Source organism: Fistularia commersonii, chromosome 16 (genome assembly GCF_037954325.1).
Source record: "Fistularia commersonii isolate RoL2024-O1a breed Wild chromosome 16, RoL_Fcom_v1.0, whole genome shotgun sequence".
In the NCBI taxonomy this organism is placed as follows: Eukaryota; Metazoa; Chordata; class Actinopteri; order Syngnathiformes; family Fistulariidae; genus Fistularia; species Fistularia commersonii.
The window spans coordinates 6967341-7175796 of record NC_141299.1 but is presented as its reverse complement, the minus strand read 5'-3'; the positions used below and the strand labels follow the sequence as shown (position 1 = coordinate 7175796).

At 39.2% G+C, this 208456-nt stretch overlaps 3 protein-coding genes across 4 annotated transcripts; 1 reads left to right on the top strand and 2 right to left on the bottom strand.

Moving 5' to 3' along the window:
• The first annotated feature begins 15682 nt into the window (after positions 1-15682).
• ncanb (neurocan b) lies at positions 15683-162182 on the top strand. Its single transcript, XM_086161441.1, has 16 exons — positions 15683-15901; positions 52575-52657; positions 66543-66772; positions 67095-67263; positions 76861-77035; positions 78905-79032; positions 80470-80763; positions 81450-82313; positions 87858-89030; positions 106411-106527; positions 130056-130169; positions 143726-143884; positions 146603-146685; positions 147734-147878; positions 156769-156951; positions 158595-162182. Exons 2-16 carry the CDS (start codon positions 52585-52587, stop codon positions 158723-158725), a joined length of 4038 nt encoding a protein of 1345 aa, XP_086017567.1. The 5' UTR covers positions 15683-15901; positions 52575-52584; the 3' UTR covers positions 158726-162182.
• Positions 162183-176736: 14554 nt separating this feature from the next.
• hapln4 (hyaluronan and proteoglycan link protein 4) lies at positions 176737-188375 on the bottom strand. 2 transcript variants are annotated; one of them, XM_086161326.1, is made up of 8 exons: positions 188321-188375; positions 186425-186567; positions 185207-185339; positions 182028-182217; positions 181442-181614; positions 181219-181334; positions 180792-180978; positions 176737-177843 (listed from the first exon to the last, which is right to left on the bottom strand). In XM_086161326.1, the coding sequence occupies exons 2-8, from the start codon at positions 186425-186427 to the stop codon at positions 177479-177481; spliced, it is 1167 nt and encodes a 388-aa protein (XP_086017452.1). In that variant the 5' UTR covers positions 186428-186567; positions 188321-188375; the 3' UTR covers positions 176737-177478. The 2 variants fall into 2 exon arrangements, with proteins under 2 accessions (XP_086017452.1, XP_086017451.1); XM_086161325.1 differs by lacking the exon at positions 188321-188375 and having other exon boundaries at positions 186425-186585.
• Positions 188376-192341: 3966 nt separating this feature from the next.
• tm6sf2b (transmembrane 6 superfamily member 2b) lies at positions 192342-208083 on the bottom strand. Its single transcript, XM_086161862.1, has 11 exons — positions 208004-208083; positions 207284-207404; positions 205504-205607; positions 201869-201966; positions 201575-201678; positions 200830-200912; positions 200443-200567; positions 197579-197680; positions 196929-197021; positions 194458-194577; positions 192342-193823 (listed from the first exon to the last, which is right to left on the bottom strand). The coding sequence occupies exons 2-11, from the start codon at positions 207361-207363 to the stop codon at positions 193587-193589; spliced, it is 1146 nt and encodes a 381-aa protein (XP_086017988.1). The 5' UTR covers positions 207364-207404; positions 208004-208083; the 3' UTR covers positions 192342-193586.
• Between the last annotated feature and the right edge of the window lie 373 nt (positions 208084-208456).

Here is a 208456-nt window from a genome sequence, read left to right as displayed (position 1 = left end):
GACTCATTCCAGGCAAGCATGTTGATGATTAAAAAAACTCTAAAATGAGGTGAAACAAAGTGCGAGGAAAGGCTTTGCATACAAGATTAAAGCTCTGTTGATTTGACAGAAAGTTGAGGTTGTCTAAAGTTTAACACAAATGCACACAAGTATAGACAAGCACGCCCCCACACACACTAACATGCATAACAATGCAAGTCCTCATAGACCTGAATTGTAAATTCCCATCTTTCACATCTGTCCCTCAAACTCTTCACCTCCTCATCTGCCTGTTTGCACAGGCCAAGTTCTTCTCCGCACGTGATCCCTAATCCCTGATGTTTTTCCTGTTTGCTTTCCTTCCACAGCGAGCCATTTATCTTCTTGTTGTTTGTTTTGCCTACCCTTTATGCTTTTTTTAGGCCATTGCTGTCATCCCTCACTGTCTCTTTTGGTATTTGATTGATTTTCAACTCATCCCGATCCCCTAAAAGAAACTCTGACCTGTGTTGTACACAATCGAGGGTTTAATGATTATATAAATGCCTTCATAACAGAACTTAATCTTCCACCACATTTTTCCATTATGAGATAACTATCCGTTAAACATCATATATCATAAACATCAGATGTTTTTTTACATCCTCTCGCTGTCTTGATTTTCAGATTGTTGTGTTTTTCCATTTGCCACTCTTTTAACCCCCAGGAGCAACATTCAAGCAATTTATAATGACAAGTGAGAGTTCACTGAGGTATGTGACAACTTTCAACCTGGACCTACTTCATGACTGAGATTAGATCACACTCGGCTGCAAACTGCCTCAGTGCCTTTTGGAAATTATATGGCGATGAGGCCAGCAGGACCATACTGTCTGTGAAAATCAGAGAAGTGATCTCTTGGTCTTTGCAACTCAGACTCTCCTTGGAGGGACTGTACATAGAAATCAATGAAAAACATGAACAGAATTAGTGACAAAGTGGAGCCCCAAAGAAATCCAGAACTGACATGAAATGTGTTTTAGGTTGTTCTAATAATATAGATACGGCATTAAATAAAGATGTCTCGGCTCCATGTTATGCAGCACCTAATGGGACATGGTCCTCCACCATATCCAGGGCCAAAGAGTGCATGTAGATGGTATGAGTGTGCTTTATGAACCCACCAGGATCTCTGAGAATGGAGAGCTTGTACACTGTTTCATGACAATATCCACCTTCTTCCTCCTTAATTAAAATTTTTAAATTTGAAAGGCTTTTCTCTCCTAAACCTTTTCTTGGGGGTTTATCAGTATGATGTTGTTGGAAAACATCTATCAGTAAACCCTTGTTAAAAATGGGGTCCAACACCCCCAGGCTGCCACTGCTCTCCCCAAATGTCATGCAACATTGAAGAGGCAATTCAACCAAGACCGATCCAGTGTCTTAGCAAGGCAAAGATCCAGGGATCTCATACACACCTGGTGCCTTCCTCAGAGGCGCTTTTTGATGACATCATAAACCGTGGAGGCTTTTCCTTCTCCACAGTTGGGTTCATGAGTTCCACAAAGTGCTCTTCTCCCTTCATAGTCTCCAGTTGAGGTCAGTAGATATTGTGATGACTGAAACCATTAAGCCAAGTACCTTCCCCAGATAAGAGGAAATTATTTTCAAATCCTTTGAAGTCAGGACATTTACGCTTGAAGGACTTATGAGGAATGAAAAAAAGTGAAATAACTGTAATCACATGTGCTTATGTTAGCGCTCTCGTCTCGTACTTAGAAGATTCCTAATTTGATTTAGACTGGAACTGTTCAGTGTAAACTTTGCATATTCTTCCTGTGACCGGTGAGTTTTCTTTGGTTCATCCGTTTTCCACATGCAGTCCAAAAACATGCAATGGGTTAACTGAGGAATCAAAAGAGTGAATGCTAGCATGTCTCTATGTGTGGGCCTGTGATTGACAGATGACGCGTCCAGAGTAAATCATGCCCCTTGCCCAGTATCCAAGGGATCAGTACCAGTTCCTCTGAATCCTGTATGTACAACATTTTGACATTGAATGAACTCCTTGGAAAAGGACATATAAAGTTTATATGTCATAAGCAAAGCAAACTGGCATATTTTTTTAAGTCCATGCCAGGAGACGAAGACTGTTTTGTTGAACCTAAAGTCAAGTGATCGCTTTAAATTTTGTGTTTCTATGGGAAAGAAATTGAACGATTCTGACCACTTAATCTACAACTGACGATTCTAATTGCTATATTGTTTTGAGTAACAAATGTCTTTAAAAAAAACCTTTTCAAGATGCCTGTCAAACCAATATGGCCTTGCTGTGGCAAAAAATCTCTCCCTAGAAACAGTGCTACAAAGCAGTATCCGTGGGCTTCTCCCCTGCGAGCGTCTGAGTTCTGATATTTATTCTCTGGTGAGATCATTAGAGGAAGAAGAGCTTGAGGCAACCATATGGACAGGACTGCTGCTCAGCTCAGTCCATTATTTAAATAGGAATCCAGGCAAACACCACAAGGGTCTCTCATATGCTGTATTTAGGATACCAGACATTCACTTGGTCACCCTGTAAAATTAAAATATATAAAACATCCTCAAAAAAAATAACAAGAAAAGAAATAAATTCACCTTTGACATTTTTCTGCTTTTTTTCTGGGCCACAATAGATTTTTTGTCAGGGTAAAAGGGTGACACCACTGTGTAAGAAAATTAACTTTCTTTCACAACAATGAGAAGCAATACTGTGTGATGCAGCACAGCCACATTTATTAAAAACGTCAAGGACTGACTAAACTGACTGAGAGAGAGAATCGGATTCCAAACATGTGCTTGGACTGCATTTGGTATGAAATTATTTTCTTTATAATATCCTGTTTCTGCTTGGGCCATAAACACGCCAGTATGTTTAGAAGTCAGAGATTTCTTGCAGTTTCCCTGCCCCTGTAAACAGCTTTGTCAAGCAGATGATTTCCGCAGTTAATATAGATTCTTAGGGCATGCTCACATAACAGCATGGTCACTGCTCCTCTGATATGGACACATTAGAATTTCAGGTTCCCGTCTTTGTAATTTCTCTTGACCTCAGAAAACAAGGGAAAGATCAACATGGAAAAGAAGTAACTTCACATGTCCTCAGGCATGCCTTTTGATGCTAAAATATGCATTGGAAGCGGTGACTATTATGCACTGTTCACTCTTTTGTTACTAATGGAGCAAGATTAGTTGGTTTTACATAATACTGCTTAGCAGAGTAATTCTATGGCTCTAACTAACAAAGTCTTCATATCTCATAAAATGCAAGACTTTGGATTAAAACACAATTGTTTAGATTTTAATCAGTGAAACTTAAACCAGTGTCTCTTCTTTGAGATAAAAGAGTATGATACAATAGTTCAAAAATATATACATGAGAGATGTCAAAGATGGTGTGTGTCGTAGACACAGAGAATGAAGCGCAATTCAAAAGAACTGGAGATTAAATGAAATGCATGAAGTTAATATAGTCTGATGAAAATGAATGAATTTAGTACATTTTCTCATCATCTTTAGGGGCCCTACAGCTGGACAGAGGACCTTCCAGCAGAAATATATCCACTTTTTTTCTGGTCCGTGCATACACAAATTGTTCCCTCTGCTGTTCTATCGCCACACGCCGTCTTTCCAGATAAAACGGAACCGAAGGGCTGCTGTGGTGTGCCGCAGTTTGAGGCTTGATTGTGTTGGGTGGGGGACTGAGACGGGCTTTTTGAGACGCTTCAGTAGACAGATCACTGCTGGGTCTCTACTGGTTTTGCTTTTGCTGTCCGACAGGCTAGCATCACTGACAGAACCGCTTCTTTGTTGACTGGCTGCACTCAAACAGCCCCCCTGCGGATTGAGTGAGCTAACTGTGGAGAAGATAAGGAGGGAAATGTGAAAAGAGAGTGCTAAGAAGAGACAAATAAAAGGAAAGAATATGTAAAAAAGTGTTGCTCGGGGAGGATGGAAAGACACCGAACAGGGACATTTAGTCAAGCTAGTTTTTCAAACATTTTTCATGTATGTTTTTTTTTTAATATTATCACCCTGATGTCTTTCAGTGAAGTGAGCATTGCTAAATGGCTCAATGAATGAATCACTGATAGTAATACTCCAGACCTTTTCAGACCCATGTGTGATGTTTGTTTTTTTTTCTTCAGTTCACACAAATTCAAAGCCGCTGATTTTGTGCTACAAATTATTTTTCCATAACTGTTTACATTTCTGTGGATTTAAAATGCTGAAAAAATCTTGGCTCACCAACATAATGCTCTCTTAATGATCTCTGACTTGCACGTCTCTCATCAGTATACTTCTTATGTGTAGCAGAGGGAAAGAGAAGCTGCGAGCAGAACAAACTGTCTTTACCAGCCTCACTGACTATAGAACATTAGCCTGCTGCAGCATACTTTTCATGCTGATTCCATTTAAAAAAGGGTCCTGAGCAGTCTCTGTTTATCATTTCAAAACACATAGGCAGCATAACATTTTTGTGGAAACACTGCTATCTGAAAAAAAGATATTAATGCACATTGTATAAACTTTTAATTTTTCCCACCATTTAAGGATCTTGTGAAATAAGCACGAACTGCAGAACCAGGCAGCAGAGCAAAAAAGATGTGGAAATGCTTAAGCATAGGGGCGGGTAAGCTGTAATACTCTGTGGAGGAGGAAAGGCATCTTACCTCCTCCAAGAATAAAACTTTCTCTGTTCAGGCTGTGACCGACCAGGGTCTAGAGTAACTGAAGTACAAGCAATCCTACTAATTCATGTGGTTTGACTTGCATGAAAATAATTGGTGTGAAATTACACACCAAGAAAACCTCTCCTTGCAGGGATCAAAGTGATGGAATAATGTTGACTAATTATTGCATCTCCAGTTGCTAAATAATGCTAAGTGATGCCTTTAACTATTCTGTAATTTACCTGATTGGGTCTATCCTGCTTTTGCACCCCCAGCCTCATCAGAGTCAGCACCCTGGCACATTTGCAGATAAGACCTCTCAGGCGCAAAACAGTGGCAGACATCATCTATCTGTCTCTTTCCGCTGGTGCTTGTGATTTTTAAGTCACATTGTATATTGATTGCCAATAATGATAGACGGATGAGGAGTGGTAGAGGGAAAGACGAGCTAGTGATTGCCGCAACTCCTGTGACCCAATAATAGAGAGCATATGTCATGTGTCAGTTCTCCCTGTGTACCCATAACCCACATGTAAGTTAATGCATATTTAAGTCTTATATTGATATATACTAAGGATAAAGGAGTGCTTTTGACTGCATGTAAAAAAGAGAGGTGGTGCCATCAAAAGACGTAATGTTAGTCAAAGCTTTCTTAAATGGTTAAAATTATTCTTTGCAGAGATATTTTGTTTGCAGTGACACTAAATCTTTTTCATAAAAGTTTAATATTGTACCAATGAAAGACCTTGACAGTTGGATAAAGGTTCAGGCACATTAACAGCAAATCATATATACTTTACTGCTGGCCATTTTCCAAATCGTAACTTTTGATTTTCTACTTTCCAGTTGTTCTCTTTATAAACTATTTAAACAATACACATTGTAGAGATAGGTTATCCATCATGGTGAATGAGCATTTTACCAACCTGTAGTGCTTTTATTAAAACTCAGATTACCTTTATCTGGTATTATTCATATCACAAAAGGGACATTTTTAAAAGCCATGGTCTTTTGAAATTTTACTGTGAATCATCAAAAAGGGCTGCTTTCAGTATTTATGATGTCACAAATAAAACCCAGAGAGAGTGCTTGAAGATGTAGGCTGGGACAGAGAGCTGTTTGATTTCACCATATTAGATTACTTTTCTGTGTACCTCGTCCCAACTGGTACAGAATCTTAAATGGTCTTGCTTCACATTAAACTTATCAATGGACTGTTTGGTTTGTTATAAAAGTGAGAAGAGATGAATAATCTTTGGGAACTGAACAGTAAGAGAGGGTATAAAGATTTCTATTTTTTAATTATAGATACATCCATTTGAGTGGGGGAAAGGGGAGGATTTGCATATTGAATCAGCTCCTGAAATATAGACAACCCAATCAAAACTTTTGTATACTGCTATTCATATGTAGAAAACTGATTGGCAGCTGCGAAATAAATTTGCAAAGCACAGCTAGTTGGTTAAAATATGCAAAGCAATCTGTACTGTCCTTAAATAAAGAGAGGACTCGACCATAGCTTTAACAGTTGTCACTTTATCATTTCCTTGAGAAGGAATTTCTTAAACTAATTATTTTTAATGCCCATTTATCACACATATCTTACAGGCTAAAATCATAGACATTTGATTTGAGAATTAAACAGGACCAGAATGTTCACAAAAAAAGTTTGGAAACTTCAAACAAACATCCAGTCCCTCGTCTCTGTGAGAAGTACCGGTACATTTACAATGAGCCGTGTCTTTAAAACTATCCATTTTACTATCCACTGTAAAAGTCTGTGTATTTCAGGGCTCTAGAGAACAGGATCTAGGTTTTATTTTCATTTCATCCTCTGGTGGTTTTTCAGGAGACGATGTGTCATTTTTCCTAAAAGGACAGAAAACTGCAGAATTAAGGAGACGTGAAACTGGGAGAGATCGACCATGAAAAAGAGGGGTGTCTAACACTTGAATTATATACCTTTTGTTTAGTCTTTATTTCAGCACAGTGTAGAAATGATGCCTTCTTGATAAAATGAGCTCTCCCTTGCCAAAGTGTTAGAGTTGTGGTAGATTATTTCTCAATTCTGCCATTTCTATGTCATGAGTTGGGGAATATCCCTTCAAGTCAGTTATTTCAAGTATTTGATTCAGGTATAAATACTGAATTAGTACTGATTGCTTCTTCCTACCAATCATCCTTACCAAAGCTAAAATGCCCATACCCGGCTAAAATAATGTGACTTGTGATTTACGTTTCATTATTATCAAAAGTGGACAGCACGGTGGCGCATTGGTTAGTGTTTCTGCCCAACAGCAAGAAAGTCCCTGGTTTTACTGGGTTTCCTCCGAGTTCCCTTTTTTCTTCCCACAATTCCAAAAACAGGCAGTCGGTTAATTGGAGACCCTATATTACTCAGATGTGTGAATGATAAAGCGAATGGTCGTATGTCTCTATAAGTGGCCATTTGATTGACTGGTGACCACTCCAGGGTGAACCCTCATGCTCACCCAATGACAGCTTGGTTATGCTTCAGTCCCCCTGCGGCCCTGCGTGCAGGATAAGCGGTATGGATGATGTATGAATGAATGTTATCAAACAGTAATTATCTTGACATGAGCATGAGGAACTGCCAGTTAAAAAGAAAAGGGAAAGTTTACATATTGTGATATACTTCCAGAACACAGTTAAATATGTTGTAGTTATTTTTGCATAGGAAATGCTTTTCTTTGATCGTCTTTTCCATCTGTCAGCCAACAAGACAGAAGGGGGACAACTGTCTTCAGTTTTAGAAAAGAGCTGCCGGTGGAAAAAAAGAAAACAGAGCGCTTCCAAGGCATGAGCATATATATTAACGTGTAGTTGGGGACAACAAATACTGAATTGTGAAAGAGATTTTTCATTAATAACATAACTGTTTATGTTAAATTTTCTGCGGTGGCTAACATATTCATTAATGCTGGTGAAGAAATTACATTTTCATCATTTTCATCACACACTGAAATCTCTGCTATTTTCCTGCAAACAATCACATATCAATGACAGATGAAGACCCCGATAAGCCCTGGACCAGAGACAAGACACGTGAGATATCTATGTGAACGCTAAAAGAGGGAAGAAGAAGAAAATGATCACATTTGCAACACACATACACCCATGGAAGTAGAAATTGCATTGTTATGTAATGTGTTTATCATCAACTCTGTGGGACACTCAACATTATCATAGTTATACTAGAATAGTGTTATAAAAGGACCTAATTTATGATGCATTTCTAATGTCTGTTTTGTTAGCTGACACAGCTATTATGTATTACTGTTATCTACAGGCACAGTTACTGAACAATTCTGTGGGCTTTATTGTCTATTTCAAAAATCATCATGAGGTCAAGTTAATGGTTATCTACTTTTTAAAGTAGGATTTCAAAAAATTGCCTTATTGTATTTCCCTGTGGTCGGCGCGGTGGCTAACGCTACGGCCTCACAACACGAAGGACCCTGATTTGATTCCGATTATTGGACCTTTCTATGTGGAGTTTGCATGTTTTCCCCATGTCTGAGTGGGTTTCCTCTGGGTTCTCCAGTTTCCAGTCCAAAAAACATACAGGTTAATTGGAAAAAAAAATTGGGAAAAACTGCCCAGAATGAATGGTTGTTTTTCTATATATGTGGCCCTGCGATTGACTGGCGACAAGTCCAGGATGTACCCTGCCTCTCTGGGGTAGGATCCAGCAGGATAAGCGGAAGAAATGGATGGATGGATGTATTTCCCCTTAAATCAAGGGACTGCTTCACTGCGAATTTGATTCCATTTATTGATAAAGTGACCGAGTGTGTGACTTCACCTTGAATTGCATCATTTGACAAACGTTTTAAGAAATTACGCTTCTGAGCAAACATGCACATGCATTTAAAACTTGTTCACAGTTTTATCTAGGGTCAATCTTATATGGTCTTCACTCTATACAGGTTTTTCAGATGATATTATCTGTGATTGAATCCAACGCCTGTTCTGTGAATGTGATCATGTTCTGTAATGCAAACCTGTTAAGTCCTGTCTAATCACATCAGGGTCTGCAATCGTAAAATGTTTTGGTTTTCAAACACCAAATATAATTCTATATCTGTATCTTTATGTAGGCTGGTATAAGAAAATAATTACTGATGCACATTCTTATAATACACACAACCTAGTTGAAAAAATAGTTTGAACTTCAAGCCAGGCTCTTTTAGCCCCCTGCCTCCCCTCGCCGTCAGTCAGAATTTTTCCTACTGGTCGTATGTTTGTGGTAGATAAAGCCGATCTAGCAGTCCAACAACCTCTTGTCTCCTCCCCTCCCTGCCCTATTCATTATAGATCACCTGCTCCCACCTGCATGGCTTCATTACTCCCTCATTACGGTTTCTCTGGTCTGCTGACTCGTCTTTTTCAGCACAGTGCTTCACAGCCCTCCTGGTGCTGCTGCATCAAACCCTGCCACAGTTTTCCCAGTTTGTCGTCTCCCTGCTAATTCCAGCTTACACAGTTCCTCATCCTCATTTTCAACAACAAGTTTTTTTTTTTTGCTCGCAATCATTCTTAATGACAGCAAATGACTAAGAGCAGTTAAGCACATCTATAAGTGCCTCCACCAGTTTTTTAAGGGTCACCATATTGGAACCAGGAGTAACCCCAGAACCCCTTGTGAACATGTGCCTCTATTAATCTAAAAAAATCCACCCAGTTTTCATCTTTATTACTTAATATTGTCCTGTATCAATTTGATGATACTTACCGTTCCTGTGGAAAACACTGAGCCAATAAGTTAAAGGGTCCTTGCAATTACTTGCACGTTAGATGTTTTGGAGAGAAGGTCAGAGAAGCCAGACTGAGATTGTTTGGTTATGAACAGAGGAAGGATAGTGAATATATTGGTAGACAGATGGTGGAATTGGAGCTGGCAGGCAGGAGGTCTCGAGGAAGACTAAAGAGAAGATTTATGGACGTAGTGAGAGAGAGTATGAAGATAGTTGGTGTGAGAGAGGAGGATACAGAGAATAGGGTTAGATGGAGAAGGTTGATTGGCTGTGGCGGCCCCTGAAGGGAAAAGCTGAAAGGAGAAGTTCTTGCAATTATCTTTCTAAATAATGATCTGGTGTAAATTCCCAATAATTATGAGGTTATTGAATCTGCACTGATGGACATAACATAAAATGAAAATAATTATTTATTTTACATGAAATACTGAGTGATAATTGATTTTGGATGGGATGTCTTTTCAAGGGTGAAATCTGGATTGGAATCCTCAGCCCATTCTTTTCCTGTGTTTTTTTCTCTTGAAGATGGCTTTGTCTGGTACTTTGCCTCCATGTCATCAGTAGAATATGATGGGTACTATATATATATATATTTAAGACCAGAGACCAGATAAGTTTAGTAAGACTGGGAAATTATTAGGACTGCAGGATTAGAAAACATGCCGAACCTTTCTAACAACTTTATATGCTGATAACAACTGACCTAACTCGAGACATTATATGAAATGTGTTCAGTTAAAGATGTAAATACACATATAAATATTCCTGCAGAAAAGCAGTAAACAATCTCAGCTTCGATATGCACCTGTTATGGAATGAGAGCAGCTGCTGTGCTTGTTTGTTCTATCCTTCAAGAGATTGGCATTACTTCTTCAGGTTGGTTATTCAACATATAAAAAAATTCTCACCAGGATTTATATTCAAGAGTATTTCTTCAGGCTTTGAATTAGAGACTTGAAAATGTCACAGTTGGCTATTTGTGATTTACAACCGGGCTTGTAGTATTAGTTTAGCTTTAAGGATGAGAATTGGTCAAGACTGAAATATTTTAACAACTATTATGTACTAGCAGTGTAGATTACCTTCATGGTTTCAAGAATTTGAAGTTAGAGAAACACGCTTACAAGTTATATGGAGACTTATCTTGATCATTTGGAATGGGTTGCTATGATTTTTAGAAGACAAATCATCAATTGAGTTTCAAATGTCTGGGATGTTATACTCACCAGCAGGTCAAAGTGTCCTTCAATGGCATTGCTTCAAAAACAATTTGTGTAAAATTCCATGACACGGTTGTTCTCCACTCATTGCTTATCCTAGTCAGTTCCCTGGTCAATGACAAAATAATGCTGAAATCTTTACCGAGCTAAGACATACACTGTATGGCCAAAGGTATTCGCTCACCTGCCTTGGCTTGCATATGAACTTAAGTGACATCCCATTCCTAATCCATAGGGTTCAACATGATGTTGGTCCATCTTTGCAGCTATAACAGCTTTAACTCTTCTGGGAAGGCTGTCCACAAGGTTCAGGAGTGTGTTTATGGGAATTTTTGACCATTCTTCCAGAAGCGCATTTCTGAGGTCACACACCGATGTTGGACGAGAATGCCTGGTTCTCAGTCTCTTCTCTAGTTCATCCCAATGGTGTCCTATCGGGTTGAGGTCAGGACTGTGCAGGCCAGTCAAGTTCATCCACACCAGACTCTGTCATCCATGTCTTTCTGGACCTTGCTTTGTGCACTGGTTTACAGTTATGTTGGAAAAGGAAGGGACCAACTCCACACTGTTTTCACATAATTAGGAGCATGGAATTGCCCAAAATGTCTTGGTATACTGAAGCTTACAGAGTTCCTTTCACTGGAACTAAGGGGCCAAGCCCAGCTCCTGAAAAAACAACCCCACACCTTAATCCCCCCTCCACCAAACTTCACACTTGACACAATATAGTCATACAAGTACTGTTCCCCTGGCAACCGCCAAACCTGGACTCGTCTATCAGATTGCCAGCACTGCTTTAGCAGATTGCTAAAGCAGTGCGATTCGTCACTCAAGAGAACACGTCTCCACTGCTCCAGAGTCCAGTGGCAGTGTGCTTTATACCATTGCATCTGATGCTTTGCATTACATTTGGTGATGTTTGGCTTGGATGCAGCTGCTTGGCCATGGAAACACATTCTATGAAGCTCTCTGTGCACTTTTCTTGAGCTAATCGAAAGGCCACACGCAGTTCGGAGGTCTGTAGCGATTGACTCTGCTGAAAGTGGGCAACCTCTTTGCATTATGCCCCTCAGCATCCGCTGACCCTTCTCCGTCAGTTCACATGGCCTAGCAATTCGTGGCTAAGATGCTGCAGTTACTAAACATTTCCATGTTCTTATAATACAGCTGACATGTCATTGTGGAATCTTCAGGAGCATGGAAATTACACAAATTGGTTGCGTAGGTGGCATCGTATCACAGTTCCAGGCTATAATTCACTGAGCTCCTGAGAGTGACCCACTCTTTCACATATGTTTGTAAAAACTGCCTGAATGCCTAGGTGCTTGATTTCATACACCTGTGGCCATAGAAGTGATTGGAACACCTGATTCCGATGATTTGGATGGGTGAGTGAATACTTTTGGCCACATAGAGTATATACCTATGTATATGCCTAGCATTCAGCATTGTACTGTGGATTGGGGTTATAATTCAATAAAAATATCAAGGCACTGACTCTGTGGTCACTGTCAGGTTGTCCATGAAGGCATTGATTGGCGGTTGATGGATCTCAGACTTAGACGTAGGACCTCTGCACTCTGGTTCTGCAGATTTTACCAACATATTCATAACCAGAGCAAACAGGACCGCTGAGACGGTGCAGCCTGTGATGATTCCCTTCTCCAGTCTGTGCCACTCCGATGTTGCTGCTCTGAGACCCTCAGGCTGAAGTCACCATAGTAATCAAGGATGACGTCTGACTGTACCTGGAACATGGTGCCTCTCCAGAGTTTCAAAAACCATCTTATGGGGCATTGAGCCATGGACATTTGCCAGGTCTAGCCACCGCACCACTAAAACACCCTTGTTCTCCTTTGCCTCTCAACAGCTAAGTGACCACGCCAGTATATTCTTATCACCCTGGTACCTCATCAGGCACCTTTCTGTGCGGAGGTGTTGATGTATCAGTTCTTGAGGAAGTAACAAACTTTTTAGCATTTTGCTATAGGAGGCTAACAAAGTTCTGTTACAGCAAAGGATGCCGGGAAGTTACTTCTGACAAGTCTTCCCACAACATGTTACAATATTTTAAATACTGTATTAATCTCCAAATAGAGGAAAATTCGAAATAATGCGCTACTCAAACATTGGTAACCACATCAAAAATGCACTTAATACAAGCATAATGTAGTGGCTGAACAAGAGAAATACATTTTAAAAGAGCTGCAGAAACCTTGGATTGGTGTAATCTGTTTCTTTGTTTCCTCACTTTGTAGTTTATTTGCTCCTGGTCATTTAAGCAAACAGGGATGAACTCCTTGTGAAGAGAGATAGAAGACAGAACATGTTGTCAGAACATCTCATCATAATCATCATCATCATCATCATCATCATCATCATCATCATATTCATTAAAATCAGGGGATTTAATCTTTTTGAAATATTGTGAAGTGTGATACTCAGGGTTTGTGCACTGCAGTCATTTTAGTGTAAAGCACTCAACCCTGTTTGGTTTCAGCTCCCAAGTCTTTGATACTGAAGACTCGCACAGCTAACAGCTCAAAGCTGGAGCGTAACCAGCATGTATAACTTCAAACAAAATCAAGCTCTAACTGCCCCAACAGCCCAGCAAGAATTTCATCAATAAATTGTCTGCAGTCATCATATGATGTGTTCTAAGTAGTGAGGATTGCCCAGCAGTGATCATTTATGTTTCATCCAAAATCAAATGAAATCCCCAGAGCAACATGACCATACACATCCACTGTATGACCATGCTGCTTGATAACTGGTTTAAACAGTTGAGTTCAAGCTTCTCTCTGTCACATGCCTTTAACTCCAGTAGGCTTGGATAATGGTTTCTGAACCAGCAAAGTTTTGAATAAAACACAAACTGTTCAAAATGTAGCGTTGCAACCGCAGACAACTGTCACAATAGCATCATATACAACTAATAATTTAACATTTTGCAATGTGGTGGAAACTAGTATTTACAGTCCATATCGTTAATTTTTCATTTGCACCTGGATATACACTTTATTTTTTTGATAATATTCAGCCAGTTTATATATTTAAACTGTATGTATGTACACATGCATACATATAAACACTCATATATATATACGTTATATAATAAATACACACACACACACATACATATATATATATAATCACACGAAGTATTGACAGCATATACATACATGCATACAGTGCCATGAGATTCTGACTTTGGTGTAATTGCTCACAAAAAGTATGATGGTCAAAGCGAATGGTTATTAGGACATCCAGAAACCTTTTTATTGTTATGTGCCACTTGCAGTATACATAAAGCCGAGTTACAGCACTGTTACGTGTCAGTGTATTACCAAGAGGTTTGTGATGAAAGCTTTATGGTCTGCTAGAAGATAAAAGGCTTGTTTATTATGCGATTTATATGGAACTGAATGCTTAAATGAAGAGCTGCATTTTTTTGTCCCACATATTCTCTATTCATATATTTTCTGTGGTTGAATGCATGAAAATATAAAGGTCTGTTAAGCAATAAATATATCTACATGTTTGGTCAGAAGTATAAATTTCCTCTGATGGGATCATCGCATTAGATACCATATGTAAAGAATGTGTGCTAGTAAAGTGCAATGTATGAACATGCCACAGTGAAGAAATTCATCCATTACATCTGTCTGACCAGAATAACAAGTTCAGAACAGAATCCCTCAATAGGAAGTGGCATAATTTGCCTGAGATTTGGTCTATAGTTTTTTTTCCATTCATGTATTGGTTTATTTTATTATTTTTAAAGTGGCTCTAAATAGAAACCTAAATTTGCCAGAATAGTGACAAATGGCATTTAAATGTTTGTTTCCATAGCAAATGATTTGTTCTGCTCCCACGTTATATTTATTTTTCGGTACTACAGTGCTCAAGTGGTTCAGCACCACGGACAGCTACTGGGCCATTGAAGACTGTAAAAAGGCGAGCTTGTTTTTTAACTTGAGTGACTTTTACATCAACGTCCCTAATAAAGTTCTAAAAGTATACTGCTTGGATATGGTGAAAATTGAATTTTTGTTAAACCGACAAAAACTGTACAGGAGCCCTGGGATGCCTAAATCACACAAGTCTGTTGAACAAAGTCTTAATCTCCTTGCATGCAGCACAGGGTCTCCAGGGGATCATTATATTTTATATGCAACAAAGCCATTGGTTGCTTTGTGTAACAGTATCATTTTTTGCAAAATCTCTTGCAGCACCCCCCTGCAATTTATATTGTGATAATTATTACTTTGCAAGGACATTTTTAATTGGCTTGTGTTAACTTACACAATTCCCAACACTTTCAATGCACTATAGAGGACAAACTGTGTTGAAAAGTTATTACCGTTACTCCAAGTTTTAGGTCAGATTGTTGTTTAGGTGATCCCCCACCCCCCTATTTTATTCATCTTTTTTTTTTTTTTCATACCAACCACACCATTGGCAATTTCGGCATATGGCTCAGCTAATTTGGGCCTAAACTCCCCCACTGCGTGTAAATCCTGGATTGGGGTCATTGTTTGTCTGCCAAGCAAGGTGTTTCTCTCCCAGAGGTTATTAATCACTCAGACAAACACAACAGCAGGGCCGAGGTGCCAAATCACGGCTTTCTAACGAAAACCTCCCTTTGCCTGTCTCATAAATTACATGAGGGGATCTGGGACCAGTAGCTGGGAAGGTGCTGCGTCCAATAACATACCATTTATTACAACGGCGAACAATAACACACATAGGCTCACGGGTTTCCGGCGCATTACGCGGTTTGGAGTTAAGTTGTGGTATTCCATCACATTAGGTGCGGGAACTTTTGCTCGATACGTCAACCTCGGGCACCCCCTCCCTCTCCCTCCACGGCCGGCACCCCCTCCATCTCTCTCCAGCTATTTGAATAGGGAGCCTGCGGAGCACTCTTTGTTCAGTAGCGCTCAGCTGCTGGAGAGGTGAGCACCACTCTGGCGCTCATCCACGCATGGTGACAGCCGGATCGCCTCGGCTGTGGTAGACGCGCAGACTCTTCGGGTAGACACCAGTCGTTCGGTCGCCGATATTCAGACCCGCTTCGTGTTCTCGCCACTCTTGCAGGGGTTTTACGCGCCCGTGGATGGTGGAACTCGCCTGCGAAGCTGTTCCACCTGCACCGGATCAGACCCACGGTCTTTAAACGCTGCGGCGCCGATCTACATTCCTCTGGACTGGCTTTCAGTTCCTCCACAAGGTGAATGCCAGTTTCATCAAACTCTTATTAAAAATATATATTTCCTACTAGATTTTCGCACGTACAGTCCGTCTTGGGTAATTTCTTTTATGCTACTTGTTATATTGCATTATAATTAGGGGTGAATTGGAGATTGTTAATGCCGTTCAAATGCAGAGATCTTCTGTTGCGAGCTGACTTACATACAAAAAGTGTAAGTTTTGGTGGATAATAACCATTTCACATGTGAAGGTAAAGATAAATCAGTAATTCTGGCACCACTTACTTCTTATCCGAAATGTAACCGCTCACTCTTTTTGCATTCAGGCGAACTATATTGATGTGTCACAAAATTTATTGAAGTAATAGCACCTTTTGTTTCAATTCTTTTGAGTTTCATAGTTTGCAAAGACATCCCTCCTCCCCACCATATCCAAAATGGGATTGCTTTGGACTTATAAAGCTCCAAATGGAAATAATATAATTTTAACAGTTGTGATGTCATGGTTTTACAGGTAACGACTAAGAGTGCTTCTATTCCGTGCTTGTGAAAAGTGCACTCGGAAGCAAATTGTTCACAATGATTTATCAATTCAATTTCTCTCCTGTTGAAATACCTGTTTCGTGGCCCTTTAAGTGGCAGGTGAAGCAGATGGAGGAGCAGGGTTTTGTGCAAGTTGACATGCACAGCAGCTGGTGCTGTCGGTGGCTGAAACAAAAGAAACCTGTGGCATTTTCTGGGGCTCGCACTTGGTCTCTCAATTATTTTTGTTCGAGCAAATTTCAGTGTCTCACAGCTGCAGTTCTTGGCCACACACTGGTCAACGTGGAGGAAGTCAGAGCAATAAGAGGCATGTGGCTGCGAGTGGAGAAGACAACAAACACGGCCTCTTTTGGGTTGATATCCTATTTTATGAGTGTATCGTGTCAAAACAAGGATGGCATCAATGGTAGACACAGCTCAAGCTTTTGCAATGTTTTGTGGCCATTCTTTCTTCGCTCTTGGTCTTAGTCTCATATTTTGTCTCTCTTACTTTTAATCTGTGTTACTTGTATTTGTACACAGCACTGCGCTGTTACCATGACAGTTCACGTATCAAGTCATTCCAGACAGATTCTGAGCCTGAGCCTTCATTAACCCCGTATTTTTGTTTCTGTCACTTTTATTGCTCAACTTTTTGTTGTCATGTACATGTGATTCTGTATTGGTGTAGCATATTCTGTGTCTGTGAGTAAGACTAAATGACAAAGAGCAAGGCAGTGCCTCCAGACAAATGGACTGATCTGTGGTTCCCCATCTGATATGGAATTACACCACAGAGGGGAGCTTAAGTTTTCTTTTTTCCTGAGCAGCTGGTTAAAAGGCTTTGTGTGTGTGATGGTATGTGATGCCTCCTCCCCGGCTACCTTTGTTTCCGCTACTGCAATGTTATGACTAAACCAGGGGGATCATCACATCGGCTTGTTTGAGGTTCTGGCTTGTCACCCATTTGGCGTTTTCATGACTCTGCACTCTCATGTAATTCACGGAAGGTCTCTTTAAGTCTGCTTTGCCTCTCGTTTCTCTTTTTATCTCCTTCTTTTGTCATTGTCACTCTTGTTGGACACTATTATTCCTGAAGTGGATCATAAGCACAGCTGTTAATGTCATTGTTCTCTGAAGAGGTGTTCCATCCTGTGGTCCACTGCCCTCATTTCAATATCCTTTATGTGATGAAGTATTACAACGGATGAACAATATTCTGTCTGAGAGAGGTTTGCTAATTCTTCTTGGCCCCACTCCAACTCTGACCAAGGCCAAATGCGACTCAGAAGTGTCACCGCATTATCAAAGAAAGACAGGAAAGAGGAGGCTAATGGATTGGCTGATTTGACAGCAATATCTGATTCTTTGCGAATTGTTGTGCTGTCACATTTTCTTTTAAATAATGCACCTTTTGTCATGAATGTTCTCAGTCTAGTGCAAACACAAAAAGATGTGAATGTGCGAGAGTGTAATTTTGCAATTTGGTTTTGTCCAGTGATTTGAATGGAAATATCTGTTTATCTTAGCAGGGATTTTGCCAATGGGGGACATTGATATTCCTACAATGAACCTTCTGCTCTGCTTAAAACAAACAAAGCCACTCTGGCACAATAGACCCAGGGAGTGCAGCCAAGCAACTGCACATTATCACTATGGAGAATCTCTAGGCTGTGTTGGGTTGCTGTGATTCTGCTGTGACTAATAACTGGCTTTAATCCATATCATTTCGAAGAAGAAGAGGAATGTTTATTATTAAAATATACCTTCTTTTTGCTGAGAGTTCAGCACTCTTGGGTCATCATAGATGTGATAACCGGGTTTTGCCCGTGGGATATTGAAAGATTCCTGCAGAGAGACTAATTTGGAGGTAACCCGGATCTGATTAAACAGTAAAAACATTCACAGTAGCCCACGTACATTACAATCGGTTTGTTAATGATCGTCACGGTGTGGATTTTGTATTGGCTTTACAAGTTCATGTGTTTGTGATGCAGTGGGACCTGTGAGCGTCAGCGCTTCAGTTTTAGGCTGCTCCACTTGGCACCTCTTTTTTCCCAGTCACAAGGTAGTTTCATCAACTTAATTAAGCCTGTACTTTTATTTGCCAAGTGATATCAATCCGGTTGACTGACAACTCAGCATAGATCCGCCTGTCCAAGCTGACACCAGTGAGCAGATGGAGCCGAGCCTAAGTGGCCTGCCTCTATCATTCAATTGGCTAATAATATAATAGACTGGCATGAACCATATTGAACTACCAATTGCACCTACAGCCAAGCAAATGAGCAGTGCAGCTGGGCCATTATGACCAGTGGCAGATCTGATTAAGCTCAGGAGGCAGAGACAGAAAAAAGGTATCTCCCCCCCCATCCCTCTAAACGCAGCATGTGAATATTCATTGAAGACCCCCCTTTTCCTCCAACAGTGCCAATGTTGTACCCCTCTCCCACAAAATGTATTATTCAACGAAAGCATTTTCCTTATTAAACACTATAAATAAATAATGACATCTGGTAACAGTTATTTGTCTGCTGAATTAATGACAGGGGTGCAGACCAGGATCTTCTAGGGACTAGAGGGGATGCGAAGAGTAGATTTCCATACAACTTCCTTCCCTCTGCTGGCCTTTCTTTGTCTCGCCAGTTGAGCGAAATGGTTCCTTTGTTGAAATCAGGTGGAATGTCAGTTGATCTAAATTGGTTTGCTTCACTGTCACTCCCTTTCTAAAACACAATGGAGGAGAGGCACATACTAGACAGCAGTTTAGTTTACCATAATGCTCCTGTTTGCCTGTCTGAGGCAATCTTTCAGAAAAAGAGGTACTCCCCACAGTACCTTTATGTATTTTCACAACTGTCTAGCTTCTGCTATGTTTACTAACTGTATTATTATTTTTTTTAAATATATTAGCCCAGGCACATCTTCATGCAGATATGGTTATGGCAGATATGGCTAAATAATCTATCACAAATGGTTATCAAGTACGTTATATTGCAATTATCCCTGTATAGGCTTTATATATCAGACACTGATAAGTTGATTAACAGCAATCGCTTTTGATTAGAGCTAGTGTTTTCGGCAAATGAATAGCATTTGGTTGTGTGTGGTCATGCGTTCTGTTTTCTGTGCTTGGGTAAAGAGATATCTGCATTTTCGCATAACACTGTGTGTCCAGCCCTAATTTCAACACTTGACATTATTAGTTACACTACCACCTGGGTCAAACACGCTGTCAGGGCCAGTCGTGCAGTATGGCTGAACCACTAGCCATACATGTATTGCTTTCCTTTGTGTGTGTGCGTGTGTGTGTGTGTGTGTGTGTGTGTGTGTGTGTGTGTGTGGAGGTGTGTGTATGTGTATATGTGTGGAGGTGTGTATATGTGTGGATGAGGGTTTGTTTCAGCACTTTTCATAATTTACTGTGTCTAAAATTGGTTAACAACTATCAATTTGATACATAATGGTAATCGGACATGGCGGTTGGCAAAGCTACAAAATGCATAATTTCTGTTATATGTTGCATTCTCCAAAGTTTTGTTGTTTGTACATTTTTTATTCTCCTCATCCTATCATACACTAACCTAATGAAATGGCCGTCTTTAATTTATGCATTTGTCTTCCTGTAGTTACTAACTATTATATTGCCAAGATATATTTTTTTCCTGTTATAGCCACTGTCTTTTAGTATATTCACATTGCTTCTTTAAATTGTTTTGATCGCACTCCCTAATTTATTCTTTTAAAGTCAGATGCAAGCAAACCAGCAGGAAGAGAGTAAGGTGCAGAATAATTACAGCAACTGGCTTTACTGACCTCCATGGACAAACAAGACTGCTAGTGTCAACTGGTTAAACCTCAGCAATTGATATGAATCACGTTTGATCATCTTGGCTTCTGTGACTTTTATTCAAATAAATACATTATGAGAGAGAAATGGCGCTGAAGTCAGGGTTCAGCAGCGGTGAAAAAATACTTCCGTTGCCGGTAAAGCCATGTGGAGTTTCAGGCACATGAAAGTCAGACAAAGACAGAGCAAAATCAGCACGAGCTGGACAACCTGCAGCCATAACAGACCTATCCAGCAGCATGGGGCGGGATAGTGGTTGGGCAAGCAATGTTCAAAGCACGGAGCATTCCAGAATGTGAGTGACTGTGTCCCTGTAGCCTGTCAGTAAATCAACTTCCTATGACAGTGATTTCAGAAAAAGGGCCTGCTGTGACTGCTGGAGAACAGAGAGGGTGGTTGCTGTGTTTTGGCACCATTCCAGTGCCCTTCTCCGTCAGGAGTTGCATTCCCTGGCTCGGACTGTGCATGTATGTAGTGAAGGTGAGGTCAGGGTGCCAAACTTTGATTCTTTCATTGAAGAATGAAAAACAACATGTGGATTGTTTTATGCGTCATGTCGGGGCTGTAGTTTTATCTGTGAGGTTTCACTCTGTAACATATGGCTCCTTTATCTTCTTGGTGTTATTCACAAACATCTATGGCTAAGGGAATCATATCTCCTCCGTTTTTTCATAAATTGAAGAAATACCTCATATTTATATTATATAAATAATGTAATATATATTGTAGGTATATCTCCTATACCTCTAGTAATTTCTGCATTGTGTGTGTGTGTGTGTGCGCGCACATGCATGCGTGCACGTTGGGGTAGTAACAGATTGCAGTTTTGTTTGAGTGCAGTGTTTGTGCATAAAAGAGACATTGTCTCATTTTTGAAAAAAAAAAAAAAATTATCTTTTTTTAAAAGACTGAGCTGCATTTGTGGATTAAGCACAAGTTATATGATCACACAGGCAATGTTTTATCGTACATAGCGCTCTGAGAGGCAAAGGCAGTTTGTGCCCCTTTTGAGGTGTCCCCAGTGCCCCTGTACTATAAATCTGGTGTGATATACAGCTGGCTGCAGTGCAGATAGATTTAGCCAGATGAGTCAACAGTCCGTGATCGTGTTTTGTTGTCTGAACTGACAGATATTATTATAAAAAAGTCTTCTGAAAGGGAGAGAAAGAAAGAAGGAAAGAAAGTGTGTGTGTGTGTGTGTGTGTGTGTGTGTGTGTGTGTGTGTGTGTGTGTGTGTGTGTGTGTGTGTGTGTGTGTGTGTGTGTGTGTGTGTGTGTGTGTGTGTGTGTCAGAGAGAGATGCATTCAACTGAGATTAGACAAAACATACATTTACAAACTCCTTCTCATTATCAGGTCAACAGTTCTGATTCACCAACATATAAAACATCTACATTTTTCAGGTCCAGCAATGACTCTTAGCTCCAAGACATGCAGAGAGCTGCCCTGTAAACAGTGCTTCAATATCCCTCAGTATTTATACCCTGGAAGCCCTAAGCCACAGTAGCGCGACCAAGTAAGAAATTAACCAGCAAACTTGTCCAACATAAAACCTAATATCCAGTGCAGAGAACCCTTTTGGAGATAGTCAGGAACATCTTCCCACTCATGACAGAGAGAACAGAAAATAAAGAAGACACATGATGGCCTTCAGCAAATCTATCATATAAAGACTTAGGTAAGATAGAAAATACACAGACATCCAGGGCCAACGTTAGGCAGAAACACAAAAAAGTCCTATGAAAGATCTCTTTAAATCTATCGAAGCAGATAATAGTAGAAGCAGATGATAAAACACTAAACCTGAAACCAGCTATGACCACACACCCCAAGCAACTCTGCACTGATACACCTTGAACAACCATACAGCTGCAGAGTTCTGGCCTTCACCACTTTTGCTGCATATATGTGAGGGTGAGAGGCCGAGAGAGGGTGAGAGAAAGATATATATATATATATATATATATATATATATATCGGCTCATGTAAGTCAAATCTTCCTGTTCTCCAGTGGAATTAAAGAAATGGTTTTGATGCGTTTTGTCATGCTGGAGTTAAGTAAAAGATCCACAACTGGAAAAAGCTTTCCTTTTTGCAACAGACAAAGGCAAAGACACCATATGTCGTATATATCTGTTGCCTTCACCTTTATATATATAATGTTGCGGTGTTTAGTTGTTGGTGTTTAGCGGTACTGATAAGATGTCAAATTGAGAAGCTGACAAACACTGCTTTCTCGAAAACAATGACTTGTTTAAAATAAATAAACAAATAATGATAATAATAAAAGAATAACAACTAAAATTATTTAATTCCAAACCCTTATATATAAATTCATACATATGTATTTGTTTTGATTTACATTTTTTTATTAGTTAAATTATTATTATTTTCTTCAAAGAAATCAATCCCCTTTCCCCATCCACCCACCCACCTTTCTAACACCAAAAAGCTGCGGTGTGCTACTCAACATTTCTATTTATCAGTGCAAGATAGAATTGAAGAACAGATCATTTCGATATTAGTTGCCCGCATAAATATAAGTGTTAAAAGAAAACTAAGGTTGGTGGAACAGCTCACTCAAAACACCTCAGATACAGAAAGTCTGAGCGCTGCATAATTTGCATAAATTAACATGCTAGAGCAGCAAAAACATCAGCATTGTTTGGCTCTGTGCAGCAAGTATCACAATATTTTTGCAGTAGAATTGTGACAACTTTTACACAGAGTGAGCGGCTGAACGGTGGGGTACTATTTCTGAGACAGTTTATAAATTAGGTTAATAGTGGATGCTGTCTATCCAGCCATTTGAACGTTCCATCTAATCTTTGTCATCCTGGCAATGAACAACTGTGATACAACTGCATTTTGCTCGGCCTTCAGAGGTCTTTAATTCCTAGCTGGCATTTCACTTCATCTACTGCACCCCTTTGGGGTGGTGAATTAGAAATCAGAAGACTCCATCAACATGCTTTTAATATTGAAATGCGTAAAGCTGATAGCCAGTCGGATGTCTAGCAAATAGATATAATAGTAAGTGATGATACAATTTTTCTTACATGGAACAATGAACTGCGCTGCCTTTCAAGCTCCAAGGCACTTTTGAGTTGGAGTCACTGTGCGTGTTTGCATGGTTTCGCGATGACAGGTCGGAAACTTTTACTCAAGGGTTTACCGAAAATAACATATTTTGTTAAAGGTCCAGCAGTTTAGTGGAGAAAGAGCATTTGTTTGCTCACAAATTGTTTGCAAGAACATCGCATTTCTAAAGAGTAATTTCCATTCAAATAGCCTGTACTATGTTTTATCAATACAGAGCAAGAAAATAAATGAAAACCAAATTGCTTGCTTTTCAAATCAGTAGAAGTTCAACTCAGCCCCCCAGCCCCCAATAGCACCACTGAACATTAAGGACAAATTTTGTGGTCACAGATTTTAATATAAAAGGCTGTTAAACAATGACCATTTTGTGGCTTTGTGCAGAAGCTCCACTGAGAAATCCCCCTCTGTGATTAGACAGGCTTCAGTTCTGCTCTGGCAAATTCAAAATGAACTGCTGTGGAGGTTACCCGTTCTTTATTGTAATTAACTGTCATGCTGCAAAATTAATAAAGAAAAAAAAAAGCATCAAAATGAAGAGTCGTGCGATCATTCGTGAGGCAAGTTTGTGTACGAGTGCACAGTGGTAAGAGTTGAGTAAATGTATTACTTCATGTGTTCATTCTCTATTTAGAAAGTTTCCTCTTGAAGTTATAGCCTTCGTGTTGAATAAGCCCGGTAAGCATTGCCGGAGACCCTGCAGTTAACTCATGGTCCACTTTGATAAATTAGAACGAAATAGTGCTGGGATATGGCTAAAGATTTTGTCTGTTTGTGTGTGTGTGTGACAGAAATGTCTGTCTAAAGGCACTGCTCTCCCTAAGTATCCAACTTGTTGCTGGGATTTATTTGAAGCTGTTCTCTGTGATGGATCATCCTCTGCACTGGACTACTGCTGTTGATCACCGACCCTTGACGGATACAGTGCAGGGGTTACAGTTGCTATGTCTGCATTCCACGGGCGTTGAGCGTGTGCTTGTGTGTAGAAATAATTATTGATTCGCTCTGATTCTTATCTGTTTTTACATGTTACACTGCCCATTACTTTAATTTCATTAGCTTAGTGGAATGCCCTGGACACAAAGCTGCTTGTCACTGAAGGTATAATTGTAATAAAATGCCTTTTTCTACCCACTTGCTTGCTGATACTGACATGTATAATTGATACCACATAGACCAATCTCCCAATCTGAAGAGTCTCACACGTACAAAGCATCTACCAGCACTATAGCCACAGGCTTAGAGACCGTGTCTTAATTTAGTCTTGTTAAATCATGACCTTTGCTGTTCTGACAGAGGCAACCAAAGCTGAGATGGTCGACTCCTCTCCTCTCTATCCCCTTTCTATCATCCCTTCTGTTTTTCCTCCCTGAAATTACATGTTCCATCATTCACTTCAGCTCAGTGACTTGTCTAAATGTTTGCGTGTGTGTGTGTGCGTGTGTGCTCACCTGCTCAGCTGCCCATGCATATTGTGTTTGTCCTGTTTGTTGCAGCTCACAATATGCAGGCAAGGACTGTTGGTCCAAATAGGGAGTCAGCTCTTCAGTGCGTGATGTGATTTACCATTGAGCCATTAGCACTCAAGCTGTGTGTGCCTGAGGTACTCTGAGGAAGTGAGGAGAGGAATGCTACCCACTGCCCCACACATCGAGTTTAAAAGCTCCCTTGAGATTTATTACCGGGAAAACATTTCTTTAGACCACATGCCATCACTTCACCCCCTACGGATCTATAGATGCTGAGCTTTTACACACTTCTCCAGTTGCTGCTGAGGTAGTTGTGTTACAGTTTGGAGTGGATTTGAAGTGGCCGGTGGAGACACGCAGCTGACAATTTGTAAGGATGACCATTCGTGATGTGTGTGCATTTGTGATTTTTTTGTGTACAGGCATAGTTTCACAAACACTCATTAAATCTCAACAGGTGGGAACAAGCCTTACTTTCTCTTGTCTTCTGCCTCCTATTGCTTATGAAACGAAAGCAACCAGTCAAGGTCACAATTAAACTTTTGCCACTTTTTAAGAGGCCAATTTTGCAATCATACCGCTTGATTGCACTGTTTATACTTAATCAGAATTTTCAGACAAGACACCCTCCTCAATAGCCCATCATCACAGCAGCAATCACTGTGTTTGTCATTTATTATGTGTTTTGACAAACGCTAAATTGGCTTTGCTTTTTCCTCATATCTACATTTGAAACTGCAGGTGAAGAAGCTATTCAAATTCAATTGCTGTTTTTTGACACTACATATTGAAACGATCATTGTAAAAGAATACTTAAGGCTGCAGTTTGTGCTTCAGATGGATCTCTGTCTCGGGGCAGTGTTTGACATGGCTGGCATTATGTCCGATTTGAGTTTTGTTTAAACAGCACAGCAGTGGGCCATACAGCAGCTGCACAGCCAGGCAGCTTTCCTGCCTTTCCAAGGAGCAAGAAGCTCAGGCGGCTCATCTTGTCACTGCCACTGAGCTGACTGTCAACCCCACAGGCCTCCTGTGGCATCTCCTTTTGCAATGGCTACCAGATAAATGAGGTATTTGCTTTTCTTTGGCAGTGTAATACCACTCAGAAGGTCACTTGAGCTGTTTAAGTTGGGGAGAGCCTGTTGATTTTGCTCTATTGATGAGCTGCACCACTTGACTCTTTAAAGGATTTTCCGTCCATACCCATCCATATTACATGTAATATAGATAATATTTGTGTAGGCAAATCATAGGTGGCTAAGGACCACACAAAGGCTGTGAGATATGACAAGATCTACAGTGCCCTTACTTTACTGCTCTCTCTGCTTTAGAATGTTGTTTTACCAAAAACATCAGAACACTGCAGCCAAATAATGCAAAATAACTAAATCAGTAGATTAATAAAGAACACAAATCAGAACCAAAGACCAGAAAGCAGGGTGGCTTAATTAAACAGAAAAATATTGTGCTGCTATGACAATACTTCAGTATCATAATATAGGTTTGTTTGTTTTGCAGTTGAACACACATAGAATTCACATTTAACTGAAAACAATGAAAACATCATCAATGACTTTTCACTTAAACCATGCGTCTGCACAATTAGAGTGCTTTTAAAAAAACTTTACTTTCAGAGAATTTTTTTTTGCCAATTTAATGCAAAGAAGAAATGCTTTGAATTTACTTTATTAATCCCTTGCAGGAAATTCCTCTCTGCATTTACCCATCATGGATGAACCTTGGGCAAATGTTATGGGTCAAAATGCATGCGCCCAATGTTATGGGGCATACTACATTTCTCTGTGTGTTTGTGTGTGGGTGTTTGTATTTGTGTATTTGTGTGTTTGTGTGTGAGGGGTGGGGGGCACAGTTCAGATGATCATATCTTTTCCACTTCACCATTTTTCCAGTTTCACTATGGATAATTTTTAATGGTCATACAATGCAGCCCTGGTGCTTTGTTGTATCCCAGTCCTTGCTTCACACACAAAGTTGATTATTTCCAAGAGCTTAGTTTGTCTTGTAGATAATTTGCATTGTATAAGGATTTTTAGATGGTATCTAGAAATTTGTTTTGGTTAATTACTTCATTTGCGACAAAATAGGACAAATTATAAAGGACCCTTCAAGGGTCTTCAATCAGCAAGCTTTGTAAAGTGGAAATTAATTTTATCTGCCCCCAAGAAAAATGTCTTCATTGCTTCATATGAATGAGTCACACCTGATATGGCCGGTTCCAAGATATAAATCATCACCACTTTTGAGGAATGCAGTGGCCCTTTTATTGTGCCAACGCCCTCATTCAGCACATCCATCTCAGTAAACAGAATTTCACAATTTTCACATTGTTGTGCTACATCAACCCTCCAACCATCCATATTTTCCCTCCCTTTAAATTAAATCTTCCAGCTGATCATTTACTTAACACAGCTCCTTCCCAGCCTACCCTTACTTCATTCAATCTCTGCACATGTACATGCACAATGAATTACTGTCGGGCATTTGTTTTTCATTTGCTCAGTAAACATTGTTTGACAAGCTAAATGAGCGTTTTCGACCCCTCATTCAAAAACATTGACACACAACACTAAGCTCTTAGATCCATTCATAGTGTTGGAGGTCAAAGCCCAACACTTAGTTTCTGATAGCTTTGAATGACCAACTCCTTAAGTCTAATTATAGTTTAGTGTTCATCCATTAATGCTCACTACTTTTTATGGCAGGTCTAAGTCTTTAGGCAAAATCCTTTCTGCTGTGGTGATGAGTCATTGCATTGGGCTGTCTTGTTCTTTTTATGTTTTTGTCATTAATTATACATTTACATAAATTATAAACATGTACAACATTTGCATTCACTAAAGTGCATATCCCTCAGTGTTTGTTTTCCTCATCCCTGTTACTGTGTCCAATTATCGTTTCATACCAACAGGGGAGGCATTTTCCATGACTTTGTAGCATAGTTTTGATAAAATGTCCCAAACAACTGTGTGCGGTAGAAATTTACGACTGCTAATGAATAAAATAAGTTGCATAAAATTGAAAGAAAGCAAAGCAAACCATAATAGTGAGTATTTTCGTACTCTTGGTAAAAATGTACTAAGTTTTTGGTCACCCCCACAGCATTTTTGTTTGTTGCCTAGTACTTATACTGCAAACTTTCAACTGTAGTTGTATGAATCTATGATTATGTGCAGGCAACAGTTTAGATGGAATACATGACCATTTGGCCTTCTCTTTTTTGGTATACTGAGAGATTTACATGTATAATTGTGTATTACACAGCAAGGCTAAGAGCTCATGTCCTACTAAAATATTAGGGAGAGGGAGAGGTGAGCTGACTCCAGACCAGCTTCATGGGCAGTTTTTAAACTCTACTTATAATGGACTAGATATAGATCATTCTGTTGATGCTGCCCAATTTGTAAATTTGTCCTTTTATTTAATTGATTTGAACTCTATTTAAAAAAAAAAAAAAAGTTTAAAAACCAAAGATAGAAGCCACTGAAGCCGCTATAAGATGTCATTTAGAGAAGGATATATGTTTCTGCCAGTATCAAAATGAGAAACGCACCATGGCGCAGACTAATGCTAAAGCATGAAATCAACAAATGGACGTTAACTGGGGAAATTAATGTTGAAATAACGTATTCATCCATGCTGGATTGGCCCTGCACTAGTATGAAAACAGAGCCAGATGTAGCAGCTTTATGTTGCCGTCTCTATATGATTTCATTCCAGTAAGCTATTTGACAAGTACTGCTTCTACACTTCTGTCTCAACAATCTTCTCTCCTTGATAAAATTGTCCTCTGTCAACTCAAATTTTGCTATGATATGTTGTCAGCTAAAAATTGACACATTTTCTTGTAGCGATTGTGTTTCGGGACTTTGCAGAGGGTGCTCACCTTTAACTGCTAGCACGGACACATTTTCTGCTCTGTGGTCTGGGAAATATATACTTTTTCTTTGAAGTAGCTGTTTCATTATCCTTCGGTTCATCCATTTTTTCCTCCAGGGTTTCAGTTTTCTTTTCCAAAACCCCATCAGTTATATCATCTTCTCACTGTTTTTATTCAAAAATAAAACAGCTGTACATATGTGATGCAGCCATTAAAATCAAATGTGTCCCCAGACTTCCAGCAATTGGGGTAAACACAAGGAGAGAAACCAAGCAATGGAGGGATGAGGGGCAGCTATTGCTTGAGCAGTTGGCTGCACTGACAGGAAAGCATCCATCAGGGCTATATGGGAGATGGAAAGTTACCAGGTCTTAGCCTGGGGAGAAAATGGGCTGCACCAATAAACACATATTCACAAATAATCGGCTGATAGTTAACCCATCATAGCTTGTGAAAAATTAAAAGCAGGTCATATTTCCTGGAGGTAAGAACAGAACTTTTTTCTAATTTGCCTTAGTAGTTGTAGCGGCGGCTCTTATTCAATGCCTAAGTTCCCGTCACAATTGCAAACCTCGACTGCAGAGTCCCACTATGGTGGTAATGCATGAGGACAGCTGAAAGCCTCTGGCTGTGTGGTTGTGATGAGATGTGTAATTAGCCAAAGCAGCCTGACAAACTGCTGCAGGTGCACAAGAGGTGATGGGAAATGAGCCAGGAGAGAGGTCACAGGAGTGGAGAGAAGTTATAATAGCTAAGGTTGATCGTGATTTGTGGAATCATTCATTCATATTTCAGAGTTTTATTTCTATTCCAATGCTGTACTATCTTTATACAGTTTAAACAGTATATGATATTCCAGTTTGGTGAGATTTTCCTCATTAAGTCTGGATAAGAAATATTGTCAACAGTCCAGTAGGAGGAGTTGTGAGCTTGCATCACAGATCATTTCAATTAATTGCTTCAATTTTGTCCATAAGACTTCATTTGGAAATGTGAGCTGACAATTGCCATGTGTCCGAAAGTCAACAGAAATAGTACCAAACGCATGGTTTAAGGTTTAAAAAACTGAAAATTGTTTATATGCGTTATTGGTTTAGTAGTCCTAGGTCCTAAGCTTAATGAACTGCTGTCGGAAATTAAGAAGACTTTCTTTTAGTTGAAGGTTGAGCCACAGAGACCTACTTCTCTTCTCGCTCCTGAATTCCTTTATCCTGTACTTTGTCTTACAGATTAATCTAATTAAAGTGCTGTTACTGAGCTTGATCACAGGCTTCAAGCCACAGGGGCAGATACTGCTGATGTTTTGTTACTAAACCTTACTATTCACATTGATATTTTAAAGCAATTCACATTACCAAATAGGAATCTACCAGATGCAAAACATCTACTCATCATTTGTTAGAGAAATAGATTTATTGAACTTGTTGGCAAGAAATTTCAAACAATACATGATTGGTCTATAAATACATGACTTTGTTCCCTTTCTGATCATTTCAACCCTCAGCTCTGGTTGAGTACCAGCCCATGTTCCCTGATTTTTTCCCGAGAGTCTGATTATGCCGTTCATTTTCAATCTGCATGAGTCTAATAAAAGGTTTTATTCATTCATACATTCATTATTGCTCTCAAGGGGGGTAGTACCTATCCCAGCTGTCATTGGGGTAGAGCCGGTTGCTAGTTGATCACAGGGCCACATATAAGAGACATAGAGCAATTCATTTTATCAGTTGCCGACTGGACTATTTAGGGTCTTCAACGAATATACTTAGTTTTTGGACTTTGGGAGGAATGGGAGGAATGGGAGAACATGCAGAAGAACCCCATGCAGATATGGGGAGGACAAGAAAACCCCACAAAGAATGCCCTCTGTCAGAATCAAACCCGGGACATTCGCGCTGTGGTGCAAATCACTGCTTTATGTATGTTTAAAAGTGTTTTGGTTGTCTGACGAGTAATTCATTTGAAATTGTTGACTATGGCATGTCTCCAAGGAAGTGAAATGTTACATACTCACACATAGTCATACTTGAAATCCTGGTTTTATATATATAAGCAATGTTATCACTCACAAATAGTAATCATCCTTGAATACAAGGGATGCTCAGCAGTGAGACCCTCCCGGTTCCACATTATCCGTGAGTTATTAATATTCGTGTTAGAGAAAACAAAAATTGGACGAGTTTTATGGTAAAAGAAAATGTTAACTTAAGGACACTGAACAGCGATAACATGCAGAAACTGATATGAATTAGATAATGTCATTCTCGATGCTGAAGTAATAATGATCATCCTAATATGTTACTTTTGTTGTGTTCTGTTGAGAGATTAACACTGTAAATTGTGTTCTTCCAGGATCAAATGTTTGATAAAGGTCACAGTTTCTTATCATTTGCAGATACCATCTCTGAGCTGATGAAAAGAAGTTCATTATCTTAATTCAGGCTTTATTGTGTTATAAGAGTGCATCACATTGGAAAGGCTTTCTGCCTTCCTTGTACATTTCATTTAGTGGCCAAAGTGCTAAAAGCCACCTTACGAGTGCAGCCCAGGTTTCAAACTACAACTGCATTAATTTTATTTGATGCTCTCAGTCGGAACATTCAGATCAATTTGGACCCTAACTTTACGACAGAGCTGTTGTGTTTACGTTACATTAGAATATGCAAGTGTTGCAAGATAAAATGAATCAATGAACATACCTTCATCTGATTCTAATTCTGTGGGAGCTGCATGGAAGCTCAAATATGATGTTAGGATTATTATTTATATTTCATAACCAACCAGTGCTTTACTTAACCATCACTGTGCATTTCTAGAACCTTTTTCAAGTGGTTCAGACATGCAGCTTCGCATTTGACCGTCAACAACGACGGGTGGCTCAGCGCATATGATACCGCAGCAGAATCCTAATGAATCAAATGTGTTCCTTTTTCAGTCTCTTATATTTAATCCACAATGTTATATCCCATGAGAAAAAAATCAAAATTCATAGGCCTCTGGTTTTGTTCTTTTCTTTTTCTTTTTTTGTTTGAGGTGATAACAGTTCGATTTGCAAATTGACAAGTGAGAATTGAGATTTAATTGTGACTGGGTGTGAATGTTGATAAATCAAAACTGCAAACATTGTCAGATGATTCAAACTGGAAACAAGACTGCTTTCTGAATTGCTTTGCATTCCATTTGGACCGTTTACAATGCAAAGTGTTTGGTCAATATTCCCGAATCAAATGGAAAACAAAATGCCCCAGGTGCCAAAATCTTGCCCCATATGTTCTTCCATAATTATATTGAAATGTAGGGCATTTAGTGACATGCCTCTGCCATTGGACAATATGGAATTTGCACCAGGCAATCGAGTTCTTCCAATAAATTAGGAAAATAGCATGTACTAATGGCCGTTGGGGATTTGTGACAGAATGGTTGCTGTGATGCCAGGTGGCTCTTCAGAAACTGACCCAGCAGTTTCTGTAAGAGGCAGCAACTTGAGGCAAATATATCCTTGTGCATTCAGAAGATATGCATACAAGAGAGGACAGTCTGAATTTTACTGTGTTTCAAAATAGCATAATTAATTATACCCCAAGTCCGAAACCACAAGATATGCCGCTTATAAGCTAGAGCATCTTTGAAGTGTATTTACATAAGGAAGTACTAGAGCTGCTTTTAAACCAAAAAATATGCCGACATACTCTAGTCTGAAGCAAAATACATGTACATAAGATAAGAAGGCCAAATATAAAGGATCAGAAACATCTTACCATGTACTTTCACACAGACCACAAATACAATGACGCTCAAATCAGCACAGGCCTTATTTTTTGAAGACAGTCAACTGCATCTTCAATTAGATTTTGAACAATCTGAGCAGCTGAAACTGCTGGCTCACAGACTAAAGCAAACTATCATCAGACGCAGGATAGACTGCTTTAAACTGTGAGCATGTTGTAAACTGTGGCATTGGCAAGATTACAACATGAGAACAAGACACCTGTGATCGCAATTTTCTAAAGCAGTTGCTCAACCTCACAGAGCCTCATGTGTCCACAAGTATCCGATAACAATGGAAAAGTAATAATAATAATAGAGTAACTGATAGTTGAAGTAGGAGATAGCTGCAGACAGGAAAACAATAGACCTGCATTTCAGAGCTGTGATTTCTGTTGCAAATTACATTTATTTGGAGCACAAAGGGTGTAATGCTTTGTTAATAAGTTCCATTGTAGTGGAGATTAATGTAGTTTACCCAGTATATTTCTAAAGCTGACCTTGTGTTTTTTCTCCCTAATATTCAATCGCATACTTAAATTCAAATTAAAATTCAAAAAAACATTATTTGTCCTCCGGGGGGAATTACAGGGAGAGTAAAGCAGGCAACAGCAAACATTGAACTGTAACATGGGGGTGGAGGGTGGGAGAAAAAAAGCAGTGCAAATAGATATGTGAACAAATAATTGCAGTAAACAAGTAATTGCAGTAAAAGAGCAAATGTGTAGTGCTATTGAGAAACAATGTAAACACATTTCCAAGGTGTGAATTGAGCAGAGGTGAGCAAAGAGTCGATATTGTATGTGTATGTGTGTTGGGGTGTCAAAGTTTATGGGAGATGTTGACTTTAGTTTTTCTAAAATGTATCTTTACATGTATTTGTTTTGTAGAGCGTCATACTGGCACTCATGTAGTGTAACTGGTCAGTGCACCAGTCTAAGAGCCGTGGCCCTCGGATTGGTGTGTGTGGTCCTCAAACTGCTGCCTCTGGGTTGACAGTAATGTAATTTTTCACAATCACTGGAATACCTTGTTTTTATGACAGTAACATATCTTAACAAATTATTTGACAGACCTACGTCACACCTTTGAATTAATCATCTGCCACTTTTATTATTGCCCTGACATGTTTTGACATGAGCATCAACCGCAGGAAGCTTTACTCACATTGAGCTTATTATTGTTGATGTCCTGCTGTCACCTCTTGTCTGACAGGCAAAGAGCGAGAAGGACTTGTGTGTGTGTGTGTTTGTGTGTGTGTGTGTGTGTGTGTGTGTGTGTGTGTGTGTGTGTGTGTGTGTGTGTGTGTGTGTGTGTGTGTGTGTGTGTGTGTGTGTGTGTGTGTGTTTGTGTGTGCAGTATTATCTGTCAGAGATATCAACCTTGAACACGCTTGCAGGATTCAGTGTCAACTGATCAGCTCACAGAAAGTATTTTCTTGTTTTAATGAAAGTTTCCGTCCAACGGTTACATAGTTCAGGATTAGCACATACAGCAAAAAGTTGTATTCTCCCCTCTTTTGGTTTTCAGGGATGATATGTCCTGACATGTTTTCAGACAACTGGGGGATTGAAAACAGTGATAGCATAAGTCCCTTTTGGAAAAGTTGAGAAATTTCCAAATCAAAGGTTTCAGATTAGATAAGAGCACAGTGCAATCAAATGACATAAATAAATAGTGTTCTCTAGGCAGCTTAGTGCAGTTGCATATGCCTGGTCCTTACATTTTCATGATTTTATTTTAATTACTGGTTCCTTGCAGGGCGGCATGCAGTGGTTAGCGCTTCGGCTCCACGGCACGAAGGACCCTGGTTCAATTCCGACAAGGGGAGGGAGAGTTTGCATGCTTTCCCTGTGTCTGCGTGGGTTTCCTTTGGGGTTCTCTGATTTCCTCCCACAGTTCACAGTCCAAAAACAGTAGGTTAATTGGAAAAAAATTGGGAAAAACTGCCCCAAATGAGTGAGTGAATGTCAATCTTTATATGTGCGATTGAGTGGCGACCAGCTCAGGGTTTACGCCACCTCTTGTCCGATGACAGTAGGGATAGGCTCCAGCAGCCCCCGTCACCCTGAGTGCAGGATAAGCGGCAGATGATGGATAGATGGTTCCCTGCAGTCTGGAGTCTGGACAGGGACTTTCTATCAGAATAACATCAGTTTCAAGGGAGCATTTGAGGAGATACTGAAATAAGACAAAGAAGACAGATGGGAGAGTGAAGTGTAAAAAGGTAACTCAATTCAAAGAGCACTGTATTATGACTTCTGTCAGGCCATATATATTACCGCTTTGCACTAAGATTATAGATTATATCTCTGTAATATCCAAATGGGCTCCAAAGAAGGAGAAACCTAGTACTAAATAGGTCTCCTCCCCAACTAAGCCATTCTCTTTCAACCTTCTCGCCGTCCCCCTTAGCTTTTGTAGTCTCCCTCCCCTTGTTTCTGTGTTTTCTCCTCATGCCTATTTTATCACCTCTTTGAGCTCCTTCCCTGGTCGTCCTTGTCATGGAACATGTCTTTTTCTTCAGCCTTTACTAACAATATATTCATTTCCGTCTGCTTTTTTGTGCTTCAGTAATCAATGTAGAGGCTCAAGAAATGTAGTTACTTGCCAACACTGCTTGCCTCTGATATTCAGAAGAGCTTTTGTGTTTGTTGCCAGTTCAGTGATATGTGTGTGCTTATGTGTGTGGGTGCGCGCATGCGATTGTGTGTGTGTGGAGAAGGAGGGGGGTGTGTTTGAAGTTTACGGTTTATTTTTATCTTAGGTACTCATATATGCATACACGCATTAATACATATAATATGTCTCCACGGTATGGCAGGGTGACACAGTGGTTAGCGCCTCGTCCTCACAGCGTCAAGGACCCCGGTTCAATTCTGACAAGGAGACCTTTCTGTGTGGAGTTTACATGTTTTGTCTGTGTGGGTTTCCTCCAGGTTCTCTGCTTTCCTCCCACAGTCCAAAAACATGCAGCAGGTTTATTGGGAAAATCACCCGAATTTTGGGGCAATTTGTGAGTGAGTGAATGGTTGTTTGTTTGTAAATGTGGACCTGCGATTGACTGGCTATCTGTCCAGTGTGTGCCCCACCTCTCGCCCGATGACAGCTGGGACAGGCTACAGCATCCCCTGCAACCCTTAGTGCAGGATAAGTGGCAGATGATGGATGGATGGATATACATACATACCATATATATAGATAGACTGCACTGAAGGCTACTGCTTTGCTGCCCTTTTCATTATGGAGCCTGTATTTACCTGTGGTGTGAGTGGTGGTGGCTTCTCTGCACAGCCACTGTCATTAATAATCACCAGCCTTCAGGAAGATTCATCCTGCCATGAGTTAATTGGTTCAAAACACTTAGCCATTACAGATGACACCAAGGGGTTGATATATGACAGGCTAATAGCTCTGCACTCCAACGCCAATTTTTTTCAAAGCAACAATAAGGGTTATTATGCTATTATCCTACAAGATTAGTGGTGCAAGTTACAGTTTAACACGAATGGCTCGTTGTGAAAAAATGGTTTATAATAATACAAAGTTAAGACTGTTAATTAGTTTTCTTTTTCATTTATTTTTAGTATGCGTTTATTTTATGTGAAGCGAGGTCCCTGTGACTGTTAAACATCATTCAGAAATGTATAACACTCGTAATTTAGTCGCCTTTCAGACTAAATATTTCGTAGTCCCATATTTCTTCTATTGAGCAGTGGGAAACGTTATAAGTAGGTTCACACTTAAAGCATGCCCTCAGCGTTCTCTCCTATAAATTGGGCTAATTTCTTGTCAATAAAGCACCAGCATGGATTGAATTCACCCTCTAACCATACTCACACTGTAGTTTCTTTAATTTTATAAAACTGTCCCTAAAGGAGTGCTCAGTGGAGATGATTTTGTCTTTCATACCTGGCTCTCATCATTATCTGGTCAAGTGCGAGGCCAAAAGTAATAATCTTTTTCATTACACCAACTCAGGTGATAAACTTATGAGATCGTACAGAAAGAGAAGTCTCCACGGCTACAAGTACATACTAATGCTTTGTGTAAAACCTGCACAGTTAGCCATGCAGTTTATATTGTTAAAGCCTTCGTGAACCTATTTAGATTCATTTATTTTGGGGAGAAGCTTGAAGAAAACATGGGGCACTTAGTGCTTTTTTTTTAATATTAAATGGAATATAAATGTAGTATATAATATACTGCTCACCACGTAAGTTGCCTGTTCGTATTGGAGAAGTAGCATGAAGGATTGAAGGGCTGTCAATTACCGATAACATGATGGAGAACATGATAGAGCCGAGATGATCAAAGGGCTGCCTGATGCAGTCTGGCCTCTTTGTTCTCGTCTCAGGGGATACCGGAAAAGGGGGTATCGATGGTCTGCTACATCTGGTTCACACTTGAAAGGCTTCTCATCATTGACACCCACAGAATCACCGTATATATTTATCCAGCTCAGAAAGCAAACACAAAATCCGCGCACATGGCAGCGCACGAACTCACACGCATGAAGACGCATGTGCGGCATCACTCGGGCGAACACGACGCTGTCCTGTGTTTTGTCTTGACATGTGTCCGTTACAACTGTGTGTGTGTAAGCACTTGTGCAACATGCTTCAAATTGATATCATGCATTTTCTTGTGCTCTCTGAGACCTGCCATGCTGGAGGGGCAATCTCTGTGCGAGATGGATTCTGAGTCTTCTTGCTAATTATATTATGTGGCCGTTTGAACTGTCTGTTGAAATCCAATTATCAGGCAGTGTGTAGATTACAAGATAGGGGTGGTGATGATGGGAGGGAGCATTCGGAAGGCTAAGACAGAGACGGCAAGTCATAGGGAAATGCAATATCTGTTTTGAGATATGAGGAATGTAATTGAGCGATAACCTTACTAAACAATGTCTTGTTTACTTTGAGCAGGGTCCATGTATCTATCTCTTTATTTTCAATCTTTTTTTGATCATGGCCCGCATTGCAAAGAATCCACAGCAACATAATTGTTTGTCAAGAGAAAAGTCCCTGGCTAGCTTCGCTGTCAATCAAGAACTGAAATTAAATCAAGGTTTAATTTAAAAACTAAACTTTGCAGCAGGGATCAAAAGCAATCCCTCTGGTAGCTGGTAGACTCAGTCATAATGACATTGCAAAAACAGCCTTAAACTAACAATCAAGTGAACCTTAAATAAAATTATGCCCCCGTGTGAAACGTCAGTTTGTTTTGGCTGCCTCGTCTTGATTTATGGGGCATGAGCTCCGTGTTGGTGGCCAGCTGTTCGATATCTCTCTCCAACACTCTCTCATGCATGCCCTCGAATCTGTTGTCATGTCTGGGAATTGCTGGGCCCCAGCAGGTAGTCCATATTCTCAGACAGATAGAGCCACGGTCGACACCAGATAAATACTTAAATAAACTTTGGCCTTAGGGAGCACTCATAAATTCTGATTCTCCCAAATGAGTTTGCCTGAGAATCAATACACCTAGGGGATTCCAGTCCGCCTCCATCTCAGGCCTGGGAATTGCACCGTGCACAGCACAGCAATGAAGGTGTAGATGGACAGGCTGCCTCTATTGCTTATGCTACCTCCTATTTTCCAAAGGTATCCAAACGTCACCATTTGTCCCCTCTGCATCTCCCTTGATTGTACTTTAAACCTCTACCACACCTTTGTATTTATTCTTTATCAATGTCCCTGCTGCTTTGTCCCCTCTTGTCAGGAGACTGGAAACATTTGAAGAACTTCTAGACTTGTTCATCAGAACAAATGTGACAATTTAACAAGTACAGAGACAAAAAAAATTGCGCCGGCAGACCCTATTGATTTCAGTTTTTCTTCCCACCCGCTTTTATATGTGTGGTGCTTTTATTTGTTAAAACGTTTTTGTCTTTTATTCCAACACTTGAATAGTTCTTCCATTAAAGATATCTAGCATTTATACTTGCCTCCCTCAACAAGATTTATTTCTATTTTAACCCAAATCTAGTGTCATATATGTCCATCTGGGACAACAATAGTAGGATTAGAATATATGAATATGTATGGGTATATATATATATATATATATATATACACATATACATATAAATATACATATATCACATATATGAAATATGCTGTACATGTATGATATATATGGAATTTATAATTTTTTTTTTCAAAATTTAGGTGGGGGCTATAGAGCAAGGAAGAATGTTACTTTTGGGGGTGGATCAAAATCATTCAGTTTGAAATACAAGGCTTTTGTGAACGTTAATATAGAAAAGCAAAGAAAATAGTGCCAGCTATATAATAAGATTTTAAGAAGTCGTTAAAGTGTTTTTAACAGTTGTAGTTACACCTGACTTACTTCCACAACTGTTTTTCTTATCTTGTGGCTAGTGGCCAAAAGCTTGTAACTACTCAGTATCACCCAAGTGTAACATAGATTTTATGAATGAAAACTTATTTTAAGGGGAGTGCTTTTGCAATATATCCTTGTCAAAAGCATATGAAGCCAGAGATGAATGGTGGTTCAACTCGTTCCTGGGTTCTTTCAAGTTAGTTTTGAGTTATCCCTGTTGCCCCCACCACCACACACACACACACACACACACACACACACACACACACACACACACACACACACACACACACACACTTCAAACAAATAGGGGGAGGAAAGGAAAGGTTAAGTTGAATGTTTCACTTGGACATGGACTACTTACCCTTGTGAGATCATCTTTTCAAAAAGATGTAGTTTTTCTTCCATATTGACATCTTGTCCTTTGGTAGCATCTGCAAGCTATGTAGTCACCTCCAGACATTCAGGGCACAGTCCATCAAGGAAGGACTCCTTTCACTATTTGCACACAGGAGCATGATAAATGTGTCCTAACTCCATTTTTTTTAACTTGAGGATCAATAGACATTTCTTAAATCAACTATGGACAGTGGGCTTTCTGCTCATCCTCCCCAAGGTCTGTCTCAAGTACTGAGCACACGTTTCTCTTTCCTCCTGGGTTTCCAGTAGCGACCGGCCCTCCTGATGATAAGTATCTCAGCAGGTCCTTCTCAGTGACATAGCTATACCTCCTACGTCAAGTCGTCATTTTTATTGATGTATTTACTTTCTCCCATTTCCTTGCCATTGTCCTACATCTACATTGTAATGTTGTTAATGATGTGAAATTCTGTCCAAGCAAACTATAGCAGCATATAAAAGGTTTTCTTGTTTCCTTTTTGCTGAATGTACACCTCTTTTGCCTATTTACAGTATGCCAGCTATTTTATTTCATCCATCTCACAGGCAGTTTATGCCCTCTAATCCCACTGGCCCTTTATCTTCAGAACCTCTTGCTGAGGGGCAGCTCACTCGGTTAAGGCCTTCTGCAGTGCACTGACAGGCACCTGCTCTCTTGAGGTGTTCTGAATTTCCAATTGTTCTGACATAACCTGTCGACAGCGAGACCTCGGACACTTTTTTTGTACCAGTGAAGAGCGGTGTGGGCATATGTGGGATGTATCCAAAGGATGGATGGATGGATGTCTGACATTGTCAGTTTAATCACAGTTATATAATTTATCAGGGAACACGACAAAAATGAAAAAAAATTGTTGAGTGAAGTGCAACATCCACTGAATTTTTGCTATTCCCAATTTAATTGAAGTTGTTGTTTCAAAGTAAAATGAATAACTTACCTCATGGCACTGAGAAACTAAGTCATTTGGTAAGGTAATTTAGCTGTGTATGTGTGAGTGTGTATGTGTGTGTGTGTGTGTGTGTGTATCTCGCAGGGACTGTGACTGTGATGAGATGAAGATTGCCCATCAAAGAATCAGAACCACTGCTGGGATTTTTGCATGAGTGCCTTAAGTACAGACAGACCAGCGTGTCCTGTATACTCTTCAGTGTGTAGTTTGTGGATCATCAGCTATAAATTTACATATGTTATCATATATACTTACACAAAGGGGAGACTTTGGAAAAGCTAAATATTTGATTGGTGTTGAAGAAAAGATACAACCACACATTTTTCTCGTATACAATTTTGAGCAAACAAAATGTCTAACCTTTGTTGATCTTACACTTTAACCCCCCGCCTCTCAAACCTTCTCTGTATTTCACTAAATGGTAGGCTGTTTTTATTCCACTCTTAATTTAGTCTGGTCTGTTTGTTTGGCTAAAAGGTATGGTAGTGAAGGCCGAGACATGGAAAATGGAACAAATGTAGCAGATAAGGATTTTTCTCACTCGTTATGTATTCATAATAGCAGAGGTACCTGTAACTGGTAATTAATGGGAATCTGTTGAAATCAATGCAGACAAGTGAAGAGATCAAAACAGCTTTCAAGGATTTGATTTTACTGACTATACAACGTGGTCAGGAAGTGTAGTGGGATATTTCCATTGAGTGGTTACCCATAAATTATAATCTAAGAAATCCCCAGGGAACATTCTGGACTGAATGTAATGAATTCGTAAAGTGTCTCAGAGGTGTGAATAATTGGCCAATGCATCACTTGTAAAGGTAATAGAAGGCTATTGGCAATTCTGTATATGTAAAGTAAACATTCATCAATTACAGGAAAATTGTTTAGGTCTAGTCGGGCAAGAATGGTGAAAAAACTGATTTCCCAACATGCTGCAGGAATGTGTTAAATCCACCCACATGCAATAATAATGAATTTAAGTCCAACGTATGGAAGCACATATCTATTCAATAAAGGCTAAAATGGCATAATCATTCCCCTGCTGCTAATAGATTATAGTGCATTGTTAAATGTCAAATGACAAAAATGTGCAGAAAGTAATTTGTAGAAGATGCCAAAAAGATCAACATGTTGTCTTCACATCCATATCCTCTAGATATGAATGTAATTGAGCATCTGTGAGTTTTGCTGGATAAACATGTGTGATTCATGGAGGTCTAATTTATAAAACTAAATAGATCTGGAGCCAGAAACCAAACTTCATTTACCCTGTACCTCTGGGTCACAGCAGAATGCTAACTATTATTTGTTCATGTTTTGCCTTAAAAATTTTGGTAAGATTTAAATGTTAAAAACACAGCTTACGTGAGGCCAAATCCACTTTTTGACCATTTCAATTCATTCAGTGTGGTAACCTGCTTGTTTTTTTTCTTCTTAGTGTTATCATAACTTTCTGATATAATTCAATTTTGCTGCCATTTTGAGAAAAAAAATCAAAAAATTGAATAAAAGGAGAGCTCTCCCGCAGGCACGCAAAAACGGGAGTAATTATTTGATAATGAAATGTTACTAAATAATATTTTATATGTGATGACAGCTGTGTTTTGTGTTTTAAGAGGTAGCGCAGTCATTGAACACTGTGCCTTGTACTGATAATAGCGTGCTTGCAGACACACACACACACACACACACACACACACACACACACAGCAAGACAGGTTATACAAGCAGGACTGATTACAAGTTATAAAAAAACATTTTTCAAAGCGACAAACTTTATCAGACAATCAGCCTTCTTAACATGCTGAAGAGACTGCACAACAAACAGCAAAAGATCATGCTGCATTCACAGACATTTAGTTGAAGCGTTATTGCTGATGAAATTTTCATTATCTTTAAGTGGGATCATCTGCAAATTATTTACGGTATAAATTCAATACTGACCTTTCAGGACTTCCAATAGGGATTTGCTCTAGTGACAGTCAAAACACATTCACAATTTTTATGCGTAGAAAAATACCAAAGTATTGTTGAGGCTGTCATATGGACTGAAGGACGCTCATACATACAAAAAATTAGCTTTGGGCAGGAAAATTGGGACATTTCCCTCTACTTTTTGTTTCTCTACTAGTCTGGTAGACAGACTAGTGTGAGACAGTGAGTAGAACTCCAACCTCACATCAAGAAGATTCCTGGTTCGATTCCTAATTATGCCACTCTGTGAATTTGAATGTTCTCAATTTGCCTGTGTGTTTTTGCTGACTTCTCTAGTTTCCTCCCACGGTGCAAAAAAAAATAATAATAAAAAATAAGCACAGATATGCACAGATATAAGACTAAATTGTCCACAAGTATGAAATAGACCATGACTGAGTGTCCACCTGCCCACAGTGTAATTCATCCAATGTCAGGTGGTACTGGCTCCAGCAGCCCCTTATCCCTGTGTCCAGGATTAGCAGTATAGACAGTGGGTGATATATTTTCACATCAAATTCCTCCAAACCGCTGAAAAAAAAACCCTCTCCTTTTTACTCTTGACATACTTTGTGTCTCAAAAAACCTTTGTGACAATATTATATAGATCAGGTGATATGAAAATGGCTTTCTCTCTCAGGCATCCTTTCACCTCGTCTAAGAAGACTGTGAGAGTGTAAGCAAGAACATTATGAAGTAGATTTTATCTTTTTCTGTTAATTTTTTTTTTTGATTGGCTGTCTGGCAATTAATCCAGTGTCTCTTGTCTCTTCACCACTGACAAAGGTCTGTACACCAGCATAATCAAGTTTCCCTTCACAACTCACCCTGGATGAACAGAACCGGACAGTCTTTGCAAGTTACAATTGGTTATGACGATTTACTATATCCCGTACATCCCTCGGTTCTGCCAGCAGACGAAAACAGAGTGAAGCACACACACACGACAAAAGTGAGACATACAGAACAGGAGGGGAGAGGAAGTGATAGTGATAGTGAGAGATGAGCAGAGCAGAAAATACTGGCAGTCTTCCTTGTAAAATATGTCCCACTCCTGGACCTCCTGTAATGAACTGATAACGTGTTTCCACTACAGTTTTGTGCAGCTGTATACAAAACACTGAGCCCATATGTCAAAAGGATTTGGTCATAGTTGGTCAGCGTGCTTATTGATAATGACTGAGTAACAACCATGACTGACAGTGTGCTGATACATTTTGTTGCTGTCATGGTTGTAATTCTATCAGTGTGGCTTACAGAGGCGGGGGCGGACTCAATGTGACAATATTTAGTCACACACTCTATTCAATGTTTAAGATAATTTTTCTATTAATGTGTATTCCAGCATTGGATTTTCTTCCTTCGTATACTGCTCAATTTCAGGTAACAACTTTACTGCAATGTTGTGATGTGAGAATGAGATGGTCATCAGCGGATCTGAAAATTGTCCAATAACTGCATATAAAACAAAAATAAAATTGACAATTCAGTATATACAATTGCCATTTACAAATAAATCACTGATTCAATGTCAGATAATGCCCAGTGCATGCTGTCTAAATATTAATACTGCAGCCTTGGGATCTTGCAAAATTGTCTTGATCGTTTCAGTTGTGTGTTCATACCCACACTAAATTAAGCATACAGGTATGTGTTGATTAAAATTCTTTACATGAATATTTTTACATTTCTTTTCAAATCTTGGTGTAAGGTGTCACTGCTATTTTTTCACCCTACCCCGGAGCTACATTTATATGCAAGGAAAAGATAAGCAGACAGGCAAAGAGACCGTGATGTATCCAGATCTGGAAGTTTGACATTTTCCTCCATATGATGTGGCTTTGAAGCCCAGCAAATGAAAAATCCTAAACATTTCGAAATTGCCTGGCCAACCCCCCATAAGTAAGACTTTCCACCACCTCATTTTTTAGGAGAATCTCTCTTTCCTCATCCTCTATTTTTCCTGTCTTGATCTTTTATATTTCTTTTCTCAGTCCACTAACTTCCCCTTTCAGCTAATCGTTTCCTTTCTTTCTTTCTCATCTCACCCCTTTTCCTGTTTCTGACTCCCATCTACTTAAAGTTGAGCATGCCTTTCCCGGCCAGCAAGATTTAGGTAATATGTCTTACAGAAAGAAATGGGCGATACTCTACATCCAACCTAAACCGTAATAGCATGGGCTGTGCTGGCTGGCCAGCTGGTGAGTAGGCTTGGGAAGTATGAATAAAGGAGATCTGGGTGGCTTTCACTTGTAAGTAATAGCTTTTTCTATAGTTCTGGGCATCTCTGCAGCTTATTCCCACACTGCACCATCAAGGCTCTCAGCAATGTCACCCTCACTTTGCTTGATGGAGCCGGGTTTTGTTGGACCTGCACCTGCCATTCATGTTTATTATTTTCAGTTGCATGCAAAAACATTAAGATACACACACCGAGCTGTGTGTGTGTTTGTGTATGTGTGTGTGTAAGAATATGATCTGCAGTGAGCGAATGTACCTTCAACTGCTTCAGTAATAATGCCTGAACAAGCACGGAGTTATCCTTCCTTGTGATCACCTCTCTGCTTTCCTCACTCACTGTTTGCCCAATTTGTTATCTGTTGCCCACTCCAGAGGTTAATAATAACATTCTGCATAAGCGTGACACAATTCAAAGTCTAATGAATCCTGTATAGTTTGATATAACCATGCACTACATGTTAATTCATAATAATGACTGTACATTATTGAAATGTAAGTGATTTCTGTGTAAATGAGTCTTCAAATTGAAATTCTGTGACATTGGTTGTATAGTTCCCCTTCTTTCCGCCAAAGCACATACACAGACCTAGCAAAGCATCAGGGAAAATTTATGGCTACTTAAGATTCAAGTTTCCCCTCATCCACACAGCCTTGGCATTTGAGTGTGGCTGAATAAGCTTTGGCTTTTCTCTGTAACTCCCTTTCTGTCTCACTATCTGTCTTTTTCACACAACACACTTCCTTGTGCTCTTATGCCACTCTTCAACATCCCACCAGCTGATTTTCTCTCTATTTCCTCCACGCACCACGCTTGCTGTTATATTTCTTCTGTCTGTCTCTAATCTCCAGCTGTCATCCTCATGTGGCTCGCAATTGAGTCCTCCACTGATTTCTTAGAAGTGATTTTCTCTTACAGCGTGATCTCAAGACAACACACAGAGATCTAGATCTGGGCATTTGTTGTGATTACACTTTCTCATATGAAGCATTAACTAGAGACAGGGAAAAACATAATACATCATAAATACAAATTCTATCTTAAATGAAAGATGATACAGAGGAAGACAGACTCCCTGGTTGAAAATTACATCATACTCTATCCTTGTGGTTTTACATTTGTCCAATTAGACATCTATGCATTGTCTACCCCTTATAGTACTCAGGCTCGCAGGGAACGCGGGGGTCTATATCTATCCCAGCTACCATCGGGTGAGAGGCAGGGTACACCCTGGACTGGTCACCAGTCAATCCCAGGGCCACATAACCAGATAGACGATCATTCACTCTCACATTTGCACATCTAAGCAACTTTTCCAATTAATCTGCTGCATGTTTTTGCACTGTGAGGCCGAAGTGCTAACCACTGCGCCACCGTGCTTCCCCAAGTTCGACATATTATCCCTTAACCCTCGTGCGATCTTAACATTGTGTTTACTCCCCTTGTCCTACGGGTCAAAAATGACCCATAAGACAATCTTTGTACCCTAGTGGTGTACAGCCCATATAGAAACATACACAAAAAAGAAGCATCACTTTTTCTAATTATGGGGTCTCTTTAGGAAAAGTCATTTAAATTTCAAGTTGGAAAAAAATAGGTTAAGGTGTGTTTTCTACAGCTAAACATGGTAGTGGATCACTTTTGACCCACAAGACAACACAAGGGTTAATGTATCATGTATTTTTTTGGTGACATGTTGGTGCAGTGGTAAACACTTTCAACTCACAGGGCCCATTCAATTTGGAGTTTGCATGTTCCCCCCTTGTCTGCTTAGGTTTCCTCCGTGTTCTCCAGTTTCCTCCCATGATACAAAAGCATGCAATGGGTTCAGTGGTGACCCTAAATTGCCCAGATGTGTGAATAACAGATTGAATGGTTGTTTGACTCAATGTGTGGCCCTGAGATCAACCTGGGACTGGCCTAGGGTGAACCCAGCCTCCCACCAAATGACAGCTTGGACAGGCTCCAGCTTCTCCCCCACCACCTGCAACCTTGAGTAAAGGATACGAGGTACAGACAATGAATGAACGAGTTCTGCCACTTGACATTACATGCACTTTACCGGGGAGCTGGCAGTTATCCCATTTTAATGTCTGGTCCTTCTGTTTGGAGCATTATTGTTCACACAGCTCCAATGGAGAGGGTCTACGTGAGCTCAAGGTAGCAGTGCATGCATCAAAAGTTGACCCATGTAACATGACACTTACACCTCAGTGTGTTCCAACCCACATAACCACCTGTTCTTTTTAGTAAACCTTGATGTCCTACTGTTTCAAAGCATACTAATTAAATATCATAGTAGAAAACATTCTTGTTTGCAGGTTTTTATTTAGACAGGTTTTGAACTACGGAAACCAAACATAAAGTAGGCCTCGTGTGTGAAAATGTGATCCTCTGACGACATTTAAGTGTGAGAAAGTGTGACAGGTGGCTTACTAAAACCTGTGTAAGATCCTGTTGGAAGGAAAACAGCCTTTTGTTATTTGAAGGGAAGCTGTATTTTCACCCTGAGGAGCCTATACACAGACATTAACACCCCTTGTGGAACCAACGTTATTGTGTGACTCAGAAGTGTGTGCTTCTAGATGAACACCAGTGTGTTGTGATGGATTGACACACACGCAGCCTGAATGATTAATGAGACCACCTAATAATGCCGCTTGCCAAGGCAAGAGCAATGGATTTTTTTTCAAAAGAAAATTAAAAAAACAAATAAGAATAATACATAAAGATAGATTTGTGATGCTCACAGATATTCTTGTTGCTGGGTTTACATAAATGTAGACTGTGTATGATGGGGGTGAGGTTATGATGGTCTGATAGGCAAAAATTCTTTGAGAACTGGAAGCAAAACACAACAATTTCAATTTATTTGTGAAATTTTCAAGCCTGTTGGTAGACTGCCTGTCTCTCTGTCTGTTTGTCTGTAACTGTAGCGGTCTGACTCATGGTCACATCTGAAGTATCTGTGACGGGTTGGATAGGGAACAGTGCACTCGCCTGACATGTTGAGATGTGGATAGATCTCTCCCACTGCTATCATATACAGTAGCAATGATGCTCACCTTCTGATACGTTCTCCTCAGGTCGAGAGACAAAAAAATATATATAAACAAATTAAAACTTCCAGGCATTGGATACGTAGGTGGGAACTCTCGGGTTGAAGTTGCATCATGCAGCTACTGGTATCCTGCAAATTCTGCATGTGCAGACTAATTTAGAGTCAAATGAGTTTGCCTAGCTAAAAGGTAAAAAGAAAGGAAAAAAGCCTGGATCAGACAAGTCAGTCAATTGCTTACTACTATTAGACAACTAACTCTTTCGTAAGGGTATGACATAGAAATAAAATTTAAAAAAAGGAAAAACTGTTTGTGTAACACCTTTCTTATATAGGCTGTCAAAGCGAGAACAAAGACACGTACATTAAAAGGCATGAGCTGTCAAAACAAACACCAAAAGTAAACAATGAAACTGGTAATGAGTGAGGATATGCACAAGACATTATTTTAACACTGAGAAGTGAGTATTAAAGAAATGTTGGATAATTGAATATAGGATGTAAAATTAATTACTTATCCTTCTACTCTAACAAACCATACAACTTCATTTGCTGGTAGTTTCCTCTGTGGGAAATTACCATTTCCCACAGAGGAAATGGTAATTTGGGTTTCAGTTAAAGTTGTTCACAGACTTTTTCATCTCTTAAAGCTATAAGTAAGTAATGTCTCATGTATTCCATCATAAATTTGGATAAATAAACAAACTCTGGCAATTGCATATCACTATATGTGTGTATATATACAAACACTCTTATCTTGGTTGTCCATCATTTCTGTTGATGACAATCCTGCCGCCGCTACTTTTCCAATCTTTGAGCCATACTATCTGCTGCAATCAGAGCTGACGAATCTACAGGCTCGGGCTTTAGATATGGTGCTGGCTCACGTCTCCCTATGCGTGTCTTCATCCGTCTGTCAGTTCGGTCCTCCTCAAGTCTGTGCACACCTTGTTGGCAGAGCCTCTGCCAGGTGGAGCGCTGGGTGGCGGCGTCCTCCAGCTGCATGGCTTCAGGCTGCACGTCTTCATCAGGATTTTCAGTTGGTCTTTGTATTGCCTTTTTAGGCCAAGATGTAATTGGCCGTAGAGAACTTTCTGAGGGCAGGCAATCTTTGAGCATCCTGATAATATGGCCAACCCAGCAGAGTTGGTGCTGGCTGACTGTGGTCTTGATACTGGTGAAGTTGGTCTTGGAGAGTATCTCCGTGTTGGGGACGCATTCCCTCCAGGATATACACAGGATGCATTGTATGCATCTGATGTGGAAGGCTGCGAGCATCCTTACGTGTTGTGTGTACGGTGTCCATGTTTCGCAACTGACGCCAGCCTGAAGACAGAGTCTCTCCAGTATGTCCTGGGTCTCCTCCCAGATGGACATTCCCGGAGAACCTCCTCTGGGAGGCGTCCAGTCCATCCTGACCAGATGCCCGAGCCACCTCTTCTGACTCCTCTCTATGGGAGGAGCAGCAGCTCTACTCTGAGCTCCTTCCCAGATGACCAAACTTCTCACTCTATCTCTAAGGGAGAGTCCGGCCACCCTTTGGAGGAAACTCATTTTGGCCGCTTGTATCCGCAATCTCGTTCTTGTGGCGGGAGAGAGGGAGATCTGGGCTTCACTGCTCTGGGTGCTGCCCTTGTGACCCAACTACAGACAAGTGGGGGAAGATGGATGGATGGATGAATGGATGTAATTGCAATGGGCTGATCAGAGATGGTGACGGTTGGTGGATGAGGTGGGGGAGTAGCTGCCCACTGGCACGGTATCTTGGTCTTTGCTACATTTACAGAGATACCCGGTCTGCCATAGGCTCTTGCAGAAGCTGTGAGTGCTTCTGGAGAGTGGGCCACAACTGCACAACTGCCTGCATACTCTAGCTCAATTGTGTTTGGAGGTTACTTTTGTGACAGCCCAAAGCCTTTTTAAGTTAAAAAGGTTTTCTTTCGAGCCTGAAGTCTATCGTAATAACGCTGTTCTTCTTGATTTTTCATGTAGCGGCCGTGTCACAGATAGCAGGAAGATACTAAAAAGTACCGGAGCAAAGACACATCCCTGATGCACACCAGTACAGATCCTGAAAGATTCAGTTTTCTGACCTCCAGTAGTGACATGGGCCAGTTTTATAGCCAGTTCCACGCCATGCTGATGCTCTCATCCTGTTTGGTTTTATCATTCGAGAAGGTGTAACCCTGCCCTTCTTCCTTCAGAGAGCCTTCATCTAGGAACTTGGTTTCACTAAGAGCAGCAATATCAACATTGTGGGTTCTGCTGCAATGAGCACAGTTCTGTTCTGTGGCCTGTCATTGACTCCCATTAGTGTCCAGGAGAGTTGGTAAGCTCATGTAGCCAGTTATTTTCTTCTGATGGGTGGAATGTCCTGATAGGTGCGGCTCCCCATCAATGATGTTCTGAGAGGACAATTTTTAGGCCACCTTTTCACGGGCCCTCCCTAGTCAGGATAAACAGTGTAGCTCCTAAATTGGGCTGCTTAGGCGCACAGTGGTCTACCGGAAGCAGCTGCCACTCAATCCCAGCTGCTCACAACCATAGATAGCCCTGTCCCTTTAGTGTGTAGTCACCACCAGACTTCTACCATTTCTGATTGCTGGTCTCATCGAGGCGGTGAGGTGGATACTGATGAGGTGGAGATTATTTAAATTGGCGCGGAGGGTGCGCATGTCCCAGCAAAACACACACACAGTCCGTATACATATATATGTATGTGTGTGTGTATAAATATATATGTGTATGTGTATGTGTGTGTGTGTGTGTGTGTGTGCGTGTGTGTGTGTGTAAAACAGTGGGGGTATGCTACAATGTACCTTTAATGAACTTTAAAGGAAAATACTTATATTAACATGTGAAAATATGAAGATGAATTGAATCAACTGTAAGGTACCGTGGTGATGATATACGGTTAAAGAAACAATTTGGTATCTCATAAAACTTTGCGATTTTATACATTTCATGCAAATACCAATATCAAACAATGCACAACATGACATGAAAAAACCCAACACAACCAAAGAAAGAACCAAAAAAAAACAAAAAACAAACAAACATTTGTGAGCTTTTTGATTTCCACCCTGTTAAACCCATCACCAAACACTCTGGAGGGTTTAAATCGGTTTCCATTGAAAAGTGGCATGTCAGGTGTATTTGTTACAAGGTCAGTGTTTTGTGACACTGGGTATCTGTGTTCACAATCTCCATTACAGCCAAATCCTCCTTCCTGCATCTCTTTTCCTGTCCTCGGGCCCTGCTCAGCCCGCCATCTCTCCAGACAAGCCACATTTATAATTTACACTCTGGGCTGACCAGGCCTCTCAGCTGGACCTGACTTTCCTTATTTGGTGTGCCTTATGGCTTTTGTTGCACAGGTATTAGTCTAAAACACATAAGCAAACACACACTCACAATCACAGGGAAATTACTTTTTCCATTTTTGCCTTTTAATTTATACTCCTCACACTTGCATCCTCTCTCACTGCTGGCTGCTTTCAGCATACAGCTGTGCAGGTTATGCTCCACAGTTAAACAAGTCCCTTCCTTTGAGGTATTACAAATAACTAAGCCCTCATTAAAAAGTAATTGTCAGAATGTTTATGGACACACTATGTATGTATCCATGTAAATTAACCATAGACAACTCCAGCAACATGGTTTTCAAACATATATTGTTCTGTTTAATGTGACAGTATATAGGCTGCTTTGATATTTTTTTCCTGATTTGCTGATTTGATTAGTTTTCAGCATGCTGCATGCAACACCCAGAAGCCCACTGTGTAAGATCTTTTCCTCTTATCTGGTTTTTACCGTCTGTGAAATGCATAAGTGACTCTTCCAGTTGTAGTAATATTTCTTATTTTTGAAAGAAGACCAAGTTGGTTTCTCTCTCTTACTCCTACATTACATATTATCAAAATTATTTACGATAGCATACATAAAAGGTTCTTTATTTATTCCTCATAAGAAATGTTGTCTATTATTTTGGCAGCACTGTTTTGATCAACACTGAGAAGACCCCCTCTGTTCATGCAACTTCCTTCATCTTTGTTTGGTTTCAATTGACTGAGCTTCCTCGTGTAGAATGATATGCCTGAAAACTTTGACACTACAATGCTGTTTTCGTATCTATTGATCAAAGTCTAATTTCTACTCCCAGCTCATTATGCTACGAGTGGGATTTGTGAAGTGAGGAATATATTGAGGTGAATTCTTTGCTGTCACAATAGTGATGTTGAAGCTGGTAACATGCAATGGATGTTGGAGGGGAAAAATGGATAATGCAGAACAAGGTGACCTCCTGGAAAGGGAATTAATTACATAAACAAATGCTTGGGAATTTTTTATTAGAATTTTAAATGCATTATGGTATCATAATGAACATTTTAGCCATTTTTATTATGTTAATTTTTGTATGTAAGGCATGTGAGACAAGGTTTTATTTATTCTTTAGTGGAACATTTATATGTCTCACTTGCTGGAGGGGATCTTTAAGTATTTAGACTAAGTTACCTTTTTTAGTATATAATGTCTCGGGGTTCAGTGTGTTTGGGTTTTTTTACTATGTGCATTTCTAAGACATGCAAACCCAATGGATTTGGAGAGTGTTGGAATAAATTGGGCATCTGCATCTGTTAAACATCGAGGGAATGTCACCAGTCTGCCACATGCTGCCCGGTCTGTTTCTGCAGCCTCCAGAGTACTCACTGGAATAAGTTTAATTTCAATGTGACCCCAAGTGGACATAAATGTCTTAAGACAGATGTTGGGGTCTTGAAAATAGGGGGTGATATTTCACTGTATAGTGTAATCATTTTAACTTTGGAAAGCTGATCATTGATAAACACATCAAGTTGAGTTTATTTGTGTAACCATTTAAAAGCTCTCAATCATAGTTGCAGCTTTAAACGTTTTCAGAACGCTCACACATTACGAAACAGTAAATTCAAATGAAGAATAAATTGACAGCTCTTGAACCTCAGGCCCTTTCTATGAGAAATACTGACAATAGCAGTGACTCATGAAAGTCTACAATAGAGATCAGAGAAACCCCACAAGGGCAATGTGTTGGTTCCATTTTCCTTGGTGTGTTCACATTTTCTCCTCCTCTCTGCCTCCAGGTACAGCAGGATGGGGGAAGCACTGCCTGCGTATGGACTGCAGCCCCTGCTGGCCCTCCTTCTGTTTCATACTACAACTTATGGTGAGTCCTCATTAGAATGTAGAATATGTCTCTCAACAGATTGGCAATATAAACAATACATAACTTATGATTCTATATTTGCTCCAAACATTTTTGACACAATGCTTTCAGAACACCTTTCCTTGTTCTTCTTAAAAGTGTCCAAAGATAATCTCAAAATGATGTTCAACTCTACCACATGATTTATGGTCATTTTTAATTCCTGAAGATGAAACACAGCTTAATGTTGGAATTGTGAAATTCCCATGTCTTTATACCTTTGTTTTTCACGTTAAACAGTGAAATCTTCTTGACCAAGATTTAAATCTGTAGATTGTGGATTGAGGATAGAAAAATCACTTCTTCTATTTCAAATTAAACACAATGCGACTACTACTTCTACTACTACTAATAATAATAATAAAAATAAAAATAATAATAATTATGAAGTAGTTGCTGTGAGAGAGGAGGATACAGAGAAATAGGGTTAGATGGAAAGGGTTGATTCGCTGTGGCGAGAATAATAAAAATAATAATAATAATAAATGGTCCATTCACCATTCAAGTTAAGTGTAACACTTGGCTAGATGATACATTTTCAAAACCCATGACAAAACTAGAGTTCAGCCCCAATCTTTGGTATCTGGAGCCGTGAGTGATCCTGAGGTTGAAAAGGTTCCAGAACACACAACACAAGGAATCTACAATGTGCTTAGTGACTGTTCTTACGGACTTGATGTTGAAATTAAGCCGGTTCTATCCATGTATTTAAGAGCCTTTTTGGTGTGTCATGTGACGTTCTCCGACCTCTCGATACTCTTGCTGCAGTCCCCGCTGTGTATCTGTGACGGTATCTTGTGTTCAAATTTAGGAAAAATGGCATTCCTCCGTGTTGCCCACAGGAGTCCCTGTGGTCATCTTTTCCTCCCTGTGTTGTATTGTTTATGAGTGCAGATGAAAAAAAAATCAACATGCCTGGCACAACAGCCTTTATAGAAGACTGAAGGCTCTGACTCCCGGGCAGATAGATGATGAAAATGCAACCAACTCCTCTGTTTTCCTGAATGTGTGTGTATGAATGTGCTGGAAACCCTCAAGTTACATCTGCCAGGTAGTTTTTGCAGCCAACTCGCTGAGTAGCACGCACTGCAGCCCACACACAGAGCATCTCTGAGGAGCCTGATAACACACTCACTTGTGCCTTTCAGAGAATGTCATGCAAACAGATACTCTTTGCCTCTACTTTGGAGAAGTTTGGTTTGTTTGAGGCCATTAATCCCACCTCTTCTTGCGCTATCTGCCTTCATGTAGTCTATGCTGTTTTTCAGCTGAGGAACACTGAAAATACTCATTGATGGGTAACAGACTAAAGGGTGGGTTAGCACCAAACCTCACCTTCTGACAGCTTGCATAGCGGTTGAGATGTGTGATGAGGGGTATTGTATAAAATCATATAAAAAAGGTATGCCGTTTGCATCCCTAAATATTTGTGTGGCCATACTGACACTTCTATACCGCCACTTGATTTTGCAACTGTGTCAAGTATGTATTTTTATGTATTTAAAATGTTAGCTATGTGTCGTACCCGATAAGTTTTATCACCACACTTCAGAGGGTGCAAAATTTGTCATGCGAGAAGACTTAGGAAAGTCCTTGAGCAGCTCTCCATGGCCTGGAAGGACTCAGTCGGTGCTGAATGAACGCTGCTGTGAGTTGGTTTCCGTTTACCAAAAAGAGAACGGAGGTGAGGAAACAAGAGGAGACATGCTACGTCACTAAGGGGTTTAAGATCATCCTTCTAAGTCCCTCAGCGATTAGCATATTTATATCAAGTTAGTGCAAAATCTACATATAAAAGGTCAATTTTCATTGCAGCTCTCTAATGTGTAGGCCACCATCTTAGCAATATGTTTTTCCTGCTGGTCTCTGAAATCGATATCGGAATCATTCTCAAACATCCCATGTCAGTCAAGCCCAATCTGTAAGAGGTGAAATGACAAATTGATACAATATTGAGGGAAAAAGAAAGGTGTCAAAACAGTGGAAGGGATGCATATGAAGTGAAAGAGAGGCAGTTATTTTCTCAGAGGGAAAATATCAAACAATATGAGGTGGACCAAGACAACAGACAGCAGTTGTTTTTGGTTTTCTGGATGGATGATTTTAAAAGAGTATCCCATGCAGGAGAATGACATCATGCAGACACAATTTCCCAAACCTACATGTTGGCTGCGTAGCAGACCTGCTGTGCCTAGACAGGAAACACAAACATGAATTCACAAAACTTCTGCTAGCCATAGCTTGCATTTTCATCTGTGTATGAATGTGTTTCTTTGCACATTGCAGTTCTTATGCTTCCCATTGGGGAAAAGCAACCACACTGCGGTGAAACACGGATTGGTGATCAAACACAGTGGAAAAGAAGAAGAAAACCAGTCTTCCCTCATTCAGATGTCATTATACAGCACATAGCTTCAGATCTCTTCTCTGAAGAGGCCACTGCCAAAGCATGTAGTTAAATGCGTTTGTGTGTGTGTGTGTGTGTGTGTGTGTGTGTGTGTGTGTGTGTGTGTGTGTGTGTGTGTGTGTGTGTGTGTGTGTGTGTGTGTGTGTGTGTTCATACTTGCAAATAACAAGATTGTGGTTCCTCTGTTGCCGTGGTTATGATTTTCACGTTTGCCTTGACATATCTCCTTCTGCTCATCTTCAATAATAGCATATTAGTATCATGGGCACTATCATTTTCACATCTTTTTTTTTCACATCCTTTTATTTTTATTAGTTTGCCAACCATATCATTATGAGGGATTTTCATACACTTCTGGTGCAATGGTATAACACTATTAATCATATTTCATTTAAAAAAAGAGTCGGTATAATGTGTTGATTATATGCTTATTTTGTCAATTGTTATTGCCATTACAGATTTAGGGGTTTGATTTATCTTGGCTGTACATGCGGGACACTGAGTTAACATGCATTCTGCAAACAAAACATGCAATAAAACAACCAAAATAGATAATTAAACCAAATGTCTGCCTCTTGTTCCCAGCTGTGTTAATGTAACTCTGCCACTCATTTAAAAAAGTAACAAAATGCAAAATTGTAAGTGTTGTAAAGCAAATATGTTACTCCTTACACTAAAAAGTAATACTTTCTTTGTAACTCTGGTACTTAGATCATCCCCAACACTGGTGGACACTCAGGATAATGCTGCTTTAAATCAGGCTCCTGGAAAATTTGAGTGGCATATAGCAACTAGTATTCACAAGAACACAAAAATAACCATTGGATAAAAAAATGAACAGGCAGAAAGTTAAAAAGCAATAAATCAGAGAGCCAACCTCACAATGAATAAGAATGGGGGACCAGATGATGGGTGGAGATGAGCCTGGGTTGATATACTCCAGTGAATATTGATGTAATGAATTGCACATCCAACAGCAACAAGAACCTGAATGATGGAGATAAAGACGGACAGTCATGACAGACAGATGGACAATCAACATCAGGATCAGGGAGGGGAAACAGTAAGAAATATAAAATGAATCCTAATAAAATATCCTTACCACAACTTGAGTGTACACAATTAACGGAAAAATTAAATAGGACAATAAAATGTTCTTTATTTATAGTTTTATCCTGCTCCATACATTTAACCCTCTTATTATGTTAAGGATCAATTTGACCCATTTCACCCATTGACCCAATGGGTCAAATTGACCCTTAACATAATATGAGGGTTAAATGCATTTATATGTCCACTGCAAAGTCTCTTTGTACCCTCTTGGTCCATGAAAAGAATATATTCTATGTCAGGATAGCTAAATTTCTTTTGTAAATTTTGGGGTAATTGTTGTTGTAATTGTAGTGTACCCTTGTTCTGATCTATGCATTCCAATTACTGAGACCCTGAAAGACCTCTACTCACTTACACAGTCAGCCTAAATATGCAAAACTGGCACACATGCAATTCAATTGATGCAAAGTCATAAGAAAGCCATGGTAGTTCAAATATGTTGGCTTGAAAAAAAGCAATGTATGTTTAATGATAGTTCTAAGTTGAAGGCAGGGAATTATACTTGAAATCGGCAAGTTTTTTTTCCCAAGATGTGAGGGCTCTGCTGGAAGCCTGAGCTGGACCTGCACACATTCTACATTATACTTAACATTTACATTCAGGAACAATGACTATTTAATATGCTGTGATAAAGTGCAATATTTATATATTTAATATATATATATATATATATATATATATATATATATATATATATAATTTACTTACTACTTACAGTTTGTTTTTATAACAGTCATATGCTGCTATGAAAAGGACTGGTATCAAAGAAAATTTAGCTGTATAGGAATGTGGAATAATAATCAAAAAAATCTCACGTGATTGTTAAATGATTCATTCATCTCAATACTTATCTCACAGACCAATAAGCAGAGGATTGGAAACTTGGGGCAATCAGATTTCAAACTTTTGTATTGCGACATTCTTTGCCTCTGACCTGCATTTTAACAGAGGTGCCCGAAGATATATTTCTTTAGAGTTTAAGTTAGCCTTGAAACTCCATCAGTGCTTGAGTGACACTGAAAAGATGTGCATACAACAACTTTGTGTGTGCCTACGGAGTCTGGTTTTATTTGTTGTATCACCTGTCATTTCTTAACATAGAGATCAACTAAAGGCAGCAAGTCTCTGTTCGACAGCTCATCACTCATGATTTATGACCAACAGCCAGTTTCAGAACAAACATGCATAAACGCATAATCAGCTGACATGCAGGGGCAGAATGGATGCACTCAATCAGTCCAACTTGCTTTTGACTGACAGTCTGGCTGGTTTAATGTAGTGAAGCTGAAGGCCAATGGACTATCATCATCTGCAAACCCATTGCTCTCCCTTGCTCAAGACTGAAAAAAGACTGAGAGAAATAAGATAAATTAGCCCAACAATGAATAATGTGTGTAATTGTGTTCCTATTACAGTAAAAATGTCATGGTCGCTCACTCGGTGTGTCTGTGTTCACCGCTATACTGGTCTCAAAGGCTCTCCAATGGTGTTTAATAATTAGGGAGCATCTCTAAAGTGAAGACAGATGGGTCCTCAGGATCATGTAGGTGCAATCTGAGTTCTGTTTACAATCTGTTGGACCAGAAGTTTCCAAAAGGGGATGCACAGTGTGTCCCTTTGCAGAACCACAAAGACCAAGGATGATGTCAATAATAAATACAGACAAAGAACTGAAGTGACCCAATGGATGAGTTTTCTTGTTCTTTCTGGCTACTCCCTTCAGGGGTTGCCACAGTGAATCAACCTACTCTTATCTAATCCTATTCTCTGAATCCTCTTCTCTGACACCAACTTACATATATTTCTTATCTTCTTTCACTATATCCATATATCTTTGCTTTGGTCTTCCTCTAGACCTCCTGCCTGTTAGTTCCAGCTCCAGCATCCTTTTACTAATATATTCACAAGCCTTCCTCTGCACATGACCGAACCGTCTTGGTTTGGCTTCTCTCAACTTATCTCCAAAACATCTTACATGCTATGTCTCTCTGATCAACTCATTCCTGATCCTGTAAATCCTCATCACTCCCAAAGAGATCATAAACATTTTCATCTCTGCTACCTCAAGTTCTCTATCCTTTCTTTGCTTTTATGCCACTGTCTCCATACCATACAGCATTGCTGGTCTCACCACTGTCTTGCATACCTGTCCTTTCATTCTGGTTGATACTCTTTTACCACACATTAGCCCTGACACCTTGTTCCACCTGTTCCAACCTGCTTGAGCCTGTTTTTTATTCTCAAAATAAATATTTAAAAATATTCTTAAAATAAACGAAAAACTGAGCCAGCCTGGTGTAGTCAGAGGGCAGTCAGAGGGCAGAAATGCAGATGGTGTCTGTATGGTTGTAATAAAATGTATTGTAAATGCAGATTTGTTGAAGCAATATGGACCCTCGTTTACTTACTGAGGGATCAACTTTTTTATTAATTTCACAAGGTAATGATTTACAATATAGTTAAGGAATGCCAAGAAATGAATATCCAATTAATTAAATTTTAATTTGTTTTTATATATTGTAACTTCCATGAGGCAATTAGAAATTAGGGGTGAGACTATGTATGCACAACCTTAATTCTACCTAAAATGATTCTTCCACGGCTGGAACCTGCCAAAAACCTGGCAGGAGGATTAAAATGTATTGATGCCGCTACGCTGAGGAATAAATTTGTCTGGTTTCTTTCAAGCAAGCTCTCAACAAGATGATTCTGCAACTGCAGTCTGACTGTCTTCCGGGGATGCACTTCACTCTAGGTTCATCCATTTGTGTGTGTGGGGGGGTGCATGTGTGCGTGCGTGTGTGTGTGTTGGACAACAATTCCCATATTTGTAGCATGTGGTAAAAAAAAGATGATCCTTGCATCCTGGAGGGGGATAGCGAGTGACAGCAAGCAGGATCTGATAGTGTGTGTGTGTGTGTGTGTGTGTGTGTGTGTGTGTGTGTGTGTGTGTGTGTGTGTGTGTGTGTGTGTGTGTGTGTGTGTGTGTGTGTGTGTGTGTGTGTGTGTGTGTTGTGTGTGTGTGCGCATCTGTGCATCTGTGGATCTGTGTTTGGAGAGCATGAATTTGTCCTCCAGTTAGTTTAAAAACATCTTCTATATCTAATATGCCTTTTCATTTCACATAACCCCTTTAACTGTAAATGTGTACCTATAGTATTTTTCAATAGCCTAATTTTATCCAAATATTTTCCTTGACTGCCCACTCCCAAACACCCTCCCATGCCCAACCAAAACACATTTTTTCAAATGTGTTTTGCTCGAGTCAATTATGCATGTTCGTATTTCTGCCTAACATCTGTTTTGCCTCTGTTGCTGTGAGAGTAATATTTGTGCACATGAAGGAAGGAAAAACAGTTTGAAACTACATCGCTTTTCCTTTGCAGGGTCTCTTAATGTCTTATAAATACTATGTCCTGGCCCTAAAATTATATCCATCATAAAAACTTCATGACCAGTACTGCTCAGCAATAGAAACACAATGCAATAACTGAAATCCTTTACTTGTGTTCTTGATCCCTTTAAGTGTGAATAGTCGCATCAAATAAGATGGCGAATAAAACTATTCCTAAACTCTCAAATTCAAGCTATCTTTATGTTTTTTTCCAGTTTTCATCCAGAGGACATTTGAGGTTGTCCTCTTTGAACTGTCAGATGTAGAGAGAAAAGACATTTATTGTCACAATCAGTTATACATGCAGCACAACATCAGCAAAATTCATCCACTGCATTTAGCCCATCATGGATGAACCATGAGCAGAGGACACATACCGGGCAGTGCTATCGGAGCAGTTACGGTTTCAGGGTCTTGCTTAAAAACACTTGGACAGGCAAGGAGGTGCGCAGAAATCAAACCTGGAATGCTCTCCTCCAAGGACAACCTCTTGAATGCCCTCAGCACATCCCTGTGGAGTTGCTGTCTTACATCTGCAATGAGTATGAACAAGGAAAACAATAGTAAGCTGCCATAGCTTGATAAATTTCAAAACATGACAATAATACAAATGCTAAGGGTAAAGTATAACACATTCTTTCAGTAACCAAGTTTATTTTTTTGATTCTCAACTTAACCAGATTGTAAAATACAGGGATCAGTATTTCTTACCCTATCCAGGCTGCTGTTGACTGAAATATAGCACCTTTAATCTTCTTCTCCTTTCGGCTTTTCCCTTCAGGGGTTGCCACAGTGAATCAACCTTCTCCATCTAACCCTATTCTCTGTATCCACCTCTCTCACACCAACTACCTTGATAGCCTCTCTCACTATGTCCAATAAATCTTCTCTTTGGTCTTCTAGACCTCCTGCCTGGCAGCTCCAACTCCAGCATCCGTCTACCAATATATTCACAATCCCTCCTCTGTACATGAACAAACCATCTCAGTCTGGCTTCTCTGACCTCCTCTCAAAAACATCTAATGTATTGTTCCTGTGATAGACTCATTCCTGATCCTATCCACCCTTGTCATTCCCAAAGAGAACCTTAGCATCTTCATCTTTGCGACCTCTAGCTCTGCCTCCTGTCATTTCATCATTGTAACGGTTTCTATTCCATACAGCATCACTGGTCCACCACTGTCTTGCACACCTTTCCTTTCATTCTGGCTGATAGTCTTCTATCGCATAGTACCCCTGACACTTTTCTCCACTTATTCCAACCTGCTTCACCTCTTTGACACACTCTTCGCTGCTCTGGACTGTTGACCCAAAGTAATTGAAATCCTCCAACTTCCTGATCTCCACTCCCTGTAGCCTCACCGTTCCACCCAGGTTCCTCTTATTTGCACACATATACTCTATCTTGCTCCGACCAACCTTCATTGCTCTCCTTTCCAGCGCATACCTCCACCTCTAGATTTGTCTACCCGTCCATCACCACTGCAAACAAGAAGGGGCTCAGAGCTGATCCCTGATGGAGTCCCACCTCCACCTCGAACTTCTCTCTTACCCCTACAGCACACCGCACCACTGTCTCACAACGAGCTTCCATGTCCTGGACCAGTCTAACATACTTCTCTGCCACTCCAGACTTCCTCAGACAATATCAGAGTTCCTCTCTTGGCACCCTGTCATATGGTTTTTCTAGCATATTTTCTAGCATATTTCACAATGCAGCTCCCTCTGGCCTTCTCTGTGCTTCTGTATGAGCATTCTCAAGGCATATAATGCATCTGTAGTACTCGGTCTCGGCATGAAGCCATAATGCTGCACACAAATGCTGACTCCTGCTCTCTGTCTAATTCCCACTACTCTTTCCCATAACTTCATTGTATGGCTCATCAACTTTATCCCTCCATAGTTGTCGCAATTCTGCACATCCCCCTTACTCTTAAACATGGGACCCATCATGCTTCATCTCCATTCTTCAGGCACCTTCTCACTCTCTAAGATCCTGTTGAATAATCGAGTCAGAAAATCTACCGCTGCCTCTCCTAGACACTTCCACACCTCCACGGGTATATAATCAGGACCAACCGCCTTTTTACTCTTCATCCTGTTCAGTGCCTTCCTCACTTCCTTCACGTTTACTAATCTCTGCTACTTTGTGGTCTATAATAGTCACCTCTTCTACCCTTGCCTCTCTTTCATTTTCCATGTTCATCAGCTCTTCAAAGAACTCTTTTCATCTTCCCATCACTCTTCTAGCATCTGTCAATACATTGCCCTCTCTATCCTTAATCTCCCGGACCTGCTGTACATCTTTTCCATCTTTATCGCTCTGTTTTGCAACCTGTGTAGATCATTCTCTCCCTCCTTACAGTCCAACTGAGCATACTAGTCATCGTACGCCCTTTGATTTGCCTTTGCCACCTCTATTTTTACCTTATGATGTATCTCCCTGTACTCCTGTCTGTTCTCTTCAGTCCTCACAGTCTCCCATTTCTTCTTTGCGAAACGTTTCCTCTGTATATACTACTGCACGTCCTCAAATATAGCACATTTAATAATGGTATAAAGATGTGAAAGTTGTTAAGCTCAGTATTTACATTGTCTATTTGTTCTACCATTGAAAATGATGGTGAATTTATTTGAAGTTTGTCAGCTGGGTTTGAAATCTGTGTGCCTTTAAAAGACAAAGCGTCATACTGTGAATGAGATAACGTTTAATTTTTTTAAAGTGCCAACTGCTGGCCTAAGGTCATAGAAGAATTTTATGTGGAGTTCATTATAGAGCAGGGCTTCAGTCAGTCGACTTGAGTCAATATCTTAAGAAGAGCAAATGTGACTGAATATATAGGACCAGAAGAGTTTCTTTTGGTAAATGCTGTTGCATTTCAAAAGAAATTAGAAAGCAAACTAACCGCACTTCATAAACTTCAACATCAATTTCACTCTCACTAGTTCCAGATGGGAATTTCAGTGGTTCCATTGGAGTTGAGAATTATTATTCTGAGCTTAGTACTGGGATTGGAATGGTATCAGTTGATGTGCTGCAAGACTTCTTTTGCTGTAGCATGCTGACTGGCGAAGCTCAACTCATTTTAAAGCCCAGCAAGTGTCCAGGGCACCATAATAATGTTCTTTAAAATATCCCATAAGTCGCAGAGAAGAAGAGCAAATGCCATTACTCGATCCCCAAACTTGCATTTGGTCAGTTTTGTCTGATGTACTGTACATTAAATGAATTTTCCAAGTACAATGTGTCACCTGACCCATCAGATCTCAACATGGGATCTCTCTCCAGTGGAGGAAAAAGTTGGAGCAATAAATGAGGCCTTTAGTTTAAATGATGTAGCTGATATCAGAGCATTTTTCGGCTCAGTGAACTACTGTTGCAAGTTCTTGATTAATCCAATGCAACCTATTTTTGAGGTTATTCCATTAAGACAAAAGAAGAAGCACTACCAAGTTCAGGAGAAAGCATTTCAGCGCTTTAAAGAACAGTTGCACCCTGCATAACTTCTGGTGCACTGTACAGACAAGGACGTTGTTATCCTCCAACACATCCCCCCCAACGATCGAGCGGCCCTTTCAGACCCTCATGGAGGTGTGGAGTCAGTCAGGCAAGGGATATATCATTCACGCTCTCTCATTAAAAGAAAGAAATAACAATTGAAATAAGTAATTTAATACTAAATTCTTGCTCCCTGCTCCACCTACTCAACAAAACTTGACCGTCTAAATGTGGATGGAAACATTCCCAATGATCCGCTACCCTCTCAGAAGCAGGAGCTGCAGTTCTTTACCAAACCTTACCATGAATTGATTGTTCATGATGACCGCATCCTTATGGAATCCAGAGTGATTGGGTCTCCTCCAGCACCTGACACAGGCACTGGAGGAGCTGCAACACCCACTCCTTGTATATATCCAAGTATGTTCACAATGTCAGAGAAATCAAAAGATGACAGTACCTGTTTGACTTCACCTTTGAAATCAAACTCGTCAAGCCCCTGGATTTTATTTTCTTTTTTAGTCACATATTTCTCATGCCGTTGACTCACTCTCAGTCATCATAAAGACGCTTAGAACCATCTTCACCACGCATTTGCTGCCAGATATTGTGACTAACACCGGCCCTCCTTTCACAGGGAAGGATTTTAAAGAGTTTATAGAGAATAATGTGATCATCCAGATGTGTGACAAAATGAAGCCCACTCACAGGATAACACGCCCCTGACTGTTCAAGTCAGGGGCGTGTTTGTCCAGTGAAAACTGGCAGGTTCACAGACACCAGGATCACATACATGTCCATCATGATGAAGAGGGAAGGGGCCTCACAGTGTTTCAATGGAATACATTGTGATTTCAATTGCAATGGAGCAAAACAATGAATTCTGAGCATCAGTTGTCTCACCTGCCACTACTCTGCCAGGACCATACACTTTTGTCCTAAATCTCAGTAGACTATCCCCTCACAACATCTAATAGGCAAAACAAGCCTTTTATAGGCTAAACAAATAGCTGTCAAAAGTTTGGAAACAGGCACAATGTTATTGTTGTTCAAAGGGCTCTGCCTGACAGAGAGGTAAATATTTGAAAATTGCTAAATCACACAAAGCTTCCAAATGATTCTGTCTTATTTATTTTTTTTATCCTAAAGGGAGCAGTGCTAAAACACTTTGAACCTTTCAGAGGTGAACCTCTATTTCCGTCCTTGAATGCATCGCTCAGCTATCATCTCATACCAGTGACCATGACGTTGAAGTTCAGTAAAGAGCCTCAACTGATTACAGAAATACAAGGTCACAAAACTGGTAACTTTTAATTGATGAAATACTAAATACTGGATTTCTATAACAGTAAAATTAGCAAGATTTCCTATAAACCATAACAATGCTTTTCATAAGATACCCTGGAAGCTATTTAATGAGAAATATGAAGCTCAAGGATGATAACAGTCTGGGTAGTGATTGTTAGTGACCCACAATGTACAGGTTTTTTTTTTCCTCAGTCCTCTCCATTTCCCTCTCAGCCTTAATAGGTCTCCTGCATTTTGCTTCACAGGTCAACACACCAAGCACTTAAGTTCCACTCAAGTGTGAAAGGCGATGGTATTGCACAACACAACTCCTCTTTGATACATGGCCATGTAGATCTGTAGGTGAGGGAGTAAGATAAATAGCCCTTTTCTAAGTTGGTGCCATAGGAAAAAGCAGGACTTGGATATTAATGTGTTTAAGGGGTGGTGAATATGTGATGAGAGGGCTGATGTTAAGCTAATAGGGAACTTCCATCAAGTCCCTTAACTTGATCAACTGCTGTGGCATAATGGCTCCAGTAATGAGCAATGGCAGGCGTTTGCTTGTTTGCCAGCGGTGTCTGCTTAAAGGCATATTAACAGCCCAGAGAGGAATGAACATGTTGAATTCATAGCTCTGTTTGGGCTGTTGCGTGCAACGATATTCTTTTCTGTCAGTATATAAAACATGAAATATGTTGTCACTCTAAGGGGCAACATACAACACAGATACTTTACACACTATTATGAAAATTAAATGGCACACATACTAAACTGATTGAAATCTGAAACTGAGTGATTGATGAAAAAGTCAATGATAGAGAAACACACACTGAAACACACACACACACACACACGCACACACACACACACACACACACACACATACACAGAGGAGAGAAGGAACACTTGGGAAGAAACCATTTATTTACAGACAAGTGGAGCTTTACTTATGGTAAGATGTGATTTATTATGCATAATATTAAATATGCATATTTGAGCTTGATCTATAATGGGCAGATTTAATTGATATAGTCCAAAAGGAATCTATAGGTTTTGTTTTCTGTCTTCATCCACACAGTTTGCTCAACCCACAATTCTTTTTTATTTTACTTCCCTAACCTCTGCTTTCACTAATTTCTTATGTTAGATCTCTGCACATCTCTGCAGATTATTTTTGATAATTCCTGGGATTTTTATCGCCAGATTTGGAAATATTGTATTTAAAAACATGTAGGAGAGCTTTATGAGTTATAGTTGTCCTTGCAGGGAAAGGGAATTTCCAAATGTGATTTGAATAGCTCTCAGGAAGTGATCATTGTTTTTACTCTATGTGGATCCATGAAGATTCTTTTACCAAAATACGATATTAACACACAAAATTATGCAAAATTGTTTTCAAATTCATTTCAACTTTACAAGTTATGAGAGATATGTGTCTCCCATGGTCCCTAAAAATACCTAAGGCCTAATTCTGAATTTAAAAACAAAATTTTGGACGATAAAATAAAAAAAATGAAAATATACAATTATGATGGGCTGGACAGAGGTAGATAAGACAAAATTAAGTGTGTTTTTGTCAGTGTTCTATAGAAAAAGAGGTAGCTTAGGACTGATGAAGGAGCTACAAGTAAGTCGGATGAAGGTTAAGACATGTGAAACTCATTACCACCTTATGCACACTGGATAAACAGAAGTAGATAACTCCACCGTGATAACCTGTATTACTGAGAGGATAGAATTCATATTTTTCCTCTGTGATGTAAATGAGGCACCTTTTTTTACCGGACAAGGTGACAGAGGATTGGAGTGTAATAATAATGAATGCAGTGACTCAGATGAGTTTTTACAGAAGTTGCATTCAACAGTAAAACAAGCCAATGTTGCAATTTTAACAGAAGATAAGTGAAGATAACATTTGAATGTGTGGTAGTTGTGATTATATTGATCCCATAGGGTATATCCCTGTTTAGGGTGCCTCTCTTTACAATTTAACACTGCCTCCCACTGATTGGGCACAATAATGGTGCACTAGATCAATGTCTACTAATGACTCTCCTCTCCTCTCCTCTCCTCTCCTCTCCTCTCCTCTCCTCTCCTCTCCTCTCCTCTCCTCTCCTCTCCTCTCCTTTTCTCTCCTCTACAGGTACTACAAATGGAGACACTGTGGTGAATATGCGGAAGGTGACACACCAGACCATTAGTGAGGAGCTGTCCAAAAGTGTTCTGCTCCCATGCCTCTTCACCCTCCGCTCTGGGGCAGGATCATCCCATGAGCCCCCAAGGATCAAATGGACCAAGGTTTGGGGCCAAAGAGGCTCAGATGGCCTCCAGAAGGAACAGTCAGTCCTGGTAGCCAAAGACAATGTGGTTAAGGTATGAATGTTGAATGTTTGTGTAAAGAATTTTAGGAAATTGTATAGCTGTGCTGTTTGTATCTTAGGTTGAACTGACAGCAATTATGTTGTGCATCTTCTTACAACTATAAGACCCCCTTGCCTCATTATTCCTTGCAATCACCCAATGAACGCTTCACTACATCTGTCCCTGCCCCCTGTCACCCCTTTCTGGTTTCCTACATTATTCATTTCACTTTTTGCCTTGCTCTTTAACAGCCATTCCCTTAATTATTTCTCATTCTCATCACCACTACAATACTTCTCAACAATTCACCATCCCATATTTCCTCCTTTTCCAGGTGAAGAAAGCGTTCCAAGGTCGTGTAATGCTTCAAGGTTACAATGAGAACCGATACAATGCCAGTCTCACTTTGACTGGGCTTCGTTCCAGCGACTCTGGTCTGTATCGCTGTGAGGTTGTTATTGGGATCAACGATGAGCAGGACACTGTTCCACTGGAAGTCACAGGTAACAACACAGACTTTAAACTCAAGGAAACCACTGAAAATTCTAGTGATTGTAGAGATATAATCCATACCATATAAACAAATTCTGCAGGAAAGAATCTGCGGGCAAAGGATAAGGATGGTGGTTAAAAAAAAGCATTTCAATTTGCCATCTATTTGTAGTCTTGGTGATATTTATCAATCACAATGGAGTAAGTCTTTCCCTGCATGCAGATAAACAGTTGAGGATGAGAGTAATCAAGATGAAACCCATTGACCGAAATTCATCCTCTAGCTTTTGCTTGCAGAGAAAGTTGTTTTAAACTGTTAAGTGCAAACTTGCCGCAGAGAGAATCAGGTTGGATATGTCATCTGTTTGTGCCAACAGGTTTTGCACATCCCGAGACGTAATTAATATTAATAAAAGACCACAGAAGGGATGTTTGAAAGCTATGGTTAATCTTGCATCCATTCCTGGAGGGCCGTCACTGTCAGTCAAATGAGATTTGTGCAAACTTAGCTTTGTACTAACATTGTTTATGCTGATGTGCATTGTATAAACAATGATGCTAAAACAAACATTCAGCTTTTTACCGGACTCAATAAAAATAGATTAACTGGAAGTCATTGAGGTTTACTATGTTGGCTCACATCTCAACAAAACACACAAAAGCATATAGTTGTAGAAAGATGTTTTTTCATTGTGCTAGATTAAATGAGTAACAGAAAAAGGGCTGTAGCATTTTACTACACAGTAGGTGCTTTTGCAGAAAAAAACAAGACGGACAAGAAAAAGAATGTACCAGGTTATTAGTCAAAACACCATTGCCCCTGTGCTCAGATATCTGTGTCGTCTGTGAGTGGACAGGCTCATTTAATTTTGATGCAGGCCAACTCCTAATCTCTGTTATGTTGACAGAGTAAACAAAACCCTAAAGGAGTATAATATCTGGTACAAACAACAGCCAAGCTTACTTTAGGCAGATAATGAGGAGAAAGCTGTAGTTGCATACAATATAGAGGGAAGTCAAACCTTATCCATTTGCATACAATTCCCTCACCACACTGTGATGATACAAAGCTGGTTAAACACCTGCAAACTGCCTCTTTATATCTTGTCCCAGTAATTGTTTGTGAGAACCAAACATCACCAAATTCCACTCCCAGATCATTAGAGCAATTACATTTGTAGTGCTGATGAATGCTGTCTGGATGCATCCCATTTCACATTTCAGGAGCAGTAGTTAGAAGGGAATATGTGAGTTACGGACCTTTTTTCAACAGCTGTCATTTCATAGATGGGTACAGCCATGTGTAAATAATTTTTTTTCCATGCTACTAAGGTCTATAGCCTTTCTAGAATAAAAGAAAGAAAAAAAAAACATTATTTGACAACAACCATGTTGACTCTTATGAAAGATACTGTATTGACATATATCTAAATCTATCTATCTAGATAGATAGATAGATAGATAGATATTCCATAAACCACATCTTAAAATATGTCTACACAAACCCAACCACAAATCATCGCACAATTGTGTGGTGTTCTGTCTCTTGCTCACCTAACCTGAACAATAAAAAAGACAATAGCTGTTTCATTTATCAAGTAGTTCTTTATTTGTAATAGTTTATTATACCTACTCATTAATTTTGAGTAGGTACGTATTATAATGAACAACTTGTTACAGGGTATTTTTTCCAAATCTGCCAGGTGTGAACTAAAGCAAAATATTGTTGAAATAATGAAAAAGAGAAAGGGAGCCAGAACATGTATGAATGTGTCCATTCACTGACAGAAATAGCTATTTGAATCAGTAAAACCTGTCAAATAATATCCTTGAACCATCATCTAGTTTGACTTTGCTTATGCAAGCCGTCATTCAATTTTCCTGCACTTACTTACACAAGTTATTGTATGAGAGAATGAAACTATACTTTTGGTGTGAGCTGCTGCTTCGCTTAAGATCTGCCGCTATGCATAATAATGGCCCTGTTTTCCATGTTGAGCTGATACAGCCATTACACTCAGGGCGGTTTCCTGTCAGTACAAAATGTGTAGGGGAAAAAGCGAGGGAACTTGAATATGTTAATCATCATTGACTTGGGCTTCCTAGGTGTTCATGCAGTGAAAACCTAATGGAACTGAGTATTATATGCTACACAGAGTTCCAAGTATGTCTCCCTGTGTTATTACTAAATTGAAAAAGACGTCATTGAATTATCTGTTTCCAGGACGACCATATTTTCGGAATTACTACACTACCTGCTGGAAGCTCACTATATTATGGCTGTAATTATTGTGTCACCGTGAGCATTATAGCCAATCCTCGGATTGTTTCCAGGTCAAACACTGTTTTGGGTCATAAGCTATTAGCTTAATCCTTAGTACAGGGAATCACATGAATCATTACCTCTGCACATTGTACCACACAAAGCCATGTCTATTTTGTTAAGACCAGTACCACCATTTTACTTGGTCACTACCTGCTGTATGCTATGCTGATGCCTGCAATAGATATAAAACATCTTATCACTGAGACAAATCCAGGCAACCTCCAAAAAGTCTCTGGCACTGAAACAAATGTGAATGTGTGCAAACTTCAGCCAAAACTTCAAAACCCCATATGTAACATTGTGTAACATTAGGAGACGGGGGAAATGAGTGAACACCTTAAATGTAATGTATTCTATTCTATTCTATTCTATTCTATTCTATTCTATTCTATTCTATTCTCATGCGGTGTATTTGCAATACGTTTTCAAGAAAGAAATATTTTTGTTCTGCAAAATGTTTCGATAGGTTGATATAGTTGTAAAAATCTTGTAGTTTCATTCTCATGAATGGCCCAACCCAATGTTTGCCAGCAGTCCAGAGCATCACACTGCTTTGGTGAACTGGCATTCTTCCCATTGTGCGTTCTGTAGCCATATATTCTCACAATGATCGAAAACAAATTGTTATCAGATCTTGGTTGATTCATTGCTCCCTGTTCCATTGCTGATACTCAAGAGTCCATTTGAAGTGTGTTTATTGATGACCAGGGATACAAATAGGTACCCTGATCAGCCTCTCGCTATACAGATCCATAAAAAACAAACTGTGATCCACTGGGTGTTCTGACATCTTACTGTCATGTGCAGTATTAATGTTTCCAGCATAATAAGCGACTGGAGCTGTTTTGTTTTGTTGCACAACATAGGCCATACTTTGCCCAATGAGCAGATGACTGAGGTACCCTTAATCATCAGATTACTGCAGACCACAAAAATGCTACAAGAGCTACAGATCTGACATAATCCCGCCTGGTCATTTAGCAATTGTGATTTTTCCAAATGCACACACATACACATACACATACACGTACACGTACATGTAATGTCCAACTGGAGAGCAAATTGTTCACTAAGTGCTCAATTGGAAATGCTGTGTCTTCTAGGAATTAAGTGTCATTCACTTCACATGTCAAAAGACATATTTTTATGAATGATTGAAATATGTGTTCTGGTCGAGGGCACTACATCTTTTTCAAATTTTCCATTTAGATGAGGATGCTTTCTGGTGTTCTCCATAAACACGGTTAACTTGTCTTTTTTAACAAATGCCTTTTATAGTTAGTGAGAAATGCTCCCACCACTTTGTATTCTCCCTTTTTGCCAATCTGTTAACACTGTTTGAGAACACTATTTCTTCTGATAGACACCAATTAAATAGCCAACCAGGAGTAGCCATCTCAAGGATTTAGTCTTAATTGAGAGTCAAGCTACACAGAAGACCACAACCATCCTAACACTAATTCTGAATGCTTAAAGTACAAATGATAAGATAAGATAAGATAAGATAAGATTGATAAGATAGATAAGATAAGATAAGATAAGATAAGATAAGATAAGATAAGATAGACATCTTATCTTACCTTATATGAGTGTGAAGGACACTACATCTTAATGAACATTTTTCATTTAGGCAAGGATGCTTTCTGTTGTCCTCCATAAAAGGGGGTAACTCATCGCTTTTCACAAATGCTTTTTTCAGCCAGTGAGAAATGCACCCAGCCATTTTGTATTCTTCCTGTTTGCGAATCAGTATGAAAACACTGTTTCTTTTGAAAGAAACCAATTTAATAGCCAATCAGGAGTTGCCATCTCAAAGATTTAGTTTTAATTGATAGTCACGTAACATGGAATACACAATCATCCCAACACTAATTCTGAATACTTAATATATTAATTATTAGATATCCCTATTGCTCAGCTACAGTTTATCAGTCTCATATTAATGTACACTGCTCTTTCAAGAAAATAATTTGTGTGTCCAGGTCATAATGATCTTGTTCCCATGCTGTCTCTCCATTAGTGGCTCTGGGAATACTCTCTTTCCTGCTCTGTGTCATCCCTATCTTTTTTCTTTCTCCTCACACATATTGACCGGTAAATTGGCTGTATCTTATCAATTACAACAATGAGCTATTGATTACTTGTGTCACTGCTGTCTGTGGTGAAGTATAACTGCCCCACATTAACTGATTTAGAGGACAAAAGTCTTTGCGAAAGTTTTGGACATCATCTTTTTTTCTGTTTTTTTATTGTGTGAAGGTAGAGACAAACCACAATGGAAATAGAGCAAACAATCCATTGTTAAACATTAAACAGAGGAATAAAATTATGTCTTCTTCTTCTTTCGGCTTTTCCCTTCAGGGGTCGACACAATGAAGAGGAATAAAATCATATATATATATATATATATATATATATATGTTTTTTTTTTTATTTTGACCAATAACCTCCACTGCCAATTCAATACGCTCAATCAAACAGAAAAGCTGACAAGTGCCCACTAGAGCCAATTTGCGAGGCACTTTGAAAAGAGTAGGGCCACGGAGGCTCAGTGACAGCCTGATGTCTGACCATCCGCCTGAAGCGTCAGGGGCTTAAGAGTGAATGTAAGACTTGTATTCCTCTGGTTGCAGTAAGATGACTCAGTATATGACAATGCTGCTTTGTAACTAATAGATGTGAATATTTCAATTTTAAAGATATATCCCCTAGAAGATCAAGCCACTATGCCTCGTTTATGTTTACTGATAGGTAAATAGTTGTGTACAAATTCAAAAGAAACCAAAGATTACTGATAGCGCTATCCATATCTTCCATTGTTTATATTTAAAAAACAGCCATCTGGAGGTATGGATATTAATGCCTTTTTCATTAAATTTTCCCATGATTTTATTTTCTTTCAAAGGTGATTGGCTGTAGTTTATGGTCTGTCCACAAAGCTGCGAGATCAATTTCCCATCTGAAGGAGATGTTTAATTTCGTATGTAACAACACAACTGAGCTTTTCAGGCAAGGCTACCAAAGGACACTGCTCAGCAGTTCAACAATGAGGGCATACAGTCATAAAGTTTTCAGTATACGCACAGATGGTCCCTGGATGATCTCTCTGGAGAATGTGGAGATGTATGAAACAGTATGGAAATAGCCGTAGGAGGTATCAGGTATTTAAACTTCCTGTGGACTTTAACTGGGGTTCCAAAACAAAATAGAAACTTATTTCTCTCTTCCGTGCAAGTAAACCCAGTGAGATTCTTCTTCTTTTTCTTTTCGGCTTTTCCCTTTAGGGGTCGTCACAGCGAATCAACTTTCTCCATCTAACCCTACTCCCTGTATCCTCCTCTCTCACAAGAACTACCTTCATATCCTGTCTCATTATGTCCGTAAATCTTCTCTTTGGTCTTCCTCTAGACCTCCTGCCTGGCAGCTCCAATTTCAGCATACGTCTACCAATATAATCTCTATACCTCCTTTGCACGTGAATGAACCATCTCAGTCTGGCTTCTCTGACCTTCTCTTCAAAACATCTAACATGTGCTGTTCCTCTGATAGACTCATTCCTGATCCTATCCACCTTTGTCATTCCCAAAGAGAACCTTAGCATCTTCATCTTTGCGACCTCTAGCTCTGCCTCCTATCCTTTCATCATTGTAACTGTTTCTATTCCATACAGCATCACTGGTCCACCACTGTCTTGCACACCTTTCCTTTCATTCTGGCTGATAGTCTTCTATCGCATAGTACCCCTGACACTTTGCTCCACTTATTCCAACCTGCTTCACCTCTTTGACACACTCTTCGCTGCTCTGGACTGTTGACCCAAAGTAATTGAAATCCTCCAACTTCTTGATCTCCACTCCCTGTAGCCTCACCGTTCCACCCAGGTTCCTCTTATTCGCACACATATACGCTATCTTGCTACGACCAACCTTCATTGCTCTCCTTTCCAGCGCATACCTCCACCTCTAGATTTGTCAGCCTGCCCATCACCACTGCAAACAAGAAGGGGCTCAGAGCTGATCCCTGATGGAGTCCCATCTCCACCTCGAACTTCTCTGTTATCCCTACAGCACACCGCACCACTGTCTCAAAGCTAGCGTACATGTCCTGGACCAGTCTAACATACTTCTCTGCCACACCAGACTTCCTCAGACAATATCAGAGTTCCTCACTTGGCACCCTGTCATATGGTTTTTCTAGCATATTTTCTAGCATATTTCACAATGCAGCTCCCTCTGGCTTTCTCTGCACTTCTGTATGAGCATTCTCAACGCATATAATGCATCTGAAGTACTCTGTCTTGGCATGAAGCCATACTGCTGTTCACAAATGCTGACTTCTGCTCTCAGTCTAGTTTCCACTACTCTTTCCCATAACTTCATTGTATGGCTCATCAACTTTATCCCTCTATCGTTGCAGCAATTCTGCACATCCCCTTTATTCTTAAAAATAGGCACCATCACACTTCGTCTCCATTCCTCAGGCATCGTCTCACTCTCTAAGATCCTGTTGAATAATCGAGTCAGAAAATCTACCGCTACCTCTCCTAGACACTTCCACACCTCCTTGGGTATATCATCAGGACCAACTGCCTTTTTAATCTTCATCCTGTTCAGTGCCTTCCTCACTTCCTTCACTTTTACTAATCTCTGCTACTTTGTGGTCTATAATAGTCACTTCTTCTACCCTTGCCTCTCTTTCATTTTCCATGTTCATCAGCTCTTCAAAGAACTCTTTCCATCTTCCCATCACTCTTCTACCATCTGTCAATGCATGTCCCTCTCTATGCTTAATCACCCGGACCTGCTGTACATCCTTTCCATCTTTATCGCTCTGTTTTGCCAACCTGTATAGATCATTCTCACCCTCCTTACTATCCAACCAAGCATACAAGTCATCATGCGCCCTTTGTTTTGCCTTTGCTACCTCTATTTTTACCTTACGTTGTATCTCCTTGCACTCCTGTCCGTTCTCTTCAGTCCTCTCGGTATCCCACTTCTTCTTTGCTAACCACTTTCTCTGTATATACTCCTGCACGTCCTCATTCCACCACCAAGTCTCCTTATCTACTTTCCTTCCAGATGATTACCAAGTACTCTTCTACCTGTCTCCCTGATAACACTAGCTGTTGTTGCCCAATCATCTGGAAGCTCTCCCTGACCACCCAAACCCTTCTCAACTCCTCCCTGAAAACCAACTCTCCTCTCCTTTCAGCTTCCACCACTTTGTCCTCTGCTCTGCCTTTGTCCTCTTCATTTTTCTTGTCACTAGAGTCATCCTATAAACCACCATCCTATGCTGTCTGGCTACACTCTCACCTACAACTACTTTGCAGTCACTGATTTCTTTCAGGTTACCTCGTCTATACAAGATGTAGTCTACCTGCATGCTCCTACCTCCGCTCTTATAAGTTACCCTATGTTCCTGTTTTTTTTTCTGAAAAAAGGTGTTCCCTACAGCCATTTCCATCCTTTTTGCAACATCTACCGCCATCTGTCCCTCTACATTCCTATCCTGTATACCAAATCTGCCCATCACTTCTTCATCCCCTCTATTGCCTTCACCGACATGTCCATTGAAGTCTGCACCAATTACCACTCTCTCATTTCTTGAAATATTCTGCATCACTTCTTCTAACTAATTCCAGAACTTCTCCTTCTCTTCAAATTCACATCCCACCGGTGGGGCATATCCATTAACAACATTGAGCATCACACCTTCAATTTCCAGTTTCAGACTCTTAAGTCTATCTGATATTCTTTACACCTCTCGAAGGTTCCTAACAAACTCCTCCTTCAAGATAACTCCTACTCCATTTCTCTTCTTGTCATTACCATAATAGTACAACTGAGAACCTGCTCCTAAGATTCTAGCCTTACTACCTTTCCACCTGGTCTCCTGGACACACAGTATATCATCTTCTTTCTCTGCATCATGTTGACCAATTTCTACCTTTTCCTGTCATAGTCCCGATATTCAAAGTCCCTACTCTCAGTCCCTGGCGTTTTCCTTTCCTCCTCTCTCTTTGCTTCCAAACATACCCTCCTCCTCTTCTTCCTGTTCTTGTTCTTTGACCCACAGTAGCCCAATTTCCACTGGTACCCTGTAGGTCATCAGTATCAATGGCGGTCATTGTTAACCCGGTCCTCGACCGATCCGTTATGTTATGGTTATGGTTGACTCGCATGTTTGGTTTTGGCAAAGTTTTACGCCAGATGCCCTTCCTGACGCAACCCTCTGCATTTATCTGGGCTTGGGACCGGCTCAGGGAGACACTGCTCCGTGCCCCCCCAAGGCTCGCTTGGGGAGACACGGGCCAGTGCTGCCCTGAGGCTGCATTAAGTAAACCCAGTGAGATAGTATAGTATATCTTTTTGATGACATGCCACATTGGGAAATAGCAGAAAAAGGCTTCCCACAACATAATTCTATGACCAATATGAGACTAATGGGGAGCGTTCTTGTCACACACACAGGCCATCATGCTATCTGTGCCCATAGCCTGAAGTACAAATATTCAAATTGCTCCACAGTCCTCTATCTCACAGGAATCTCACTCTCCCTGACAAAGCTAGCAAAGATAAAGGGCCTGTGTCAGTAGCCAGACACCCACTGGCTTTCTTGTCACTGGATACTCCTTAGGGAAGTGGCTCTATGTGAATGGTGGGTTAAGAATAGAGGAGAGGTACCATCGGTGGATACTTCTGTAGCTATTTCTTTCCCTTTTAAGTAGAATATATGCTTCTTTCACAGCTCAGGGAATCGTGCCACACTAAGGTTTCAGTTCACTTTTTTCAACCTCTCTGTTAAGACTGACTTTGTTAAATTGCGAACCCCCTCTACTCCTCTCTCTGTCTCAGTGGTTCGATGCAGCAAATCTCTACCTTTGTTTCTGTGTTTTTCTTCTTTGTCTCCTTCCACAATGGTTGGACCGAGGTAAAATGCAACAGGGTGACATTATGTGTATACAAGCATCACCCCTGTGTGTCATAAGCAACATGGGCTTTCTGGGATGATAAGCCAACCCGCTATCTGGAATGAGACTCATGTATGGTGGCTGAACTCTGGTACCTCCTGAAAAGATGCAACTATGTCACTACATGATTATGTTTGAGGGGCCTTTATTTGTGTGTCATTAAACATGCACATTCTGAAGTTGTAATGGTCCAAGGTTGCAGTTCACAAATATCTCTGCGACCCTATGGTGTCGGGACACAAAGTCATGGGCTTATTGTCTCAAGCAGCGTCCCTGCATCTCATCACCTCCCTTATCTCTTTGCCTCAGGTGTGGTATTTCATTACCGCGCTCCTCATGACCGCTACGGCCTGTCCTTTGCTGATGCCAAGAGAGTATGCTTGGAAAATTCAGCAGTCATCGCAACACCGGGTCAGCTGCAGTCCACCTTCGCTGATGGCTACGACAACTGTGATGCTGGATGGCTCTCTGACCAGACTGTGCGGTAAGATTTTCATTGATCTTCTTGTTCAAGCAGCCTTACTTCAATTTTCTGTTAATTTGATACAATTCAATATGTGTAATGCTATCATTCATACCAACTTTTTCTGAAATTCTCAATTGTGATACTATTTATAACCGGTTACTACTCATAATAGACAAATGTAGAAAAAAATGTGGGCGGGACTGTGGAACAGTGGTGAATGCTCTCAACTCTCAGAGAGGAGGTTGCTGAGAGGGGAATGTTTGCATGTTGTCTTTGTTTCTTTGTAGGATCCCTGTTTGCAGGATAAAAAGCATCGCTAATGAATGAGTGAATGAAACGATATGAAAATTATGCAAATCTGTAGTTAATCATAATTAGAAATACTTTATTGATCCCAGAGGGAATTTAGAGAAATACCAGATGACAAGTGAACAAATGATACAATCAAGGCTTATTTGATCAACATTTACATTCTCATTCATTGTCACTACATATGTACAGTATGTACCACATAAAACCTTAAATAACTCCCAAAAGGATTAATTTTCAAGACTTAAAATAAGTCAGTAATTTCAACTTATTGGTTAGTTCAAAAAATGGGTCCGTCATCAAAAACAAAAGATCTATTTATGTCACTATAAGTGGATGTTACCATCTATGAAAGAAATATGTTTATTACATCAAACTTAATGAATTAGAAAGAATTGTGCAAGTTAACTTTATTCATTATTGATTTATCTATTTTATCTTATTTTTGAATATAATAGCAGTTGCTTCCAGTTGCTTGTTTTCACAAAGAAAATACAGTTAACTAATTTCCTCCCTTTGAGTTGTCCTTCAGACCATGTGTGTTTCAGCCTGCCATCTTTCATTATGGCTCCCTTTACATGACCAGTCAGTGCTTGTCTCCCAACTCCTCTCTATATCTGCATTTTAATTTAGTTTGCTAAGGATTCAACAGCAGAGCACAATAACTGTTGTCATCCTGACAGTTTTTCCACAACTTCTCAATAGTACTACTTCCTCTTTTATTCCAATTCACTCCTGCTGTTTCTGCTTCGGAACTACTTACTTGGCCACAAGGAAAAGTATTCATACTATGGACAAATAGAGATATCAGCCAATTCCAAGGTTGGGAGGATAAGGAAAATGAAATGATGGCAGCTCTTGAAGAAAAATCCCTAGGTTTTTTTGGTTGATGTGATGAAGTGTGACACCTGATCGTGTGGGTATGTTTATGTGTGTGTGTGTGTGCGTGTGTGTGTGTGTGTGTGTGTGTTTTTCATTTGCACATCTTTTCATCATACTTCAGCATGATAGTCCCTGTATGCCCAGCGTAAGCTTTTAATCACCCTCTTTGCTTCTGCTGTAGTGCTGTCAGAATCAATGTTCTCATTGAATAATAGCTCAGCTGGAGACTGAATATAGATCTTTGTTTTCACAGCTGCCTGGACATGCTGAACCACCAAAGGATTTTCTTGTTCTTTTGACTTTTTTTGACTTCCCGCCCCACCTTTCTATGCATTTCCTCTTGCCTTTGCATTGCTGGAATTCTTTCTGCCGCCGCATTTTACACATATTGAATCAATAGAAAAATTGCAAGGTCAATACTCAATAAAGCCTAAATAATTAACAGACACTGCATCTTAGATGATTTTTAGTTACTATTATGCAGATGCCATCCAGTACGCTCCATGTGTTCGTGGAAAAATTGATCTTCTTGGGAAGGACATGTATTTTAGATTGCTGTATGGAGGTCAGAAGATGTTAAAGTGTGGTGTGATTTCAAAGCTAGTCCTGTCCTTAAGGAGCTGCATTTATCTTTTTCATCACTGAGCTTTAGTAATGTAATTCTCACTGTGTCGCTTCTTCTTGGTTTCCCCATAGGTATCCCATCCAGTCACCTCGGCCTGGTTGCTATGGCGATCGTGAAGACTCACCTGGAGTCCGTAACTATGGCAATAGGCTTCCTGATGAGCTATTTGATGTCTACTGCTTTGCTAAGCAGCTTCAAGGTAAGAGCTAGAAGATGTAAACTAACATTTTAGTTTCGTCACACTGCAAGAACGCTTTAACAAAGACGTAATTCACTGTTAGCAGTGGGAGTCAGTGGGACCGAAAGTGTAGTCAGTTTCAGAATGAAAGGGGGACAAATATTAACACTGACTGTCACATACTATCTTCTCAAAAATTGTTTTCGCAATTTTACCATCAAAGAATGTTCTCTGATTTTCCATCCTGACAGAAGTGTCCCCTATGAGCAGATAAGTCTTTCACTTTTCATGCTTTAACTTCAATAACTATTTCTAGAGCTATTGGAGAGAAACTACACAACAAACAAAAAGAAGATATGATAGAGCTTGAAATGTTTGTATGAGATGATAGTGACCTGTATAGAAAGAAAAACGTGTCTGCAATTTCATGAAGATTTTATGCTAGTTTACAAGATTAACCATTAAATCACAGCCATTTTTGCGTTTCTCAGATTTACACATCATATCCTTGCGTCAAGACACTTCTAACAGTCTTTAACATTTGTTAAACATTTGTTTGCTTGTTTATCATTTGTTTTGATGTTCAAGCAGATCGATAGATGTACTCACTCCTACCTGGACTCCCTAGTGTACATACTGAATTTTGCATTTACATTGGAATTAATCTGACATAAGTGGTTGTCTATGGAAATTCATATCCTGAGTTAATTAGGGTCATTTTTATGATACAATGGTAAAATCACAAATGTCATTACATATTATACTCATTGGCTGAGAGTTCACTAATGGCGAGCAAGAGCATATGAAATGATCATCTGTCCTTTTTGTAATTCTAAGTTACTGGTAGTTACCTGAACAGCATTTGTAATCTACTTAGATGAGCAATGCGTGAGAAGGGTTTGTGCTCATTCAAAATCCTCATTTAAATAAATGACAAAATAAAAACCAATGCTTTAAATACTAAGAGACAGAACTCAGACATGCTAATTGGTAAAAGTCACTCAAGCTCAAGTCAGACTTATGTTTTACAATTTAAATTTTTTATCATATTCATATTCTATCCAGCCAAGATTTCTTGTTCCAATTATTTTTCTGTATTAAAATGGTCTTTACATAGCGCATACTTTGAATATAAAAATGTATTGCATTAAAATCATAGTATGTGAATCTTTTCATTTCCCGTGCCATCATCTTCACCCCAATTGTTGCTCTTCCAAAATTGACAGAGTCGAAAGAGACAATAGATAGTAAACAGAGGTAAAGGATTGTATTTTTAAATCACACATAAATACTGAAAAGAATCACAAATACTTCTTTGTTCAATCAACAGCCTACTGTCTACAAATATGAGCCAGCAGAGCAAATCATTTTTTTGTCTAAAGGCTAAAATTCCCCCAGGCTGTTAACAATTATCTCTGACAAACTAGACTGATCTCTCTTCCCATCTCCTTGTCCCAGGTGAAGTCTTTCACTCTGCAATGCCAGAAAAGCTGAATCTGGCTACAGCTTCCACCCACTGCCATTCCCTGGGAGCGCAGTTGGCAACAGTTGGCCAGCTCTACTTGGCTTGGCAAGCTGGTCTGGACCAGTGTGATCCAGGCTGGCTGGCTGATGGCAGTGTCCGGTACCCTATCAACGTGCCCAGGAAGAACTGCGGCGGAGATGATCCTGGGGTGCGGACGGTCTATAACAACCCCAACCGCACTGGATTCCCAGACACCACAGCCCTCTTTGATGCCTACTGCTACCGGGGTATGTATGTTTGAGGTTGTTTTGCACTGCAGGAAAAACGGTATGTTTGATAAATGTTTGTTTCACATGTTTGTTTTACTTGTATCTAAAAAAAAACTATTGTTTTTCAGGTGTACAAGGAGGTAGTTTTCTGCAGATAGAATGATAAAATTCTTATTTCCCTTTATCTATCAATGTGTAAATATGTTTTTATTATTATAAGTGATTCAAGCGTGGTAAACCAAAACATTGTGATAATAGGACTCGGTTTGTCAAAAGAGACAAAGTTATTTATGATTCTCTCAGTTGCATGAACAAAGATACATAAATGCTGGCACTATGTCTGTCTGTGACATATAAGCAAATAAATAAGCAAAAAAACAAGAGTTTCTTTAAAATTGGAGGCCTTGTTTTTTAATAAAAACAAAAGCTGGGTAATGGAAGTCGCATGGTAATATATTGCATGCTCATCAGTATTACATCACCAGCACATCCTAATGTTGATATTTGCAAAATACTGAAAAATCCACCTGTGGCTAGACTGTTATGCATAGTGAGGCATAACCTGACTCCTGTTTCAGTAGGAATTACAGGATCTCCGCAATAGAAGCATACAGGTTTGCTGAGGTCTTGTGTAACAGAGGATGCATCAAGTTAAAAGGGAATACTTGCTCTCTGTGTGAAATAGTTATTCTGGTGTGTTGCAGCCCACCAGTCAGCAAGGGTCCAGGCAGCTGAGGCAATGGCGCTATACCAGACTTCTACTGCAAATGCAGCGGAGGACTCCACCATTGATGAAACTCGCCATAATGACCCTTCTTCCAAAACTTCCACCTGGACTGGCTTGGTCAACTTGGCCAAAGCAGGAGTCCACTCCATTGCAGGAATCAACAACTCGTCTGAAATTTCTGAGGAGCATGTAGTCATCCATTTGCGGCCAGATGACAGTTGGGATGAAAAACTGGACCAATTACCCACAAGCAAAGAACAGAACACGAATGATCCAAAATACAGCAACACCCTGGGTCTGTCTGAGCTTGAGAAACTGGAAAACAATGGAGGTTCGGCTCATGAGGACGAAGATGGTGGCCAAAATGAATCCTCAGAAATGCCAGCTTTAGCATCAGTTGTTCCATCTACTCTCCAGCCGCAGAGCAGTAACAGTGTGCTGAGTGAGTTTGTTAACACACTGATGATACCCTTTAGATACTGGACTGGAGGTGCAGAGAACAGAGAGACTGAAAGGGAACACTCAGTCCCTAAAGAAGGAACAGCAAACAAGACACAAGAGGAAACATCTAGCATAGACCTGAGAGCACTTAAAGCCATTGAACACAAAGGGAGTAGAAAGAATGCTATTGCTGAGAAGAAGCTCAGTAATTTTTCCTTCAGGGGTCATGCCATTGGATTACAGAGTAAAGAGGAAGGTCTGTCTGAACAGGAAAAGGAGGCAATGCCATTGATTCTATTAATGCCTGCAAAACAGAACCCAAAGAAAAGTGATACCACATCTCATTCAAGAGTGCAAGTCCCGAGCATGTCTACTGCCAACCTTCCATTGACTGTGAACGGTAAGAGTTCTCTTTTTACTCCTTTCAGTCTTGCCTGAATTCTGTGCGCATGAATTTAAGCCTATTGAAGGGTCTGCATTTAACCTTTCAAAATAACGGCTGAGTGTGAAATTGAAATAGATTTGAGGGCGAAGTGAAAGCAAATTTAAATCTAAACAGAGGCATAGCATATTCAAATGTCGATATAAATATAGAAAAATTCTATCTCATATATTAAAAACTGTCTGTCTGTCCATTTAACCGTCCATATCTCCCTTTAGTGTGCTGTAATATATTCGTTCACTGGACAGTTTGAAGCCTTGCTGTGCATTTCGTCAAATCATTATCGCAAACAATTATGAGATTGGAGACCATATTGCTATAATTGGCATATTCATTGATGGGATCCTTTATTTGAATTGCAAATTAAATAGGTTTTGTTGTATCTGTTAAATAGTATCTGTTAAAAATAGAATACATCTATTATGAATGAAATACATCTTAATGAAGAATTTGCTTTTTTTTTTTTAAGATTTTATTAACTAGTGATAATTGATGACTGTTATTAGTCCACTACCAGTGAACAAATTGGATTATTTAACAGGTAAAACTTGACAACTGCTGTCTATTAATGTGAAAGAATATTGTTTTAGGGATTTTAAGTGAACTAGATTTTGCTTGAATATTGTAAATCCATAATTTCTAAAATGGATGATAGATTTTTGTCCTCTTGGTTGAAAATGTTCTCTGTGCCACATAAAGGCAAATAAAATAAATGAAATGTTAGTGGCTTCACAAAATGTCCCTTCTCATGATGACCCTGGTTTCAACGCTTCTATCTATCAAATCTATCAAATACTTTTTCGAGTGTTTTTATCATAAATACCCATATTTTCCTTCAATGTCAAGTGTTTTCAAAAGTTTCATTTTTCATAAACAAAAATGTGCCCAATCCACTGCAGCTTCAGGAAAATGCGTAACATAAGCATCACTTTAAAACAGACCTCAATGGTGTAGATTTTGCATAGATTTTCAATTAATTTAGCCATTCAGTGCGAATATGAGGCATATGCTGTGAAAAGTAATGAAGAAAGAGGGGGTGGGCGCACATGTTTTATGTTAGCTGTAAGTAAAGCAGTTTAGATCAACTATTCATCTTGGCATCAGGTATCAGACAGAGCTGCTATTTTAAATGTTACTGTGTATTCTATGACACTGATATAACAAGTTGATTAGATACAAGAACAGTGTCCCCTTTATGCCAAGACACCGAGGGAGAATTCCTTCTGGGAGCTTGACAGACCTGAAAAATTCAGCAGCCCATTGTTAGTCTGTGAAGGTGCTGCATGAATAAATGGTGGACACTGCGTGAAGTGAAAGACATGAAAGCCCAGTTGGACAGATAGCATTTGCAACAAAGTGAACCCCCCTCAAGAATACTCTACCAGGTAGAAAAGGTCGGGAGGTTACGGCTGTCAACTCATGACTTTTTCAGAATAGTCTGCAAACAAATGCAAACCTGGCTTCCTCTTCTATTGGTCCAATGTATCAGACGAGCCTTGGAGTGTTTTGTGTTTGTGTGTATGTAGGGGAGCAGCAGGGGATACAGCCTTTATTGCAGAACGTAGCATTTTTTTAATTACTAAATGATCAAATAACAATCACTTAAAAATCAACTTGAGGGTACGATGCCAAAACTCCACCAGCCACAAAACAACCAGAGGAAGATTCAATAAAAGCAAGATTTTACCCTGACATAGATGACTGAGAACCTCCAGAGTCAATAACAGCAATTTGTGTTTCTCACCATGCAGTATCTGATTTAATCTAAATATACTATTTTCTGTCTTACCTGAAATCAAATCCTGCCCAAAAAGCTATTAATAAAACCCAAGCTTAAGTCAGCATGTATTATTCACACCCGCAGCCAATTAATGAGGAGGTTGGGCTTTACTGCCATTGACGATCTCCTCCGTCTATGTTCCTGCCAGATAGGCACTCTTAAGGTAGGCGGTATTGATCACTGCAGCGCAAATGAGCAACACAAGATAGATGAGCAGACAGGGAGTGAGAAGTAAAGAAAAGATAGAGAAAGAGGCTTGTGGAAGAATTGATGCATCACAGTTTGGGTGATAGAGAGTTGCCAAACTGATTGCTGCTTTTAAACTAGTTTTGGTGAGCAGAATTCTATCGGCTCCTGTACACCACAGGATTTCTACCATTCTAAAATGCAATGTAAATCCAATATAATGGAGATGAAAGAGTAAAAATTGAATTTGATGTTTCTGAATAACGGACTGTTCCTTTGACTTGCACACAGACTTCACTTAAAGAAAAGATGTAGGGTCACCCACATTATGAATACTATTCATGACATTTAAGGACTGACTTTTGTGCGGGTTTTGTTGGGACTAAACAAAGGGGCAGGAGCCACTCATTCTAGCACTTTTAACTAATCATTAAACAATCTACTGTATGTGTATGGTATGTAGGGGGAATCTTGAGAATGTGGAGAGAACCCATACAGGCAAATTCAGCACAGTTAGCCCGAGTGGCCTGTTGAGACTGGGGCACAATCAACAGCATCGTCATTCATGACAATATTCTACAAATAACTAGTAACTGAATGACCTTCCCTAAACCTCTTTATTACATTCAACCATGCAAGAAAAATATTCTTGACTTACTATCTTGCTTGTTCTATTTTTCCATATACTATGTTAACAAATTAATGTAGATAAACTAGAAAGTCTCCATGTCAGTATTTATATGACATCTTTAACAGTACAGTATTTGTTGTTGACCTTGGCTAATGCCTGTTTCATAAATGAAATAGATATTGCCAGTTACACAGACTGAAAGGAGTTGTGCATCTTTTCCAAGGTGTCAGACATCAGACAGATAGATAGATAGATAGATAGATAGATAGATAGATAGATAGATAGATAGATAGATAGATAGATAGATAGATAGATAGATAGATAGATAGATAGATAGATAGATAGATAGATAGATAGATAGATAGATAGGCACAAATTGTTACGAGCAATCGCAGTTGTGTGTTTCAAAAATATCAAAGTGTTATTACTGAAGAATCACAATACTGAGCTCTTTATTGGAAAAGGCATTTTAAGATCATAATTAAAACATAAATAGTTGTCATAAGCAGTAAACAGGAGCGAGGGATTTACTGAGGGAAACTCTAAGTTATTATCTATGTATAAAGATATAGCCATGCATAAGAAAGCACAAAATGACTAATAAAGTGCTTTTACGTCACATACATGTGTATTAAAAATAGTCTCACCTAATGAGTCTTATTATTTTTCAAAAATTGCCCTGCTCTTGTACTCAACAATGTTCTTAACAGCACCAAGAAACCCTTCAAAATCTACACTAAAGTGTCTAATTTCATTTATTACATTGACAATTACATAGATGATCAAACCAGATTAATGTTTTTAATTATTCCCACTTTATTCAGTATGTGTAGTAAAAGTATGTAATGAGCTATTTGGGTTATTAATAGGACAATTACACTGCGCTACATGGTTCTTATGGAAATGAACCTCAGGCTCATAAACCTCTCTTATGCATAAGGCAGTAGGAGAGACGCTGAATAATTTACACAAATTTGAATATTTTATACATCAACATATTTGTGTATGTTCCCCCTCTTGTGGTAATTTGTTGTGCTTGGTGGTGTCGCAAATCCCTCTGTCACTTTCAGACATGTGAAGTGAATTACGGAGAGCCAGCCTGAACTGAGCATTTATAGTGGTGGCAACACCGGCCGGTCTTTTTTGTAAAACAGCTGTACTGCCGACCATAGAAACCCACATCTAAGTCACATATACGGACAGAATGGATTCACTGGCACGGTAGACTGTTTCATGGTAACTTGTAGCAGATAACTTGTGGGCAACTTTGAAGAAACAGGTCAAGATAGAGCTCGGGGAGTCATTTACTTTTCTCATGTTGTGAGGTCTCCTTTTTTTCCACATGGCTTCTCTCACCACAGCCTAGTGTATTCCTGCAGGAGGTTGTTTGGGGTAATAGAATCCAATGGGAATGAAAAAGGAGACACAGAGAAGAGAAGTGTGAAATTACTTTGATTATGCCCTCTATACTGTTGTGTGCATGTGTGTCTATGTTTGTTCATGGGCTTCCACAAACACTTACTTCCATCTTTGTGTATGCCTGAAACAACTTAATCAATCACACTGATCTGCTCCACTGGTGAGGAAAGAAGCCCAACACATTCAACTCACTGTAAATTTCAGTTGACTGGATCAGACAATTTGGCCTGTCCTCAGTTTGCAAACAGAGAAGCAGAAATGTTCCAAAACATCCCAAACAGCACTGGTGGATTTACAAGCTCTCAGTATCCGTGCTTGCAATGCTTAAGGTGGTGGCTGAATAAACAACTATTTGTTGAGTTTTGAAGTTCCATACGTGCAGTGATTTTTTTTTTTTTTGAATGTACACTGTGTTCTGTGGATAATTTGAATTCGATATTATTTGATATTGTATATTGTTTGATATTGTATGTTTTCTTTTTGTTGTGGTGGTGTTGTGGAAGTGAACCGAGGTGCAAAACTCTGGCAGGCTGGCAGGAGTGTAGGAGGAATCAAACTAAAGTATCAGGGTGAAAGCAATGGACTGAACTGGTAGAATTCAGCCAGGAATAAAGAAACAGAAGTGCCACAGAACTCATCACAAAGTTGATTAAGAGACAGAAAAGGAGGAGCTGAGGAGGACAAGGGAATCCGAGCAGCAAAAACTAAGGTCTAAAGGAGCTGAGGACACAAAGGATGAAAAGAGCTCAAGACCCAGATTCTATGTTAAAAGTTCCAAAAATGATCATTGTTACTGTCCAGAATATATTTCCTATTGGAGAGCCCACATGAAGTCAAGGAAATGTGAAGTAATATAGATAGGAGATTTTAATTTATTTATTTTTTGATAATAAAAGACATTATTGAGCATGTATGTACAATATGTACGATTTTAACTTGTGTATTTTATGTCAGTCACCATGACTTTCATCATAAGCTAGATGAACAGTGGCAGTGGCTATTGCATTAGTTATTCTAGGCAACCAGAATAAAAACAGAAAGGTCAGATGACAGGTGTGAAAGGTAGGACGAGGATAGTAGTGTGAGTGTCAGCATTTCTTCAAAATTCTTCCAATAATTAAGATTATAGAGCTGAGCAAATCAAAAAGGAAGCAAATATTGATGGTTCAGGCTGGTGCATGACATGAAATCGGTATTTTTTAATTAATCAAAAGACCTGGACATTTCAAACTTGTGTACAATTGTTTTAATGTTTGCTTGTTTGTTCCTTGGTAAGGTGACCACATTGTAGTAGCCTTGCCATTCATTTTCTCATACTAGTAAAGAGAACAGTGTGTCCTGCAATAGTTTCATGGGACTCATGTAAGCTAGTTTGATTTTTAATTGCTAATTCCAGATCCATGAAATGAATTCCACCCACACACATCCCCGTCCCTGATAATATGATCATATTAATTACTCTATTCTGTTTTTCTGTTCCCTGTAGGATTTGCTGCATTAGACACAAATGAGAAACCACCTAGTGAACATTTCGATGTATCCAGCCCTCAGGGCCCTGCTGCCACAAGCCCATTTCGGTGGGCCATCAAGTCCATGCTTGGCTCTAAACAAGATTTTCGCGGAAACTTGCCCTATGTTCGTAAACCTCCCACCTGGGAGCCACTGGAAGCGAAAGCAGGACCCCTGGAAGTGATAACCGTTCCCTTATCCCTTCATGTGGACAACCTGGAAAACTACTCAGGCGAGGGAAAAGACCAAGATAGGGAAGCTAGTAATCCTTTAGCTATCCAAGCTGGTACTCGGGAGGAAAAAGAAATGGAGGGAAGCAGTGACGGAAACAATTATGCAATTAGCCTTGAAACAAACACTAACACTCTGCCTCATAGTAAGGTCAAACTCATTCAAGAAACACAGACTTCAATCAGCCAGGATCACAGCGCGCTTGTGGCTGTGTCTGAACCTACTACTTTGCCCAAGTGGCTGCTAGTGGCACAGTCTGCCACCACTTCCACTTCTGGCTTCAAGCAGCCAGAAACAGCCATGGAGGCCAGAGGAGAGATACTCTATGTCCAGCGGCCCAAAGACAACCTCTCTCCTGCTTCTACACGTAGAGGAGAAAATATCTCAAATGCTGCTGGTTTTACGCCTGTTTTTCGGAAGCACAGAAAAGGGATGGGCAAAAAGAGTCATGGTGAAACCATGCTGGTGGCCTCTTCACCTGAAGCTTTAATGGAGGTGCTGACAACAACAGTCCACCAGACAACCAAAGACACAAACAAGACAAATGTTAATATGACAACAGCCACCCCTGACAGCCTTGTGAAAGAGGAACCCTCTATTTCCATTTCATGGACTCTGGCTGCAACTGAGAAAACAACAAGTGCACCTGACATACAGGGCCTCATTTCAGCCACTTCAGCCCACAATGAGAACCCTCAAACAACGAGTGACTTTCCTTGGACCACCCCTGCATCAGACTCCAACGCCAGTCCAACAGAAATGGAATCAAGGTCTGCAGTTTCTGAGTCACTTGTGTCTGGAGACCACCTGACAACATTCAAAGGACAGAGTACCAAGCCTGAAGAAAATAGCAGCAAAGCTGCACGCAACCCTTTTGGAATCTTTCTACCTAACTGGGCCTTTGGCCTCATCCCATCCGGTAGGTTAGCTCCACTGTGATGTTGAGGAATGAATTTCATATTCATTATGTTCATGATTATGAGTGATTATCTAATCAGGAGTGATTTAATTATATATTTAGCTCGGTAAAAGCCAGGAACATCATCGATCATGTTCTGCGATGATATGTAGTACAGTCGGAGCAGTGTGTTGACACTCAGGCATGTCTTCCATCTCATTTCACAGGCTCTTATCTGCACGCCTTTACTTCTTTACTTTCCACTCCCCTGCCTTTGTTACACTGACATATATCATGTATTCCGAATCTGGCTTCTATTATGCCTTCACATTTTCTCTTCATGCATGTGACACCTTCCCTGGCACGTTCCATAGCCAGGCAGAGCGGTGAGGTTAGTTAAGTAATTAATGGGTCAGAGTGAGTGCAATTAGGTGAAGTTGGGAGAGAGAGACACGCAGAACCTGCCACTAAACAAATCAATGTCGACACAAACTATAAGATGGGACTTGTAACTGACTGCTGTCTCTTCTCCTTTCCCATTTTCTAGTTTGTTCATGTTCATTTAGTCTCTCCCTGGTTTCCAGCTCAACTTTACATTTCAGCACCAAACATGCAGTTTATAGTCTCGTTTAAAGCCGGATGATATTACGATTACATTGATTTATATTCTTTCAATGATGGAAAATGAAAACAAAAAAGAACACGGCAATTTCTAAACTCTACAGAGCCAATCATCCGTAGAGATGTCGGTAGGTATGTTATCTTCTTGCCTTAATAGTGCACTTAACATTGCATTATTAAGCCTAGTGTTTAATGCATTTATCTACATAGACTCAGACCAAGCCATTCCAGTTTTTTTCAAACCCAGCACTTGTAATATTTTTTTGAGAATTGTTTTGAGAATTGAACTTCCCATAAGGATGCCATAAATAGTAAAGATTGATAAAGATTCCATTTTTTAAAAAGCCTCAAAGCAACAGTGGTTTTAAAGTTCTTATATATATATATATGATTTCAGTTTTTCATATGCTTTTGTCTGAAGAAGTGCCACAAGTAATCTCTCCAAAAATAACACGCTGACTCAGTGCTTCATGAATACATGCCAGACAAAATACTTCAAGTCATGGCATGGAGCCATTAATAGAGCCATAGAAGATAGAATAAATATAATGATAATTATATAATATAATGATATATAAATATAATGATAATTAAAACAATTATAATTAAAAGGTATGAATAAGAATAGGAATAAGAATAAATACAATCTAAATGTACTAGTGAGTTAAGTCCAAAGAGGTGAGATGATCAGTTTTGCTATCCTGCTATGTTCTATTTAAAAATATTCCGCTCGACAAGACATTTTGCTTTTACTGCCTTCATTATTTTATCATTTTCATGTATGTCCTACCAGTATTGGCCAAACACAGTGGGAATTACTTGCCATGATTCCACTAGGTTGTTTCATAGGGAAATTTTTGAGTTAAGTTCAGTTCCACTTCCAACCCCAACATTCTTTTCCCCATATATTCAGTATCTCTCCTCTGTACATCTCCAGACCATCTCAGCCTGCCCTCTATGACTTTATCTCCAAAATATTGAACATGTGCTGTCCCTCGAATGGACTCATCCCTGATCCCACCCATCCTTGTTACATCTAAAGAGAGCCTCGCATCTTTATCTTTGCGTCCGCCAGCTCTGCTCCCTGTCTTTTTCTCAATTCTGAATCGGACAACATCGCTGGTCTCACCACCGTCTTGCACACCATTTCTTTCTTTCTGGCTGATGCTCTTTTGTCACATCTCGCACCTGACACTTTTCTCCATCTGTTCCACTGTGTTTTCACACATTTTCTCCTTTCCTCGCTCGCTGTTGCAATAGACTATTGACCCAAAGTTCTCCTGTACTGACATGAGTAATTGAAAGAATGTACTTTTTTGAATTTGCAAATGGTACTGAATTTCTTTTTCAGGACATTAGATTAATGCAGAAGCCTCTTGGCTTGGGGACTGGACGGCAGGCTTTAGTCTCCTGTTGTCCAGCATTTTTTATCTGAGAAAATTGAATGAAACCCTGTTTTCTTTATCAATAATTCTGATAAGATGACATTTGAATGGTCCTTCTCTCATTGAGTGATTGCACACATGAGACCACCCCCACCTGAATGACCTTTAGTACTTGTCAGTAATATTAGAGAGAAAATTACAGTATTGGCTGTATGGCCATTACAGCAGAGAGACAGAGAGACAGAAAAGGGCACCTGGATGGACAGTTTTTCGAAGGAAAAGCGTAGAGAGGATGAAGTAATGAGAAAAATAGTAGGATGTGTATGTCTATGAGACTGTAGGCAGGAGTATATAAACCGCTGTAATCAATGATAAGGGACCACTGTAACAATCCCATGAGTCCCCAGAGAACACTGAATTTCTCTGTCTTCCATTTTCTCTTTTTTACATTTATGCGCATCCAACTACTCTGTCATTGATTTGTTATCATAACATTCACATGCCTGCTTGCCTTATTTCAAAATATATCAGAATGATCTCACAATGGAATACACTGACATGTGTAGCCACCCATTTTTCCAATTTTCATCGACCTGAGCCCCGGATGAATCAACAAAGATGTGTGGAAATGCACATAAAAGAAATATATGTGAAGAGGAACCATGGCACATTCAATGGGTCAGGCTCTCTCAGAAGCAAACTGTGATAATCCGGCCCATGTGTCACACCATCCCATAGGAACAAAAACAGATTGTCTAAATCCTCCCCTCTGAATAGTGCCTTTTATATTCACAGAGAGAAAAAATACATTTTATTCAATTTAAGTACTTATCTCTTCAGTTTCATATTCCACAATCCTGTTAGCAATTACTGTAAGCACAAAACAGTTGGAAAAGTAATATCCAGTCCTGCAAATTACATTGGAATTTGAAACATGTAAAACCTTAATAGATACTTAGACATACGGAAAATGCGTCGAGGACAATCATCAGTGAAAAGCCGGAATGTCCATTGGCTCTCATTACTTTTCTAATACCAGGAAAAGACTGGAATTAAAAGCATTTAAACTGAGAACAAAAGATTGAGAGTTATAGTTACCTTCAAGAGAGTATTGTTCTGGCCTCAAAATGTATCCAACTCCCAACATCAACTTTGCGTCATGAAATCAAATAGATGGGATATGTATGTTTAGTTACACAGGAACAAAGACCTGATGAGAGGAGACAAGGGTGAAGCGCTATTGGAAGGAGTCTTAGGTCATATGTTGCGTTGGCTGTTGGAGTCCCTAAACATGAGCATGAGCAAATTCCTTGCAAACATGCACACATGAACACAACGCGTACACACACCCTCACGCATATACACCCCACCTATACCCATCCCCTGTCTCAGTGACTTTTAGATCTTTTATTTCTCCGGTCATTGTCATGCCTCCCTGAGGTCTAATGTTTTGATAGGCTCTTGAACTGTGCCACGGTACAACACAAGACAGTCAATTGCCACCTAATCGTATGTCTCCTGTATGCTCTTCCGTGAAATCCATCCTGTGCTCCATCTGTCATTCTATCCACTTTCCAAGTGAAACTTGTCCCTTTCTTCACACTGTAATTCTTCTCCTTTTACCCCCATATATTACACTCCTGCTGAATCTAATCCTTTGCTATTGGCAAATTCTTATTAAATGGATGGGTTTTGTTGAGGAGCAGTCTTGTGGGATGCTGGGCTCCATCATGGTATGGGATGAAACGGCATTACACACAGCTCTGTGCTGACTGAGCATGGGCTTTTTATATCTCCTTAACCATGGGAATAATAAAGCAACTCAAGTGTTGAAACGGTCTTAAGTAACAGTGTGATATGAATTCACTCTGGGGGTTTTATGCATCTTTTGACAGTTTTGACACATTGTGTGTGCAGCCGTCCTGTGTAACTAGCAGGATATGCAAAGTATCAGCACTCCTTTGCCTATCTTTAGATGATGAAGATGAACTTGTTTTGATTGTGCTTTAGAGAAGTATTGCTTTTCACATGCTCAGATGCTGAGGATGCTCAGTCTTTTCATGGATCAAGTCTCTGGAAAGGTCATTGCATATTACGGCAAACAGTGATATTGAAGGGCAAATATTTGCCATGTTCTGTTGGTTTTAAAATGTTGAACGAACCCACACAACTACTCAATAATTCAGCACGGGGGTTTCTGAGAGGCAGGCTGAAAGCTCATGCAAAATGTGTATTTCCACAGAGCATAATACCATTTGAGGAATGGCAATCATTGATTTACACAAGCTAAAGTCAATTAAACGAACGGCCTTTTTAGGACGGCTTTTCTGTGTGTCTTATTTCAAACTCACTGCAGACTATTAAACCCACATGGCACACACGCTTCAGAAAAAAGCAATTTTATGATAACATAAAAATACTTTATCTTTGGTGCCACAACAAAACCTGATGATTATCCTGTCTCTTATGAGCATCATCACAAGCAGCATTTTTATTTTTTCAAGATTGTATAACCCAGAGGTCCTATTCTGACATACGGATGACTGAATCTCTTGACTGGTAGCAACAAAACAAGTTGTTCTTTCATACATATTTTCTCATCTTAAAAGCCCATAAAGATCACAAGGGAGGCAAACCAAAGTGTTATATTGACTTCAGTAACACAGCAGTAGTGCTGAATTCGGGATCCGGGGGCACAGCATCACATACTTATTTATATAGTTGGTTTTGCCAGAATTTGTGCCTTAAGCTCAAATATATTTGAAGGAATGTTATGAGATGAGTTTTGGTTTGTTTTGGTTAAAACCTAATCTTAATCTTTGGTAGAGACACTGTCATTCAACTGGCTCTATTTGACACAAAACTAAATAATGTTTGCATTAAGAATCCAATCACATTCCTAAACTAACTATTGAATACGTCTGGATCTATTCTATTCTATTCTATTCTATTCTATTCTATTCTATTGTAATCTATTTTCTCCATTGTCAATCTTTCCCTTTTTTTAAGCATGCGCAACATGGCATTCCTTTTCAAAAAACATTGTGATTCATTCAAAGATTTATTTCTACTGATAAATCACAATATTCAGGACCTATGTGCGCAGATTTATGAAGCACTGAAAAAACATTATCTCTGTTGACACTAATTGGCCAAGGATGGCTGGAGAAAGAAATTCTAGCAGGGTATTATAAGGGAAAAATATAACCCCTGTGGAGTCATTGTGAGGTCGTGTCGAATGGCAGCCACAAACCTGGTTGGGTTGCATCTGAAACTGAGTGTAACGGTGTGGCATTCAGGCACAATTGGAGTCGGGTTCATGCAATGAGAGAGCGTTTCACTCTTTTTTTTCTCAAAGAATCTGTAGTCTTGGTGGGCAAAGGGGACAAACTAGCCATATAAAGCCACAGCCACATTGTATTTCAGATCTCTAACTCTCTACATGCTATTGAATGTAGATATACTGTATTATGACAAGAACCATTGCTCACCAAAAAAATGGTGAGGCCGCTGAAAATAGTGAGGTCCATTATGCTTGTCACACATCCAGCGAGATTTGAATAGAAGCATCCCTTCGATGTGACTGCTGCAGTTTTATTCTCCATTTGCAGTCTGACACAAGCATATCCATCAGTGAATCCGCCTGTGTCACACACACAGGCACACTGTGCCAAAAACTGAGCTGCCTGCCATCAAGGTCAGTAGCAAAATGTATGATTTCGAATTGAGGTATTTTCTAGTTTCGAAAAAGCAGTAGTGGAGAGGATGAGTGCACCCAGCTGGGGATTTGAACTGCCAGATTGCCTCACTGACTTAACTGACACTCACTCTCACTCTCTTTGGCCCTAGAGGCAACGTATAGCAGTGGCATTGGTGTATGGCTCCTAGCATTGGTGACAAGCCATCATGCAGCAGCAAGTGTTGTTTGGTGTTCTTATATAGGGAATGTAAGACGCGCCCACAGATCTGTCCCAGCAGGAAGGATTCATCAACATGAAATATGACAAGTCTCAGGGGGAGCCGGATGCCAATTCTAAATGGACGGAGGTGGCAGTATGAAATTGCGCATTACACATTTGGGTGAGGAATTTAAGAAGCATCTCTTCAGAGTTTTTATTCTTTCATGCTGAGTTCTAAAATAGTCTTCTAGCAAACCTCTTCTGCCCAGAGCTGACTTGAGCAGCTTGTCCTACGAGTGGTGTCCTCCTTCCAAATATTTTTTTTTTTTATTTTATAACCACAGAGGAAAACAAATATGCAGGCTGCAGATGATGACAGCCTTGATCTGCACCCCTGCAACTTGCGTTTACTTCTAAAATGTAAAATTAGGAGCATGTTTCAAAAACAATGTAGAACATAGTTTAAAAAAACAAGGCCGTCTGTTCAAGGACATTTAAGGTGAGCCCATGTCCACTTTCCAACTTCATGACAGTTCATAAAAATGTTTACACGAGATATGATATCAAAGTTTGGCCATTTTATTTGTTTTTTCAGCTAGTCAGAAGATTCTCAGGATTCACTGAATCGAACTGACTCAATCACAAGGCAGCCTGACGAAAGATGTCACGGAAGAGGTGATTTCAAACAAACATCTAGAATAAAGACTTGGAGTTCAACTGTCAAACATTAGTCTGCAAAATTCAGTCTTCGAAGACTGCTCCAAACGTTGGTTGCCAAAGCCAGTTTTCTGATCTGACAGGGGAAAGTAATTGAAGGCGCCTTGATTTTTGAATGTAATGAATCTGGTGGAGCTCCATTTACACCTGTCTCCACTCCAGCAATCAAAGTAACAGTGAGAAGGAGCGGGGGAGGGACGCCAGGTAAAACCATCGAGGCAGGAGGGAATTGAAATGGCTCACAAGATGGAAACAAAGTGCAAGGCAATGTCAGCAAGCGGGAAATTAAGCCTTTTTGTGAACGCTAAACTGACAACACACCCATACAGATATATCTGTGTCAATGTAAGGACACCTTTTTTAATATGTGTGATTTGTTTTTTTAACATGTTGATCCATCAGGTAGCAACTCTTTGAAGTTGCTGCTTGACACTGAATGACATATCTACAGAAATAACATGAAAAATAATTTCTAATATTGATAGAAATTGACAAGGAGGGATGCAGCAAAAATGTAATGGGGGGATATAATAGACAGTTTTAATTCAATTTAACTGTAAACTATTTGGAATGTATTTTAGTATGCACAGTATGGACAACATTGATTTTTAACTTACTGTTTAGGCTGCTAAAAATGTCAACCCCTCTGCTTGAATGAAAATCCATTGTCAGCAGCAGCACGCTCATGCATGATGTTGCAGATTGCTCAGTCGCCTCAGAATATTTTTATAGAAATCAAATTTGGAAATTTGTCATGCAAATGCTGTTAAAATTAATCCAAAGATAAGTTTTTTTTCGAGGACATCAGTGAAAATCTACAACCAATAGGTTTGGTGTTTGTGGGAAAATTCCCAAATATGTTAGAAAACCGTATTCCTTGAGAAATTTTGGACAGAGCAGTTATTGCACTCCCTTATTTTGGGGGCAAGGGCTGGGTTACATGGGTATGCATGTGGCAAAAGCATTTTGACTGTCTTGTGGAGTGAAACACAGACACTGCTACCTGATTTCCGTGCAGCTCCTGCTTAATCGTGCTTGCTGTGCAGGGCAAACTGATGGTAAAGTGCATTTCAAAGTCATGAACATATTTGCTGAAGTGCTTCATGGACAACATTTTTCAGAGCTGTGAAAACCACAAGTGTGTTCCCACATACGTGGCCTAACTCTGCAATGAATAATGAACTGAAAACAAATTAACCATGCATTCATGTGCAAATGTACCAAGATATATCTTGGACACATTATGTGTGGGGATTACAAATTGTTGGACGATTAAAAATCTAAGACTGTGGATAATTCTGTGCCCCTTTTTTAAAGAAGCCTGAAATTGAATGTGAAGAAACATGGAAGGAAGGAAAACTAAAATTGAACTGAATGTGTTCGCGATGATAAGGCAGGATAGATTATTTTCCTGCCAGTCTCACAACCCAGATTGGGCAATTTATTTGGAATGAATGTAGGTGCCACAAGTGCAACCTTTGTAACAATAGATGCCAATTTCCTTCATCAGTGTCACCATGCCGGTTTCTAGAATAAGGCTGTATTGAATCACCAGTGTGTCTGTTGTCTCTGGTCCTCTCTGAGCTGATTCCATGTGATGCTCATTCTTAAGACGTGCAAATAGTGCTGCTTTCTGCTGTCTCAGGCTTCTGGCATTGTAGCTAATTGAAAGTGTCACCTCTTTTCATAGCTCAAAAGTACGCATCTTCCTTAGCTTGCGTTTTTTTGTACAGAGAGCCAGACAATTTATATGCGATTGGAAAGAGCTGAAGTTGAAAACGGAATGTGTTAAATGTTAGGCAAGAACCGTAGAGAAAATGAAAATGTTCTTTGTCTTATCCTGATTTCTTGTGATTATTCCTCCCAGCAGCAGTAGCCTTCATTTCTTCTCTTAACTCCAGCTGTGTTGGATTATTCAGTTACTATCACTTAAGCCTGACAGGTTGATTTATACCATTTAGGTTTTGACATGTATGGAAAGCACTTATGAAAAGTAAATCATTTTAATCGTTTTTTTTTTTTTTTTATCAAATATGTGTAGACTATCTCTGAAAATGTTGAATGATGTAATAATTCCACTTGAACCTCTGGGGAAAAAAAAATCTCTGGCTCTGGGTGCTGACAGACAGCCAGTAATGATGCAAACCAAAGATTATATAGCGAAGTTGATTTTGTGAGACATGAATCCATTGAGTGTTCTGTATGTCCGCATAGGCCGGAGCTCCTTTTGAAGAATGATAGATCTGTTTTTTTTTTTTTCTTTAATGACTTGACATTTTTTACACGCATTTGTCTGAGTCGTAACCTTTTACTTTGTCCCTTGTAGAGATTTGCTCCAACTTTTGCAATTCGAGGCAGATCAATGGTGTAGTGGCTAGCACTTCTGTCCCACAGTAAAAAGGTTCCTCTCTGTGTGAAGTTTTTATGTTCTCTCCATGTCTGCACAGGTTTCCTCACACATTTTAAAAAGAGACGGCTAATTGGCTGAATCATCCGGATATCTGAGTGAGAGAGTGAATTTTTACATCTCTCTGTGTGATTCTATGATTAACTGATGACTGAAGCAGAGTGAATCTCACCACCCACCCAATTGCAGTTGAATGTATGAATGCAGAAGAGCATTTGGGTTATTGGTCTGTCTTTCTCTCTCTCTCTCCATATATTTACATGTGTGTGTGTGTGTGGACAATAACTTTTTTTTAGAGCATCCTCTGTCTCATCTTGTATTTCATCCCGTATACGATAATACAAACTATCAGATTGTACAATTGATAATATCACCAAAATGTCCTAATTTTAAGAGCATACCACTGTTTCAAGGTAGTCTCTGGAAAAGGCATGGTTAAGAAAAGCTTAAAGTCAGAGCCATTCACTACCCAAAGAATAAACATAGCAGAATAATGACATCCTGTTGTTTTCCACAGCTTTTTGCTGCTCTAAAAAAGTAGTGCCTCCACTCCATTTTTAACTTCCTCCCTCAGTTACTTGAGTCTAGTGCCTATAGTAATTAAATTGCTACACCTGCTCCAACCTTCCCCAAACAACATGAACTTGTTTCCAGGGGGAACAGTGTGGTATCTGAAGCCCCCCCCTGTAGTCAGGTCATTTTAAGAAGGTTTCAAACTATTTTTTTATTTTGTTTGTGCTATTGGTGGCCGACCAAGTCGTGCACTTTTGCCAAAGACCAATATTCTTCCAATGTGTTAAACAATATACCATCACGGAAGAAATAAAAACAAAAGTGGTTATTGTTTGTCTCCAAATTAAAGACATCCTTTTTTTGGCTCTGAACAAAACAAACTTAGATTGTTTTTTTTTTTTCGTTTCATCTCTTTCCGGCTCTGATGTTCCTTTAGCTTTGCACATTCTCATAAATTGAGAAGTCAGCAGGTGTGATAAAGTTCCCTTACAAGGAATAAATGTTCTCTGCTTAATTATGTTTTTTACCAAGTACTGTGTATTTATACTTTACAGAGTTTTGATTGCACATCCATTTTTTCATTTTGCCTGTTTTTAATTTGTTTTTGTTTTTTTTTTTGTTCATTCAGTATATTTGTATATCAGTCTTGAGGGCATTAATGTCACCATAGAAAGGAGCCTCTCTAACATTTAACATAGAAAGGTAACAATGCATCATTTTTTTAATCACAAACAGCTAATCGTTTGCAAATAACCACTGAAATGTACATATGTAAATGTGAATAAAGTCCCTTTCACCCAAGGGTGGAGGGTTGGGGAGTATTGCTACAGCTTATTTATGCTGCCTCTATAGTGTGTTTACATTTCATGTTTTATTAAAAACATTTTGGTATACCTATAGAGCCAGCATAGCATGTTTGAATAAATTGAATATCCTACTTGGCAATTTTTTTTGAGAGGGGTGGGCGGTTCTCAGCTGTAATGATTGTTTTGACTTAAGATCTGGGGATTGGTCCGCTCATTATCTTTCGAAACAGGACACTTGCTCCCAGTGCAAAGATGCAGTGGTCTTCCTTTAAAAACTTTCAAAAGAAGGATCAATAAAAAGCTACGTTGTAATTCTTTAAAAGAAGCGATTGTATATATGGAGCCTTAAACTTATAGCAATTTGCTTTGTGACCTTTACACTGACAAGTCCAGAATCATAGTTATGATTCATGATAGTGCTATGAAAGGCCACATATTTTCAGTAAGGTTAAAGCCAAGCTCCTCTTTCTCAGGACAACATTTTGTTTTTTTGCTTGTTTGCTTGAATGCTTCTTACAAAAAGATGCCTTTAATATGTCTTATTTGATGATATATTATTTTTGTTTGTGTTATCTCACATACCACTTCTTTAGACTGTTCATGCAGTCTCAGAAGGAAGATATGATATGAAGAGAAAGCAATGACAGTTCCCATCTGTATTTATGACCCTTTTACACCCTATAACCAAAGCATTGTAATCCTCTTCTGGTAGCCTTCTGCATATATATTGTGAGAGGTGGAGGTTCTGCAATTATCACAAACCTTAAGCAGTTTCGCCAAAGAGTACACATGACCAATGTTTCTTTTTCCTTACTCCCATCAGAGTGCTCTCCTTTTCTGTCCTCATGTTACTGACTTCAGTAAATCAATCACTTTGAAACAACATGAGCCTGCAGCGGGGCGTGCATCCGGGCAAGAGAATGATTTTATCTTTATTTCAGCAGAAATAGGCCTTGTGTTTCCCCTGCTTTGCAGCTTGCCAAACAGGAATTGTAACTCTTCTCAAAAATGTGGCTTGCAGTAACATTGATACTCAGATCATTCTCCCTCCTGTAACCCTGTCTGCTTTTGTCCATCTCGTCATAAGAGAGAGGAAACTCTTAGACAAATCAGTAAACACAAAAATATCAGTTTCAATTAGTTTTACGTTGTTCAAGTGAAAGTTCTTCCCTTATCTTTATTAATTAATGTAACTGGAAAAGAAGTAAGAAGTCACAAGAAACATGAGTCGAGAGCAGATCAGACAATCCTAATCAAACTATGAGCGTAGGCATGATTATTTAGAAAAGAAAAGAAAAGAAAATGGGAAAAGGTTTACCAACAGACTAGTAATTGCTTATAATTGCATTTTGATTACCAGCAGAGCCTGTCGAACTCTATGTTAGTCCATTTGTCTGCTGGTTAACAACAACGAAGAGTTGTTTCTATGCAACAAACTATAAGCAGTAATTTAATAAAAGATTATAGTAAAACTGTTTATATGAGGATACATATCATGGGGCACTAAAACATTGACTCAAACACAAAAGCAGCAGAATTTGCTCGATGACAGAGTCATCCAGAGTTAACAGAAGAAAAGAATTTGGGTTTTCAGCGAGGTTTTTTTTTTTTTTAATATCTTTATCATTAATTTCAAAAATCTACATAGCCTATACATTCTCACTCCCAAGCCTATGTCAGATACCCATGCATTCGGCAATCCTGTCTCATTTCACATAGCACTGACATCGTGTTTTAAACATCCCAAATTCAAATTATGTTGAAAAAAAGGTTTTGCACATATTGCAAAGCTGAAAGGGGAGAATACACAATCAGTAGCCAACTTAAAAACTAATTTGTTATTTTTGAAATGACTTCTTAATACATAAGATGTCTTTAGGTGGGTTCCAAACCCTGATTTTTTTTTTTTTTTTTCTTCCAGGGTTGTGAACTCTAGGTGATAGAGAAAGAAAGCACAATCGTAAATGCATAGACTTGAAAGAACAGAATTTGAATTGAGTTTAAAATGGTAATAAATGTAAGTAAAGCTTGGTTTCAGATGGAACTTCTGAAATCTATTGTTGAATTAATCTATTATATCATCAGTTGTATATCTATCGCTATTGTCTGCCTGTTCGGATTATAATACTCAACAGAATCCACTTTTTATTTATATTGCTATTATTATTCTGGACCTGGTTCTAGAAGCAACATGACATACTTTTGCTGATGTATAATGCATGCCTGCTCATTCTCTGCGTCACCACTAGATACACAAAACAGATGTTTGCTGTAGCCACCATGCCAGTGACCAGTGACCATATGAATATTTCACATTACAGACACACTGAGCGGACATGATGATAACAATGACTGTATTATAGTTTATCTTGCTGGTCCCATTGGCTATAACCGCCGTATATGCCTCAGCGCCTTACACTGTGGGATTACATTTTAAAGCATCTGTACTTGCCTAGTCCCTGTGATGGCTTATCACTCTAAAATTAATTTGTGTGTGTGTGTGTTGGGGGGGGGTCTTGAACAGGCCAAGGAATGATCTCTGTCTCAGCATAACTATTTCAAGGTTCAGCGATTCTAAGCACAGCAACCTTGATGGTGATAAGCAGGTGAATTAGAGAATATCTACGCATAAGTGTGTGCAGTTTTTTGGTGTGTCACACCTGCATTTGAGTAGAGTTCAATTTCTTCTCAGTGCAACCTTTTGAGCAGGTTTCTATTCACTGAATTTGGTAACCACTCAACTTTAGATGTGGCCAGGTGCAAGATACTGCCTCTTTTTCAATCCTATTTTATGGTTGAGGCTAAATGATGGCCATATGTGGGTAATAGTACAAAGTACTTTTCCCCACTTTAGAATCCCTTAATCTTGCCCAAGCCTGCAAAAAATATATAATATAATCCTGTAGAGCAGTAAAATGTGTAAATACCTGATCAGACAAGATACAGACTTTGCATCTATATTTTAAACCTTAATTTGTGTCATCTTGAAAAGCTGTTCTGAGGTTGAACCCCAGCATAACAGAGCTTGGGTCTTGCTCCTTGTGCCTGCCTGTCTCCAAATGCCTGTCTCATGTAGCCTCCCAGAGACAGACCCTTTCTTGTCTATCTATTACACAGAAAAAAAAAAGTCTCAAAGTTGGAATGAGAGTGGCGACCTATTTTAAGTGTGCAATTAATCACAAGCCAGCAGCAAGCATTATGAGAGGCAGAAATGTATCATTGCTCCCAATGTGACTGCCCCCTCCTTGCTGACATCTTTCCCTCTTTCACTTTCTTCATTAATTTCTCGCCTCTTTTCCTCAGACCACAGTATAAAGATCCCATCGTTAGAAATCGGGACACACTGTATATGCCTCTACATATATTCAAAAGACCATGCATAACATTAATTCTATACCAAAGCTCTGTTTTTTCTGAGTTTCTTCTAATGAAACAACTCATAAATTCATTTGAAGTTCTGAATTGCTCCTAAAATCACTCCCAATGTCCTCATATCACAAGCGGTTAGAGCCAGTGCCTGATGATGATGGCCACCCAATAATAGAATGTAACACTGTTTGGAAAACCCTCAAAGTTTAGTGCCTCCTTAGCCAGGTCAGACTTGTGTCTTATTTTGTTGCACCTTTCAGGTTTGTTTTGTATTTCCCAAGCTCAGTGGTTAGCACTTCGGCCTCACAGCATCAAGAACTTTGGTTTGATTCCAATAGGGGGGGTTTCTGTATGGAGTTTACATGGTCTTCCCATGTCTACATTGGTTTCCTCCCACAGTCCAAAATAATGCAGCAGGCATTAATTAGAAAAATGGGGAAAATCGCCCAAATGTGCGATGAGAACATGAATGGTTCTCTGTCTCTATATGTGGCCCTGCAATTGACTTGTGACCCCGCTACTTGTCCAACGGCAGCTGGGATAGGCTCCAGCATCCCCCATAACCCTGAGAAGGATAAGTGGTAGAGGGATAAGCGGTGATGGATGGATGGATGGATGGATCCCAGTGTTTGTTGAACTTTTAAAAGATGTCACTTAGGTCAAGTTAATTGAAATTGTATTTGTAAAGTGGCAAATCAAAACAGAGTTGCCTCATAACACTTTACATGAAAAGCAGGTCCAGATCACGCTCCAACATTCTCCCATGACCAAGCACTTGTGGGCAGTGTTGAGGAAAAACTGCCCTTTACTAGGCAGAAACCTTGGATAGATCTGAATTCATTGCTGGCGGCCTTCTGTCTCGACCATCTGGGCGAGAAAGAGAGGACAGAGATAGAAAGCAAGAGTCTGATAGAGTTAGGGGTGGTATGAGGGTTGGGTTTAGTTATGATCTTACCGTCCATATGATGTCCCATGTCCCCAATGTAAGGTCTGTGGGCAGATGGTGAGAACGCAGTCTCATTGGTGTGTAATAAGTTGCTACTAATTGTGTGCAGATTGGATCAATGTCCACCCTTCTACCGCCACTCAGCTTTTAGTCCATATTATCGCTAAAGGAAATGCCACAATTCATCAGTGCTGCTTTCTAGCTGACGAAAAGCAATTTTTACATTCCTATTATCATAGCTCTCCTGCTGAATCTGGCCATTTTATGGCAATCAATAGTTTACACATATCTTTTTGTGGAAAAAAAAAAGTAGCAATTAAATACACTTCAAAGGCTTTTAAAGTTCCTTGTATGGAAAGGAGCACTTTTTACATTTTATTATCTTATCATTTTGTGACTTCATCCTTCTTAATGCTTGAAGCATATTTATTTTTTCAGTCCAAAGTGCCCTGTCTCAAGTGTACCCTACAGTGGATGTTGAGTCATCCACTTATAACAGAACCACCTACAACTATCATGCTGGGTTTTTGTCACCTTCTTTGAAAAAAATGTGTAATTTTTGTCTTGATGGTAAGTTAGGTATTGAAATATAGCATTGTTAAAAAATCATGTCATCAGCTTGAAGCCTGCTCTGCCTCAAGGCATAATTTATAAAACTGCAAATAAGAATAAGATAGTCATTGGGTAATAATAATATCATCACTCTATATATCTCTCAGATATTAATTATTGGAAAGGTGCTTACATAGATCAGATATAAATTCAGTCCTCAACACTCCCATGTTCAATTAAAGAGGTTTAATGTGTAGTGCTGCCATTTCTGTCTGCCCTGGCATCACAATGGCACATGAAAATACAAACGAAATGAAAATTGTCAACTGTGGATTTTTTGTCTTCTCATTCAAGTCATAGCAAAGGTTGCTCCAAAAGGGATGTTACTATACTTTTGCGCAAACACACAATTTATAAATGAGGCCCCTGAACCTCAGCTGTCAGTTGGACTTTGTGCATCGCTGACTTTTCCACAGCTGCAAATATGTGTCTGGCAGAGCTGAGATTCAAAGTTGAGGTATATGTGTACAGTGTAGATTAAAAAGGAACAGAAAAAAAATAAACCATTCCGTTTCTCAGATATTGAACTTTAAAAACTGCCTGTAATGCAGGGTTTTTAGAGCATCAATTACAAGCTATATTTGTTTTTGAACGAGCATATTAGATTCGATTGTGGAATAACTGTATTGCAAGGGAAGTGAATTGAAACTTAATAACCAGTTAAATTAAACTTTTTTCTCATTGATCTTTCTGCTTAGACTTAAACTGTAGGTCAGGGAGGCGAACCGATGGCAGTGAAAGCATTTTGATGTAAATATGACACTTTGGTTACCTTGAAAGACAGCATTATAAGATTGTTAATATGTTACTGAGATGTTTATTCAATGTACTGTGGCTTTTCCAGGCCTGTTTCTTCAGTCAGTCCCTGGGTTATTGTGCAAGGCAGTACCGAGAGTAAATTCTACAATTTTCTTCTCACACTGACTGCAGCTCTTATCTACCTCTGCTCAGGGACTGAAGGTTGAGGTGTTTCATGTTACTGTCAACAGAAACAGCTGTTCACTTGATGTCACAAGAGAGGCATGAATGTCAAACACCTTTCGCTTTAATTTAGTTTTTTTCTCAGCTTGTTGTGAAAAATATCCCCAATGGCCTTTTTTTCTATTGAGCTCATAACTTAACCATACATATTTTTTAGAGCAACCTCTCCCTCACCCCTTCCCAGCAGAGTATATCAACAGGTTGCTCTTTGTAACAGTGGCAGATTATCACCAAGGTTTTCCGGAATTTGCAACAAATTTCATTTGTCAACAGAATTGACTCACTCTTGGTATAGCATTTTTTTAGGAAAAATAAAAAAAAGCCCACATGATGTGTAAAGAAAAAATAAAATAAAAAACACATAAGTGACAGTATTGTCAGGTTTTTAAGGAAAATGAACACAACGCTGTTCCGCACAGAACCTCTCCTCTTACGCAAAATGGACAATATTATTGACAAGATGCAGTACAGTAGATGGCCTGTCAGACTTTGTCAGGAGCTACAATCCTGCAGGGGTTGGATAATAAAGAGACTCTTAATCTCACCGATTCCCCGCAGTCCCTCTGCACCTAGAATAAAAAATCCTCACGCCTGCACTTCACACTAACTATCCGATTCAATTTTTCCTCTAAGCTCCAACATCCTGCTATGTAAGAGCAATAATGATGACTTAATTTCTTCATCATTCATCCACCAAAACATTTCCCATGAGGAGGGGTGGAGTTACAACTCCGCTCCATAAAATGTGTTTATTACCTTCCCTGCAACCTCTTAATATGCCATAAAAAAAATAGGTCCTGACCAGTATGCATGACTGTGCAATGATCAGCTTATTTATTAGCTCATCAGTGGGACCTGTGATATGAGGTAGGAGGACGCAGTCGACTCAGCACATTAGCGCTATGCCTTGTGAGCATCATTCACGATAAACAGTGGCACGACAGGGGCAAAAACAGCCAGCCCATCACCTTGTAGAGACAGGAATGTTCTGTCTGCGCACTCTGTCACCCTCAGAGCAGTAACAGGGCTTGCTAAGGACACAAACACTAGGCAGGCGCATTTAGTCTTGCAATTTGTCAACATTCAAGGTACTTCCTGACTGAATTATAAATTCACAGTTTCCATTAAACCAACTCTCTTTACAGTGCAGAATAACCCATGCCAGTCCAACCCCTGTCGCCATGGAGGGAGCTGCCTGCAGGAAGGCGACAGCTACAGCTGCTACTGTCCTCAGGGCTTCTCTGGAGAGAGCTGCGAGATTGGTGAGTCACTGCCAGTCGAAGGCTAGAGGGGTGTCTCATAGGTCAGCGGCTGGAGACAGTTGTGTCATTGTGGCATAAGGACGTTTTTCCTCAGGCATATGTTATTATAACATTTACCTGATCCTCTGTTCTTTGCCATTAATTCAGATTCATGTCAACACCTGGATTTCCGTGTGCTGGCACTGCCTCCTTATTTGATACTGGGACTCTGGTGTCACCCTCATTGCACACAAAGCAGGTTGGAGAATTCCAGTCGGCCCCATTGGTTTTTCGATAAAACTCTGTGTGAAAGTGAATGGGGAATATCCATAAAACAAGACGGCCAGTTGTGAAAGAAAATATTGAAACTCTTCAAAGACTCTTCATTTGCACAACTCTAACCTTTCCTTCTGTTTGTGTGTGTGCGTGTGGTTGTGCTTGCGCACAGATGCATGTGTGTATTTGGGTCGTGTAGTTCATCGTTGCAGTGGTTAATATGAATAAAGTATTTGTGTGTAAGTTTGTGACCGAGATGTGCCAGGGCTGACAGGTCACAGAGCGCAAGGTAGAGGTGCTGATTTAAGTGCTGGAGTTGTGGGAAATGCTGTGGTGAATGTGGAAAGGACAGGAAGAATACAGAAAAAGATCTCTTGCAGAAAATAACAAAGTGGCATTCGTATTCTTGCTGTGAATGAGATCTGTAGAAACTCCCCAGCATGAAGCACGCTGGCTTTGATTTAACCATCACAGTTGGTGGAAAAATCCTGTTTACAAAATCTGGCATGTTGATCCTGGGCCTTGAACAATGCTCCCCGGTTTGAATTTATATTTTAATATGATATTACAATTAAAACACTTTTTTTTTCTGAATTTAAATGTGTATGACTTCATGTTTTTTCCTCTTTCTCATTTTGTCTTGTGGTGTCTATTTGTACTGGTAAAGGCATTAAAGGCTGCAAGTTTTCTGAAATACTAGGGTTTCACTGCTGAGATCTAGATGAATTATTCGATATGGCACACCATCAAGAATCCCTCGTCTAAGTCGAATAAATGACAAATTGAATTATTACAGTTTTGGTTTTCTTTGTTAGCTCTTTGAATTTCAGTTTACCAGTCGTATTAATAGGTTATTGTATATTAAAAGAGGTCAAATATCAGGGGTCAAGTGCTATGAGCACCTTCCTGTGTCTTATTATCAATAATCTTTAATTTCTCCACACAAACATACATATTATGCACCATTTAGTTCTACCTGTGCACTACATGTACAGGAGATCAATGACCATTGTATTAAAAATTCTTGTTAACGATTTGAATGATACTTATGCTTTTCTGGCACATGTGCCTGTGTACACACACAGACGCACAAAGCAGTACTAATAATAATTTATCTTTTATTAATCCCTGTGGGGAAATTCGTTCTCTGCAATTAACCCATCATGGATGAACCATGAGCGATAGGCTGCCATCAACCAGCACCAGGGGAGCGGTTAGGGGTTTTGCTCAACAACAACTTTGACACACTAAGAGGAGCCGGGATTCGAACCAGGAAGTACAATCACATCACAAATTATTTATTCCTCATAAAAATATAGTGCAATGGAGCAAAAGCCAAGATATCGAATAATATTGGTAAGATTTGAAAAGAGAATATGCATAAAGGCCCATGGTGGAGGAAAAGATAAACAATAAACAAAACCAGTGTGATCTGAAATCTCATGCCAGAAACATAAGCTTGCTTGTGAGAGGCATCACAATATTACAATTAAAATAAAAAAACAATACAAAATATTATCCTTCTTGGCTGAGATCTGTGTATCAAAACACTTTCTCACAAAGTGTTTTGATATTGATAATATCATAATATCATAATAATTTTGTTATTGTTAATTGAGGACAAATAGGGTAAATTGCAAAGTAACAGAAATACCTTATTTACATTTATTCCAATGTAACACAACTGTGTAAAGATCCTTCACCTTAAAAAGGTGAGATGTACTCCCCCTTTAGCATTACAAATCTGCTTTTCTTTAAGGTCAAGTCTTATCAATGACCAAATCATTAAGAGTCGGTCTTTCACATCTTACTGTTGAATACGGAACAACCGGAGCCTTTTTAAAAGATCCCAATGCAGTGCAGTGTTTTTTTTTTCTGCATGTGAAATTATTATGTACGATACTGAAGCAGTGGCACGACAGCTGCGATAGACCCCAGAGGCTTTCTCCAGGATTTGGCTTGTAGCTGCAAGTACTTGTGAAGAGGCGTTTTGAGGAGCTGCATTATTGATGCCTCCATTTCTACTGTTGGTCTGTTATAAATATTCATGAGGGTTGCTTCTGTGGACACGCCAGTGTTAAAATGTGTGAAAATTCATCCCTTCATTTGTATTCCAATGTGAATACATTCATCTAAACTGATTTCGGGGGATGTCAGGAAAGACTCACAGTATTGTTGAGCAGCCACATCAAAAGTGTAGTCTGTAGGTTATTATCCCATTCATCACTGGAGCTATTTGGTAAAGTCGAGATGCCGCCGCAGATGAAGTGATTAACGAGGCACAACACACCCAGTCAGTTTGACGGCAATGTGTTGAAACACAAAAATGAATGACATTTTCCTTCCCTGCAGCTATATGAACATTTGTTCTCAGATATGACTGATTAAAATATGCCAGAGAATGAAGATGTGGAAAGAATACTCCTCCAGGGAAATTTTCCCTTGTTGTTATTTACATATATCAGGTCCAAATCTTGGGCTTCATGCCACCACTCCTCTTACATTTTTGCATGAAAATCCTTGGTCACAATGAACTCTGCAATGCTGCAAAAAATATATCAAACACATCACATCTTTACAGTGCTTTTGTTGAATGGAATCAGTGGGCATGAATAAAAAATTTAACCATTCAACATTTTTTCAAAAGGTCCAGGTCAAGGAACCCCACTTAATATACAGACAGATAATATAACAACAGCTCAGAAACATCTTTTCTTGACTCAGGACTTAAAAGATGTTTTCAGCACGCAGTCCTTTCTAATCGAGGACAGTTTGACTTGCCGCCAGCAAAAACAAGCAAGCCATTATTTATGATGACATTATTTTTTACAGGGTCACTGGTTGAATTCCAATACAGGGTCTTTCTGTATGGAGTTTCCATGTTCTCCTCTTGTCGGCATGGGTTTCCTCCGGCTTCTATGTTTTTCTCCCACAGTAAGAAAACCATGTAAAAGGGTACATTGGAGACTTAAATTGCCCAGATGTGTAAATGAAGGAGTGAATGATATTCAGCACCTTATGTGGCTTTGTGATCAACTGGCAACCAGTATGGGGTGAGCCCAGCCTCTCGCCAAATTAAGCTGATATTGACTCCTGCCCCCCCCACAGCCACTGCAGGGTAAGCACGATAGATAACAAATGAATCAATTAATATCTGCTAAAATATTTTTGCTCATTATTTCCTTACCAGGGTTGTCAAAAACATATAAAAAGGCTTAAATTATCCCTCATTATATTGACATTCTTGAAAGCTGATTTTAGTTCACTTATGGCCAGTTTTGAAATGTCTTTAATAGCTAATTGAATCAAGACATTTTCAAAAATGCAGTGACCAGTGGTTCAACCAGGGCACAAAATTCCCGGAACCTCTCCCGCCTTACCTCCCTCCGCCCCCCTTCACTAGCTGCCAAACCATTTTAGAAAGCTTTTTAATCATTTTATTCTTGTTTTGTAAGACATGCCACAGCATGCAGTTCGCCCGATGGCGGTATTTATTAATATCCCTCTATGTTCTTTTTTTTTTACTGTTTTTTACAAATCACAGTGATTCCAATGAATGAGTTTTAAAAATTATTTCTGGTCAGTATGGAAAATTAAGAAGTTAACTGATAAATAATAAAACCCATTGCAACAGTAATGGAGATTGTGAGGGTGATTTTTCTTCTGCATATAAATTGAAAGACGGATACAAAATTTTACACATCGTTGTAAGGCATCAAACAACAGAATCAGAGGCGATAGCTTATACCAGTGGTTTGCCTTTCAGACTTTTCAATCAGAATGTGTTATGGGGTCAAGGAACTAAATTATTCTCTTAAAAGCAGGAAATTACATTGACTGCAGTATTCGCTCTCCTTGTCTTGTGACCCAAGTTCCGTGTCCTCCTCTCAATCTTCTTATGGCTAAGTATGGATCTAGTCTCTAAAGTTCTATGTTATGAGTGTGATGACTTCAAGGTTAGAGCAGTCCCTGAGAAGCTCTATAATTTGACCAAGCTGTCACAATCTAAAGGTCTTTTCCTTTTCTTTGTGACTTTGCCTTGGTCCTTATCCACGCACCTCTTGTATTTCTTCTCTGCTCTGAAAGTCAAAAACAGGAAAAAAAAGGTCAGCCTTAGTATAAGCCAAGCCCCATATAAAATGCATCTGCACAAACACACAGCACTGTCATGGCCATACAAACTACAATGGCATCCAGTCTTCCGTAGGTGTTTTGACAAACATCAATTTCAGCAAAATAAATTGAATCGCAACGTCACATATCTGGGTACATACGTTCTCAAGTTGGTTTTCTGCTCAACAGGAAACTTTCCGTTTTTTCTCACTGTGCACATGCCCATGCTTGCGGGTTTTTTTTTCCAATCATGGTGATTACATCTCAGTCGAAATTTCTCTTGTGCCAGCATCGGGGTGAAAACCCTGCAGCCACCCAGCATTCCTCTCGAATAACACATTTCATTTCCTGCCATACTCCCTCACTCCAGCAGAAACCCCTTCGCCTCTTTTATGCTTCCATCTCTTTCTCTTTCAGCCTCTGCATTTTCGTGTCAAAGGCCAATGCAATTATTCATACAGAAATGCCTCTGTACTCATGCATAAATGAAACTTATTCAAGCTCACACACTCCTTCACCTGCATATTTGTACTACCAACTCTTCTCATAAGGGTCTGCTCCAAATGTGTCCTTTTTTTTATTTTCCATTTTCTAATTTCTCTGAAAGATGCATGCAAATAAACAGATATTCAGACTCTGTTTATATAAAAAAACAATCTGTACAAAAGAGTATATGAATATCTGACGCATAACTGGAATCAAGGAGAGAAACATCCCCACTTGCTTTCGATATTAACTAATATATCCTCTGGGACCTACCCCTCCTAAATCAGCTTGTATGATTGAGCCTGAAAGATTCATGAGGTCAAAGAGGGTGGTTGAATAGAGAACGAAAGGCTATTGCTGACGATAATGGATGTTATATTTTTAGTAAAGCATGATCTGCAGAAATAGAGGTGATCAGATATGAATACATCCGGTGATCCTCTGTGACTGGAGGCAGTCAGATAACCAAAATAGTTTATATTTCCTGAATGACATGCTCCAAAGGATGCCATCTCAATAGTGCTCACAAAACACAACATGTATTTAAAAACATGAGAGCAATAGAGGAATAATGCAAATCTATGTGTTATACCTGTGTCCAAGCAAACATGAAAAGTTATGCTTCCTTGCTATTGCACAAATGAAACAAAACTGGTGACTCTGAATCCGTTATGCATCTTCTGTAAACTTTATATTCCTCCAGAAAGTGAATGTTTTCTTTGTAAATGTTGTTTGAGTCCACATGAACCAAAATAAATCTATATATATCTATATCTAGATATATATAGATATATATCTAGATATAGATATAGATATATTAACAGACAATTCACAACATAATTATGCTATAGGGGTTTATAAAACATGCATACCACTAGTAATACTTTGTTTCTCTTCTAGAGTAATTAGAATCAGGTTTGGCATTAAGTGGCAGGATCTGCATATAGATGGCAAATATACTTGATTCCTAAATGTTGAAAGAACAATTTCAAGCTGGTGTGGAAAAGAGATTAGATTACATTGTTTTTTGTATTTCCATGAGGGTAAATCTTGCAGTTGCATAACATTTAATATGACAGTCCAAATGAAAAGAGAAAAATCAGTGGGACATGACTGGAAAAACATAATTTGCTCTTGGGAAAATGTAATTAAAAAAATTTCCCCGATGAAGAATTAATTTTACTGTTTAAAATTTATTGCAAAATAGGATAAACAGTGATTCCATACGTGTACAGTGTTTTTTTTATAGGGTATGGAAAACTTCAGCAGTACTTGAATCCTTCTAATGAGATGGAGTGGCAATGAAACGACTGAATCACTCAGATTCATCAAAAAATTAATCGTAGATTTTGAAAGTTACTTTGATTTGTATGTGATTACTAACAATATTAATAAAAGACACAAGATATTTCTTTTAGTAAATTTGAATACATTTGAAAGTGAGTACCACTTCAGTTGTAACTCAGTTTCTTTTTCCAAATTCATAACCTGAATTTTCACTTTGATTTTCTGTTCACAACCAGCAATTCAACATCTTCAATTAACTTTGAATATTGTTTTCATCCCCAGCAAGGATGACTACATGATGTGAATAGAGAAGATAGCCAAAACTAAAGTACAGGAATCTGATGCAAATAGTAGAGAACATCAATTCTAGTTTCAGAAAAGTCAAACAGAACAATAAAAAGTAAAAGTGAGTAAAGCAAATTTGAAAACTATTTTGTCTGTCAGCCTCACAAGTGGGAATAATTATAGAACTTGCATTGCATTATAAAATCTACCTTTTACTGTGACGATATATCCATGTATCCATGTATCCTCATACAACTAAAGTTAATGAACACAAGTAAAAAGACCAATGCTTGCTTAATTTGAACCAATCAAAGAATTTGAATTTGGAAATAGATATTGTTAAAAAAAAATACTCTGGGCAGATTATCAATGTCTGGTGTCTTTCTTGGTTTCATTTCATGCATTACGCTTTCTCCCTCTTCTATAGTTTAAAATACTAATTAATTAATTTCCAAGTTGTTTTTCAAAGATTGACTACCCCCACAAGACAGCAATTATTCCACTTAGCTTGAGCTAATTTTCCTTGTATTTTGTTTCTCAAATCACATGTCTGATAAAGATATGGGATCCATTTTTCAACTCTAACAACACTGGAGTGGGTTTAAATGATTTGGAGTCGAAACAAGTGAAAGTCATAATTAAAAGTGGTTCTGTCCGATACTCTACTCTATAGAAACAGACGATCGAGTAAAAAGTTCCTTTCTTGTCATTTACATTCACCTTATGTAATATGCAACAATCACCGTGCTAAGACTGACTCAATAGTGCTTGAAATCTTCATCTGTTTTCATGGTAGAGAGTAATAATGTAATACAAACATATTTCCATTTTGAAGGTAAGTCATTATTTCCATACGTCATAAATACACAATCAAGGACCTTCTATACATACATACATAACAAGAATGATGTTATACTATGTATATATATGATTTTTTAAATATGACTGTTGAAAATGCCCATCAGTATTACTAATACACTGTTCTTAATCCATAGTTGATAAACAGGAAAAATAATTATTTACCTCAAGAAAAATTTAAATCAGAATGAACAGACAGTTAAATAGCCCATGGCCTCATTCTGAGGGAAAGTAGAGAAGAAAATTCAAATCAATATTCTTATTCCAGATGCTTATATTGTAAACCATCCAGCCAGATAATCTATCCAAGAAATTAAGACTAGGACTAAAAATGTCTTATTTTACCAGAATACCAAGCAATTATAGCCAAACAAACAACATCCATCCCTTTCCTTTGTATCATTCAACATTTCAATCCAAGAGAAAGAACGATTATCAGTCATCTGCAAGCATGTAGAGAAAGATCGAGAGGGCTGGTTGCCCTGTTTACCCCCTCAGGACACCAACTTCATTCCATTGCTAATGATTGAATGGATTTATGTGTTTAGCTCCAAATATACCAATTTCTAGTTGGCAAGTCAATAATTTGTGGGGGTTTACTGCCATTTCCTGCCTTTCATGTTTCTGGAATGTCACTTCCCTCAAAGAGAGAGGGTGCAACTTTTTGAGAGTAATGATTCTGATAGTCAAAGCGATTGCTCATTTTCAAATTGCTAGACATGAGATTGCAGGGAAAAAAATGTAAACCACATCTATTTTCCTTTCCTTTTAAAAGACTGAATTAAAACCACATTCACAAAAGAACATCAAAACAAGGCTCTTTGCATCATCATAACAACACCAACCCATACTGTTATATTTACAAGATTCGAGAGGGAAACATACTGAACAACGTAATCAACCATTTGACTAAATGTCACTACTTTATATATTGACTTGATTGAAAATTAAATGGTGGATCAGATGACACACAGCAATCGGACTATAGGTTACAATAGGTCACAATCTTTAGGTTCATGCCTTCTAAGGAGCAATTAGTTGTTCAGGGTGATGTATATTTTCTACTTAAGCTTTTGTTTCATAACTCAGCTCATGTATGTAAGTAGCCATGTGTAGCCTAGCACTTTAGCGGGTTTAAGGTTCATCTGAGATAGTTGCAGCTGCCACTTCAATCACTGCAGCCAACATTAAGTGAATTTTTCAATGAACCAAACATCTGCTTCTTTTACTTGTAACATTAGGGGGAGGTGGGTTACATGATAGTCAATGAACTGGACCATTAAGATGACACACACTCTCATATCACTCTGCTTGACATCACACAACACATCAGATAGATATATATTTGGAATCTGTGATCACAAAAAGAATACTTTACCATTTTACAAAATACATTTTTATCCATCTCATCAATATTATGGTTCTTAAGGAAACACACAGAAAAGTATGTAAGAATTTGACTAGAATTAGAATTAACACCTGTATTGGATAGTTACACATCATTCAAAATGTAATGCCTGTTGTACTCACCTTAATTAAATTTAAATTTCAAAATTCAATCTCTTAAATAAGAATCTGCAATGTTCTGTAATATGATGGTGAAACAACAGAAGTCGCAACACAAAGACTTAGATGAACCACGCTAGTTTTCAGATTGTGAAGAACGTCTCTCCTTTGTCTGACAGTTTATCAGCAGTTTGTCACAGTTTGTCTGCTGCTGAGGAGTTCTCCTTGCATGCCCAATTAAATCAGCCACACAGCTGAATTCTATAATCAGCAGTATGATCGACTGTACATCCCCTCCACCACCACCCATATTCTCCACCCAAGCCTGCCAGCACCACCAAGGATGCCTGAGCTCTGATTGGTACTGCAGGCCAGCAGGTCACTGAAATAGCATTTAAACCTTGCCATTAAACTAATGATGTACACACACTTAGGTGGATTTCAGGATTCTCTGAAACCCTGTCACTCACAACCCCTTTGAAAATAAGTAGTCCTTTTACAGTGACAGCAATGTCAGCAATTTGTAGTTCATATAACAGCAAAAGCACGTTGGACTCTTTCTTCTTCATCCTCTTCTTCTTTTTCTTTTCCTTTAGATTTTTCCCTTCAGGGGCCACAACAATGAATCAACCTTTTCCATCTAACGCTATTCTCTACATCCTCCACTTTTACACCAACTAACTTTATATCTTCCCTCACTACATCCATAAATCTTCTCTTTGGTCTTCTTCTAGACCACCTGTCTGGCAGCTCCAATTCCAGCATCCATCTGCCAATATATTTACTATCCCTCCTCAGTTCAGTACATGACCGAACCATCAGAGTCTGGATTCTCTGACCTTCTCTCCAAAACATCCAACTTTTGCTGTCCCTCTCACCCCCAAAGAGAACCTCAGCATCTTCATCTATACGACCTCCAGCTCTGCCTCCTGTCTTTTCGTCATTTGCACCGTTTCAAGGACATACAGCATTGCTCGTCTCACCGCTGTCTCGTTCATCTTTTTTTTCATACTGGCTGATAATCTTCTATCACATAGCACTCCTGACACTTTTCTCCACCAAGTCCAACCTGCTTGAACCCATTTCTTTACCTCTTTTCCACTCTCCGTTGCTCTTGACTGTTGACCCTAAGTACTTGAAATCCTCCAACAGCTTGATCTCCATTCCTTGTAGCCTCACCATTCCATCCAGGTTCTTCTCATTCACACACAAATACTCTGTCTTGGTGCATCTAACTTTCCTTCCTCTCCTTTCCAGAGCATACCTCCACCTGTCTAGATTTTCCTCAACCTGTTCTCTGCTCTTACTTGAGATCACAATGTCATCTGCAAACATCATGATCCATGGAGATTCCTGTCCAGACTTTCTCATACAATACCGGAGTTCCTCTCTCGGCACCCTGTCATATGCTTTTTCTAGGTCTGCAAAAGCACAATCCAGCTCTGTCTAGCCATCTCCTGACTTCTCTATTAGCATTCTCAACGCAAATACTGCATCTGTAGTACTCTTTCTCGGCATGAAGCCTTACATGCTCACAAATGCTGACTTCTGCACTCATTATAGATTCCACTACTCTTTCCCATAACTTCAGTGTATGGCTCATCAACTTTATCCCTCTATAGTTCCCGCAATTCTGTACATTCCCCTTATTCTTAAAAATGGGCCCCATCACACTTCTTCTCCATTCCTCAGGTATTGTCTCACTGTCTAAGATCCGGTTGAGTAATCTAGCTAGAAACTTTACCGCTGCCTCTCATAGACACTTCCATAACCCCACAGGTATATCATCAGGACCAAGTGCCTTTCTACTCTTCATGCTCTTCAATGCCTTCCTCACTTCACTTTTATTAATCTCTGCTGCTTTGTGGTCTACAATACTGACCTCCTCTACCCTTGCCTCACTTTCATTTTCCTCATTCATCATCTCCTCAAAGTACTTTTTTCCATCTTCCTATCACTCTTCTAGTATCTGTCAATACATTTCCCTCTCTATCCTTAACCCTAGAACACTAACGTTAAAATAAGTAACACCTTCACTAACGTTGGGTATATTTTTACCCAATACAATATCCTGGATAAAATACAGTTTTCATCAGTTATAGATGGGCCGATGGGAGGAGGGAAACAAACATACAATTAATCACATCAGTGAGCAGCTTGAAGCTACCCAAGGACCCATAAAACACCATGGCAACACAATGGAAATCACATGACAAGAATTGTGTCGGTGAAAATCACCCAACGTTAGTGTTCGAGGGTTAATCACCCAGATCTGCTGTTCGATTCCTTTCCTCTATCTCTCTGTTTTACCAACCTGTACAAATCATTCTGTCTCTCCTTACTGTCCAACCAAGCATACAAGTCATCAAACGCCCTTTGTATTGCTTTTGCTACCTCTATCTTTACCTTATGCTGCATCTCCCTGTACTCCTGTCTGTTCTCTTCAGTCCCCTCAGTGTTCCACTTCCCCTTCGCTAACTACTTTCTCTGTATATACTCCTGCACTTCCTCATTCCACCAAGTCTCCTTATCTGCTTTCCTTCTAGACAACACACTAAGTACTCTCCTACCTGTCTCCCTGATCACATTAGCTGTAGTTGTCCAGCCATCTGGGCGATCTCCCTGACCACCCAAAGCCTTTCTCAACTCCTCCCTGTAAATAATACATCACTCCTCCCTTTTCAGCTTCCATCACTTTTTCCTTTGTACTGTGTTTGTCCTTTTGATTTTCCTTGTCACCAGAGTAATCCTACAAACCACCATCCTATGATGTCTGGCTACACTCGCTCCTACCACTACTTTGCAGCCACTGATCTCTTTCAGATTACACCGTCTGTACAAGATGTCATCTACGTGCATGCTCATACCTCCGCTCTTGTAAGTTATCCTATGTTCCTGTCTTTTCTGGAAAAATTTATTCATCGCAGCCATTTCCATCCTGTTTGCAAAGTCCACCACCATCTGTCCTTCTGCATTCCTATCCTGGATACCAAACTTGCCCATCACTTCTTCATCACCTCTACTGCCTGCACCAACATGTCCATTGAGGTCTGCACCAATTACCGCTCTCTCATCTCTGGTGACATTCTGCATCACTTTATCTAACTCATTCCAGAACTTCTCCTTATTTTCTAACTCCCATTCCGCCTGCGGGGCATAGCCACAAACAACCTGTTTCAATAATTAGATGTTGGGTATTGGGCAGCACTGTTGTGCAGTTGTTAGGGGTGATACCACACTGCAACAACTGCGTCTTTTCTGTGTGGTGTTTTCATGTTCTCCCTCTGTCTAAGTTGTTTTTCTGCCAAGCCAGAGTTAGGTCTCTGACTTTGCCCCACAGTCCAAAAACATGCAGTATTTTAAAGAAGACTCTAAATTCCCCAAATGTGTTAGTGAGAGAGTGAATGGTTGCATGTGTCTTTGTGACCTTGTGATCAACTGGTGACTGGTCCAGATTAAACCTAGCTTCTCGCCAATAACAGCAGGGACTGGCATCAGCACTACATAAACCCTGAAAATGGAATTAGTGGTATGGAGATGAATTAATGAGTGAATAGTTGGAAAGTATCAACCTTCTATAAACACATTGGTTTGTAAAAATTCAATAAATTCACCTGAGGCTTAATTCCAGGTAATAATTCAGTGATAATGTTGAAAAAACAATATTCAATTAACACCAAATTATCTTTGTATGTAGACATAGATGACGGATTTAAAAAATAGATAAGAAATGAATGGCTGGTCTCAACAGTTGCTTCTCCACATTGCTCAGGACAGTATTAGAGTGATCTACATGTTGGCTGTAGAACTGAAGAAAATAACTTAATTCCAGATTAATGAGCCGCTGGTAAGGATTTACGTCTCATGTGGTCATTATCACTTGTTTGTTTTTTTTCCTCCTTCTCTCACTCTGTCTCTCCCTTCCTCCCTGTGTCTGTCACTGTCTCTCTCACTCTCAACTGCATTCACACTTTTCATCCTCGCCACTTTCGGTTGCCTTATTTATTCTGCTCGGTCTTTGTTATTTACTTGACAGTTGAAGTGTTTGGTATGGGAAATTAATATGCATACTCTTGGCAGATGTGTGTTCAGGCCTTGTATACAGTGGCGTGGTTTGTGTTGGATGGACAGAGGTGACAACTTTGTTTACTCTGGGTCACAGCAGTATACAAAGGCAGGCTGCAAAGAAACCACAAATACAGTTTATTTAAAGAGCAGGAAGCGGATTCAACACGACAGTCTTATATAAGCACTGAAGAAACTGTCACAGAGTGAAGAAAATGTGCAGTTTATGTCAAACGTAACAATAGACCATACATGGATGTCCCGTAAAAAAAACGAATGAACAAACAAAAAAACCTATATGTTTACATATATGTTTGAGTGCAACACACATGTGACTCAATTAGTGTCAGAATCATATACAATCATGTCAAAAAAGTAGCAGTTGTCATTCTCACGAAAATAAGGCAAACAAAATAAAGGAACAGCATATGTTAATGACAAAAATATTAATGTTTATTTGCTTCACTAGAATCTTTGGCACCAACAGAACAATGAAGAAACAATAATTAATCCAGAAAAATAATTGTATGACTTTGTTAGAAACTTATCCTTTGGATAAAGTAATATATTTCGTCAGTTGTGAAATAGTGATCTCTTCCTGCCTGGTGAGCCTGTATGGCTCATATACACGGACAATACATCGGGATGCACAAAAATAAAGTAGAATAAATAGCCTTTTAAAGGAAAGAGAATCTGCTTGCTGTGTTTGCAACTTAGTATTTGGGAGAATTTAACTGAAGAAATTATTAAACTCAAAGAGAATGAGAGATAGATAAATCTCTCTAGATAAACCAGAGCAGACAATGATGATTGATAGGATAAAATTCTTGACCAAGCCTAAGTATGATTGACTGTTGAACACAAATTAGATGAAAAATCGCCAGTATTCTATTACAATTCAGCACAGATTTATTTCACCCGTCATTTATTGACAGAAATAGATTTAAGGATTCAACATCAGAGCCCTCTCCATGCAGAGAGTCCTTACATTTTATCATTCTCCTGTCAGTGATTAATTGATTCTGACAAGATTAAGAAAAAAATAGATAATATCACTCTACAGTTTCATCTTTAAGTATGACAGAAATAGTGACGAGAGGCAGAGAATAGCCTGTCACCAACCCCTCTGGGGAACTGCTCTACTTTAAGAGGTATATTTTTTTAAGTGTGCAGGCTCTCACAAGGGCTAGGAGCAAGAATTGGAATCAGAGTTAAGCAGGAGCAATGATAGAGATCTGAAGCAAGGCAGGAAGTCATTTAAAAATGATAATAAAAAAGAATAATGCAGCAGAGAAAGCTGAAAGAAATAAAAGGAAAAAAAGTTATTTTAAACAGTGGTCATGTGTGTTTATGATAAATCCTTGGTTTTGGCAGTCAGATAAAGTAGACTAAGCACAAGCCAAAATGAACACAGCCCAGAGGGACACAGCCAAAGCTAACTCCAGTGCCCCTAAAGGGACACCTGTAAACCCTCCTGACACAAAGGAAATTAACCTGGTAAGACTCACTGGGCCATTTAGAGATCTCCGGAGGGAAGTAGTAAAGAAAAGGTTTGGAGTCTCAGAGTGAAACGAGAATCCAGAGAAGTCCATAGCAATCATAAGAATAGGTATGGAAATATTCTCTAAAAGGGAAAATTTAAGAAAAAAATGGTGAAAATGGAAAGTTATCTATTTGTTCTCCTTATCACCGTTGTATCTCTTTTTGCATTGAGAATAAGACCACAAAGAGAACAGTGACATTTTTGCAGCTCACTTGCTTCTCTTTTTCTGGTCTTGGGCCTCTCTCTCACAATATAAAAACACACTGAGCATGAAAACGGCATGCACATGCACACAGGCAAACATAATGTCAACACATAGTCACTCTGTCAGAAATGAGGGCTAGTAGAGTGATGTGAGATGTTGTGACACTTTACCTCATTACATTTTCCCAGGCTGTTATGAATGTTGCAGTAGCACTGTCAACCAAAGCAAAGACCTGTCTGAAATGTAATGTGGGCGAGCGCGCTTCCACACATGAATGACACACAGACCAGCACATTCCTATACCACATTGCACCACATGAAATGAGAGGAATGCTTTGCTGCTTTTAGATTTCCTGTCCTGGTGATTTTTTTTTTTTTTTTTTTGGGAAATGTCTTCAAGGCAGGTTTTAGGCTCACTTTTCTCGTGTCCCCAAGTAGCAGAAGAAAGTCTGGTAAATCCCAATGATTTGGATGCCTGCCTCACAGTACATCTTCTAGGCTCCAAGATGTAATTGCGATGGGGGCTAGTGGTGAGGCAGCATGTCCCTGTTCATCCTAAAATCATGGCCAAGTGAATGTTTTTTCTATTTTTTTTCCCCCAGATCATAGGATGCCAGGCATTTTGGAAGAACTAATAAGTTCATTATTCTGAGCCCTTGGGAGAGCATGCCAGAGCCTTAAGGTGCATTTGAGCTCCTGTGGAGTTTTTCTGTGTACACAGATGACACTCTGCACACAGGGTGTGCTACAAACACTGGCACATGCACATCCACACTTCTTTGGACCTGGTGAGTAAAAAACAAATACAGAAAGAAGCAACAAAAATATTTAAAAAAAAATCCAGTTTTCCTGAATTCCAAAGTATCAACTGACTGAATCCTGGCAAATCATTTAATGTCACAAATGGTAGTATGGAAATATTTACAATTAGCAGTTTTAAAAGTTAAAAGTGAATACGTTGAAAGTGGGCTCTAAGACCTATAACCCTATCTTAGAAATGCTAATTCATGAACGAAAAAACAGACAAATGAGCAATCCCATCTCAAAGAGAAAGCCAGCAGCCCTTTCAAAGCTGTATTATTCATCCAAAGACATTGTCTGGTGACACCAATACAATCTGAACGTCCCAGTTTCCATCATGTCTGCACATGTACTTTGGTTGAGTCAGGCATTAACCATCTCTTTGAAAATGTAACAGGACATTTCTTCAAGCAGCTGTTTCTGAAACAACCTGAAAGATTAATTAGTTTGGGCATAAAAGGACACAACATATAATCTCATTGAGGGCATAAAAAACGCAGGGTGAGTTTATGAAAAAAATCAATTTTCTCAGTTTCAGTCGCCCTACACAGTGGGACAAGTGGCCTACATTGGCGAAGCAGTTAACAAAACTGACTAGTACAATTTAAAAGGAACAGTGAAGGGGATTAGCCACATTTACTGTTTCTTCCTTGAGAATAAACAAGGAAAGGCAAGATTGAAGGTCAATCTGACAGGTAATGGTTTATCTATTTGTGATTAGTATACAAGGTTATGATGCTCTCGAGCCACGGGGCGGAATGTAAGGTAAGGGCAGGCACAACTATTACATCAATTAAACTACCCAATAAAGGACATACGTGACAAACTGTTGAATACAACCAACAATTCCAAGACAAATTAGCTTTCACCTTCATTCCAATGGTGTTTTTTTTCCTCCACTTCAAGCATTGATGCCATTGTATGGTCAAATAAATTCTCTCCCTCCCTTTGTCTTCATACAGTAAAAATACACCTTGATTATTACAACCGAAATGTACTGTTAATTCTAATTCTAACTTCTATCCTCTATCTTCTATTTTTAGCCTTGTACTGTAATATGCATTTCTCTTTGATGTTTATTTATACTGTATTCTGCCATTTTTATGACAGCAGTCATGCAACTGTTGCAAAACAAACAAATCTTGAAAGCACAAAGGGTTGGTTTTATATTTGAAATTAGTTAACATAACCAAGGTTGTCAACATTCGCTATGTTTGTCTATGGTATAAGTTGTTTATTGAGAGCTATAAAGAAAAGAAAAGAAAAGAAAAGAAAAGAAAAGAAAAGAAAAGAAGAGTCAAGGTCACTCAGGTCTTGTAATCAAATTTCAAGCCCGTGCTAGTAATTTTAGAGGAGTAGTTGCATCAAGCAATGACTTTCTTGGATTTTGCTCTTAGGAAAGTGCATGATGCAGGATGTGTTCCAAACATTACACAGTCAAAGTCACAGACTTTAGTGTAAAGCAACTACATCATGAGTCTTCTCTTCCCCTTCCACAAATGGGTTTGATCATCTCCGCTTTGGTGCAGGAATCAAAAAAGTCTCTTGTGTTCTGAATCTGTTCTCTACATTCACTCACCTCAGCCTATGGTATCTTCATATCACAGCTCATTGCATCACACAACAAGGCCCAATGAGCATGTAAACTGGGAGAGCGGCGATTCTGCAAAAAGGTATCCATCTTTTTAGAAGGGCACTGAAATGTCAATGCCCCTCAGCCAGCTAAAAAGAGTCAATCACCCAGAGTCTCCTACAATGAAAGATGACAAACACAAAGAGCCTTTCAGCAAACCCCTTGTGCAACAAACATTTCCATTTCAAGGCCTCCATTTTCTAGCATGTCATGTCAGATTATTTTTGCATAATGTTGGCTGTGATTCAGAGACAATTAGTAGAAAAGACTGACCAGATCTGTCACCACATGTCACCGGTTGGGAGGAGAATAGTACATGAGTGAGAGAGAGAGGATAGGGGCAAATGCATGTCATGGATCTTAAATATACTCTATGTTGAGGGTCTTTGTTTTTTTTCTTGATGCAAGTTCTCTTCATATCTCCTCCTGTACTGTTTCTGACAAAGTAAAATTTCTGGTGGCATTTAATGCTTTTAAGGTTCTCTGTGTAATCCATTACATTTATGTTTGATCTCTAGGTCTGGCATTATGTCAGCAGAAGAAAAAATGGGTTTTCCTATACTTTTCAAAGCATCCTGGTGAGATGGTAAATGCACAAATTCCCACCAGACATTTGCTGTGATTTATTCAACAAAACAACATGTGTCTTTAACCTTTGCCTCATGCATTGCAGCATACAAAGACATCATAGTGTTAGGGTTTTTAGATGTGTTACTCTTTCAATCTACTTGATTCCCCATCCCTTCAAACACCAACATTTCCCTCATTTAAGTCTTTCTTTGTCACCCTTTTTCTCATTTTATCTTCGCCACTGTCCTCTGTCGTTTTATATAATTTAGCACCTTTTGTCAGGACCATTCACACTGCTTTTCCCAAAGCAGTAATGTGAGAGATGGAGTCCTCAATGTTAAATATCTCTAAATGAAGAGGCGGGTTCGGTTATGAATTTTAGGGTGTAGGCATTCTTTCTAACAGTCATTACCATGACAGGCAAATAGCTGCAATATTGGCCCCGTCAGTGGATGCTTGTATTGGGTTTGGTTTTTAGAATGGGCAGTGGGCATCCTTCCTCTCTCCCCATTGTTCTCATGCACTGCTGGAAACACCAAAATAAGAAACCCCAGCTATCAAACATCACATTTTGAATTAAGTATATTTTGTGTCAAAGCAAACAAATACCATATAAGTGGGAGGTGGGAGCAAAAGCTTCTAAGTTGGTATTTGTTTTTATTTTATCTTGTGGATAAATGTTGATGGAAGCAGCTTACTGCCTTCCTATGAGATACATGACCAAAAGAAGCATAGGAGTCACTTAAGGGGTGGGAATTAATACAAATGGTACATTCTGTTGCTTTCTCTGATTATACACTTATACAGAACTAAATCCTGCTATTCAGTAACCTCTAATTTACTTTTGCTCACAATATTTTTCTGATTTTATGTAGATATCAGATTTAAACAGCAGGATGACTAATCTGACTTAATGGACAGTATATCTCCTATGATTTTCTTAAAAACCACTCAATAGACAAACCAAGGTAACATCTCTGATATGCCAAGCTTATCTGGTGCCCTCTCAGGTGCAGAATTCATAATCCTCACAATCCCTCCATTGTTACATTCAGCAAATGTTTTGATTTTATTTAGATATTTTTATTATTCAAAACAATCTAATGAAACCCCATGCTGCTTTATTTACACTTCATCAACAGTGTAAGAAAATATTAATGGCTAAGAGTCTATTGACCAAGGACTTTATTTTGTCATTCGTGTCTAATATGGACTTTAATTAATCCATAAATCTCTCAGGATTCTCTAATACTCACCTTAAATCCTGATGTCCTGATGTGCGAAACAGCCTCTTAGCCAGAGATTTGAAAACCATTTAAATTGGGTCTCTTTCAAGTGCAGCAAGTTGTTCACTCTAGTTACATAAAGAAAGTTAGACCCCAGACAACATTTTGGCATCAGTAGTCTATTGGTATAGTTTGTCATTTTTTAATGTTTTTGATTCACTAATATTATTAGTTTGGTGTTGGTGTTAAAGGACTAAAGTTGGAACTCGCCTTCATCCCCGCAATTCTTCCTTTTCACACAACAATAACACAGTATTTCGGACACAGGTAGTTGACAAATAATAGAGTAAGCCATGAAACAGTTTTAATGCACCAGATCTGGCCTTAAATATCGATTCCTCTCTCCTGGTCTTTATTGCTCTCAGATTGGACTTTTAATCTGCTGGTTGGACCCACAAGAATTCATAGCCATGAAATTGCTGAGTGCAGTTCAAGTCTCATTTATGAAAAGAGAGAATTACTGTTTACATTTCACTTGGCATCTGCATTCACAAATATATTTACTGAAGTAAAACTCGGGGCATAAATTTCACAGTGGTAAGGTACAAAATATCCTTTTGGCATCTGCAATTTCCCTTCTGTGGGGCTGAAAAAGCGATTTTACGATCTTATCTAGTAAGACAAGAAGACCGGTGTTGACTTGGCATATGAAAGGTGATGTATCTGGCCTGGTGAACCCAAAGCACACAGGTAATAGTGATTTAATCGAATCCACAGAACTGACGAATAACCCCAAAAAGAAAATTGGGAATATTTGACCCTTATGTTCTTGCCTAACGCCTGTCCATTCGGTCATTTTTTTTCCTCCAACCATTTTCAACACTCCATACTGAGAATTTTATCCACACAGAGAATAAAACAGCAGACATTCTGACTAAAAATACAACCTAACAAACAGTTTCTACATCCACCATCCTTAGAGTCATCACTTATCTCCAGATACTGAGAGAGCAAATGTAGGATACATATTTTCCCGACAATCAAACATGTTCTTTTAAGCCATGTATTTTTCAAACAGTTGTGACTCACATTAAAATCAATTTTAAATTTTTATCTTTTCCGCCTTAACGTTACCTTCATCACCTCTTTCTGCCTCTGTTGCCAGATTTAAATTAATAATCCTTGCTCAAAGAAAAGTTGGTAGTGTCTCATGTGTCAGCTGCACCCTGCAGTTTCCACACTGGCTGGCACCTGTTCATTCCTCCATGTATTTTTCTGCCAACAGATAAGTGGAGCATTGCTTTGCTTGACTCCCTGGAGACTATACTAGTGCCCAATCCTCACTTTGTTGTACTGGGGCGTTAGCCAGGGATCCATGGACACACACACACACACACACACACACACACACACACAAATAAATACACAAATACCCGTGCACGCAAACAGCCAACTGCTTAACTTGGACTATTTTCTCATTAAGCCACTTGGGCAGAGTGGACTGAATGGACAGGCCTGCTGTGAGCTGGCATTCCATTTGTGTGTAGGAGAGGGGGGACACTAAAGACCGACACTAAAGATTGTTTATTTTTTTCAACTCAAAGCTTTTTTTTTCCTCAGCTAACAAATGGAAACCTCCTGGGATTTTGTTTGCTTTAAGATTCCATGTTTTTGGGTTTTTTTTCTGAAACAGTGCTGTGGTACTAGACATGCACACGAGCCAGAGAATCACAACCATGAATCCCCAGTGCAGCCAGGCTGAATTCTGATATGTGGCATGTAATGAAGTCATGATCTCTAAAAGATCAGAAACTTGTCGGCTAGGCTGTGGGCCAAATAGACATCAAATATGTGGCCTACATCTCGAAATTAATGACAAACTAAACCAGGCCCAAGACTACAACAACAATAACTGCATCATAACAAAGCCAGACAACAGCAAAGAGTAAGTCAAGTATAAATAAGTAATAACAGGTAAAATCACATACCGGTCAGAGGAGATTCAAGAGAGAAGCTTCCTCCAATTTTGAGGGTATGATGAAATATATATCAAGTTATATATCACTTTTGGCCTCCTTGTGATTTGTTCATCCACATCGCAGCCATTTTATGCCCTTTTAATACAACATCTGACTCGATGTCCCTGTAGATTTCCTGTTTCTGTTGCACACTGTTTCTGTTTGCTAAAAAATATCTCCATATAGCCACGGTGCTTGGATGTCAGTCAGTCCCTGAGCCAATTTTGTTGGGAGCTTGTAGTTTTTTACTAATTGGTATCGCAGTCTCTGATGGTATCAATCGATTGGCAGCTCGTTACAAGGGCTTCACTTAGAACTGCACGTATGAATGGTCCCAAATTTTTGCAGCGTTATTCACGCCTTGCGGTTTCAAAGCACTTTTCAGCAGAGAGCATTCACCCATCCACACACATATACAAGTTGCTAACCAATTTAATTAGTTTTGTCACTGAATAAACATTTCTTAGATACTAAGATTGCCTCAATAAAATGAAACAGTGTTATCATAGTGGCAAAAAAGGATCAAGTTATAACTGGATTGTCACTATGTCTGCTCTTCAAGTGATGGTATCAAGTGACAAGTATCTAGGAGTCTACAATGACCTTTCTACATTTATTCTGAATACTTCAAGGCGTTGCTCATTGAATTCCCGATCAATTTTTTTGGGGCATGCAGCAGGTTTCTCTTAATTTGCATTCCTCTGCTCCTAAAATGCAAGGGCTGGCTCTTTAAGCCAATGCTGCAATCCTAATGATCCCAGATGCTGGCTCATATTGTACCCTATAGTTTTTCTGAACAGCTGTGATGCACAGACAAGCTGCTCATCTGTTGGTTCACACTGAAGACTGGGAGATATTATTACTCCCGGTTATTCATCATGCACTTTTCACGTATCAATATTTAATATTCTCCTTTTAGGTCAGATTACACAGTTTCGTCCAGCTGTATTTGTTATCTTTGTTGAAACTGTGTGTGATCAGATGTGCCTTGGGGTTATCTCTCATCCACAGTTACTGTTCTTAAATTTAATTTTTTGTTATTTGAAAGGTTTAAATAGCCCTAAAATTAGCTCTTATTGTCTTAGAAAGTCTATGTAAATCAGTGCTTACTGTGGTATTGTACAATTGTTCATTCTGGCCAGCAAAAACAAATACTCCCCGGGGACGTGCCATATCGACCGATTAACCCCGCAGAATCATGCTTTACTCAGAGTGTCTTGCGATTGCTGGGTCTCATCGATGATTCCAAACAAGATTATAATCTCAATTAAAATTTCAATATATCAGTCAGTTACATTTGTTGAAGTAAAAGAAGTCTGTCCGCAGCTGTTTGTAGCGTAACCCTAAGCCAATAACCGAAAACAAAAAATCTGTTCAGTTTTAGTTTTCAGTTTCGCGTATTCAGTCTATACTCGGTTCAATATGTTTCTCTTTTCTTGCATACACTATAACAAATGTTGAGTTTGACAGACATTTATGAACAAACTGTAAATTGCTCAAGCATGACAAAAAGTATCTACCCCCAGCATCTCTGGCTCTGTCTCTACCCCTGCCATCAAATTCAACAATTTAGTCAGCCTCACATAGCAGCTGCAATGCCTTTTTTTTCTTATTGCTGTTGGTTTCTTTTTTGGTTTTTGTTGTTTTTTTTTCTCATCAGACTGTTGTGCCCCAAACATTGGCTGCAGTATTCAAATACGGCACTGAACCTTTCCTAGTTTTACAACATCATGTCACTCTGCAAATTGTTATCCCTTCATCCTTGTTTTCATCACCTCCCCTTCTTCCTGTTTTATTGCATAGCCTTGTATCAGCTCTCTAACTCCACATCTTCTTCTACCCTTTGGACTTTCTCTTGCTTTCCCTCTCTAAATTCCCCTCCCTACTGTACGACCTCTTGCCAAGGCCCCAGGGATTTGCTCAGTTGTTGTGATGGTGGAGGATTTTGGGATGCTGCCGTTTTAATGATTTTGCCCTGCGGCCCAGATCAGCCAGAGTAACACAGTTACCATTTTTAAAGAGACGGAGGCCTTTCACCTGTACATGCTCATAAAAAATCTGTACTTATAAAGCTATCTTTTCCTTTAATACTTTGCATTTCAAAATTGTAACATATTTAGTTCCCAATTTCTGTATCGAATAAGGGATCTAATAATTTGAGAGGGTGATTTCCCTCTTCTCTTCTCTTCTCTTCTCTTCTCTTCTCTTCTCTTCTCTTCTCTTCTCTTCTCTTCTCTTCTCTTCTCTTCTCTTCTCTTCTCTTCTCTTCTCTTCTCTTCTCTCTCACCCTACTCAGTTCATTCTATACACTGGATTATTTGGATTTAACTTCACACCTCAGGCAAGTCCTGCAAACACATTGCAATTAGAATCATGCACTTCACAGCATCACAAGCTCACTAACTGATGAAGTTCCACCACTTGATTTCAATTATAGCGTATTCAGTCATTTCTTGTTCAGACTTTGGGTCTATCAGCAGTTTCTTCAGAATCAAGTAGCGGCAGAAGGTTGTTTAAAACAACTGTTTGGGCAGAGCCCTGAGTGCGCTGTTTGAGTATGTTTGGGTGTTTAACTTATTGGTTGGCTTACTTACTTATTGGTCATCTCTATCTGTCTCTCTCTCTCTCTCTCTCTTTGTCTTTCTGCCGCCCTCCATCCCTTTCTGTCCCATTCCAGACATTGATGACTGCCAGTCCAATCCATGCCAGAATGGAGGAACATGCATCGATGAGATCAACTCTTTTGTTTGTCTTTGTCTTCCAAGCTACAGCGGAGCTACATGTGAGAAAGGTAACGCATTGTTCTCTGTGCCTCACAAAGTTGCCAGGGTTTATTGATTGCTGCAGAAATGGTTGAGAGTTTTATGTGGAGATGGCGAGAGGAAAGTAACTGGAGCAAAGGAGCGGGAGCTAGGTAAGACCAGAAGAATAGGAATAAAAAAGAGGAGCGGAGGATAGTGAGAATAAGACGGTGGTTTGGTGGAGAACAGGATGTGGAGACAGAGGAGGAGAGAAGAGGAACTGTGTAACATAACTTAATGAGAATGTGTAAATGGGGATGAGCGAAAAGGGATGAAGGGGTTGTAGACAAAGAAGCAAAGGAGGAGGCCGAGAGAAAAGCCCCATGGAATAATGTATTCGGTTTACACAGAACACCTGCGTCCAGCTGCTCTGCTCTTATTATGGGAATTCCCTTGAGAGGTGTCCGGCATAAAGAAGGGTGTTGACAAACTGCTTTAGACGTGAAAATATGGCCAATATGTCAATGCAAACACTGATGAATGCAAATTACTGTTTTATTCAATATATTAAGATTGCTGGTAATTACTTACCTTACCAACCTTTTCTGTTTCATTACTTTTTTTTTGTCTTGTTTGTGGGACGGAGGTTTCAGTGATTAAAAGCTGTTGGTGGATTTTCATGCTGAATGCATATCCATATGCACTCGTAATTTTGTGTCGTAAAGAAATGGCAAATATATTCACATTATTCTTTCTTGAACTGATATTGTTGTCAGTATAGCGGTTAAATGTCTATGGAGTTGAGAAGCAACAAAATATGAAAGTCCGCAAACTGTAAATCCTAAATATTTTTTTCTTTAAATTTCAAGATTTAAAGTAACAGAACTACATTTTTCAGAGACAGATTGTTGTTAAGATATTTAGAAACATTCACCACAGTAATAAAAAAACAGATCATGAATTTTGTTTTTTCATGAATGAAATAGTTGCTAAAATGAGCATCATGGTAAAGCAACGCATTTTGATTCCAAGCAAAATGAAAGATGGTAGGAGAGACTGTGGTCCGCATTCCCCCTAACCCACTGAACCGAAGCACAATAAGAACTAAAAAAGAAAAACAACTGGTACTTGTGATTTACAAGCGAAAATGAACTTAAGTAATAAACCCCAACATGCTAAATCAATAAACAATGCAAATTACAAAACACAAAGAAAGTCCGGGACAAAACAAACGGAGACCTCCTTAATGATAGTTCCGCTGAGTGTGCAGTGTCTGAGCCAGAGCAGTTGTCTGCTCCTCCTCCCCCTTTCTCCCCTCACTCTATATGCTGATTACCTTTAGATGCACCGAATGCAGGTGGAGAAGAGAAGAAACCTCCTGAGAGGGGCAGCAACCAAAACACAGCTCAGGCAAAGGCCAAGAGGACATGTAAAATTCCTTCAATAATAGGGGAAATAAGAACATTATAATAAATCATTTGTCAGTGAACAATGCATTGCGTTTGGACATTTGCATTACCATTAATAATATGATTACCATTACATTGCAAGGATATAAGACTTTCTCTGAGTTCTACATTTGATAAATACAACCACATACTTGTGTGATAATTAATAGTCTAACTGGACTGGCCTCAAGCTCATTTTATTCTGTATTCTGTATAACAATTCTGTATAACAGCTAACCTCTTCCTGTCAAACTTTCAGTGAGCTAAAGAAATGACACTGACATCAGTGAACGTGAAATCAACATTCAAATGTTAAATTCTACAAATATATTATTCGACGCCGTAAAGCTCTGACAAAGAGAAGACAAAATCCATAAGATGTTCCTTTAGAATATATGAAACTGAAAAATTTTGCATTGTATTTAGATAATATCAAAACAAAAGACTGTTTTCTTTTGTTTTTTTCTTTAGCCATCTTGGATCTTAACCACAAAAGCGGCCTGAACACCTAACAAAATCTTCTTCATCCGCTTGTCCTGCACTCGGGGTCGCAGGGGATGCTGGAGCGTATCCCAGCTGTCATTGAACGAGAGGCAATGTACACCCTGGATCAGTCGCCAGTCAATCGCAGGGCCACATACAAAGATAGACAGCATTCACTCACTCACTCAGTCAGAGCAAATTTAAACATTTTTTCCAGTTAACCTGCTGCGTGTTTTTGGAATGTGTAAGGAAACCAGAGTACCCGGAGGAAAACCGCACAGACACGGGGAGAACATGCAAACTCCGCACAGAAAGGTCCCCTAGTCGGAATCAAACCAGGGTCCTTCATCCTGTGAGGCTGAAGCACTAAACACTGAGCCACCGTGCCTAACATTATGATATCTCAAATTATCTTTACTGCTTTGCAGTGCATACTGCCTTTTAAAAACAGAATTAATGGAAACTATATATTGTAAAAAGTGAATATATTCTTAACATGGTAATCACACTGACTATCTTTTTTTTATTTAAACATAGGTGAGTATCCTCCTGCCTCGTTGTTCAACAACCAAATCTAGATAACTGCTGTTTTACTTGAAACTCTGGCACAACAATTTCCTTCGGGATTAATAAAGTTGTTCTCATCTCATCTCATCATTTTCACTCACTTAGATTTGGTTGTGTTAACATCTTCAGACCATTTCTGCGGACTCTGGGCTCATAGCCAATGATGTTGCAGTTTCAGATTTGTCATTAGGTTCTTCTCCCCCCTAAAATGTGTCCGATACACAGCAGCTATAATGCAACTGCTAGAAAGTGTTTATTATCCCTCAATATATCTATCCCAAAAAAGAAAGACCTATCACTCAAATTTGTCAGTATTTTGCCAGTTTGTATTGTTTGTGTCAGCTTGGTCAGTTGAAGTGATCATCAAAAACTGATCTCTGCTTTATTTTGTCAGTTCCTTGGCCACAGTGAGTATTGTGGGCCTTTAAGTTGTCGAGTATTGGAGGTTTGGATTTCACTTGGCAGGGTTTGTTCCACATTTCTTCATGAGTCACAGTCCTTCCACTTGCATTGTTCCATTTTTTCCACACTCTTTGCTTTTTTTTTTATTCCAGCAGTTTTGCTTATCCACTCTGCATTGTTACAACAGTCAGTTTCCCTGACCACTGCCATCCATTCAAGGGATACAAAAAAATCAGACAGACCAAGAAGTTATTATTTTTCTCCTTCTTGCTTGTGCTGAGATTAAAAACACTCCTGTTCAATTTTATAAATCTGCAAATAAAAAACCTGACTTTTTATCATCTCAAAAGTTTAGCAGATTGGAGACATCATCTACTTGCTCATTTGGAGGTCAAATTCATTTGTATCAATTGTACTTTTTTTTATTTTTCATTAAAGAATTGGGTAGTGTGACGCAGTTGTCAGCACTCCCACATCATGGCAAGAAGGTCCCTGGTATGGTTCTGACAAATCACTTCCTTTGTGGATTTAATATATTCCGCTTGTGTCTGTATGGGTTTTCTCCAGTCTCTCCCAAACCCTCAAATAGTGTATAACATTCAATAGATTACTTTAGGAACTAGAATAGCCCATTGATGTAAAGGGGGAAGTGAATGGTATTTGTACTGTATGTCTCTTTAGGGCGATGCGACTGAATTTGGATGGTCCAGGGTGACTAAATGAATCTAAATTTGTATGCTTAGCTGTTTCCTTTGTTAACCTCATCCTTAATGTTTATTTGGGAATGGTTGGTGATAACTTTCTTTAACGTATGAGTCAGTTGAAAATTGTAATTTAGGAAAAGAACATATTAGATTAGTATTAGAACTGTGCATGTTTCCTCCCCTGCTGTGTTCCTGCCTTCACGGCTGATTGGGAACAGCAGGTCTGATTGTGTAAATCTGAAGTCTCTGTTTTCCTGTCACTTTCATCCCTCAGTGCTCTATGCTCACACAAATATGTGATTCTGCTATCAAAAGTACTACTCGCAGTAGGCATCTTTCTGCATTTCAGCTCAATCTCTATTTAATATCCAGAGGGAGGTATGAAATGCTGCATGAGCAGTGAAAACAAACACTTGTTCAGCCAAGGGTTCTGTCCACTTAAATGTCATCTAGTCCGTCTTTGTCTCAGTAAAGTGTTGTGTGTGTGTGTGTGTGTGTGTGTGTGTGTGTGTGTGTGTGTGCGTGCTCCTGGCTCCCTCTGGCCTGTTACCATGGTGATCCTATCAGAGAGTCAATAATAGTAAGTTGACAGGGCTGAAGTCCCATGGTGAACATCCTGGAATACAACTGCAAATTATAATTATCATATAAATTCTAAATTTTCTGTGCAAGGCATTTTAGTTATTTGTCATCTTTGCATGACTCATTTTCTAACATAAAAAGATAATTTATCTGTTGTCCTCAAAGTCTCAGTATTTGTTGCAGTAATCATCTTCATTGTACCATTTTTCCCAAATGTATTCAGTTGAAGGTATAGTTGTCAGAGAGAAAAGTGTTGTTGTGATCAGGTGAATCAAGCTCATCACTCATTGTTGCTGATTGTGGAATCCCTGTGAGCAACTGCTCTCTAATCAGAGGGGAAAATAAAGCAAATTTTTTCCTAGCTCCCCTGAACAGAAAAAGGGACGGATAAGCCAGTTACTTTTTCCTCCGCTTTCTCCTGCCATTTTTCCTCTCATCCACTGTCATTTATTCACCTCTACTGGCAATGAGTGTGCAGGTGTTAGACTGTTAAAAACGACTTTCACATTTTTCACACACTGTCAACTTGGAAATTCTATGACACAACATGACATAACAAGAGCATCTCAATTAGACAGGCTTTTGCACATGCACTTACACATTTACATGCAGAGCCAGAAAAGAGGTAACTCATTAACCCCTAGACTAAGCAGTCATAGTCAACTATGCATGTAAAATTTTACCTGGTGTGTCTGTCATCCAAATTTAACACGTAAACTAAAAATACTACACTCAAAATTCATAATATGCCAAAAATTTTGACAAGATTTGTTTTCGACTTTGGTTTCACACAGATATAATGTTACTAATCCACACAATGAAAGCCCAAAATGTCTTTGGGAGTCTTTTCTTTACTATCTTTTCATATTATTCTACAGCTATATAACAAAAAAACCTATAAAACACAATCAAATCCATCCCAAAATTCATTAAGTCTCTCTCATTTGAGAGCAGAAAATATATATGCTGAAAATCAAACAAAGGCTGGCTCTAGAGGATTGTAGAAAATAAATGCATTCCCTGTCAAAACCAAATGAAAGGACCAGCTCCTTATCTTTCCAGTGTTATGTATTTTCCCTCAAACCCGTACCTGCAGTTTACCTTGCCCCCCCCTTTTGTTAGATCATGCATTTTTTTTTTTTATATGTATTCATGTTTTTTTGGGTGTTGTTTATTTTTGTGGCAAAGTCCCTCATCCTCAGTAGGTGGCACAGCTGTTCCAGACAAGAATGACTGGATACCAGAGCTGGAGGCGAGCATGCTAATGAGTTTGCCTCAGTGAGTGTTGGTGAGGTTTGCAGCGTGACCATTATACACCACAGCTATCTACTGAAACAAATTTGATACAGTTAGAATTGCTCTGGGCTGGATGGCATACTGATTCAACTAACATGAGACACAGCTGAAAATTTCTCAGTTTAATAAACATACGTGCGAGAGCACAAACATTCCCACACAATAAAGATGAATTCATCATAGCAAGTTCAATCTTAAAAGCAAACAAAAAGCAGACATTACAGGGAACCCAGAGCAAAGTGGAGCACAACTTCTCCACCGACCAGGACTTTGGGTGAATCTGGGTCAGACAGATATAAGAACTTGGAGTGTGTCAACACCAACAGCAACACCAGCACTGCAGATGGAAAATGATGTAGTGGAGCCTACACAGAGACTAATGAGGAGGAGAGCAGACGGAGCTGACTAACAGCAGTGGGAAGTGCTTCAGAAAGCACCAGATGCAATCCTTCTGTCATTGCATGCTTGTTATTCCTTTCTCCTTTACGCTCATATTTTATCGTCATGCATATGCATTATTTGGCATGTACTCATCCTTACCATAATTTCATGGTGTTTGTTTAACATGAAAAATGATATAATTTATTAGTCATTGAATATCACTTGTTGTTGTTTGGGGTTGGATTTGAATGCATTTGTCACTTCAAAATAGGGACAAATGATCTTAAATGTAGTAGAATAGCAGAGACAGGTGTCTAGGTGAAAGCAAAAACTGATAAGGCTGAATTTAGCTTATTCCCATGTCTGCGTGGGTTTCCTCCCAAAATGTGCAAATAAGAGCATGAATGGTTGTATATGTGGCCCTGCGTGTACCCTAGGGTGTACCCTGCCTCTTGCCCAATGGCAGCTGGGATAGGCCCCAGCGGCAGACAATGGATGGATGGATAATAGAAATACCATGCCATGAATGACTTTACAATTACCGTCATACTCTAGTCTTGAATATTCTCTTTACTGATTGACTGTGACTTTGCACCGGTCATGTCACAGACCATTATGCTGTTGCTCCCTTACATCACATCCTCCATCCATCCTTGTAATAGGCCATGAGTTGGGATGCAACCCTTCATTTGTTTTCTTGTTTTTTTTTTCTGAATTACTGGAAAGAATGCAGTCTCACTTTGTCTCTCAGCATTTTCAACCACGCTATGATGCTTATCTGGTTACTTAATAGACTTAAGAAAATAAGATCTCATTTTATCAAACATCATTGCTCCTATCTGCCCTAGACCATAAAAGGTTGCTGCTGAGTAAAGGGAAGCTTACTGTTGATGATCCATCATGGCCAGTATTCAGAGATTCACATCATTGTTTGTTATCCCTTGAAATTCATGCCGACTATGTGTTTGATCAAACTCCAAGTTCTGATGACATAATGGACACCAGAGTGTCTCAGCAAGCAGTCCCCCTGAGATAACCTATCATAAGCGTGCTTAGTGGCGCAGCAGCCACCCACGGCACAGAAATGCCAAAAAGGCACAATATGACATAACAGAACACAAAAGACACTGATTTTAGAAACCAACAACATAATTCATTCAATTAGGGTACTCAGTAATTCCCTTCTCCACAATTAAGTAAACGTCCAGTAACTCAGATCAAATTTTTAATTTATATTTGGTCTCTACAACTGTTTTACAGAAGTATAAGGTTGAAAAGCAGGTTTGGATGGAGAATCAAGTCATATACAATTTACAGTATAGTAAGAACTAAATTCAGTTTGGTTGCATCATTTGCTGTCACATTATGATGAAAGATAATTCCAACAGCCCTGTGTGTTAAAGTCTGCAATTACATTTTTGCTTTGGAATGGGAAGCATCACCCCTCAATTTGATAAATTAGTGAGGCCGGTAATCCTGAATGCATGTACATCGGGAAAATTTAGGTGTGTGGTGGGGTGGGGGGTGAAAGGGGGCTTATTTCTTAATCACAAGCTGTCCCCTGGTGATTGTTGTCCCATTTAAGGGGAATTTAAATTGAGATTTGTGTGTTCTAATGACTGTGGGGACGTGCGCCGATATGAAAAAGAGAGGCAGCTCAAGCCTATTGCTTTGCCTCATCAGTCTCTGAAAAAAGGAATACCTATCCATTGCTCTTCCAATGGCGCTGAGAGACACACACAAATGTACGTATTGTGCAGCACATTCACCAGTAGAAAAACGCATTCAGCAACGTGTCCTTGAAATTTTTCCGAAGCCTTGCAAAGGCTATTCAGATGGAATAACGTCAAAGTATAGTCCTCACTCAGTATCCGATTGTGTTCTTTGTTTGCCAATTCTCTAAACACAACATGGGAGGAAACAAGGAGATAATTTATCCCAGGGCAGGTGTTCGCTTAGACAATGCTCTTTTCGCGAGCGCCATTATCTCTTACAAAATGTAAAGGAGGCCCACAAAGAAGAAAGAATATAAAGTATAGTCGGGGCAAGTACAATTAATTGAGATGTTTTAGAAGACTAATTAAGCCCATTAAATCCAACATGAATTTACGCCTTCTGATCTGGATTATCCTGCCACCCATACTAGCTACCTAATGTTCTTTTCTATCAGGCAATATACCACATCTCGATCCTGAGTAATGTGTGTAAGAATAAGAACGTAAGCTTCAGTAAAGTGAGCTGGGCCCCTGGTTGGAGCAAGCTGGGGATTTTCCTCTTTATGACCAGGCGGATGTACTGCTCGGTCAGCCTTTTTTATTTTGGAACGCCGAACACACACAACAGCTAAAACACGTTCGATTGGCCAACTGCTTCACTCACGCCTTTGAAACGAACTAACATTTGACAACGCAACTACAACATGAGACAGACACAAATGAACAACCCCCCCCCACACATTGCAAACCCTTTATCACATAATTACAACAGTCTCTTGGTCTATATCCCACATCCCATGCCTCATTCACCTACCTAAACCCTCAGCCAATGATATCTTATAGGTCGTCCAGGACGCCACATTATTTCATTGGTATTTCAACAAATCCAGTCTGGTAGGCACGACATGGCATTGGACAGCAGGATCATCCATCCTTCCATTATTTACTGCTTATCCTGCACTCAGGGTCGTGGGGATGCTGGAGCCTATCCCAGCTGTCATTGGGCGAGAGTTGTGCGACGGAAACGCTAACCGCTGCGCCACCGTGCCGCCATGAGGAGCTATATATTTAATATTATTATTTGTTGTCATCACAGATTCATGTTGGCAGTCTATATCATTTTATATCAAATGCCTTCTATGAATGTAATATTGACAACTAATGTTTGGATAAGTCATGCACTTTGCGCATTATTGGGATATGGACAACTAATTGAGAGACCAAATTTTTTCAAAGCAGGAAAGTGTTTTTTTGGCAGTGAAGGCCTTTGGAGCCCTCACTTTCACCTTCATCAGTATCAATGGAGAAAATATAGCAAGGGGCTAATTAGGCCAATTCAGGCTGGCATCAGATATTCATGAATCTCCCTGAAGCTGTTTTACTTTGACATTCGCTGCTTCTAATTGTCAGAATCACAGTATTATGATGTTCCATTAATCAACACTGCACTCATAATAACCATTAATAATTAAACAGCTATTCGCATATTCTGACCTTTTGTCTCGGGCCATTGGTGGATTCACCCTTATTTCGGCTTTTCTTTTTATCACCAACCAAGTTTCTTCCTGCCTCTATCCTGCCGGACGGCTGTCATCTACCCTCTTGTAAGAGGCAAGTTGAGATGTCTTCCCACAAAAAGAGACACCATGAAGAATCCCAACGGCACGTACACGCACGCACACTGTTTTATTATTAAGGAGCTAAAAGGAGCAAGGCAGTAAAAATATAGCTGAGTGATGCGTATAAACAAGTCGATTATTCAGCGGCAAGTGAAAGGCATTTTCTTTCCTAACTGCCATTGACTAAATTCTTGGGGAATATTAACCGTTGAAGTGCACCCTACCTCTCCCTGCCTGACAAAGCTAAAAGGACGAAAAAGAAGACAACTTTAATAATGTCTAAATTTTTGAAGAGGTTGATGTGAAGTTGAGCTTTGAGCCTCACTGTCAGAGAGTGGGAGAAGAAATCAGCTGAGACTCAGCTGAAGATCTGAAGGGCAGAAAACATCCCTGTTTATTTTTGATCTTTCATTTTTTTTTTTTTCCATTTCTCCATCTCCCTCACTCCTCTTTACCCCATTCTAGCTGTTCTGTCCTCTGACTCAAACTCAATGTTCTTTTCTGTCAAAGCTTCGGGTAAATCTCAGGTGGAGATTTACATAAATCTGCACCTGCACCACATCTGCATCATGTGTTATTCGCCGCTTTAGGGACCCTGGTCGAGGCTTTTATGGGACTCAGATTAGCTTTATCCACGCAGGCTGGGCTGTCTGCCACCTTTGCAGCAGAGTGTGTATCATTCACTGAAGGTGTGTATGTTTAATTTATCCCATTCCGACTCTCCTGTTCCTGTAGATAACAACCCATTTCCAGCCTTCATGAGCCAATCTGGGCCGTGTCCTAACGCTCATACAGTGTTGCAGCCTCCATGCGGGTAAACACTAAGCAGAGAGATTTCAAATTTAAGTGAAAGGCCATGTCACAGTCGACAGAGTAAAGGATAGCAGCAGGTACTGACTTTGGCCTCTAATGATCAGGAATAACAGCAGTTGTTTCTTCTGTTGAGAGTTAAAAAAATAGTGCTCCTTCAAACATAGCAGCCTTCTGTTAGGCCGCTTTATGTTTCAGGATATTTCCATGTCTTTTTTACCCGCCGTGCGATACTTCATCTGTTTATACAAAGTATTCAAAAACTGGACTCACATTGGATTTGGGCTGCATTGGTTCTTGTCAAAATATACAAATACAAAGTTGGATCTCACAAATTATTCTTGAACGATGATGTATGTAAACATCTATCAACACCCATATAAGTACAGTAATAAATCATCATACAGTGGATTAAAGAATGCCCAGGGAGCAACTCTGAAATGGAGAGAACAGGCTCACTCAAGTCCTGCCGGGAAGTTAAACTCTGGCTCATCTTACTGTCATTTAAGAAATCGAGTATTAAGCCACTCAGTTATCCAGAAGAGGCTGGAAATGTTAAAATGGCCAATTGGGTTTTATGTCGTTATACAAATTTTGAAGTCATTATAATTGATCTCCAGTTAGCCTTAGATTAATTTTAGCTGCCCAAGTACTGAGATAATTCTGCACATTTGCATTTACTGTGTGAAAGGACCGGACTCGGCGAACACGCTGGTTTGGAGAATTTGACGACTTGGAGTGAGGAAAGTCATATATCTATATCTCTTGCCTACAATTTAAAGTGATAGTAAAATCTCTGCAGGATCTCCTTTTCACATCACAGTTTTTATTCTTAATTCATTCATTTAGTCATATGCCTTTTTTTGTTTTTTTTTTATGTCTTTTTGAATAAAGAATGATCTGCTTAAGTGAATCAAATGCAGAGCCATTGGGTGATTTGTGTCATGTGCATGGGCGCTTTAAGAGACCTCTGACCATGTGTTGTAACTGTCACGTTTTGATGTAAGTTATATATCATCTCAATATTTTCACAGCGAGATTAATTAATAGAGCATGTTTTCAGTGTACACCAACCACCTATATTCTGGAATCATAATGTCAATAAGCCAAAGGTGTGTCTTTCACCGAAGCAGATTAACTTGACTGCATCCATCAGAAATTCTTTACACAACCAAGTCTTACAGATGTTTTAAAAAAAATCAAATATCTGGGCAGGCTGTAGTCAAAGAGACGAAACCCTTTACATCAGGTTTGATTCTGGGCTGCAACTGTGACACTGGAATTAGCGTCTCCTTCATGTAAGACAAACCAGACAGAGTGACTACATGTCAAACAGGCTGGTGGGTGGATGATGAATTTCAAGCAGTGTCACATATTGCTGGAGCATGAAAGAATGATAAAACTGAACAAGCATTTGACTCCATAAATTTCCCTGATTGATTCAAATATTTCTCTATTCAACCTCTCATGCCAGTCCCTTGCCATCTGAAATGTGTGTGATTTCATGAAAGGATGTGTGTTTGCCTGACATGATATAGCTTTATATTTACTGAAACATGCATGTCAAAGAAATTACATTCTAAGTACATATCTGTATTTTCAAATACACCATTGTATGCTGGACACTGTCAGGCTTAGCATCATTACTCAGTGTCACTGTGTCTGACAGTTTCACACTAAAAGGGGGCGTCATGTTGTCAGCTGACTCTGAGGAAGCCAATAGATCACAGCATGATACTGAAAATATAGCTATCATTATAAACCGTCTACCTTTTTTACAGCAAAATCCCCCTGAAATAAATTATCTCTTGCAAAGTTGTACAAAGTCCTGTTTTACTGTAGGTACGTTTAACTTCGGTTAATGTTCAGTTAACAGATTAATGTAGGTGCTGCTTGCATGTGCTGGTTTCGACCAAGCGGACGTCGACTGGGATTTTCCAAAGCATTCTGTTGAGATGATATTTTCCTTCACCTGAGTAGAAAATCTCATTCTGACCCACTGACTTGGATTTTTATTAAAGCGATGACCACACTTCGCAGCACCAGCACCCTGGCCCATGAAACACCGTGAATGAATTAGTTGAGAGCTTAAAAGAATGGAAAGCATTTATTCTCCTTATTCAGTATGGAAGTTCATACACACTTGCTTTATATTACAGCAAAAAGAGGATTTCATAACACACTCCCTCTTCTCTACTATTCTCTCTTTTTCCACCCAAAACTGCAACTCTCTGCATACTAAACAGGGCCCCATACGACCCAATTTGCACTGGCCAATTTACTGGTGTCGCTTCAGATTTGTTGAAGAAAAAGCTGAGGCCTTTTCCTTGATCCCGTCACTACAGGGGGGAGGGGATACAGGGCTGGGCCAAGTATGACAGGAAACTGGAGGTTGCTCGGCTGGCAGATTCAGTCCAAACTGTGTATAACTACGCGTGCATTCACACACACGAGGAAATGCACACATTTGCACGCCTACATCTAGCGCAAGTAGGCAATCTTGTGCAGAACTGAGAGACATCTAGAGACGCATGAGCATTCATAACACTTGAAATGTGGAGCTCACAGTCACATGGCTAACCCCCAGAGAGATGAGGGGGGCAGATGAGAAAAATGAAGGCAGAGAGGGGGAGTCATTGCGCTGACAGCACTGTGACAGGGCTTAATTACCAGGCGAGCACTGCACACTGGAAGCAATTTCTGAGGATTGTTGTCATTTGAATAGATTAAAACGCCCTTTCACTGGACTAAGCTGTCTTACTGCTGGCTTGCGTCTGCTGTGGATAAAAGCCCCGAGCCAAACGACAGAAGACAGGGAGAGCGATGGAGGGATGGTCACAGAGGAGTGTCCTAGAGAGCTCTTGAAGCAACTGTAATCATTTTTTTTTTTTCCGATGACAGCGTATCAAATAGCAATGTGTATGCTCAGCTCCCCGGCTTTCCTCGTCTTTACAGAATCAGCGTTAGTGGTAAGGAAAAAAAAAAAAACAGCATCATCCTCATGACCTGCTCAGCAACAAAATACAAGCAGTTAATGATGAGCAGGGGATTACAGTGAGGCATTCAGCTGCCGAAATGTCACATTGTTGCTACAGTTAAGATCAAGAGCTGGGGGAGAAAGAATATCGGAGAGAGATTCACCAGGTGTAAAAACAGAACACTAGATGAATAAATAATGCTCCTTTGTAACTGCTGGGGGTGTAAACACTTGGCTATCAAGTTCAACACATCAAGTTTAAAAGCTAATAAAATGTCAGCATTGTGTTCACACCTTGTTTCTGCTGAGAAGCCAGAAGGTCAGCAAACACAGATTTAAGGCAAGATGGTAGTGAATAAAGAATGAGAGGGAAACAGGATTTTTACAGATCTTCTGGACTGTGCGCAGTTGTTTAGCATTAGTACAGAAAATGGAATGCACACATCTGTGTTCTTAATCCTCCCACTCTTTTTCCAGGTACTTCTATTATTCCATCAGATTTTTTTTTTTTTTTTTTTTTGCTGTGGGTCCTGCCGTACCCTCTTCTACTGATTTATCACTGTTCCCTTCAATTTTTTCCTTCTTTTCCTTTCCCTTTTCTATACCCCTTGTACACCTGCAGACACTGAAGGCTGTGAGCACACGTGGAGGAAGTTCCATGGCCACTGTTACAGGTATTTCAGTCGCAGACACACCTGGGAGGATGCTGAGAAAGACTGCAGGGAACACAGTGGTCACCTGGCAAGTATTCACAGCCTGGTTGAGCAGAACTTCATCAGAGGTGAGTGGAGATGGAGCCCATGGAGGTGAAGAGACTCAGCAGTCTCAGCAAATATATGTTTAGACAAGTGAAATGTCTTTCTGGTAGTTGGAGCTCTTCCAAGTACAATGGTCTTTTAAACATCATGATGCCAATTCTCTTGGATTTACTTAATCCTCCTCTTTAACAGTCATTTAGGTGTGACTTATTGTCTTAAATCTTTATTTCAACAAAGAGCAACATGAAAATGCATGAATTTAGCATGCGTCAATTTTTTTTTTTTAATTAGAGAGCTTGAAAAATGAGCTATCATGTAATTGCAATTTTTTTGCAAATAAACAACCAACTAGCTGAGATAATAAAGACAGCTAAGAGAGACAATACTACCATCCATCCATCTTCTCCGCCTAACCGGAGTCGGGTCGCGAGGGGCAGCAGCCGGAGCAGCGAGGCCCAGACCTCCCTCTCCCCCGCTACATGGTCCAGCTCCTTGAGGGAGACCCCGAGGCGTTCCCAGCCCAGCCAGGAGACATAGTCTCTCCAGCGTGTCCTGGGTCTTCCCCATGGTCTCCTCCCAGATGGACATGCCCGGAATATCTCCCCTGGGAGGCGTCCAGGAGGCATCCTGACCGGATGGCCGAGCCACCTCATCTTGCTCCTCTCTATGAGGACGAGCAGCGGCTCTACTCCGAGCACTGACCAAACTTCTCACCCAATCTCCAAGGGCGGGCCCAGCCACCTTGCGGAGGAAACGCATTTCTTTCGGCCGCTTGTATCCGCGATCTAGTTCTTTAGGTCACTACCCACAGTTCGTGACCATAGGTGAGGGTTGGAACGTAGATCGACCGATAAATTGAGAGCTTTGCCTTTTGGCTCAGCTCCTTCTTCACCACGACAGACCGGCACAGAGTCCACATCACTGCAGATGCCGCACCAATCCGCCTGTTGATCTCTGGCTCCATCCTCCCCTCCCTCAATATTACCATGGCAATGAAATTCCAGCAACAGTTTTGTCATTATTAAAAATTTAATTCACAGTACATGCTTAAATTTTGCATTGATGAAGAACCCCACAAAAAAATATACTATAAAATCAAACAGCTACTTTGATGATCCTAGATGCATTAGTTCAAAGAGTTCTACAAAAGCCATAACTAGCATATTGAATAATCCCCCATCAACACTATAAAATAATTACAAAACATTCTTGGAGGTACAATAAAAAACATTTTTTTGAAACAACGACAACAAAATCTGCCTGATTGCACTGCCTTTAACTTGTACATGCTGTTTTTACCAGATGTTGGTAAATAACCAGTTTTCTGTCCCATGACTATCATATTTGGCTGCGGCACTTCTTCTTGCCTTTCTGTGTATTCCATAACTCAGAAACAACTTTCGCCTACTTCTGCCGTGGGCTGCCCTTGAGGGTTTATTGTGTTCCCTGTTGGAAAAATACACATCAGCCAAATGAATTTCTATCAATATTCACAGCTTTAAATGGTGCTTGATGTAAGTGTCAGCGAAAGAGCATTTCCATATAGTTTCTTGGAGAGTGTCTCGGAAAGAGGTGCAATAAGTGAGGTAATTTAATTCATGAAGTAAGAGTGTCAGTAGGGTGAATGAAATGACAAAAAAAGAAACCAGTGAGATAAAAAACTTTGTCCTTGTCGAATTATTTGACTTGAGCATGTAAAACCATCTTGTTTATTGAGCATTATTCACCAGTTTGCGAATGCAAATTCAACTTTAAGTCTGAAAGAGCTGGTGCTGTTGAAAGCTCTTGCAGGCTTTTTAGCTCTTTGGCATTTGAAAACAGTTGATTCATATTATCATACAAATAGTCTTTCTTTGATGAACATTCAACAACTTGCTGTCTCTACGGCTTCATGTGTGAAAGTCTCATTAACACTTATGTCGCAAAAAGAGGCTGCAAGGAATGCCACCCATCTCCTACCCATTTTTGTTCAACATGCAAGTAAATACAAAAACTGTATAATTGCCTCAAAAATATACATCTCCACCTCTGCAATAAAGGGGATCAGGGTCGTTAGGATGATTTATTTGCCTGGTAATGGTGTTAATAAGATACACAATGATTGAAATTCCATTACATAAGTACACGGGCACTCACACGTGATTTGTGACCACATACAAATGAGATTATCAAACAGCAACATTAGTGATTTTTTTTTTCCAGAGGCACAGAATTCCCAATACCCGGCTGTGTCTCTATTATTGCTCATCTCTCGACCGCGGTGGGAAGACGGCGGAGCTCAGAGTCGTGTGTGGAGCCTGTTGAACAAATTGCAGCGTGCAATATAATATTAAAAAGGTTTATCACATAAAGGTCAGCCTACCAGCTGTGCAGTGAGCCATCCAGCCAGTGGAAACAGTTTTATAAATAATGGTCTCTGTGTTGCTGTCAAACATACTTTGCATGACATCACCAGGCTGCCTCTGCCTGTCCCTTTGTATGTTAGGAGATTAAAATTAAAACCTGAGAATCAGTCTCCCGGACTGTCTCTGAAGGTTTGAAGTTCAATGTGTCTTTTTTTAATCTGACCCACACTTGATAGAAATGGGACGGTGATTTAAAGGAATATCTCTTTGACATAGATTTTGTGAATTTTATCTTATGAGACTGTATCACACAACATGTTTTTACAGGACTAACTGATGGATTTGGATCAGCTGCCGAATGTATCTGTGTTTCTCTTTGCTTTATATCCCACAAAGGCTTAAGTCATGACAACACCTGGATTGGGTTAAATGATCGCACAGTGGAGGACGACTTTCAGTGGACTGACAAGATGGACCTGGTGAGGAAACACTTTGTTTGAGTCATTTTTATTGGGTATGACAAACTTATGACTAAGTGACCTAACCAGATACATTAGATGTTTCTATGTCAAACATAAAGCATTCAATATGACAATATGCAAAATATTCAAATGCTGGAACAAGAAAATAAAATATATGTCATTCTGACACAAGAAAGGACTTCATGGAACAGAAATAGCTCTTGCTGAGATGAATGTAATGATGGAAATTAGCATTTACATAATAATTTTGTCCAAAAATATTATCACAAATATGTCCGTCAGTATGTATGTTTAAAGTACAATGTTTCCGCTATCCTGTTATTGTAATACAATAAAATCCATGATTTAGTCTCTTAATTCCATGTGCAATGAGAAAATAAACAATAGATCAAACAGAATTGTGAATCTAACTCTGTTCTGAAGACTGAAATGTCAAAACTACAGTTTTGACATTTTAGGCTGACAAAGTCAACATAAACAGCTAAATGACAAGAGCTGTGATTTGTAATGAGCTATTATGCCATTTAAAAATGGCAGGTGACATCAGTTTTCATTTTCTACCATGGTTACTGACATTGACTGTGCTGTTCTAAATATGGCTCAATATCAGGAGATAATCTACTCTTGTTCTCAGGAAATATATGCATTTGCAGTCAAAATAGTACTTTTCAGCTCATTTCTGCAGATTTTTAAGGAGACACATATATTTTTCAAAGCAAAATGTCTTTATGGGGGAGACAGTATTGTATTGTATTTTGTATTTTGACTTACATTACTTAGATTTGCAGAGTATTCCCCTAAAATTCTGCACAGACCATTTAACGATTTCAAGCGTTCTATCTTTTATCCCAACCTCTTACACAACAGATAACATTTGAAACCGGAAACAAAAACAAAACTCTGGGAAGAAAGTTTAATAATCTTTCTGTCCTGAAGTGAACTAGTCACAAGGATTCATCAAAATATTGTGTGAAAATATGTATTGTGTAATTGTAAATTGTGTGTGTGTGTGTGTGTGTGTGTGTGTGTGTGTGTGTGTGTAAAGCAATATGAAAACTGGCGTGAAAACCAGCCAGACAACTTCTTCGCCGGGGGAGAGGACTGTGTGGTCATGATTGCTCACGAAAATGGCAAATGGAATGACGTGCCATGCAACTACAACCTGCCCTACGTCTGCAAGAAGGGAACAGGTGAGAACAACAATGTGGATGAGAGGAGGGAAGGCTGTGACTTTTGAGCTGCTGCGAGTATTATGTAACATCAACTCGTAATTAAGATGACTGACAAGGGGGAAAGAAGGCAGATATAAAAGACCACTGTGAAAGAAAAACACGGGCTCAGAGACAAGACAGTACATTTAAAGTGAGACAGTGAGGAATTGGGCAGAAGGAGGCACTGTGAGATGTACAAAAAAGGGAAAGAAAAAAATAACTTGCTGTCAGTATTTTGGACTGAACTCCTATCTTTAGGTCTTTATGGTAAGAGAAAGGGATGGGACACACTCAACACAGTGTTTTTATGCAAAGGAGCTCACAGGAGTTTTTGCTGAAGAGCAGGAGCTGACAGTACATGTACCTTTGGATGTGTCTGAATGTTCTGGCTGTGTCATACTTTACATAAAACACGTGTCTCTGCAGTAGAGAGGATTAACTCAGCACCTTCAATTACTTTATCTACTTCTTTGGCATAAGCTTGGTTTGAAAAGTTCCACACCCACAAACACCTAACGTGGCATTTTTATTTCGTTTATTTTCTTTTCCTTGAGAAGATGCTCTGTTTTCGGAATTTTTTGGAATAGTAATAATGAAAGGAAAGGTGTACAAGACAGTGGTGAGACCAGCGATGCTGTGTGGCCCAGAAACAGTTAGAATGACGAAAAGACAGGAAGCAGAGCTGGAGGTCGCAGAGATGAAGATGCTAAGGTTCTCTTTGGGAGTGGCCGAGATGGATAGGATCAGGAATGAGTCTATCAGAGGAACAGCACATGTTAGATGTTTTGGAGAAAAGGTCAGAGAAGTCAGACTGAGATGGTTCGGTCATGTACAGAAGAGGGATAGTGAATTTATTGGTAGATGGATGCTGGAATTTGGAGCTGCCAGGCAGGAGGTCTAGAGAAAGACCAAAGAGAAGATTTCTGGACATAGTGAGAGAGGAAATGAAGTTAGTCGGTGTGAGAGAGGAGGATACAGAGAATAAGGTGGATGGAGAGGGTTGATTCCCTGTGGCGACCCCAGAGGGAAAAGCCGAAAGGAGAAGAGGAAGCACAAAGTGCTAAGCGCTTGAGTGGTTGGAATTGTTCCTTGAGCATTTTATTATGACACATTAATGGGTGAGTGCCAAATAACCTCCAAGGCCTGTTTAGCTACGCCTATACTCGTTCAATTTGGTTCATAGTCACTTTTGTATATAGTATAAAAAATGAGCGTTACATATCATTGTGGTATAAATTATCCCATAAACATGACCCAGATATATAACTTAGTTTTGCATACTTAATGTTCTGTGTGATATGAAAAAAAGCAGGGAAGTTTAGATTCTTATCCCCTTGTTTTAACAATAAACGATGGCAGAGTTGACGACGCTTTTAATGGATGGCCGCTCAAAGAGATTTACATTCAAGAATAAAATGAGATCAAACAAAGCCGGATAAAGTTAAATAAAGGAAAAGTTAACAAAAAGAAGATTCTTGGTTTGTGGGGTGTTTGAGCATAATTAAATTTTCAGAGCTGGGAAGCCTTTCAACAGAGGATATGATATTAGAGGAGAAAATATATAACTGCTCTGCCATTAAAAGCTTTGCATGTTTTGGAGTTATTAAGATAAAGTATATAAGGAAGAGATTTCTGTACGGGCTTGAGGTCCCACTTGCACAAGCTTTTACTCAATGTTTGAGTTACATGTTTTTAAGATACTGCTTAAATCTTATTTTAACTATTAATTTGCATACAGGTCAGGCTGATTGGCAGTTAAATACGGCTCAGAGAAATTCTTGGATGAGGAATTATAGCAGTGCTCTTTATATGCACGATTAGGAAGGAAACTAACCTTGATCCAAAATGAGATTTATTTTGATGCAGGTCTGGCTTTACATATTTTTTTAAATTGTGTGAAGCGTCTATAATTTTGATAATTCTAATGTAATTTCTTGCTGATTTTCAGTTGATTTGTCACATGATTTTTGTGCATGATGTGTTTAAATAACTTGATGCATAGTAAATTAAAAAAATGTTAAAAAAAATTAAAAATTACAAAAAAGCTCAAAAGTATGTACTTAAATCACTGCTATCAGAAGAAATTGTCTAAAACAGAAACAATAATAATGCATTCATCAAAAAAAAAGTTTTCACCAGAATAATGACTGGAATAAGCCATTTATCATCACTTTAACCCTTATTTTTAAAGTTGCAAGCCACTATATGATTCCTCATGGCCGTCTTCCTCCACATTGGGATTCCGTTATCCAGCGACCCTAGCTTGTTCAGCGCTTAATACAATTTAGAGAGATATAGAGCTGTTTGTTTTGATGCAGGGTTAAAGCAAGCATAGAAGAATAATAGCGAAATCACATGAACGCTTTAATGAATATTGGTAATCCGTTTCATTCAAATTTGACTCCAAATCAATGTTATCCAAACAATGCCATGTTGACCCAGACATGGATATCTGCATTGCAGAATAGGGAAATGAGTCAGCTCTCTGAGTGTGTACTTGAAGCTTTTATTAGATAGGGTTAAGCTTACTTGCACAAAAAATATGAATTGTATGCCAATATGCATTAGTATGCAGTGAGGCCGGAATGGTCTTACTCTTGGTAATGATGCCCCTTTCAGGAAATTGTTTTACTTCTACATATGGTTTGTCATCAGAGGCCTGGAGAGCACACTTCTAAAACAAGTGTGTCTACTCATATCCCTGAGCATATTTCTATGCAAGGAAAGCTATTTCCCCTTCAGGCACAGTGTTGCACCACCTCTGATATGTACTGTCACAAGTCCCCCGTGTCCAGCCCACCTCTGACCTTAATCAGTCAGTTTCAATCACCAGAAGGTTTTCATCTTCATACACATTCCTGGGAGCTTTTTCTCCCTCTACGTGATCCCAAGTAGTGTCTTGTCTTATCAGGGGAGTTTGTCAGCTCCATGCTAAGTATCATCTGTGTGATGTTTGAGGCTCCAGGCCCATGTTCACTGCTTGTCAGCTCATCAGCAGCCTTCTAGGCAGTAACAGCAGCATGAGGGCCCAAGTTACCCCTTAATCAGTGACCAGGGGGTGACTGATTAAGGGCAACTTGGGCCCTTGACAGTGGGGATTTATTTTTCATATGTCTGAAAAGAGGCAAGCCTATCATCTAATGAGAAAATGGAAAAAAGGTGGGAAACTGTTCTTTCAGACAGCTTAAAACAAAAGGTATAAAATATAGTGTCTGATTCAGATGCATCAGGCTTTCTAAATCCAATCACAGGAAAAGTTTTACAATTACCAAAACTAGTCATACAGCTAATGAAAAATGTACAAAGTTTCCAAAGTGTAATATTTAAAGTTAGATTATGATTATAATCTATCAGCACACCCTGCCTATCTGGTACAATGTATTTGAGCTTAAAAATGTTAGATTTCATCAAAAACCTAACCGTGATCAAGTCTCGGTAAATTGCTTTCTTTAAGTATGTGATAATTGTAGTACTGTATTATTCAACTATTTCAATGGGGAAAATATTTTTTACATTAATATTTGAAGTAAAATAATCACATTAAATGTTAATCCACAAGATGGGACTTGAGATATCAAAAGCTACTTTGGGCAGCAAACATTTAAAGGTGCATGTTTTGCATTCCTCATTAACATTTTTCAATGTTAAATCCCTTTCAGGTGTGCACTTTAACAACAAAATGAGCAGAAGCTCTGTGTGTTTGAATGAAATTTCTGAGTTAGTCAGCCAGGAAATTAAATGGCCATTAACCCACCACTAGCACAGCCCAGAGTCAGTGTAAACTCCATTTAACCAGGGGAGTAACAAAGGATCACTGTCTCTAATTGGTTCATGGCAAAGTGAACATGAGTGTGGAGAGGAGCAAAATACAAACATCCCATCTTGAAAAAGGACAATATCCCAAGAGATGGTAACAATCACAGTAGAGCCTGTAAAACAGACCTGGGCATATTATGGCCCGCGGCCCATTTCTCTTGTTTATACGGCCCGCCAAACTATTTTCTTTAGATATCTTAAGAAGTATTTTCAATCAATATTGAATTTAGAAACTCCTTATTTTTCCGTTTTTTTATGATTTTAAAGTTGAAATATAATGCCAAAATATTTAAATATTGAAATGGCAATTTTCATTTTGTTTAATTTACTTGAAACCTAGTTGGCCTGCGCATAAAAATTAAAAAAGAAATGTGGCCTGCCAGCCAAAATAATTGCCCATCCCTGCTTTAAAACCCAACTGGTGGAACGGCAAGAATTGGAAACTTCTTTTCATGATGGCCAGCAACAACTAAATACTCACCCACGCTCACCAGTAACTCAAATGGGGTGGTGTGGTGCAGGGGGTTGTGCAAGAAGGGATTAATAAAGTACATGTAATTATAATTCATTTTAAAGTGATCATTATCATTATCATAAATCAATGTAACGGTAAATTCTCTATCTATTCCTACGTAATATATATGTTGTATAAGATTGTGTTTTTTGTTAAAATGGGCCTTGTGCCATGTATAAAACATAACCTTATTATACATTCAATACTAAACTATTCAAATAATACACAAGTGCATTTATAATAATGTTCTCAGTTTAATGGGTGTGGTGAGTGCGGTGGCAGAGACACTGCCAACATGTTAATATCAATGAAGAAAAAAAGAGGCGACGACCTTTTGGTGCCACTGCCCTGAAGAAACCTACCTGTTACTGGCATAAACTACTGAGTTATTTGAAAATAATGGACAGATTCATTCATTGATTGATTGGCTGATTAATCTTTAGGCTTGGCCGACATCATGAGTGAACCAATGCTTGGGTTGAGAGAGCTTCCGTGTGTAGCTGAATGTTTGCATTTCTGTCTGAAATATACGGTTTGACATCTTCTGTCTCAATTCATCCATTCACTGTAATATGTTGGATTCATGTTATGTATATGTCTAAAGATGTTTCAATATGTGGAAAGAAAAATGTCAGTAAAAAAAGTGAAACATTGACTAATCAACCAAATCCTTCATGATCCCCGTTGAAGACCTCCGCTTCATGTTGGTTGGTTGATCCCAGGATGATTTCCGCAACTGTTGCTGCACAGGTGTGTTGCACACAAGCTTGTGCCACTTTGATACTCATAGCTGATGAGGAACTAGAGCCCATAAAGACCCACTTGCTTCGATGATGTGTTTATAGACAAGTTCCTGGAGATTCATATTTGATTATCTATGCTTTTTGATCGATGAGCAAGATAGCTTAAATGAAATATTGTGTACTGTACTAAATACATAGAAATGGTGGGTTTGAAGGCAACTACTGGTCTCTAACTTGTGGAAAATGAGAAGAACAACATTTGCACAATCTGCTGAATCCCACAGTTCCATCAGATGTCCTTTTAATGTTGTGTTGTCATTCACTGACCTTCTGAGGATCCCCAAATCCCACCCAGAAACAGCTGTCCAATAGGAGTTATTGATGACTTTGCATCAAGTAAGTGCTGGAAGATTGTGGTACAAGGAAGAGCCATGTGTAAACAACATATCCTTTAAGAATTTCCACCCTGAATTTAATAAGAGTGCGGAGTGTTTAATATTCTAATCGTGTTTTTTTCTTTAATATGAGCAGTTAACGGACAAGAATGAAATGTGATTCAGACTTCATGAATTAATCAAATTGGTTTTGGATTGATTTATTTTTTTCATGCTTTTACATGTCAAAATGTTACTGACTCACTTAATTGAAGAGAAGTACTGTTACTGTTATTAGTAACAAATACACGTTTCTGCCGTGACAAATCAAGATGTCTGCTTTGAAAAGGCTGTTCCTGATCTCTCATTTGTTTTTCTCTTTATCTGTTGCCAGATGCCTACATGTCTGGGATGCCAAGTATTTGACATTACTGTAGACTTGCAGGCATAGACACAAGTATTCTCTTTCACTTATTAAAAGCGGGCCACTGTCAGGCGGTCCGAGGAGCAGTCCCCTCAGCAAACAAACCCATAAACAACTGCTGCTGTTTGCAGTTCCATCAATAACGCCACATTTGTCCACAGTGACAGGCTCAATCCCAGTTGTGTTTAAATAAGAATACACACATTTCACTCTGCCTCACCTTCTGACATGATGCCAAAAGGGTATCTGACGCATTGAGGCCTTGACAGTTGCTTGCCTACAACCTTTTCTCAGACACTGGCTCAGAACGCTTGACTCCTATCAAACAAGAACAAATGCACTGATACTCCAAAATGACTTACCGATACTGTTCTCAAACCCCTCATACTTCCACATGCTATTCTTATCCCTGTTCCTATGACATAATCCACAAATCCACAAATACATACATGCAATCACTAAAATCATGATGATATTATAATGACAATATCAGCGAGCTTTGTGTATCCTATGTGTGTAAATATCTATATATTACACATAAGTGTGATTTTCTGGATTTTCTGGATGTTGACAGTTGAAGAGTACCTATGATAAAAAAATTATAGAACTCTACGTTCTTTGTAAGTGGACAAAGCAGTGTATCAAATGCATTGCAATGCATTGGTTGGTTATGTGCTTACCAGGTTTCAGCAAAAACATTGATGTTTCCAAATAGCACAGTATGTTGTTGGTAATGCAGTATATATAAAAACAAAGTACTTAATCTTACAACCTTTAAGCATGTTCTGTTGAACTCATATTAATGTTATTGTGTATCAATTAACTCAACTTCAGTAGTAAATAGCATCTTGAGAGAGACTCGACCTGGTTCCAGGTTTTGTACTGTAGTACTAAAAGTAATCAATCCTCCATTCTTGAATTTTATTAATGGTTTAAGGTAGTGCAGTCAGGAATCAGAGGCTATCTCTGAGCATTCTGAACATTCTATTTTCATGAGCGTTTTATGCATTACACTGTTGGCAGCAGCTGTAACGCAGAGCTTCATTATTAAAATAGGTACTCTTTTGGACAAAACGCAGCTCTGTGAAGTCCCACCTTGATCTGCTTTTTTACCGATTAAATAATGCTTCCTTTTTATCACTTCCTAAGTGCTTTGCTAGAACCTACTGTGAAAAAAAGTAATCAAGTCACTACTTGGTTATAATCCAGAAGAAAAAAAACCATGTAGCCTTCAGCAATCCATTTTAGTCAAGTATGGAATCATCTGAAGTGAGAAGGGAAGTGCTTATTGCCCCTCTACTCTGCAACACATTAAACTGTAAATGTGGTATTAAACCTTTATAAAAGTTAATGGCATTGCTTTCTCTTATTTGGAATTGAAGTGGTAATGAGACCAGAACAAAGAAAATAAGGACAGTCTGGAAAAAGAAAAAAATGTGAGGCAGCATAGCCCATTTGACTGGGGGATCCATTTCTTACTCAAATATGTATGTATATATAAATACACATACACACACACATGTGTATTTGTGCGTGTGTGTGTGTCTGTCCAAATGTCGTTCCTTTATCCCCAACAACTCCTTTTTATATAACCATACTTGACTCCGTGCTCCACATCACCCCTTATTTTGGTGTTCCCTTTATTTTTTTGAGCAGTACATATATATGTATGTATGTAAGCTATAGGCTGAACTGACCAACTTTTCGTCTGTCACTCTCCAGCTATCTGCCGATCACGGCGAGCACGGAGTCTAGTACTGTTACATCAAGAGAATTTCATGGAAATCAAGTGATTTACAGTGAAAGCCTCATTCTACACATATTCACATCTTCAATGTGTAACACATGTTACAATGTGTGTGTGTGTAATTATTGCCCCTAGTGTCTTGTTTGAGACCAGACTTCGAAATTAGAGTGTCAGAACCAACTTTCAGCTGTTTCCTTCATGGGTTGCCACTGCAAATCCTCTGTCTAGATCTAAAGATATTCTCTGCATCTCCTGCTCTCACACCAACTAACTTTATATCCTCTTTCGCGCCATCTGTAAATCTCCTCCTCGGTCTTCCTCCCCGACTCCTGCTTGGTAGTTCTAACATAAGCACCCTTCTACCAATTTATTCACTATCCCTCCGGTAGATTTGTCCAAACTGTCTCTATGTTGGGACCAAACAATGTAGCAATAAAAAATTCTGTCAGATAAGGGGAGAATCTGGGTCCATGTCGTGGCTTGAATGATTGAGTTCATTAGAATTGCAGGGTGGGAAGTGTCACTGTATAATTGTGACACGATCATACTGATACATTAATAATGATACATTTTTGTAACCAGTAAACCAAATTTTTACCAAATCATGAATTTCAAACAGTTGCTAATAGATACTGGAATTTTTGCTGTATATCAAGACACACTCGTCAACACTTTTTATCTAATATTTTAGAAGTCGAACGGCAGTGAAGAACAATAATGCCACCTAATGTCAATAAAAATGCAAAAGTGCATTAGATTATAACCAGCTGCAGCCAAAAGGTCATTGTTATAGGCTTGCTAGAGACCATTTTTAACAAGCTTTCTTTCCTTCTCAAGCACTTTTAAAAAATATTTTCACATTACAACTCTGCTATTTTCACAGATAATTTTAGCTAAATAATGGACCACCAAGAGTGCAAGGGTTATGGGTGACAGAGACCAGAAAAAATCCTTTCCATGATGTTTCTTTCTTGATATTGATGGAATAGTGATGTCACCAGTAGAATCCTGGAGAAACTACATGCACTCACATGCACCCTTCCCTGGGGATAGGACAACCCTCGACAAGAGTTCAGATATGAGTGTTTTTGCAATTTACAGAAACATGGGGAAAAACACACTGACCTGAAGACACACGCTGCCTACTTTGATCGCTGATGCAGGGCCATCAAGGGGACGATTTAGCCCAGATTTACCCTTCAGTGAATTTCTGACCGTGGATTTCATTTGTCTCTGTTTGTGTTCCCACAGTACTTTGCGGAGCCCCACCGACAGTGAACAATGCCTTTCTTATTGGTCGGAAGCGCTCCCATTATGACATACATTCTACAGTGCGTTACCAGTGTGCCAATGGTTTTCTGCAGCGTCATGTGCCAACCGCGAAGTGTCGCGCCAACGGCAAGTGGGACCGGCCCAAAATTATCTGCATAAAATGTAAGTTTTGCATCATGGCAATTTCATGGAGGAAAACAGAATACAAGCATCAAATCCATTTTTTGTCACTTTTGTATATCATCATATTTAGCATGCATAACACCATGGATCCACAGGACCAAACCTTCTGTCACCATGTGCATTCAGGCTTATTGTGATGACTCTTGTTATTAATAATTGCAAGTAGACGGATTACGGTCCAGACTGGATTCATTTCCTGAAGCTCACTTGGCAGTGGCAGAGGCATCATTGAAGTCCTCCATGCTTGAGGCGAAGAGATTTTCTTAAACTATTTTTTTGCATCTTACTTGCATTAACAGCCACATGCTTAAAAGAAATAATGGTCGTTGTGTAAGCGATTTACACAAATTATTCGATTATTTGCAGCAGCTTTAAATATCTTGTTGCCTTTTAATGCCCTTTAATGTTGTCAATGAGATAAGTAAATGGGTTGTCGTTGACAAATTACAGGATTTTTTTTATTTGTTTATTTATTTTTTTATTTTACTTAGAGTTGTGAAGTTGAATTTTAGCTATAGTTTATATTGTATACCCGCATATATACCTGCATCGAATCTAGCCATGTCACAAGATAAATCACTGAGCCCTAGATCCAAAAAACATGCCTCACACAGGTTGTTTTTGTGGGATGAAATAGTGATGAAACATTTTTTTATTTGGGCAAAGTCTCTGATTGTCAAACTTTAGAAATCAGCATTAACACTCTTAAATGACACAACTTTCATCTGCCCAATCTTATTTTAACCTTAACATAAACATGGCTCATTTGAAATATTATTTTGAAGGACTCATTCAGGCTTTCCCGGTATGCCTATAACTTTTTATCACAGTTGCCAACATCTGCTTTTATTTTACATTACTTTTATTTTTTACATAAAAGCATCAATATAAATAATAATATATTCAACATACTTGTGTCTAATTTCTATATGTTTATAACACCAGAGCAATTACTCAATGATCATTCTCAACAGAAGCCAACTTATTTTGTTTTAATTCATTTTCTTATAACTCTTAATCTTAAGACAATATTGCTCTTATGGCCCAAAGTTACAATGTTGTTATCATTAACCACAGAAGACATTTCATTGTTGGCAACATACGGAGAGGGATAGAGCAGCCTAATTTGGCAGTACACCCCAGGAACAAGCTTATACCAAGACTTAGAGTGGGTGGCTAGCTCTGTGTACTCTTGCTAAAGGCACTTAGTCAGTGAGATTAAACAGAGGAAATGTTGAGGAAAGAGTAAGCCCTTCTGCACACAACATTCATTTTGACTTTCCTGGTTCTAAATCCCACAGTCTTCGCCTACAACCTGCTTTCACCTCTCCCAGACTGTCAGCCAGAATTGTTCAGATGTTCGTTGCCATTCATCTTTTGCTTATATAGTTTAATTTCTCAACTTTTGCCTTTTATCTTGTCTTTAATCCGCTTTATTAAATTGATCAAACCTCCATCTTAAGGATTCAAGGGTTCTTTGTTGTCACTTCGCTATACATATCCAATACACACATGGGACTCAAAAGGTTGTTTCTCTCGCTCCTTAAATAAGTAGTCTAAAAAAAAAATTGCCTCATGTTTACTTCACTTACTTATCTTTTTTAACCATTTGCCCATTTCAGCCCGACAAGCCCACCGTTACCGCCGTCACCACCACAAGGGCCGGAGGGAGCGTAGAAAGCACAAGAGGCACAACCACAGAGAGGGAGGGCACCATGGAGGAGAGCCAGGCCATAAACATGTCCATTTCTGAACCAAATAAAATCATCCCGTTATCTTTTCCAATCCCTGCCAGCTGCAGTTTGGTGGTTGCATCTTCCTCTTGCCCCAGTTTACCCAAACACAGTTCCTCCCATACACTGCACTGACCCCATACTGCCCTTAGCTCCAGCCCCGGCTCCCCGAGCCAAAGTCAAGTCTGAGGCCTAACTCACTGAAGCCTCAATGGGACAATAAAAACCCTTTGTACTCTTTTTACTTTCTTTCATGTGTTATACATTCTTTTCGCATCAGTGTCAGCCACCCTCTTACTTGACCCAGTTACAATCCTGTTATGCTCATTACCGGCCTGAAACTGGGCCTATACTGACCCATTTTTAAAAAATAAGAAGAAAAAACCATTAGGTCTGCATATGACATTCTCTGGACAGAAAGGGTTAGATACAAGCTGGAAATATAGATGAAATAATTGAAAACAGGCAGGTGAAGATGAGTTTGTTCTGTTGAACACATATTTTACAGATCCTCAGTTTATTCCTGCTGCTTTTGGTGTTATGCAACAACGTATCGGACTTAAAGTCACATGAAGTTGTTCCAGAGCAAGCTTAAATTGATTGCTTTGAAAGTGAAGTAAGTTTGATTCTGTCATTTGAATAATGGCAGTGTATTATCTTGTCGATATTAATTTCAGATGCCGACATGAAAATGCATTTTTCTTCCATCATTTCACCTTTCATTCATGACTTTTCCAACCACGTACAGTATGTGTCAAACATCATTGCTTGTCTAGTCAAGGGTTAATGTGTTTGATGCCAGCTTGTCTCCGTTCACAGAAACAGTTCTGTGCTTTCCCTTTTTTTTTTGCTTATAATTTTTGCCGCTGAAAGAATGTGAATCAAGGTCATCTTTATTTGGTTTTTTTAATGCTGTGGCTTGATGGGGAAGAATTATGCTGTCAGCCAAGCATGAGAGATACTGAGAGGGAGGGAGCAGGTTATCTATCCAGATCCAGTGTTGCACTCATATTTCATAAGAGGTACAAGCCAGGACAAGTATCTGTTAAGGATGTCAGAACATTGTAAAAAAAAAAAATTCATAAAAAGTGGCCATTGTGGTGGGACCGCTCTATGTAGGATGTAACAATATTGAAACAGAACACGAGAAGACATAAAATAATTTGTATCTCCCCTTTCACAATCATGTAGGAAGTCTCTCTATAATCTAGTAGTTTTAGTAATGTTCATGGTATAGTTTTTGTCATTGTATTAGGATGTGACATTTGTTTTCAGAAGTATATTCATTTGAATTAATACTCGCTACATTTAATGTTGGCAGCTTATCATATTGTGTATTCACATTTCAGGCCACTTTATTTTTATTGTAGCTAGCCTTTGGCCGAATGATGCCGGGGGTTTGACCTCGCTAAGAAGTTGAACACTGATATTCCTGTTGTTCTTGTCACTAGCTGTGACAGTTGAATTGTGTCATTAAAATGTTAAAAAAAAGCTTCTCTCGAGATAGACGTCTGTGAAGCATTTCACAGACGTCTAAATGAATTTTGGAGAGTAGATTTTTTTTTTTTAATCTCCTGAATATGTTTTGTGAATTGATTTATTAATTTATTCATTTATTTATTTAGCGGCCACTCATTTATTACAAAATGAAACACGCCTTTCATAAAGAACAGCCAGTATAAACTATCAAATCAAGGCTGCTCGAACAGAGACAGAGCTAGAGATGGTGAAACAACGTTTAGATTTCGTGCTTGTGTGTGTGTGTGGTTGTGGTTGTGGGTGTGTGTGTTTGCGCCTGCATATGACTGACTGTGACTGGAGTCCCAGGAGAGGATTTCCAATCTCTGAGGCAGACTGAACATTTCAGGACTCAGAGCTGTTCACACCTGCGCTCACTCGCACCACGTGTCCTACTTCAAGAAGGGGATTGAGTCGGATAGAACAAGTGCTTTCCTCTCTATTCCTCCCTCTTTAGTGTCGGGTTAAAGTGGTGTTTTTTTAAATCCAGCACTTGAGGTTGCAGCTACTGGGATTATGTTCGGACCACTGATGCTGACATTTTTATCCAGAATGTTTCTGCTCTCTCTCACAGTGCTGCTTACTTTTGGTTTTATTCGTAATTTATTCCCACTGGACATTGTTTTACCATCTTCAGACTTTCTAGCGGGTATTGACACCTTAAGATAGTTGTTTCAGCTCTTTATTAGTAGTAGAGAAAATATAATTTCCAAATGTGTTGGAACACTGTTAGAAATGGTAAGAGTAGGATCAGGTTATATGACGTTCTACCGTATCGGAAAATTCCTTGGATGCACATTAATTTTCTGCTATTGTTAGTCTCTTCTCACCCTGACAATGACAACACTCCTCTTCACAGAGAATAATAGCGAACTTCCACCTCTATCAGTTTAATTAATCACCGCATGCCTAATTAACAAGTTGCATTATCTGCAAAAGCTTGAGGCCACGATGAAAAGGGCCAGGATCGACAGACAGCCAGTGGACGTTTTAGGGTGACAGACAGGCACTGAGAAATGTCACCGTTGTCAAAGTCCTGTAGTTCTGAAAATACCGCAAACCCTTTTTTTTCTGTCTGTCCCGGAAAAATAGACTGACCACACTTGGATGATCGAAAGCCCAGAGAGAAAATTCCCTCACATTATTTTGGATCAGCATTGCCTCTCAGAAGCACTGTAATTAGTGTCATGTAAAATAAAATAAAGGACCTGGTTCAGCTTTCTTTGGGTTTTGCAAAATTCATGAGCGACAAAAAAAAAACAGTATCTTGATAGCAAATATCAATTCCTTTTATTTTCCGTGAAAACTAGGTGGAGGGAGAGTCACCCCGGGGCATCACACCTCGTTAAAACGTGCTTTCAAACACACAATTATTTTGTATTTTTCCCTTTTCAGATTTCAAACACATTGACCCTCTGTCACTTTCAGAAGTGTTATTTCTCCACCTTTTCATCTATGTTGTGAATACATCCTCTTCGCCCCCAGATAGGTTTCTTGTGGGAGCCCCAAGGGCAGACAGAGTCCCAGCTGTATCATTCTGAATCTTAATTATGAAGATGAGTGCTTCACAGAGTTTTCTGCCAGCTGATTTTTGCCTCTGTGTTGAGCAGCGAGCCTGAAGAGAGAGCACATCCTCACAGCCAGCAGGCTTCTTCACGGACAGAGCCATCCATCCTAATTGATACCAAGTCATTCTGATCACTCACAATTCAAATCTTTCATGCAAAAAGCTTGATGAGATAACAGCGAATTGAGCGTGCAGGAGGCTGCAGAAGCACAATTTGGTTAAATTTGCTGACTAAAAAAAATGTGTATCTAGTTCCATCTTCTTGACTAAAATGGCATAAATAAGACAGGGGGGTGTTGTTTGTATTTTGATGCAAACTCAAAAAACAGAACATGTTCCTCAGCCTCCATACACACTGAACTTTAATTCTACTCTTCCAAAAAATACAACAGTAGAATGAAATGTGTGAGAGCACTCAATGAATGTAAAAGCATGTAAAAAAAAAAAAAAAAAATCAAGTAACCAAGTTAATTTTACTACCATTAAGACATAAATGAAAAAGGCACATCTTTATAACAATAGACTACTAAATCTTTTCCACCTATTCCTGACATAATTTCTTAAACATGAATTTGCATTTTGCAGTAATTATGGTACTAGCAGGCTGAGGATTCCTGTGTTTAGTGTTTAATGCTTCATATCCCCCCGCAAAAAAGCAGGCCAGGGCATCTAATCTAATGAAGCTTCCCGAACCAAATTAACTGATGCAAGGAAAAGCTAAGAGTGGATGTGCTACAATGAAAAGTGCTTCATGAATTCCTACAAAATCATTTAGTATGAAATTATAGAGGCTGTGGTAGCATAACTGTTCCCGCTTCCCCGAGACTCTTATCTTTCAATACAAAGAACTGTGTTTGACATTAGCGTGCCGCTCTCATTACACCTTCACGCTACCTCAATACGGAAAGAATTCCGTATTGCCAGTCAGTCCCTGTTGTACTGAGGCCACTACGGTATGATTTAGTAAATGGCTTTTTTGGAAATGTTTAACCAACTAGCCCAGTATGTTTTAATCCCCTCCATGTATTAAGCGGCATATTTGTACAGACAGAAAATTGTATTGTGTACTGTAAACAATTATCTATGACAGTAACCTGTGGCCAATGACAATGTGATAAGATCAGTAAAGGCTGCTGTCTGTAGTTGCACACAGACAGACTATTGATTAGATGATTAGGATGTCTGTCTTTCGTTCCCATTAAGTCTGTCAATGGCTCTGGCAGAACAATAGCACTAACTGGCCAGCGGACATTTTCTAAAAGACAATAAAACAGATTACCATTTCTCCTCTACATTTGCCCATCTACCATCTGACTTGTTTCAAGCATAAACATGTGAATATACTTACTGGCCTTACTCTAATATTAGTTGTATGTTGTTTGCATTATTACCTTCTTTAGCATTCCTAATCTCCTTTGAATCTGTCCTAATGTACAAATCCACCCAAAAAGGTGTTTGTGTAACATTGCAACTATGTCTGATTGATGAAACTGCTCGTGGCTGTCAAGGAACAAGTTTTGGGGAAGGTTAGATGAATAAATATAAACATTTTACAGTGAGTGAAAAGAAAGAGACCACTCGCACACAGCCCTCCTTCTCCATTGTGATGTAAATATCGAGACGACTTTCTGATTCTTTTTTAGAAGACATTTAAACTCTGGATGTGTTTGTTGCTTAGCCTTTTTGGACCACATCTATGCAGCCTTGGTAAACCCAAATTTTTACCATCACACACAATGCTGTTTTAACATGCTGCATCTGGAACAGAGACAACAATGCATGCTCCTCAGTTTGGAACCACGTGTTCATGACAGACAGTATTTTAATACTGCTGAGCCTTTCCAAGGCTGTGTAAATGCGGCTCGAGTGTATTCATCCATATTTGATGTGTGTTCTTATGAATTCCAGTCCTGTCATTGTATCATATTCTTTACCTGACGTGTGATCATTAAACGATACCCTTGTTTGGATCTGTTATTTGGCTGTTGAGTGATTTATTCATTGTTGCTAGCTCTGCTTTAAGTCTCAGAAGAAAGAGCAGGAACCTTGAAAGTTTTGAGATTCAACGTAGTGATCAAAGTTTAAAACCTGGGGCAAATTGTGGATTCCCATTTGGAATCATCAAGTTTTGAAAAAGAGACTGATCTAGCCAAAGGCTGTATTCTTAACTCAACGTTCAAGACTTTGTTACACTTCACTAAATATTCAGTATGCTAAAAGCTTTTTTTCCCTCCTCAATTCAGTGTTTCATCTCTTATTAAAAGTATTATCATTTTACCGACTGCTTCAGAGAGCCAGTGTCTGATTTTTTTTTTTTTTTTCCCATTCTTTCCCTTTTTTTTGAGGACAAAAGTGTGCTCCTCAGACCTGAGGTGATGGTGAACTGGTTTATAAATTGAGCTTGATTACAAGATTGCCTTAATACTTGCGATATCAATAAAACAAATGCAATTTTGTTCACAGTTTCCATAATCTGTCGCCTCTAAAGCATCAGTGTTAAAAGGCAGATGCCAAGGGCAAATCCCTCCACAGCATAACAGAAAAAATTTTTTTTAGAAACATACATTGAAAAAAAAGAGCCATAACAGTGATAGGGGATAAGGGATAAAGGTAAGAGGCAGAAGTAAGAGAGGTCAAGATGGAAAAAAAGAGATTCAGTTTTGTCAGTAAAGTGGTTGTGAATAAGCCTCCCGCGTCTGACCTTGAAGTCCTTCGATTCACCTTAACTTTCTCTGAGTCTTCTGATATTAGCAGATGGCTCCTTCAGTAAAAACAAAAACTTTTCCCTCTCTCTCTGTCTCTCCTATTCTGCCTGCGTCACTTTTGCATCTCACCTCATTCGAAATGTGATTCACCCCTTTCATTATTACTCAGAAATAAAAAAAAGAAAAAAACAGAAAGAAGCCATATTCTATTTGCCATTAACAATCAATCACATTGAATATAGCGTCTCCTCTACATCCCCCTCCCCTGTTCTGGCTGGCTGAGTGAGGTTTTTTGCTCATCTCTACGCATTGCAAGGACAAATCTTGTTAAGCCTCCTTAACAGGGAGGTTCTTTTAAATTCACAGCTGAAAATGACCTTCAGGTCTCCTCTGTCACTGTGCCACCACTGCAGCAGTGAGTGATTTGTTTCAACCACTTGAAGCAGTGCTCTAAACAATCACTGACATTATATCCTGCGCCCTGAAATGTTTGTCTCTGAGGACCGGCATTTATACGTGCAGACTTGGTAAAAATGTCTGTGGAACTTTTTAGAATGCCCCAAGCATCTCAGATCATAATGGTGTTTGAAATAATATAGTAACATCCTTATGTGAACCCTGTTTATCCTGATTTTTCTGATGAAAGTTGAAAAAGATTGGATCATTTAAGACCATGAAATGACTGCTCGTCATGACCTTGGAATTTGATCAATATCAGGCACATATGGCAGGCTTGGCAAATCAATGAGGATCTTTGGCATTATCCTTTAGTATCTGCTAATGACATCACCAAAGTTGGAGAAGATTATAAAAAAAAAAAAAAAGGGCTTTAGCATCATTTAGCCTTGATAGCCTCTGACTCACTCTGGCAGACAAGCTGTTTTTCTGCCCAAAAAAAAGGACTAATCTTGTATATACTCATAGGAGGCTGCAAGACAAACACACTTGATAATTCTCCTTCTTTGCGCGCACACACACACACACACACACAAATCAAGCCGCTTATCCAAATATAAAGAGAAAACGGTTAATACAAATCTTAACCCCATTTATCTTCCTTATCCTTATTGCAGACAGGTTTTTGAAGTACTTCACACATGAATCTGCATTCAAGTCCTGTCCTAAAAATGGAGGCACGTTGGCTTGCTAATACTTTACTTACAGTGTGTGTGATTTGCCTATGTGTGTTTTTTTGCATTTGCATTAACCTGAGTAAGGTGGAGGCACCACTTCCCACACACTTCACTCTGCTTGTTATGTGTGGAATTTGAAACAGATTTTTGAACAAAACTAATGCTGAGGAAATTTAATAAGTTGCTTTATGCGCTGTTTGTCTTTGTGGTAGAAGGTATATTCAAATTTCGATGAGTAGTTAAATTTAGGATATTTTGTTGATTAAAAGAGCACTGGTTAATAAGTTAATTTTATATTATATAGTTCTGAAGGGCAACAAATGTAGCGTCTAGGGGCACAGGCCAGTGTCTCGCTGAGCTGGTCCCAAGCCCGGATAAATGGAGAGGGCTGTGGGAAGGGCACCTGGTATTTTTGACAAAACAATGGTTAAAAATGACCACCATTGGTACCAATGACCTACAGGTACCAGTGGAAACTGGGCTACTCTGGGTCAAATAAGGAGAGGAGGAAGGTGTGTTCAGAAGCAGAGAGAGAAGAGGAAAAGCAAGAATCTGGGACTGATAGTAGGGACTTTGAATATCGGGACTATGACAGGACTGACAGGAAGAGAAATGGAGTAGGAGTTATCTTGAAGGAGGAGTTTGTTAGGAATGTTCTGGAGGTGAGAAGGATGTCAGATAGACTTATAAGTCTGAAACTGAAAATTGAAGGTGTGATGCTCAATGTTGTTTGTGGCTTTGCCCCACAGGTAGGATGTGGGATAGAGGAGAAGGAGACATTCTGGAAAGCATTAGATGAAGTGATGCAGAATATCCCCAGAGATGAGAGAGTGGTATTGGTGTAGACTTCAATGGGCATGTTGGTGCAGGCGATAGAGGGGATGAAGAAGCAGTGAGGTGCAGTCAGTAGAGGCAGGGGAGGCCGGGCCTCACCTGACATCATGGAAAGAAAAAAATGTAAAATGAAAAAGTAAATTAAACGGTTATATCTATTCAGTGATTTGTACTATTAAGTTATTTTCCACTTAACTCCACCATTTTTAGTTGTTTTCTTTAAATCGCTGCAAAAAAAATCACATTTACCGTTCACATATGAAGAAGAGCCGTGCGGTGACACAGCAACCAGCTGAGCCCACTATGGATTGCACAATGATTCTGCTAACTGTGCTGCCATGCCATGCACTGAGAACGCATTGCTGTCTCTGTGTATGTCACTATTAAAAAAACACTTAATATATGACCTACTTGTCCATAGTTTAGCTGATGTGTATAACGTTTTTCGTCAAAAACTGTTATGTGTTTCTTGTGCTGAGCGATCATAAACCGACTGCGAAGAGACATTAAATGAGGCACGCAGTACCGGTGCCTCATGGTAGGGGGCACAGGTGATCCCAGGGATCCTTAGTACTACTCGGCTACAGAATCGTAGAATTAGCAATAGCAAGCTACAGTAAACAGTTGGCAAGTCAAGTGCAGCCATCCAGTTATCTTTCCCGATCTCATCGGGCTGTATAGCTCACAAACGGTGAGGGATGAATGTAAATCTCCTGGGCAGCTTCTCAACTTTTTCGCCCTGAAGGATCTCATTCAAATTGTTTTTGAGGCGACAAAGTTGCTCCGGCCGGTGGTCACCGTTCCGGCCACGACAGCATCGGTGGAGCGCTCATTCTCGGCACCGAAAAGACTCAAAACATTCAGTCGGAATAGGATCGATCAAGGACGACTGTCTTCACTGGCAGTTATTTCCATTGAGACAGAGAGACTTTTAAAACTTAAGAAATAAACAGAAGACTTCTACAAGCAAGTTATCGATGCTTCAGAAGGAGCGGCGCATGGACTTCATTTATAAATAAAGGTAAGAGATGATTACGTTTTTTTTACATGTGCTTTTTTTCTATGCTAAAGTTGGTATGCTGATAGGATATTTTAAACAAAACATGTCAACCGCTGCCAATAAAATGGTGAATAAGCTACTCTGTAGGTTCATATGTTTGTAAATCTGACTGTGATGACGTCAGTGCCTCACCAACCATGAACCTCACCGCACGTCACTGTGAAGAAGTAATGTGCAGATTTGGTATCCAGGATAGGAACGCAGAGGGACAGATAGTGGTAGATTTTGGAAATGGAAGGATGCAAATGGATGTAGTGAATACTTGTAGTGAAGACATGAACATAGCATATCTTATAAGAGCAGAGGTAGGAGCATGCAGGTAGACTACATCTTGTATAGACGAGGTCACCTGAAAGAGATCAGTGACTGCAAAGTAGTTGGAGGTGAGAGTGTAGCCAGACAGCATATGATGGTGGTTTGTGGGATGACTCTGGTGACAAGGAAGATCCAGACGACAAAGACAGAGCAGAGGAAAAAGTGGTGGGAGCTGAAAAGGGAGGAGTGTTGTATGGCTTTCAGGAAGGAGTTGAGAAATACTCTGGGTGGTCACAGAGATCTCCCAGATGACTGGACAACTACAGGTAATGTTATCAGGGAGGAGAGTACTTGGTCTGTTGTCTGGAAGGAAAGTAGATAAGGAGACTTTGTGGTGGAATGAGCAAGTGCAGGAGTATATACAGAGAAAGCAGTTATCAAAGAAGAAGTGGGACGCTCAGGGAACTGAAGAGAACAGACAGGAGTGCAGGGAGATACAGCGTAAGGTAAAAAGGTAGCAAGGATAAAACAAAGGGCATACGATGACTTGTATGTTCAGCTGGACAGTAAGGAGGGAGAGAATGATCTATACAGGTTTTCAAGATAATGATGGAAAGGATGTACTGCAGGTCCAGGTGATCAAGGATAGATACAGAAATTGAGAGATGATAGAAGAGTGATGGGATGATGGAAAAAGTACTTTGAAGAGACGATGAATGAGGAAAATGAAAGAAAGGCAAAGGTAGAGGAGGTGACTATTGTAGACCACAAAGTAGCAGAGATTAGTAAAAGTGAAGTGAGGCAGGTATTGAAGAGGATGAAGATTGGAAAGGCAGTTGGTCCTGATGATATACCTGTGGAGGTATGGAAGTGTCTAGGAGAGGCAGCAGTAGAGACCTGTAAGGACGGGTACAAGCAGGTTGGAATGGGTGGAGAAAAAGTGTCAGGGGTACTATTCGATAGAACACCATCAGCCAGAATGAAAGGAAAGGTGTACAAGACACTGGTGACACTAGCAATGCTGTATGGCCTAGAAACAGCAGCAATGACCAAAAGACAGGAGGCAGAGCTAGAGGTCGCAGAGTTGAAGATGCTAAAGTTCTCTTTGGGAGTGACCAAGATGGATAGGATCAGGAATGAGTCTATCAGAGGGACAGCACATGTTAGATGTTTTGGAGTGAAGGTCAGAGAAGCCAGACTGAGATAGTTCAGTCATGTGCTGAGGAGGTGATAGTGAATGTCTGTTTATTGGCAAGTTTGTGGTTCATCTTATTATGTTTGCTTATCAAATTTGTCAGTTTTTACTTTATGACATTTTGTGTAGTGTTTTAATTGCATGTAAGTACTTTTGAAAGCGCTGCATCATTCATACCTGATCATTAAGTAATATGGCTACTTAGGTGAGGTAATGGTCTGCTCTTGCAGCACCTCTGAAACTCTCCTCTTGCTTCTCCTCCCTTCGGGACCACAAAGTCTCAGCAGCCAAGCAATTTATTAAGACACCCTGCAATCTCACTGCAATCCCAAACACTTTGCATCACAGCATTTTCCCTACCCTTTTTCTTATTTTTTTCTTTTATTTTCCTCACTGAAACCATATTCCACCTGCTTCTCACCCACACTTCTTACTCTCCCTCTTGATCCCCCTGCCCTTTTCATTTCACTCTGCCCTTCCTATGATTTTGTTTCATGTCAAGATAGTCTCTTTTATCTCTTTTGTGTGTCAACTTACTCATGTAACCCCCACAGCCACATATGCACGCTCAGTGAGCACACTCACACACACACACACGTATACACCCACACATACTCACACACACATACACAAACACACACACACATTCACATAGGACCTCATTTCCAAACCAATGGTTTGAACTGTTTCATTAACCTCCCACTTTTTTCTTTCGATCCAATCCAGCATTATAGAAAAAGCCCAGTGATTAAGCCTGTGTGACTCCTGCTCTTGATGTGAGTGTGCGCCCACTAAGGCAGAACTAGATGGAGGTTGTACACTGCATGGTATTTTTTGGGGGGAATACTCAGACAACGAGCCAAACTCTCCCATTCAATTAACTCCACACTGCTGCTGCCAGTTTAAAATGCCCTGCACTCTGGGGAAAATCTGACAATTCAGGCAATTACCCATTCCTTCAAACCCGCTGCTTGCAATGCACAGTGTGTACTGCTCCAGTCACATAATATGCAAAAAGTATAAGGCATTAAGGAAGATTGGTTTGGGAGTTCAGGTAATTTCAGAGTGTATTTCCAACGAGCTAACTTTGTGAAGATTTGGCATCTGTTGGTGCGTTCAATCATAACAATGTTGAGGTGGAATGTAAAAACAATATTTTATAGCCATGGGAATCATTTCTATGCGTTGCACTGCTCATATTGTAGCCTGCAGCCGACTCATGCTTAAATAACTGAATCGCATGTTTAAACCCTCATATATAATACAACTATATTTTTTATAAAACTTCAACAAGCTTGTGTAATTTGTTGTTATGACAGAAGTTCCTATTTGTATTTAAGCAAAACTACTTTGGACTACACAGCAAACCAAATGAGTTATTTTTTGAGTAATGTATTTACTGTATTGTTATTATTTAAAAGACTAATATGGAGAACAAATAGGAGATGTGATATTTTAAACAGATGCTATATGGGGAAATATCAGAATAGACACTGACAATTAGAATATTGTCCAGTTTATTTAAATGGTAAGAGATGGATGCCTTTTTGCTGGTTTTGTTAATTGTTTGTTTCAATATGTACCATTTCACTTCAATTTTGCATATCTTGAGCTGACTGATTAGGACTAACGTTGTTAGTCTTTCATGGATCTTCCTCTCTGATATGACTGCAATCAGATACAAGAGTTGGCATGTCTCCTCAGTTTGATTCCACACATTTCTCTGTTTTTTTCTTTACTTATCTAATTCTACTATCATAGTTTGACTGAACGAGTAACAAAACTCGACCGACAAAAAGGATGGAAGCAGCTCCACTAGCATCTGCCAAATTGTGCAGGGGATAGTGGATGCTAGTATCAACTGCAGATTTACTTTGCTATAAATACAACTCGCACAAAAGATGTGTGTCTTGCAAAATCTCTTCTCAGTGTAGATTGGTACTTCACTGACACCATCCTTAACGCTTTTTCGTACTTCTGTCTATAAGGATGACAACAAAATGTTTTAGATTTTCTTGTGGATTATTGCAATCTATCCTATAAATAGCAACATATTTAGTTTGTTTTGCAACAAACTAAATAGAAAACTAAATACGTTGGTATTTATAAGATGGATTGCAATAATCCATGAGAAAATCTAAAACATTTTGCTGTCATCCTTATAGATAGAAGTACCAAAAAGCATTAAGGATGATGTCAGTGAAGTACCAATCTACACTGAGAAGAGAATTCCAATCTTTTATAAGGGGGTGTAAATCATTGTAATTGTTGGCTCCTTTTTTTCGTATCATTCTGTGACTGAGCACACTTTCTGCATTTATTCTGGTCAGCGGTCGCAACCTCTGTCACAGTCTGATAAATGAGAGCTGTGAACATAGGTCCCTCCCTGTGACAACACTAGCCTGCTGTCACAGGGTCACCCCAATTTCATTTAATCTTACAAGCAAATGCAATGAGAAGGTGTAATGGATTGCAAACAGCGCTGTTCTTGTCAAAATAAAGTTACTGATTTAAGGGGAATCATTTGCTACTACTCTGCCACTGTTTGCATCTACCCTAAGATGATCTTGCACACATCAAATGTTTCTCTTATCAGAGGGTAAAAGATGTGTTAAAGAACTTTAATCAAGGCCAGTAGCTCTAATGTTCTGTCTCAGGATGATTTGCTACTGCCTGGCTTGCTGAGCTCACCATCTGTTGAATGCGTATTTTCTTTGTTGGTCCAATATGGAGCTCATCTAAATGCGATTATTCTCGTGAAAAAAACCTGTAACTTCTGTTCAGCTAAGGGTCTAGAAGAGGTGGTGAATGTAATTTATAGCGGCTGTGCTCCTGCGTAAGGTGAAGTGATGCAAAACAAGTGAATCCTGGATATTTATTTATATCAAACACACAATAGCAACAACTATGTCAGGGTTTGTGAGTATATCACAGTAGCCAGCTTGACAGATTGCGGCTGTACAAGACAAAGACAGAGAAGTTTGCATGTTGGGAAAACGAAAAACAGCAGTTATCCAACACCACACACACAAGTCAGAGAAGAGGAGGAAGGAGAGAAACATCAGTTGGGTCATCAATATATCTGTCAGAATACTGTCAAATGACCTGGCTTCAGTGCTTAGCAAAGGCCTGAACTTTTCTGTCAGCCCTGATGCCAGTCATGGACTTTATTGTGTGCAGAAAATCAACGTGCAAGTATCTGGATCACGCTATTGCCTATGGAGCGAGGCTGTCAGAACAATAAAGAAGGCAACGATACCAATGTCCAACATTACTGAAAGTGAGATATGTGTGCTTTGAGATCTCGATAAAGACAATCAATTGTCATATTACCTACTGACTAACATTGTCCCTCAGAGGTCTAATCGTTGAAACAAGATAAACATCCTGCAAAACAATGTAAAACCTGCTAGATTAAAAAGAGGATCCAGCATGAAAATATAACAAGAATTAGACTTCAAATTACAGAATCTCAAATACCAGGAGAGGTGGGATCCTGTGTTACCATAAATGATACCCCACGACTGGAATTATACCCTGGTTTAATTGACTGCTGAAGATCCATAAAGAAACAACCCCACTGAGACCCACTGTATTGCACCCAATGCACCTATTACCTTTAAAGTCCTATAATGTAGCTAGATGGCTCGCAGATGTCACGAGACCCATCATGACAAAATATCAGTCCCATAGAAAGAAAATGTAGGACATGTAAGAATGTAAAGGTAGATAAGATGGAGGCACTTGACTTGGTGACTTGGTAACATGAACTGTGAGACAGTGGAGGTCATAGAGAGAGAGCTGTCGGCACAGTCCGCCCTCTTTGGCAGAACTCTTCTAACGCCACAAGTTATATCAGATGTATTACTATTTTATCATGAAGCCATTTGCTTCACATATAATGGCGCAGTGTAACAACAGAAGAAAGGTGTAGTCACAAGCTCATCAATATCACTTATATCAGCCAATGCCTACATGGAGCATTTTCGGTAATTAAGCATGTCCACATCCAATACTGTACCATCCCTTTAGGACAGAGCATGACACCTTTAGGCATAAAAGAAGACCAAAGAGAATATTTATGGATGTGGTGAAAGAGGCTGTGGAGTTAGTTGGTTTGGTAGAGGCAGATGATTCACTGTTGAGACCCTGAAGGGAAGAGCCTGGAGGAAAAGAAGAAGAAAAGACCTTGATGACAGCTTTATCAAAATCACTTCAGACTAGATCGGAGAATTTACAACCCATTCTAATAACACAAGTTCAGCCATTAGGTCCACTGTGCTGGACACCCTCATCCATCCAACTTCATAAAGACAACTGTTTACAAAAGGGAAAACCCACCAGTATCTAGCGGATCATTCACATCATTTACTACAACACAAATTGGGCATAATCAGAACGTTATACCACCGAGCTGGTCATCCAAATTACCACCAAGAACAAGTACACAGAAAAGGAGAACCACAGAAATTGTTGTTCAGTTGCAGCTATAAAAACTGGCATTATGTTGTGGTCAAAAAATTGAGGTGAAGAATCCAAAAAGATGGAGGAATCATATATCATCTAAAGGCAGTGTCACTCTTGTATACATCAAGGGAAGTTCTGAGGTACTGCCACAAGTTTTTAACTGTTAAGGCATCCCGTTCCACATGAAGCCCCATAACACATTGAGGAAGCCACTGATAACACTTCAGGGTAAACTTGATCCTATCACACAAAGTGCTGTTGTATACCATGTTAGATCTGAGGAGTTTCCAGCAGAGAAAGTTAGTGAGTCAGAACATGCCCTGGGCTCAGGAACTGCAGAACATAACAGAGCCAGCAGAACCAACTGAGTTTTGGTGAACTTCATGACCCTGACCAATCACTCCAATCCCCTTCCTGGGTAAAGATGACAGATTATTTGAATGAGGAGTGAGGGAAGCAGCTCATATGCACATACAAAGCACCAGTTTGCATGTGGATGGTGAAAAGATACCATCTGCCCACTGTTTACCAACACCTGTTGCGACCCTTGAAAAATTGTTCCAGTCCTGTCCACCTGCTGCTGCTAAGGGAAATAAAAGTTCTGCCCCATTGCGCAGCATCAGAGAAGACAAGGCTAAAGGTTTTAGCTGAAAGCGATCAATTAGGTGTTCAAAAAAATATATAAAAATCACTGAAGTAATAGAATGCTGAATACATAATCCTCCATTAATCATAAATTCATTGAGTATCACTCGGGATTTTTTCATAATTAATTGACTGTTACACTACATTGGCATTTTGTAATAGCAGAGCCAGTAAGGACTTTTCAAATTGTTCAGATCACCCATTGTGAACTTGAGTACAGTTTTATGTTTCCTGTTGCCATGACAATGCCATAACACCAAGAATGCTTTGAAGTAGAGTATGTTCGTATTCTGGCAGGTGTTCCTTGGAAAAATAAGATAAAAAGCAGTAAGTACTACACAATGTAATACTGTACTCATCAGTGACTAGCTGTGTCGGGTGCAGTACATTTAGCATCTTACTTTAAGCAGCCAGCAATATTTTTTGAGGTTAAAAGGTAAACATGGGTTTACTGAGGAGTGTTTAAACTTACTACATGGATTTTCATTTTGTAGTAGCAAAAACCACAACTCAGGCAATAAAATCTTGTTTAATGCTCTCACATAATCACTTGTTTCATTGGACACTCTTTATTTATGTTAATTTGATTTAATTAGATTCCGACAAAAACAGCGTCTTTTTTTTTAAAGCTCATAAAATGCTAATTTTTTAGGACAAGTAATTAAATGCTTTGAGCGATTTAGAAAAAGAGCGATTCACTTCTTCCTGTTCTCTGATTGGTTTATCGTTGCCAGTGATTGCGGACAGCTGAAGTTAGTGTGAGTTAGTTAGTGTTTGAGCAACATTGTATTCCAGTACCACATAATTAGTTATGTAATGTTGTCTGACGTTGCAACCCATATTCATCCAAGGACCGACATTAATACAGCGTCCCTGTGTCAGGTGGGAATGGTCTGACAATCAGTCAAATAGAGCAGCTTCATTGCTTACCAAAGACACACTAAAACATTTTGACAGATTTTTGAGCGCCCTATAGCACATAAAATTGGTTCAAGGTCAGTAAGCACAACAAGAATTCATATATAAGGTGCACCAGATTATAAACCGCAGGGCTGATATTTTAGAAAATTTAAGGATTTCAAGTACTTGTTATTTGGATGAATGTTTCTTTCAACACAACATCCATATTGAAGGCATTGATTAAATCTTGATTATTGATTTTTGTTGCTGACTTTTTTTAAGGTGACTTTTTTGGGTATGTGTTGATAATGACTTCCTCTCAAATGGAAATTAATTAGCCTCAAAAAAGGGCATGTAGGTCTTTTCTTACTTTCTCCAGATAGCATAATAATTTCAACAACTTTTCAATTAACGAGATGCTAGCTGAAGCAAATATTGTATAAAAAAGTTATTGTTCTACTGGGAGACTCAACGCTCACATGGGCAATGACAGTGCAACTTAGAAGGGCATAATTGGAAGGAACAGCCCTCTCGATCCAAACCCAGGCGGTGTTTTGTTATTGGACTTCTACGCTTGTGACGGATTGTCCATAGCTAACACTATGCTCAGGCATAAAGGTGTCCTTATGTGCATTTGGCACCAACGCACATTAGGCCACAGTTCTTTGATTGACCATATGGTCGTGTCATTGTACTTACGGTCGCATGTCCAGGCCACTCGGTTGAAAAGAGGGACAGAACTGTCAACTGATTTTGCAGATGATGTGGTTCTGTTGGCTTCACCAGGCCATGATCTCCAACTCTCACTGGTGCTGTTCACAGCCTAATGTGAAGTGGCCGGGATGAGGATCAGCACCTCCAAATCCGAGACCATGGTGCTCAACCGGAAACGGGTGGAATGCCCGCTCTGGGTGAGGGAAGAGGTCCTGCCCAGAGTGAAGGAATTCAAGTATTTTGGGGTCTTGTTCACGAGTGAGGGAAGAATGGAGCAGGCCATGGACAGGCAGATTGATGCAGCATCTGCAGTGACTCTGTACCGGTCTGTCATGGTGAAACGGGAGCTGAGCCTGAAGGGGACGCACTTAATTCACCGGTCGATCTATGTTTATACCCTCATCTATGGTCACAAGCTGTGAGTAGTGACCGAAAGAACAAGATTGCAGATACAAGCGTCCAAAAGGAGTTTTCTGCTCCGGGAGGACAGACTCTCCCTTAGAGAAAGCGTGAATCATCCAGGAGGAGCTCGGGATAGAGTCACTGCTCCCCTGCATAGAAACAAGTGAGATGCGGTGGCCAGGCATTTGGTCAGGATGCCTCCTGAATGCGTCCTGGGGGAGCTATACCACACATGTCCATCTGGGAGGAGGCCACAGGGAAAACCCAGGACACGCCAGAGAGACTGTGTCTCTCTAGGCTGGCCAGGGAACGTCTTGGGATCCCCCCAGAAGAGCTGAAACATGTGGTGGGGGGAGAGGGAGGTCTGGACCTCACTGCTGCCCCCGCGACCCGACTCTGGATAAGTGGTGAAAGATGGCTGGATGGATGGATGGATGGATGGGTGGATGGATATCACCAAAACAAGAAATGATCATATGTTCAAAACTTGAATTTCTCACATTTAACATTTTTAGTCTATAATTCCTCATTGACAGCTTTTGTAATGTTCTCATCTGTCTTCTCTTAGCTGTCACTTTTGATTCTCCCTGATAATTTTCAGCTCTTGAAAGAAATTCATCACAATACAGTCTAAGCTGTTGAAATTGTCAACGTTTTATTATTTCCCCATATAATTCATCTATTCAGTGGTTGCAAAAACGCTTCGTAATAAAGGTCACTGCATGTGACATTTAGTGCAATAGCCCAGGCAAAGATGTGCAATATGTGAGGAAAATAACAATTATTATAGCTTTGTGTTCTGCTTATTAAGCCGAGCAAAACATGCTCCTAAGAATATAAGCCTATAATTCGACCATGAAATAAAGTTTTTTTAAAGAAGTGCAAATAATTTAGAGCTAGTGCTGTATTTACTACTTGGCCCTGTAATGGAATTGCCAGGTCTTATTTAATGAGAGAAATGACACATATTGAAACATTTCACTATGCCAGAGGGTTGCTAACCAAGCATGCCATCCAGATACAGGCAATTACACTTGGCAAATTCCAAAGTTACAGGGCATCTTGGATTTCTTCCATATAGTCAGGCAGATCATCCCGACTCACACAGTAATGGGTTTTTCCACCCTAACACTGCCATTATGGCTATGACAGGGTTCCGCAGTGGGAGCCAAAAAACATAGATCTTACCACCCAACACACAAATAAAGAATTAGAAGATTGACATCTGGTAAGTAGCTGATTAATGATCACACTACACATTTCATCCTACTTTTTGGCATTTCTTTTCACTTCAAATTATTATATGTCATTTAGATGCTAAGCATAGTTTTTACAGTCAAAGCTAGGATTTAAACCCCGTGTTTTGCATCTTTCCCGATTAAAATTCACTTGAAGCATTCACTGGGATGCTGATCATCCTCATGGCACCATCATTCCCATTATTTTCAGTTTGATCCTTGTTCTTGCGGAAGCAATACACCCCATAGAGACGGAACCTTTTATCTGGAAAACCCAGGTGTCGAACGCCTGGGCTGGATCCTCCACAGCGGGACCGTGGGTTGATGATAGGGTAACGGATACTACCATCCTCCAGCCAGCCGGCATCACAGCGATCCAACAACTGGAATTTCCATGCAGCATATAGCTGACCAACTTTGGCCACCGCTGAACCATCTTGAATGCAAGCCTTCGTCGCCTCTGCATAGTTCACTTTCTTATAGCGTTTGAGATAATACACCTTACCTATGGGAAAAAGAACAAGGAGAAGTAAGGATAGCAAGAGAGGAGAAGAGAGGAGAAGATGAAAAAATACTACATGTTGAACATGTAAAAAGGAGCAAGCACGTTGTTTAAGATGATAAAGAAAAGAGAAATGAGCACAAGAGAGAAAGCCCGAGAGACTCCTCAGGGCCTGAGGGCAAACATTCTCTATTTTCTGGCCTTTCAGTCTGACTGTTCTGAATATCAAATCATTCCAACAATTCTGAGTAGAATGCTGCAAACCAACTAGGACAGGTTAGGTTCTAATTTCTGGTCTATATTTTTTTCATTATGTTGTGTGCATTTCTGAGGCTTCACTGCAGGTTTTTTACCTATTGGTCGACTCTCTACCCTCCTCTCCTCTACTTTCCCATCATCCTCTTATTCTATCTCTACCCACCCACCACCACAACTGTGTTAAGTCAGGTTTTAATTTGAGCATTTTAAGCTGCAATATACTGAACTCAAATTGACAATTGAAAATATTTCTCAGTTTAATGTTTTATCTTTTGATCCACAAAATCGTTTTGTTGACATACTTCATATTCCTAGCATATTCAAGCACCAGGTCTATGCTAATACATGGGAAATTTACACAGTGCATTCCTTCATTTGAGATTTTGACATGAAGCTATCGTTTAATTCCTGCAAAGAATGTTTGAAAATAAATACATACAACTTGTGAATTGTTTATTATATATTGAAGCTGTCTCCTCTGTATTATCATTATGGTAATAACCACAATATGTTATCGGAAATATAATATGCTAATATGTAATTATTATTACAATATTATTACAATTAGCTGATTTAGTACATTCGGACATTTAGAGTTTTGATCCTGATTTTTTTGTTGATTCTCTTTTCTTTCCCTTCTCTATCATTACTTATTTTCAGAAATAAATCTCTGGGCAGGGACCAACCACTCGACCAACCATTTTAGATTCAGCTCTGGATATGCCTGCTGGTAACCTGGATGTAGAAAAGAACTGCTGTTCTAACTAGTTGAGTTGTTTGAACTAAACTAAAATACCCAGCGGTTTCTCCTATGAAAGAAACAAAGAAAAAGTCCATAACAAAATTAAGCTTTCCTCCCATGCAATTATGAAACGTGTCCACAGCCTCAGCAGCCCCAGCTATTGACTTCTATACTTGTTTATGTGACTGCTGGCTGTTAGAGAGGCAAAATATTGTGCCATATTTCCCCTGGAGACATTCAGTAAATACCCTCCAGCCGGATTGTGCAACAGTATTGGTCATGACTACCCCTGAAACCTCTTGGCCACAACAGAATGCCCACAATAATTAACACACAGGGGAAGCTCTGAACAACCGTTAAAGTTTTCTGACATACCGTTGTTTTCTTGCTGAAAGAGGGCACTGGTGCCACTTCCTATTATTTCACTTCCATTTCCCCAAATGGTTTTATATTTAATGAGTATATATGTGTGTGTGTGTGTGTGTGTGTGTGTGTGTGTGTGTGTGTGTGTGTGTGTGTGTGTGTGTGTGTGTGTGTGTGTTTGTGTGTGTGTGTGTGTATTTGTGTATATTATACTGCATCTAATATCTTCTGATATCTCCATTGCACACTTTCACACCTGCAAGTGACACCTGCAAGAAACTTCACACTTTTTATCATCTTCTTTTTGATTAATTCCATTTTAAGACATTCAAAAAATTGATTAGAGATTCAATTTTCAAGTATTTAAACATAGCCACTGACATTATCAATAGCCGCTTGAGTAGCTTCAACACTTTTGCCCAACTTATTGCCACATCCCCAGCAATTTGTCTAAAGAGCCAACATATCTTGCTTCACTCCATCTTCCAGTATTTGGACATTCTACTAATTAACAACAGGAATATGGATTGAGTCCTAAGAAGCACTTGCAGTTCAATGTGTTTTATTTTACCTGCAGATGGATCAGAACCACCACAGGCAGCAGCACATTTACTGCAAGTGAGTGTCCTTGGCCCTGTGTTTGGGCAAGTTACTTATCAAGTGCTTAATGTTTCAAGGACCCTAAGGCAAATTTAAAATCCTCCCCTTTGGCAAAATGCTGAACTCTATTAAGACAACTACCTCGTAGCATGAGAGTGGTTTCTTCCAAAGTTTAGTAAACTAAATCAACAATCAGTTAAGTTTCAACTCATTTTAGAGAGTATATGAATAGAAATACATCATTCGTTTAGCATTAATATTTCATTGCTCTCTTTTTTTCTCAGTTCAATCTCAGCTAATGGGCTACAGTTCAATATTGACTAAAGTGGCAAAATTGGGGTGCCCTTTGTTCCTGCAATATCAAGCAAGAACTGGCAATGTTAAAGATGATATTCGTGTCTCTTGCCACATTAATAAGACATGGGAGACTCTGCCATTTCAGATTTGCTATGTGTGTCTGAAAGATGCTTTATAAACATTATTACACAGCACTTTTAACTCCATATATAAAAAGTCTTGTTTAGGCTACAGGAGGAATACAAATAATCATTATTCTCAAAAAATAAAATCAGCCTTCCACGTCTAAGATTGTTCCATTTCGAATCCTACAGGATTCCCCTAAAATCTCTGTTAAAGTGTGATGCTAAGAAGACCCGAATCCTTGCAGGGCTGAATAAACACGCCCTGATCTAAATCCAATGGCCTTAGGCCTGTGAGATCACAAACAAAGATCAGAGAGCAGGACTTTACTTCCCTCCAGCCCACATCACTCATTAATACATCCTCTGTGCACATTCACGATGCAACCATCAGACATTATTCTATGTCTGTTCTTAACAAACAATGACAAATATTCTTCCAGATATTTGCATTTAGTCCCTTTATAATTTTGATAGAAGACAAAGTATCTCTGAACTTTAGCAACACATACTGGAAACATAAACACACCACTACTGCCGACAACTATGTACATGTCTCTGTTTCTCACCATTGAGCTTGGAAGTGAAGCAGAAGGCATCATAGTGCTCTTCCTCTTTGTGCCTGTAGCCATAGTTACGAACACCAGCAGGCGTGTCTCTCTGGCCACACTGGTCTCTGGGATGAGATATTGGGTACTGGACTGAGCCATCCTCCAGCCATCCAGCATTACACCAGTCAAGTCCTTCCAACCAGGCCTGTTGAAGGAGACGATGCATTCATTAAAAACTTGAACAATTCACATTATGAAGATGCGATTGTATGTGGTATATCAATTTTGACACATACTCTGGCTCATTTCTCCTGTCTGAATTGGAAGTCAGACCTGAATGAACACTGATAAGTAGTTCTTTTCTAACCGACAAAAGCATTCCGCCGAATCTGACCAAAAAATGATAGTAATCTCCTCTCCTGACTTCAGTAGGACTTTAACTTACTTTGTGCAGTTGAGAGTGAGATGCCAGGATGGCATCCTGCTGCTTGCAGGCATCCTCAGCCTGTTGGTAATCGAGTTTATAACGGCCCTCCCTTGGATAGTAAGGGAACACCACTCCTGCTGGTGTAGAAGACATTTCAGCTCAACTAATTTTTGATATAACAAACTATGTGATATAATTTTGGGGGGTAATTTTCTGAGCAAGAACTGGTTAATTTCCTAACCCTCGAGGTCAAGGTTGACAAATCCAGTGTCATCTTCAAGGTCAGTCGTGACCTCACACTCGTAGCGTCCATAGTCATCTAGTGTAACATTGTGGATAATCAGCGAAGCATCACCAGGTCCTTCTTGCTCCAAAAACACACGGCCTTTGTATGATCCAAAGACACGCTGCTGTCTGAGGACAATTTTGCAAAATGTAAGATGAGAAAACATTTTGGTCAATTCACATAGCGACTACAGTGTACGTGTACAGTGTGTAAGGAATTGTAACTCTAGTCCTGATTTCACTTTTTTATTGTTACTCTAGTTCTCATTTCACTTTTTACGATAATTCCACGTTGTCCAGCAGACACCACAAAATTCCTTGTAGGTGAAAACTGTTTGGTGTTTTGCGAATTTCTGATTTCGGAGATCAAATACATTAAAATAAATATTTTACAATTTGAGATCAATTTTTCATATTAATTGTCATTCATTGTCTTGTAAATGCCAATCATATGCTTTGCAGATCTGTCTAGTTGTCACCTCCTTACAACTTAACACTGTATGATCAAATTCTGACAGAGAGAACAAAGACACAGAATTAACCTTCCAAGAGAAACAAAAACATCTTCAAATTGAAGGGTATCTGTTAGCTTGGTCCATTTTATCCGAATGCGAGCAGGATTGACGTTCTCAGGCTCATGATGGAAGTGGCAAGGAAGAATGATAGAGCCTCCACGGTGCGTAACTACTTTTCCTGGAGCTGTCTGCACAATCACAGCACCTGTATCATCCTCTATGGAAAAGAAGACAGCGCAGTTATATATAGCTCTGTTACTTACAAACTTACATATTTGAATTCCAAAAAAAAGCATACCAACCAACTAATTGGAAAATGATCAATCAAATGACCCAGCAAATGTGGGAAATAATTTATTTGCCATTATTTGCCTATTTGCCCTGGCTTTTACACATTCCTCTCACTCCTCTGTTGATGCAGAGGGAGGTTGGCAGCTTCTTTCCAATAGTAACCTATAGTTTAGCAATATTATTGATAGCCTAGAGTAGTAGTAGACTGCTTACGTCAAAATAATCAGAGACTGTGCTTCTACAGCAAAATATTTCTGACTGGGAGATTCATCAGATTTTCATCTTAATAATTTTAGTTTAAAAGGTGATGCTTTTTTGCATAACCACAGTACGTACCAACAAAGCACCTCAGAAGAAAACTTATGTGTGAAAAAGCATCAGCCAAATTTGTTTGGACACTACAATAAATGTATCAAAATCCTGTCAAAGCAATGCCATGTTTCCAGTTTTAACGAAATATTAGGTTTTTAGAAACATAATTTTAAAAACATAATGCTCCTCTACACACACCAGAGAAAAGGAGGATGTTCTAATTCAATTACTTCTGAGAAAACACTCCATTAAATACTCTCTCTTTTCAGCTATTTTGCCAATATTCGCTGTCACAACCCTGCCAAACATTTGAGTCATCTGTCCTCAGTCTTATGTCTAATCGATAGATTCTATTCTCATTCCTATTAAGTTCAGCAGATGATTTTGTTACTTGTTGTGTTGCATTATTTTCAATATAGCATGCCAGCAGAGGTATGAATTGGTTTTGTTGCATTATTTTCTTTTCGGTGCCCTTCTTTACAGAGGTGTTATGATGTGAAAATTGATTGACTATGTCAACAATTAACATTTGTATGTTAATAGGAAATATCACGCTTAGATGATTTGCAGAGGTTGGCTATTTGAAGGCCTGTACCCAAGCAACCAAACACCAGTGGCAATGAATGTGCTGCAAACACATTTAATAAGTAGTTGTAATAAGGTTCCTGCTATCTTGTGACCAGATTAAGGCACAAACAGTTTCCAATGCCGGCAAGCATTTAGCCCTGTCAGTGTACTTGCTCTCTGCAAAGTTGCTTATCACCCCAAGCATGAAAACATCAAGCTACATATAATCATAACTTGCCGCAAATTATTTCCCCACTCTGAGGGGTCATGCAGCAATATATTGATGGCAAGACAAAGAAAATAATTGTTCCGAAAGCTGAAGTGAAAGAAATGGTTCATAGTCTTCTGCAGCAGTGTTGCAACTACAGTTGTTTGAAAATAGGGAGGGGTCATGTCCTTTAAAACAAGCTCCCAGGCGGGCAGTTAGAAGGTTCATAATGGGGATTTGTTTTGGCTGTTACACTCTGTTCACTTGGCAATATTTAGATTCAGCATAGATTCAGCTAAAAAGGAAATACCTGTGTGCCTACAATGCGCATTGTTTTAAAGGATTTCATCTCTATGGTTATATTATATGTACAACTATTTTTTCTCATCTTCTCTAGAAAACCTTGGTGCTGTGGTATTTGTTGAAAAGCGTTGCAGGGTTGTTTCATGGGCCAAGGACAAGCCCACTGCATTTTTGTTGGCATACAGAACTGGCTTCCCAGTGTAAATATGCAATTGAATAGAATGATTCATTGTTACATGCAAGTGTCTGAAAAGAATATTATAATCACCTGGTTAATGGTATGGAGAATTTCAGTCAGAAGCTCAGTTACCTTTTTCAAAGTGATCTCCTCTGTGCACCCACCCCACTTTGCACTCAGCCACCTGCATTTCCCCACAGGAGTTGGGTCAGCTGGAAAGATGACTAGGCATTGATTTTTCTGGCTCCACAAATGAGCCCTGCAGGGTTGGGGCCAGGCACAAGGTACCCACCAGTGACTCCCTCTCTTGAGGAGTGCACCAGTGTCCCAATTTTAGGTGAGGTCTGTATGCTATATGTATTTATTGACATAAATAAAGAATTTGAGTGAATGATTCTTTATTTTCCAAATATCAATAATTTCAGTGATAAATACTTTTAAAAAATTTGTTTTGTTTTTTTCATTTTAACCGATGTTATAGAGACCCAAAGGTCTCTATAGATTCACTATAAAGTGCTTTAGCCTATCGAATTTCCTATCGAATATCATACTGCTTTAAAGCCATATTCATTTTGATTTGATCAGAAGCCTTCTTTTATTTTACTTTTTTTTTTAGAAATGTTCATTATCCACATTTGTTTTTTTCTTTAAGTTAAAAATTCTTAAGAAGGGATGGAACAGTGGTGCAGTGATTAGTGCTTCAGCCTCACAGCACGAAGGATCCTGCTTCAATTACCTGAGTGACTGAGTGAATGGTTGAATGTCTGTATATGTGACCCTGCAACTGACTGGTGATCAGTCCAGGGTGTACCCTGCCTCTCGCCCGATTGACAGCATGGATAGGCTCCAGAATCCCCTGCAAGCTAAGCGGCAGATGATGGATGTTTAAAAAGATAAGATAAAACTTTATTAACCCTGAAGAAAATTGTTGTGCCAGATGGCTCAAAATTTGAAAAGTAAAGAGTGATATTGCACATGACAGTGAATTTATATTTAAAATCAGTGGAATATCATTAATTTGTAATATGCATCCTTGGTTTTTATTTCAAGACATTTTATTTAAACAGTACCTACTCAAGAAAGAGAAATAGTTGGTAAATTGGTGAGAATAGTGGTGTCTCTTCCAAGGTCATCTTTGCAAAAAAATGAGTTGACAGCCCAAAGTAGGCCAGAATGAATGTGCATCAGACATGTAACACTGTCTGCCACAGGAATGTAAGGCACCTCTCCTGAGTGAATTGCACAACTTTGATACTGAACAAATCAAATAAAAAGTTAATGGTATGTCAGTTTAAAAAGGAAGGTTTAACTTCAATGGCTGAATATGTATGAATAAGATTACTTTACCGAGCACATGTATAACCTTTCTCCTCCCTTTCTCAAGGTCGATGAGCGCCGACGATATTGAGAGGGCTGAGACCATGATGAAAACCACAACGAACATTTTCCCAACAGTCAGAGGCCAAGGTACCCCTGAGAACTAAGGAAATGTGCAGAAAAAGAAAAGTTATGGATCTTCCAAAGTGTAAAACACATTGTCAATAGAATTCTCAGGCAGATTATTCTTGCTTCAAATGACAATTCTGGTAATGAAGACTATCATCTTTATAACGCATAGGATTACACATTGCCGATAATGTTTTGCTCTCCATGTGTTGCTAAGAATTTCATTCATTCTGAAACCCCGCACACAGCCCTCTGAAATCAGCTACATCGAGCTAGCCAAGGCAGAGAAGTTTTTGTTGTTATAGTTTGTGTGTTTGTTTTCTTTTTATTTTACTTTCATGGATTCAAATAGCTTAGCCATGTGCTACATCATCCAGCTTTAAAATGCAAGCTGTGTATCTTACATTTGCAGAGTGAAGAGAAGAGATAGTCCTCTCAAGCCGCTCGAAAAGTAAAGTCGGTTTGGTAGCTTTATTTTATTTGCACTGCCAAGTGCCAGCTAAAAAGTTAAGAGTATTTGGGCATCTGTAAACAAACTTTGATTCAGTGTCTAGGAGTGCATTTAAAGTGTACAGAAAAAAACACACATTTGAAAAAATCCTGCATTTGCTTAAGCTGACTTTTCATGTTAAATACATATGAAAGGCTATATATACTCCACGACATATTCTAAGATTGTATATTTCCACCCTCTGAGGGACAACTTCATCTGGTCCTTCAATGCGAAATGTTATTATGTATATCAGTTGATTTCTACAGAAGTAGGAAAATCTAGTTTTCACATTGAAACCATAACACCAGGGTTATACCATTTAATGTGATTCGAGTGCAGATCCTGACCACTGCTAGATGTCTGCACTGTAGAGTTCCCTTTCATTTATCTCAACCTAAATAACGATATAACATCAGTACATGTCATCTGAACATTAAGACAGGTCCCAGTTAAGCAGAGAAACTAAAGCAGCTATTTTACATGCACACTGCACCCTATACACAGATCTGCTGCATTGTATCTTTTCAAGGTTAGTCCAATGAGTTTCCCTGCGGTTCTGATGCAGCGCAGAGGCTACAATGTGTGCCAAAGGCAGACACACTATACAAGCATAAATGTAAACTTACCATGGCAATCACAGCTGTCTTAATGAATGGGTGAAGCAGAAGTACCACAGTGCACCATTCAGCTCCACAGTCAGGATATACGTTTTTCTGCAGTGACTCTATATCCTCCTCTGTGTTTCCAGTCTCATCGCTGATCCCTCACGCTGCAGAGAAACCACACTGTTATTGCCTAGACCTGCAGTCCTTGATGCAGCACTTATTTGACAGTGTAAGAAAATAAATCACAGCAAAGGCTTCACAATGATAATATGACTATTACTGCCTTTCTGAGTCATTTCATAATAATAATAGTGATAATTAGTAGAATCAGTAACAGTAGTGGTGGTGTCAGCATTATTGTTGTCATTGTTGTAATAATGATATGATGATGATGACTATAATTTGTATAATCAAATTTCAAAACACTTTCTCAATGATTTTACAAATTTGTTGAACTGAATGATGAGTTATAAGAGAGAAAATTAAATAGATGCAAAAGAACAAACAATATCAAAGAAAATAGTAAAGACTGTCACTCATGGCCATGGGGTCATAAGCAGGGCTCCATCTGCACATCCCAGTGGCTGAGAAGGCACATCCTGTGTCACTAAATCTGAGATGTAGGTAGATGAAGGCTCATCCAAACTCTTATAAAATGAGAGTGAAGATTTTAAAAGTGATGAACACTCTAAAAATGGACTAGTACAGGTGGGCACAGGGGAACTTTGCTTAAACTATATCATGTTGAATTAGGTTACTTTTGAACTGGATGAAACATGCGTTTACCACAAGTTTTTGGTAACAAAATAAAAGTTGGTAACTTTTATAAGTCCTGAGATGCTTAAAGTGTCAAGTTCTTTGACACATCACTAAGACTATTACCTAGAAAGTTGATGAGGTTTTTAGGACTAAAAACAATGGCATTCAGAATATCCAGAGCCTTCACATTATAAAACAGAAAACTTTTGAGGGTGTTTTATTTGGAAGTTTTATATACGACAGTCATTGATCTATGATGTTGAAAAAATTATTACTCATTGCAATGGAAAACATCACACCTGTTGTCATACTGCAGCAAGTGAGTAGTCACCTTAAGGACAGCTGCCTTAGTTCTCTCAAATACTCTTAATCAAGAAGGAAAACACAATAATCCAATGAAAGGCATTTATAATCTCTACAAAGTGGACTGCAGTTATAACTTAACTACATTAAGTTTGAATAAAAAATATACATATATTTTATCTTTGAGCCAACTAATTGAGCTAAAAGAGCGGGGTGTTTACAAAAAACCCACATGGGTGAAAGTTTTTAATTATTTGTTTGTGTATAGATCAGCATAGAAAGGTTTCTGTATAATTGGCTTTTGGCTTTAAGCTTGTGTGGAAGCAGTTTTGCTATTGTCTTTTGTTTGCAGTTATTGTTGACAGTCTTTTTTTTTTCGTGTCAGCAGATACAAAAGCCTTCAGGCACAACAAAGAGAACATTTTGCTCTGATGCTGCCCTTTTGTGGAAAAACATTGAAAAAGCCAAAGTTTAAAAAGTGACAGAGACGGAACTATTGCATGTAATGCAAGATACATTCTGCTGTCTTCTTGATAGTCATCCAGATTTTCACATTATTGATGGTTTAAAGAATGGCTCTTCTCTTTTATTTTCCGATTATATCCTATTAAATAATGACTTGCTGCAGCCTGGAATTAAAAGCTAACAATAGTAACTATTTTTGTTTTAAACCTACAAACTGATACTTTCTATAACATATCTTTCTAAACTTGGCCCTGTTATAAGTTGTAACCACAGTAGATGCTTTTGAGCTCTTATTTTGAAGTCTAAACAGAGAACGGAAGGGGGTCCGTGGGGGGGTCGCTGAGTAATGATGATGAGGACGGAAGAAAATAATAAAGACAGGAACATTACCCGTGAGGAACTGGAGTCTCAGCATTTGTTATTTTGTAGTTGTATGCAGTATAGGCGACTTTCACGAACCCTCGGTTACATATGTGGCCCTGCGATCAATTCGAGGCTAGTTCAGAGTGTAATCCCCCTCTCGCCTTATGACAGCTGGGACAGACACCAGCATCCCCTCCAAAACCTGAGTGGAAGATAAGAGGCAGATGATGGATGGATGGATAATGTGAAACTACAATAATTTTAATTGCCTGTCAATTTTAAGAACGTACAGGATCTCTCTTGCAAATGAACAAATAAAGTTTGGTTGAGGAAGCAGAAATGTAAGATTTGCAATAGTTACCAGCCTTCAATATCAAGAAAAAGAATAGAATAGAATAGAATAGAATAGAATAGAATAGAATAGAATAGAATAGGCAAGCGTCATTTTGTACTGATGTCTATAAAGATTTTAAGATTGATTCTTTGTAACAACAATTTCCCCCAAATTATTGACCTGGAGAATGAGAGGTCAATAAACTTGTTTCCACTCTGGGGGCAGCAAAATCCTTTTGTTCACAGGTAGCTGGCTCTATAATGTGTTAATAAATACAATAATTTACAAATTTAGTTAGATTAATGGTTGGCACAAAGATTAAAATATGTTTCTGCTTGCTCCGCGTATTTGTAAGAGGGTGAAGCTGAGGTTGGTGTAACTTTTTGCTGTACTGGAGCTGCCTCAGTTAGTAATTCCCACCAGCAAAAGTTTGGTACAGCGTTTTGATGTTTGTTTGACAAGCATGTTTGGCAAGAAACCGCCTCAAATACTTAAGTTAGAATGCATCATTAATGAATCCTTCTGCCCATAAATCTACACAGTAGTTTTCTAAACAACTGTAAATATAAAGAAAGATTACATATTGCATTTGGAAAGTGAATACATACAAAAAATCTTGTGGAGAATATTGACTAAAATACTAAAAATAGCTCATATTAACTAGTGTGAGCTTGCATGCAACATTGGATGGGTTCATATGCAGAAATCCACAGCCCAGTGTTCTACAAGAAACAAAATGCCATCTCTAAGCAGGTAAACATGACCACACAATATAACTTACTTTCCATTCTGTATCACAGCAAAGTGTTGAATAAATGACTGATATTGAAGCACTTAGCATATATCACTTGATTATAGTAACATACTGCTGTACTCTCTGCCCTTTATTCTACCGAGAAAAATTCTCTGCAAATTTTATCCCCACCTCATTTAAAGAACATAATTTTATTCAAAGTGAAAAAAAAAAAGGGAGAATCCAAAGGTTAAAAGCCAGCACAGACATCAGGACAAGTCGACAAATTGAAATTGTACGGACACATTTTTGCTGTACTTGAAATGATTGTGAATTCATCTTGCAGTGAAGATGAGATTTTTTTTCCCCTGACCTACCCCACTGTATTGTAACAGTCTAAGGACGACAGCAAAAAACTAAAATTCTGAGATGTAAATTCAGTGAGGATGGTGCTGTCTTGGGCTTGGTTTAACTTATGGCTCAAGAATTTAAATGTGACTGTAACTGAACCACCTAAACTTGCCTGAATCCAAATACTTTCACATAGTAAATACAGAGGGGGTAGCAAGTGTCCCTAAAATCAGAAGATCGGCGGCTTAATCCCCAGCTCCTCCTGTCTGCATGGCGATGTAAATACCCAATTGCTCTTAATGGCCTGGTCAGCGCTTTGCATGGCAGTTTTGTCGTTGTGTGTATTGTTGGTTGAATGTGAACAATTTTGTGCCCCAAGGTTAATTAAGTGCTATGTAACTGTATAAAGTAATTTTTTCACATTTTTGACCGACAAACCTGTATAAATTGTGTGTTTTCCTATGATATTACAGTTCCAGCCACCTGCAGAGCAATACTTTTGATCTTGAAGTAACAACACAGCTACTAACAGGTTTAAACTAACGGGGAAAAAAAAGACGCTGGAAGTGGTTTTCTTACAAGGCCACAAACAATGTGTTTTTCTTAAAACAGGAGTGAACTGCAGAAATTTCGGATTGTGATTTGAAAATATGGTTGTAGCTCAATTGTATGTAAAACCTTTAGTCCTCAGATGTCATTACACATTTCTAATGATGGCACGTGAATATGCAGCCAGAGAAAGCAGGGTCCGACACCCTCATACCCTTTCATTAAATTATTATTTATTTTTTTACTAATTTTTCATATCTATCCTTTGTGATGGTTTCAAAAATCCAGAGCTGACAAAAAGATTATTCTCAATTTATGATTATTTACACCTCATTTGCTCACTCATTGTGTTTTATGAACTAAACAGAAACATAATGGCTACTTAATTATTCATCACTGTGGATGAAGTAGGGTCTCACATTGACACTTTAAGCGAAGCTGTTTGTCATGCATTCTTAAATGTCTGTATAATAAAAGAGTGACTCACTGTTAATCCTTCCATCCAGACAGTGTCATTTGTTCAGTTGTGATTTTTCAGAGCCACCACTGCAAAGCCTTAAGCAGCTAACCACACAGCTGAGCAGACATCTGCAGGAGAGATCCCCCACAATTCCCATCAGAGGATTACAGAGCAGTTTAGAGCAAATACATTTGATTTAAAGTCTCCTTCACGCAGAGAATGCACTGCTAGCACATGCAAGCAGGAATGGTGCTTCATGAAACACTACTGAGGGAAGGTAAATTGAATGGCTGCCACTCTTTGTCTTTTGTCCGCTGGCCTATTACACAGCGAAGAAAGAGGGATAATTAGTTAGGAATGGGATTCTGTTATTGATGAGGTTAAGATAGAGACACTGGTGTTTTAAATGCTTTATCTAGCAGCAAAAATAACCCTGATTTATCACTGTCAAGACATACGTTGTGAATCTTTTTAAATCTCTGACCTGCTCTCAGAGTGTAAGTTTGCTAAAAGGGTATGTCCGGTGTTAATCAATGTTAGCATCTTGTGGTCAATGTCTGATGTCAACATCATGTCAAACTGATAATGCATAGTGCTTGTAGTATTGATAAAGTTCTCAACAGTCACAACAGATGACATTTTCATACCGCTTGGTGGTCATCAAGATGCCTGTTTGTGCAAAAAAAATACATCAACAAATCCAAAGTCATTCATTTAATGTTTTTAAATGGCAGTAGTCTATTTACCAAGTCACCCACACAGAGTGAGCACCAAGCAGAGTCACTCAGCAGAAAAGACACAAAGAAGATCAAGGAATATAGCTAAGAAGAGGATAAGACCCTCAAAATGTGGGCACATAATATCAGACAGAATGCAGATTGGCTTTCCCGCCTTAACTGAGAGAAAGCTGTGTACTTAAAAAACAGAGATAAGCCAGCAGCAGACACCGGTGGTGTCTTCGCACCAGAGGGACTGCATGACAAGAAGTGCTGCTGATGTGTGCGCTACCTCCCGCAGCACATGTGGGCACATCATCACCGCTCTGCTCTGAAAAACTGATCTGTCGTTGTTCTGCTGGTGTCAAGTGAGAAATATAATGCCGGTTGGTGATTTATCAAGTGCCTCCTCTCTGAACGAACCTATATGTGTTCTACACATGTCAGGGCTCATGCAGATCATAAAAATGTGTGTTTTTCAGTTTCTGATACCTTGAGCCTTTTTACTCAGGCTTTAAAATGCTTGGCTTTTGGAAAATAGCAAGCAGAATGAATGCAGAAAATTTCGGGGGCGGGGGGTGTCATAAGATGTTTTAAAGGCCAGTTAGATGTTTGAAGCAAGAAGTCTGTTTTCACATTTATTGATCCAAGTGTCACTTCACTTAAATCAACACAATAGATGCTGGGAAATAATGGTCTTCGCAGTACGTTAGAATGTTGGCGTAGGTTATTAATTGTTTATTCTTAAAAAGCACAACAGTAAGGGAAATTGATTACTTTGAAATTTTTTTACGATGTTGAACTCTTTTTTTTTTTTTCATCAGTACTCTTTTGTAGATATAAATCAGTATGCTAATGTGATTCATTTTTTTCTAGAAATGCACTTTTTGTTCAATCGTCTTCGGTTATATTTTCCTGGGGATTTTTCTATGCATTAAGTAAGGAAATTCGAGTCAAGTTGCCACAAGAAAATTTCGACAAAAATTCACCATGACCTAGGTGACCGAGAACCTCAACAGACATCATGCTTTAATATTACTTTTTATTTTGTGTCATACAAAGGTGTCATTCACCTGCTCACATGCATTTGGAGTATTTGAAGGAGGCCAAAAGTAATGCAACCAAATTACCAAATAATTTTCCAGGTCTTTGTGAGCCTGTGGCCATTTGGTGATTACAAGATTGACGGTGCCATCCGCCTCCTCTGCAGAGACTGTGCTAGCGTCCTTGAACAAAATAATTAACTCCTAATTGAGGAATTGGTTAGCATCTTGCATGGCAACCACTGGCATTTTGTGAAAATGGTAGAGGGGATAGAGGAAATAGCTTGTACTTTTTTGAGGTTGGGTTAGTGTTACATTTGACAGAAAGTAGTAATTGTTCTCTTTGCATAATTTGAATATAAAATTCAGCATCACCAATGTGATACAAAATCTTAAGCAATTCAAATATCAATAAATTATCCCAGAATGCATTGTCTAGCCCGACTTTTCCAGTCTGTTTTCAAAAAATATAGTAATCACATTGTTTGTTAAAGGTCCTTCTTAAACTTCTCCAAAACATAATCTGGTTGACAGATACACTACTTTTTACTTTGCACAGGACCTCAGCTTTTGACCTGATCTGCTTCAACATGGATTTTAGTGAATGTACTAGCAAAATGATGCCCATAGTTTTTACTTTATATAGTGAATCTACTTTACAACATCTTTTTAAAATATGAAAAGAGCTTGTACTTTTCTAAACCTTTATGTCTGAATTTACAGTTATTGCTGTATGAGAATGCTGAGATGTGTTTAGGAATTTGATGGTGTTCAAGAATAATGAAGGAAAGTGTTGCTGAGTCCTTGATGTACAAACAGAGGGAATGTTTCCAATAATTGGTGTGTTTTCCTTTTCATACCATTCATTTGCATCCAATGTTTATTCTCAGCCGATAGCTGATGGAACAAAAGGTAAGACTCTTGGATCTATGACAAAACATTTCAGCTACTTCAATATTTTGATAAACATCACATTAACATTAACTCTCGAATTACATCGAGTAAATAGGCATTCAATTTAGCATTTTGGGTCAAACAGCTTTTTATTTTCAAGTACAGGTCTTGAATTAAGGAATTCAGTTGAAGTAGCGGGGAAGATTAAAATGACTATTTGTCTTTGTACTTGGTATCTTTCTCCTCACTGTTTGGCAGACCCGTCTGTCCGGGAAAGGGTGCAATCTTAAGGAAGAAATAGGGGTTATTATGAACTCGTAAGGCCACCAAGATGGGAGTGACTGCATAAAGTACGTTTGCTGCTAGCACAGCCCAAAAAACATCGCCTGGGATACGATATGGAGCCGTTGTACGAGGATGGAGGGAGCCGCCAATGTGAGCCCACTGACACTGGAAGGGAAAGACAGAAAGACAACATTTTAGATTGTTCTTATTTTGGCTGCAGGTGGATTCTGTTATAACGTAATGAGTGCACAGCAGCTTTTGTAAATCTGTTCCTTCTGCTCCCAATTCAACCTGATGGCTGGTAGGTTTTTATCATTATTTGTTGTATATTTCTCTTAAAATCATCAGACAACTCTGGCAAGTCTCCTGTCTACAGTCAATCACAAAAGATTATCCTTGAGAGGACAGCGAGCTTATCCTTGAGAGGACATAGTCAACAATCTCCCAACATATTGGATCTGGGCTTTATTTGTGAGCCTGCAGCTCTGGTTCAGGTAGTCCACGTGAAGAGAGCAGTTCATTCTGCAGCTTGTTTTGTAGAAATGTGCCTTTACATTTATGAATTATTTAGAGGATGAACACACACTACAAAGAGTTTAATTTCAGTATATGTGTCAGGCATCCATGCAATGAGGGAATGATGAAAGCTTTAATCTACAAAGGCCAGTAATTGTAGCAATTACCTAATGTGGAGCACCAAACTATCAGTGGAAGTTCCTTCAGTAAGCCTCACCTCTGTCCTACTTGGGCATTCCCAACAATAGGGTTATTTATTGATTATCTGTCCTCATAGAGTTACCTGGATCACTGCGCCGGCAAAGAACACAGTCCAATCTGACATCCATGTGCACCCAGGCTTAAGGAGACCGTAAACAAATGCTCCCATCAGGGGTAGTCCATAGAAGAATAAGTGAAGCATCTGGAAGACCAATACAGCATCAGCATCAACTGAGAAAAGCATTAAAACCAGATAAATCTATCGCTTAATGTTCCGACTAGGACAAGAATTCTTACCCATATTTTTTCTGTACAGCCACTTTATCAATGGACCTATTTCTATAGCTAAAGTCTTTGACAAAATTTTAATTTGAGCAAAAAAAAATTTCAGATTTTTGCATGTGACTTAATTTGAGATTTGTGTATATAAGGCTATAAGAGGATTGCATACCTTAACCCTAGTGATATTGGTTTATGTCAATCAAGCTTAATATAGTTGTTAAAAAGGACAGTATTGTTTAAAATTCTCAGAAATTATTGTACAGGAATTCAATATAATGGCACATGATTTTTCACACCCAAGTTGACACCAATTATCTATATTGCACAAAACGTGACGCATTCTGTTGTTTATTTTTGAGCACCCATTGGGGGATCGGTACTTGGGTACCAATAGTATGCAGCCTAAACTGGTCAGAAAAACAAAGATACTCGATTCCCATAGAGCTGGACAAATATTTTCATTTTTCATTTTTATCAGTAACATTTTTTATTGTTATTAGAATTAAATGCCTAAATTATCAAACATAGAAGTGAGGGTATATCCATATTAACAATACAGAAAATAAAACCCATTCACCTCTATTTCCCACCCACCACACTGGGGAACAAAAATAAAGCTCTAGTAAAACATGAAATATTTATGTTAAAAACATGGGCCAAAATACTTCCACTGACTCCTCCCGATCCTGTCCTACAGGACAACATTCTTCACTCTCTTTCACCCTCAAACCCTCCCTTTGTCTTCCCGAACCACCCTCTTATTTACACTCTCACACCCACAGTCACAGAAAAAGAAAGTTGCTGATTTGAACACATGAACAAACACTGTATTTAGATGGCTTGAACATGCTTTATAATTTCACTGGCACTCCATCACGTATTCCTTCACATTTTCAAAGTTTGTATTTTGGCAGCGACAGGGAATCAAGAATAATCAACTTAAGAAGAGCTTATAGTCTGTTTTACTTGCCATAATACCAGCCACCCAAATTCTGCATAATCTTTCAGTACTGTTGACCCTGGAGTCAACACTCAGTTGAGGTAGAACAAGGTCTAAGAGGAGCTGCTTCCATACCAAGCTAAATTAATTATTCTTTAACAAGCAAAAAGTATTTCATTGATTCTGGGCTAATGTTTACTTAGCCCACCTACTTAATCTCGCTCATGGGAAGTTTGCAACATTTTCTCATAAACATAGCAATTCAACCTTCAACATAAAAGCAGCCGTAGCCGTGTAGCAAATTTAAATGAATTAAAGTGTGAGCTCACATTAAATTTAGATAAGTTAAAGAATATATCATGGTCTAGATTTTACTTAAATTCAGTGCACTTTGTCACTTCACAGTTCTGCAGTCTGTCAAAAAATAATCTGCACTCTCAGCATAAATTGCCACTAAAACACATAGGCATAACTAAAGTGTTTTGACCTCCAACTTAAAACATTTGGCACATGAAAAACAGTTCTCCACTTTATAAAACTCCCAAATTATACCACTGAATGGTTTCTTTTCATTCTTAGCATAAGATCAAGATGAATTTTAATGAGTTCAGCCTGACAGCTAATCATGCCCTTCAGTTTTTTTTAAATGGTCTTTTTACAGATGCTGTCAAAGATCATTCATCATCACTGACTAAAGAAGTCAGCCAGTGTGCGCTCAGTGTTACTCTGTGCAACAAACTTCAATCATTACTTAGTGCCAACAAATACAAGCAAACATACGACAACAGTCCATGAAGCCTGTCACCCAAGACATACTTTCATATGCTGTACACGCCCATCCCACCCAGTGAGATGCTGAGGGGGGCCTTGGGCGAAGGATTAGCTTATCAAGTTCTCAGCATGCGGTTCGTCCGTCTGATCAATGACTTGCAATTGTGCCTGTACTGCAGCTCCAACAAGGTCTTTGGATAACCTATTGACAAAGCTGTGCTCGCAGAACAAAAACAACAAAATCCACAGCCGCATTGTGTCAGAGGAAGAAAATAAAAGCACAGCAGACCCACAGCTATTGACATTGATAATCCATTGGTTATCCATCTTAAACAAATGAAAGAGCAGGACAAAGATGCGATGGCATCTCAGAGCCCCTTTAATGATAAAAAAAAAAAAATGGCTGTGTAATCATTTGTTAATGCCAAGAATGGACTAGATAAGAACAAGCTTCCAACACACTGATATTGTTACAAGCATTTCCATGATTCAAAGGTTTTTTTTTCTAAAAGCTTAGGGAACAGCTTTCTTTGAGTGGAGGCAAAGACAAAAGGACCCACCATGACTCGGGGGAAGCCCACGGGATCCTTCACGTAGGGTTCGTAGTGCCTGAGGTAGGCAGAACAGGCTTCGATTGGAGAGTCAAGAGCCACCTGGGGAGCAGCAAGGACTATTCAGCATGACTACACAACCTGTAACCCTGCTGTGCTATATCACTTTGTTGGCTGCAAGACCAGATAAATCCAGTACAGTATAACTAATCTAAACACTAACAAACCCATTTCAGATGTTTCAACAAATATGTCTTCATTGACATTGGTTTTTGGGTGTTCTGACAGCATTTCAATTCCCTGTGTGAGAATATTACAACCACTGTAAATTTAACCAGCTGTCTGATTTAGGCTAAAAAATCATATATTCGGAATGTAATACAATCTCATTAGCATGAATGTCTGACCAGGGTTGAATACCCTTTAAAGTTATGAAATATGTAATACAGTAATTATGTTGAAAAACATAATCCATACATCACTCCCTGTGACTTTAATGCCAGAGCATTATTAGAAAAATAAGCATGTTTCAGTCCCGTGTGGTTCAATAAGTTAAAAAAAAGTACCTCGCACAACATTGCATTCTAAATTACTTCTAAACCCAGAATAAGAGCCCCAGCCTTAGCTTTGTGCAGAACACAAAGTTGATGTTCACTCACCAAGCCTCTGAGGATGGTGAAGGCTATGGAAACCATCAGAAGAAGCACCAGGATCAGATCCAAAGGGCGCCAGATAAGCTTCATACTCTGAGCATGCTGAGCCTGTGTGAAGATGCAGTAGAGTATATATGGGTGGTTAAAGGTCAAGATTTCATGGTTTTAAAACACCCATATTTTGCACAGAGAGGGGGAGAATGAAGTGTTTCTTTTGCAAATATAACATAAAGAGCGCTTTTCTTTGATTCCAAAGGTTATGGATCTACAATAACATTTTTCAAGATGTGGTTATATACTTTTTGTATTGTTCAAATTACTCTACTAACTTAGCCCTGTAATGCTACAACAATGTGATACAACATTTAACAGGAATTTAATAAAATTGGTAATGAACCAAAGCTGTCACATGGTTAATTCCACATAATCCCCATTGTGGAAGAGCATATAGTTGTCCTTCAGATCAGTCTTGAGTCTCACACTTCCCAAGTTGGATACCAGACTGGCCAGTCACAAAACTGAAAATGTGGGCTTCAAATTCAAACATAGTTTAATACAAAAACTATTCGCCTATTGCTCATTTCAGTCTGAGGTCATCAAACCTGTGGGTCAAATCTAACTTAGATAATGTGAGTCAATGTTCATGTTTTTATTGTTGACCCATATTCATCTGAAATCTTCAATGCAGCCTCAGGGGGACATGAGACAGTGTCTGTCTGAGTCGGCCCCAGACCCAAATAAATGCAGTGGGTTGCGTCAGGAAGGGCATCCATCGACGCTACGAATCTAATACCAGATCATTCGAGGCCTGGGTTAATATAAGGGGAAAGGAAAGAGTCCGGGACAGAGAGTAGGGACTTTGAATATTGTGACAATGACAGGAAAAGCTAGAGTTAGTTGTCATGATGCAAAGAAGGAAGGTGGATACTCAGTGTGTCAAGGCAACTAGGTAGAAAGGTAAAGGGGTTAAAAGCTTAGCTCAGGTTTTGAAGTTGGACTGTCATGGTACTGGCGGGAATGGAAATGGAGTAGAGTTTTCTCTTTCTTTTTTCCAGAAAAGACAGGAATATAGGGTAACATAGGGCAGGTTCAGATGATTGAGAACATAGAGAGAAATGCATTGACAGATGCTCGAAGAATAATGGGAAGATGGAAAAAGTACTTTGAAGAGCTGATGAATGAGAAAAATTGATGGGGGAAAGGTTGGAGACCTTGACTATTGTGGACCACAAATTACCATGATTGGTAAAGGTGAAGTGAGGGGCATTGAAGAGGATGAAGAGTGGAAAGGTAATTGGACCTGATGATATACCTGTGGAGGTATGGAAGTGTCTAGGAGAGCAGTGGTAGAGTGTTTGGTTAGATTATTCAACAGGATCTTAGAGATTGAGAAGATGCCTTAGATGCCCGAGGAAAGGAGAAGAAGTGTGATGGTGCCGAGTTTAAGAATAAAGGAGATGTGCAGAATAACAGGAATTATAGATGGATAAGGTTGATCAGCTATACAATGAAGATATGGGAAAGAGTACTACATATGCAGTATTTGATTTAAGAATGATGGTAAAGAAGTACAGAGAAGGTCAGAGGGAACTACATTGTGCCTTTGTAGACCTATAAAAAGCATACGACAGGGTCCTTATAAGCTATGGTATTGTATGAGGAAGTCTGGAGTGGCAGAGAAGTACGTTAGACTGGTGCAGGACGTGTATGCAAGCTGTGAGACAGTGGTGAGGTGGGTTTTAGGTATGACAGAGAAGTTCAAGGTGGAGGTGGGACTACATCAGGGTCAGAGCTGAGCCTTTTCTTGTGTGCAGTGATGATGGATAGGCTGACAGATGAGTTTAGACCGGAATCTCCATGGACTATGATTTTTTTTTTTTTTTTTTTGCAGATGACATCGCGATCTGTCGTGAGAGCAAGGAGCAGGTGGAGGAAAATCTAGTGAGGTGGAGGTATGCTCTGGAAAGGAGGGGAATGAAGTTTAGTCACCGCAAGACAGAATATATGTGTGTGAATGAGAAGGAACTAAATGGAACGGTGAGGCTTTAGGGAGTGGAGATTAAGAAGGTGGAGGATTTCAAATACTTAGGGTCGACAGTCCAGAGAATGGAGAGCACGGAAAAGAGTTAAACGGGTTCAAGGAGGTTGGAGTCAGTGGAGAAGACTGTCTGGGGTTCTATCTAATAGAAGAATATCAGCCAGGATTAAAGAAAAGGTGTACAAGATGTACAAGTATGTTGTATGGTTTGGAGAAATTACCAATGAAGCAAAGGCAGGAAGCAGAGCTGGAGGTTGCAGAGATGAGGATGTATAGGTTCTCTTTAAAGTGGGGAGGATGGATAGGATCAGGAATGAGTCTATCAGAGGGACCGCACATGTTAGATGTTTAGGGGATAAGGTTAGAGAAGGCAGACTGAAACTGTTTGGTCATGTACAGAGGAGTCATTGTGAATATATTGGTAGAAGGATGCTGGGATTGAGTCTGCAAGGGAGGAGGTCTAGAGGAAGACCAAAGAGAAGATTTATGGATGTAGTGAAAGAGGCCATGAAGTTGGTTCGTGTGTGAGAAGAGGATACAGAGAATAGAGTAAGATAGAGGAGGTTGATTAGCGACCTGTGCTGACCCCTGAAGGGAAAAGCTAAAAGGAAAAGAAGAAGAAGATTCATCTGCAATCTTCATTATAAAAACCAATACAATACTTGTTTATTAAAATCTCCTACAGCTCATCTGGAGGAATAAAGGCCTATTAGCTCCTAAAAATCTATCATTCCATTTGCCTTGTAACAGCATGGGTCACAAAATCTCAGGGAAACACAGCTAGGAAATTTCAAATCCATATCCAAATCTAACCATTCATATGTGAACTTACATTGTATCCACCGATCAATGGTCTGTCTTTGGGCCTTGTAAAGAATGTAACGGCTCCGCACACAGGCATCAAAAGGAAGAGAAAGTTGAGCCAGAAGGCTGGATTGACCTCTGACCCATATTTACCTGCCAGGTAATGAAAAGATAAAGATCATGGTTATGCCTGCATTTGCTGTAGTTTGATCCTCCATTCTTCAATTATGAATGCAGTTTGAAACGCACAACAGATGCTTTAAGTACACATACTTGTGTTCAGTGTGACAGCAAGCAAGCTGTTTATTTGCATTCTGAACTGTGGCAACCATGGTACACAGCAATGTAGATGTTTACTTGATTAAAGCCTGTCATTGTGAGACTGGTGACAAGGGGATTAAAGAATGAAGCTCACCTGCCACTATCCCGGCAATAAACACGCTCATGTTGGCACACAAGGAGCCAGCCCAGAACAAACCCAGGTTACGGTAGGCTTTCCTGGAAGACCAAAAATAGATTATAGATTGAGTAATATATATATATATATATATATGTATATATATATATATATATATATGAGTAAGAGGAGAGGAGATGTTTTATTTAATTCTCACTCTGCTCTACAACTGTTATTCCGTATATATGCCATGTAATTCAACACCAACATCATTGCACCCCGTGGTCAAGACAGATGTTTGAAGACATCTTCATTTCTGTGATGATACCTACCTTCAAGCAATACTCTCTTTTTTTTAAAAAGCAAGTACTGCTATACTTGGGATTTTCTGCAGCTTTTATGCGATTATTGTACTTCATATATCAGTGAGTAGGAAATGCTAAATTTACCCCACTGTATTTACATATGCCAGTGGGGAAAGTCAAGGATGTGAAAATAATGGCTGAATAGCACAGTATTTGCTTTAGACAATGCTAATCTCTGAGCTTAAATGTATTCACGAAGCTCCCATAATTGGTCAGTCGATAAAATTGTGCTTTTGTGCTTCCTAGGTCAAATAAAAAAAAGAAAGACTTTATTTTCGCGTATTATATTTATTTTTTTACATTTTACAGTGACATTCATTATCTGCATTTTACCTATCCGGTATACAGGTAGGAAATTTGTTATATAGTAAGTCAGGTAAGTTGTATCTGGCACTCACCTGTCTGTAATCCTGCTTATCATTGCAAGGTACATTATAAAATGTGCTATTCCATCCCAGTAACACATCATGATAGCATAGGCTGTGCCCAGATAAGGCTCACCCTGAAACAAAAAAAGAAAAACGTGCACATATGCACATAATGCACCATGATCAAGGCAAGAACTTTTATTTGAGATTATTGAATCTTCCAGTTTGCTTCAGTTATCTTTAGTCTGGGCATGTAAATTCTCTATTTGTTGTGCTCTAAGCAAATAGTCACAAAAATTTTCACTATGATATTCAGAAACTTACTGTCTTCTGATAGAATTCCATAAAGCCGGACAGAATGCCATCATACTCCAACGCACTCGTCAGGTCAATGACACAGGTAAATGAAAATTCAGCAAAAACTGTCAAGCAAAAGATAAAACAGAGATTGTGTTTTGGGAGGGAAATGTTACATTTTGGCTCACTATTCAGTTTGAAATAAAGGCTAATGTTCATTGTAAAGTTATGAAGTTAAAGGTTTCGATTACAGGCTAATGACTGCTCACAATCTCAACTTCGAATCAGAATCAAATTATGTTTTGATGTTTCTTTGAGGTAATTGAATTTTTTTTATCAAATTAGACTAGTTACTATCATTTATCTACCAAAAATTGTGAACTTTTAGTGTACTGTTTTTTAAATTATCTTTAATGTCTGCTCAAATACAAGTGTTGGTTTCATTTAGCCACTGTATCAAAAATCCATGTCAGTAAAGAGCATGTAAAACCCAGATCACTGAAACTGAAGGACCATAATCATCGGCTATTCATCTTTTCTAGTCCTATGCAATCCAATCCCCATTGATTGCTAAATATTTTCCTTCAAGTGGTTCATCATTGATTTATAGGAAGGCATGAGTTAAAAATAAAGTCCTGAGCACTGGGGTAAGCTGGAGGTGAGAGCATGGGGAATAGCCTCTGGTTAGGCTTTGTCTGGAGTTACACTAACCCCTGAAAGACACACCAACCACACAAATAAAGCTTGGAACCCCTGACCAAGCTGTTAAAATGGCTATTATAGCCTCTTATCAAATTTTCCACAGCCTCTGGAGTCTTTGGAAAGAGACTCAGGGACTAAAATGAAAACAATACTGCCCCCATGATGACAACAAAACCAATTACATTTGAGTCAAAATGAAAAATGGATATCGCTTCATAGGGCATGAGATTTTGAAGAGCTCTTGGGAATCAGTAAAGATTGTCAGAAATGTCTCCATAATTGATTAATTGTAAGTCAGTAGTGTCCTACAAGTTCGTGCAACCCCCCTGATTTGTCTCCAGAAAAGATATATAGATCAATCACATATATCCAATATTATGCATTTATGATATCACATACTGTAGTTCTGTGATCTGATCAAACTGACCCTCTTGTTCATGACTGATCCCAGATTGAAAATTGACCAGTCAACACTATAATTCAGTCATTACCTAAAGATATGGAATATCTTACGTAACCAAGCTATGATTTGTATAGATTTTATTTTTTTCTTTGCCTAAAGTGATAGGCAGTAAGTTGTTGTCTGGGTACTTTTTGTTTGTTTGTTTTTTATGTGTTGTCACTGATCCTACTATCCATTAATCAAGAAATATTCGTGATGAAAATGAACAATGTGAACAATGATTTACTGATACTGGGTTTTGACCTTATTAATCTGTTTCAGGCATTTTTCTTGATACAGGGCTCATAGAAGTACTTCTTTATAATTTATCAAAGAGTTGCAGAGAAAATCTTAAAGTGTCACCAACAAATTTGCATGCAGTTGCAGTTTAAATATTCAATGACCAGACATTTTTTTTCAACGAGTGACTGGTTAGTTTTTACCGCTGTATTCCAACCCTTAGACAGAAAGAGGAATCAAATCATTCAAGTGCACTTACAGTTGTAAATACCAATTGGATAACGCACTTTGTATTCATTGTCTCAATTAGGACCATTTAGATGGACGCCATCATAGCGGTGTACTGGTTCTAAAGTATGTGATGCTACTAAGAGGAAGTAGTGTTTGGGGTTTGGAAATAGCTTACATATTTCTTTCAGTGGTTATTGGAAAAAGTCCATAAGAATTGAATCATAAAAGCCGTTACAGCTTAGCCTATAGGATAGTGGTATAAAGGAACTGTTGTGGTGCAGACATCTATCTGCACAGACCAAGGCTAAGAGGCCAGTATCAAATCCTTCCTATCTGTCCTTCAATTAATCTTTGTGCAGATACACATTGTCTCTAGTATACCAGTGTCCCTGTAATCCTCTACACAACCAGGTTTATCGCTGACATCTTACAGGTAAGATAGCAAGAGGATTATGGCTCTCTATCATTGCAAAGAGCCTGCACCATTTTCCAGACCGTTGTGATTCTCCTACACAGCACTAGAATTCCTAAAGGCACTGAGAGATATTTCAACTAATAATGTGAGGGACATGTTTGCCAAGAAACTCTATGTTCAAAACAAAGAATATTGTCTTACCAAAAGGCATTTATACAGCACAGTAAATCAAAATATTTCCACACTGAGGGTTTCAGGGTGGATTTTTTTCAAGTCATCATAGAGTGAAATACTTGCCTGTACAGTAGCTGTTTGAACAACTGACAGTCTTTGAAACCAAGGAGGTACATCAAAATTTGTTTACTACTGGACATTAATTTGATTCATTAGTGCCATTCCCCTTAAGATCCCTTAAATTTTCTTCATGCTTTGAAGTAAAGGCAAATTGAGTCCCCAAAATGTATTCCTATTGTCTGCTTTTACAATAAAAAAACACATAGTTTGGGAGGTAGAGGTAGTGCCTTAAGACTAATTAATATAAGATTCAGCAGAGAGATGAATAATGGTTAAGGACAAGAAACCATTATCCTCAGCATCATCATGTCATTCTTCCATACTTGTTGCCAGAATGAATGTGTCAGTGATTTTCAACACTACGCTTGAAATTATACTTTGGAAATTTGGCATCATCGAGTTCCCTCTCCCTTCTTGTCCACTTTGAAATGAAATTATATTCTAGGTACACGTACAATGGGCAGGTCTAGCAGTTTAAATTTTTCTGGATGTTTTTCAAAATATATTCCCAAGCATGTTGAATGTCAAGTGCTGAATGTTACCCATCTACTTACTTCTTTGAATATAAATAGTATTCTTTATAAATAAGCACAGATGATAATAGAGTTAGCATGCATGGCAACAAAGACATATTTTCAATGAATGACAAAGTCTTAAAAAACCTAAATGGTCTAAATTGATTATGTGCCTTTTGAGTTTTTAACTTACTAGGGTGAATTAAGTTGTATCCCATATTTTTTGTCTGGTTAGAAGACAGTTTGTGAGACAGTTTAGGTACATAACAAGGTCCTCCCTGGATTCACATCATTTTGCCCTCTCCGTCATGTCACTCCTTTTGTTTTAACTACCTGTAAATTCTTGGTAGGAGCATTTAGACGTTTCCAAAAAATGTAGTCTTTTTTCTGCTTGACTTACTATAAAAAAGGCTTAAAAGCCAAAGGGTTGCTAAAACAATAAATGTCTGCCCCATCTCTGAAATAAAATAGGGATCTTGAGTGCAAAAAATGAATGGTACTTGATAGAAAGTGCAAAGGTGGAGTATAAGTACTGTGAAGTTTTTCACCATGCAGAGGGTTTGGGTCAGTCCCTCCTCAGAAAGTCTGACTGAGCCACGTGAGCCTGATCAGTATAAGCAGCTTTCAACAACATATCAGGTGAAATCACTTCAACTACAATTCATGATTTCAATCCAATGGGTTAAGTAGCCAGTGAACGTTCGAGAAATCCTTTAGTGTGAGATGGAATTTGCCCAGACACAATGCAGAGTACTTATTAACTTTTGTAACCCTCGCTATGTGGAAATGTATTGTAATTATGTTGGGAAATGCACATGATTACCAAAGAACAAGACGTCTTTAGGTGGGTTGCCACGGGTGATGAGAAAGTAGAAGAGAAACACAATGACCAATACAATAATGCCAATCCCAAGGATCGCGTAAGGCCTGTGGAAACAGAAAAAAACTGTGATTCATCATGAAATAACTTCACATTGTTTTAATCTGACCAACTCTACCCTAGCTTTAGGTATTCTGCAAAATTCTCTTCACTAATTACTTTCTTCATCGGTGATGGTGCTAAATTAGTTAATGACTATAAATGTCATTTTTAATAAATAAAGAGAAATGTGTAGTCAGAGAGAGTGGTTTCATCCAATTTCCCACTGGGTGGAACTAAAACTGAAGTGCAAGGGATATCTATGTGATAATCACACTGCATAGAGCAAGGCCAAATACGCTGTCTGTTTAGTCATTTGGGTGAATTGAGAAACTTGATGAGCCAGGATTGATTTTAATTTTAAAATAAGTGTACAAACTAAATGTCCTAACTTTCTTTAATCAAAATATATTGCGAGAATATCAAAACTTCATACCCCCAAGAGACCAATTTCCAGAGTAATGACCCATATTGAGTATTTTGTCAGATACACATTGCAATTCTCCATGTTTAAAATCAAAATCTGAAAGTTTAACTTCCGAAACTGCTCTATATGGCGTGTCTTTTGGTTTTAAAAAACCTAAATCAGTCAGTGGAAGTGGACTGGGTGGAAGCAAGCTTAGGCCATGTTAGTTCAGCTTTGCCCATAATGTACACTGGTCAGAGGCACAATGAAAAAGATGAATGTGCTTGGGATTCCAACCAGTAAACAACACTGTATCCTCTGAAGCTCACTGAGATCAGTTAAAGGACAAAAACAAATGCTTTGAGAGAATGGAAGCTCCCTTGCTACCCCTGTGATTCAACAGCACAGGAAGATTTATGCACACAATACTGTTTGTTTACAGAGTGGAAGAAAACAAGGCATATTGCATGTCAAGAGCAATTTATCAAACTCCTTGGTGCACTATGTATTGATTGTCACTATCCACACACTACAAAAACGTCTGTAGAGGTGTTCACATAGGAAAAGCATTGATGTGTATTGAAAATGGAAACGGTCACAAATACCTTTTTCTTCAGCTGTCTTTGAATACTCAAGATGCAATGCAGTTATGATTACAGAATGCCTCAAGGGCAAAGTAAAATCTATACAGAAAATAGTTTAGCAGCCTAGGAGGACCATAAAAATAAGTAAATAAATAAATGAAGTCAGAGAGATACAGAAGAAATGAATCAATACTTTTTTGCAGTGTACGATGTCCCGGTCCCAGCTTTTCTCGCTGATTTTTTTTTTAAATCTCTGATTTTGTATCATTAGTCTCATCATTATTATTATTATTGATAGTATTCTGATTATCATATACACATGTAAGTATGTTTGTATGTATTACACCATTGTAAATACTGTGCTGAAATCATGTATTTCAACTCTTATCCAATATTTCAGTTTGATGGATAACAAATGATAATATACCGCTCTCTAGTGGTGGCAAAATATATGACTATGCCACGTCACAAATTATCAATAAATGCTGGTGACAAAGAGATGGTATTATATTAGAGTGCAGTATATGTAATTTTAATAATGTAGTATGCATCTAATTGCAAGGGAATCATTAATTGGATTAAAAACTCATTCCTTTATTTAACAGCATAACACCAAAAAAATGAATTTCTACATTCAAATGAATATGAATATTATGGCAGGCTGAGTATTTTGAAAGGTTAGGTCAAAACTTACTCTTGGAATTCAGGAGTGTTGTTCATGAGAAAAAGAATGCCAAGGGCAGAAAAGGAAAACAAAAAAACAAAAGTCTCCATCTCCTCACTCGCAACTCAGCCTTTTCTCAGCAGAAGTACCCCTGAAATAAAATTATATTAGTAAAATAGATTATACCTATTTCAGAAAGATAAATCCATAAATTCAAAGATTCTAAGTGTTAATTGTCCAATAATGCTTTCTTTGCCATCCACACTGAAAGCCACAAAGTATAACATAATGAAACACATGAAAAGTAATTGTAAACAGGCACTCTACAATGAAATATAATAGAAATACAATGCAGATCGCATTATATACCCCTTTTACTGCTGCACAATGATCAGCACTTAGTTCAAATAACACATACACAAAAGTCTAAGTTGAAATAGTGTAAATTGAAAGTTTGCAAAAGCCAAATGTGGACAGTCAAACACAGTTGGACCATGATTACTAAAAGGTAGTCAATGATTTTTAATTCATGTAAGTAGTTTAGGAGTCCAATGATATGGTGACTCATTTGGTTTAGAAATAATATACTATGTATTTCAATGGATAATGTTGCATCTATTCAAGATAAAACAATAGAACCTATTGCGTATTCAATTTGCTGGAATAAATTGATTAACATTTTTTGTTTACTTGCATTGATAATTGTGCAAAATAATAAACTTTGTAAAAATAAGGAGGACAGGTTCTTACCGTCTGGTCACGCTTTTAGCGAAGCAATCAAAATACAGCTTGGCTAGGCTTGGCCTTTACAGCTAAAATAATGATGACAAAGAGGCTTTGTGGGAAAAGTTATGCAAGTTTGATTTTGTCAGAGATTTGCATAAGTCGTATTAGAGAATAGACCTGCATTCCAGTTAAAGAAAGAAACTGTGTTCTACATAAGTCTTATTTTGGGTTTTATGCTTCTTTATAACCATTTATTTTAGAAACAACAATAATTACAGTAAAGTACAATACCAGCTACCTCACATTAGGAGCTATATGGAATTGTATGTATCTATTCACCTTTTTTGAATAGATGTTAACACAATATATGCGAATCGAATATAAAAATTGGTCTCTGAAAACAAGTGCATTGAAGATTTCTAATCTGCCCCTGAGGAGGGATGAGGTAATAGCTCACATCTTATTACATCTTATTCT

Coding starts and splice junctions, on each gene's coding strand:
- hapln4 (XM_086161326.1), bottom strand. Junction 181,615..182,027: donor GTTTTTGTTTCTCTTGGAAG/GTTAATTCTGTG, acceptor AATTGTCCTCAG/ACAGCAGCGTGTCTTTGGAT. Junction 177,844..180,791: donor CTTCACTTCCAAGCTCAATG/GTGAGAAACAGA, acceptor TTTTTCCCATAG/GTAAGGTGTATTATCTCAAA.
- ncanb (XM_086161441.1), top strand. CDS start 52,585: ATGGGGGAAGCACTGCCTGCGTATGGACTGCAGCCCCTGCTGGCCCTC. Junction 80,764..81,449: donor TGATGCCTACTGCTACCGGG/GTATGTATGTTT, acceptor GGTGTGTTGCAG/CCCACCAGTCAGCAAGGGTC. Junction 146,686..147,733: donor GGACTGACAAGATGGACCTG/GTGAGGAAACAC, acceptor GTGTGTGTAAAG/CAATATGAAAACTGGCGTGA.
- tm6sf2b (XM_086161862.1), bottom strand. CDS start 207,363: ATGGAGACTTTTGTTTTTTTGTTTTCCTTTTCTGCCCTTGGCATTCTT. Junction 201,679..201,868: donor TGGAATTCTATCAGAAGACA/GTAAGTTTCTGA, acceptor TTTTTGTTTCAG/GGTGAGCCTTATCTGGGCAC. Junction 200,913..201,574: donor ATAAGCAGGATTACAGACAG/GTGAGTGCCAGA, acceptor TTGGTCTTCCAG/GAAAGCCTACCGTAACCTGG.